Source organism: Bufo bufo, chromosome 5 (genome assembly GCF_905171765.1).
Source record: "Bufo bufo chromosome 5, aBufBuf1.1, whole genome shotgun sequence".
NCBI lineage: Eukaryota > Metazoa > Chordata > Amphibia > Anura > Bufonidae > Bufo > Bufo bufo.
The window spans coordinates 335,274,351-335,562,708 of NC_053393.1; positions in this window are offsets into that span (position 1 = coordinate 335,274,351).

Below are 288,358 nucleotides of genomic sequence, written 5' to 3' on the forward strand. Positions count from 1 at the left end.
TCTTGCTTACTAACCGTGAGAAACTGATCATGTGGGGTGTCCGTTCCTGCTCCCCCACTGCCACCAAAGTATCTCTGCTTTGGAAAGGGGTATTACTCATCTGGTCTAAACTATACCATTCTAAGACACTTACTTTTCCCAGCCCAGCGCTTCCATTGCATCTTTTTACAATCCTTTATCCACACCACAGTTCAAGACCCCACGGAAATTTGGTCTTTGCTTACGAGGCACACTTTGCAGGATGTGTTAGCGCCAGAGGGGGAGTTGGATTGGGGGAAGGTCCTCCAATTGCCTAGGGTCACTTCAGCCTCCTTTCTACACCTCCATTGTTTTAAAAGGGACATTAGATCCCTACAATTGCAAACCTCTCACTTTGACTCCCCTACATGGCTGGAGCGGAGGCTGGGGTCCGCCCGGCCCTCTAGCAGACCTCTCTCTACAATGTACAAGGAACTCATGTCCTCTACCCATTCTGAACTACATTTTTTGTGTTCTTGGGAGAGAGAATTATCCATAAGATTATCTGATCCGGAAAAAGCTTTCATATTGATCCATTCACACGCTTTAGCCGTTGTATCAAAATTCAAGAGAACTTGTATAAATTGCTCACCCGCTGGTATAAAATACCAGAGTTCCTTCACAATCTCTATCCGGAGGTCCCAGAGGTCTGTTGGAGGTGCGGGACGGGCGTCGGCTCTCTTTCCTACATCTGGTGGGGTTGCCAGAGAATACGTCCTTTCTGGAACCAAGTTGAAACTATGATAAACAAGATTTGTTCCTCCTCCATCGTATTGGATCTAAAATTAGTACTATTCTGGTGCCCTAACGTATCACTTACCCCAGCCAAATCAGATCTACCCACCATACTCATCACGGCTGCCCACCTACTGATTCCTCTATTATGGAAACAGACACTCCCTCCATTCCTGGTTGGATAGAGAAAGTAGATCAACTGTCTAGGTTTGAAGAGCTGGCCCACTGGGAAACATACTCCCGCACGAGATACCTTAAGATATGGCTTCCCTGGAAGAACCTTAGGAGACCTCACCAATAAAGCAGAGCTTACCCCCCATCCCCTCCCCTCCATATTCATCCACCCTTCCTTTTCCTTTATTTTATAGTGTTTGCTGCCAGATGTCTACTCGCCCATAGAAGATGTGACCATTTGATGCCTTACTGTATAACATGTTTTCTTTGTATTGATACAGAATGTCATCTGTTATGCTCATTCAAGTGTATCTTGTATCATCTTTCTTATGGCTATATGAAACATGACCAATAAAAGGAGATTTGGTTAAGTTTTGCTTTAGGCTACTTTCACACTAGCGTTCGGAGCGGATCCGTCTGATGTTTCATCAGACGGATCCGCTCCGATAATGCAGACGTTCGCATCCGTTCAGAACGGATCCGTCTGCATTAAAACTTAGAAAATTTTCTAAGTGTGAAAGTAGCCTGAGCGGATCCGTTCAGACTTTACATTGAAAGTCAATGGGGAACGGATCCGCTTGAAGATTGAGCCACATTGTGTCATCTTCAAGCGGATCCGTCCCCATTGACTTACATTGTAAGTGTGGACGGATCCGCTCGCCTCCGCACGGCCAGGCGGACACCCGAACGCTGTAAGCAGCGTTCAGCTGTCCGCCTGGCCGTGCGGAGGCGAGCGGAGCGGAGGCTGAACGCCGCCAGACTGATGCAGTCTGAGCGGATCCGCATCCATTCAGACTGCATCAGGGCTGGACGGAAGCGTTCTGCTCCGCTCGTGAGCCCCTTCAAACGGAGCTCACGAGCGGACAGCAGAACGCTAGTGTGAAAGTAGCCTTAGTTATAGGATGTAAAAGAAAGGGGATTCTAGATTTTGCCTGCTGGTGCTTAACCCCTTAAGGCAGTGTTTCTCAAATAGTGGGGCGCGCCCCCCAGGGGGGGCGCCAGGCTCCGTGAAGGGGGGCTCTTTCAGGGCCAGCCTTTGGGGTGTGCAAATTTCTTCTGTATAATTCCGGCAGGCAGGCCGGGCGGCCGGCGCGTCCCTCAGTAATGTCACATGTCTGCGCCGCCTGCTTTATGAATGAAGCAGGCGACGCAGACAAGTGACGTCACTGAGGGACGCGCCGGCCGCCCGGCCCGCCTGCCGGCATTATACAGAAGATATACGGTACTATTAGGAGTGAGGGGGGCATGTTTAATAACTTTAAACGGCGGCGGCGGGCACACAGAATCGGTGGATGGCACAGTTAAGGGGTGGGGGTCTGTGGATGGCACTGTTATGGGCTGGGGGGGGCACTGTGGATGGCACTGTTATGGGGTGGGGGGTCTGTGGATGGCACATATATAACAGTGCCAGCCACAGATCCCCCCCATAAGTGTCCGTCATCCACAGATCCCCCCATAAGTGTCCGTCATCCACAGATCCCCCATAAGTGTCCGTCATCCACAGATCTCCCCATAAGTGTCCGTCATCCACAGATCCCCCCATAAGTGTCCATCATCCACAGATCCCCCCATAAGTGTCCGTCATCCACAGATCCCCCCATAAGTGTCCGTCATCCACAGATCCCCCCATAAGTGTGTGTCTGATCCACATTTCTTTCTTTTTTTATTCTCTTATACGTTAATAAGGATAGTGTTATGCAGAGGTGTACTTATAACAATTTTATAGACAAATGATACTATTTACAGTCGCGCGGGGGGCGCAAAATGTTTTCTTCTTCCTAGGGGGGGCATGACAGAAAATAATTGAGAAGCACTGCCTTAAGGACACATGACGTACCGGTACGTCATGTGTTGTTCCGATCACTGCCGCCCGGCCGGCTGTGATCGGAACAAGGTGCCTGCTCAAATCATTGAGCAGGCACCTTGGCTAAATGCGCGGGGGGGTCCCGTGACCCCCCCATGTCCGCGATTGCAACAAACCGCAGGTCAATTCAGACCTGCGGTTTGTTGCGATTTCTGCAGTTTCTGATCCCCACGGTCCCTGACCGCGGCCATCAGAAACTTTAGTGTGGCAAAAATATATATTTATCACCCCCCCTGCACCTCTGAATGATTTTAGGAGGTGCAGGGGGAAGTTGCGGGCGGTGCGGGCGGTGCGGGAGGCGGGCGGTGCGGCAGGCAGGATCGTGATCCCCCGCCCGCCTCCCATTGAATAATCGTTGGTGTACAGTGGGTATACCAGGGTGCCAGCACATTGCTGACACCCTGGTATAAACGGCTGACATCGGTAATGCGATGTCAGCCATTTAACCCTTTCCATACAGCGGTCCGTACGGACCGCTGTATGGAAAAGGTTAACAGCTCAGGGAGCTCCCTCCCTCTCCGATCGGGGGGCTGCTGTGCCTTTGCAGCCCCCCGATGGGAGAGGGAGAGAGCTCCCAGACAGCCCCCCGCCAGCCCCGTCCTCACCCTTGCCCGTCTGCGAAGTTGTGGCAGACGGGGATGGTTCCCATGGCAACAGGACGCCTTCTCAGGCGTCCTGCTGTCCATGGTGCTGAACAGATCTGTGCTGAAGGCAGTGTAAGTAAAATACAGTGCAGTACCCTATATAGAGTACTGTACTGTATTATACAGACATCAGACCCACTGGATCTTCAAGAACCAAGTTGGTCTGAGTAAAAAAAAAGTGAAAAAAAGTGCAAAAAAAGTAAAAATCAAAAAACACATTTATCACTGATTAAAAATGAAAAAAAAAAATGAAATCATTGTGTAAAACTTACATAAATTAAAAAAAAGTATACATATTAGGTATCGCCGCGTCCGTATCGACCGACTCTATAAAAATATCACATGACCTAACCCCTCAGGTGACCACCGTAAAAAAATAAAAATAAAAACTGTGTAAAAAAAGCCATCATCTCATCCCGCAAAAAATGAGACCCTACTTAAGATAATCGCCCAAAAACTGAAAAAACTATGGCTCTTAGACTATGGAGACACTAAAACTTTTTTTTGTTTTAAAAATGAAATCATAAATTAAAAAATTGTATACATATTAGGTATCACCGTGTCCGTGACAACCTGCTCTATGAAATTACCACATGATCTAACCTGTCAGATGAATGTTGTAAATAACAAACAAAAAAACGGTGCCAAAAAAGCTATTTCTTGTTACCTTGCCGCACAAAAAGTGTAATATAGAGCAACCAAAAATCATATGTACCCTAAACTAGTACCAACAAAACTGACACCCTATCCCGTAGTTTCTAAAATGGGGTCACTTTTCTGGAGTTTCTACTCTAGGGGTGCATCAGGGGGGCTTCAAATGGGACATGGTTTAAAAAAAAACAGTCCAGCAAAACCTGCCTTCCAAATACCGTATGGCATTCCTTTCCTTCTGCGCTCTGCCGTGTGACCGTACAGCATTTTACGATCACATATGGGGTGTTTCTGTAAACTACAGAATCAGGGCCATAAATAATGAGTTTTGTTTGGCTGTTAACCCTTGCTTTGTAACTGTAAAAAAAATATTAAAATGGAAAATCTGCCAAAAAAGTGAAATTTTGAAATTATATCTCTATTTTCCATTAAATCTTGTGCAACACCTAAAGGGTTAACAACGTTTGTAAAATCAGTTTTGAATACCTTGAGGGGTGTAGTTTCTTAGATGGGGTCACTTTTATGGAGTTTCTACTCTAGGGGTGCATCAGGGGGGCTTCAAATGGGACATGGTGTCAAAAAAACAGTCCAGCGAAATCTGCCTTCCAAAAACCAAACGGCGCACCTTTCACTCTATGCCCCGCTGTGTGGCCGTACAGTAGTTTACGGCCACATATTGGGTGTTTCTGTAAACGGCAGAGTCAGGGCAATAAAGATACAGTCTTGTTTGGCTGTTAACCCTTGCTTTGTTAGTGGAAAAAAATGGGTTAAAATGGAAAATTAGGCAAAAAAATGAAATTCTCAAGTTTTATCCCCATTTGCCAATAACTCTTGTGCAACACCTAAAGGGTTAACGAAGTTTGTCAAATCAGTTTTGAATACCTTGAGGGGTGTAGTTTATAGAATGGGGTCATTTTTGGGTGGTTTCTATTATATAAGCCTTGCAAAGTGACTTCAGAGCTGTAGTGGTCCCTAGAAATTGGGTTTTTGTAAATTTCTGAAAAATTTCAAGATTTGCTTCTAAACTTCTAAGCCTTGTAACATCCCCAAAAAATAAAATATCATTCCCAAAATAATTCAAACATGAAGTAGACATATGGGGAATGGTAAGTCATCACAATTTTTGGGGGTATTACTATGTATTACAGAAGTAGAGAAACTGAAACTTTGAAATTTGCTAATTTTTCGCAATTTTTGGTAAATTAGGTATTTTTTTATGAAGTACAATATGTGACGAAAAAACAATCTCAGAATGGCCTGGATAAGTCAAAGCGTTTTAAAGATATCACCACTTAAAGTGACACTGGTCAGATTTGCAAAAAATGGCCTGGTCCTTAAGGTGAAATAATGCTGTGTCCTTAAAGAGAACCTGTCACCAGGATTTTGTGCATAGAGCTGGGGACATGGGCTGCTAGATGACCACTAGCTCATCTGCAATACCCAGTCCCCACAGCTCTCTGCGCTTTTATTCTGTTAAACAGTTTTGATCCATATGCAAATGACCTGATATGAGTCCTGTATCCGGAGATGAGTCAAGCGGAAAGGAGCCCAGCACCGCACCGCGTCCTCCGAATCTCCTCCTTGCTGGCTGACGTCACAGAGCTGGAGCGCCGAAATCTCGCGATGCGCGAGCTAGCGCATGCGTAGTTCATTCCCTGTGCAGATGCCAGTACAGGGAATGAACATGATGCCGACACTGCGCATGCGCTAGCTCGCAGATGAGCTAGTGGCCATCTAGCAGCCCATGTCCCCAGCTCTATGCACTAAATCCAGGTGACAGGTTCCCTTTAAGGGGTTAAAGGGAATCTGTCACCTATTTTGACCCTATTAAACCGTTAAAATAGCAATGTGCAATAAAGAACCTTCTTACCTACATGTGTCTTCTTTCTTTTATTCAACTTTTCATTCTTATAAAAAAGCGATTTTTCTGATAAGTAAATGAGGTTCCAAGGTGCCCAGAGGGGCGTTATTACTCTGCTCTGGTGCCCAGTAACGCCCCTCTTTAGTGCCCAGGTGACCTTTCTTCCAAGCCCAGCACGCCTCCTCATAAATAAATGTCCTCCCACATACTGGACGAACGGCGCCGCCCCCGACCCACCACGTCATTTAATTTATTCACTTCATCGGGCGTTCCTTCCTCCTCTCTTGGCCTACGGCGCCACCCCCTCCCATTACATCACATGTATTCATAGCACTGGCCCTCCCTTCCTCCTCTCCTGTCCTCAGAAATCCAGCGCAGGCGCAGTATCGGTGAGTGCCTGCGCCTGCACGATTCTCCTGTTCCAGAGGGCAACAGCCTCAATATTGTCACTGGGCATGCGCCGAGCCCAGTGACATAATCCGAGCGCTGTTGCCTCTGAGATATCTGGTCCTAGGTGTTTTGGTTTCGGAACCCTGTGATCTCGGTCAACAATTAGTTCTTGAGGAGAGAGCTTAGGGAGAAGGGACACAAAAAGCTTCTGAATATAAGAAGGCAGTTCTATGTTAGTAATATCTTCTGGGATGCCACAAAATTTAATGTTGTTCCTTCGCGAATGATCCTCCAGGTCTGCCATCTTTAACTTGATATTTTCCATTTCGTCTGCCATATCATTATGTGCATCAATTACTTCGTTTTGGGATGCTGCAAAGTCCGACATTTTAGACTCAATATGCGTCACCCTCTGATCAACATTTTGCAGTTTAGCAGACATGGGAGCAATTATGGCTGCTAGATCATGTTGCATTGATGATTTTAATGCTAGCAGCATTTGTTTTAGAGTGCCTTCTGACACTAATTTATCTGAGACTGGGTAATTGGTAAATGTCCTGAGTCCTTGGCCAGTGGCTGATTAACTGAGTCCAGAACCAGCTGACCCACATATATCCACTCTGGGCTTCCTATAGCACCTGCCTGGACCCTCCGAGCCCTATATCTGGAGGCAATTCTATTCCCTCAGTCTGAGGCCTACACGCCCTGCGTGGCCTCCTGGCCTTCCATTCTTCTGACCGCAGCCTATCAGCCTACCTTGGAGGTGTCGGTAAGAGGCCTTGATATGGCTTGGAAGTGCCTTGCCGGCCGCTCCAGTGTGGCGTGGTCATCATCTCTCCCGCACTGGGCCGCAGCCGTGGCCTGAAGTAGGAGCGTACCTGACCGGAAGCTGCTGGTCCACGGAATGCCCTGCAAGCATTGCTACACTTGCTCTTCAGACTACTGGCTGGATCCCACACTCAAAACTTCTCTCTTGGAGGTACCAGACCACATAACCCCCGCTGCACTTTGTCTGCCCCCCCCCTCCCCAGCTGTACTCTAATTTTTCCTGACTACTACCATGGTCTATTCTATACTATTTACCACCATAATTGAGTGATACATCACAATTAACCTCGGGACTTTGCAAGTTATTGTCCTATACCAGTCACTGCCATTTACATCACTTAATTTGCTCCCACTGCTGCAGATGTAACATCTGCTACTACAACTTTATTGAGACCCAACTAATCTGCTGATATATTTCTGTCACCATGGTGAAAATTTAACATGCTGCCTCTAAAGACACCAGCAACTCTCAAAAACCCAACGTTCCACGAGGAGAAATGGATAAATATGTGTGTGGCGAAAGCCACTTCAACACGGTGTTTTGGAGGGGGCTGTTTGCCCGCCTCCTGCCCCTGGATGTCATGGTCTTACCTGCTTGCTGCTCTCCTTCGTTTGACATGTGCTGGCGGCCATCTTGGTTTCTGGGTTTCTTGTAGCCTTCCACCCTGCGGCTCCTCCTTCCCCTGGGAGGAGCTGGATGTCTAGCTCATATATATAGGAGGTCTGTGGCTTCAGTTCCTTGCTTGGTCCTCTTGTGTTCACATGCTTCTAAGACTGCTGCTGCTTCTGGTTCCTGATCCTGGCTTCGTCTGACTACCCTGCTGGTTCCTGATCCTGGCTTCGTCTGACTACCCTGCTGGTTCCTGATCCTGGCTTCGTCTGACTACCCTGCTGGTTCCTGATCCTGGCTTCGTCTGACTACCCTTCTGGTTCCTGACCTCTGGCTTCGCAAAGACTCGGCTCGGTTTCACCATCCGTTTGGACTTTTGCTTTACAGCTTTATTTTCAATAAAGCCTTCTTATTTTCACTTATCTCTTGTTGTACGTCTGGTTCATGGTTCCGTGACATTAGGACCAAGCCATGAATTCTGACGGTACAGGGCCATCCTCGCTACCCACGCTGGTTGCCAGACTTGATCAGCAGGATCACCTGTTGGGTCGGTTCGCTGTGGCGTTGCAAACCCTGCTTGAACGCACGGCTCATTTCGCTCCCGTTGCCGATGGGTCGGTTGTCGCTCCTGGGCTCGCTCCTACTGCCGCTCTGGTTGTTGCGCCAGAGTCTACCCCGACACCTGTTGTTGCGCCTGCGGTGTTTCGGGGTATGACCGGTTCTGCCCCTCTTCCACAGCGCTTTGGGGGAGAGCCAACTCAGTGCCGAGGTTTCCTTAACCAGGTGGGCATTTATTTCGAGTTGCTGCCACATGCCTTTCCTACTGAGAGATCAAAGGTGGGCTTCTTGATCTCGCTGCTCTCGGACAAGGCCTTGGCCTGGGCCAGCCCTTTATGGGAGAACAACAATCCGGTGGTTGCCGAGTTTTCCGGTTTTGTTGCTTCTCTTCGGAAGGTATTCGATGTGCCGGCTCGTGCTGCCTCTGCTGCGAAGCTCCTTATGTCCATCAGACAGGGTTCACGATCCGTAGCTGAATACGCCATTGAGTTTCGTACCCTGGCAGCAGAGGTGGGCTGGAATAATGAGGCTCTGGTCGCTGCTTTCTCTCATGGTCTCTCGGATGCCTTGAAGGATGAGGTTGCAGCTAAGGACCTACCAGTTGAGCTCGAGTCTCTTATTTCTTTCCTGATTTTGATTGACACCAGACTCAGGGAGAGACCTTCCTTTAAGGAGAACCTGCGGGGATGACTTGTCTGGGGGTGAACCCATGCAGCTGGGGTTTGCTCGCCTGTCCGAGGGGGAGAGGGTACTCCGGAGACGCGAGGGCCGATGCATGTACTGTGGTCTCGGTGGGCATTTTCGGTTGGCATGTCCGAACCGTCCGGGAAACGCTCGTACCCTGAGATCCTGTCGGGGGCAGATCTTGGGTGGAGTCTCCTCGTCCCCAGTTTCCCGTGTTGACAAACCACTGATCACTGTTGTCCTCTCCTGGGTCGGGGGCTCGGTGACGACCCAGGCGTTGGTGGACTCTGGTGCTGGTGGTTTGTTCATTGATAGTGTGTTCGCTGCCGCCAATTCCATTCCTCTGCAGGCTCGAGGTTCCCCACTGGCTCTTGAGGCGATAGACGGCAGACCCCTTCTGCCGCCACACGTGACTCATGAGACCCTTCCAGTGGGGATAGCCATTGGTGCCGTTCACAGAGAGTCGGTCTGCCTCCAGGTTATTTCGTCTCCACACTACTCGGTGGTCTTGGGGTACCCCTGGCTCCAGAAGCATAATCCGACTTTCGATTGGAGATCGGTCGAGATCCTCTCGTGGTCACCGCAGTGTGGGGCTAGTTGCATCCATGGGTCTGTCAAGTTGCTGTGTACTTCCTCGGACTCTCTGTTGCCTCCTGAATACGAGGAGTACCGGGATGTATTCGATAAGGTGCGCGCGGTTGCCCTACCTCCGCACCGCCCATACGATTGTGCCATAGAGTTACAATCTGGTGCCGTTCCTCCTCGTGGCAAAGTCTATCCACTGTCGGTAGCGGAGAATGAGGCCATGGAGGAGTACGTGAGGGAGGCGCTTTCACGCGGACACATTCGCAAATCTTCGTCCCCGGCAGGGGCTGGATTTTTCTTTGTGAAAAAGAAGGGCGGTGAGTTGAGGCCTTGCATCGATTACAGGGGTCTCAATCGCATCACGATCAAGAACGCTTACCCGATACCCTTGATTTCCGAGCTGTTCGATCGCCTTAAAGGGGCCACGGTCTTTACCAAACTCGACCTGAGGGCGGCATATAACCTGGTAAGGATCAAGGCGGGCGATGAGTGGAAGACCGCGTTTAACACCAGGACCGGTCATAACGAATCCTTGGTTATGCCCTTTGGGTTGTGCAATGCGCCCGCAGTCTTTCAGGAATTCATCAACGATGTTTTCCGTGACCTGTTGCAGCAGTGTGTGGTAGTCTATTTGGATGACATCTTGGTATATTCTGAATCCATGGAGGCCCACATTCTGGATGTCAGACGAGTGTTGCAACGGTTACGAGAGAACAAGCTGTTCGGTAAGCTTGAGAAATGCGAATTTCACCGATCCCAGGTAACCTTCTTAGGTTACATCATTTCCGCTGAGGGGTTCTCCATGGATCCTGAGAAGGTTTCGGCTGTCTTACAGTGGCCCCAGCCCAGTGGTCTTCGTTCCCTGCAGCGCTTTTTGGGCTTCGCCAATTATTATCGGAAGTTCATCAGGGACTTTTCCATGCTGGCCAAGCCTCTCACGGATCTGACCAGGAAGGGCAGTAATTCCCAGGTCTGGCCGCTCGAGGCCATCCGAGCTTTTGAGGCCCTAAAGTCCGCCTTTGTGTCGGCTCCGATTCTGTCGCATCCCAACCCTGGGTTGCCCTTTGTCCTCGAGGTGGACGCGTCTGAGACGGGAGTAGGCGCCCTTCTGTCTCAGCGTAAAACACCAGAGGGTCCTCTGCTTCCTTGTGGGTTTTACTCCCGGAAACTGTCTTCCGCGGAGTGCAACTATCAGATTGGTGACAGGGAGTTATTGGCCATCGTGCAGGCCCTTAAAGAATGGAGGCACTTGCTCGAGGGTTCGGTGGTTCCGGTTCTCATCCTGACGGACCACAAGAATCTGACCTACCTTTCTGAGGCCAAGAGATTGACACCACGTCAGGCCAGATGGGCTCTGTTCTTGTCACGTTTTAATTACGTGGTCTCCTACCTACCCGGTTCCAAGAACATCAGGGCGGATGCCTTATCACGGCAGTACTCCGAGCTGTCCAGGGAGGAGTCGATTCCGACTTCGGTCATACCTCCGAATCAGATCCTGGCCGCCATTCGCACCAGCCTGACCTCTCCCCTGGGTGAGCAGATTTTGGCGGCTCAATCTGGTGCTCCCTCTGGGAGACCCAACGGCAGATGTTTTGTGCCTGAGGAGTTGCGCACTCGGTTGTTGCGAACCTACCATAACTCCAAGACCGCGGGGCATCCTGGAAAGAATCAGCTGTCCTGGGCTGTTTCACGTCTGTTCTGGTGGCCTTCCCTACGTTCCGACATCGCCGCATATGTGGCGGCATGCTCCGTTTGTGCCCAGAGTAAGTCCCCTCGGCACCTTCCGTTGGGCCTTCTGCAACCCATAGCCACCGGGGAGCGCCCATGGTCACACCTGGGGATGGATTTCATTGTGGACCTCCCTGCATCCCGAGGCCATACGGTCATTCTCATGATTGTGGATCGGTTTTCCAAAATGTGCCACTGTGTTCCTCTCAAGAAGTTACCCTCTGCACAAGAGTTGGCCACGATTTTTGCCAGGGAGGTCTTCCGGTTGCACGGTTTGCCTAAGGAGATTGTGTCGGATCGGGGGAGTCAGTTTGTGTCCAGGTTCTGGCGCGCCTTTTGCTCCCAGTTGGGGATTCATCTCTCCTTCTCCTCGGCCTACCACCCTCAGTCCAATGGGGCCGCAGAACGATCCAATCAGGCCTTGGAGCAATTCCTTCGTTGCTATGTCTCCGATCACCAAGACAATTGGGTTGACCTCCTGCCTTGGGCTGAGTTTGCCAGGAACACGGCGGTGAACTCTTCCTCTGGGACGTCTCCCTTCATGGCCAATTATGGGTTCCAACCTGCCGTGTTACCGGAGGTATTCTCTCCCCAGGATATTCCGGCTGTGGAGGATCACCTTTCCGTCCTACGTGCTTCTTGGGTACAGATCCAGAAGTCCCTTGAGGTCTCTGCGCAGCGCCAGAGACTCCAGGCTGATCGCAGACGAGCGCCTGCTCCTTCCTACCAGGTCGGAGACCGTGTATGGTTGTCCACCCGCAACCTCAACCTTCGAGTGCCCACTCCCAAGCTGGCGCCTCGCTTTGTTGGTCCCTTCCGAGTGCTTCGCAGGGTAAACCCGGTAGCCTATGCCCTTGCGCTTCCTCCTGGCATGCGGATCTCCAACGTGTTTCATGTCTCCCTGTTGAAGCCACTGGTGTGTAATCGTTTCACTTCCTCGGTTCCTCGGCCTCGTCCGGTCCAAGTGGGCAATCGTGAGGAATATGAGGTGAGCAATATCCTGGACTCACGCCTGGCACGCGGTCGGTTGCAGTTTTTGGTCCATTGGCGTGGTTATGGTCCAGAGGAGCGTTCCTGGGTTCCCTCCGCAGATGTCCATGCTCCTGCCTTGCTCCGAGCCTTCCACGCACGCTTCCCTCAGAAACCGTTTTGTGCTCCGCGGAGGAGGGGCCCTTGAGGGGGAGGTACTGTCATGGTCTTACCTGCTTGCTGCTCTCCTTCGTTTGACATGTGCTGGCGGCCATCTTGGTTTCTGGGTTTCTTGTAGCCTTCCACCCTGCGGCTCCTCCTTCCCCTGGGAGGAGCTGGATGCCTAGCTCATATATATAGGAGGTCTGTGGCTTCAGTTCCTTGCTTGGTCCTCTTGTGTTCACATGCTTCTAAGACTGCTGCTGCTTCTGGTTCCTGATCCTGGCTTCGTCTGACTACCCTGCTGGTTCCTGATCCTGGCTTCGTCTGACTACCCTGCTGGTTCCTGATCCTGGCTTCGTCTGACTACCCTGCTGGTTCCTGATCCTGGCTTCGTCTGACTACCCTTCTGGTTCCTGACCTCTGGCTTCGCAAAGACTCGGCTCGGTTTCACCATCCGTTTGGACTTTTGCTTTACAGCTTTATTTTCAATAAAGCCTTCTTATTTTCACTTATCTCTTGTTGTACGTCTGGTTCATGGTTCCGTGACACTGGATTACGGCCCTTTAAGAAACTTATTTGGGCTATTGGACTTCTTGGAGTCTTTCTCTTCCCCTTCCCTTGGATCCATTGTTCTCCAGCAGGGCGTTATCTCAGGGGCACGGCCAGACTAGTGGGAACTGGTTTGGGCAGGAAAAGCCATGCTTGCAAGTGATACAAAAGAGACTTTTACTAACTTTTAAACCCCTGAACCTATTCAAGTGAATTTTGAATAAGTTTGTCCCCAAGTTATACTGGTTAAATTGGTATAAGCTATATGTATGTACAATATAAACTCACAAAGTTGTAACAATTTATAAGAAGTGTAACTTTTCAGCTTAGGAGATAATTGAGTAGATACAGTAATTGACTCAATTATCTTCTAGACAGAGGGGAGGAATATGCTGGGTGTGTTTCTATTGTCCCATTGTGTCCGATTGGCTGTTGTACTTGCATTGTATGTGTTGTAATATGTTTATTGGTTAATGTATAGGTCCAGGGGTTATTCCTCTGGACTGACAAGGAAAAATAAAAGAGGCTGTATGCCCCAGGACAGTGTGTTCTGCTTAAACCTCAAGCGAAATGTCGTCTCGTTCTTGGGGGTGTTAGGAGTGTATGCTGTCACAGTGCGACTGCCAGGAGTGTAAACTGTTCATAGGGTTTTTCCTGTTCGGCTGTATACAGCCTTCATGTGTTTTCCCTTTGGGAGTATTGAGTATTCACGTGCTTGCCGTTCAGGAAATTGGTGCTTGCAGCAACTGCCTGTCAATCTGAAAGGAGGATATCGTCTGAACGGATTTGTGTGCTGAACGGTCCGTTACAATGTGAAAAGGAAAAACTCCAATTCTGCTACTCAAATAATGATCACGCCATCCAAAGACTGTTTACCTTGCACAAGCTAATTGCTGGTCAAAAATAGTTTTCTCATGGACGCCCATTCTGTTATAGATATCTTACAATGGAGCGGAGGGTAAGGAGGAGGAGTATAAGCAGGAAAATAAGTAGCTGATGACAATTACAAAGACACTGTACTGCTTAGGGATCCGGCCAGGCTGCCACCAAGAAGATTGAGAATAGAATGACAAACCTGTTCCAAATTCTGCCCAGTTCTATTTTGTAATTGGATCCGTGATGCTGCCTTAAAGTGCTGCAAAAGAGGCCTGGTATCTATGTTTGCATTTGAAAGTCCACAGCATATCTTAATCCTGCAGATGTTGCATACAGCAGTCATTTGCTTGCTAGCCTTGTGGAGAATAACTGTCTTACCGGAGATACTCATACAGACCTAACAGCAGCTGAGCTTGGACTAGGTTGCACATTTTGGGCCTGCCCCTACATTATCAGTGGAATCACCAGTTCCCGAATTGACCACAATAGAAAAAGATCTGGCCCTGGCAGTTTTTTTTTGGATGTATAAGCTGTATGTTGTGGCCACCACTCTCCTACTCTGATCTCACCTGCTCCTCAGCACCCTGATACAGCTCCCAGGTCCTCTCCAACACACAGTAATCATCATAGTCCTCACCCCACCTGCCACTTTTATCAGACTGTGATATGTCATTTTGGGCTTCTTTGCCCCCCTCCCAGTTCCTTCCTCTGTATGTACCCCAAATGCCTACTGCCACCACCGTCGCTACAAGTACTACTACTACCACCACCAAAACAGTTATGAATGGGGTCCCCTGGCTCAACCAAAGCCTCCTTTTCATGGCAGTCTAAACACTGACACTTCTCATACAAGTGATATATCAGAATACTAAAGAATCTTAAGTATCTTCCGCCACACATTGGGCTTTGTTGCCTTGTCTTAGGAAAAAAAACAGTTGCCCCAATAGGAGGGAGCAGTGAAGACAAGTAAAAAAAAAATAAAATGTAACTTAAATTTAAATTAATGTACCCATACAACAAAAAGGGACTCATGGGTGGTAATCTACATAACCATAGAAACACCACTGGGAGACTACAGTCAAGTGAAAAAGAAGGGGGAGGGGAAAATAAATTGCCTAGAATAAATAAGTGCAACAATAAAAGGCGTATATATTTGTATTTCGCCAGTAATACATGGTAAACTAGGCTGTAAAATATCTCACTGCACCGTAGAACGGCAATTAGACCAACGATTTTTTCTATTTTACACAAAAGGCTTTTCAACAGATTAGTGCAACAATGAAAGGCGAATATGTTTGTATTTCACCAGTAATAGATGGCAAACTGGGCTGTAAAATATCTCACTGCACCGCAGAACAGCAATTAGACCCTAATTTTTTTCAATTTTTACACAAAAGGCTTTTCAACAGATAAGCACAACTATAAACGGCTAATATATTTGTATTTTGCACTAATACATGGCAAAGTGGGCTGTAAAATATTTTATTGCACCGCTGGGCGGCAAAGATATATATATTTTTTCCACTAATACACGCAGAAAAGGGCTTTAAAACAGATAAGTGCACCGCTGAGCGGCAATTATATTTTACTTTTGTCACCAATACACAACAAAAGGGACTGTAATTTTCACACTTCACCACTAGAGTTGAGCGAACACCTGGATGTTCGGGTTCGAGAAGTTCGGCCAAACTTCCCGGAAATGTTCGGGTTCGAAATCCGAACTCGACCCGAACTTCGTCCTGAACCCGAACCCCATTGAAGCCAATGGGGACCCAAACTTTTCGGCACTAAAAAGGCTGTAAAACAACTCAGGAAAGGGCTAGAGGGCTGCAAAAGGCAGCAAAATGTAGGTAAATCCCCTGCAACCAAATGTGGATAGGGAAATGAATAAAAATTAAAATAAAATAAATAGAAAATTGACCAATATCAATTGGAGAGAGGTCCCATAGCAGAGAATCATGCTTCATGTCACCCACCACTGGAACAGGCCATTGTCAGATATTTTTAGGCCCCGGCACCCAGACAAAGGAGAGAGGTCCAATAGCAGAGATTCAGGCCTTATGTCATAGCAGAGAATCAGGCTTCATGTCACCCAACACTGGAACAGGCCACTGTCAAATATTTTTAGGCCCCGGCACCCAGACAGAGGAGAGAGGTCCCATAGCAGAGAATCAGGCTTCATGTCATAGCAGAGAATCATGCTTCATGTCACCCACCACTGAAACAGGCCATTGTCAGATATCTTTAGGCCCCGGCACCCAGACAGAGGAGAGAGGTCCCATAGCTGAGAATCAGGCTTTATGTCATAGCAGAGAATCATGCTTCATGTCACCCACCACTGGAACAGGCCATTGTCAGATATTTTTAGGCCCCGGCACCCAGACAGAGGAGAGAGGTCCCATAGCAGAGAATCAGGCTTCATGTCATAGCAGAGAATCATGCTTCATGTCACCCACCACTGGAACAGGCCACTGTCAGATATTTTTAGGCCCCGGCACCCAGACAGAATAGAGGTTCATTCAACTTTGGGTTGCCCCACAATATAATGGTAAAATGAAAATAAAAAGAGGATTGAATGAGGAAGTGACCTGGAGTACAATAATATATGGTTAAGGGGAGGTAGTTATAAATGTCCAATCTGCACAAGGGATGGACAGGTCCTGTGGGATCCATGGCTGGTTCATTTTTATGAACGTCAGCTTGTCCACATTGGCTGTAGACAGGCGGCTGGGTTTGTCTGTAATGACGCCCCCTGCCGTGCTGAATACACGTTCAGACAAAACGCTGGCCGCCGGGCAGGCCAGCACCTCCAAGGCATAAAAGGCTAGCTCCGGCCACGTGGACAATTTGGAGACCCAGAAGTAGAGTTGAGCGAACACCTGGATGTTCGGGTTCGAGAAGTTCGACCGAACTTCCCGGAAATGTTCGGGTTCGGGATCCGAACCCGACCCGAACTTCGTCCCGAACCCGAGCCCCATTGAAGTCAATGGGGACCCAAACTTTTCGGCACTAAAAAGGCTGTAAAACAGCCCAGGAAAGAGCTAGAGGGCTGCAAAAGGCAGCAACATGTAGGTAAATCCCCTGCAAACAAATGTGGATAGGGAAATGAATAAAAATAAAAATAAAAATTAATCAATATCAATTGGACAGAGGTCCCATAGCAGAGAATCTGGCTTCACGTCAGCAGAGAATCAGTCTCTTCATGCTATAGCAGAGAATCTGGCTTCACGTCACCCACCACTGGAACAGGCCACTGTCACATATTTAGGCCCAGGCACCCAGGCAGAGGAGAGAGGTCCCGTAACAGAGAATCTGGCTTCATGTCAGCACAGAATCAGTCTTCATGTCATAGCAGAGAATCAGGCTTCACGTCACCCACCACTGGAACAGGCCACTGTCACATATTTAGGCCCCGGCACCCAGACAGAGGAGAGAGGTCCCGTAACAGAGAATCTGGCTTCATGTCAGCACAGAATCAGTCTTCATGTCATAGCAGAGAATCAGGCTTCACGTCACCCACCATTGGAACAGGCCACTGTCACATATTTAGGCCCCGGCACCCAGACAGAGGAGAGAGGTCCCGTAACAGAGAATCTGGCTTCACGTCAGCAGAGAATCAGTCTCTTCATGCTATAGCAGAGAATCTGGCTTCATGTCAGCAGAGAATCAGTCTTCATGTCATAGCAGAGAATCAGGCTTCACGTCACCCACCACTGGAACAGGCCACTGTCACATATTTAGGCCCACGCACCCAGGCAGAGGAGAGAGGTCCCGTAACAGAGAATCTGGCTTCATGTCAGCACAGAATCAGTCTTCATGTCATAGCAGAGAATCAGGCTTCACGTCACCCACCACTGGAACAGGCCACTGTCACATATTTAGGCCCCGGCACCCAGACAGAGGAGAGAGGTCCCGTAACAGAGAATCTGGCTTCATGTCAGCACAGAATCAGTCTTCATGTCATAGCAGAGAATCAGGCTTCACGTCACCCACCACTGGAACAGGCCACTGTCACATATTTAGGCCCCGGCACCCAGACAGAGGAGAGAGGTCCCGTAACAGAGAATCTGGCTTCACATCAGCAGAGAATCAGTCTCTTCATGCTATAGCAGAGAATCTGGCTTCATGTCAGCAGAGAATCAGTCTTCATGTCATAGCAGAGAATCAGGCTTCACGTCACCCACCACTGGAACAGGCCACTGTCACATATTTAGGCCCAGGCACCCAGGCAGAGGAGAGAGGTCCCGTAACAGAGAATATGGCTTCATGTCAGCAGAGAATCAGTCTTCATGTCATAGCAGAGAATCAGGCTTCACGTCACCCACCACTGGAACAGGCCACTGTCACATATTTAGGCCCAGGCACCCAGGCAGAGGAGAGAGGTCCCGTAACAGAGAATATGGCTTCATGTCAGCACAGAATCAGTCTTCATGTCATAGCAGAGAATCAGGCTTCACGTCACCCACCACTGGAACAGGCCACTGTCACATATTTAGGCCCCGGCACCCAGACAGAGGAGAGAGGTCCCGTAACAGAGAATCTGGCTTCATGTCAGCACAGAATCAGCCTTCATGTCATAGCAGAGAATCAGGCTTCACGTCACCCACCACTGGAACAGGCCACTGTCACATATTTAGGCCCCGGCACCCAGACAGAGGAGAGAGGTCCCGTAACAGAGAATCTGGCTTCATGTCAGCACAGAATCAGTCTTCATGTCATAGCAGAGAATCAGGCTTCACGTCACCCACCACTGGAACAGGCCACTGTCACATATTTAGACCCCGGCACCCAGACAGAGGAGAGGTCCTGTAACAGAGAATCTGGCTTCATGTCAGCACAGAATCAGTCTTCATGTCATAGCAGAGAATCAGGCTTCACGTCACCCACCACTGGAACAGGCCACTGTCACATATTTAGGCCCAGGCACCCAGACAGAGGAGAGAGGTCCCGTAACAGAGAATCTGGCTTCATGTCAGCACAGAATCAGTCTTGATGTCATAGCAGAGAATCAGGCTTCAAGTCACCCACCACTGGAACAGGCCACTGTCACATATTTAGGCCCCGGCACCCAGACAGAGGAGAGAGTTCCCGTAACAGAGAATCTGGCTTCATGTCAGCACAGAATCAGTCTTCATGTCATAGCAGAGAATCAGGCTTCACGTCACCCACCACTGGAACAGGCCACTGTCACATATTTAGGCCCCGGCACCCAGACAGAGGAGAGAGGTCCCGTAACAGAGAATCTGGCTTCATGTCAGCACAGAATCAGTCTTCATGTCATAGCAGAGAATCAGGCTTCACGTCACCCACCACTGGAACAGGCCACTGTCACATATTTAGGCCCAGTCACCCAGACAGAGGAGAGGTTCATTCAACTTTGGGTTGCCCCGCAATATAATGGTAAAATGAAAATAAAAATAGGATTGAATGAGGAAGTTCCCTGGAGTACAATAATATATTGTTAAGGGGAGGTAGTTAATGTCTAATCTGCACAAGGGATGGACAGGTACTGTGGGATTCATGCCTGGTTCATTTTTATGAACGTCAGCTTGTCCACATTGGCTGTAGACAGGCGGCTGCGTTTGTCTGTAATGACGCCCCCTGCCGTGCTGAATACACGTTCAGACAAAACGCTGGCCACCGGGCAGGCCAGCACCTCCAAGGCATAAAATGCTAGCTCTGGCCACGTGGACAATTTGGAGACCCAGAAGTTGAATGGGGCCGAACCATCAGTCAGTACGTGGAGGGGTGTGCACAGGTACTGTTCCACCATGTTAGTGAAATGTTGCCTCCTGCTAACACGTTCCGTATCAGGTGGTGGTGCAGTTAGCTGTGGCGTGGTGACAAAACTTTTCCACATCTCTGCCATGCTAACCCTGCCCTCAGAGGAGCTGGCCGTGACACAGCTGCGTTGGCGACCTCTTGCTCCTCCTCTGCCTTCGCCTTGGGCTTCCACTGGTTCCCCTGTGACATTTGGGAATGCTCTCAGTAGCGCGTCTACCAACGTGCGCTTGTACTCGCGCATCTTCCTATCACTCTCCAGTGTAGGAAGTAAGGTGGGCACATTGTCTTTGTACCGGGGATCCAGCAGGGTGGCAACCCAGTAGTCCGCACACGTTAAAATGTGGGCAACTCTGCTGTCGTTGCGCAGGCACTGCAGCATGTAGTCGCTCATGTGTGCCAGGCTGCCCAGAGGTAAGGACAAGCTGTCCTCTGTGGGAGGCGTATCGTCATCGTCCTGTGTTTCCCCCCAGCCACGCACCAGTGATGGGCCCGAGCTGCTTTGGGTGCCACCCCGCTGTGAACATGCTTCATCCTAATCCTCCTCCACCTCCTCCTCATCCTCGTCCTCCTCGTCCTCCAGTAGTGGGCCCTGTCTGGCCACATTTGTACCTGGCCTCTGCTGTTGCAAAAAACCTACCTCTGAGTCACTTCGAAGAGACTGGCCTGAAAGTGCTAAAAATGACCCCTCTTCCTCCTCTTCCTCCTGGAGGCCCAGTCATTGGTGGTGAAGTGGGGCTGATCCGCAGTGCGACTGACCCGTGCGTGCTGCAGCTGAAACTTCAATATGGCCTGCTGCTGCTCGCACAGTCTGTCCAGCATGTGCAAGGTGGAGTTCCAACTGGTGGGCACGTCGCATATGAGGCGGTGAGCGGGCAGGCCGAAGTTACGCTGTAGCGCAGACAGGCGAGCAGCGGCAGGGTGTGAACGCCGGAAGCGCGAACAGACAGCCCGCACTTTATGCAGCAGCTCTGACATGTCGGGGTAGTTGTGAATGAACTTCTGCACCACCAAATTCAGAACATGCGTCAGGGAAGGGATGTGCGTCAAACCGGCTAGTCCCAGAGCTGCAACGAGATTTCGCCCATTATCGCACACCACCAGGCGTGGCTTGAGGCTCACCGGCAGCAACCACTCGTCGGTCTGTTGTTCTATTCCCCGCCACAACTCCTGTGCGGTGTGGGGCCTGTCCCCCAAACATATGAGTTTCAGAACGGCCTGCTGACGTTTACCCCGGGCTGTGCTGAAGTTGGTGGTAAAGGTGTGTGGCTGACTGGATGAGCAGGTGGAAGAAGAGGAGGAGGAAGCTGAGGAGGAGACAGGAGGAGGAGACAGGAGGCAAAGAATGTTGCCCTGCGATCCTTGGCGGCGGAAGGACGTGCGCCAAACAGCTCTCCGCCTGGGGCCCAGCCGCCACTACATTTACCCAGTGTGCAGTTAGGGAGATATGGCGTCCCTGGCAGTGCTTACTAGTCCACGTATCTGTGGTTAGGTGGACCTTGCCACAGATGGCGTTGCGCAGTGCACACTTGATTTTATCGGATACTTGGTTTTGCAGGGAAGGCACGGCTCTCTTGGAGAAGTAGTGCCGGCTGGGAACAACATACTGTGGGACAGCAAGCGACATGAGCTGTTTGAAGCTGTCTGTGTCCACCAGCCTAAATGACAGCATTTCATAGGCCAGTAGTTTAGAAATGCTGGCATTCAGGGCCAGGGATCGAGGGTGGCTAGGTGGGAATTTACGCTTTCTCTCAAATGTTTGTGAGATGCAGAGCTGAACGCTGCCGTGTGACATGGTTGAGATGCTTGGTGACGCAGGTGGTGGTGTTGGTGGTACATCACATGTTTGCTGGGCGGCAAGTGCCAACAACCCTCCAGAGGCGGAGGAAGAGGCCGAGGCGGCGGCAGCAGCAGAAGAGGCCGAGGCGGCAGCAGCAGAAGAGGTAGCAGGGGGAGCCTGAGTGACTTACTTGTTTTTAAGGTGTTTACTCCACTGCAGTTCATGCTTTGCATGCAGGTGCCTGGTCATGCAGGTTGTGCTAAGGTTCAGAACGTTAATGCCTCGCTTCAGGCTCTGATGGCACAGCGTGCAAACCACTCGGGTCTTGTCGTCAGCACATTGTTTGAAGAAGTGCCATGCCAGGGCGGTCAGTAGCAGGCGGAGTCTCTTGGCGGCGGGTGTTCTGATTTTGCAAACTGCTCCCTCTTTTGCTACGCTGTTGGCTCGGTCTCACCACTGCCTCTTCCTCTGAACTGTGAAAGTCAGTGGCACGACCTTCATTCCATGTGGGGTCTAGAACCTCATCGTCCCCTGCATCGTCTTCCACCCAGTCTTGATCCCTGACCTCCTGTTCAGTCTGCACACTGCAGAAAGACGCAGCAGTTGGCACCTGTGTTTCGTCATCATCAGAGACGTGCTGAGGTGGTATTCCCATGTCATCATCATCACGAAACATAAGTGGTTGTGCGTTAGTGCATTCTATCTCTTCCACCCCTGGGGAAGGGCTAGGTGGATGCCCTTGGGAAACCCTGCCAGCAGAGTCTTCAAACAGCATAAGAGACTGCTGCATAACTTGAGGCTCAGACAGTTTCCCTGATATGCATGGGGGTGATGTGACAGACTTATGGGCTTGGTTTTCATGCGCCATCTGTGCGCTTTCTGCAGAAGACTGGGTAGAAATAATGTGAACGTGCTGGATGCACTGTCGGCCACCCAATTGACTAATGCCTGTACCTACTCAGGCCTTACCATCCTTAGAACGGCATTGGGCCCCACCAAATATGGCTGTAAATTCTGGCGGCTACTGGGACCTGAGGTAGTTGGTACACTAGGACGTGTGGCTGTGGCAGAACGGCCACGTCCTCTCCCAGCACCAGAGGGTCCACTAACACCACCACGACCATGTCCACGTCCCTTACTAGATGTTTTCCTCATTGTTACCGTTCACCACAATAAGAAAAATATTATTCGGGCCAATGTATTGAATTCCAATTCGGGCCTTTTTTTACAGACACCTAACACTATCTGGCTATCTATTTAGGTACCGTATTACACTAATACAGGCACACCAGTAATGACAGATTTAGCTGAATATAATTGTGAGGTTTATTTTTTAGGCGCTGGGTGACAGGTATACGTTTAATCACAGAATTAAACTTGGATCTGCACTGTAGCGTGTGTGTTAAGTTTTTCAGAATGACCCTATCAGCACCTTGAATCTAATATACCCTATTAGGGATAGATTTAAAGTAGGCCTGATACAGCAGAAACCACTAATTTTGAGAATTGCAAGTTTGGGAATTGTTTTTCAACCCAGAACAAAAACTGTGCTTTGACGGTCACAAACAATAACTTGACCAGCTAAAACAGTACAGATTTGGTTGAATATAAATGTGATCAAGGTATGGTGGCTCACTCTGTATGCGGTTATGGAAATGGGTGCTGCTAAGTCTGAAATGACTCACCCAGTCATAAATAGAGTATAGTATAGAAATGTGTGGAAAGACTGAGCACTCACCAGCTGGACCAATTGAAGACCAAGAACAAGTACGTGTGTTATATAACAATATAATTTATTTATAAAATATTTGTAAATGGCCCTAAATCTATAATGCAATAAAATCTATAATACAATGGCAATATGAACCAAAATAATGCCTAAAAAACTATTAGAATATAATAAATACACCTATATTAATGCAGTGATATGACATAGACAATGCTAAAAGAGCTAAATAGGGCAAATATTGACAATATATAAAACCAGATATATAGGTGGTTAGAATATTCGGTGAATGTTCGATAAATATTCGATAAACCACTAATCGATCCAGTGAAGAAATACGCCAGGTGTAATGTCCGATAATTAAAGCGGACAAATGTCCCTGTGTTTGAAGAAATCAATTCGCTTATGCAGGATATGACCAAATGAGCATACAGTCAATGGATGAAATGCACCTGTTATTTGCCGTCTGATGTGAGTGTAACCGTGGCGTCCCACGAGGCTCACTATATCAGATTAGGCAGGACCTGGGTCTGGTCGCTTGCTTAAGGTGGTTTGGATGATCACGTAGCTCTCAGCATGAGAGATCTCCTGGTAGTATTCACCGAAGCTGCAAGCCGGGACCTGGTTAGTGATTAACAAGGCGTTTTCCTGCGCATTAGCAAGAAGTTGCTGTTCCGGCAAAGTTAAAGTCCAATTGTCGGGATGTTGGGGTCTCGTAAATGTTCATCAGCTGATGTCCGAGGTGTGCAGAAACCAAACGCGTTTCGGGGTCCTTTCCTGGCCCCTTCCTCAGTGGTGGTCTGTAAGAGGGGTTTAATCCTCCTTTTATACCCAACATCCCTTAAGGTAAGATGGAACAAAAGTGTGGTTTTGGATCTGGTCATACAGAAACTCTGGCATGGAGCAATCTGAATAGTTGTTCTTTTTGTAAAGAAAAGTATTTTCAAATGTTGTACTGGCAATCAATCTTAGCGATCCTATTGTCTGGCGTTTCTCAAGCTTATTATGCAATAATTTTCATATGCGTAATCGATGCGGTTTTATACTTTATAAAACGCAGATGCGGTTCTTTCAGTGCATGTGCGTTTTGTTGTCCTTTATATATATAGGTGCAAATTATATTGGTTTTCATTGGTTTTACAGCTTAAAGTACAATATATAATTTTACTAAAAATAACAATAAAAATGAAAATGAAAATATAAATATAAATATATAAAAACAATTATAATATACATTTTTATTATAAGGCATATAAAATGTTCAGTATTCAATAAGTTAAAATATGTATGTGATTACTTCTATAGGATGCTGATGCATTCCGTGTATAGAGGCACAGAATATATCAGTTTCCGTGCAATTATATATTTTAAAATATAATATCACAAAAAATATATAAAAAAGATATATAAATATATATAAAATATAACAATATTTAACAAAACTGGTACAGACTGTCTTAAAACTATATTGAAACTGTATTCATTATTTCTGACTTGATTGTAGAGTCATTGGAGAGGAGAGTATAGAAGTGGTGGCCGCCCACCCAAGATGGACCAGAGTGGGTATTAATTCCACCTCTGGGCCACATCGGGAGGGGGGCCCCCACGGGAATACGTTATAAGAAGCCGAAAAGTTCTGATTCGGCATTCAAACCCATGGGTATAATTGAATCAAAGTTAAATATAAATCGTGTCTCAACACGAGACATATGTTTGATATTGTCCTCTCCTCTCCAATGAGGTCTAACTTTTTCAATAGCAGCAAAGGAAAGACAGTCTGGATTTTGATCATGGTGCAATTTAAAATGTCTCGACACCGTATGTTTATCTGATCCGCCCCTAATTTTGTAAAAGTGTTCAGAAATTCTTTCTTTTAAGGTTCTTTTTGTGCGTCCTATATATTGTTTATTGCACGGGCATTGGAGAATATAAATTACATTTTTACTATTACATGTTAAAAAATCCTGTATTTCATGTTTAAAACCATTAGAGGTGGATGTGACATTTATTGTTTTCTTATTAAAACGTGTCTTTTTACAGTTTGGGCAGATATTACATCTGAAAAAAACTTTCAGATGGAGCCATCCCTGTAAAGATGGATCTAGAATAGGGATACTAGATTTTACCGTAGGGGCGATTTTTAAGCCCAAATTTGGGGCCTTCGTGTAAATTATAATCGGTTTGCTTGGTAATAGTGCTCCAATTGTTTTGTCTTTCTGAATAAAATGACAGGGTTTATTTAAAATTTTTTCGATTTTTTTATGTTGTGTATTAAAAGGAAGAACTATATTTGTGCGTTCCAATCCTGGCATTTTTTCTTGTTCTGTCAGGTTTTCCATGTCTTTAGGGGTTTTATCAAAAAAGGACTGTCTATCCAAACTTTTAATTTTGTTTAATGATTCTTCAATACATTTTATGGGGTACTTTTTATCTATAAACTGTGATTTTAGGATTTCTGCTTCTTGTTCAAAAGTTTCATTCTGAGTGCAGTTCCTCTTCAGACGTCTGAATTGGCTGCTTGGGATGTTAAGCAGCCACCTAGGTAAATGACAGCTGGAATACAGAATAAAACTATTCCTAGCTGTGGGTTTTTGGTATGTGGAACATAGTAATTTATCCTGTTCAACTTTAATATTAAGGTCCAAAAATTCTAGGTGTGTCTTGCTGATGTTGGAGGAGAAGCGGAGATTCCACTTATTTATATTAATTTGATCCAGAAAGGCAGTTAGTGTGGTCTCACTTCCCCTCCAAATAAAAATCACATCATCGATGTAGCGGTACCATAGCACCAGGTCCGACCCCAGCTTATGGTCTATATTTAATGTTTCCCACTCAGCCATAAATAAATTGGCGTAGCTGGGGGTGAACCTGGTGCCCATCGCTGTTCCGGTGATTTGTAGATAATAGTCTGTATCAAAGTAAAAATAATTGTGTTTTAAAATCAATTCTACTCCCTCCGCTATAAAATCGATATGTTCATTATGGAACAATTTGCTCCTTTTAAGTTGATTTTTCATCGCTGTTACTCTTTGTGCATGATCAATTGATGTATATAGTGTCTGTACATCTAGGGTCCCTAAGATCCATTGAGGATCGTATTTTAGTTTTTCAATAATATTTACAATTTGTGTTGTATCTTTGATGTAAGACCTAGTTTTTTTCACAACCGGTTGAAGTAGGTTGTCTATATACTGGGAAAGGTTTGCCGTTAAGGAACCAATTCCCGAGATGATAGGGCGGCCCGGTGGATTAATTGGGTCTTTATGCACTTTAGGTAAGCAATAAAAAACTGGGAGTTTGCATTGTGTATCTAAAATAAATTTAACTTCACGATCTGATAAAATCTTATTATCTGTGCCTTTATTACAATATTCTTTTAAAATGGTTTTAAAATCATCTATGGGATCTGCATATAATTTAATATAGGTATTTATGTCCAATAGTTGTCTCTTACATTCATTGGTATATGTTTCGGTATTCATAATTACAATAGCCCCGCCTTTGTCCGCAGGGCATATTGTAATATTTTCCATTGATTGCAGATTTTTTATAGCTTGGACTTCCAAATTAGAAAGGTTAGATCTCATATTTTTAAATTTTATTGACCTCAATTCCTGTTCTACATTTTTTCGAAATGTGTTCATTTCGATACTAATTTCTTGTCTAGGGTATTTTAGAGACTTTGGTCTTAAATCTGTATGTCTATATTTCAAATTTTCCTCTAGATTTGGAGCAATCGGATTTTTAAGGAAATATTTTTTAAGACATAATTTTCGGATATATTTTTCAATTCCTATATATATATATTGAATTTATTTGTTTTGGGAGTAGGGGCAAATTTAAGACCTTTATTCAAAAGTTTAATTTGAGATTCAGTTAGATTGACATTACTTAAATTAATTATGGCATCCTGCTCTAATTTTGTTTCCTGTTGTGATTGTGCTCCCTTTCGTTGACTTCTCCGTGTTTTCCTCTTCCTGTTTGGTGTGTGTGTTTTTTGTGAGTTTTCTGTTGTTGTCTCTCTGGTGACCAATTGTGTTCTTGGTATTCGTTGTGTCTCTGGGGTGATATTTCTCGACGGATTCTGTGATCCCAAATTGTGTTCTCCTGTCGATTCCTCAAGTTGTATGGGTGTAAACTGGGTGGAGGGGAATAATGTGACCTGTTCGGTGAGTGTCTGGTGTCTTTGTGATGGTGTCTCGTCCGTGCTCTGTGATGCGGTGGTGTACGGTCTAAAAAATGGTCATTCATTAAAGCCTCATATCTGTTAGAAGTGGGAATGTTAGGCTTCATTTTTGTGGTATCCTGTGTATGGTGATTTACATTGGTGTTAGTTAATTTTAAGTCTTTTGTATTGGAATGTGTGTCTGGAGATTACACATTTCCTACAAATTGAGTCTGTGAGTGATAAGTTTTTTTTCTGTCATAATTAATAAATTTATTAAATTTTTTATCTATAATGTCATGTTCTAATTTATCAATACTTTTGCAAAGTCTTTCTTGCCAGATATTATATTCCTCATTCTTTGGGAATTTGTCTATAATATCCTTTACTTTAGAGATGTTGGTCATAGTTTCCTCCAATATTTGGGTTCTCCTCCTAATAATAAGTTGGATCAGTGCTACCGATTGATCAAAGAAGAATTTGTCCCATTCTTTGGAGAAATCAATGTTAACAAGATCTTGTGCTGGAATTTTTGAAAATGTCAGACCCTAAAGTAAAGGATATTATAGAGAAATTCCCAAAGAATGAGGAATATAATATCTGGCAAGAAAGACTTTGCAAAAGTATTGATAAATTAGAACATGACATTATAGATAAAAAATTTAATAAATGTATTAATTATGACAGAAAAAAAACTTATCACTCACAGACTCAATTTGTAGGAAATGTGTAATCTCCAGACACACATTCCAATACAAAAGACTTAAAATTAACTAACACCAATGTAAATCACCATACACAGGATACCATAAAAATGAAGCCTAACATTCCCACTTCTAACAGATATGAGGCTTTAATGAATGACCATTTTTTAGACCGTACACCACCGCATCACAGAGCACGGATGAGACACCATCACAAAGACACCAGACACTCACCGAACAGGTCACATTATTCCCCTCCACCCAGTTTACACCCATACAACTTGAGGAATCGACAGGAGAACACAATTTGGGATCACAGAATCCGTCGAGAAATATCACCCCAGAGACACAACGAATACCAAGAACACAATTGGTCACCAGAGAGACAACAACAGAAAACTCACAAAAAACACACACACCAAACAGGAAGAGGAAAACACGGAGAAGTCAACGAAAGGGAGTACAATCACAACAGGAAACAAAATTAGAGCAGGATGCCATAATTAATTTAAGTAATGTCAATCTAACTGAATCTCAAATTAAACTTTTGAATAAAGGTCTTAAATTTGCCCCTACTCCCAAAACAAATAAATTCGATATATATATAGGAATTGAAAAATATATCCGAAAATTATGTCTTAAAAAATATTTCCTTAAAAATCCGATTGCTCCAAATCTAGAGGAAAATTTGAAATATAGACATACAGATTTAAGACCAAAGTCTCTAAAATACCCTAGACAAGAAATTAGTATCGAAATGAACACATTTCGAAAAAATGTAGAACAGGAATTGAGGTCAATAAAATTTAAAAATATGAGATCTAACCTTTCTAATTTGGAAGTCCAAGCTATAAAAAATCTGCAATCAATGGAAAATATTACAATATGCCCTGCGGACAAAGGCGGGGCTATTGTAATTATGAATACCGAAACATATACCAATGAATGTAAGAGACAACTATTGGACATAAATACCTATATTAAATTATATGCAGATCCCATAGATGATTTTAAAACCATTTTAAAAGAATATTGTAATAAAGGCACAGATAATAAGATTTTATCAGATCGTGAAGTTAAATTTATTTTAGATACACAATGCAAACTCCCAGTTTTTTATTGCTTACCTAAAGTGCATAAAGACCCAATTAATCCACCGGGCCGCCCTATCATCTCGGGAATTGGTTCCTTAACGGCAAACCTTTCCCAGTATATAGACAACCTACTTCAACCGGTTGTGAAAAAAACTAGGTCTTACATCAAAGATACAACACAAATTGTAAATATTATTGAAAAACTAAAATACGATCCTCAATGGATCTTAGGGACCCTAGATGTACAGACACTATATACATTAATTGATCATGCACAAGGAGTAACAGCGATGAAAAATCAACTTAAAATGAGCAAATTGTTCCATAATGAACAAATCGATTTTATAGCGGAGGGAGTAGAATTGATTTTAAAACACAATTATTTTTACTTTGATACAGACTATTATCTACAAATCACCGGAACAGCGATGGGCACCAGGTTCGCCCCCAGCTACGCCAATTTATTTATGGCTGAGTGGGAAACATTAAATATAGACCATAAGCTGGGGTCGGACCTGGTGCTATGGTACCGCTACATCGATGATGTGATTTTTATTTGGAGGGGAAGTGAGACCACACTAACTGCCTTTCTGGATACAATTAATATAAATGAGTGGAATCTCCGCTTCTCCTCCAACATCAGCAAGACACACCTAGAATTTTTGGACCTTAATATTAAAGTTGAACAGGATAAATTACTATGTTCCACATACCAAAAACCCACAGCTAGGAATAATTTTATTCTGTATTCCAGCTGTCATTTACCTAGGTGGCTGCTTAACATCCCAAGCAGCCAATTCAGACGTCTGAAGAGGAACTGCACTCAGAATGAAACTTTTGAACAAGAAGCAGAAATCCTAAAATCACAGTTTATAGATAAAAAGTACCCCATAAAATGTATTGAAGAATCATTAAAAAAATTTAAAGTTTGGATAGACAGTCCTTTTTTGATAAAACCCCTAAAGACATGGAAAACCTGACAGAACAAGAAAAAATGCCAGGATTGGAACGCACAAATATAGTTCTTCCTTTTAATACACAACATAAAAAAATCGAAAAATTTTTAAATAAACACTGGCATTTTATTCAGAAAGACAAAACAATTGGAGCACTATTACCAAGCAAACCGATTATAATTTACACGAAGGCCCCAAATTTGGGCTTAAAAATCGCCCCTACGGTAAAATCTAGTATCCCTATTCTAGATCCATCTTTACAGGGATGGCTCCATCTGAAAGGTTTATTCAGATGTAATATCTGCCCAAACTGTAAAAAGACACGTTTTAATAAGAAAACAATAAATGTCACATCCACCTCTAATGGTTTTAAACATGAAATACAGGATTTTTAAACATGTAATAGTAAAAATGTAATTTATATTCTCCAATGCCCGTGCAATAAACAATATATAGGACGCACAAAAAGAACCTTAAAAGAAAGAATTTCTGAACACTTTTACAAAATTAGGGGCGGATCAGATAAACATACGGTGTCGAGACATTTTAAATTGCACCATGATCAAAATCCAGACTGTCTTTCCTTTGCTGCTATTGAAAAAGTTAGACCTCATTGGAAAGGAGGGGACAATATCAAACATATGTCTCGTGTTGAGACACGATTTATATTTAACTTTGATTCAATTATACCCATGGGTTTGAATGCCGAATCAGAACTTTTCGGCTTCTTATAACGTATTCCCGTGGGGGTGGGGGCCCCCCTCCCGATGTGGCCCAGAGGTGGAATTAATACCCACTCTGGTCCACCTTGGGTGGGCGGCCACCACTTCTATACTCTCCTCTCCAATGACTCTACAATCAAGTCAGAAATAATGAATACAGTTTCAATATAGTTTTAAGACAGTCTGTACCAGTTTCGTTAAATATTGTTATATTTTATATATATTTATATATCTTTTTTATATATTTTTTGTGATATTATATTTTAAAATATATAATTGCACGGAAACTGATATATTCTGTGCCTCTATACACGGAATGCATCAGCATCCTATAGAAGTAATGACATACATATTTTAACTTATTGAATACTGAACATTTTATATGCCTTATAATAAAAATGTATATTATAATTGTTTTTATATATTTATATTTATATTTTCATTTTTATTGTTATTTTTAGTAAAATTATATATTGTTCTTTAAGCTGTAAAACCAATGAAAACCAATATAATTTGCACCTATATATATAAAGGACAACAAAACGCACATGCACTGAAAGAACCGCATCTGCGTTTTATAAAGTATAAAACCGCATCGATTACGCATATGAAAATTATTGCATAATAAGCTTGAGAAACGCCAGACAATAGGATCGCTAAGATTGATTGCCAGTACAACATTTGAAAATACTTTTCTTTGCAAAAAGAACAACTATTCAGATTGCTCCATGCCAGAGTTTCTGTATGACCAGATCCAAAACCACACTTTTGTTCCATCTTACCTTAAGGGATGTTGGGTATAAAAGGAGGATTAAACCCCTCTTACAGACCACCACTGAGGAAGGGGCCAGGAAAGGACCCCGAAACGCGTTTGGTTTCTGCACACCTCGGACATCAGCTGATGAACATTTACGAGACCCCAACATCCCGACAATTGGACTTTAACTTTGCCGGAACAGCAACTTCTTGCTAATGCGGAGGAAAACGCCTTGTTAATCACTAACCAGGTCCCGGCTTGCAGCTTCGGTGAATACTACCAGGAGATCTCTCATGCTGAGAGCTACGTGATCATCCAAACCACCTTAAGCAAGCGACCAGACCCAGGTACTGCCTAATCTGATATAGTGAGCCTCGTGGGACGCCACGGTTACACTCACATCAGACGGCAAATAACAGGTGCATTTCATCCATTGACTGTATGCTCATTTGGTCATATCCTGCATAAGCGAATTGATTTCTTCAAACACAGGGACATTTGTCCGCTTTAATTATCGGACATTACACCTGGCGTATTTCTTCACTGGATCGATTAGTGGTTTATCGAATATTTATCGAACATTCACCGAATATTCTAACCACCTATATATCTGGTTTTATATATTGTCAATATTTGCCCTATTTAGCTCTTTTAGCATTGTCTATGTCATATCACTGCATTAATATAGGTGTATTTATTATATTCTAATAGTTTTTTAGGCATTATTTTGGTTCATATTGCCATTGTATTATAGATTTTATTGCATTATAGATTTAGGGCGATTTACAAATATTTTATAAATAAATTATATTGTTATATAACACACGTACTTGTTCTTGGTCTTCAATTGGTCCAGCTGGTGAGTGCTCAGTCTTTCCACACATTTCTAGAATATAAATGTGAGGCCTATTTTTTAGGCGCTGGGTGACAGGTATGCGTTTAATCACAGAATTAGACTTGGATCTGCACTGTAGCGTGTGTGTTAAGTTTTTGAGAGTTATCCTATCAGCACCTTGAATCTAATATACCCTTTTAGGGATAGATTTAAAGTAGGCCTGATACACCAGAAACCACTAATTTTGAGAATTGCAAATTTGGGAATTGTTTTTCAACCCAGAACAAAAACTGTGCTTTCACGGTCACAAACAATACATTGACCAGCTAAAACAGTACAGATTTGGTTGAATATAAATGTGAGGCCTATTTTTTAGGCGCTGGGTGACAGGTATACGTTTAATCACAGAATTAGACTTGGATCTGCACTGTAGCGTGTGTGTTAAGTTTTTGAGAATGACCCTATCAGCACCTTGAATCTAATATACCCTTTTAGGGATAGATTTAAAGTAGGTATGATACAGCAGAAACCACTAATTTTGAGAATGGCAAATATGGGAATTGTTTTTCAACCCAGAACAAAAACTGTGCTTTCACGGTCACAAACAATAACTTGACCAGCTAAAACAGTACAGATTTGGTTGAATATAAATGTGAGGCCTATTTTTTAGGCGCTGGGTGACAGGCTCAACTTGCCCCTGATGTAGTATATGTCTAAAAAATAACCACATTATTGATGGTTAAATGCACTTGATGAAAGCTTGACCCTGATGTAGGATATAGCAAAAAATAACCACACTATTGATGGTTAAATGCACTTGGGTGACACAAGCTCAGCTTGCCCCTGATGTAGTATATGGCCAAAAAATAACCACACTATTGATGGTTAAATGCACTTGATGAAAGCTTGACCCTGATGTAGGATATAGCAAAAAATAACCACACTATTGATGGTTAAATGTACTTGGTGGTAGCTTGTGCTGGCGCACCACAAGCCACAAAATGGCCGCCGATCACCCCAGAAAAAAGTGATATAAAAACGCTCTGGGCAGCCTAAAAAAAGTGAGCAATTGAATATCAGCAGTTCAATGATCCACAGCTGTAGATCGATCACTGAATGAAGTCTTTTGGAGGAGTTAATCTGCCTAATCTCGCCCTCGCAGCTGCAACCTCTCCCTACGCTTGTAACAGCAGAGTGACGTGCAGCGCTACGTGACCCAAGCTTATATAGAGGCTGGGTCACATGCTGCACTGGCCAATCACAGCCATGCCAATAGTAGGCATGGCTGTGATGGCCTCTTGGGGCAAGTAGTATGATGCTTGTTGATTGGCTGCTTTGCAGCCTTTCAAAAAGCGCCAAGAAAGCGCCGAACACCGAACCCGAACCCAGACTTTTACGAAAATGTTCGGGTTCGGGTCCGTGACACGGACACCCCAAAATTCGGTACGAATACAGTTCGGGTTCGCTCATCCCTACCCAGAAGTTGAATGGGGCCGAACCATCAGTCAGTACGTGGAGGGGTGTGCACAGGTACTGTTCCACCATGTTATTGAAATGTTGCCTCCTGCTAACACGTTCCGTATCAGGTGGTGGTGCAGTTAGCTGTGGCGTGTTGACAAAACTTTTCCACATCTTTGCCATGCTAACCCTGCCCTCAGAGGAGCTGGCCGTGACACAGCTGCGTTGGCGACCTCTTGCTCCTCCTCTGCCTTCGCCTTGGGCTTCCACTTGTTCCCCTGTGACATTTGGGAATGCTCTCAGTAGCTCGTCTACCAACGTGCGCTTGTACTCGCGCATCTTCCTATCACGCTCCAGTGCAGGAAGTAAGGTGGGCACATTGTCTTTGTACCGGGGATCCAGCAGGGTGGCAACCCAGTAGTCCGCAAACGTTAAAATGTGGGCAACTTTGCAGTCGTTGCGCAGGCACTGCAGCATGTAGTCGCTCATGTGTGCCAGGCTGCCCAGAGGTAAGGAGAAGCTTTCCTCTGTGGGAGGCGTATCGTCATCGTCCTGCGTTTCCCCCCAGCCACGCACCAGTGATGGGCCCGAGCTGCGTTGGGTGCCACCCCGCTGTGAACATGCTTAATCCTCATCCTCCTCCACCTCCTCATCATCCTCGTCCTCCTCGTCCTCCAGTAGTGAACCCCGTCTGGCCACATTTGTACATGGCTTCTGCTGTTGCAAAAATCTCCCTCTGAGTCACTTCTAAGAGACTGGCCTGAAAGTGCTAAAAATGACTCCTCTTCCTCCTCCTCCTCCTCCTCCTGGGCCACCTCCTCTTCCATAATCGCCCTAAGTGTTTTCTCAAGGAGACATAGAAGTGGTATTGTAACGCTGATAACGGCGTCATCGCCACTGGCCATGTTGGTGGAGTACTCGAAACAGCGCAACAGGGCACACAGGTCTCGCATGGAGGCCCAGTCATATGAAGTGGTGCTGTTCCGCAGTGCGACTGACCCGTGCGTGCTGCAGCTGAAACTCCACTATGGCCTGGTGCTGCTAGCACAGTCTGTCCAGCATGTGCAAGGTAGAAATCCACCTGGTGGGCACGTCGCATATGAGGCGGTGAGCGGGAAGGCCGAAGTTCCGCTGTAGCGCAGACAGGCGAGCAGCGGCAGGATGTGAACGCCGGAAGCGCGCACATACGGACCGTCCTTTATGCAGCAGCTCTGACATGTCGGGGTAGTTGTGAATGAACTTCTGCACCACCAAATTCAGCACATGCGCCAGGCAAGGGATGTGCGTCAAACTGGCTAGTCCCAGAGCTGCAACGAGATTTCGCCCATTATCTCACACCACCAGGCTGGGCTTGAGGCTCACCGGCAGCAACCACTCGTCAGTCTGTTGTTCAATACCCCGCCACAACTCCTGTGCGGTGTGGGGCCTGTCCCCCAAACATATGAGATTCAGAATGGCCTGCTGACGTTTACCCCGGGCTGTGCTGAAGTTGGTGGTGAAGGTGTGTGGCTGACTCGGGTCTTGTCGTCAGCACATTGTTTGAAGAACTGCCACGCCAGGGAACTCCTTGAAGCTGCCTTTGGGGTGCTCAGTCCCAGATGGCGGTGGCCAGTAGCAGGCGGACTCTCTTGGCAGCGGGTTTTCTGCTTTTGCCCACTGCTCCCTCTTTTGCTATGCTGTTGGCTCGGTCTCACCACTGCCTCTTCCTCTGAACTCTGAAAGTCAGTGGCACGACCTTCATTCCATGTGGGGTCTAGGACCTCATCGTCCCCTGCATAGTCTTCCACCCAGTCTTCCTCCCTGACCTCCTGTTCTGTCTGCACACTGCAGAAAGACGCAGCAGTTGGCACCTGTGTTTCATAATCAGAGACGTGCTGAGGTGGTATTCCCATGTCCTCATCATCAGGAAACATAAGTGGTTGTGCGTCAGTGCATTCTATGTCTTCCACCGCTGGGGAAGGGCTAGGTGGATGCCCTTGGGAAACCCTGCCAGCAGAGTCCTCAAACAGCATAAGAGACTGCTGCATAAGTTGAGGCTCAGACAGGTTCCCTGATATGCATGGGGGTGATGTGACAGACTGATGGGCTTGGTTTTCAGGCGCCATCTGTGCGCTTTCTGCAGAAGACTGGGTGGGAGATAATGTGAACGTGCTGGATCCACTGTCCGCCACCTAATTGATTAATGCCTGTACCTGCTCAGGCCTTACCATCCTTAGAACGGCATTGGGCCCCACCAAATATTGCTGTAAATTCTGGCGTCTACTGGGACCTGAGGTAGTTGGTACACTAGGACGTGTGGCTGTGGCAGAATGGCCACGTCCTCCACCAGCACCAGAGGGTCCACTAGCACCACCACGACCGCGTCCGCGTCCCTTACTAGATGTTTTTCTCATTGTTACCGTTCACCACAATAAGAAAAAAATTATTTGGCCCAATATATTGAATTCAAATTCAGGCCTTTTTTTACAGGCACCTAACACTATCTGGCTATCTACTTAGGTACCGTATTACACTAATACAGGCACAGCAGTAACCACAGATTTAGCTGAATATAAATTGTAGGCCTAGTATTTATGCGGTGGATGACAGGTATACGTTTACGAACAGAATTAGACTTGGAGATGCACGGTAGCGTTTGAAGTTATTGAGAATGACCCTATCCGCAACTTAAATCTAATATACCCTTTTATGGATAGATTTAAACTTGGCCTGATACAGCAGAAACCACTGATTTGGGGAATTGCTAAGTTTGGAATTGTATTTCAACCCAGAACAAAAACTGTGCTTTGGCGGACACTAAATAACTTTACCAGCCACAGCAGTAACCACAGATTTAGCTGAATATAAATTGTAGGCCTAGTATTTAGGCGCTGGATGACAGGTATACGTTTATGGACAGAATTAGAATTGGAGATGCACGGTAGCGTTTGAAGTTATTGAGAATGACCCTATCCGCACTTTCAATCTAATATACCCTTTTATGCATAGATTTAAACTTGGCCTGATACAGCAGAAACAACTGATTTGGGGAATTGCTAAGTTGGGAATTGTATTTCAACCCAGAACAAAAACTGTGCTTTGGCGGACACTAAATAACTTTACCAGCCACAGCAGTAACCACAGATTTAGCTGAATATAAATTGTAGGCCTAGTATTTAGGCGGTGGATGACAGGTATACGTTTACGGACAGAACTAGACTTGGAGATGCACGGTAGCGTTTGAAGTTATTGAGAATGACCCTATCCGCACCTTCAATCTAATATACCCTTTTATGCATAGATTTAAACTTGGCCTGATACAGCAGAAACAACTGATTTGGGGAATTGCTAAGTTGGGAATTGTATTTCAACCCAGAACAAAAACTGTGATTTGGCGGACACTAAATAACTTTACCAGCCACAGCAGTAACCACAGATTTAGCTGAATATAAATTGTAGGCCTAGTATTTAGGCGGTGAATGACAGGTATACGTTTACGGACAGAACTAGACTTGGAGATGCACGGTAGCGTTTGAAGTTATTGAGAATGACCCTATCCACACCTTCAATCTAATATACCCTTTTATGGATAGATTTAAACATGGCCTGATATAGCAGAAACCACTCATTTAGGGAATTGCTAAGTTGGGAATTGTATTCAACCCAGAACAAAAACTGTGCTTTGGCGGACACTAAATAACTTTACCAGCCACAGCAGTAAACACAGAGTTAGCTGAATATAAATTGTAGGCCTAGTATTTAGGCCCTGGATGGATGACAGGTATCCCTTTACGGACAGAATTAGAATTGGAGATGCACGGTAGCGTTTGAAGTTATTGAGAATGACCCTATCCGCACCTTCAATCTAATATTCCCTTTTATGGATAGATTTAAACTTCGCCTGATACAGCAGAAAACAATTATTTAGGGAATTGCTAAGTTGGGAATTGTATTCAACCCAGAACAAAAACTGTGCTTTGGCGGACACTAAATAACTTTGCCAGGCACAGCAGTAACTACAGATTTAGCTGAATCTAAATTGTAGGCCTAGTATTTAGGCGCTGGATGACAGGTATACGTTTATGGACAGAATTAGAATTGGAGATGCACGGTAGCGTTTGAAGTTATTGAGACTGACCCTATCCGCAACTTCAATCTAATATACCCTTTTATGGATAGATTTAAACTTGGCCTGATACTGCAGAAACCACTGATTTAGGGAATTGCTAAGTTGGGAATTGTATTTCAACCCATAACAAAAACTGTGCTTTGGCGGACACTAAATAACTTTTCCAGGCACAGCAGTAACCACAGATTTAGCTGAATATAAATTGTAGGCCTAGTATTTAGGCAGTGGATGACAGGTATACGTTTACGGACAGAATTAGACTTGGAGATGCACGGTAGCATTTGAAGTTATTGAGAATGACCCTATCCGCACCTTCAATCTAATATACCCTTTTATGCATAGATTTAAACTTGGCCTGATACAGCAGAAACAACTGATTTGGGGAATTGCTAAGTTGGGAACTGTATTTCAACCCAGAACAAAAACTGTGTTTTGGCGGACACTAAATAACTTTACCAGCCACAGCAGTAACCACAGATTTAGCTGAATATAAATTGTAGGCCTAGTATTTAGGCGGTGGATGACAGGTATACGTTTACGGACAGAACTAGACTTGGGGATGCACGGTAGCGTTTGAAGTTATTGAGAATGACCCTATCCACACCTTCAATCTAATATACCCTTTTATGGATCGATTTAAACTTGGCCTGATATAGCAGAAACCACTCATTTAGGGAATTGCTAAGTTGGGAATTGTATTCAACCCAGAACAAAAACTGTGTTTTGGCGGACACTAAATAACTTTACCAGCCACAGCAGTAAACACAGATTTAGCTGGATATAAATTGTAGGCCTAGTATTTAGGCCCTGGATCGATGACAGGTATCCCTTTTCGGACAGAATTAGAATTGGAGATGCACGGTAGCGTTTGAAGTTATTGAGAATGACCCTATCCGCACCTTCAATCTAATATACCCTTTTATGGATAGATTTAAACTTCGCCTGATACAGCAGAAAACAATTATTTAGGGAATTGCTAAGTTAGGAATTGTATTCAACCCAGAACAAAAACTGTGCTTTGGCGGACACTAAATAACTTTGCCAGGCACAGCAGTAACCACAGATTTAGCTGAATCTAAATTGCAGGCCTAGTATTTAGGCGGTGGATGACAGGTATACGTAGGCATAGTAGGCATGGCTGTGATGTCCTCTTGGGGCAAGTAGTATGACGCTTGTTGATTGGCTGCTTTGCAGCCTTTCAAAAAGCGCCAAGAAAGCGCCGAACACCGAGCCCGGACTTTTACGAAAATGTTCGGGTTCGGATCCGTGTCACGAACACCCCAAAATTCGGTACGAACCAGAACTATACAGTTCGGGTTCGCTCATCCCTATTCACCACGCAATGACTAATAAGCCCTTTTTTCCCACTAATAAAAGCCAAAAAATGCTTTAGAACATATAACTGCACCGCACTAGGGCAAATAAAACGTAGAAATATTTCCTTGTAATGAACCCTGTTAATGCCTGTATGAAACAGCACTTGCACCCTAATAAGAATGGTTTGCTGGAATTACAGAGCTGTATAATGGCAATTTGTATTGCCAGTCAGTGCAGCAAAGTGTAATCTGATTGTTCCTATTACCCAGGCCGTCACCTCCCCGACTGAACCCTGTTGAACATAAATGCTGTGGAATGATTCCTCCCTATCCTTCCCCTACACCTTGAATTATATTTCCCAGCACTTGTAAAAAAAATTTTTTAACACAATGATGATTTTTCGATCACTGTCCCTAGCGCCTGCAGATACGTCTCTCCCTGCACTAAGTATGCTGGTGAATGGCATAATCTATGATGGCTGCCGTATTTACAGGGATGGCTGACTCCTGATTGGCTGCATGCATGTCAGTATGGGTGATCCCAGCTTCCTAGACTTCCTTTCTCCATGTCCTCACAGCTGCCATTTTAGGAAAAATGTGATTCGTTACTATGAAGCGCAAGGAAATTCACATTTGGTGTAAATTGAATTGTTAGGTTCAATTCGCTCATCTCTAATTATTACCACTTTACAAAGCGCTGGTGCGGCCTCATCTGAAATATGCAGTTTAGTTCTGGACACCAGTCCATAGAAAGGATGATCTGGAGCTGAAGAAAGTACAAAGGAGAGCAACTAAACCGATAAGGGGCATGGAGGGTCTTAGTTATGAGGAAAGATTAAAATAATTATATGTATTTAGTCTTGAGAAGAGATGTCTAAGTAGGGACATGATTAACCTATTCAAATATATAAATCGTCATTCAAAAAATATGGTGAAAAACTGTTCCATGTAAAATGCCCTCAAAAGACAAGGGGCACTGCCTCTGTCTGGAGAAGAAAAAGTTCAGTTTCCAGAGTCATCAAGGCTTCTTTACTGTAAGAACTGTGAATCTATGGAATAGTCTACCTGAGGACATGGTCAGAGCAAGACAGTTTTAAAAAAAAGTCTTAGATACATTTGGAAATTTTAATAACATTAATGCCTATGAAAATGTATAGAAATTGGAGTCCCCACCTATCCCTTGGTTGAACTTGATGGACATGTTTTTTTTTTTTTTTTAAACCGTATGAACTATGTAACTATGGGTATATCAACTGATTAAACAAAGTTGATCAAGGGGTAAACATACTGGGGTAATCTGTGGCTTTTACATTCTATAAATTTGAGTTGTGACTGATATTGCAGCTAAGCCCCATTGGTACAAATGTATTTGGACTGTAGTCTGTAGTGCTATTTCTGGGGGACAGAAGCTATGATTATCTAATTCTAGATAACCCCTTTAAGGCATGTAGACTTTTGGCACAGAATTTTGGCACAGACTATGACCAATAGTGAGGCTCAAAGATCACTGTGTTCCAGCTGGTGAGGCCCCAGGAGAAAAATTTTTAATAATCTGATTTAGCCTATGGGATGCCTTGCTCAGATAATGAAATGGTGTCCCAATTTACATAAAGAGTAAATTTTTTAAGCCACATAAGAGATTTTCCTATCTAATGGAAAGCAAGATGGAAAAAAAAGAATGAAATCAATCTGATATAATGAAAATTTAGCCCTAATAGTACCCTGTAGGTAGACATTTCATTGAGTCATACTATACTTTACAATAAAGCCCCAAAACATTAAAAAATTATTAAGAAATCATGGTGGTAGATACCTTCACTATTTTTTTTATTTATTATTTGCAATTCGCACACTATTGTTCAGTTTACAATGGCAAGTACTTTCACGGTTATATGCAACATGGGTTTAAAAGCAAAATGAAAACTTTATCAGGATTAAAAGAAAACGAGCTTCAATTATTTACACTTATGAGGAAGAATTATCATTTTAATTAATGTAAGTCTTGCTGCCATTGATACGTGCAATATACAGGGTGGGCCATTTATATAGATACACCTTAATAAAATGGGAATGGTTGGTGATATTAACTTCCTGTTTGTGGCACATTAGTATATGTGAGGGGGGAAACTTTTCAAGATGGGTGGTGACCATGGTGGCCAATTTTAAGTTGGCCATTTTGAATCCAACTTTAGTTTTTTCAATAGGAAGAGGGTCATGTGACTAGGGATGAGCGAACCCGAACTGTATAGTTCAGGTTCGTACCGAATTTTGGGGTGTCCGTGACACGGACCCGAACCCGAACATTTTCGTAAAAGTCTGGGTTCGGGTTCGGTGTTCGGCGCTTTCTTGGCGCTTTTTGAAAGGCTGCAAAGCAGCCAATCAACAAGCGTCATACTACTTGCCCCAAGAGGCCATCACAGCCTTGCCTACTATTGGCATGGCTGTGATTGGCCATTGCAGCATGTGACCCAGCCTCTATATAAGCTTGGGTCACGTAGCGCTGCACGTCACTCTGCTGATACAAGTGTAGGGAGAGGTTGCAGCTGCGACGTTAGGGCGAGATTAGGCAGTGATTAACTCCTCCAAAAGACTTCATTCAGTGATCGATCTACAGCTGTGGATCATTGAACTGCTGCTATTCAATTGCTCAGTGTTTTTAGGGTGCCCAGAGCGTTTTTCAGTCACTTTTTTCTGGGGTCATCGGCGGCCATTTTGTGGCTTGCTTGTGCGCCAGCACAAGCTGCCACCAAGTACATTTAACCATCAATAGTGTGGTTATTTTTTGCTATATCCTACATCAGGGTCAAGCTTTCATCAAGTGCATTTAACCATCAATAGTGTGGTTATTTTTTGGCCATATACTACATCAGGGGCAAGCTGAGCTTGTGTCACCCAAGTGCATTTAACCATCAATAGTGTGGTTATTTTTTGCTATATCCTACATCAGGGTCAAGCTTTCATCAAGTGCATTTAACCATCAATAGTGTGGTTATTTTGGCCATATACTACATCAGGGGCAAGTTGAGCCTCTCACAAAGTGCATTCAACCATCAATAGTGTGGTTATTTTTTGGCCATATACTACATCAGGGGCAAGTTAAGCCTGTCACCCAGCGCCTAAAAAATAGGCCTCACATTTATATTAATCCAAATCTGTCATTACTGCTTTAGCTGGTCAAGTTATTTTTAGTGACCGTCAAAGCACAGTTTTTGTTCTGGGTTGAAAAACAATTCCTAAATTTGCAATTCTCAAAATTAGTGGTTTCTGCAGTATCAGGCCTACTTTAAATCTATCCCTAAAAGGGTATATTAGATTCAAGGTGCTGATAGGGTAATTCTCAAGAACTTCACACACACGCTACAGTGCAGATCCAAGTCTAATTCTGTGATTAAACGTATACCTGTCACCCAGCGCCTAAAAAATAGGCCTCACATTTATATTCATCCAAATCTGTACTGTTTTAGCTGGTCAAGTTATTTTTAGTGACCGTCAAAGCACAGTTTTTGTTCTAGGTTGAAAAACAATTCCCAAATTTGCAATTATCAAAATTAGTGGTTTCTGCTGTATCAGGCCTACTTTAAATCTATCCCTAAAAGGGTATATTAGATTCAAGGTGCTGATAGGGTAATTCTCAAAAACTTAACACACACGCTACAGTGCAGATCCAAGTCTAATTCTGTAATTAAACGTATACCTGTCACCCAGCGCCTAAAAAATAGGCCTCACATTTATATTCATCCAAATCTGTACTGTTTTAGCTGGTCAAGTTATTTTTACTGTCCATCAAAGCACAGTTTTTGTTCTGGGTTGAAAAACAATTCCCAAATTTGCAATTCTCAAAATTAGTGGTTTCTGCTGTATCAGGCCTACTTTAAATCTATCCCTAAAAGGGTATATTAGATTCAAGGTGCTGATAGGGTAATTCTCAAGAACTTCACACACACGCTACAGTGCAGATCCAAGTCTAATTCTGTCCGTAAACGTATACCTGTCACCCAGTGCCTAAATAATAGGCCTCAAATTTATATTCAGCTAAATCTGTCATTACTGATGTGCCTGTATTAGTGTAATACGGTACCTAAATAGATAGCCAGATAGTGTTAGGTGTCTGTAAAAAAAGGCCTGAATTTTAATTCAATACATTGGCCCGAATAATATTTTTCTTATTGTGGTGAACGGTAACAATGAGGAAAACATCTAGTAAGGGACGCGGACGCGGACATGGTCGTGGTTGTGTTAGTGGACCCTCTGGTGCTGGGAGAGGACGTGGCCGTTCTGCCACAGCCACACGTCCTAGTGAACCAACTACCTCAGGTCCCAGTAGCCAGCAGAATTTACAGCGATATTTTGTGGGGCCCAATGCCGTTCTAAGGATGGTAAGGCCTGAGCAGGTACAGGCATTAGTCAATTGGGTGGCCGACAGTGGATCCAGCACGTTCACATTATCTCCCACCCAGTCTTCTGCAGAAAGCGCACAGATGGCGCATGAAAACCAAGCCCATCAGTCTGTCACATCACCCCCATGCATATCAGGGAAACTGTCTGAGCCTCAAGTTATGCAGCAGTCTCTTATGCTGTTTGAAGACTCTGCTGGCAGGGTTTCCCAAGGGCATCCACCTAGCCCTTCCCCAGGGGTGGAAGAGATAGAATGCACTAAGGCACAACCACTTATGTTTCCTGATGATGAGGACATGGGAAAACCACCTCAGCACGTCTCTGATGATGGCGAAACACAGGTGCCAACTGCTGCATCTTTCTGCAGTGTGCAGACTGAACAGGAGGTCAGGGGTCAAGACTGGGTGGAAGACGATGCAGGGGACGATGAGGTCCTAGACCCCACATGGAATGAAGGTCGTGCCACTGACTTTCAGAATTCGGAGGAAGAGGCAGTGGTGAGATCGAGCCAACAGCGGAGCAAAAGACAAAGAGGGAGCAGTGGGCAAAAGCAGAACACCCGCCGCCAAGAGACTCCGCCTGCTACTGACCGCCGCCATCTGGGACCGAGCACCCCAAAGGCAGCTTCAAGGAGTTCCCTGGCATGGCACTTCTTCAAACTTATGGTGACGACAAGACCCAAGTGGTTTGCACGCTGTGCCATCAGAGCCTGAAGCGAGGCATTAACGTTCTGAACCTTAGCACAACCTGCATGACCAGGCACCTGCATGCAAAGCATGAACTGCAGTGCAGTAAACACCTTAAAAACAAGGAAGTCACTCAGGCTCCCCCTGCTACCTCTTCTGCTGCTGACGCCTCGGCCTCTTCTGCTGCTGCCGCCGCCTCGGCCTCTTCCTCCGCCTCTGGAGGAACGTTGGCACCTGCCGCCCAGCAAACATGGGATGTACCACCAACACCACCACCTGCGTCACCAAGCATCTCAACCATGTCACACGGCAGCGTTCAGCTCTCCATCTCACAAACATTTGAGAGAAAGCGTAAATTCCCACCTAGCCACCCTCGATCCCTGGCCCTGAATGCCAGCATTTCTAAACTACTGGCCTATGAAATGCTGTCATTTAGGCTGGTGGACACAGACAGCTTCAAACAGCTCATGTCGCTTGCTGTCCCACAGTATGTTGTTCCAGGCCGGCACTACTTCTCCAAGAGAGCCGTGCCTTCCCTGCACAACCAAGTATCCGATAAAATCAAGTGTGCACTGCGCAACGCCATCTGTGGCAAGGTCCACCTAACCACAGATACGTGGACCAGTAAGCACGGCCTGGGACGCTATATCTCCCTAACTGCACACTGGGTAAATGTAGTGGCGGCTGGGCCCCAGGCGGAGAGCTGTTTGGCGCACGTCCTTCCGCCCCCAAGGATCGCAGGGCAACATTCTTTGCCTCCTGTCTCCTCCTCCTCCTACTCAGCTTCCTCCTCCTCTTCTACAACCTCCTCATCCAGTCAGCCACACACCTTCACCACCAACTTCAGCACAGCCCGGGGTAAAGGTCAGCAGGCCGTTCTGAAACTCATATGTTTGGGGGACAGGCCCCACACCGCACAGGAGTTGTGTCGGGGTATAGAACAACAGACCGACGAGTGGTTTCTGCCGGTGAGCCTCAAGCCCGGCCTGGTGGTGTGCGATAATGGGCGAAATCTTGTTGCAGCTCTGGGACTAGCCGGTTTGACGCACATCCCTTGCCTGGCGCATGTGCTGAATTTGGTGGTGCAGAAGTTCATTCACAACTACCCCGACATGTCAGAGCTGCTGCATAAAGTGCGGGCAGTCTGTTCGCGCTTCCGGCGTTCACACCCTGCCGCTGCTCGCCTGTCTGCGCTACAGCGTAACTTCGGCCTTCCCGCTCAACGCCTCTTATGCGACATGTCCACCAGGTGGAACTCCACTTTGCACATGCTGGACAGACTGTGCGAGCAGCAGCAGGCCATAGTGGAGTTTCAGCTGCAGCACGCACTGGTCAGTCGCACTGCGGAACAGCACCACTTCACCACCAATGACTGGGCCTCCATGCGAGACCTGTGTGCCCTGTTGCGCTGTTTTGAGTACTCCACCAACATGGCCAGTGGCGATGACGCCGTTATCAGCGTTACAATACCACTTCTATGTCTCCTTGAGAAAACACTTAGGGCGATGATGGAAGAGGAGGTGGCCCAGGAGGAAGAGGAGGAAGAGGGGTCATTTTTAGCACTTTCAGGCCAGTCTCTTCGAAGTGACTCAGAGGGAGGTTTTTTGCAACAGCAGAGGCCAGGTACAATTGAGGCCAGACAGAGCCCACTACTGGAGGGCGAGGAGGACGAGGATGAGGAGGAGGTGGAGGAGGATGAGGATGAAGCAGGTTCACAGCGGGCTGGCACCCAACGCAGCTCGGGCCCATCACTGGTGCGTGGCTGGGGGGAAACGCAGGACGATGACGATACGCCTCCCACAGAGGACAGCTTGTCCTTACCTCTGGGCAGCCTGGCACACATGAGCGACTACATGCTGCAGTGCCTGCGCAACGACAGCAGAGTTGCCCACATTTTAACGTGTGCGGACTACTGGATTGCCACCCTGCTGGATCCACGGTACAAAGACAATGTGCCCACCTTACTTCATGCACTGGAGCGTGATAGTAAGATGCGCGAGTACAAGTGCACGTTGGTAGACACGCTACTGAGAGCATTCCCAAATGTCACAGGGGAACAAGTGGAAGCCCAAGGCGAAGGCAGAGGAGGAGCAAGAGGTCGCCAATGCAGCTGTGTCACGGCCAGCTCCTCTGAGGGCAGGGTTAGCATGGCAGAGATGTGGAAAAGTTTTGTCACCACGCCACAGCTAACTGCACCACCACCTGATACGGAACGTTTTAGCAGGAGGCAATATTTCAATAACATGGTGGAACAGTACCTGTGCACACCCCTTTTTATTTTCATTTTACCATTATATTGCGGGGCAACCCAAAGTTGAATGAACCTCTCCTCTGTCTGGGTGCCGGGGCCTAAATATGTGACAATGGACTGTTCTAGTGGTGGGTGACGTGAAGCCTGATTCTCTGCTATGACATGAAGACTGATTCTCTGCTTACATGAAGCCAGATTCTCTGTTACGGGACCCCTCTCCTCTGCCTGGGTGCCTGGGCCTAAATATCTGACAGTGGCCTGTTCCAGTGGTGGGTGACGTGAAGCCTGATTCTCTGCTATGACATGAAGACTGATTCTCTGCTGACATGAAGCCTGAATCTCTGTTATGGGACCTCTCTCCTCTGTCTGGGTGCCTGGGCCTAAATATGTGACAGTGGCCTGTTCCAGTGATGGGTGACGTGAAGCCTGATTCTCTGCTATGACATGAAGACTGATTCTCTGCTGACATGAAGCCTGAATCTCTGTTATGGGACCTCTCTCCTCTGCCTGGGTGCCTGGTAGTGTTGATCACGAATATTCGAATTTCGAATTTTTATCGCGAATATAGGTACTTCGAAAATTCGCGGAAATTTTGAATATAGTTATATATATTCGAAATTTCGAATATTCAAATTTTTTCAGAATTTTTATTTTTCTTTTTTTTATCAGTACACATGATCCCTCACTGCTTCTACATGACTTTAGGAGTAGTAGTGTTTGCGAATTTTGCTCTATATTCGTTTTTTTTGAATATTCGCTATATTGCTATATATTCTTGTTTTAGAATATTACGAATATTCGAAAAAACTAAGTTATAGCAATATAGAGAATATTTTAAAAAAATTGAATAGAGCAATTTAGCTAATATAGTGATATAATCTTCTTTGTCTAATAGTTGTAAATTGAAAAATTTGCAATAAAAATTCTAATCCGAAAATTTGAATTCGAAAATTCGCATATTACACAATCATTACCTTTCCGATTTTTAGAGTAAAAAAAAAAAAATCGGAAATTTTCGAATTTGCAAATTTTTAACGAATATTCTACAAAATATTCGCGAATTATTGCGAATTCGAATATGACCCCTGCCGCTCATCACTAGTGCCTGGGCCTAAATATCTGACAATGGACTGTTCCAGTGTTGGGTGACGTAAAGCATAATTCTCTGCTATGACATGCAGACTGATTCTCTGCTGACATGAAGCCAGATTCTCTGTTACGGGACCTCTCTCCTCTGCCTGGGAGCCTGGGCCTAAATATGTGACAATGGACTGTTCCAGTGTTGGGTGACGTAAAGCATGATTCTCTGCTAGGACATGCAGACTGATTCTCTGCTGACATGAAGCCAGATTCTCTGTTACGGGACCTCTCTCCTCTGCCTGGGTGCCTGGGCCTCTGTATCGGGACCTCTCTCCTCTGCCTGGGTGCCTGGGCCTAAATATCTGACAATGGACTGTTCCAGTGTTGGGTGACGTAAAGCATGATTCTCTGCTAGGACATGCAGACTGATTCTCTGCTGACATGAAGCCAGATTCTCTGTTACGGGCCCAGGCAAAATATTCGCGAATTATTGCGAATTCGAATATGACCCCTGCCGCTCATCACTAGTGCCTGGGCCTAAATATCTGACAATGGACTGTTCCAGTGTTGGGTGACGTAAAGCATGATTCTCTGCTATGACATGCAGACTGATTCTCTGCTGACATGAAGCCTGAATCTCTGTTATGGGACCTCTCTCCTCTGTCTGGGTGCCGGGGGCTAAAAATATCTGACAGTGGCCTGTTCCAATGGTGGGTGACGTGAAGCCTGATTCTCTGCTATGACATGCAGACTGATTCTCTGCTGACATGAAGCCTGAATCTCTGTTATGGGTGTTATGGGACCTCTCTCCTCTGTCTGGGTGCCTGGGCCTAAAAATATCTGACAGTGGCCTGTTCCAGTGGTGGGTGACGTGAAGCCTGATTCTCTGCTATGACATGAAGACTGATTCTCTGCTGACATGAAGCCAGATTCTCTGTTACGGGACCTCTCTCCTCTGCCTGGGTGCCTGGGCCTAAATATCTGACAATGGACTGTTCCAGTGTTGGGTGACGTAAAGCATGATTCTCTGCTAGGACATGCAGACTGATTCTCTGCTGACATGAAGCCAGATTCTCTGTTACGGGACCTCTTTCCTCTGCCTGGGTGCCTGGGCCTAAATATTTGACAATGGACTGTTCCAGTGTTGGGTGACGTAAAGCCTTATTCTCTGCTATGACATGCAGACTGATTCTCTGCTGACATGAAGCCAGATTCTCTGTTACGGGACCTCTCTCCTCTGGCTGGGTGCCTTGGCCTAAATATCTGACAATGGACTGTTCCAGTGTTGGGTGACGTAAAGCATGATTCTCTGCTATGACATGCAGACTGATTCTCTGCTAACATGAAGCCAAATTCTCTGTTACGGGACCTCTCTCCTCTGCCTGGGTGCCGGGGCCTAAATATATGACAATGGACTGTTACAGTGGTGGGTGACGTGAAGCCAGATTCTCTGCTATGGCATGAAGAGACTGATTCTCTGCTGATGTGAAGCCAGATTCTCTGCTATGGGACCTCTCTCCAATTGATATTGGTTAATTTTTATTTATTTTATTTTTATTTTTATTCATTTCCCTATCCACATTTGTTTGCAGGGGATTTACCTACATGTTGCTGCCTTTTGCTGCCCTCTAGCTCTTTCCTGGGCTGTTTTACAGCCTTTTTAGTGTCGAAAAGTTCGGGTCCCCATTGACTTCAATAGGGTTCGGGACGAAGTTCGGGTCAGGTTCGGATCCCGAACCCGAACATTTCCGGGAAGTTCGGCCGAACTTCTCGAACCCGAACATCCAGGTGTTCGCTCAACTCTACATGTGACACATCAAACTTATTGTGAATTTCACAAGAAAAACAATGGTGTGCTTGGTTTTAACGTAACTTTATTCTTTAATGAGTTATTTACAAGTTTCTGACCACTTATAAAATGTGTTCAATGTGCTGCCCATTGTGTTGGATTGTCAATGCAACCCTCTTCTCCCACTCTTCACACACTGATAGCAACACTGCAGGAGAAATGCTAGCACAGGCTTCCAGTATCCTTAGTTTCAGGTGCTGCACATCTCGTATCTCCACAGCATAGACAATTGCCTTCAGATGACCCCAAAGATAAATGTCTAAGGGGGTCAGATCGGGAGACCTTGGGGGCCATTCAACTGGCCCACGACGACCAATCCACTTTCCAGGAAACTGTTTATCTAGCTGGCATGTTCCCTGAGTTTTTCCAGCACGATGGTGCACCACCACATTATGGGTGTCAGGTCCGAGCATTCCTAGGTGGCCCACCCTGTACATCAAATTTTACATTTCTCCCTCAAGCTTTTTATAAGTGGATGTACTGTATATTCAACCCTACATATTTATCCATATTACTTGTGACTATTACCCCTAAATATCTAAATTAGTCTACTACCTGGAGACCACTTTCTACCCCATGCCCCAAGGACAAATATTCAGACTTTTCCCAATTTATTTTAAGTCCTGAATATCTACAGTGATTATCAATCAAATGAATTGCCTAAGGGATTGAATTTAAGTGATCCCTCAACAACAAAACCAAGATTTCTGCATATAATAAGACCTTCTCCTTGGTCCTTCCATAAATAAAACCTTTTATCTCATGATTACTTCTAATCAACTCCCCCAACAATTCTAACACCAGAGCAAACACCAATGGAGAAAGGGTACGGCCTGTCTTGTCCCACGAGCAAGCTGAAACATCCTCAATGCCTTCCCCCCTCAACTTGCGCAAGCCTTTGCACCTCCATAAGGCAATTTAACCCACCTTATGATGTTCTTTCAAACCCCATTCTCTCCAGATGAAATCCCACTTGACCCAGTAACACTTATGAGGAAGAATCAGTGTATGTTATCTTATATGTTGGATTATTATTGATTTAATATTTTTTTGCAGACAATATTTACTTCTGTTTGTCACGTTGCACTGTAATGTGTGCTGTAATTGTCTCAGTTAAACTGGCTATCTGCCTGCTAATGTAGTGTTCAATGTCACAATTGACCCGACTGGCTGCTTTTGCCATATATTACCTGACTGGCTGACTAATAAAACTTTGCTCACTATCTAACTTGATAGACTGCAAGTCCAAGAGTTGAGCACTTCTAGTATGTAATGGCGAGGTGAAAGCAACACGGGCCCAGATGTGAGGATCTAACAATATATGAAGGAAAAAGTTGCAGCGCTCACAAGATTTGAAACAAAATAAAGCTGTGTTTATTCATCCATGTCTATGCAACGTTTCATCTCTATCAAGAGCCATTCTTAAGACATGGATCAATAAGTACAACTTGAGGGTTCATGCACATGTCCTCAAATAGTGGTCTAGAATGCACCGGCAACGGCCATATTCCCGCCGTTTGCAGATGTGGACCCATTCACTTGAATGGATCCACGATACGCAAGATTCAGTTCTACTTTTTTGCAGTGCGGAAGCACAGACAAAAATCCCATGGAAGCGCTTCATAATGCTTTCATGGGCTTCAGCTCTGTGCCTCTGCTCCACACTGCTCAAGTGAATGGGTACACATCTGTGATACGGAGAGCACACGACAGATACCTGTATATTGCAGACCTGCTGTTTGCTGGCCGCGATATGGGCAGTGGCCATTCCTGTGCATGCACCCTTGTTTGGATTCAACTCTCGGGAGTGCTGTGGCTTTTTCTTTTTATCTTGATAGACATGTTAGCTTGTTACAATACATTCCATTGACAGTCTCACAGCCTTAAAAATTTCACGGCACGTCTCATCATGGTATGCTGCCATGACTCATCTAGAGCTAGATACTGGATAATTCCACAATATGAAAATGGTTCACTTGGTTAAGAGCACATTTTGCAGTGGGCAGCCTGCCTACTTGTGTTTTATACATGGAAATGTAACTTTCCACCTCAGTGCCATCCCATCCGGGTGACAATTAGTGGACAATAGAGAGAAGGCCCGTCATCTGAGCTTATCAGTGACAATCTACCACACTTCAAGAAGGAGATATCATCAATCAAGAATGAATGAGAGCAAAGTCGCAGCCCCTGGCAGGGTTATGACATCACTCACTCCCATTGCCAAGACAGGAAAGCAATGTCCTATGCCTTGGGTATAATTACTGTATGACATCACTCCCACTGCTATGACAACTGAAGTACTAAAATATAATCTTTCGTAGAATATGTTTTTAATTAACTACATTTGCTTATACTGCTGGTCAAATGTCTTACCCTCCATTTTAATTATTTTCACTATATATATTTTTTGAACCTTCTGTTCTTTAATATATTTATTCATTAAAAAAAAAGAATATTTTGATAATATTGCAACGGTTTAATTGCCCAAAGGAAAACATGGTTAATTATGCCTGTTTATGCATTCTGTTGAAGCAGATGGATCATCCTTAAGCTATTAATTGTATTGCCAAAGTAAGAGAAGCACTCTTTGAAGCAGCACTTGGTAATTTGTAACAAACTTCATTGTGAGTATCAAAGCATTTGGGACATCCCTGGTTCTCCTATGACTGTACCAGTCAATATCCATCAACTTGAATCTAAGTGAATAGGCTTTTGATCTTTCACAATGCTGTTGTTAGCAATATATAAGAATAATTTGATAGTCTAACCAATGCTAAACCTTAAAAAAACCTTAATGAAAATGTATTTTTTACTGATTTGACATCAGATTCCTTTAAATCTTCAGAATAAATTTAAAGGGGTTGGCCCACACAAAATGTTCAGCAGTTTTCAAACCAGGACCTGGATCTAAATATTTTTGGAATTGCATGTAATTAGAAATGTAGTATAGCCGTTAACTACTTCCTGAACTGTAAATCATGTGTAGTAGAGCATAACACGGCACTCACCCGGGAGTAAAAATCTTCTTGCTTTATTGCTTTCTGCAGGTTACATAGATATGGACATGCACATCTAGGCTACGGCCATTTCGTGCATACCTGATGAAGTGCAGGTATACACAAAACGTCCGTCGCCTAGATGTCCATGTCTATGTAACCCGCAGAAAGCAATAAAGCAAGAAGATTTTTACTCCCGGGTGAGTGCCGTGTTATGCTCTACTATACATTATTTATGGACTCTTTAATGGCACAGAGCACCACTAAGGTGGACGTGGAATTAGGGATCCAAGCGCTGATAGCAGCATATGCAGAGCAGTCCCTTTAGTGCAAGTCTGCCTCCTGGTTGTTACCTCCTGAGCTGTGATAGGGAGACAGCTGCAGGAGAAAGGACATGCCCTCCAAGAAAAGACAAGCCCGTTGAGATTCCAGTTTGATATAAATCTAGCAGAGCAATTGAAGAAATGAATGGGGAGATTTATGGTTCCATGTAAGGTACAGGACTGATTCTATATTTGTAAGAAAGAGATTGTCATCTACTACCCTGCCTGTCCAAAAAAAATGTTGCCACCTGGATTTTACTAAGAAAATAGTTATGAGCCTCCTATTGGATAATTACTGCATGGGCGATTTATCTTTCAGCTGGCAGTAAGTTATTTAACCCCAACTGGTTCAATGAGTTGCTTCTCATTTTTTAACCTCCCTGACGGTATTCCCGAGTGTGACTTGGGGTTAGTTTTCCCTGCCAGGAGCGGTAACCCCGAGTCACCCTCGGGGTAACATTGCAGAGTCCCTTCACCTTCTGCCGGCGATCCGGCGATGTCCTCCGCTTGTGTTCTGCCAGATCTCTATACTTTGCGAAAAGTCTATACCGGAAGTGACGCGGCTGCACCGGAAGTGACACATCTGCACAGGAATCAGCTGGAGGAGGGTGTGCGCTGCGCAAGCGCACATCCACTGGCTTAGGAAAGAATCGTTGCAGCGCTGAGGTAGAAGTACTTCGTGCACCGCACGTGCGCACTTAGGGGTCTAGAGATTTTGCAGCGCACAATGTTGCATCAGATCTCCCTACCCCTGAGTGCACACGCGCGCACAAATCATCAGTTGCAGTTCATCCTGATTTGATCTGATGATTTGTGCGCGCGTGCACACTCACGGGTAGGGAGATCTGATGCAACATTTTGCGCTGCAAAATCTCTATACCCCTAAATGCGCACGCGCAGTGCACGAAGTACTTCTATCGCCACTTCCGGTATAGACTTTTCACAAGGTATAGAGATCTGGCAGAACACTGGCCGGCATTTGACTTCCTGGTTCCGTTCCCTGCGAATAGCAGCTGCGCATGGGAGCGGAACTGGGTGGGAAATTCAAATAAATATAAACATAAAAAGTCACAAACACTCATAAAAGAGGTTATACATTGTAATCTGAGAGGATTACACTGTATAACCTCAGATCTGACATTTGATGACTGTACAGTGCCCCTTGCCTGCCATTATACTGTCATTTGTTCCCATAAAATATTTATGCAAAAAATTGTACCACTTTTGGGACAAAATTCCTGACCTAATCATACCGCCAGGGAGGTTAAACAACCATGTCAAAAGACACATCTTGTGGTTGTGGAAAAGATGTTAGGCCTCTTTCACACGAGCATGACGGATTGGCTCCGGATGCTTTCAGGATGCATTCAGTGAAACTCACACCATTTTGCAAGCAAGTTCAGTCAGTTTTGTCTGCGATTGTGTTCAGTTGTTCAGTTTTTTCCGCGCGGGTGCAATGCATTTTGATGCGTTTTGATGCGTTTTTCACGCGCATGATAAAAAACTGGAGGTTTACAAACAACATCAGTGAAAAACGCACTGTATTCGCACCTGCTTACGGATACGATGCGTTTTTCACGCAGCCACATTCACTTCTATGGGGCCAGGGCGCAGAGGAATAGGAGCGCCACATGGTTTTTAGATGCTATGTCCCATTTGAAGCCCCCCTGATGCACCCCTACAGTAGAAACTCTCAAAAAGTTACCCTATTTTGGAAACTAGGGGATAAGGTGCCAATTTTATTGGTGCTATTTTTGGATACATATGATTTTTTGATCATTCATTATAACACTTTATGGGGCAAGGTGACCAAAAAATTGGTTGTTTTAGCACAGTTTTTATTTAGTTATTTTTACAGCGTTCACCTGAGGAGTTTGGTCAAGTAACATTTTTATAGAGCAGATCATTATAGACGTGGCGATACCTAATATGTATACTTTTTCTTATTTATTTAAGTTTTACACAATAATAGCATTTTTGAAACAAAAAAAATATGTTTTAATGTGTCCATGTTCTAAGAGCTATAGTTTTTTAAATTTTTTAAATAATTTTCTTATATGGGGCTAATTTTTTGCGGGAAGAGGTGACGGTTTTATTGGTACCATTTTGTGGGACATACGCCTTTTTGATCACTTGGTGTTGCACTTTTTGTGTGTAAGGTGACAAAAATGGCTTTTTTTACACACTTTATTTTAAATTTTTTAGGGTGTTTATCGGACTGGGTGGATCATGGGATATATTTATAGAGCCGACCGTCATGGATGCAGCAATGCCAAATATGTCTATTTTAGTATGATTTTTCTATTCTTAACTTTTATTTTTTATTCCTTACATTCCTTTTCTTTACATGTGAAGCCTTTTTTTAATTAATTTTTTATTTTAACACTTTATTTTTATTTTTTCAATTTTACACTTTCCATCCCCCTTAAGGTCATACAAGACCTCTGGGAGACATTTAACTTCACTTTTTTTTTTCCCACTATTAATTTCTCCTGTAACTGGGGCTGACATAGTAGCCCCAGTTACAGTGGAAATACACCCCCAGAGCGGTTGTACAGCACTATACTGTGCTGTACAGCCTCAGTGCAGGGCTGTTCGAGGTCTGTAGAAGACCTCACAGCTCCTGCACTCTCCCGGCCCCGGCGGTCACATGACCGCCGGGCTGGAACAGGAAGCGCATTGCGCTTCTTGCTCTGTATACAGCGCTCAGCGAGCGCTGTGTATACAGGGACCTAGAAGGCAGGGACACCTAGGAACTGTCCCTGCCTTCTTTAAGGGTTGCCCTGCTGTCACTGACAGCGGGCAACCCGATCAGCAGCTGCACGATTAACGTGCAGCTGCGATCTCTGAATGGATGTTTTAAAACGTCCATTCAGAGATAGAGAACCACCTCCCGGATGTTTATAGTCTATGGGCGGACGGGAGGTAGTTGATAGAGAAAGTAAGAGCATTTCCACACGCACAATGCGAAGGGAACTCAAGGGATTGGAACTGAACAGCTGTGTAGCCATAAGAAAACCACTAATCAGTGAGGCAAACCAGAAGGCTTCAGTTTGATAGGGATATAAAGATTGGACTCTGGAGCAATGGGAGAAGGTCATGTGGTCTGATGAGTCCTGATTTACCCTGTTCCAGAGTGATGGGCGCATCAGGGTAAGAAGAGAGGCAGATAAAGTAATGCACCCATCATGCCTAGTGCATACTGTGCAAGCCTGTGAGGGCAGTGCTATGATCTGGGGTTGCTGCAGTTGGTAAGGTCTAGGTTCAGTATGTGTCCAAGAATGAGGTCAGCTGACTACCTGAACATACTGAATGACCAGGTTATTCCATCAATGGATTTTTTCTTCCCTGATGGCACGGGCATATTCCAAGATGACAATGCCAGGATTCATCAGGCTCAAATTGTGAAAGAGTGATTCAGGGAGCATGAGACATCATTTTTACACATGGATTGGCCACCACAGAGTCCAGACCTTAAAACCATTAAGAATCTTTGGTATGTGCTGGAGAAGGCTTTGCGCAGCAGTCAGACTCTTCCATCATTAATGCAAGATCTGGGTGAAAAACGAATGCAACAAGCTTCGTGAGAGATCGGTCATGCCAAACTAATTTAATCAGTTTCTATGAGGAAGTAAGTTCTACACTTGACAGCAGCGAATCAATGGATGTCGTATATCTGGACTTCTCCAAAGCATTTGACACTGTACCACTTAAAAGGTTAGTATATAAAATGAGAATGCTTGGACTGGGAGAAAACGTCTGTATGTAGGTAAGTAACTGGCTCAATGATAGAAAACAGAGGGTGGTTATTAACGGTACACACTCAGATTGGGTCACTGTCACTAGTACCCCTCAGGGGTCAGTATTGGGCCCTATTCTCTTCAATATATTTATTAATGATCTTGTAGAAGGCTTGCATAGTAAAGTATCAATTTTCGCAGATGACACTAAACTGTGTAAATTAATTAACACTGAAGAGCACAGTATACTACTACAGAGGGATCTGGATAGATTGGAGAATTGGGCAGATAAGTGGCAGATGAGGTTTAACACTGACAATTGTAAAGCTATGCACATGGGAAGGAATAATACAAGTCACCCGTACATACTAAATGGTAAAACACTCGGTAACACTGACATGGAAAAGGATCTAGGAATTTAAATAAACAGCAAACTAAGCTGCCAAAACCAGTGTCAGGCAGCTGCTGCCAGGGCCAATAAGATAATGGGTTGCGTCAGAAGGGGCATAGATGCCCGTGATAAGAACATAGTCCTACCACTTTACAAATCGCTAGTCAGACCACACATGGAGTACTGTGTACAGTTCTGGGCTTCTGTAAACAAGGCAGACATAGCAGAGCTGGAGAGGGTTCAGAGGAGGGCAACTAAAGTAATAACTGGAATGGGGCAACTACAGTACCCTGAAAGATTATTAAAATTAGGGTTAATCACTTTAGAAAAAAGATGACTGAGGGGAGATCTAATTAATATGTATAAATATATCAGGGGTCAGTACAGAGATCTATCCCATCATCTATTTATCCCCAGGACTGTGACTGTGACGAGGGAACATCCTCTGCGTCTGGAGGTAAACAGGTTTGTACACAAACATAGAAAAGGATTCATTACGGTAAGAGCAGTGAGACTATGGAACTCTCTGCCTGAGGAGGTGGTGATGGTAAGTACAATAAAGGAATTCAAGAGGGGCCTGGATGTATTTTTTTTTTGCCTTCCTCTGGATCAACTTGCAGGATAACAGGCCAAACTGGATGGACAAATGTCTTTTTTTCGGCCTTATGTACTATGTTACTAAATTGAAATAAATATTATGACATTGCAGAAGCTTATCGAAACAATGCCACAGCGAATGCATGCGTAATCAATGCTAAAGGCGGTCGAACAAAATATTAGAGTGTGTGAGTGTGACTTTTTTTTATTTTTTGGGTGGCGACTTTTTGTTTGTATTGGCAGTGTAAAGTATATGCTCACTATATATCACACTAATCATGGGATAACCTCTTTAAGATGCAAATTATGCAGTAAATGTTTATTTAAACAATATATGCAGTCCTGTCTGGGTAGAAAAGATGTGAGAAAACATAATGGTCCACCACAGTGATGTTCCCTATAAATGAGTTTGAAAATTACTGGGGTTCTTCCAGTTGTAAGGTGGATAATCTTATCTTGAAAAGGGACGGATTAAACAGTTTAAAGCTTTTCCCTGGTTTGCCAGAAAATAATTTGGATTCATTTGAATCCATAAATTTGGAGAAATTTGGGCAAATTCCGAATCAGTAGAATCAATTTGCTTATCTCTAGGGTCAAAATATTCTGCAGTACTTTTACATTGTAATTGCTCACTGTGACTGTGGGACTTACAATCTAAGTTCCCTGCAAGGCATCCATACTAGCCCCTGTGTTGCCCATTTTGAGAAAGCATTATCCATTTGGAACAACATATGCCTTTTTTCAGATGCCCTATGTCACCCTGACAGTGAAAAAAGCTAAAGTTTAGTTACTTATTATACTTACTATACAAACATGACTTTTTTTTTAAACATGGCCTTGCTTCTTTTCCCTTCTGTCATGATCTATGCTAGAGTATTTTCAACAAGACTGTCAAATTCCTAGATGATTAAGTGGTGACAGGCACACTGAAACACTAATTCTACAAGTGGTCAGTTTTATTACTTTTGAATTTAACCGAACAGCTCTAGGTGACCCAATATCAAGATCAACTGGACCCTGCTCTGACTTGACTAGTAGACAACAATCTTCCACTTGTCAATAAGGTGGGATATTAACAACTTTGCAGTAATTGCATTTTTTTCTGATACCAGGGACTTTCTTTAACCCAATGGTGTCTTGAGTTAATTTTTGGCAGAAATCTAGCTGGTTTTATCTGTGTTAGGGTAATCTCCATTGGTGTCTAAAGTCATAGCTCAGATCGTCCATGTAATATGCAGGAATTGATAATGAGGTGAGTATAATATGACAACTCCTTGGTACTCGGCATTCTTTGATTTATTTCCTGGAGACACAGGATATCAGTATTTGATTACAAAGTTGTCAACCATAAAGTGGCCAACCTTCCAAGTTCTGTGGTTTACCTACTGTATTATTATTTTTTTTCAGCTTCTTCTTTTTCCCTTCTACTTCTCTAGCCTTCCTAACATTGTTTAACATGAGTCAGGCTAATGGTTCAATTTGCAGTGGGGCATATTATGGGGGTGACAAAATGGTTTTTGTACTTATATCCATTCATTCTTTTTTTTTATATTGACAATTTTTCTTGTTTTTCTTGTTGCATACAGTATATAAATATCAATGGCCAGATAAACTGCACAAATAATCACAAGCAATCAATAATATTGGGCCTGATATCTAGACATTTCAATATTCATTATAATAAAACAACAACAAAATAAATAAAATAAAATTAACAAAGAAGGGATCAGTATGGTCCGAAAAAGATAGGTAGAGCAACGCTCAAGATGCGTCTACATAAATGCATTTTGATTATGACAAGAACACATATATATTGAAGGATACATACATGTTAAAGGGTACTGACAAGCACCGGATCATGAATCAGAATCCTATAACTAGTACTCGGTTGGAGATTTTAAGTTAAGGGTTAACTCGGGAGCTAAGATAACCCTCTATGAAAATTTTCTATACTCCCTCCAAGGGGTCCAAATTTGGAGGAAAATATGTCTGGAACGTTGTTCCCAATGGGAAATTTCTTCTAGTCTATAGATTTGATCAAGCCAGTTAATCCATTGTTCTAGACTTGGGAGATCAGGTGACAACCAGTGTTTAGGAATTAGTAATCTGGCAGCTGCTATCATAAAGGAGAAAAGTAATGATTTGCGAGAGTTCGTTGCTCTAATACCCAAGCTGAGTAATGAAATCTCAGGAGTGCAAGGGAAGGAGGTCTGGCAAATCTGGTTGCTAAGTTTGATAATGTTAGACCACCAAGGCTTAATCAAATCACAAGACCACCATATATGGAAAAATGAGCCCTTTTCTTTACCACATCTCCAGCAAAAATTGGTGGAGTTGGGGTTATAAAGGCAAGTCTTATCTGGGGTTTTGTACCAGCGCATCAAGATTTTATAGCTGTTCTCTTGGATTAGAATACATCTAGAAATCTTGTGTGGGGTACTCAGTATGTTCGATAATTCAGAGGGTGTCAATTTACGCTGTAGGTCGTTCCCCCAGAGCCCAATAGCAGCAGGTTTAACTGAAGAGGGAGGAGATTTAAGCTGTTTGAATGTTGTTGATATGGATTTAGAGGGGTATAATGAAGCACCAATCATCTTATCAAACCAGAGAAGATCTTGGGCAGGAGGTTTTTTTTTTGGCAATAAGGAGCGATTCCTTTCTAATAAAGCTTAAGAGAAAGGGGTTTTTAATAGTAATCTTAAAAAGATCACATATATCTTGATCAGAAAGGATACCTCCATCTTGATTGAACAGTTTTGAAACCGCAAGCTCCAAATTCCCAAGAAAGGAGGGGCAGCTATCTCTCAGCTCCTTAGGGGCTAAAGCAATCACATCTTTTATAGAGGTGAGAGGAGAGGGGAGAGTCAAGGCCCCCATGCTGGCCGAGAACCACCCCCAGACCTTTAAGGTATTTTGAATCAAGGGGTTCGGTATAGAGCTGGGAACTGGAGGAGATTTATCAGTCAGAATCAGGGCCACAATGGGGGAAGGTAGGAAAGCATTTTCTAAGATTTATGAGGGGGATTTCTAATCCAGTCCACCACCCTTGAGAGCTGAATAGCCTTCATGTACATCTCCGGGTCGGGTAGTCCAATACCTCCTTTGGACCTTGGCTTGGTTAGAGTCTCAAAAGAGATACAGGATTTTTTCCCCTGCCAGATATATTTACGGATACACTTGTTGAGAGAAGAAAAGTAGGATTTGGGGATTTCAATGGGAAGTACTTGCATCAGATACGTAAGTCTAGGAATCACCAAGGACATAAGAATGTTTTTCCTCCCAAACCAGGACAAAAAGGGGAAATTTAGAGAATCCAATTGGGTGATCAAAGATGCTAAAAGGGGTTTATAATTAAGTCTAAATAAGTCTACGAGATATGGGGATAATTTCACACCTAGATACAGTATGTCAGTTGTTGGGTTTGCCAATTAAAGGGGGAATTACTTTGAAGGGATGAGAGAGTATGTGGGGAAAGGCCCATATGTATTATCTGGGATTTAGAGGCATTAACTTTAAAATTGGATAAGGAGCCAAAGTGATTGAGCTTAGACAAAATTGCAGGTATAACTATAAGTGGGTTGGTCGTAATTATCAATAGATCATCTGCGAATGCAGCCAATTTGAATTCCCAGCCACTAACCTGCAGGCCTTTAATATATGAATCCTGTCTAAGCAGGGCCGGATTAAGAGCATCATGGACCTGGTGCTGAGGATTTTGCTGGGCCTTTTTATGGAACTGCACTCAGTGTCTTAATTACATATATATTTTATCGATACCATTAAAGTATTTTGTTCCTGCAACTACCCCTTCATTTGGCGTCTATCTTGGCAACATGGAGGGGGACCACGGGAGGGGGACCCTGAGGGTGGGGGCACCCTCAGGGCACTATAGTGTCAGGAAAACCGCTTTGTTTTCCTGACACTATAGTGATCATTTAACATGACTATAAAGATTACTGTTTTCTAGCTGCTGTGGACTGTGGACAACAGCAGCTAGAAACAGTAATTTTCATAGAGCTGTGTTATGATTTATGGACACAGCACTCAGCATGCTTAGCCAGTCAGATAGAAGGCTGGCTAAGCATGCTGAGAGCTGTGTCTAAATAACATAACACATTAAAGGGATTCTGTCACCAGGTTTCACCCCTGTCAGCTAAAAATATGCTGATGTTCAGGGCGTCTTCACGATTCCTAATGTAGGCTTATAAATGTCATCTGTGGGCTTATTTAGCTAAAAAACAGCTTTTACTAACCTGTCAGTCAAACAAATAAGGTGCCCAAGGGGATGTTAATGAATGCAAGGAGCTGGCCGCACCCGCCACCGTTCGTGCCCAGCGCCGCCTTTCCGGACTTCTGCGCCGCCTCCTAATCCTCTGTGCCGCCTCTCGCTCTCCCTCCCTCCCCCCTCCTCCTGCTGTAAGATCTCGTGCATACAGGGGTTGAGCGAAGTGCCGGCGCATGTGCACTTCGCTGTAAGAAGCCAAATGGAGAAGTCTGCACGGGCGCATCAGGCAGAGCCCTGTGCGCAAGCGCGAGATCTTACAGCAGAAGGAGGGGGGAGGGAGGGAGAGCGAGAGGCGGCACAGAGGATTAGGAGGCGGTGCAGAAGTCCAGAAAGGCGGCGCTGGGCACGAACGGTGGTGGGTGCGGCGGGCATCTTGCACCCATTAACATCCCCTTGGGCACCTTATTTGTTTGACTGACAGGTTAGTAAAAGCTGTTTTTTAGCTAAATAAGCCCACAGATGACATTTATAAGCCCACATTAGGAATTGTGAAGACGCCCTGAACATCAGCATATTTTTAGCTGACAGGGGTAAAACCTGGTGACAGAATCCCTTTAAAGAAATTACTGTTTCTAGCTGCTGTGGACTGTGGACTAGCAGCTAGAAACAGTAATTTCTTTATGTGTTATGTTATTTAGACAGAGCTCTCAGCATGCTTAGCCAGTCAGTAATTTTCATAGTGCTGTTATGATTTATGGACACAGCTCTCAGCATGCTTAGCCAGCCTTCTATCTGGCTGTGCTTCTTGAGAGTCACAGTCCACAGGCTCAGAAACAGCCAGATAGAAGGCTGGCTAAGCATGCTGAGAGCTGTGTCCATAAATCATAACAGCACTATGATTGCCCTCCCTTCCAACTGGATGAGTTTATCTGATACCTGCCCTGCTCCAGAAGCTCCTGCTGTCTCACGGGCTGGTGTGGCTGAGCGCTGTGGGCCATGTGCTGGTCGAAACTGCTGAGTAGGTTGTACACAGCGCAGCGTGCAGGAGGGATAACCGCGGGCGCACTGAGGTCATATCCGGCGGGCCGACATTACAGGAACCGCACCAGCTGCTCTGACGTCCTGCCGCCGGATATCCTGTGACGTATATCCGGCGGCAGGACGTCAGAGCAGCTGGTGCTGTTCCTGTAATGCCGCGGCCCGCCGGATATGACCTCAGTAGTGATAGGAAGTTCGGATCTTTCAGATGAATCGGTTCATTTGAATCAGCTCATTCAAATGAACCGATTCATGAATCGGATCTTCGGTTCACTTGCTGAGTCACTGACTGCTGAGCTGACTTGCAAGTGAACCGAAGACTCTAGGTGCCGGTGCGCATGCGCAGATGCTATCCATTCGATTCACTTGCTGCTGCTGACTCAGTCGGCTCTTCAGCTCTCTAATGAGTGAGTCCGGATCAGGAAGAGTGATTGATTATAGTGATAGTGAAGGGAAGCTGAGGCTGACGCCGGACAGGAGGACTCAGGACAGGACTCAGGAGCTGTCACTGTGGTGTGCATTGTTGTCTGTTGTGCATTGTTGCCCACAGTGACAACAGTCTGACACTGACAGTAGTACAACCAACCAAGTGAAGTGAAATGTGAATGCACGCACAGGGAAAACTATGTGCTGAACTGATAACAGTATTACAGTAACACAGTCACTGGCTGATAATAAAATAGTCCCCACAGTCCCCACTTAATGGAATCCATAAAGGAGATGTGAACCCACCCTTAGTTATATAGCTACTGAATGAGATGCCTTTAACATATATATCTCCTGAGAAGCCAATTTGATCCTAAAGGGTTAATTCAACCTGTAATCTAAACTCTGTGTCATCTGTCACTTCTCTTATCTCTCTGCTCCTGTCAAAGGCTTACATAGAAATCACTGGGCCCCATAGCAAGAATCTAAATTGGGCCCCCATTCCCCTTTTATAGCCCCTCCCACTACCCATTCCAGGCCTCTCTCTTTGTTCCATGAACTATGTTCGCTGCTGTTTTATAATTTATGCCATCAGGGCCGGATTGGGATTACAAAACAGGCCTGGCACACAAAAGAGGCATAATAGATACAGTGTGTACAGATGTATAGTGTATACAGCAGTGTACTGATATGTGAGGAACGTGGTATAATATATGCAGTGTGTTCAGGTATATAGTATATACAGCAGTGTACTGATATATGAGGTATAAATTACAGCTCGTACCTCACATATCAATCCAATACTGTATATACAATATACCTGTACACACCATCTATTATACCTCGTACCTAACATATCAGTACACTGCTGTATATACAATATATCTATACACACTGCATATATTATACCTTGTACCTCACATATCAGTACACTGCAATATATATTATATATCTGTACATATTGCATCTATAATACTGTTTAATATATGCAGTGTGTGTATATATATATATATATATATATATATATATAGATGTGAGGCATACAAGGTATAATACTGTAGATGCAGTGTTTATAGAAATATGTGGTCAGTTATGCATTATAGTCACTGTGTGTGTGAAGTACATGAGGTTGTGGTCACTGTACCTGTCTGAAGTATTATACATGAGTGAGCATTGAATAAAAACAGGGCATGGAGGGGGGGTAAATGATGAAAAGTGGAGGACCTCCTCTTACCACTCCATTCCAGTCTGTATGGATCAATGCAGAGCTGATTGTGAACTTCTAATACTTGCTGTTAGGGGTTGTAGGACCTGTGATGATGTCATCACAGGTCCTGGCAGATATACCTTTCAAACCTAGGAACTACAGCATTTTTGGTGCTGTTCCTTTGCTAGATTCTGCAGGACCTGTGATGCTGAAGATGATGTCATCACAGGTCCTGGCAGATGCACTGTTCTAACCTGGGAACTACACTTTACACTGTGCAATTCCCTTACAGGACCTGTGAAGACTCCCTGTACTACTCAGACCTGCCAGTGCTTGCCTTGCCTCAGCTCTGATTGGTTGGTGGGCGGGGAGGGGCTGGCAGAAGCATCTTCCACTCTAGGATCATATTACGCTCCTCCCGAGTCCCTCCCTCAGGCTCCTGCTGCCAGCGTGAGGTGAGCATCTCTGCATTGTCTCTGTGCTATGTGACGCTGTGTACAACAGAGGACTTTTAACCCTCCCGACGGCCTTTTGGCTGGCGGATGGGCCTATTTTATGGTAGGGGCCTGGAGCTGCAGCTCCATCAGCCCCTACGTTAAACCGGCCCTGTGTCTAAGGGACTGTAGTAGGGTTTCCATCACTAGGACGAAAAGAAGGGGAGAAAGTGGGCAGCCCTGTCTTGTTCCATTTCTAATGGGGAAACCAGAAGATAATGTATCATTGACTGACACGGACGCCGAAGAGTGAGAATACATGGAAAAGATAGCATTGATAAATGGTACAGGTATTTGAAACTTAGATAAAGTCAAAGAAATGTAGGTCCAATCCACTCTGTCAAATGCTTTTTCGGCGTCCGTGCCAATCAATACTAGGGGGGTGGATCTATGGGAGGCATAATATAAAGCATTTAATACTTTAGTGGTATTATCTTTACCTTCTCGGCCTTTGACAAAACCAACTTGGTCTGGGTGAATTAATTGTGGTAGAAGGCTCTGTAATCTAGTGGCTAACATTTTTTAAAGTAATTTAAGATCCACATTTAATAGGGAAATGGGGCGATAGTTGGAACATGAGGTGGGGTCTTTGCCTTGTTTAGGGATAACTGTAATGATGGCTTTTGTCATATCTGCAGTAAGTGGATGTTTGTCTAAGGTGAGATTATAGATTGGGAGCAGAAAGGGGAGAAGAATTTCTTTGAATGTCGAATAGTAAGTTATGGGAAGTCCATCCGGACCCGGGCATTTTCCTTTGGGAGTCGATTTGATGGCAGCTAATAACTCAGGAATAGTAAATGGCTTGGATAGGGATTCTTTTTGAGACATAGAGAGTGATGGTAATCTAAGAGAGGATAAGAAGGAATTGATATTGGGTTTTTTATCTTGTGAAGGGTCTGGGAGTATAGAAGGGGGGAGATTATAAAGAGACTCGTAGAATTTCCTAAACTGTTCAGCTATATCCTTTGCTTTAAACAGAAGAGTATTTTGGGGAGATCTAATGCTCTGGATATAACGGGATGTTCGTCTCTGTTTAATTCTCTGCATTGCAAATTTAGATGCCTTATTTCCATGGGCAAAAACTTTCTGCTGAGCAGATAAATAATATTTGGCTGATTTCTCATTGAGAAGATTTTTTAATTCCGTCCTGAGGGAGGTAAGTTCCGAAAGGTGCTGAGCTAGTAGCGATTGTTTATGGGCCTTTTCCAAGACATGGATTTTAGATAATAAGGTGGCGAGTTTTTTCTCCGACTGTTTTTTAAGAAAAGAGCATAGACTGATTAATCTGCCTCTAATAAAGGCCTTGTGGGCATCCCAAAGTATTTGGGGGGAAATTTCTTGGGTGTTATTGATTGAAAAATACTCTTCAAGAAAGGAGGATATTTGAGTTTTGTATTTCTCAGTCCCTAACAAGGATTCATTGAGTCTCCAGTTTGAGTTTTTATTTGATCTATTGAGTGGGTGGATGTCACAAAATATAGGAGAATGATCTGATAGTGTTATATCTCCTATCCAGGAGGATGAACACATTTGCAGATGTTCTTTTGAAATAAGAATGTAATCAATCCTGCTGTAGGATTTGTTTGAGGGAGAGTAGAAGGAGTAGTCTAATCCCTGGGGGTTATGACAGCGCCATATGTCTAAGACACCAAGGTTTAGGAGTTTAGTATGTAGGAAGTTGAGAGCTTTTAAGGATATAGCTGATTTCTTGGAGGTGGTATCTATTAGCGGGTTGAAGGCTAAATTAAAATCTCTGGCCATAATTAGTATACCTTCTCTATGAATTTCTATTAATGATATTAACGTGGTGAGCCAGCTGATCTGTTCCGTATTGGGAGTATATACATTTACCAATGTATACATTGAACTACCCACTAGGCCCTTGAGTATGAGAAACCTGCCTTCTGGGTCTTGTATATGGGATTTGTAATGGAAGGGTAAGCCTTTATGGAAGCCAATACTGACTCCCCTCGAGGCGGCACCCCCAGCTCCACAGTGGTACCAAATAGTAAATTTGGAAAAGGAGAGGTTGGGATAATTGCCATATCTAAAGTGGGTTTCCTGTAGGAAAACTATAGAACATTTCTCCTTATTTAAAAGGGATAGAATCTGACATCTCTTGGATGGAGACCTCAACCCCTTCACATTATATGATACAACTCTTATGTCAGACATATTTGTAAAAATATGAGGTTGTGGGTAGGGCCAAAAATGTGTTAGACAATTGTATAATATCAACCACCCAGAGTAGAGGGAGGGTACCACCTCAAGGTAAGCGATGGCTCCAACAAGAATAGAATGCTTCACAGATCTGGGAATGCATATCAGTAATCGAACTACATATTCTAATGCGCTCTTGAGACCTATCAGAGGACAGAAAAAGGTTAATAACATAAACCTTTAAACAAAAACAAAAACAAAGACAGCACCAGAATGGTACTAAAAAGTAAGAGCAATCTAGCTCTAGAGGCATGGGGGGGGTATTGCAGTTCTCTTACTAGAGAGCAACTATGACGATCCCTCATTAATGAGAAAAATTCTTTGGATTTGAGCTCCAGCTAAAACATAAATTGAGATTGGGGGAGATAGTATAACACATCTGAAAAAATATAAGAAAAATGGGTATATAAGGTAGAACATATTTCAATGATATATTTATCTAACATTTGAGGAGTGCAAACTATAAGAGATCAGAGTACTCTTTTTCTGGTAATTAGGCTTCAGTTGAAGGAAGGCTTGGATCATCTTTATCTTCTCCTATTGGTTCAGATGTTAAAAACAGTTAAAGCGTCCACTTCCAATATGAGGGTTAGAAGGACTAGCTTGAGTTAAGTCAGTCGTCTGTGAGTGTCAGGTTTCTTCTTGTTCTTTGAGACCTTTGAGTGCGAGGGGTCTCCCACGGTTCATCTGGGGTCAAGGTGGGTATATCAGAGACATCTCGAACTATTTCCCAGTTTTCAATGGGAAGCGGCGAAATTTGCAGGATGTCGTACGCTTTATCCAAGTCAGCATATGATTGGATGGAGATTCTGCATCCATTATGGAAGAAGGACAGCCCAAACGGAAACAACCATCTGTATATGATCTTTTTGTTTCTCATCAGGTCGGTGAGCGGTTTCAGAGATTTACGTCTTTTTTGTGTGGATTGGGCTAGGTCCTGATATATAGAAATTGGGTTTTCGTCCCATGACAATTGGGGGGTGTTTCTTGCACTGTTTAAAATTGCCTCTTTGGCAGGAAAATGTAAAAATTTACAAATTATGTCCCTAGGAGGGTCTGTGGGCTGAGGCTTGGGGCGCAGTGCTCTGTGGGCTCGCTCAATAATCACTTCATGCGTGGAATCTGGGCCCAGGAGTTTCAGGCATATTTGCATCACTGTCTCAGGTATTTCTTCAGGGCCCACCTCTTCAGGGACCCCTCTGAAACGCAGGTTGTTTCTCCTGCCTCTATTTTCCTGATCCTCTAATTGCATATAGATGCAATTCAGATGCTTTTGGTGAACACTTAGGTTATCAGTAATCGCATTCTGGTGAGCGGTAAGGGCTGTATGCGCTTCCTCCAGCGCTTCTACTCTTCTCCCTATGTGCCTCACATCTTCCTTAATAGAGTTAAGGTCGGTTTTAAGTGGCTCTAGGGCCTCCGATAATGCATTTTTTAGAAAATATCTAGAGAGCATGAGTACATCGGCCCCAGGGGACTCATCTCTCACCTTCTCAGCAGCGCTTCCAGCTTGCTGCTTATTGTTCGGTGTGCGAGGTGGTTACGGCGCCATTTTGGAATCTCTGGCCGCATATGTCTGCGCAGCTTTTTTTATGAATTTCTCCATATCTCCGGCTTGAGACGTCGATCGGGCCGGCTCCTGAGCTCAGCGGACCTTGGGCCTCCGATTTTGACCATTTTGGGCTTGAATAGCTGAAGAACTGAGCTTATGAGGGAATCGTTCACTGCAGAGCTTCACTTCACACAGCCATCCGGCTCTGGCGTTAGCTCCGCCCCCTTCTATATCCATTCATTCTTTGTATGTTCCTCAACTGTCATTAGAGGATATTCATAAATTCCATTTAATTTTTATTATACAGTGAATTGATATTAAAGGGAATATGGCTCAACAAAGAAACCTGTGAAAGGGAAAATGCCTGCAGGACCTTGTCACAGCATTATGCTGTCACAAATAATTACATTTGAACTAAATGTAAAAATACAGTATTGTACTTATCAGATAAAATGCATATTTATTTCTTATTACTACTTTGAGGTTTTCTGAATCACAGTCATGCTGTTTTACATGACATTTTGAGACATTTGTAGAGTTATTGCTCATGTCTATAAGTGATTGATGTTAGAGATTTGCATTTTTTCATGTAGCATCTGGACTGTTATCAATACTTGCTGGTAGTCTGTAATTTGCTATTGTTAGTTTATCATGCGTAGAGCCTTCACCTTCTGGCATTGCAAGCAATGACTGAAATACAATTGAGATGAATCCTAAACTTCTTGTAATCAGGCATGCTATGCAACCTATTATATAAGGTCATACCATTTTATTGTGGAGGAAATGTAATTTTCTGATTGTATGTGTGCTTTCATAGGAAAGAATGTGTCTACATTTGTACATAAGTGTAACGCCATGTTGCCACTTGTTTCTATGAAAAATACATTTCTGGTAATCCCCACGTTTATATTTACAGCTAGCATTATAGGTAGAATAAGGAAGCACACTTTTAAAGTGAGTCTGTCTCCTAATTTTCACCAAAATAACTAAGAGCACTGCCCCACAGAAGATTGCATACATATCCCAAACAAGGTCAGGTTCATATTTCTAGCTGCTACCAATCCCAAAGATATGATCAACTAAAGCAGCCCTCCCCTCTACAGTCTGGTTTGTTTTGAGCACTTGGAGCAGCAGAGCTGGGCACTTAGGAGCTGTTTTCCAGCAGAATAAAAGTGCTTTTCCTGGGCATGGAATAAAGGCATAAAGAGCACCCAGGTATTTTTGGAATGTGTCAGTTATCTTCTGAGGGGCAGTGCTCTTAGTTATATTGGTGAAAAACAGGTGACAGACTCCCTTTAAAAATCAACTTTGCTTTTAAACAGCAGTAAAAAAATATTCAGAAAGTATATTTGTCATTTTTTTCCATCTGAATTCATGATTTCTCCCTGCTTAAGTTGCTTGTGGGCCAATGACTCATTGACCCACAAGCAAGAAGCAGGGAGGAATCATGTGTTCAGATGGAAAAAATGACGAATATTCGATATAACGAATATATAGCACTATATTTGAAATATTTGCAAATTCTCGAAGTGGCAATATTCAAGATAAAAATTCACTTTTCGAATATTTGTGCTCAACTCTAGTGAAAACGTGATCACACCTGGCCCTGACTTCTCCTAAAGTAAACCAAAGTGCAGAGGGTGTGGCACTTACAGAGAGCTGAGCCTCTAGGTTTAACCGCAGGGCTACTGTCTAGAACAACAGTGATTCTTTTGTCAGGTTTTGTAATAGTTCTAAGATATTCACAATGATTCAGTAAACATAGTACATAGTACAAAGCATAAAAAATAAAACACAATATATGTGTTATCACAGAACTACAGAAAAAAATGCATCAAACGGATATGCCACTGACTATACTGGCTAGTCATAAATGCAGATATTAAAAGCTGAGACTTTGCCAATATATTCCTGTCAGGAAAATATCGGAGCCCATCATGCACCATTGGCATTTAAACACTCCTTTGCACCTGGTAACCTCCATCACACGGTCTAATATGGTTGTGGCTTACAGTCTTGCTTTATTCACATTGCACTAGTTGTCCTGCTATGCGGTTGTGTGGAAGCTTGGCTGTGAGCTGGATTACATCACCTTCAGACCTTGTTCACACCATAGTTAGCGTAGTGGTAGGACCCTTTGCCATGCTGAGTGACCGTGACGTGGTGCATGAAGGGCTCCGATATTTTCCTGACAGGAATATATTGGCGAAAGTCTCAGCTTTTAATATCTGCATTTATGACTAGCCAGTATAGTCAGTGGCATATACGTTTTGTGCATTTTTTCTGTGATTTATATGATTATATTTCCATCCGCACAATGCTCAGTTTTGTGTAGGATGCCTTTGTGGTGCATGTGGACCGCGCCGACATCCTCCACCGTATGCATTTTTTGCTGGGGATAGTCGTTTGCTGCGGTCCACATGCGGTGGGGCTGCTCCCCCAATGAAAAACACGCTACAGTGTTAGGGGTTGAGCAGCTCCTCCAGAATTGCCACTATATTTCTGTGTTTTTGTCTTGTTTTATATGTAGTGTATGTGCCTTTACCTGGCATTCAAACACTCTTTTGCACCTGGTAACCTCCATCACATGGTCTGATATGGGTGTGGCTTACAGTCTGGCTTTGTTCACATTGCACTAGTTGTCCTGCTAGGCGTTTGTGTGGAAGCCTGGCTGTGAGCTGGATTACATCACCTTCAGACCTTGTTCACACCATAGTTAGCGTGGTGGTAGGACCCCTTGCCATGCTGAGTGACCGTGACGTGGTGCATGATGGGCTCCGATATTTTCCCGACAGGAATATATTGGCAAAAGTCTCAGCTTTTAATATCTGCATTTATGACTAGCCAGTATAGTCAGTGGCATATGTGTTTGGTGCATTTTTTTCTGTGATTTATATGATTATATTTTCATCCGCACAATGCTTCGGTTTGTGTAGGATGCCTTTGTGGTGCATGCGGACCGTGCCGACATCCTCCATTGTATGCATTTTTTTGCTGGGGATAGTCGTTTGCAGCGGTCCACATGCGGTGGGACTGCTCCCCCAATGAAAAACACGCTACAGTGTTTGGGGTTTGAGCAGTTCCCCCATATTTGCCACGATATTTCTGTGATTTTGTTTTATCACAGAACTAGCCATAAAATAAGTGAATTAGGAACGTTATGCCCGTTATGCCCAACCTTTCAGATATAGGGACCATGAATTATGAAATTGTATTATTTTAGCCTACCAAATAAGAGCATTTTTTCATTCTTTTGTGTGTTGCTGGATAAGGAAATTGAAAAAAAAAAATCTTAACTATTAGTATAATTAATTAAATTCTTCATTTGAGATATGTTGAAAATACAGTTATCTTCTAATAATCACAAGATTAAAAAATTACTAGAAACCTTCCATGATAATTACTCTAAGATTTCCTTTGTTATAATAAGAGATGAGGGAAAATTTCAAAAATTCGATTCGCCGGTTCTCCAAATTTTTGGGGAAAAATTTGGTTCGATCCAAATTCATTCATGGCGAATTACATTAAAAAACAGCTATTTCCTGGCTACAGAGAGCCTTTATAGTGATGTAGAACATTGTGCCTTGCAATAACACACATAGGGAGTCTGCTGTAGTAGTGAAACAATACTGTGAGTCAGTATGACATGCAGATGACAGGCGTCGATATTAGAATCACTGCACACTTCACTTATTTGGGCAGTCACGGGGTCAAAACTGACCAAATAACTCAAGTATGAACTCAGCCTTACAGGTCGATGTTAGCGCCAAGCAGATGTGCACTCCTTTTCTGTTTCAATAGTTTTTATTGGTTTAGTATCAATAAAAGATAATAGAGGACAATAAAATGCAGTTCCACCTGCTAAACATTGCAGGTGGGAGAAACTATATGTTTGTCTTTACAGCATGAGACAAACAGCCAACTGGATAATATTATTATAGTAAAGATGCATTATCAAGATTGTTAACAGTTTCCTCAAATATACCTTATTCTAGTCTATATGGTTTGTTATGAATGAGGGATGATAAAATTCCCAAAGAGGAAAATACAGTATGACAGCGAACTGAAAAAAAAAAAAAGAAAATATATATAAACATGAAAAAATAAAAGAACAGGGTTATAGTTCCACCTATATCGATAGAAGTTGGAGTTTTAGTTTGGTTGATTTTATGGATCTAGTAGAGTGGCATAGACTGGAGACCTCCATGGTGAGGTTTTATAGTTTTTGACCGATGTGTTATTACTGTTTGCTATCATTTCTTCGAATCTGCAGTTAATATTTACTTTCCTGATTATCCGTGAAATGGGAGGGGTGAGTGTGGATTTCCAGTGTTGTGCGATATTTTGGAGGGAAGCTGTAAGTATATGACAGAGTACAGTTTTTTGAGATGCGCACTCCTTTTACACCGTCGTCAGTTGATTCCACATAGATGTCAACAGAACCTGTTCTATTAAACGCTTATACAAGTAGAGCCAACCGACAGAGTGGAGTGGGTGTCAGCAGTAAGTTTGTGTTGATGTAACTGATTATTTTGCCCTTCCTCTGATCCGTCAGAACAATAACCCACAAAAAAATTGATCCTGTATGTAAAGCATCCACCTTCACTTGGTCAGCATTTGGTCAGTAATCCATCAGCATTGCTAATGCTTAAAATAACAGGAGTGGATCCAAAACAGAGATGACACTTATATTATATAATATTTGCATGTATTCTGTGTTTTGTACCCGCTCCTGCTTTTGGCTACCAAATCATAAGCTAATTCTGATGGCACCATACAGGCCTTACAGCTGCTACACAGACAGGATCCGGTGTGTGTCTTATTTTTCCTTTTTTTCTGACAGATCATGAAAAGGGTCAAATAAATGATGATGTCAACCAAGTCAAAAGGGCTAAATAGTGGCCCAGTCATGAAGTGGGGAGGGTGGGAACAGCATGAGAGGTCTACAGAGTGGCCCTATGACATAGTGGTGAGGTGGAAACAGCATGAGGAGACCACAGAGTGGGCCAATGACAGAGTCTGGAGGTGGCGGTGGCATCAATAGGCCACAGAGTGGCACAATGACAGAGTGTGGAGGTGCAGCCAGCATCAGAAGACCACAGAGTGGCAAGGTGACATAGTGTGGAGGTGATAGCAGCATCGGGAGGCCACAAAGTGGCAAGGTAACATAGTATAAAGGTGGCAGCAGCATCAAGAGGCCACAGAGTGGCAATGTGACATAGTGTGGTGGTGGCAGAAGCATCAGGGGGCCACAGAGTGGCAAGGTGACATAGTGTGGAGGTGGCAGCAGCATCATGACGCCACAGAGTGGCAAGGTGACATGGTGTGGAGGTGGCAGCAGCATGAGGAGATGACAGAGTGGCAAGGTGAGGTAGTTTGTAGGTGGCAGCAGCATCAGAAGGCCACAGAGTGGCAAGGTGACATAGTGTTGAGGTGGCAGCAGCATTAGGAGACCACAGAGTGGCAAGATGACATAGCTTGGAGGTGGCAGCAGCATCAGGAGGCCACAGAGTAGCAAGGTGACATAGTGTGGAAGTGGGTGGCAATAGCAGTACCCGCTAAAGATGGTGGGTGAAATAAGGAGCACTTGGCATCAGATGTGTGGCATCAGGCGGGTGGCAGCATCAGAATAGTAGCTGAGGCAGGTAGCCAGAAGAAACCAGTCTCTTTTATCAAAGTGTTGGTGTGGCACCATGGATGATCTAGTCTGATGCATCAGGAATTGGTGGGTGGAAATCCTGGCTGATCCACGCCTGATCTTGACAAAGGTCAGTCTCTCCACATTTTGGGTGGACAGGCAAGTTCTTCTTGGGGTAACTATGGCCCCCGCTGCACTAAACACCCGCTCTGATGCCACACTACTGGCCGGGCAGGACAGCTTTTCCAAGGAAAACTCGGCAGTTGCGGCCACAAATCCAGTTTGGCTTCCAAGTACTCCAGCGGATCTTCAATGACGCTGGCAGTGTGCACTCCAAGCATTCCACCACCTGCTGGTTCAGGTTCTGCTCCACGTCTAGTTGCTGGTGAGTAGTTTCTCCAATATGCGGGTGAAGAAAGCTGCTCATCAGTGACTCTACACTCAGGCTGCTGCTAATGGAGCTGGTACTTCTCCTGCCACCCCACCCCTTCCCAGCAGTCATGGCAGTGGAACGTGAGCGCAGAGGGCCCCCCTGTCAGCCCTGCGGGATGATGGACGATGGCGCGCGCGGCCAACTGACTATATAGGATGTCTCTATAGTAGTTCAGTTTGTCCTCCCTCTCAGCAGGTGTAAAAAAAGGCCCCCATTTTGGACCGGTAGCAAGGGTCCAACAAGGTGGAGAGCCAGAAGTCATCCCTCTGCCGAATGGTGACAATTCGGCTGTCACTACATAAGCAAGTGAGCATGTAGCGGGCCATTTGTGCAAGTGACTCGGAGGGACTCCCTGCCTCCATCTCCACTGCATACTGCCACAGTGTGTCTGGGTCCTCTGTCTCGTCTTCCTCATCGCCCTGTAGCTCCTCTGGCTGCTCCTCCTCTCCTGTCACCAATGTAGAAAAACCACCCATTTCACTACACATTGCTTGTGCTCTAAATTCCTCCTCCTCCTCTAGTTCAGCCCCCACATGTCTCATGTGGCCATGAGATCTAGGCGCCACGTCTCCAGTCCCCTGACCAGCCAGATTTACCAGCATTTGTTCCAGGACATGAAGCAGTGGAATTACATCATTCATCCCGTAGTCCTGGCGACTGACAAATAACGTGGCCTCCTCAAAGGGCCTGAGCAAACGGCAGGTGTCATGCATGAGCTGCCACTGGCTGAAATCGAAGTTACACAGGGAGTACTCTTGTCTTCTTGGATCATCAAGATTTTGTTTATGGCCTTTGTACATTAGGTCCAACATATGGAGGGTGGAATTCCAATAGGTGGAAATGTTGCATATAAACATATGTTAGGGGATGACGTTGCAGCTCAAGAAGGGTGTGCTTTGCTGTTTACGAATGGCTGAAGTGCATGCAAAGTTTCCTGGCCATTTTTAGGATGTCTTGCAGATGGGTGGAACCAGATTGAACACTTGTGCCATTCCGGGGCGCAAGGCTCAGCCCTCTTTGACGTAGCGCCGACACAATGTTCTTCCCGTTGTCACCATGGTTCCGATTTTAAGTTGTTGCAGAGAAAGCCAGGATTCAATTTCTTGCTGAAGGACATGGAGTAGTCCCTCCCCTGTACTACTCCATTTTCCCAGGCAAACGAGGTGCAGAACAGCGTGACACCACTTTGCCCTGCACATGTGGTATGCTGGAGGGACACTGTGAATTGTCCTTACAGTGGAGACATTGTCGCTGGACCAATAGCGCGGCAACGTGGAAGCAGAAGCGGCGTCACCTTGCCAAGTTGCTGGTGTGGCTATGCAGGAGCCACATTGACACAGTGGTCCATAAAGGACATGTATTGTCCCTTACCATAGTTACAGCTCCACAAGTCAGTGCTGCCGTGCACTTTGGCAGACACCAACAGTCTTAAAGACTGGCCCACCTTCTGTTCTACATGTGTGTGCAGGGCTGGTACTGCCTTTTTGGCAAAGAAATGATGGCTTAGGACTCTCCACCTCGGCACAAGCCATCAATTCTCTGAAAGGTGCAGAGTCCACCACTTGGAAAGGGAGGGACTGCAGCACCAGTAACTTGGACAGTAGCACATTCAACTTCTGTGTCGTTGGATAAGTGCTTGCATAATGTTGCCTCTTATCAATCGCTTTGGTGATTGATTGCTGACGGAATGAGTGATAAGGAGGAAGAGGAGCAGGAGCATCAGGACCAGCAGATGATGGGAAGGACAGACAGCTGCCTTCGGCTGAGGTGGTGGAGCCGTGACTGCCTGAAACTGGGTGCGTGCCACAGGGTGATGCAGTTGTTGCTGCGGCATGCTGGACCACCACATCAAAGCCACGGTTCTCCCAGGCCCCTTTATGGTGACGCTGCATGTGTTGATGCAGGGCCGTGGTGCCAACAATGGCACCTTGTCCACGCTTCACCTTCTGCCCACAGATTCTACATATGGCCACGTTCACCTCATCCCGGCGGGTAAAAAAAAAACTGCCACTGCCGAGTAGGTGATTTTTCCCCCAACACTACGCACTGACTGACTGCTACAGTGGCTGCCTCCTTGAACCCCTGCATCATGTCAATGAGGCTTCTAAAAAGTCACAATTTTTTGTTGTTTATGGTCAGAAGCCTAACATCCCACTTACAGTGTCCTCTACTTCTGGTATTCCTGCAGCGGATTCAACTAGGGATTTTTCCAAATTCTGGAAAGAGACTGAGACTGCTCTGAAAGAAGAGTCTGTACGGATGAAGGTGTCTGCTAATAAAAGGCACAGTAGTTCTCCTCGATTACGTCCTGGTGACAAAATATGGCTTTCCTCCTAGTAAATCAGACTTGAAATACCCTCCTATAAATTGAGTCCACAAATCCTCAGTCCATTTGAAGGTATCGGAAGGATTAATGATTAATAGTGATGTCGCGAACATAAAATTTTCAGTTCGCGAACAGCGAACGCGAACTTCCGCAAATGTTCGCGAACTGGCGAACCGGGCGAACCGCCATAGACTTCAATAGACAGGCGAATTTTAAAACCCACAGGGACTCTTTCTGGCCACAATAGTGATGAGAAAGTTGTTTCAAGGGGTCTAACACCTGGACTGTGGCATGCCGGAGGGGGATCTATGGCAAAACTCCCATGGAAAATTACGTAGTGGACGCAGAGTCGGGTTTTAATCCATAAAGGGCATAAATCAACTAACATTCCTAAATTGTTTGGAATAACGTGCTTTAAAACATCCAGTGTGTGTATACGATCAGGTATGATGTTGTATCGATCAGGTAGTGTAAGGGTTACGCCCGCATCACAGACATTGACAGACCAAACTCCCCTTTTAATGCACCGCAAACAGTTCATTTGCACAACCGCAAACTCCCCATTTGCACAAGGTTGGATACCAAGCTAGCCACGTCCCGGTGATGTCATTGAAGGTTTCTTCCTCCACCCAGCCACGTACAACACCAAGGGTCCCCGAAAGGTCAATTGAATTGATTTTTCGAACGGGGAGATGGTTAAAAAAACGCTGGCTCCCTCCCCTTTGTTTTTATCCACGGTGACTGCGTCTGCGCCGTGCAATTTACTGTCACACCCGATATGAGTGGTATTTTCTGTAGTACTATTCTCATCAGTTTAATCCCTCTAACGTCCCCGACTCCCCAATCTGGGGGCCATTTATTAAACAGATTTTTCGGACGGGGAGATGGTTAAAAAAACGCTGGCTCCCTCCACTCTGTTTTAATCCACGGTGACTGCGTCTGCGCCGTGCAATTTACTGTCACACCCGATATGAGTGGTATTTTCTGTAGTACTATTCTCATCAGTTTAATCCCTCTAACGTCCCCAATCTGGGTGCCATTTATTGAATAGATTTTTCGAACGGGGAGATGGTTAAAAAAAACCTGGCTCCCTCCACTCTGTTTTAAACCACGGTGACTGCGTCTGCGCCGTGCAATTTACTGTCACACCCGATATGAGTGGTATTTTCTGTAGTACTATTCTCATCAGTTTAATCCCTCTAACGTCCCCAATCTGGGTGCCATTTATTGAATAGATTTTTCGAACGGGGAGATGGTTAAAAAAACGCTGGCTCCCTCCACTCTGTTTTAAACCACGGTGACTGCATCTGCGCCGTGCAATTTACTGTCACACCCGATATGAGTGGTATTTTCTGTAGTACTATTCTCATCAGTTTAATCCCTCTAACATCCCCAATCTGGGGGCCATTTATTAAATAGATTTTTTGAACGGGGAGATGGTTAAAAAAACGCTGGCTCCCTCCACCGATATGAGTGGTATTTTCTGTAGTATTATTCTCATCAGTTTAATCCCTGTTACGTCCCATATCAGGAATTGCCTTTTATGAAAAAAAATTTAGGCCGGGTACCTTCGACTGCCTTCACAGTGACAGACCAAACTCTCATACACTAAACTGAATTGATTTCAGGAACCGGGAGATGGAAAAAGCAGCTTGGTCGGTCCTCTTACTCCCAAATTGGGGCACTGCGCGTGCACAGAGCAATGTGCTGTGACACCCTATATGAGTGGTGTCTTAACTAGTACTATTGCTATCAGTTTAATCCCTGTTACGGACCCTATCCGGTCGAATTGATTAACCATTGTCGAATCCCCCATTGACATCCCCCTTATAAGCTGTGTAAAGCATATTTTTTAGTTTGGTTTTGAACTGCTGCATCCTTTCCGACTTTTGGTAATTTGGTAACATTTCTGCCACTTTCTGCTTATACCGGGGGTCTAGTAGCGTGGCCACCCGATCGCTTTTGGTCTGACCATAATGAAGCAACGGCCTTATCATCTGGGGTGTGGCAACATTGCCAACACACTTTTATAGAGGTGATGATGATTGCTTCATTGTGATACGCAAGCCCCTTCACCACAACAAGGTAACGATCACGAAGGGGAATTGACACTTGTATGTGCCTTTTTTTTTTGGTTTGTTTTTGCAGCCACAGTGCTGCACCATAGGACAGAAAAATTAGGCATGTACACATGCCTGAAAAATAATGGCACTGTTGCAGACGCTATTGTAGCAGCGGCCGGAAAAATTTATGTTTTCCAGGCAGAAAAGTGACTAAAACATTACGGCTTGAACCCTAGTTGGTGGTGGAGAATTCACGAAAGTCATCCGGTATGCAGACATTAAATACAGCAGCGTGGGGACCATTTTGAGGCCAAGGCATGTAATCAGGCCTTTTGTTAGTCAAACGTATCCCCCACTGTCAGTCCCTTCGGGATCCATGCCTCATTCATCTTTATGAAGGTGAGGTAATCAACACTTTTTTGACCGAGGCGACTTCTCTTGTCAGTGACAATGCCTCCTGCTGCACTGAAGCTCCTTTCTGACAGGACACTTGAAGCAGGGCAGGCCAGAAGTTCTATCGCAAACTGGGATAGCTCAGGCCACAGGTCAAGCCTGCACACCCAGTAGTGAAGGGGTTCATTGCTCCTCAGAGTGTCGATATCTGCTGTTAAGGCGAGGTAGTCTGCTACCTGTCGGTCGAGTCGTTCTCTAAGGCTGGATCCCGAAGGGCTGTGGCGATGAGTAGGACTGAAAAAGCTCCGCATGTCCTCCATCAACAACACATCTGTAAATCGTCCAGTCCTTGCCGCCGTGGTAGGAGGAGGATTACACTCACCTCTTCCCCTGTTAGATTCCCGTTGTGCTGTGACATCTCCCTTATAAGCTGTGTAAAGCATATTTTTTAGTTTGGTTTTGAACTGCTGCATCCTTTCCGACTTTCGGTAATTTGGTAACATTTCTGCCACTTTCTGCTTATACCGGGGGTCTAGTAGCGTGGTCACCCAGTACAGATCGTTCTCCTTTATCCTTTTTATACGTGGGTCCCTCAACAGACATGACAGCATGAAAGACCCCATTTGAACAAGGTTGGATGCAGAGCTTCTCATTTCCCGTTCCTCGTCCTCACTGATGTCATTGACGGTCTGTTCTTCCCCCCAGCCACGTACAACACCATGGGTCCCAGATAGGTGACAACAACGAGCACCCTGGGGTGCCTGCTGTGGTTGGTCTTCCTCCTCCTCAAAGCCGCCACATTCCTCCTCTGACTCCTCTTCCTCATACTCCTCTTCCAGCGTTGCTGCAGGTCCGGCAAGCGATGATGACAAGGCTGTTTCTGGTGGTGATGGTGACCACAACTCTTCCTCTTCCTCTTCACGCTCATCTACAGCCTGATCCAGAACTCTTCGCAGGGCACGCTCCAGGAAGAAAACAAATGGGATGAGGTCGCTGATGGTGGCTTCGGTGCGACTGACTAGGTTTGTCACCTCCTCAAAAGGACGCATAAGCCTACAGGCATTGCGCATGAGTGTCCAGTAACGTGGCAAAAAGATTCCCAGCTCCGCAGAGGCTGTCCTAGCACCCCGGTCATACAAATACTCGTTGACGGCTTTTTCTTGTTGGAGCAGGCGGTCGAACATTAGGAGTGTTGAATTCCAACGTGTCGGGCTGTCGCATATCAAGCGCCTCACTGGCATGTTGTTTCGCCGCTGAATATCGGAAAAGTGCGCCATGGCCGTGTAGGAACGCCTGAAATGGCCACACACCTTCCTGGCCTGCTTGAGGACGTCCTGTAAGCCTGGGTACTTAGACACAAAACGTTGTACGATGAGATTCAACACATGTGCCATGCACGGCACATGTGACAACTTGCCCAAATTTAATGCCGCCAACAGATTGCTTCCATTGTCACACACCACTTTGCCGATCTCCAGTTGGTGCGGGGTCAGCCACTGATCCACCTGTGCGTTCAGGGCGGACAGGAGTGCTGGTCCTGTGTGGCTCTCTGCTTTCAGGCAAGTCAACCCCAAGATAGCGTTACACTGTCGTATCCGGGATGTGGAATAGCCCCTGGGGAGCTGGGGGGAATCAGTTGATGTGCAGCCAGACGCCGCAGCAGAAGAGGACTCAGCCGAGGAGGAAATTAAAGAGGATGGAGTAGGAGTAGAGGAGGTGGCAGTAGGTCTGCCTGCAAGTCGTGGTGGTGTCACCAACTCCGCTGCAGAGCCACGCATTCCATGCTTGTCAGCCGTCAGCAGGTTGACCCAATGCGCAGTATACGTGATATACCTGCCCTGACCGTGCTTTGCAGACCAGGTATCAGTGGTCAGATGGACCCTTGCCCCAACACTGTATGCCAGAGATGCCATGACTTCCTTTTCAATGACATGGTAGAGGTTTGGGATTGCCTTTTTTGAAAAAAAAATTCGTCCGGGTACCTTCCACTGTGGTGTCCCAATAGCGACAAATTTTTTGAAGGCCTCAGACTCTACCAGCTGGTATGGTAAAAGCTGGCGGGCTAAGAGTTCCGTCAAGCCAGCTGTCAGTCGCCGGGCAAGGGGGTGACTTTGTGACATTGGCTTCTTATGCTCAAACATGTCCTTGACAGACACCTGACTGTGGGCAGATGAGCAGGAACTGCTGAAGGTGAGAGATGGAGTGGCGGGTGGTTGAGAGGGGGCAGGGAGGACAGCAGTGGTTGACGTGGCTGAAGATGCAGGACCAGGAGGAGCATGGTGGCTTTGAGTTTGTGTGCTGCTTGTACTCATGTGTTGATCCCATAGGCGTTTGTGATGTGAGATCATGTGCCTTCGCAAAGCAGTTGTACCAAGGTGGGTGTTGGACTTCCCACGACTCAGTTTCTTTTGGCACAGGTTGCAAATGGCATTGCTTTTATCAGAGGCAGACACACAAAAAAAATGCCACACTGCTGAGCTTTGCAATGACGGCATTCTAGTGGTGGCAACAGCATGCGTTGACTGGCGTGCTGTCTGGCTGACCCCAGGTGCCGATACATGCTGTCTGACTGTGCCACTAACTCCTTGCGACGACCTCCCCCTGCTTCCAACTCGTCTCCTCATTCTCTCTGTCTCCCCTTCAGAACTTTCCCCCTCTTCTTCTCTTCGAGCAGGCACCCACGTGGCATCCGTGGACACATCGTCATCATCAACCGCTTCACTTGTATCTGACACCTCAGCAAAGGAAGCAGCAGCGGGTACAACATCATCATCATCACACTGTACGTCCATGTGTGTAATCCTGCCTGACTGAGACATATCCCCGTAATCTACATCATCTGGCAATAATGGTTGCGCATCACTAATTGCATCCAACTGATGTGTAAATAACTCCTCTGACGGATCAAGTGAAGCGGCTGTGGTGGCTGTGGTGGTAGTGGCGACGGGCGGGTGCGTGGTAACTTGAGAGCAGGTGACCGAAGCTGAGTTGGAGGAGGATGGTGCGTCAAGGTTCTTAGCGGAAGCTGTTGAAGATTGGGTGTCCTGTCTAAGCCAGTCAACTACGTCCTCTGAATTTTTCGGGTTCAGGGTACGTGGCCTCTGAAAACTGGGCATTATTCCAGGGACAGTGGAAATCACAGCACCACGACCACGACGGCCCCTGCGGGGTGGCCTGCCTCTGCCTGTCATTTTTTTTTTAGATAAGTGGTACTACGCGTGCTAGGTACTGTGCCACCCGGTATGAGTGGTTGGCACTGGCAGTGGGCACACTACAGTCTGTGGAAGTGGGCCTGACACACACTGGCAGCAGGCAAGCAACTGAATTTAGACTACTGTCTAAAAATTAAATGCCTTATTTATCGGCAAGCTACTGTGCCACCCGGTATCAGTGGTTGGCACTGGCAGTGGGCACACTACAGTCAGTGGAAGAGGGCCTGACACACACTGGCAGCAGGCAAGCAACTGAAATTACACTAAAGTGTAAAAATTAAATGCCTTATTTATCGGCAAGCTACTGTGCCACCCGGTATGAATGGTTGGCACTGGCAGTGGGCACACTACAGTCAGTGGAAGAGGGCCTGACACACACTGGCAGCAGGCAAGCAACTGAATTTAGACTACTGTCTAAAAATTAAATGCCTTATTTATCGGCAAGCTACTGTGCCACCCGGTATCAGTGGTTGGCACTGGCAGTGGGCACACTACAGTCAGTGGAAGCGGGCCTGACACACACTGGCAGCAGGCAAGCAACTGAAATTACACTAAAGTGTAAAAATTAAATGCCTTATTTATCGACAAGCTACTGTGCCACCCGGTATCAGTGGTTGGCACTGGCAGTGGGCACACTACAGTCAGTGGAAGCGGGCCTGACACACACTGGCAGCAGGCAAGCAACTGAATTTAGACTACTGTCTAAAAATTAAATGCCTTATTTATCGGCAAGCTACTGTGCCACCCGGTATCAGTGGTTGGCACTGGCAGCGGGCACACTACAGTCAGTAGAAGCGGGCCTGACACACACTGGCAGCAGGCAAGCAACTGAAATTACACTAAAGTGTAAAAATTAAATGCCTTATTTATCGGCAAGCTACTGTGCCACCCGGTATGAGTGGTTGGCACTGGCAGTGGGCACACTACAGTCAGTGGAAGAGGGCCTGACACACTGACTGGCAGCAGGCAAGCAACTGAATTTAGACTACTGTCTAAAAATTAAATGCCTTATTTATCGGCAAGCTACTGTGCCACCCGGTATCAGTGGTTGGCACTGGCAGTGGGCACACTACAGTCAGTGGAAGCGGGCCTGACACACACTGGCAGCAGGCAAGCAACTGAAATTACACTAAAGTGTAAAAATTAAATGCCTTATTTATCGGCAAGCTACTGTGCCACCCGGTATGAGTGGTTGGCACTGGCAGTGGGCACACTACAGTCAGTGGAAGAGGGCCTGACACACTGACTGGCAGCAGGCAAGCAACTGAATTTAGACTACTGTCTAAAAATTAAATGCCTTATTTATCGGCAAGCTACTGTGCCACCCGGTATCAGTGGTTGGCACTGGCAGTGGGCACACTACAGTCAGTGGAAGCGGGCCTGACACACACTGGCAGCAGGCAAGCAACTGAAATTACACTAAAGTGTAAAAATTAAATGCCTTATTTATCGGCAAGCTACTGTGCCACCCGGTATCAGTGGTTGGCACTGGCAGTGGGCACACTACAGTCAGTAGAAGCGGGCCTGACACACACTGGCAGCAGGCAAGCAACTGAAATTACACTAAAGTGTAAAAATTAAATGCCTTATTTATCGGCAAGCTACTGTGCCACCCGGTATGAGTGGTTGGCACTGGCAGTGGGCACACTACAGTCAGTGGAAGAGGGCCTGACACACACTGGCAGCAGGCAAGCAACTGAATTTAGACTACTGTCTAAAAATTAAATGCCTTATTTATCGGCAAGCTACTGTGCCACCCGGTATCAGTGGTTGGCACTGGCAGTGGGCACACTACAGTCAGTGGAAGCGGGCCTGACACACACTGGCAGCAGGCAAGCAACTGAATTTAGACTACTGTCTAAAAATTAAATGCCTTATTTATCGGCAAGCTACTGTGCCACCCGGTATGAGTGGTTGGCACTGGCAGTGGGCACACTACAGTCAGTTGAAGTCGGCCTGACACACACTAGCAGCAGGCAAGCAGCTGAAATTACATTAAAGTGTAAAAATTAAATGCCTTTTTTAAGCAAAGTCCTGTGCCAGCCGGTATGAGTGGTGGGCACTGGCAGTGGGCACACTACAGTCAGTGGAAGTCAGCCTGACACACACTGGCAGGCAACTAACCTTAGATTAAAGTGTAAAAATTAAGTGCCTATTTTTTAAGCAAAGTCCTGTGCCACTCGGTATGACAGGGGTGGGCACTGGCAGTGGGCACACTACAGTCAGTTGAAGTCGGCCTGACACACACTAGCAGCAGGCAAGCAGCTGAAATTACACTAAAGTGTAAAAATTAAATGCCTTTTTTATGCAAAGTCCTGTGCCAGCCGGTATGATTGGTGGGCACTGGCAGTGGGCACACTACAGTCAGTGGAAGAGGGCCTGACACACACTGGCAGCAGGCAAGCAACTGAAATTACACTAAAGTGTAAAAATTAAATGCCTTATTTATCGGCAAGCTACTGTGCCACCCGGTATCAGTGGTTGGCACTGGCAGTGGGCACACTACAGTCAGTGGAAGAGGGCCTGACACACACTGGCAGCAGGCAAGCAACTGAAATTACACTAAAGTGTAAAAATTAAATGCCTTATTTATCGGCAAGCTACTGTGCCACCCGGTATGAATGGTTGGCACTGGCAGTGGGCACACTACAGTCAGTGGAAGAGGGCCTGACACACACTGGCAGCAGGCAAGCAACTGAATTTAGACTACTGTCTAAAAATTAAATGCCTTATTTATCGGCAAGCTACTGTGCCACCCGGTATCAGTGGTTGGCACTGGCAGTGGGCACACTACAGTCAGTGGAAGCGGGCCTGACACACACTGGCAGCAGGCAAGCAACTGAAATTACACTAAAGTGTAAAAATTAAATGCCTTATTTATCGACAAGCTACTGTGCCACCCGGTATCAGTGGTTGGCACTGGCAGTGGGCACACTACAGTCAGTGGAAGCGGGCCTGACACACACTGGCAGCAGGCAAGCAACTGAATTTAGACTACTGTCTAAAAATTAAATGCCTTATTTATCGGCAAGCTACTGTGCCACCCGGTATCAGTGGTTGGCACTGGCAGCGGGCACACTACAGTCAGTAGAAGCGGGCCTGACACACACTGGCAGCAGGCAAGCAACTGAAATTACACTAAAGTGTAAAAATTAAATGCCTTATTTATCGGCAAGCTACTGTGCCACCCGGTATGAGTGGTTGGCACTGGCAGTGGGCACACTACAGTCAGTGGAAGAGGGCCTGACACACTGACTGGCAGCAGGCAAGCAACTGAATTTAGACTACTGTCTAAAAATTAAATGCCTTATTTATCGGCAAGCTACTGTGCCACCCGGTATCAGTGGTTGGCACTGGCAGTGGGCACACTACAGTCAGTGGAAGCGGGCCTGACACACACTGGCAGCAGGCAAGCAACTGAAATTACACTAAAGTGTAAAAATTAAATGCCTTATTTATCGGCAAGCTACTGTGCCACCCGGTATCAGTGGTTGGCACTGGCAGTGGGCACACTACAGTCAGTGGAAGAGGGCCTGACACACTGACTGGCAGCAGGCAAGCAACTGAATTTAGACTACTGTCTAAAAATTAAATGCCTTATTTATCGGCAAGCTACTGTGCCACCCGGTATCAGTGGTTGGCACTGGCAGTGGGCACACTACAGTCAGTGGAAGCGGGCCTGACACACACTGGCAGCAGGCAAGCAACTGAAATTACACTAAAGTGTAAAAATTAAATGCCTTATTTATCGGCAAGCTACTGTGCCACCCGGTATCAGTGGTTGGCACTGGCAGTGGGCACACTACAGTCAGTAGAAGCGGGCCTGACACACACTGGCAGCAGGCAAGCAACTGAAATTACACTAAAGTGTAAAAATTAAATGCCTTATTTATCGGCAAGCTACTGTGCCACCCGGTATGAGTGGTTGGCACTGGCAGTGGGCACACTACAGTCAGTGGAAGAGGGCCTGACACACACTGGCAGCAGGCAAGCAACTGAATTTAGACTACTGTCTAAAAATTAAATGCCTTATTTATCGGCAAGCTACTGTGCCACCCGGTATCAGTGGTTGGCACTGGCAGTGGGCACACTACAGTCAGTGGAAGCGGGCCTGACACACACTGGCAGCAGGCAAGCAACTGAATTTAGACTACTGTCTAAAAATTAAATGCCTTATTTATCGGCAAGCTACTGTGCCACCCGGTATCAGTGGTTGGCACTGGCAGTGGGCACACTACAGTCAGTTGAAGTCGGCCTGACACACACTAGCAGCAGGCAAGCAGCTGAAATTACATTAAAGTGTAAAAATTAAATGCCTTTTTTAAGCAAAGTCCTGTGCCAGCCGGTATGAGTGGTGGGCACTGGCAGTGGGCACACTACAGTCAGTGGAAGTCAGCCTGACACACACTGGCAGGCAACTAACCTTAGATTAAAGTGTAAAAATTAAGTGCCTATTTTTTAAGCAAAGTCCTGTGCCACTCGGTATGACAGGGGTGGGCACTGGCAGTGGGCACACTACAGTCAGTTGAAGTCGGCCTGACACACACTAGCAGCAGGCAAGCAGCTGAAATTACACTAAAGTGTAAAAATTAAATGCCTTTTTTATGCAAAGTCCTGTGCCAGCCGGTATGAGTGCTGGGCACTGGCAGTGGGCACACTACAGTCAGTGGAAGTCAGCCTGACACACACTGGCAGGCAACTAACCTTAGATTAAAGTGTAAAAATTAAGTGCCTATTTTTTAAGCAAAGTCCTGTGCCACTCGGTATGACAGGGGTGGGCACTGGCAGTGGGCACACTACAGTCAGTTGAAGTCGGCCTGACACACACTAGCAGCAGGCAAGCAGCTGAAATTACATTAAAGTGTAAAAATTAAATGCCTTTTTTAAGCAAAGTCCTGTGCCAGCCGGTATGAGTGGTGGGCACTGGCAGTGGGCACACTACAGTCAGTGGAAGTCAGCCTGACACACACTGGCAGGCAACTAACCTTAGATTAAAGTGTAAAAATTAAGTGCCTATTTTTTAAGCAAAGTCCTGTGCCACTCGGTATGACAGGGGTGGGCACTGGCAGTGGGCACACTACAGTCAGTTGAAGTCGGCCTGACACACACTAGCAGCAGGCAAGCAGCTGAAATTACATTAAAGTGTAAAAATTAAATGCCTTTTTTAAGCAAAGTCCTGTGCCAGCCGGTATGAGTGGTGGGCACTGGCAGTGGGCACACTACAGTCAGTGGAAGTCAGCCTGACACACACTGGCAGGCAACTAACCTTAGATTAAAGTGTAAAAATTAAGTGCCTATTTTTTAAGCAAAGTCCTGTGCCACTCGGTATGACAGGGGTGGGCACTGGCAGTGGGCACACTACAGTCAGTTGAAGTCGGCCTGACACACACTAGCAGCAGGCAAGCAGCTGAAATTACATTAAAGTGTAAAAATTAAATGCCTTTTTTAAGCAAAGTCCTGTGCCAGCCGGTATGAGTGGTGGGCACTGGCAGTGGGCACACTACAGTCAGTGGAAGTCAGCCTGACACACACTGGCAGGCAACTAACCTTAGATTAAAGTGTAAAAATTAAGTGCCTATTTTTTAAGCAAAGTCCTGTGCCACTCGGTATGACAGGGGTGGGCACTGGCAGTGGGCACACTACAGTCAGTTGAAGTCGGCCTGACACACACTAGCAGCAGGCAAGCAGCTGAAATTACATTAAAGTGTAAAAATTAAATGCCTTTTTTAAGCAAAGTCCTGTGCCAGCCGGTATGAGTGGTGGGCACTGGCAGTGGGCACACTACAGTCAGTGGAAGTCAGCCTGACACACACTGGCAGGCAACTAACCTTAGATTAAAGTGTAAAAATTAAGTGCCTATTTTTTAAGCAAAGTCCTGTGCCACTCGGTATGACAGGGGTGGGCACTGGCAGTGGGCACACTACAGTCAGTTGAAGTCGGCCTGACACACACTAGCAGCAGGCAAGCAGCTGAAATTACACTAAAGTGTAAAAATTAAATGCCTTTTTTATGCAAAGTCCTGTGCCAGCCGGTATGAGTGGTGGGCACTGGCAGTGGGCACACTACAGTCAGTGGAAGTCAGCCTGACACACACTGGCAGGCAACTAACCTTAGATTAAAGTGTAAAAATTAAGTGCCTATTTTTTAAGCAAAGTCCTGTGCCACTCGGTATGACAGGGGTGGGCACTGGCAGTGGGCACACTACAGTCAGTTGAAGTCGGCCTGACACACACTAGCAGCAGGCAAGCAGCTGAAATTACATTAAAGTGTAAAAATTAAATGCCTTTTTTAAGCAAAGTCCTGTGCCAGCCGGTATGAGTGGTGGGCACTGGCAGTGGGCACACTACAGTCAGTGGAAGTCAGCCTGACACACACTGGCAGGCAACTAACCTTAGATTAAAGTGTAAAAATTAAGTGCCTATTTTTTAAGCAAAGTCCTGTGCCACTCGGTATGACAGGGGTGGGCACTGGCAGTGGGCACACTACAGTCAGTTGAAGTCGGCCTGACACACACTAGCAGCAGGCAAGCAGCTGAAATTACACTAAAGTGTAAAAATTAAATGCCTTTTTTATGCAAAGTCCTGTGCCAGCCGGTATGAGTGGTGGGCACTGGCAGTGGGCACACTACAGTCAGTGGAAGTCAGCCTGACACACACTGGCAGGCAACTAACCTTAGATTAAAGTGTAAAAATTAAGTGCCTATTTTTTAAGCAAAGTCCTGTGCCACTCGGTATGACAGGGGTGGGCACTGGCAGTGGGCACACTACAGTCAGTTGAAGTCGGCCTGACACACACTAGCAGCAGGCAAGCAGCTGAAATTACATTAAAGTGTAAAAATTAAATGCCTTTTTTAAGCAAAGTCCTGTGCCAGCCGGTATGAGTGGTGGGCACTGGCAGTGGGCACACTACAGTCAGTGGAAGTCAGCCTGACACACACTGGCAGGCAACTAACCTTAGATTAAAGTGTAAAAATTAAGTGCCTATTTTTTAAGCAAAGTCCTGTGCCACTCGGTATGACAGGGGTGGGCACTGGCAGTGGGCACACTACAGTCAGTTGAAGTCGGCCTGACACACACTAGCAGCAGGCAAGCAGCTGAAATTACATTAAAGTGTAAAAATTAAATGCCTTTTTTAAGCAAAGTCCTGTGCCAGCCGGTATGAGTGGTGGGCACTGGCAGTGGGCACACTACAGTCAGTGGAAGTCAGCCTGACACACACTGGCAGGCAACTAACCTTAGATTAAAGTGTAAAAATTAAGTGCCTATTTTTTAAGCAAAGTCCTGTGCCACTCGGTATGACAGGGGTGGGCACTGGCAGTGGGCACACTACAGTCAGTTGAAGTCGGCCTGACACACACTAGCAGCAGGCAAGCAGCTGAAATTACATTAAAGTGTAAAAATTAAATGCCTTTTTTAAGCAAAGTCCTGTGCCAGCCGGTATGAGTGGTGGGCACTGACAGTGGGCACACTACAGTCAGTGGAAGTCAGCCTGACACACACTGGCAGGCAACTAACCTTAGATTAAAGTGTAAAAATTAAGTGCCTATTTTTTAAGCAAAGTCCTGTGCCACTCGGTATGACAGGGGTGGGCACTGGCAGTGGGCACACTACAGTCAGTTGAAGTCGGCCTGACACACACTAGCAGCAGGCAAGCAGCTGAAATTACATTAAAGTGTAAAAATTAAATGCCTTTTTTAAGCAAAGTCCTGTGCCAGCCGGTATGAGTGGTGGGCACTGGCAGTGGGCACACTACAGTCAGTGGAAGTCAGCCTGACACACACTGGCAGGCAACTAACCTTAGATTAAAGTGTAAAAATTAAGTGCCTATTTTTTAAGCAAAGTCCTGTGCCACTCGGGATGACAGGGGTGGGCACTGGCAGTGGGCACACTACAGTCAGTTGAAGTCGGCCTGACACACACTGGCAGGCAACTAACCTTAGATTAAAGTGTAAAAATGAAGTGCCTTTTTTTTAAGCAAAGTCCTGTGCCACACGGGATGACAGGGGTGGGCACTGGCAGGCAAGCAGCTGAAATTACACTAAAGTGTAAAAATTAAATGCCTTTTTTATGCAAAGTCCTGTGCCAGCCGGTATGAGTGGTGGGCACTGGCAGTGGGCACACTACAGTCAGTGGAAGTCAGCCTGACACACACTGGCAGGCAACTAACCTTAGATTAAAGTGTAAAAATTAAGTGCCTTTTTTTAAGCAAAGTCCTGTGCCACACGGAATGACAGGGGTGAGCACTGGCAGTGGGCACACTACAGTCTGTGGGCCTGCAGCTCCTCACACACAGGCAGGCCAGGCAACTGCAATATGTATATAAAGGAAAAAAAAAAAGCAGACTAATGTTGCAGCCCTAAAAAGGGCTTTTTGGGGTGCTGTCAGGACGCTGTCCTTACAGCAGAGATCAGATGAGTCTTTCAGGACTGGAGTGGACACTGAATTCACTAGCCTAGCTATCGATTTCCCAATTAAATCAGCAGCAGTTACAGTCTCCCTCCTCTCACTAAGACTGCAGCTTCAGAATGAATCTAAAATGGATGCTGTGCAGGAGGTGGGAGGGTCTGGGAGGGAGGGTATGCTGCTGATTGGCTGGAATGTGTCTGCTGACTGTGAGGTACAGGGTCAAAGTTTGCTCAATGATGATGTATAGGGGGCGGACCGAACATCGCATGTGTTCGCCCGGCAGAGGCGAACGCGAACAAGCTATGTTCGCCGGGAACTGTTCGCCGTCGGATAGTTCGGGCCATCTCTAATGATTAATCCTACAAGTTGAAGTTGCCTGCCTCTCTCCGGGTACCAAATTATTTCCATGTCTCACTGCTGAAGCCTGCCATTCTTAATTGTTTCTTCAAGAAACCTGTTCCTACTCATGCTCCTTCTGTGCGGAGAACATCTATGAGAGTAAAGGTATTCTGGGCATGAAGAAGAGTAGAGGCAGGACCTTGTTCCTGGTGGTCTGAAAGGGTTTGGCACTGAGGAGTGATCTTGGGAGATAAAATAGAACATCAGTGTCCCTCTTCTTCTGAAATTATATTTCGACTTGGGTCAGGCCTGAAGAGAGGGAGTGTAAGGGGAGGTTACTGCTAACTGTACTGCATCTTGTTAATTGGACCTTGCTTTACTGCCACCTGCCCAGGCTGACCTTGCATCTTGTCTTATGAATTTTGCTATCTTGCCACAGGCCCTGACCTCAGACCTTGTTTACGGACTTCACCATATTGCCGCCTGCCCTGACCTCGGACTCTGTATCACGACCTTGCCTTGCCTCCATCCGATCAGCCTCTGACCAACTAGAACACTGTGGGTGTCCCGTAACATTTGGAGGCCAGTCCAGTGGGTCCACACCCAGGTTATCTTTTACTTGTGTTTCAACCCCCCCCCCCCCCCCCTAGAGGTAGGGCCTGGTGTACCCCCTCTGAGGAGGTTGGTCACATGGGACGCACCAACTGTCTTGATTTAGGTGGGACTGTCCCTGATCTTCAGAGATATTTCCGGCAAATTTGTTCTATCCGTGCAGAAAATCCAGTGTTCCCGGGTGGGGGACTGGTCGTTCCCAGGTACAAGGTTTAGATACCCCGTTTTTACCAACTAAAATGTTGGGAAGTATGGAAAAGTTGCAGCAGATGCTATATTTAAGGAATTATCTGCTTAAAGTATTGCTTCTAGGAGAGAATATCTTTATACATAATGTATTCTATGGAGCCTGCATGCGGCTATTAAATGTCTTATCATATGGCAATTCTGAATTATTTTGATATGCCCTATAAGTTAATTTGACTATTTATATAGTTGCCTTCTCAAGTATATCATTCTTCATAATAATCACCAATTTAAAATATGTGTTAAACATATGGTTTGCAGGCAACATTTTACCAAACCGAGCTTCCGCCCCCAAAAAACACACACTTTCTAATTACAGCTTTTCACCTACCACACAGAGAAACTCTGAAACTCTATCTCTCTTAACTGTGCTCTCTAGAACTCTTGCTTAGTGTGCAACAAAATCACCACAATCCATGACTACCTATTTTTTTAAATCCCTTAACTTGCTGGCCCTCATAGAAACTTGGTTTTAACATTCTGACACTGCTTCCCCTGCCACACTATCCTAAGGTGGGCTACACTTTTCCCATACTCACTGGCATGGTAGAGGAGTAGGCACACTGCTTTCTCCACAGTGTACATTTAAAGTCATTCCCCCTGTACCTTCTCTCACATTCCCTTATCTTGAGGTTCACACTATAAGTGAAAGGGCTGCCAAAAATTAAAAGGAACCGGCACTCCAATACACCCTTTGTTACACATAAAGTAGGGCATCATACACAGCCTTTAAAAATGATGATTGATGGGACGGAGCTAGCGCCGAAACAGTATGGACGCCTGAGGCTGCAGCTCCGTGATCGTTATTACCACAGAAGCCTCTTTATCATACGCTGGTGCTCCGACCATGGTTAAAATCAGAGGTCCCAGACCCGGAGACCACACAGCCCAAGATAGAGATGCTCCCACCTCAGGGGAGATGGATAAATTCATTAAAAAAGCGGCGGCTTTGCATGTCTCCAGAGACACCAAGATGGCGCCGACCCCGTCCCGCGCCACGCGCTACAAACAAGCTGAGCTAATGGATGAAGCAACCGGAGGTGAGGAAGAAGCCGACAACTTACCTATCTCACGCTCCTTCCTGAAAGAGATCCTTTCCTCCTCACTGGCTTCAGCACTAGAGCCTCTAAGCTCCGATCTTGCTGCTATTAAGCAGGAGATCTCACAAGTTGGCAGCCGAGTGGAGACTCTGGAAAACACGCAGGAAACCATCATCCAGCACCAGACAGAAGTATCACAGCATTTCCAGGCTATACAACTAAAGATGAATTACCTCTGCAGCTCCCTGGAAGATCAGGAAAATAGAGGTAGGCACAACAACTTGCGTTTTAGGGGTGTCCCTGAGACCGTTGAAACAGGTGACATTCCAAGCACAGTGGTACAGATATGCTTGTCCCTGCTAGGGCCAGAAACAGCCCATGAAGTCATACTTGAAAGGGCACACCGAGCCCTAAGGCCCAAACCTGCCGCCTCAGCCCCTCCAAGGGACATAATATGTAAATTTCTCAGCTTCCCTGTTAAGGAAGCAGTCATATACAAGGCCCGTCAATCCGGCAAAATATCCTGGGACGGACACGATATTCAAATCTTTCAGGACTTAGCCCAGTCCACCCTTGAAAAAAGAAGAGCCCTGAGACCATTGACAAGCTGGCTCAGAGAACACAGGATCCCCTACAGATGGTCCTTTCCATTTGGCCTATTCTTCATGTTTGAGGGTCGCAGACTTTCTATATCTAATTTCACTGATCTGGACTCAATCTACGACCATCTCCAGATAGAGCCCCTCAAGATCGAAAATTGGGACCCCATCCAAGATTTGGGCAATCTACCCGAAATACCTCACCCTGGCATATGGGAACGTCAACTCACTCCTAAGCGTCAAAAGAGTCCTAGGAACCCCGGAAGGTCAGCACCCAGAAGACTTCCTATGGACAACTGAATATTCCTTTCCCGCCAGTCCTCCAGCATTTGGTGATAACTAACATGTTATTTCTTTTCTCCCCCTTTCCAACCCCAGGCATACCATGCCTACTTTCCAATTAGCTTTGCTAATACGGTTACTTGTTGTTTTTTCTGTTAATTCCTTTTTTTATTTCAGGATGTAATGTATACTATAGATTACTTGATTCCCCACGGATGGAGGGAACACTATGTGTCTTTTTCGTGCAGTGTAGAGAATTTTAAATGTATGCCCTCTGGAGTAAGGAGCGGCGGAGCAGTACCCTCTAATTTATAACCTTACATGGCGGATTTACAAATTACCTCATATAATGTAAAGGGCTTTAATGCCCCTTCTAAACGCTGCCAAATTTTCTCTGATCTAAAAAAAAGAGGCTGCTCCGTAGTTCTCCTCCAGGAGACACATGTTAGACTCAACCATTATCCTAACCTCTCCCATGCTTACTTCTCCACTTGGTATCATTGCGGTTCTGAATCATCGGCTTCTAAAGGAGTCAGTATAGGGTTCAGTAGGAATACACCTTTCACCTACTTGGATCATATCCAAGACCCTGAGGGTAGATTTATAATCCTTAAGGGTAATATAGCGAATTAGGTTTATACATTTATTAATGTTTATGCTCCAAACGTCAACCAGGCTACATGGCTCAGAAAAACTCTTCAGACATTTGACCACTTTAGAGAGGGAGTAACTATTTTGGGAGGCGACCTTAATCTCACGTTGGTCCCCCCGGTTGACTCCTCATCTCAAAGGTCTGCTATCTCTAATAAAGCTCTAAGCAATTTGAGAAAATTTCTCTACGACCGGCGCCTGGTTGACGTCTGGAGAACCCTGCACCCCAATGATAAGGACTATACCTTTTATTCCAAACCACATGGTTCATATCAGCGCTTGGATTATCTATTTGTTTCATCTGAACATATTCAATTATGCACCAAGGCCCAAATATGATCTATTAGCCTTTCCGATCATGCCCCTTTATGGATAAATATACTCACCCCTAATAGACCTTTAAAAATGTTCCACTGGAAACTAAATGAACAGCTGGTCCAAACCCCAGAAAATAAAGAAAAAATCCATAAATGGCTGAGAGAATTTTTCTCAACCAACAACACTCCTGATATCCACCCATATACCCTTTGGGACACCCACAAGGCCTTTATTAGGGGATATTTGATAAGCCTAGGCTCATACACAAAAAAACTAAGACTTGCCAGCATCAAATCCCTCCTGAAGGAAATCAGGGATATAGAGGCCCTCCACAAGAGATCCCTGCTGGACTCCCATCTATCTAAGTTAGTGATATTAAGAAACGAACTTAAAAACCATCTAAACACCCAAACTGCTAAATATTTCCTTCACTCACACTATAAATATTTCGCCCATGGAGATAAGGTGTCCAAATTTATGATCTCTAGAATCAAAAAAAGAAAGGGCCAAAACTTTATCTGTAAAATTCGCAATAATGATGGCACCCTACTAACTAACACTCAAGACATATCTCAGAGATTTAAATCTTTCTATAGCTCCCTATATAACCTACCTCCCCAGAAAAGTGACACCACGGACCATACACATCAAAACTTGATAGACCTCTTCCTCCGCTCTATTAACATACCCCAAATTAATAGTAGTCAGTCAAATGCCCTAAATTCCCCATTCACTAGTGATGAACTCCTCTTAGCAATTAGACAGCTCCCTAAAAGGAAAGCCCCTGGCCCAGATGGGTTCCCAGCTTTCTACTTCCGCTCTTTTCAAACCACCCTCCTCCCTCACCTGCTTAATGTATGTAACCAATCCCTACAAGGGGATCCTCTTTCTCAAGAGATGACAAAAGCCAACATCACTATTATACCGAAAGAAGGGAAAGACCCTACCGACTGTGGCAACTACCGCCCTATATCTCTCCTAAACATAGATTAAAACTACTGGCCAAACTACTGGCAAACCGACTTGCCCCTCTTTTACCCAAAATTGTCCATAGGGACCAGACAGGTTTTATTAAAGGTAGGGAGGGAAAGGATAACACAGCAAGAGTAATAAATGCCATACTTCACGCCTCAAAACACCACCTTCCCTTAGTCCTGATCAGCACTGACGCCGAAAAAGCATTTGACTGAATCCACTGGAACTTTATGTACAGCACTATGATACAGTTTGGTATTCCCTTAGATTTTATAAGTTCTATCAAAGCAATGTACACCAATGCCTCGGCGTCAGTGCTGATTAATGACACCACCTCACAACCCTTTCCCATAAGTAATGGGACTAGACAGGGATGCCCCCTATCCCCTTTAATCTTTGTCTTAACAATTGAACCCCTCCTTGCCCTCATAAGATCAGAGACAGACATTGCAGGTCTTAAACTAGGAGATCAAGAACATAAAATAGCAGCATTCGCTGACGACCTCTTAATAATGTCCTCCAATCCTGAAACATCCTTAAAGTATATTTACACTATCCTGGACAAATTTAGTTTCCTCTCCAACTTTAAAATAAATATGAAAAAGTCCCATATTCTCAGTATGGGACTCAGCCCCAAGCTTAGGTCTAAATTACTTCATTCTTTACCTTTTAATTGGGACTCACCCCACATAACATATTTAGGAGTAAAAATCCACCCGGACCCCTCATTACTATATAAACTGAATTTTCTCCCTCTACTCAACGCCATTAAAAACCAGCTAGAATCCTTAAACCCCCCCCTTACTCTCTTGGTTTGGTTGTAAAAATATGGTCATGTCATTAGTCTTACCCAGACTAAACTACCTTCTCCAAGTCCTTCCCATCCATATCTCTAACTCATTTTTTCATTCCTTGGAACAAGCCATTCGCTCTTTTATATGGAATGGTAAAAAAGCAAGAATCAACATCAATACCCTACAGAGACCTAGAACCCATGGGGGTATAAGCCTTCCAAATCCCCTATTATATAATAGGGCCATACTTCTTTCCAGAACCCTTGACTGGTTTAGATGCCCTGAACAAAAATCATGAGTTTCTATGGAAACCCCTAAATACCTCCCGACTTTAAGAGCCTTATTGGTGGACCCTCACCATAACATTTTCTCAACCCACAAATATAACATCATGGCGATGGCAACTCTTGAGGCCTGGAAATGGCTTCAAAGCTCGAAGTGGGGTTTTCCGTCTCCCTCCCCCCTGATCCAGGTCAGAGATGTTATCGGTTTGGTCCCTCTTGAACTCAGACAAAGTACGCTTCTCTGAGGTGTCTATTCTTTCCATTTTTTCAAAAAACGAAACAGGCAGAATAGTCCAGGACTCCCTCATATCTTCCCTCCCTGGGATTGGATCCCAGCCTCGCTTGTTATCTTTTCTACTTACCTACATAAACAAAAATATCCCATTAGATTCTTTACTCAGACCTCTCACCTGGCTCGAAAGCCTTATCCACAACCATTCTTCCCCACGGAAACCCATATCCTCGCTTTATAGATATCTCAGTACGCCCATCTCGCCTCCAAAACCTTCCTTCATAAGCCAGTGGGAAAAAGAGTTAAATACCCTGTTTTTATCTGAAGATCAAATACTTCTATTCAAAACGCCACATACATCCTCTAGATGCACCAGAATCCAGGAAAATGGGTATAAAATATTAACTAGATGGTACAAAACACCTGATATCACCTGCCGTTATGATAAAAATGGATCTGACGTCTGCTGGAGATGTGGGGAGGGACGTGGAACAATGCTCCATATTTGGTGGGCATGTCCTTCTATCCTTAGTTGGTGGAGTAGTATATTTAATAAATGCAACAAAATTTGCAATTCCAACAACACCCCCTCACCAACGTTAGCTCTATTGAGTTTGCCACAAGACCACAAAACAAAAATTCCCCCTCTTTTTAAGATCTTAATTATAACTGCCAGACTCCTAATCCCCATACATTGGTTGTCTTCTAATCTGCCTTCTCTCGACCACTGGTTCAACAAGATCGACACTATTTACAGATTTGAGGAAATTGCGGCTTGGGAAAATAGATCCCACCACAAATTTAGATCTATCTGGGAAAATTGGAGATCCTTTAGATGTCTCCCCTAATCTAACCTAGTCATTTATTTGGACTTAGTAAATAGTCTTTTCGGTACTCTTCTCCAACTCCTCCCCTCAGGCCCGAATAGTAGATACATAGAACAAAGCTTTGTTAACATACATCCTCAGTGTTGATAAACTGTTTTGTGTTTGATTTCTGTTACCAGAATACTCCTCTGTAAAGGGATGACCTCTCCCTAGCATCGTTGCACTGATATGACTGTAACAGATATTTATTTTTCAATAAAGCTTTTGAAAAATATATATATATATATATAATTGATGGCCTGCTGGTGACCCTCAAAAACATTTGGAGCAAGGGCCTACTGATCTGACCATCTAAAACATTATGGGTGAGGGCCTGCTGCCTCTTTGGTGACTCTAGATAACCTGGGGCCGATCGCACATCCCTGTGACGGCGACAAACCATTCGGATGTCTGGCCTATCAACTTTCGATGTTATTGTCAGCTGGTGAGCTGACCCTGTAAAAAAGTATATGCAAGGGCCTTTAGGTGAGCTGACCCTGTAAAAGATTGTAGATGAAGGCCTGCTGGTAAGCTGACCCTCTAAAACATTATATGCGAGAGCCTGCTGGTGAGCTTACCCTGTAAAAAATTATATGCAAGGGCCTGCTGGTGAGCTGACCCTGTAAAACATTAGATGCAAGGGCCTACTGGTGAGCTGACTCTCTAAAAAATTATATGTGAGGGCCTTCAGGTGAGCTGACCCTGTAAAAGATTTTAAGTGAAGGCCTGCTGGTGGGCTGACCCTGTAGAAAATTATAAGCGAGGGCCTGCTGATGAACTCACCCTCTAAAAAACTATATGTGAGGGCCTGCTTGCGAGCTGACTCTGTAAAACATTGTAGGTGAGGGCCTGCCGGTGAGCTGACCCTGTAAAACATTATATCCGAGGGCCTGCTGGTGAGCTGACTGTGTAAAACGTTATATGCGAGGACCTGCAGGTAAGCTGACCCTGTAAAAGATTGTAGGTGAAGGCTTGCTGGTGAGCTGACCCTGTAAAAAATTATATGCGAGCGCCTACTGGTGAGCTGACCCTGTAAAACATTATATGCGAGGGCCTGCTGGTGAGCTGACCCTGTAAAAAATTATATGCGAGGGCCTGCAGGTGAGCTGACCCTGTAAAACATTATATGCAAAGGGCATATATGCGAGGGCATTATATGCGACAAATAAGCATGTTGATATGATGGAAGAGGAGAAGGAGGATGAGTAAAGGAAGATTCAATCATATACCCTTGTTTGTCGTGGAAGGGGTGCATGGGAATACAGTGTATTCAGTACATTATAAACAACACATTTAAAGTGCCTTTATGTTTATCAGGTTTCCTCTGGTGGAGTCGAGAAGTCATGGTCAATCCAGGCCTTGTTCTTTTCAGCTGACAGGCAGATTTGCTTATCTGTTATAATCCCGCTCAGAGAAAACGCTGAGTCATAGAGCGCCAGTTCGTGCCACGTGTCGAGCTTGGACACCCAGTAGTTGTAAGGCACTGAGGGATCATTGAGGACGCTGACACGGTCTGCTACGTACTCCTTCACCATCTTCCAAAATATTTCCCTCCTTGTGACACTAGGCCGCACATCAGTGTGAGAGTGCTGGTGGGGTGTCATGAAACTGTCTCAGACTTTGGAGAGTGTTGCCCTGTCTCTATTGGAACTGCTGTGTTCTCCCCTTGTCTCCCCTCCTCGGTTGGCTAAGGAAGTATGGACTCTGCCGCAAGTGTTGTCAGATGGAAGTTTTTGGAGCAATTTTTCAACAAGGATCTTTTGGTATTGCACCATTTTGCTTGTCCTCTCCACCAGAGGAATGAGAGATGAGAAGTTCTCTTTGTAGCAGGGGTTGAGAAGGGTGAACAACCAGTAATGCTTATAATGCGTGGGTCGCTGGAAAGGCAGCCTAACATGTGTGCCAGAACGCCAACAGGCAAGACTTCAGGAGGATCAATCACAATCTGCTCATCATCTTCCTCCTCTTCTGCCCACCCACTCTGAACAGATGGAATTAAACTTCCATGGGCACTACCCTCTGTAGCGGAGGCAAACATCTCCTGCTCCTCCTCCTCTTCATCATCCAATTCGCGCTAAGAAGACGAACTGACGGTGGTCTGGCTATCACCCTGTGAAATGTCTTCTTCCCCCATTTCCACCTCTTCCACATGCAAAACATCATCCTTAATTGTGAGCAGCGAGCGTTTGAGTAGACACAGAAGTGGGATGGTTACACTGATAAAAGCGCTATCGCTGCTCACCATCTGTGTTGATTCCTCAAAGTTTCTTAAAACCTCACAGAGGTCAGACATCCATGCCCACTCCTTGCTTGTGAAAAGCATAAGCTCACTGGAAAGGCGACGACCATGTTGCACCTGGTATTCCACTACTGCCCTCTGCTGCTCACAAAGCCAGGCCAACATGTGGAACGTTCAGTTCTCAAGTGTGCTCACGTCAAACAACAGCCAGCGAGCTGGCAATTTCAAGCACTGCTGCAGCATTGACAGACCGGCTGAAGCTTTCGATGACTTGCGGAAATGGGCACACACACGGCGCACCTTCACCAGTAGCTCAGGCAAATTGTGGTAGGTTTTTAGAAACCACTGAACCACTAAGTTTAAGACATGGGCTAGGCATGGGATATGTGTGAGCTTGCCAAGCTCCAATGCTGCCACCAAGTTACGGCCATTATCAGACTCAACCATGCCTGGTTCTAGGTTGAGTGGCAAGAGCCACAGCTCAGTCTGGTCTCTTATCCCCTGCCACAGCTCTGCGGCAGTGTGCAGTTTGTCCCCTAAGCATATCAGCTTCAACACGGCCTGTTGCCACTTCCCCACTGCAGTACTACGCTTCTTCCAGCAACTGACTGATGGCTGATTGGTACTGCACACCAATAATTCAGAGGTGCAAGTGGAGGAGGAGGCGGAGGAGGAGAAGTGGTGGTTGGAGCCACTACGTACAGTACAGACCAAAAGTTTGGACACACCTTCTCATTCAAAGAGTTTTCTTTATTTTCATGACTATGAAAATTGTAGATTCACACTGAAGGCATCAAAACTATGAATTAACACATGTGGAATTATATACATAACAAACAAGTGTGAAAGAACTGAAAATATGTCATATTCTAGGTTCTTCAAAGTAGCCACCTTTTGCTTTGATTACTGCTTTGCACACTCTTGGCATTCTCTTGATGAGCTTCAAGAGGTAGTCCCCTGAAATGGTTTTCACTTCACAGGTGTGCCCTGTCAGGTTTAATAAGTGGGATTTATTGCCTTATAAATGGAGTTGGGACCATCAGTTGCGTGGAGGAGAAGTCAGGTGGATACACAGCTGATAGTCCTACTGAATAGACTGTTAGAATTTGTATTATGGCAAGAAAAAAGCAGCTAAGTAAAAAAAAAACGAGTGGCCATCATTACTTTAAGAAATGAAGGTCAGTCAGTCAGGAAAACTTTGAAAGTAAGTGCTATTTGACCATGAAGGAGAGTGATGGGGTGCTGCGCCAGATGACCTGGCCTCCACAGTCACTAGACCTGAACCCAATCGAGATGGTTTGGGGTGAGCTGGACATCAGAGTGAAGGCAAAAGGGCCAACAAGTGCTAAGCATCTCTGGGAACTCCTTCAAGACTGTTGGAAGACCATTTCAGGGGACTACCTCTTGAAGCTCATCAAGAGAATGCCACGAGTGTGCAAAGCAGTAATCAAAGCAAAAGGTGGCTACTTTGAAGAACCTAGAATATGACATATTTTCAGTTGTTTCACACTTGTTTGTTATGTATATAATTCCACATGTGTTAATTCATAGTTTTGATGCCTTCATAGTCATGAAAATAAAGAAAACTCTTTGAATGAGAAGGTGTGTCCAAACTTTTGGTCTGTACTGTAGGTGCTGGTGAAAACCCTGATCGACGTAGGGCCCGAAATCCTTGGCGTCGGTAGCACCTGTGTCATCCCAGGGTACGACTTGCTCCCGGCCTCCACAAAATTCACCCAGTGTGCCATCAGGGAAATGTAGCTTCCCTGGCCAAATGCACTTGTCCATGTGTCCGTGGTTAGGTGGACCTTCCCAGTAAAAAAGTGGTGGCTGGGGGCAGAGGATGCAGAAGGCCTCAGTGTCCACAAGCCCTAAATGGCAACATTTCCAGGGCCAGTAATTTTGAAAGCTTTGCATTTAGTGCTATGGCCTGTGGGTGGATGGCTGGATATTTGCTCTTGTGTTCAAATGCCTGAGGTAAGGACATTTGTACGCTGCACTGGGATATGGAAGTGTATGTGGTCGCTGATGGTGCTTGCGAAGGTCCAGGTGCAGGGTGGGAGACATCTGGGCCTGCGTCTTGGACAGGGGATTGGCCAGCATGTAACACAGGGGAAGAGGAGGCAGTGGTGTGACCCACAGACCCAGATTGTGGACCCAGGCGTTCAGCCCACCTATTACGGTACTTTGATGCCATGTGGCGGATCATGCTGGTGGTGGTGAGGTTGCTAGTGTTCACACCCCTGCTCATTTTTGTATGGAACAGGTTGCAAATTACAATTCTTTTGTCGTCCGCACTTTCCTCAAAAAAGCACCAGACTGCGGAACACCTACCCCTTGGCAATGGAGATTTCCGCAAGGGGGTGCTCCGGGGAATAGTTGCGAGCTTGTTTGGTGTGGCCCACCTTCTCCCTTTTGCCACCCCACTGCCTCTTTCAGCCTGTTGCGGTGCAGCAGATCCCTCCCCCTTTGTACTACTGTCCTCTCTCAGCTTTCTACCTTCCCAGGTTGGGTCAGTGATTTCATTGTCTACCACCTCCTCTTCCACTTCCTCACTCTCCTCATACTCCTGACTTGTTCGCCTAACCACTACCTCAGTGATTTACAACTGTGTCTCATCCTCTTCTTCAACCTCTTGAGACAATAATTGCCATTGAGTTATTGGCAACTGTGTCTCATCATCATCCACCTCATTAAACAGTAATTGTCATTTCCCATCGTCATCTTCTTGAGATTGTGGATGCTCAAGAGTTTGGGAATCAGGGCACAAGATATGTCCCTCTTCAAACGTGCTTGGCAAGAGGGCCAAATCAAGGAATGGCGCTGAAAGGGGCTCCTCAGAAGATCTGAGTGTGGAATTACTTGTTTGCCCAGACTCTCCATGGTGGGAGGAAGGAGGATCAGGGTGAGGATTGTGTTGAGCAGTTGGCTACTGAGACTGGACTTGGTGGAAGACAGGGTGGTGCTTAAGCGACTGGAAGCATTATCTGCTGCAATCCAACCGACCTCCTGGTCGCACTGGTCTGACTTCAAGAGTGGTGTACTGCGCCGCCCTGCAAACTGGGACATGAAGCTAGGTATCGTGGATTGTTTTTCTTGTGCTCTGGCAGCTGGCACAGTTTCACCACGCCCAGGGCCACGGCCTCTGCATGCACCATCAGCATCACGGCCACTGCCCCGTCCCTTACTGCTTGCCTTCTTCATATTAAATGTTATATATGATTGAAAGTTTGTCACACGTACAGTAGCGTAGGAGTTGAAAGTGTATGCGTAAAACAAATTTAAAAAGGTATTTTGGATGTGGAAACATCATACAGGAGATATCCTGCAGATAATGTCAATGCTGTCACCAGCAGCTAATGAAAAATTACAGGGAATGTCACAGGTGTTTGGGATGAGGAAACGTTATACAGGAGAGGTACTATCGGTAATGTCACTGTCCGCAGCGTCTACGCAAAAAAGTACACTCTATGTCACAGATAAATTTTTGAAGTGCACACGTAAAACTGCAGATGTGGCCCTGGTAAGGTCACTGTCAAAAGCGGACACCATCTACAGAAAAAGTACACTGTATGTCACAGATACATTTTTGAAGCGCACACGTTACACTGCAGATGTGGCCTAGGTAAAGTCAGTCAGAAGCGGACACCGTCTATTGACAAAGTACGTGTACACTGTATGTCACAGATTCATTTTTTTTTTTCAGTGCACACGTTACACTGCAGATGTGGCCCTGGTAATGTCATTGTCAGAAGCGGACACCGTCTATTGACAAAGTACGTGTACACTGTATGTCACAGATAATTTTTTTTTTTCAGTGCACACGTTACACTGCAGATGTGGCCCTGGTAATGTCACTGTCAGAAGCGGACACCATCTACAGAAAAAGTACACTGTATGTCACAGATACATTTTTGAAGCGCACACGTTACACTGCAGATGTGACCCTGGTATGGTCACTGTCAGGAGCGTTCATTGTCTTCAGAGAAAGTACACTGTATGTCACAGATAAATTTTTGAAGCGCACACTTTACACTGCAGATGTGGCCCTGGTAAGGTCACTGTCAGAAGCGGACACTGTCTATTGACAAAGTATACTGTATGTCACAGATACATTTTTGAAGCGCACACGTTACACTGCAGATGTGGCCCTGGTAAGGTCACTGTCAGAAGCGGACACCGTCTATTGACAAAGTATACTGTATGTCACAGATACATTTTTGAAGCGCACACGTTACACTGCAGATGTGACCCTGGTAAGGTCACTGTCAGAAGCGTTCATTGTCTACGGAAAAAGTACACTGTATGTCACAGATACATTTTTGAAGCGCACACGTTACACTGCAGATGTGGCCCTGGTTATGTCAGTGTCAGAAGCAGACACCGTCTATTGAAAAAATACACTGAATGTCACAGATATTTTTTGGATGCGCACCATTTGCACACGAGATGTGGTGCGGATAATATAACTGTCCCCAGCGGACACTGTCTATGGAAAAAGTAGACTAGATGTCACTGATATTTTAGGGATGCACACACTTTACACAGGAGATGTGGCGCAGATAACTTAACCCCTTCTACCCCGGGCCAGTTTTCACCTTCCTGCCCAGGCCATTTTTTGCAAATCTGACATGTCACTTTATGTGGTAATAACTTTAAAATGCTTTTACTTATACAGGCCATTCTGAGAATGTTTTCTCCTCACATATTGTACTTCATGACAGTGGTAAAAATGAGTCAAAAAAATTCATTTTTATTTGTAAAAAAATACCAAATTTACCCAAAATTTGGGAAAATTTCCAAATTTTCAAATCTCTATTTCTCTACTTTTATAATAGATAGTAATACCTCCAAAAATAGTAATTACATTACATTCCCCATATGTCTACTTTATGTTTGGAAGGTAAATGAAGGATAAGCAACACTACATATCCCAGCATGGGAACAAGAATGGTACCATTGATGAGGGTGGTGGTGCTCGCAGATAAAGATCCTGGCCATGGGTCCCGTCATGAGATAAACATATAGAAATCCGCAGCACTCCTCCAATAGTTAAAAAATATGGTCTTTTATTAAACCAGCAACATAACTACAGCGACGTTTCAACCACCTCTGGTCTTTGTCAAGCTTGATAAAGACCAGAGGTGGTCGAAACGTCACTGTATTTATGCTGCTGGTTTAATAAAAGACCAGATTTTTTCACTATTGGAGGAGTGCTGCGGATTTCTATATGTTTACTTTATGTTTGGATCATTTGAAAAAAAATTTTTATTTTTTTTGGGACGTTAGAAGGCTTAGAAGTTTAGAAACAAGTCTTAAAATTTTTAACAACATTTCCAAAACCCAATTTTTTCAGGACCAGTTCAGTTATGAAGTCATTTTCTGGGGCTTACATATTCGAAACCACCCAAAAATCACCCATTTTAGAAACTACACCCCTCAAGTTATTCAAAACTGATTTTACTAACTTTGTTAACCCTTTAGGTGCCCCATGAGAATTAAAGGAAAATGGGAATGAAATATCAAATTTTAAATATTTTTTTAGCAGATTTTAATTTTGTATCTATTTTTTCTTCAACACATCAAGGGTTACCAGCCAAACAAAACTCAAACTATATTACCCTGAATCTGGAGTTTACAGAAACACCCTATGTGTGCTCAAAAACTGATGTATGGGCGCACAGCAGGCTTCAGAGTGGAAGGAGCACCATATGACTTTTGGAGAGCGGATTTAGCTAGAATGGTAACTGGGAGCTATGTCGCATATGAAGACACCCTGAGGTGGCCCTACAGTGGAAACCCAAAAAAAATTACCCCATTCCGGAAACTACACCCCTCAAGGAATATTTCAAGGTATGTAGTGAGCACTTTGACCCATCGGGCGTTTCACAGAATTAGGAAACACTTGACTGTGAAAATGAAAAATTAAATTTTTTTCCAGAAAAAGTTGCTTTACACCCACATTTTTCATTTTCACAAGGGGTAACAGAACAAAATGCACCCCACATTTTGTTCCCCATTTCCTCCGAATATGCCAAAACCCCATATGTGCTCAAAAAATGTATAGGCGCACATCAGGCTTCAGAGTGGTAGGAGCACCATATGGCTTTAGGAGAGCGGATTTAGCTGGAAATATGATTGGGAGCTATGTCGCATGTGAAGACACCCTTAGGTGGCCCTACAGTGGAACCCCCAAAAAGTGACCCCATTCCGGAAACTACACCCCTCAAGGAATATTTCAAGGTGTGTAGTGAGCACTTTGACCCATCGGGCGTTTCACAGAATTAGGAAACGCTTGACTGTGAAAATAAAAAAATAATTTTTTTTCCAGAAAAAGTTGCTTTACACCCACATTTTTCACTTTCACAAGAGGTAACATGACAAAATGCACCCCAAATTTTGTTCCCCATTTTCCCCGAATACGCCAACACCCTATATGTGCTCAAAAAATTATGTATGGGCGCATAGCAGGCTTCAGAGTGGAAGGAGCACCATATGGCGTTAGGAGAGCAGATTTAGCTGGAAATATAATTGGGAGCTACAGTATGTTGCATATGAAGACACCCTGAGGTGGCCCTACAGTGGAAACCCCCAAAAAGTGACCCCATTCTGGAAACTACACCCCTCAAGGACTATTTCAAGATGTGTAGTGAGCACTTCGACCCATCGGTCGCTTCACAGAATTAGTAAACGATTGGCTGTGAAAATGAAAAATGTAAAAAATTTTCCATAAAAAAGTTGCTTTACACCCACAATTTTTCACTTTCACAAGGGGTAACAGGACAAAGGGCACCCCACAATGTGTTCCCAATTCCCCCCCCCCGAATATGCCCACACCCGATATGTGCTCAAAAAATGATGTATGAGCGCATGGAAGGGCTCTAGAGTCAAACAGCTAAATATGGATTTTGCTGACCTGAATTGGCAGACATGGATTTTAAGTACCATGTTGCATTAAATAAATTCCTGAGGTCCCGAGAAATGAAAAACCCCAAGAAGTGACCCCATTACGGAAGGAGCACCCCCGTACGAACATTTTAAGTGTTAGAAAGAGTACTTTTCGGCAAACAGGTGTCTCACAAAAGACAGAAATTCTTGAGAAAGCATTTCAAATCACACATTTGTGAAAAAAGATAAAAAATTACTTGCAGACCCCTATTTTTTACTTTCACAAGGGGTTAAAAAATAAAATGCACCCCAGGTTGTGTTGCCCATTTTCTCCCCATTCAGGAAACACCCCATATGTGATTGTAGCCTGCTGTATGGGCACACAGCAGGCAAACGGCAAAATATGAATTTTGCTGACAAGCCTGAATTGGCACACATAGATTTTAGGTGCCATGTTGCATTAAATAAATTTCCTGAGGTCCACAGAAATTAAAAATGTAAGTAAGTGACCCCATTTTGGAAAGAGCACCCCAGTACAAACATTTTAAGTTGTAGAAAGGGTACTTTTCGGCAAACAGGTGTCTCTCAAAAGACAAAAATTCTTGAGAAAGCATTTCAAATCACACATTTTTAAAAATGAAAAATTACTAGCAGACCCCAATTTTTTGCTTTCACAAGGGGTTAAAGAGAAGTATATGTTCCCCATTTTCTCCCCTATTTGCAAACACCCCATATGTGCTTGTAGCCTGCTGTATTGGCGAACAGCAGGTCTCTAGAGGCAAAGTGCAAAAAATGTTTTTTGCAGGCCTAAATAAACCGACATGGATTTTAGCTGCCATGTCACATTAAATAAAGTTCCTGAGGTCCCCAGAAATGAAAAACCCCAAGAAGTGACCCCATTTCTTAAAGAGCACCCCGTACAAACATTTTAAGTGGTATAAAGGGTACTTTTTGGCAAAAGGTGTTTCACAAAAGACAGAAATACACCCTCCCTACACTGTCTGTCTCTTCCTGTGCACAGCTCTCCCTTAGACTGAGCAATTTAGCGCAGGTTGTGCTACAAACATATATTGTTGTGTCACACACAATAGTCCTTAAAAGGACTTTTGGGTCTCTAAAAAGTTTTTCAAATAAAAAAAATCTTCCAATAACACTCCCTACGCTTTATTTCCCTTCCTATGCTCAGCTCTCCCTGACTAAGACTGAGCCAAACACATATTATCGGGTGCTATATAGCACCCAATGACGCTTCTGGCCAGCCAATCACTGTAATGCCAGTAACCAACATGGCTACGGCATTACAGTGAGGGCAGTACTTACCTGCACGTTTATTGGCTGTGTAGCAGTCAAGGAACGTGTGGGGAGGAGACTCAAGCATTGCGCTTGAGCGCATGCAGTACTCGGCCGAGTACTGCCATGTGCCAAGCATCGAGATGCTTGAGCCGAACTGGTGTTCAGCGACCATGCTCGATCAACACTAATCCTAATTACAAACTCTTATATTGTTTTATTTTAGCATCATCATTGACGATCCTATCTCCCCTTCAGCCTTTCACTTTCTTTCTATAGCCTCCTTTATTGGCCTCTCACAACTCATTTCCTCTGTCACGCACAAAGATTGCAATACACTTGATCTAGTCTACTTCCGCCTCTGCTCAATCTCTGACTTTGTTAACTCACCGTTCCGGCTTTTTGACCACAATTGTTATTAACTTTACTATAAAGATCTCTCACTCTTCTGATGACAATCCTACCTTTCCCACATACAGAAACCTCCACACCATTAACTCCCAGCAATTAATCAACACTCTACAGTTATGTCTCACCTCAATCTCTTCCCACTCTTGTCTAGCTACCAATTAGTGTTGAGCGAATTGAAGTTAACAAAGTGGAATTTTATCCGAATTTCAGGAAAAATTTGGTTTGCTGTGAAGCCAAATCTTCTGGCTCTTCGTGTCAACAAATCAATTTTCCCTAAAATGGCGGTGAAAAAAAACTCACCTCATCCATTTGAGCTCAAAGAATCTGTTGCACCCTTCTTGATTTAAGTAAACGCATGCGCTGACATGTTACATCACCACGTCCTCATGCTGTGCGGGCATGGTGATGTCATCAGTGATGGCGTCACCCCGCCCACCCAGTGTGATGACATGGTGACGTCATCAAGTCAATGCATGCCCCAATTGACGCAATTTCTTCAATCAAGATGTCTGCGACAGCCGCTTTGCGATCAAATGAGTTTACTCTGTATATTTTTTAACCCCAATTAACCCCCTGAGGCTGAATGTGACTCTCAGATGCAGCGATCAGCATTGAATGTGGCCTCTGAGGGGTTAAATGATGTTCCTGCTCCAAACATTGGAATGCGATTCTTTATGAAGTATTATATAGTGAATTGTATTTCTTGATGAAATTCGGAGAAGCAGACAAATCAAATTTTTGAAAACTTCACTCATCTCTTCTACCAATCATTACAACCATACCCTAAAAACCACCTGGGATGAAGTAGTTTCAATTACAATTTGACCTTCCCAATGTAGAATGCAGAAAACCTGGCACACACCTGAAACACTTTCTCTCCAACCGTGCTCTAGGTGTGCCGAAAACTTATGGAGAAAATCATGAATATCTTCAGATTTCCTTCATAATAAATGTTTGCTTAAAACCTACAACTTGGCCCTCCACATTGCCAAACATAACTACTTAACCTCTCTCATATCCTCACTCTCAAATAGCCCAAAGGTACTATTTGATACTTTTCACTCCCTTCTAAGCCTTAAAGTACACGTGTCTATCACTGACCTCTGTGCTGATGACCTGGCCACTAACTTCAGAGATAAGATTGGTAACCTTTGGCAGGAAATGTAAAAAACATAGAATGATGTAGGATGGCACTTCTAAACACCGGGGTTGCCTGAGTGTGGATCATGAGATGATGTGCTGTGGTTACGTGCTTAATAAGAACATTGGCAGTGCTCTGTCCCAACTACCGTACGTAGTAGCAGCAAAAATAATCCATAAAGAATGGGGCGCAGCACTCACCAACTCATTCCAAATCTTGCTTTATTACTTAAATAGAAGACATTCAGCAGATTCGGTGTGCAAGACGCCACACAAGTGCGGCAAGATCGACGGCCATTTCGAGTGAGTACGCTTCTTCAGGCCACTGAAGTCATGATGCTAGTGTGTCCCGCTCTCATTCCGGCACTGAGAGTTGTCATAGCACCATATAAATGACTCAGTGCCATGCTGCATATATTCAAAAATGCAATGAAAAAACTTAAACCATTTAAAAAATCTGATAACTATGTATTTACAGGAAAACACTCGTTATTTTTATCATTTAGACCTAATGGGCCCAAAGCATTGGCTCGCATGATCCAGCCGGCTTCTTTAGGTAAGAGTAGTCTGTGCCTATTGCCCCCTTGTGGTGGAACCGGGACTATTTCTATACCTGAAAATGTCAGCACTCTATGCTCACCTTCATTCACTTCTACATATGTGATTAATCCAGTGCAGCCCTTTCCAGAACTAATAAAGACAAAATGTTCCCTCACTCTTTCAAAATAGACTTAGTTTTGCTGATATGAAAACTGCCACAAGGGCACATTATCAAGTACACCAAATATTTACTCCTACAGGTTATCAGATAGTTAACCTGATATTGGATTCCTCCAAAATGTAACCATCTGTGATGCAAATCAGTTTTTAAAAAAGAACAACTACCTCACCTACGATTCCCTTTCGGCAAATAATCTTTCAGCCATGTATCTTTTATTCCTTCTATAAACCTGATCCTCGCCAGTCTTTGTTTCAAAGTATGACTACTAGTGTTGGTCAAGCAACGAAGTGCACAATGGAAGTCAATGGGAGAACACGAGCATTAAACGAGGCACCCCCTGCTCTGAAGAGGGGAGGGTGTTGGGACTCTAGTTCGGCTTAGGAGACCTTGCTCTTACTCCATATATAGCTATATATATATGGAGTCAGTGCTTGGGGACACCCCAGTGTATTTAAATCTAATTTAGCCTCTATTTCTGAAAAGTTTCTGGCAGGATTCAAACTCACAACCTTCTACATTACAGCCAAGAATGTTAACCACTACACTATAGAGCTGCATGGCCAGTTACTTAAAAAAATAATAATAATAATATGAGACTTCTGCTGTATAGGAATACTTACTACTAGTAAGTATTCCTATACAGCAGAATTCTCATATATATATATATATATATATATATATATATATATATATATATATAAATATATTATTATTATTTCTTTAAGTAACTGCCCATGCACCTCTATAGTGTAGTGGTTAACATTATTGGCTATAATGTAGAAGGTTGTGAGTTTGAATCCCACCAGAAACTTTTCAGAAATAGAGGCTAAATTAGATTAAAATACACTGACTCGAGCATGCTCGCCCAACACTAATGACTACGTCTAAATGATATCAAAGGTCTATTTGCTGTTAAATCCTTTAAGTCTTCATCCTTTGCACTAATCGGCAGTTTACTACGTGTAACTTCACATTTTAGCAGGTCTGACTACAGATTACTGATTTGTGCACTAAGTATTGTTGTGAACTTGACATTGCTTCCTTCTCATTGGCCCACAAGCAAGAATCAGAGAGGAATCATGTGTTTAGATGGAAAAAAAATGCAGAATATTCGATATAACGAATATATAGCACTATATTCTAAATATTTGTGAATTCTCGAATTGGCGATATTCGCAATAAAAATTTCCCTATTCCAATATTCGTGCTCAATACTAATTTCAAACATGAAGCGTCTCTGTTTACCTGCCCTCTTTTTAAGAGAATACTCTCTAGATTAAAGTCAATTTTGGGTCAGGTGTGACGCTTTTGCCATTGCCCGATCCAAGACATCTGGGGGATAGTCCCTTAGAAGAAGGTGTTCCCTAAGGTCATTGGTTTGGGCCATATAGTCCTCTTCTCAGCTATTAATTCTTTCTAGAACTATTATCAAATAAGAAAAGGCTCCACCAGCAAACTACTGGAGCTCAGCCTTTCAGTTACCAGCTGAAAAAAGAGATCAAATCAATAGAAATATAGGCTGGCTCACAGTATTTTTGCATTAAAATTTTTTATTAATACACTAAATTAAATGACTTGTACCATCATACAACATACATACATGCATACATGTGTAAATATAGATATATAAGTGCGGAGCTCACGCACAATCCTATATATCTGGAGTACTCCTAATAGGACCAAATGGCTAGAGTGAGGCTGCAAGAGATATTCAAATGAACCGCTTGTATGTCCAGGACATGGATGGCAATTTGCCAGGTGATTGAAACAAAAGTTCAAACAAAGATTACAAAATGTCCTTGCTGTATTCTCATCAAAAGAGGTTCTGCATTCACATAACCTGTAACAGATCTTAGCCGCAACTGTTAGGCAGTGCTCCACTTACTTTTTCGCTTGCGGAGCAAGATTTCAGACAAGCTCACTCAGCGTCTCACGTGTCCAGCCAGGTAATGAATCGCTGGGTTAGTGACGCAGGCGTCTGAAGCCGTCATACCAACGGAAGCTGGTTGAGCTGAGCTGAGCTGGTGATTGCCTTAGCCTGTCAGGCCGGCAGCAGTAGATGTAACAAGGTTTTACCTTGATTTGCGGCAATAGTGACACAGGTGTAGTCCACTTTTTGAGTAGTTAGTGAATGCAAACCTTTAAAGCGGTATGGGACGTCTTCGGATACTTTAAAAATCCTCAAAGAACTGGAAATTGAAGCAAAGTCCTCCTCTTGCAAAAAACCACACCGACAGCCTTGGTCTCTATACACACTAGACGCGTTTCGGAAACAAGTTCCTTCCTCAGTAGATAATCATAGAATGCTGAATGTAGATACAAGTCATGACTTTAAATACCCTTTTTTCAGGTTAATACAAAATGTGGGTCGGATTGTGGACTGGGCTAATTACACAGCCTCAATCCACACCTATACAATATAAGCAGTGATTGCTCACAGTTTCATTGCAACCTATAACTTCCTATCACACTATGTATATATATGCGCACAGTATATACTAAAAATATATAAACATAACCAAGAATAAATTATAACATATGCTGAATAGACTAAGTTGTAGTATTGAAAAGATTTAATAGCAGATGCGGATCGAACTGCAAACTCAATTCATATCACAGTCCCTATTTCCACCATATATAAATGATCTGTAATCAATACTTTACAGCATATGTTTATAAATATTCAAAGTATGAACAATAACATAAAAAATACTGTTTATAACAATAAAATAAATAAAATAAGTTTAAAAAATATTTTTTTTATTTATTTATCTATTTATCTATTTTTTTATTTTTATTTTTTCCAAAAAATCTTTTTCTTGAAATAGGTAACCCATGCTAAAGATGTCTGGATTGAGATATTTTTGTGGCTTTGGGAGAGAAGGGAAGGGATGCAGGAGGAGTCAGTGCGGTGATTAACAACCTGGCACCGACTCCTCATGTAAACCAACCCGTCTCCCCTAGAGAAACCCAAAAATCAAAATTTCCGAGTTGAGGCCCTGGGGCATCAGGGACCCAAACTCAAATATTTTCTTGGACTCTTGTCTAGACATTTTGGCGACAAAATCTCCTCCTCTCCAATCTTCTTTAACCGATTGGATAGCTGTGTATCTCATATTACTTGGATCACCTGCATGGTAAAGTTTAAAATGTTTGGATAAAGGATGCGTTTCAGATTGCTTTTTGATGTTATTTATATGTTCAGATATTCTAGTCTTAAATGTCCTTTTTGTACGGCCAATGTACTGTTTTGGGCATGGGCACTGAATAATATAAATTACTGCCTTACTATTGCATGACAATATTTCTTTGATTTCCCATTTAAAATTATTGGACGTTGACATTATCTGTTGTGTGTTTCTATTAAAATGTGTCTGTCTACAATTGAGACAGCAACCACATCTGTAGAAACCTTTTAAATTAGCCCATGGGGTTATCAATGATTTTGTCTGGTGTTTTCTTATAGTAGGAGCTACTTGAAGTCCCAAATTAGAGGCCCGAGTATACACTATTGGCGGATGTGCTGGAAGTATAGGGCCCAGAACCTTATCGTTTTTCAATAGGTGCCAATGGTTATGGACAATACTGCTCACCATCTTATGATCTTTATTATATGGTAGAATTATTTTAGCTGTAGTGTCTTGTTCTTGTAAAGTAGTCTGTACTTCTTTGGGCTTAAAAAATGAGGCTCTGTCTAATTGTCTTACCCTTTGGATTGAATTCTCCAATAGTTTATTGGGGTACTCTTTTGCTAAGAATTGAGCTTTCATATTTAGTGCCTCTGCCTCAAATTGTTCATCTGCCGTACAATTTCTTCGTAAGCGCCTAAATTGGCTAAAAGGGACATTTAAGAGCCACCTCGGAAGATGGCAACTTGTATTCAAAATGAAACTGTTTTTAGCTACATCTTTTTGATATGTGCTACAGGCAAAAGTTTCCTTTTTCTTTTCAATGTGTAGATCCAAAAAATCCACTGAACATGGGTCAATATTGGCTGTGAATTTCAAATTTAACTTGTTGGTGTTGATGTTGTCTATGAACTACAACAATGATATATGGGATCCCTTCCAAATTAACAGGATGTCATCTATATAGCGCCGCCATAGGACCAGGTCCGCTCCAAGCTTTGGGGTAATGGTGTCTTGTTCCCAAGCTGCCATAAATAAATTGGCATAGCTCGGAGCGAACCTGGTACCCATAGCGGTGCCCGTAGTCTTTAGGTAATAATTGGACCCAAATTGGAAATAATTATGATTAAGCACAAAATTAATGCCATCTAGTATAAATTGGAGTTGTTCAATTGCAAGGTTCCCCTTTTGAGACAGGATTTTGGACACTGCCTGTATACCCTGATTGTGATTGATGCTTGTATACAGAGAACTTACGTCCAATGTAGCAAGCATCCAGTCTAGGGGAGACGGGTTGGTTTACATGGGGAGTCGGTGCCAGGTTGTTAATCACCGCACTGACTCCTCCTGCATCCCTTCCCTTCTCTCCCAAAGCCACAAAAATATCTCAATCCAGACATCTTTAGCATGGGTTACCTATTTCAAGAAAAAGATTTTTTGGAAAAAATAAAAATAAAAAAATAGATAAATAAATAATAAATAAAAAAATTTAAACTTATTTTATTTATTTTATTGTTATAAACAGTATTTTTTATGTTATTGTTCATACTTTGAATATTTATAAACATATGCTGTAAAGTATTGATTACAGATCATTTATATATGGTGGAAATAGGGACTGTGATATGAATTGAGTTTGCAGTTCGATCCGCATCTGCTATTAAATCTTTTCAATACTACAACTTAGTCTATTCAGCATATGTTATAATTTATTCTTGGTTATGTTTATATATTTTTAGTATATACTGTGCGCATATATATACATAGTGTGATAGGAAGTTATAGGTTGCAATGAAACTGTGAGCAATCACTGCTTATATTGTATAGGTGTGGATTGAGGCTGTGTAATTAGCCCAGTCGACAATCCGACCCACATTTTGTATTAACCTGAAAAAAGGGTATTTAAAGTCATGACTTGTATCTACATTCAGCATTCTATGATTATCTACTGAGGAAGGAACTTGTTTCCGAAACGCGTCTAGTGTGTATAGAGACCAAGGCTGTCGGTGTGGTTTTTTGCAAGAGGAGGACTTTGCTTCAATTTCCAGTTCTTTGAGGATTTTTAAAGTATCCGAAGACGTCCCATACCGCTTTAAAGGTTTGCATTCACTAACTACTCAAAAAGTGGACTACACCTGTGTCACTATTGCCGCAAATCAAGGTAAAACCTTGTTACATCTACTGCTGCCGGCCTGACAGGCTAAGGCAATCACCAGCTCAGCTCAGCTCAACCAGCTTCCGTTGGTATGATGGCTTCAGACGCCTGCGTCACTAACCCAGCGATTCATTACCTGGCTGGACACGTGAGACGCTGAGTGAGCTTGTCTGAAATCTTGCTCTGCAAGTGAAAAAGTAAGTGGAGCACTGCCTAACAGTTGTGGCTAAGATCTGTTACAGGTTATGTGAATGCAGAACCTCTCTTGATGAGAATACAGCAAGGACATTTTGTAATCTTTGTTTGAACTTTTGTTTCAATCACCTGGCAAATTGCCATCCATGTCCTGGACATACAAGCGGTTCATTTGAATATCTCTTGCAGCCTCACTCTAGCCATTTGGTCCTATTAGGAGTACTCCAGATATATAGGATTGTGCGTGAGCTCCGCACTTATATACCTATATTTACACATGTATGCATGTATGTATGTTGTATGATGGTACAAGTCATTTAATTTAGTGTATTAATAAAAAAATTTAATGCAAAAATACTGTGAGCCAGCCTATATTTCTATTGATTAATTATTTCTAGCCTGACAAACTGTCCATAAATGATGAGTGCAATGACTTTTATAAACTAATAGATAGTCTTTCACTGAGTAAAAGTAGCAAATTATTGGAAGGGTTAAATCAACAGACTGACTTCCCTCAGAACAACATGTAAAGGGTTAATTAGTACAACACCAGTGACGCGCTATCTTCTCCTCTCATATAACGAGCAGCTGACTCTGCCAATGTGGGGAGATGAAGAGATGATGAGCGTTGCACTGATAGAAAGGGAGACCTAGTGTGTTTGGGTCTATGATGTGCGCACCAGTCTCCCTCCGATTAGATGAAGTTATATGTCACTCAAACTATGAGACGGAGCATTGAAGGTAGATGGCAATAGGGGAGGGAGTTCATCTATTTATCAGGGCTCAGGGCAGAGCGCGGACGCTAATACCCCGACTCCCCTGACGAAGCCGCACATGCGGTGAAACATGTCGGGAGGGGTAGTGTCTGTTAGTTTTTAGCCAGGGCTGAGCAGAGGGATGCTACTAATTATCAAGCAGGAAAAGTGTATAGGGTCAGTTACCAGCACATATAACATTCAAAAGTGTGTGGGTTTAGTTAACAGCGTGTAAGCACAGTTACAGCTGTTTGTGCTGGTGTTTGAGACAGTGGCTTAGATCCATTACTATATCAATAGGTATACCGTCAGTTTAAAGCAGTGAAGTTCCAGCAGTGGACACATTTACAACCACATTGTATCCAAATTAGCAATGTGGGTAGATAAGTAAACAGAATGACTGTGTCCTATTGCAGCAAGTAGGAGCATTGTTGTAAGCCCAATCTCATCTCCACAGGAAACTACCACACAGAAAATCCACTCCATAATATATTGAAACGTTAATAAAAGGCAGTGCACATTGTGCACATGGTCAAAAATAAAACATATATGGCAATGAGTGTCAATAAATGAAAAGTTGTGGAAATAAATAAAAACACCACACAATTCACCTTTTTTTTAAAGTGTTTATTAATAGCACAAAAAATCATATAAAACCCTGACCCCAGTACTTCCGCTACCAGTGCAATCAACAACTGTTCCCTGTTTCACCCTGACAGTTTTAAATTTACACGTGTGGTTCATTTTCGTTTTTGTAGTTTTTAATAAATAATAATAAAGTATGTAGTTTTATTACACACAAGTTGGGACCCCTAAAGGGGTTTGGTGGTCAATTGACTGTGATTGTTATTTTGGATTTATCCCGAGGGTCCCAACAAGGGCACAGAAGTTTAGCGATTTCGGTAAGGTCTGGGAATGGATGGGAAAATAATTCCTTTGACTCGTGTGGAAAGGCTATGGTGATGGATTTGGGGGTGCACACAGCTAAGAGTGAGGAGGGTTCAGATACAGAGGATGAGGAGGGTGCAGAAGCGGAAGGGTGAGTGAGCCACTCAACCAACTCTGGTGCGTCCTTTGAAGTAATCACACACGCCTTCTCTAATTACCCACTTAGGCTCCAGCCTGGTGCACCTTCCCAACCACTTATACCCCTGCAGAATGGCCTGCCTATTCCTCTGCCTGTCATTTTTAAAATGACCCTGTGCCTAAGTCCCTAGAGAAGAGTAGTAATGAGCGTCAGGGGCAATATTCGAATTTGCGATATTTCGTGAATATTTGGGCGAATATTCACCATATATTTGAGAATTCGCAAATTCATGATCTCCAGGCATTATTTTCTTGATTCGCATAAAATTCACCTAAAATATTCGCATGACCTGGTATTTAAAAAAAATTGAATATTCGCTATTACGAATATATTTAGCGATATTCTAAACATTCGTGAAATCTCGAAGTGCCGATATATTCGCGATTAAAATTCGCATTTCGAATATTCGTGATCAACACTAGAGAAGAGCAGTATTTGTGGAAGCAGGTATATTGCTGGCCTCAATCAATATTTTGTGGAAGCAGGTATAACTAACCCCTTAATCAGTTTTTTGAGGAAGCAGGCATAAGAGACCCCTCAATCAGTTTTTTTGGGGGCAACTGGTATATCACACCCGTTGCAATTAGTTGTTCCAATAGCTTTTGTACCTCTATATAGCTGTGGTATTGCAGCAGGACCGCACACAACTGCTATACACTATATTGAAGGTATTTCATAGGTATATAACACTCCTGCCTGAATCAGTTTTTTTGGAGGGCAACTGGTATATCACACCCGTTGCAATTAGTTGTTCCAATAGCGTTTGTCCCTCTACATAGCTGCGGTATCGCAGCAGAACCGCACACAACTGCTGCATAGTTCAAATGCACTATATAGAAAGTATAAAATAGGTATATCACACCCCTGCCTCAATCAGTTTTTTTTGGGGGGCAACTAGTATATCACACCCATTGCAATTAGTTGTTCTAATAGCGTTTGAACCTCTATATAGTTGCGGTATTGCAGCAGACTGCACACAACTGCTGCACAGTACAAATACACTATAATATACTTTCTATGTTAGAAATAATATTATAAGAATATCACACCCTCTATATCTCACACCTACCGATAGTACACCTATACCAGTCCTTAAAATAATTTTTGTGGCCCTATTAGCTAGCGTTTGGTGTCTCTAACAGCCTGTTCCTGCTCCACAAAGCAAATTCTCTCTACGCCAGTGCTTCTCAAATAGTGGGGCGCGCCCCCCAGGGGGGGCGCCAGGCTCCGTAAATGGGGGCTCGTTCAGGGCCGGCCTTTGGGGTGTGCAAATTTCTTCTGTATAATGCCGGCAGGCCGGCCGGGCGGCCGGCGCGTCCCTCAGTGATGTCACGTGCCTGCGCCGCCTGCTTTATGAATGAAGCAGGCGGCGCAGACAAGTGACGTCACTGAGGGACGCGCCGGCCGCCCGGCCCGCCTGCCGGCATTATACAGAAGAAATTCGGATATACGGTACTATTAGGAGTGAGGGGGGCATGTTTAATAACTTTAAACGGCGGCGGCGGGCACACGGAATCTGTGGATGGCACAGTTAAGGGGTGGGGGTCTGTGTATGGCACTGTTATGGGCTGGGGGGCACTGTGGATGGCACTGTTATGGGGTGGGGGGTCTGTGGATGGCACATATATAACAGTGCCAGCCACAGATCCCCCTGTAACAGTGCCAGCCACAGATCCCCCCCATAAGTGTCCGTCATCCACAGATCCCCCCATAAGTGTCCGTCATCCACAGATCCCCCCATAAGTGTCCGTCATCCACAGATCCCCCCATAAGTGTCCATCATCCACAGATCCCCCCATAAGTGTCCGTCATCCACAGATCCCCCCATAAGTGTCCGTCATCCACAGATCCCCCCATAAGTGTCCGTCATCCACAGATCCCCCCATAAGTGTCCATCATCCACAGATCCCCCTCATAAGTGTCCGTCATCCACAGATCCCCCCATAAGTGTCCGTCATCCACAGATCCCCCCATAAGTGTCCGTCATCCACAGATCCCCCCATAAGTGTCAGTCATCCACAGATCCCCCCATAAGTGTCCGTCATCCACAGATCCCCCCATAAGTGTCCGTCATCCACAGATCCCCCCATAAGTGTCCGTCATCCACAGATCCCCCCATAAGTGTCCGTCATCCACAGATCCCCCCCATAAGTGTCCGTCATCCACAGATCCCCCCATAAGTGTCCGTCATCCACAGATCCCCCCATAAGTGTCCGTCATACACAGATCCCCCCCATAAGTGTCCGTCATCCACAGATCCCCCCATAAGTGTCTGTCATCCACAGATCCCCCCATAAGTGTCCGTCATCCACAGATCCCCCCATAAGTGTGTGTCCGATCCACATTTCTTTCTTTTTTTATTCTCTTATACGTTAATAAGGATACAGTGTTATGCAGTGTTCGCTAATATTTTTATGGGGTCCTGGGAAAATGCCACTATTACACCCGTGCTGAATAAGACCATGGAAGCTGGAGAATTGATAACATGGAGGAGATTTATCGATGATTGTCTGGTCCTGTGCAAAATGTTTTCTTCTTCCTAGGGGGGGGCATGACAGAAAATAATTGAGAAGCACTGCTCTACACTGACAAAATGAAGAATGTAAAATGGCAGCCAGATCGGGTTCTGTTATAGGGTGGGGGTGTGTCCATGTGCTGAAACATCTCAATTGGCTGTCCTGCCCTACCTGAAGGATGTGTCATGGGTCAAAGTTCAGCGCAATGCAAAAGAATATGGCGTGCGTGAACATCACCATATGTTCGCATTTTTGGCATATCGCGAACGCTCAAAGTTCGCCGCAAACCGACTGCTTGGTGAACCGCAAGGCCATCACTACATATTATTGCACCGCTAAACGGCAAAAATATTTATATTTTTCCACTTATACACACCAAAAAAGGCTTTAGAACATATAACTGCACCGCTGAACGGCGAATATATTGGTCTTTTTCTACTTATAAATGCCACACAAGGCTTTAGAACATATAACTGCACCGCTGAACGACAAATGTATTTTTATTTTGCCACTATAACATGACAAAAATGCTTTATAACATAAAACCACACCGCTGAAAGGCAAATATATTCTACCTATTATACTAATACACGCCACAAAAGGCTTTAGAACATATAACTTCACTGCTGAGCGGCAATTATATTTTTATTTTGCCACTATTACATGACAAAAAGGCTTTAGAACATAAAACTGCACAGCTGAACGGCAAATATACGGTATTTTACTTTTGCCACTAATACACTCCACAAAGGCTTTTGAACATATAACTGCACCGCTGAACGACAAATATATTTTACTTTTGCCATTAATAAACGCCACAAAAGGCTTTAGTACATATAACTGCACCGCTGAGCAGCAAATATATTTTTCTTTTGCCACTAATACAGGTCACAAAAGGCTTTATAACATATAACTTCACCGCTGAATGTCAAATATATTTTTCTTTTGCCACTAATACATGAAAAAGTCCTGTAATTTTAGCACTTCACCACACAAAGGCTAATAAGCCCTATTTTTTCCCGCTAATACAAGCCAAAACATGCTTTAGAACATATAACTACACCGCACAAGGGCAAATAAGACATATCTAAATATTTCCTTGTAATAAACCCTGTTAATGGCTGTAACACCAATAACAAGAACGGTTTGCTGGAATTACGGAGCTGCATAATGGCAATTTTTGGTCCCCAGTCAGTGCAGAAAGGTGTAATAGGATTGTTCTTATTACGCTGCTATAACCTCCCCTACTGAACCCTGTTGTACATAAATGCTGTGGAATGATTCCTCCCTATCCTTTACCTACAACTTGAATAATCTTTCCCTGCACTTGTAAATCATATTTTTTGCACAATGAAGTTTTTTCTAGCACTGTCCCTAGCGTCTGCTGACATCTCTCCCTGCACTAAGTATACTGGAAAATGGCAGAATCCAAGATGGCTGAGGCTATTTATAGGGCTGTGACATCACAGGGCTGGCTGGCTGCTGATTGGGTGCATTCATGGCATTATGGGTGATCCCGCCTTCCCAGAGTTCCTTGCTCCTCACACGTGCAGCAGCCATTTTACTTCGTCAACTTTTGATTCACTCATTGATGACATCAGTAAAAAAAACTCTTGGAAAACCGCTTTAAAAGGTGAGTCCCCATACTTTTGTTCATATTGTGTGTTTTATTTATGTCCTGAAATGTAATATGCACAAAACAAATGATATACTTTATGCTGTACAGTCCCTCCAGTATCAAGTAAGTCATGATGAAAAGGTTAATGTTTTATTGTTTTAATAACCTCCACAGTGGGACTACACACTGTTAGTCCTGTTATAATATAGTAATATGTTTAATGACTGGAGCCTGCAGTATGGAGGATGTCACAATATCTTAACATTTTCTTTGAAATATATTTGGAATTCTGCTCAGCTTCTGTGTCCATTTAGAAAATGAGAGTGGACCTGACCACATACAAAGTAAAACAGACTGTACTTTGATTATGTCCATAACCAGAGTTATATTGAGCCATTATTTTCTTGTGAACTAGGATAACAAAATAATGGCTTTCTGCTGGCATCTTATGAAGAACCTGAAGAAATATATGTCCTTATCAGCTGTGCATACTACTACAGCCTCCTGGCATTAATATCTACTGAACCACAGCATCAATCATGTTGAGAGGGGTGCAATCCATTTCCCATACATCTCTCACACAGAAGCATTACATTTATTGCAAGAGGTCGCTAGTTCATAACCAATTCACTCACAAAGAAATGTAGGTTTCTATATCAGCCTCACATGCGGTGCTCAGCTCAGTCACAGGTGATTCAGTAACATGGCATACTACATGATTCTCTAGGTTTATATCTTTAGTTTACACGACTCACTAATTGGCATTCATCATCTTTTCTAGTTCACTAACATGTTGCTGATAGTTAAGTATGAATGCCAGTTTACCCAAGGCAAAACAAATATTAATCTTAAGAATTTTTTAACTAACCACATTCTGAGAGCCAAAACTATAATTTTTATATTTTTTATTCACATTGCTATATCAGATTTTTTTTTATTTCGAATGTTTTTAGTATTTCAAGATATACATTACATGGTTATATATATTTATTAGAGATGAGCAAATCAGTTCTGAAGTTCCCAAAAATTTGTGTGCAAGACAAACCCAAAGGTTTTCAAGTTCACTTTGGAAAAATCATGAAGGAGGAAGAAGAAGGATGCTCACATGACCCTGAGAGGAAATGGGGGTGGAGGGCTTGCCCTGACTGGTTCATAGGCCTACAGACAGCCTGGATGAGCCAATCCGTGGGACAGAAGGCAGGGAGAACCACTAGAATGTAATTTTGTGTTTGGCTGTGAATAAGGGTCCATAGGTGTAGAAAAATGTTCCTGTTTCATTTAGTTAAATTATAATTCTGCACACTATTCACTGCCCAATAATTAAGCACACATAGATATTCTTCTAAGAAAGCCAAAACCTCACTTTTACCTTTTCACTTTCTTAAATATTCAGGTCTGGATTGACCAACAGCCCTATAGTTGTTCAATAATAAAATGAATCCTCAAAAATACAACTTGCCTAATAATTGTGCACCCAATGTAGCCAAAACACCTAAGGGTATATATATATATATATATATATATATATATATATATATTATACAGTACAGACCAAAAGTTTGGACACACCTTCTCATTCAAAGAGTTTTCTTTATTTTCATGACTATGAAAATTGTAGATTCACACTGAAGGCATCAAAACTATGAATTAACACATGTGGAATTATATACATAACAAACAAGTGTGAAACAACTGAAAATATGTCATATTCTAGGATCTTCAAAGTAGCATTTTGCTTTGATTACTGCTTTGCACACTCTTGGCATTCTCTTGATGAGCTTCAAGAGGTAGTCCCCTGAAATGGTTTTCACTTCACAGGTGTGCCCTGTCAGGTTTAATAAGTGGGATTTCTTGCCTTATAAATGGGGTTGGGACCATCAGTGGCGTTGAGGAGAAGTCAGGTGGCTACACAGCTGATAGTCCTACTGAATAGACTGTTAGAATTTGTATTATGGCAAGAAAAAAGCAGCTAAGTAAAGAAAAACGAGTGGCCATCATTACTTTAAGAAATTAAGGTCAGTCAGTCAGCCGAAAAATTGGGAAAACTTTGAAAGTAAGGGCTATTTGACCATGAAGGAGAGTGATGGGGTGCTGCGCCAGATGACCTGGCCTCCACAGTCACCGGACCTGAACCCAATCGAGATGGTTTGGGGTGAGCTGGACCGCAGAGTGAAGGCAAAAGGGCCAACAAGTGCTAAGCATCTCTGGGAACTCCTTCAAGACTGTTGGAAGACCATTTTAGTGGACTACCTCTTGAAGCTCATCAAGAGAATGCCAAGAGTGTGCAAAGCAGTAATCAAAGCAAAAGGTGGCTACTTTGAAGAACCTATAATATGACATATTTTCAGTTGTTTCACACTTGTTTGTTATGTATATAATTCCACATGTGTTAATTCATAGTTTTGATGCCTTCATAGTCATGAAAATAAAGAAAACTCTTTGAATGAGAAGGTGTGTCCAAACTTTTGGTCTGTACTGTATATACAGTGGGATGCAAAAGTTTAGGCAACCTTGTTAATCGTCATGATTTTCCTGTATAAATCATTGGTTGTTACGATAAAAAATGTCAGTTAAATATATCATATTGGAGACACACACAGTGATATTTGAGAAGTGAAATGAAGTTTATTGGATTTGCAGAAAGTGTGCTATAATTTTTTAAACAAAATTAGGCAGGTGCATAAATTTGGGCACCACAAAAAAGAAATGAAATCAATATTTAGTAGAACCTCCTTTTGCAGAAATTACAGCCTCTAAACGCTTCCTGTAGGTTCCAAAGAGAGTCTGGATTCTGGTTGAAGGTATTTTGGACCATTCCTCTTTACAAAACATCTTTAGTTCATTCAGGTTTGATGGCTTCTGAGCATGGACAGCTCTCTTTAAGTCACATCACAGATTTTCAATTATATTCAGATCTGGGGACTGAGATGTCCATTCCAGAACGTTGTACTTGTTCCTCTGCATAAATGCCTTAGTGGATTTTGAGCAGTGTTTAGGGTCGTTGTCTTGTTGAAAAATCCAGCCTCGGCGCAGCTTCAGCTTTGTCACTGATTCCTGGACATTGGTCTCCAGAATCTGCTGATACTGAGTGGAATCCATGCGTCCCTCAACTTTGACAAGATTCCCAGTACCCGCACTGGCCATACAGCCCCACAGCATGATGGAACCACCACCATATTTTACTGTAGGTAGCAGGTGTTTTTCTTGAAATGCTGTGTTCTTTTTCCTCCATGCATAACGCCCCTTGTTATGGCCAAATAACTCAATTTTAGTTTCATCAGTCCACAGCACCTTATTCCAAAATGAAGCTGGCTTGTCCAAATGTGCTTTAGCTCACCTCAACCGGCACTTTTTGTGCTGTGGGCGGAGAAAAGGCTTCCTCTGCATTACTCTCGCATACAGCATCTCCTTGTGCAAAGTGCGCCGAATGGTTGAACGATGCACAGTGACTTCACCTGCAACAAGATGATGTTGTAGGTCTTTGGTGCTGGTCTGTGGGTTGACTCGGACTGTTCTCACCATTCGTCGCTTCTGTCTATCCGAGATTTTTCTTGGTCTGCCACTTTGAGCCTTAACTTGAACTGAGCCAGTGGTCTTCCATTTCCTCAATATGTTCCTAACTGTGGAAACAGACAGCTGAAATCTCTGAGACAGCTTTCTGTATCCTTCCCCTAAACCATGATGGTGAACAATCTTTGTCTTCAGGTCATTTGAGAGTTGTTTTGAGACCCCCATGTTGCTATTCTTCAAAGAAAATTTAAAGAGGAGGGAAACTTACAATTGAACCCCTTAAATACTCTTTCTCATAATTGGATTCACCTGTGTATGTAGGTTAGGGGTTTACTGAGCTTACCAAGCCAATTTGAGTTCCAATAATTAGTTCTAAAGGTTTTGGAATCAATAAAATGACAACAGTGCCCAAATTTATGCACCTGCCTAATTTTGTTTAAACAATTTTAGCACACTTTCTGTAAATCCAATAAACTTCATTTCACTTCTCAAATATCACTGTGTGTGTCTCCTATATGATATATTTAACTGAAATTTTTTATCATAACAACCAACGATTTATACAGGAAAATCATGACGATTAACAAGGTTGCCCAAACTTTCGCATCCCACTGTATCTCCTAGTTTGGGGGATTGATACATTTAATAAATGGTATACATTTTTCTAATTGGTATCCAACATTTCAGCCAAAATTATTTATTATAAACCAAGTGTGAGAACCAGTCTGTAATAATAAATTTTTTTTTTTTTTTTTTTTAAATAGTAAAACATAATACCAACCTATACAAATTGATAAAACTGTAATCATACTGACCCACAGAATAAAGTTGTTCTTTAGCTGACACGGCACATGGCACAGAATTTAAAAAGCAAAAATTAATGCTGAGAAATAATGAGAAATATAGGCAGATACTTATCCATCATGCAGCACCATCTGATTGACTCAAAATTTATTCTGCAGTAGCACAACTACCCCAGGCATACAGCAAATGTCATTACAGAACTACAGTATCTTCAGTTTTAGGCCTATTTGCTCAAAAAATATTTTTTTTTTCCGTTTAAGTTCTGTTTTTTGAGTTCCGTATACGGATTGTATATGTAACCATTCATTTTAATGGATCCAGAAAAAAAATGGTAGGTACTCTGTATGCCTTCCGTTTCTGTATTTCCGTTTTTCCATTCCGTTCAAAGATAGAACATGTCCTATTATTGTCCGCATAACGGACAAGGATAGTACTGTTGTATCAGGGGCCAGCTGTGCTGTTCCGCAAAAAACGGAATGCACATGGACGTCATCTGTATTTTTTGTAGATCCGTTTTTTGCGGACCGCAAAATACTGAAAAAGCCACACAGTCATGTGCAAGAGGCCTGAAGAAGACCAAAGAGACCTGCAAGTGATGATATGGGCACCACAGAGTCCAGATCGAGTCATCGTCAAGTCTGTCTGGAATTACATGAAGGGACTAGTGTTGAGCGAATCAAAGTTTCCAAAGTGGGCTTTGATCCGAATTTCTGAAAAAGATATGATAATCCACAAAGTAGAATTTTCTCATGCTTTGTGGTAATGGATACATTTTCCATGAACTCACCTCATCTGTTTGAGCACATCTTGATTGAAGATCCCACACAAGATCTTGTGCGCGGTGATGTATGACTTCACCACGCCGGCCAGTGTGATATCATCACGCAACTCGTGAGATTTATCACAGGATCTTCAGTCAAGAAGTGCGCAAACGGATGAGGTGAGTATCATCATTATTATTATTATTTTTAACCCCTGAAAGACCTCCATCTTTACATCAGATACTGCAGCCATTGATAAATGAGACATCTGAGAGGTTCAATGACAGGGTGTGGGGGTGTAGTTGTCGCAATCACCGTTCCACCATCATTGTACCAGCTACTTATGCTGAGTTCACGTCAGCGTTCAGCCTTTCCGTTCTCGGAAAGGACGGATTTGACACATGACTGAGCCGAACGGAGCATTACGGACCCCATAGACTATAACGGGGTCCGTTAGGTTTACGCTCAGAAGATGATTTTGGAGCAGAGACAAAAGTTCTGCATGTACTACTTTTGTCTCCACTACAAAATCATCTTCTGAGCATAAACCTAACGGACCCCGTTATAGTCTATGGGGTCCGTAGGCTTCGTTCGGCTCAGTTATGTGCTGAATCCGTCCTTTCCGTTCTCCTGCTCCTATAACGGAGCAGGAGAACGGAGAGGCTAAACGCTGATGTGAACTCAGCCTAAAAAAGAAATGTGCTTCATGACAAAGTAATTAATCACAAAGCAAATTTCTTCAAATCAGCTGAATCAAAGTTTTCATAACTTTGCTCATTTCTAGAAGGGACAGAAGGATATGAACAAGTCTACATCTACAGATCTGTGGTTAGTTCTCCAAGATGTTTAAAAAAACATCTCTGCCGAGTTCCTTCAAAAATTGTGTGCTAGTGTATCTAGAAGAATTATTGCTGTTTTAAAGGCCAAAGGGTGGTCACACCAAATATTGATTTAATTTAGATTTCTCTTTTGTTCATTCACCTTGCATTTTGATAATTGATAAAAATAAATTAACACTTCTATTTTTGAAAGCATCCTTACTTACAGCATTTTTTTCATATCTGCCTAAAACATTCACACAGTACTATATACATTCACCTAAAGAATTATTAGGAACACCATACTAATACGGTGTTGGACCCCCTTTTACCTTCAGAACTGCCCACAGGACTGCCGCATACTGGATGTTTTTCCCTTTTCACGCCATTCTTTGTAAACCCACAGGACTGCCGCATACTGGATGTTTTTCCCTTTTCACACCATTCTTTGTAAACCCTAGAAATGGTTGTGCATGAAAATCCCAGTAACTGAGCAGATTGTGAAATACTCAGACCGGCCCGTCTGGCACCAACAACTATGCCACGCTCCAAATTGCTTAAATCACCTTTCTTCCCCATTCTGACATTCAGTTTGGAGTTCAGGAGATTGTCTTGACCAGGACCACACCCCTAAATGCATTGAAGCAACTGCCATGTGATTGGTTGACTAGATAATTGCATTAATGAGAAATAGAACAGGTGTTCCTAATAATTCTTTAGGTGAGTGTGTGTGTGTGTGTGTGTGTATATACAGGGAGTGCAGAATTATTAGGCAAGTTGTATTTTTGAGGATTAATTTTATTATTGAACAACAACCATGTTCTCAATGAACCCAAAAAACTCATTAATATCAAAGCTGAATATTTTTGGAAGTAGTTTTTAGTTTGTTTTTAGTTTTAGCTATTTAAGGGGGATATCTGTGTGTGCAGGTGACTATTACTGTGCATAATTATTAGGCAACTTAACAAAAAACAAATATATACCCATTTCAATTATTTATTTTTACCAGTGAAACCAATATAACATCTCAACATTCACAAATATACATTTCTGACATTCAAAAACAAAACAAAAACAAATCAGTGACCAATATAGCCACCTTTCTTTGCAAGGACACTCAAAAGCCTGCCATCCATGGATTCTGTCAGTGTTTTGATCTGTTCACCATCAACATTGCGTGCAGCAGCAACCACAGCCTCCCAGACACTGTTCAGAGAGGTGTACTGTTTTCCCTCCTTGTAAATCTCACATTTGATGATGGACCACAGGTTCTCAATGGGGTTCAGATCAGGTGAACAAGGAGGCCATGTCATTAGATTTTCTTCTTTTATACCCTTTCTTGCCAGCCACGCTGTGGAGTACTTGGACGCGTGTGATGGAGCATTGTCCTGCATGAAAATCATGTTTTTCTTGAAGGATGCAGACTTCTTCCTGTACCACTGCTTGAAGAAGGTGTCTTCCAGAAACTGGCAGTAGGACTGGGAGTTGAGCTTGACTCCATCCTCAACCCGAAAAGGCCCCACAAGCTCATCTTTGATGATACCAGCCCAAACCAGTACTCCACCTCCACCTTGCTGGCGTCTGAGTCGGACTGGAGCTCTCTGCCCTTTACCAATCCAGCCACGGGCCCATCCATCTGGCCCATCAAGACTCACTCTCATTTCATCAGTCCATAAAACCTTAGAAAAATCAGTCTTGAGATATTTCTTGGCCTAGTCTTGACGTTTCAGCTTGTGTGTCTTGTTCAGTGGTGGTCGTCTTTCAGCCTTTCTTACCTTGGCCATGTCTCTGAGTATTGCACACCTTGTGCTTTTGGGCACTCCAGTGATGTTGCAGCTCTGAAATATGGCCAAACTGGTGGCAAGTGGCATCTTGGCAGCTGCACGCTTGACTTTTCTCAGTTCATGGGCAGTTATTTTGCGCCTTGGTTTTTCCACACGCTTCTTGCGACCCTGTTGACTATTTTGAATGAAACGCTTGATTGTTCGATGATCACGCTTCAGAAGCTTTGCAATTTTAAGAGTGCTGCATCCCTCTGCAAGATATCTCACTATTTTTGACTTTTCTGAGCCTGTCAAGTCCTTCTTTTGACCCATTTTGCCAAAGGAAAGGAAGTTGCCTAATAATTATGCACACCTGATATAGGGTGTTGATGTCATTAGACCACACCCCTTCTCATTACAGAGATGCACATCACCTAATATGCTTAATTGGTAGTAGGCGTTCGAGCCTATACAGCTTGGAGTAAGACAACATGCATAAAGAGGATGATGTGGTCAAAATACTCATATATATATATACTTGTTACTTTTAATACAATGAAAATACATTCAGCATTTTTTCCCTTTTGCGCCATTTGAACCTTTTATTCTTTCACTTCATTATATTGAAAATATCCATTCAAACCTGCCACTCAGCACCCATAATTTAAATCTACTCTTCACTTATCTTCCACATTCTGACATATGACATATTCTGTGATGCATTCAATTCATGGAAATAATTAGATCACCATGTTTGACTTTTTTATATATACAACCTTGCAAATTCTTGAAAACATATTAGGAAAAAAAAATATTTACAAAAACATAACAAAGGATATATATGGCACTTGTTTTGGCCTTAAATGTGTTTTCTATTCACAGTTATTGTCAGTGATAGATGAAATCTGACAATTACTATCTTTTCTTCTTCAAGGATACTATCACATGGTTCCTATTGTGTTTAAACATGAGTTTCCATAAGTGTATTCGCCCACATAAGTGTTTCCAGAGGTTACTCGTACTTGTTGTTACCAATTAAAATGTAGCAAATAATAATGACATAAATGAAGGACACAATCCATGAGTAAAAATAACAAATTTGAACACCATTTGATTGTGACTCCACCAATATTTGATAAGGTTTAACACAAACACAGAGCATAAAGAGACACATTTATAAACATTACCATAAAATGATTCAAAAATAAATGTAAAAAGAATGATTAGCCAGTTTAAGACCATACCATTTCCCCCCTAATCTTGATCAGACACATTGTTGTGCTAGCACATGTGTCTTATAGAGCCATTACTTTTTCCCATTTAGTTATGGAATTCATTTTACTCACCTTTGGTTGATGCATGGAGCTTTATTTTTTATGTATTTTTAGCATTATTTTGGCCCTTTTGCCTTTATTTTTTATACCCAGGAAGAGCAGGAATAATAGCCTGTTTTCTGCATTTTTTCCAGTTTTAATGGCAAAAAGAGCATAAAAAATCCTTCAGAAAAAGATGTCCCTCTTCCATAAATATTGTTTTATATAAGGGGATATGCTGTTTACAGTAATTGGGAGAAGGGCAAGAAGAAGTGTGGCGTGCAGTTTTTAAAAAAGATTTTTTATTTGTTTTTAATTTTCTCTCGTAATTATTATCTATTATTATTTTATTTTACTTTTTATGCCCCACATAAGGTCATACAAGGCATTTGGGGGTGGGGAGGGGGCATTTGAACACCACGTTTTCCTTTTTTATTGCTGATTTCTCCTGTGATGGGCTGACATATTAGCCCAAGTTACAAGGAAGACATAGAATTTAGAGACACTATAGAAGCCTCACTGCAAAGCTGATCTGGGTCTGCTAAGGTACATCGCTGCACAACCCCTTTAAGTGCAGATCACCTGGATGTTGATAATTAACAGGCGGTCTTGTCTGTATTTCTTATCAAAAAATTTGCACATGTAATACCATTTTGTGCAAATTTATAATATATAATTATAAGATAATACATATAAATTGTCCTGAAATTCATGGTCATAAAAAGTAAGAATCAGAATGTTAAATTCAATAGCCACCTTGGAAACATTTTGGGGTAATTTATTAAACTGGTGTAAATTAGAACTGGCTTAGTTGCCCATAACAACCAATCAGCTTCCACCTTTCATATTGAACCGCTCCTTTGTAAAATGAAAGGTGGAGTCTGATTAGTTGCAGAGGTACTAACATCATCTTCTGCTCAATCTGTTATTTTGAACTTGTCAGAAATATCTTTATCAGATATGGAACAGAGAATTCTAACTAAAGGACTGTCGTATGTACCCACCACGTGATTTAAATCATTTGAATGGGTGAAAGATCTTCACTTGTTCACCAGAAAACTAAGGTGGCACAAAATTTTCTGTTCCTCTGATAAAAAAAAGAAGCCTTGAACTGGGACTTGAACCCAGTGATATACAAGGATTGATGATTTGGTGGAACTACTAGATGAAAATGAACGTCCGAAAGGACAAGGCCCTTTTACCACTCTCAGAAATAAGAGCACTAAAATGCCCCCAAAAACAATGGGAGAAGCCAATATTGACCTTTTTCTGAGATCCGTAATTAAGCATCTTAAAAATATCGTACAGACACTGGAATATAAAAATTATACGTCTACAGAGATAGAGGTGTTACGACATCTAAGCATAAAGAAAAACCTGGTAATCACACCCTCGGATAAGGGGGGTAATGTGGTTGTTATGTCTGTTCAACAATATCAAAACATGTGTCTGTCACTTCTGTCTGAAAGAAAAAGTTATGAACTATTGAAGTCTAATCCCACTTTTCCGTATTTACAAAAGCTATCCCAGATGCTGGCCCTTGAGGGGAAATATGAGTGGTATGTTAAGTAGTACTATTCCTGTCAGTTTAATCCCTGTTACGTCCCCTATCAGGGGCCGGTGTATGGAATAGATTTTAGGAACCAGGAGATGGAAAAAGATGCTTGGTCGATCCTCTTACTTCCAATTTGGGGCACTGCGTGTTCACCGTGCAATTTACTGTGCTACCAGATATGAGTGGTATGATAAGTAGTACTATTCCTATCAGTTTAATCCTTGTTATGTCCCCTATCAGGGGACATGTATGGAATAGATTTTAGGAACCGGGAGATGGAAAAAGATGCTTGGTTGGTCCTCTTACTTCCAACTTGGGGCACTGTGCGTGCGCCGTGCAATTTACTGTGCTACCAGATATTAGTGGTATGTTAAGTAGTACTATTCGTATCAGTTTAATCCCTGTTATAGATTTTAGGAACCGGGAGATGGAAAAAGATGCTTGGGTGATCCTCTTACTTCCAATTTGGGGCACTGCGCGTGCACCGTGCAATGTACTGTGCAATCCCAATATGAGTGGTATGTTAAGTAGTACTATTCCTATCAGTTTAATCCCTTTTACGTCCCCTATCAGGGGACGTGTATGGAATAGAGTTTAGACAATAAATTTTATTCCTCTATGCGTCAATCTTGGTGTAGTGATGACTGCTCGTGCGCACGTTTGGGAGAATGCAGTCGATGGCGGTTTTTCAAAGCCTATGGTCGTGCTGAGGTAGTTCAGTGACAGTTAAGTGACCCAGAAAACAATGATTCTGCAGTGTGGGCCCATTGTTGGCCTAGTAGGCTTTAATGATCACCTTAGATGATCACAAAGAAAATTCATGTTTTTTCTATGCAAAATTATCCAGCCGATCGCTTTTGGTCTGTTCACAATGAAGCAACGACCTTATCATCTGGGGTGAGCGAACATTGCCATTGCCAACACACTTATAGAGGTGATCGCTTCATTGTGATATGCAAGCCCCTTAACCACAACAAGGTAACGATCACGAAGGGGAATTGACACATGTATGTGCCTTTTTTTTTTTTTTTGCAGCCACAGTGCAGCACCAGAGGCCAGAAAAATTAGGCATGTACACATGCCTGAAAAAGCAGGTATTGTTGCAGCCGCTGCTGTAGCAGCGGCCGAAAAAATTGATGTTTTCCAGGCAGAAAGTGCACTAAAACATTGCTGCTTGAACCCTAGTTGGTGGCGGAGAAGTCACACAAGTCATCCGGCATGCAGAGATTAAATACAGCAGCGTGTGGATCATTTTTAGCCCAAAGCATCTCATCAGGTCTTTAATAGTCAAATGCATCCCCAACTGTCAGTCCCTTCGGGATCCATGCCTCATTCATCTTAATAAAGGTGAGGTGATCTAGACTTATTTGACCTAGGCGACTTCTCTTCTCAGTGACAATACCTCATGCTGTGCTGAAGGTCCTTTCTGACAGGACACTTGAAGCGGGGCAGGCCAGAAGTTCTATCGCAAATTGGGATAGCTCAGGCCACAGGTCAAGCCTGCACACCCAGTAGTCAAGGGGTTCATCGCTCCTCAGAGTGTCGATATCAACAGTAAAGGCGAAGTAGTCTGTTACCTGTCAGTCGAGTCGTTCTCTGAGGGCTGTGGGATGCGTAGGACTTAAAAAGCTCCGCATTTTCCTCCATCAACAACATGTCTGTAAAGCGTCCTGTCCTTGCCGGCGTGGTCATGGTAGGAGGAGGATTACTTTCACCTCTTCCCCTGTTAGATTCCCGTTGTGCTGTGACATCACCCTTATACGCTGTGTAAAGCATACTTTTTAACTTGTTTTGGAACTGCTGCATCCTTTCCGACTTGCGGTGATTCGGTAACATTTCAGCCACTCTATGCTTATACCGGGGGTCTAGTAGCGTGGCCACCCAGTACAGGTCGTTCTCCTTCAGCCTTTTATACGAGGGTCCCTCAACAGGCATGACAGCATGAAAGATCCCATTTGCACAAGGTTGGATGCCGAGCTACTCATGTCCCATTCCTCGTCCTCACTGATGTCATTGAAGGTCTGTTCTTCCCCCCAGCCACGTACAACACCACGGGTACCAGATAGGTGACAACGAGCACCCTAGGATGCCTGCTGTGGTTTGTCTTCCTTCTCCTCAAAGTCACATTCCTCCTCTGACTCCTCTTCCTCAGACTCCTCTTCCAGCGTTGCCGCAGGTCCAGCAAGCGATGCTGATAAGGCTGTTTCTGGTGGTGATGGTGACCACAACTCTTCCTCTTCCTCTTCATGCTCATCTACGGCCTGATCCAGCACTCTTCGCAGGGCACGCTCCAGGAAGAAAACAAATGGGATGATGTCGCTGATGGTGCCTTCGGTGCGACTGACTAGGTTTGTCACCTTCTCAAAAGGACGCATGAGCCTACAGGCATTGCGCAAGAGCGTCCAGTAACCTGGCAAAAAAATACCCAGCTCTGCAGAGGCTGTCCTAGCACCCCGGTCATACAAATACTCGTTGACGGCTTTTTCTTGTTGGAGCAGGCGGTCGAACATTAGGAGTGTTGAATTCCAACGTGTCGGGCTGTTGCAAATCAAGCGCCTCACTGGCATGTTGTTTCGCCGCTGAATATCTGAAAAGTGCGCCATGGCCGTGTAGGAACACGTGAAATGGCCACACACCTTCCTGGCCTGCTTGAGGACGTCCTGTAAGCCTGGGTACTTTATTCACAAAGCGTTGTACGATCAGATTCAACACATGTGCCATGCACGGCACATATGTCAACTTGGCCCAAATTCAATGCCGCCAACAAATTGCTTCCGTTGTCACACACCACTTTGCCGATCTCCAGTTGGTGCGGAGTCAGCCACTGATCCACCTGTGCATTCAGGGCGGACAGGAGTGCTGGTCCGGTGTGACTCTCTGCTTTCAGGCAAGTCAACCCCAAGACGGCGTGACACTGTCGTATCCGGGATGTGGAATAGCCCCTGGGGAGCTGGGGGGGTGCAATTGATGTGGAGCAAGACGCAGCAGCAGAAGAGGACTTAGCCGAGGAGGTTATGGAAGAGGATGGAGTAGGAGGAGTAGAGGAGGTGGCAGCAGGCCTGCCTGCAAGTCGTGGCGGTGTCACCAACTCCTCTGCAGAGCCACGCATTCCATGCTTGGCAGCCATCAGCAGGTTTACCCAATGCGCAGTGTACGTGATATACCTGCCCTGAACGTGCTTTGCAGACCAGGTATCAGTGGTCAGATGGACTTCCTTTTCCACAATAGAGTACAGGTTGGGGATTGCCTTTTGTGAAAAGAAATTTCGGCCGGGTACCTTCCACTGCGGTGTCCCAATACAGTGGGGGAAATAATTATTTGACCCCTCACTGATTTTGTAAGTTTGTCCAATGACAAAGAAATGAAAAGTCTCAGAACAGTATCATTTCAATGGTAGGTTTATTGTAACAGTGGCAGATAGCACATCAAAAGGAAAATCGAAAAAATAACTTTAAATAAAAGATAGCAACTGATTTGCATTTCATTGAGTGAAATAAGTATTTGAACCCTCTAACAAAAAAAGACTTAATACTTGGTGGAAAAACCCTTGTTTGCAAGCACAGAGGTCAAACGTTTCTTGTAATTGATGACCAAGTTTGCGCACATTTTAGGAGGAATGTTGGTCCACTCCTCTTTGCAGATCATCTCTAAATCCCTAAGGTTTCGAGGCTGTCTCTGTGCAACTCTGAGCTTGAGCTCCCTCCATAGGTTTTCGATTGGATTAAGGTCCGGAGACTGACTAGGCCACTCCATGACCTTAATGTGCTTCTTCTTGAGCCACTCCTTTGTTGCCTTTGCTGTATGTTTTGGGTCATTGTCGTGCTGGAACACCCATCCACGACCCATTTTCAGTTTCCTGGCAGAGGGAAGGAGGTTGTCGCTCAGGATTTCACGATACATGGCTCCGTCCATTTTCCCGTTTATGCGAATAAGTTGTCCTGTGCCCTTAGCAGAAAAACACCCCCAAAGCAAAATGTTTCCACCCCCATGCTTGACGGTGGGGACGGTGTTTTGGGGGTCATAGGCAGCATTTTTCTTCCTCCAAACACAGCGAGTTGAGTTAATGCCAAAGAGCTCTATTTTGGTCTCATCAGACCATAGCACCTTCTCCCAGTCACTCTCTGAATCATTCAGGTGTTCATTGGCAAACTTCAGACGGGCCTGCACATGTGCCTTCCTGAGCAGGGGGACCTTGCGAGCCCTGCAGGATTTTAATCCATTGCGGTGTAATGTGTTTCCAATGGTTTTCTTGGTGACTGTGGTCCCTGCTAATTTGAGGTCATTAACTAACTCCTCCCGTGTAGTTCTAGGATGCTTTTTCACCTTTCTCAGAACCATTGACACCCCACGAGGTGAGATCTTGCGTGGAGCCCCAGAGCGAGGTCGATTGATGGTCATTTTGTGCTCCTTCCATTTTCGAACAATCGCACCAACAGTTGTCACCTTCTCTCCCAGCTTCTTGCTAATGGTTTTGTAGCCCATTCCAGCCTTGTGCAGGTCTACAATTTTGTCTCTGACATCCTTGGACAGCTCTTTGGTCTTTCCCATGTTGGAGTCTGCTTGATTGATTGATTCTGTGGACAGGTGTCTTTTATACAGGTGACTAGTTAAGACAGGTGTCCTTAATGAGGGTGACTAATTGAGTAGAAGTGTCTAACCACTCTGTGGGAGCCAGAACTCTTAATGGTTGGTAGGGGTTCAAATACTTATTTCACTCAATGAAATGCAAATCAGTTGCTATCTTTTATTTAAAGTTTTTTTTTCGATTTTCCTTTTGATGTGCTATCTGCCACTGTTACAATAAACCTACCATTGAAATGATACTGTTCTGAGACTTTTCATTTCTTTGTCATTGGACAAACTTACAAAATCAGTGAGGGGTCAAATAATTATTTCCCCCACTGTAGCTACAGATTTTTTTAAGGCTTCAGACTCCACCAGCTTGTATGGTGAAAGCTGGCAGGCTAGGAGTTCCGACAAGCCAGCTGTCAGACGCCGGGCAAGGGGGTGACTCTGTGACATTGGCTTCTTACTCTCAAACATTTCCTTGACTGACACCTGACTGTGGGCAGATGAGCAGGAACTGCTGAAGGTGAGAGGCGCAGTGGCAGATGGTTGAGAGGGGGCAAGGAGGACAGCAGTGGTTGACGTGGCTGAAGATGCTGGACCAGGAGGAGGATGGTGGCTTTGAGTTTGTGTGCTGCTTGTACTCATCATGTGTTGATCCCATAGGCGTTTGTGATTTGAGATCATGTGCCTTCGCAAAGCAGTTGTACCTAGGTGGGTGTTGGACATCCCACGACTCAGTTTCTTTTGGCACAGGTTCCAAATGGCATCGCTGTTATCAGAGGCAGACACACAAAAAAAATGCCACACTGCTGAGCTTTGCAATGACGGCATTCTGGTGGTGGCAACAGCATGCGTTGATTGGCGTGCTATCTGGCTGACCCCGGGTGCCGATACATGCTGTCTGACTAGCCTACAACGCCACTAGCTCCTTGCGACGACCTCCCCCTGCTTCCAACTCGTCTCCTCCTCCTCCTCTCTGTCTCCCCATCTGAACTTTCCCCCTGTTCTTCTTCTCTTCGAGCGGCCACCCACGTGACATCCACGGACACATCGTCATCATCAACCGCTTCACTTGTATCTGACAACTCAGCAAAGGAAGCAGCAGTGGGTACAACATCATCATCATCACACCGTAAGTCCATGTGTGTAATGCTGCCTGACTGAGACATATCCCTGTTATCTACATCCTCTGGCAATAATGGTTGCGCATCACTCATTTCTTCCAACTGATGTGTAAATAACTCCTCTGACAGATCAAGTGAAGCAGCTGTGGTGCTAGTGTTGGTGGTGGCGGCAGGCGGGCGAGTGGTAACTTGAGGTGCCCGAAGCTGAGCTGGAGGAGGATGGTGCGTCAAGGTTCTGAGCGGAAGCTGTAGAAGATTGGGTGTCCTGTGTAAGCCAGTCAACTATGTCCTCAGAACTTTTCGAGTTCAGGGTACGTGGCCTCTGGATACTGGGCATTATTCTAGGGCCAAAGGAAATCACAGCACCACGACCACGACGGCCCCTGTGGGGTGGCCTGCCTCTGCCTGTCATTTTTTTTCCCGATTAGTTGTACTATGCGTGCAAGCTACTGTGACACCAGATATGAGTGGTGGCACTAAGCACTGGCAGTAGTGGGCACAGTACACACTGTAGGCCTGACACACACACTTGCAGGCAACTGCAATTAGATTACAGTGACATTTTTTATTAATTTTTTTTAAATGCAAGCTACTGTGACACCAGATATGAGTGGTGCAACTGGGCACTGGCAGTAGTGGGCACAGTACATGCTGTAGGCCTGACACACACGCTGTTAGGCAACTGCAATTAGATTACAGTGAAAAAATTGCTTTTATTTTTTTAAATGCAAGCTACTGTGACACCAGATATGAGTGGTGGCACTGGGCACTGGCAGTAGTGGGCACAGTGTACGCTGTAGGCCTGACACACACGCTGGCAGGCAACTGCAATTAGATTACAGAGAAAAAAAGCAGATTGATGTACTAACCCTAAAAAGGGATTTTTGGGGTGCTGTAAGGGCGCTGTCCTTACAGCAGATCAGATGATTCTTTGAGAACTGGAGTGGACACTGAATACACTGGCCTAACTATCAATTTCCCTATTAAATCAACAGCAGCTGTACTGTCCCTCCTCTCACTAACACTGCAGTTTCCGAATGAATCTAAGATGGATGCTGTCCTTGTTTTTTATAGGAGGTGGGAGGGTCTGGGAGGGATGGTATGCTGCTAATTGGCTGGAATGTGTCTGCTGACTGTGAGATACAGGGTCAAAGTTTGCTCAATGATGACGTATAGGGGGCAGACCGAACATTGTATATGTTCGCCCGCCGCGGCGAACGCGAACAAGCAATGTTCGCCGGGAACTGTTCGCCGGCGAATAGTTCGGGACATCTCTATAGGCAACTTTCCTATTGGTTGCTAGGGATGTTGCTAAGCTCAGACAAAGACATTGCAGCCTTCTCATTGGCCCATAAGCAAGAAGGGAGGTTACTGATGAAAAAAATAAATAATAGAATATTCGCAAATATGAACATATAGCACAATATTCTATATCTTTGCGAATTCTTGAAGTGGCGATATTTGCGATTAAAATTTGCGATTTGAAAATTCGCGCCAAACACTACTATATACCTGTTTCCGACAAATATTAATTGAGGGGTGCCATATACCTTCTTCCACAAAATAGTGATTGAGGGCTACAATACACCTGCTTCCACAAAATACTGATTGAAGGGGGCCATATACCTGTTTCCGCCAAATACTGATTGAGGGGTTCTATATAAATTCTTCAACAAAATTATGATTGAGGGGTGCTATATACCTGTTTCAACCAAATACTGATTGAGGGGTGCTATATACCTTCTTCCACAAAATACTGATTGAGGGGTGCTATATACCTGTTTCAACCAAATACTGATTGAGGGGTGCTATATATCAGTTTCCGCCAAATACTGATTGAGGGGTGCTATCTACCTTCTTCCAGAAAATACTGATTTAGGGGTGTTATTGTTATATACCTTCTTCCACCAAATACTGATTGAGAGCTGTGATACACCTGCTTACACAAAATACTGATTGAGGGGTGCCATATACCTGTTTCCACCAAATACTGATTGAGGAATGCAAAATACCTGTTTCTGCCAAATACTGATTGAGAGGTGCCATATACCTTCTTCCACTAAATACTGATTGAGGGGTGTTATTGCTATATACCTTCTTCCACCAAATACTGATTGAGGGCTGCGATACACCTGCTTCCTCAAAATACTGATTGAGCGGTGCCATATACCTGTTTCTGCCAAATACTGATTGAGGGGTCTATATACCTTCTTCCACAAAATCCTGATTGAGGGGTGCTATATACCAGTTTCCGGCAAATAATGATTGTGGGGTGCTATATACCTTCTTCCACAAAATACAGATTGAGGGGTGCTATTGCTATGTACCTTCCACCAAATACTGATTGAAGGCTGCGATACACCTGCTTTCACAAAATACTGATTGAGGGGTGCCATATACCTGTTTCCACCAAATACTGATTAAGGGGTGCTATATACCTGCTTCCGCCAAATACTGATTGAGGGGGGCCATATACCTTCTTCCACAAAGTACTGCTTGAGGGGTGTTATTGCTATATACTTTTTTCAACCATATACTGATTGAGGGCTGTAATATACCTTCTTCCACAAATATTGCTCTTCTCTACGGACTTAGGCAGAGGGTCATTTAGAAAATGACAGGCAGAGGAAGAGGCAGACCGTTCTGCAGGGATAGTAGGGGTCGGGCAGGTGCACCAGGCGGGAGCCTAAGTGGAAAGTTGGAGAAGGCTTGTGTAATAACTTCAAAAGGCGCACGAGAGTTGTTTGAGTGGCTCACTCAGCCTTCTACTTCTGCACCCTCCTCATCCTCTGTATCTGCACCCTTCTCACTCTCTGCTGTGTGCACCCCCAAAGACACCACCACCATAGCCCCTCCACTCGAGTCAGAGTAATTGTTTTCCCATCCATTCCAAGCATCGGATGAGGAAGAAGAGGTAGCAACGGTGGTCCCCGCTTTTGCTGCCTACTCCAAGTTCTCTGATTTCAGTGGTGGTGAAGGTTACAATGATGACATGTCGATGGACGTCACGTGGGTGCCCACAAGAGAGGAAGAGGAGGGGAGTTTAGAGGGAGAGACAGGGCAGCAGATAGGGAGGAGAAGGAGAAGCAGGCAGAACTCGCAGTGCACTGGAGGCAAAAAAGCAGACTGCAAATGTATCTGGAGTTAGCCATCCACCATGCACGGTCACATCTTGAGCTCCCAGGACGCCGGCACATGACTCCGCAGTGTGGGCTTTTTTTAACGTGTCAGCTGCTTGCAATAGTGTTGCCATCTGCAGCCTGTGCTTTCAATGCATAAGTTGCGGTAAGCCCAACACTCAACTAGGGACGACCGCCTTAAGAAGGCACCTGGCCTACCATCACCGAGCCCAGTGGGAGCAACGCCGTCAGAACCCACAAAGTCACAATCCCAGAGCTCCACGTTCTGCCTCTTCTCCTTCTCCTCTCTCCTCCCATTTGTCCTCCACTCCACCTTCCGCCGTGCCATTGTCGCGTTCATCTGGCACAAGGCAGGCTTGCATGGCCCAAATGTTCGAGCGTAAAAAAATCATGACGCAGGATAATCCTCTTTCCTAACAGCTGACTGCTGGCTTGTCAGAACTGCTAGCCCGCCAACTACTGCCATATAAATTGTTGGACTCGGAGGCCTTTCAAAAATTTGTGGCCATTGGCACACCGAAATGGAAGTTCCATGGAAGGAAATATTTCGCCCAGAAGGGCATCCCTGAACTATATGGCCACTTTCAGCGGCAAGTAAATATATCTCTGGCACACAGTGTCGGTGCCAAATACATCTGACCACAGACACGTGGTCTAGAAAACACGGGCAGGGAAGGTATATTACTTTTACTGCCCACTGGGCCCTCAAGCATGTAACCCGTGGCACCCGTGTGGATCTGGTGTTACAGCGACAGATTGCATGCAGGCTTGCCACTTCTTCTCCTCCTCCTACTCCATCCTCCGTCTCCTCCTCAGCTGACTCCTCCATTTCCACTGCTACCGCCTCTTCTGCTGCACCCCCAAGCTCCCCAGAACCTATTCGACGTGCCAGGTGAGACGTTGCCATGCTGTGCTGTGGCTGTTGTGCCTGGAAGTCAAGTCCTGCACTTCTTTCAGCTCTGCTGTCACAGGCCGATTAGTGGCTAACCCTGCTCAATTTGACAGTTGTTAAGTTGGCAAAGTTGTGTGCGACAACGGTGTCAATCTGCTGAGCGCGCTGAAACCGTTCAAAATGACACACGTGAAGTCCATGGCACACGTCCTGAACTTAGTCATGCAGCGATCCGTTGCCAAATACCCCGGGTCCAGGATGTCTTGCGGCAGGCCAGGAAAATCTCTGGCCATTTTAGATCTTACACGGCCATGGCTCGCCTTGCTGATGTTCAGTGCCTGTCCGACGAGCTGGAACTTCACATTGTACAGTCGTGGCCAAAAGTTTTGAGAATTACATAAATATTGGAAATTGGAAAAGTTGCTGCTTAAGTTTTTATAATAGCAATTTGCATATACTCCAGAATGTTATCAAGAGTGATCAGATGAATTGCATAGTCCTTCTTTGCCATTAAAATTTACTTAATCCCCCAAAAAACTTTCCACTGCATTTTATTGCTGTCATTAAAGGACCTGCTGAGATCATTTCAGTAATCGTCTTGTTAACTCAGGTGAGAATGTTGACGAGCACAAGGCTGGAGATCGTTATGTCAGGCTGATTGGGTTAAAATGGCAGACTTGACATGTTAAAAGGAGGGTGATGCTTGAAATCATTGTTCTTCCATTGTTAACCATGGTGACCTGCAAAGAAACGGGTGCAGCCATCATTGCGTTGCATAAAAATGGCTTCACAGGCAAGGATATTGTGGCTACTAAGATTGCACCTCAATCAACAATTTATAGGATCATCAAGAACTTCAAGGAAAGAGGTTTAATTCTTGTTAAGAAGGCTTCAGGGCGTCCAAGAAAGTCCAGCAAGCGCCAGGATCGTCTCCTAAAGAGGATTCAGCTGCGGGATCGGAGTGCCACCAGTGCAGAGCTTGCTCAGGAATGGCAGCAGGCAGGTGTGAGTGCATCTGCACGCACAGTGAGGCGAAGACTTTTGGAAGATGGCCTGGTCTCAAGAAGGGCATCAAAGAAGCCACTTGTCTCCAAAAAAAACATCAGGGACAGATTGATCTTCTGCAGAAAGTATGGTGAATGGACTGCTGAGGACTGGGGCAAAGTCATATTCTCCGATGAAGCCTCTTTCCGATTGTTTGGGGCATCTGGAAAAAGGCTTGTCCGGAGAAGAAAAGCTGAGCGCTACCATCAGTCCTGTGTCATGCCAACAGTAAAGCATCCTGAGACCATTCATGTGTGGGGTTGCTTCTCATCCAAGGGAGTGGGCTCACTCACAATTTTGCCCCAAAACACAGCCATGAATAAAGAATGGTACCAAAACACCCTCCAACAGCAACTTCTTCCAACAATCCTACAACAGTTTGGTGAAGAACAATGCATTTTCCAGCACGATGGAGCACCGTGCCATAAGGCAAAAGTGATAACTAAGTGGCTCGGGGACCAAAACGTTGACATTTTGGGTCCATGGCCTGGAAACTCCCCAGATCTTAATCCCATTGAGAACTTGTGGTCAATCCTCAAGAGGCGGGTGGACAAACAAAAACCCACTAATTCTGACAAACTCCAAGAAGTGATTATGAAAGAATGGGTTGCTATCAGTCAGGAATTGGCCCAGAAGTTGATTGAGAGCATGCCCAGTCGAATTGCAGAGGTCCTGAAAAAGAAGGGCTAACTCTGCAAATACTGACTCTTTGCATAAATGTCATGTAATTGTCGATAAAAGCCTTTGAAACGTATGAAGTGCGTGTAATTATATTTCACTACATCACAGAAACAACTGAAACAAAGATCTAAAAGCAGTTTAGCAGCAAACTTTGTGAAAACGAATATTTGTGTCATTCTCAAAACTTTTGGCCACGACTGTATATGCTTGATAGGCTGCTCCAGCAGAAATGTGCTGTTAATGACTACCTGTACGAACTCTGCGGCAGGACAGGTTCTGGGAGCTTGGTTTTATTTCACCTCTCCAGTGTGGCTGCTCATGCGCGACGCATGCAGATTTCTGCGGACATTTGATGAGATCACCAAACTGGTCAGTCGCAGCCAGGGAACCATAACTGACCTCGTACTTTATGCCTTTTTTCTGGAGCATGCATTGCGTAGTTTTATTGATCAAGCCGTCGAGGAGCAGGAGCTGGAAGAAGAGGAAGTCACAATGTTGAATGAATTCCCAGGGGGGGCTACTCCATCTGAAACAGTCTGAAGTCAGCAGGAGTCTGAAGAGTAGTCAGAGGAGGATGGTGGCTTGGGTGAGGAGGAGCAAGAAAAGCAGGCTTTAAACTCTTCAGGGATCCCTGGTGTTGTCCCTGGATGGGAGGAGGAGACCGAGGATGACATTCTTCTGGGCGATGAGCAGGAGCCAGGGCGCTCCAACGTGTCCAATTTAGTGCAAATGGGGGCCTTCATGCTCCAGTGTTTGAAGAGGGAACCCCGTATAAAAAGCATAAAGGTCAAGGACCTGTATTGGGTGGCAACGTACTTAGACCCCTGATACAAACATAAAATTGCGGACATCTTACCATCATTACAGAGGGATGTCAGAATGCAGCATTTCCAGGCCTTGCTTCGAGAGATGCTGCATTCTTCTGTTGCGGGCACTGGCCGAGTAATTTCCACCCATAGAGAAACAGTTGCGGGTAGCAATCCTATTTTGCATGCAAGAAAAGGGCGGTTTGAAGATGTGTTGGTCACTTCGCATATGAGATCATTCTGATAATAATTGACTGAGCAGTATCCATTTTGTACCTCATGTGGGGACGTACATTATTTATCCACACTTGATTGGGAGGGGGGTATCTAGCTCACTGGCCCAACTTCATCATTGTTTTCTATTTGTTGAATCAGTGTTTCATCAAATTTCATGACTAACTGGTGTTGCAAAGAAATCCCTAGACACTAGGTCCGACTATTTATATGAAAAACTGTTTATTTAAATACTGCATGTGTGTCCCCTGATGAGCCCATGTAATGTATTGGGCGAAACGCGTTGGAATGAAGGGACCTATACTTTGAATGTTCTGATCATTGGAAGCAGAACGTGTCTTTTGGCAAATAACTATTGAATCCGACATTACAGTAATTGCACTGAGCATTTATTTATTGTGATGTATTCAGCATGTATCCATCTTGATGTACTCAGCATTTATTTATTTTTATGTACTCAGCATTTATTATTTTTGGTATTTATAGTAGGTCATTGAACAGACCCACTTTAGGGCACCTTATCCAGGTTTGCCCCTTAAAATCCGCTTTCAGGGTCATCCAAGGGCTTGTAGGTGGTTCGTGAACACGGGATCGCCCCTATCGGGGCGGCTATTCCGTTCTGTAGGCAGAGCTACACAGCATAGGGTGAGAATCAGCAAAAAAAGGCCCCTATCTCGGAATGGCTCAGAACTTCCAACTCTAAACCGTGGGTAGCAATGGAGCAGGAGCTCCTAGGCAAACCGCTACGTTCACTCCTTTTGGGAAATGCTAGCCTAATAAACATCCCCTCTTCACCATACCCAATCATTCAAGCCACTCTGAAAGGCGTGGAAATGGCTCCAATCCTCTCACTGCTCAATACCCTTCCCATCTCCCCTCCTCTCACTGAGAGACATACTGGGTACAGCTCTCTCCACGGTGACTGAATGCACCCCACGTTTCCTGAGGGAATCATTTACCCCTGTCTCTTCTCTCTATGATCCTGCGGGATCTCTGATTCCCATCTCGGAGCTCCAAAAAAGACTCTCCCCACATCACCATTGCATGTCTCCCTTATTCTACCTACACTCATATCTCACCCACCACATTTCTGGTAGTGACTTTCTTAGGCCACTAGTATGGATAGAATCTCTCATTATTAACCCTAATCCACCAAAAAAACTCATCTCTCAACTATTTTGTAGGCTGAACACACCCCCTTTACTTACCAAACCTGCCTTCATAAGGCATTGGAAACACGATCTAGGACAGGATCTTCATCTTTCCAAATTACCAGACATACTTCTATCACCACATATTGCGTCCCGATGTGTCCGCATACAAGAAAACGGATACAAGATCCTGACTAGATGGTATAAAACTCCAGACACAACCTGCCTTTTCTCTGCCACAGCCTCTGATAGATGTTGGAGATGCCCAAGTAATAGAGGAACCTTCCTCCATATCTGGTGGGAATGTCCTATTAAAAAAAACTGGTGGAAAGAAATATTCCGCCTAAGCAATCAGATATGCCGTACTACAGTGCCAATATCACCCCTCAAAGCCCTACTTAACATATATGATACAAATGACCCGCAATCTCCCCCCTTCCTGTTTAGACAACTACTTATCGCAGCGCGCCTATTGGTCCCGAAATACTGGCTATCCACTACTCTTCCCTCCATTGAACAATGGAAGCAGAAAATAGACCAATTGTATTGCTTTGAAGAACTATCTTCATGGGAAGCCCGAAACCACCAGAAATTTTTAAACCAATAGCGATTATGGTAGGAGTTCAGATTTACTACTTAACTGATATTTCCATTATAGTCCAGTCAGATGGGGGGATGCAATAAACAGGTCATTATTTAAACCTTCAGCCTGTATAACACCTCTTTTAAGTACGTAGGGATAGGCTAACGATGGTCGACAACAGTAGAATACAGTATTATATATACACAGATTACAAAAGTGCTGTATGAAATAACACCCCCATTGTCTTATGTACATCCAGACTGTATGACCTACTTATTATCTTCTGCATCATGTTAGACGCTCTGAATATTCAATATGTACCTTGTATTGTTACATTTTGGAAAATAAAAAATAAATAAATAAATAAATAAAAAAGGCCCCTATCTCTATCACCACAACCTTGCCTACAGTACTATCATCCTGTATTGTGGGATATTTATCACTATATCTATTTTTTCATATTTGTCTTGATATATTATTTCTTTTTTTTTATTTTGGTATTATTCTTTTGGGTAATTTTAGTGCTTATAATAAAGGCTATGTTTTCAATTAGGATGGTATTCTGTGATTAGTCTATTAACAACTAAGCCAGTTCTACTTTACACCTGTTTAAATTACTGCAAATGTTTCCTTTTGTAGCATATAATGGACATAATGTTTTATATATTTTATATCTGGCATATTTAGACTGTTAGGACATAACCAAATAATGAATATTATTTGAAGGGAGAAAATACGTAATTTTCTCCATTTGTAAATTGATTTTATCCACAAATCCTGATCCTGAATCAAATACTATCACTACAGAGAAGGGGAATAAAAAACAGAATAAAATAAGACATTTCCAGATTTGTCACATTTCCAGATATAGATAAACTAGTTTACTCCACAAAATTTCTTAAAGCCGATCACTGTGTAAAGCATTCCTCATGGGTGGCATTGCCAGTATTAGTTTTGTGTCCGCATCTGGCCATGTCAATAAAAGCTATAATTATATGTCCATTGGCTCCTGATGAGGCTGCTTAAGCTGTGGCTGTATTTCGAACGTGTGTCTGGCTTCCAATGAGGAAGCAATTTATGACAACTAGAAATCCTTTTGTCTTCATTGTCTGTCAAGACAGACTATTGCACTAATTGCAACACATCTTCTGTCTTCTCTTATTATCATCTGTTGTTATAAATTAATCTGACTATAGATGATAAATTAACAATTCAATGGTTACCTAGCCCCATCACAGAAGGGTTATAAGAATGACTGCATGTCTGTGAGTGTGAGGATATAGCATCATGGGCTGGTATACCATGAATGTCTTATCCAGCTAAAGAGGCAGTAAATTAACCTTTTTTTATCCTTGGCACACTGGCAGTGGGATAACAAAGGATTCCTTCTTATTGGTATTGAATTACATATCTTAGTTTACGGCTGACGTAGGAATAAGTAAAGGTAGGAATAAATTAATACAACTGATGCAGAGTAAGTCTCCCTGCACTCTCCCTGGATTCCCCCTGCACTCCACCTTCTCAATATTGTTATATTAATCGTATTTAGCAACACTGTCCCGAAGGCATGAGCGCTTGCCACGTCTCTCCCTATGCTTAGCTCACAGGACAATAGAGGAGACTGTATGGGGTGAGGGTTTTATAGGGCTGTGACATGACAGGGGATGGCTATCTGCAGATTGGCTGGCTGCACGGCATTATATTTTAAGAAATAGTGTGAGGAAATTTGGATTTGTTGCAAAGCGAAGTTGTCCTAAACTTTGCACCAAATTCCGCTTTGATTGCTTCACTCAACACTAATGATAACATACAGTAGCAGACTGGTGAACATGAGATCTACAGTGATTTGCTTTAACCTTTATTGTTAGGTTATAAAATGCATGAGAACCATGCAGGCTCGGACTGGCCCACAGGGGTACAGGGGAATCCCCCGGTGGGCCCCTGAGCAAGGTGGCCCCCTAGTCTCCCACCCCCTGCACAAGTGGTACATAACACAATAGACTTACTGCGCTTCATACATATATTCAATGTACAGCACCTCAACCAGCCTATTTTCATATAAAAAAACTTGTTAGATTATTTATTATATTTGAATGTATCTGTACAGTGGGCCCCGAAAATAAATTTTACTGGTGGGCCCTAGGCACCCCAGTCCGACACTGGAACCATGTAACCCCAAGGGGGAGTGACAATTACTTAAAACATGTGCATCTTGTCCACAATGGCAGGGTTCAACTGCATTTTATTGGCATCGACCTTGTCAAGCCACCAACCAGAGGGGATGATTGGGACAAGATCCTTCTCCAGCGGGAAGCGAGCTGGATTTTCTACCTAAAAACGTCCGCCCCTCTGGCTCTCAATGAGAGGCTTAACTACGGCTGCTTTGTTTAATACTTTGATCATAGCCACAGAGCTGGATACTCTTTATTGCTGTATTCCTTTACATTGGTCCATAGTCAATTAACATTTTTGTCTAGTCGGCATTTTTATGTTATGTTTTGTGTATAAAATGAATAGTTGGGACAGCTTGTACATCCTCACCTAACCATTGTCCTGCCGCCACTTCTCCTGCTTTGAAATGCTGGTTATTTACATTACTGGTTAAAGCTTAGCTACCAAGTTACTATGGACGTGCATCAGTCACGTCCCCCTTCTGTTTCCTGGATTACATGGGTATCCAGGCAACCACCTAACGCTACTTCCCCTTACCTTCTCATTGTCCGCCTGTCTCCATGTGACCGCGGCACCGGCGCCTGACGTCACACGCCGATGCCGCACGTGGGGAGGCGGTCCTGGCAGCGAAGCGTGTGTCTGCACCTTTTAAATTCCACTCTTGGTGCATTGGAATTGCTGGAAGGTACCCCCAACCATAGGTGATATTAGTAGCCAAGTAAATAGCATAGGATTATCAACTCCTTTTGCTGGTGCCTCCTCTCACCCAAGGGGCTGACCTTCTGATTTATAGAAATTATTCACTGCAGTCTAGAAATTTTAGGCTGCGGTGCTTCCTTTGTACATTATATCCCCTAAAGAGTCGACTGGACAGAAACGTGCCACGTCTGGATGTTATTAGGAGCTCAATCATGTGTTTATTAGCTTCCAGAACCAGGGACTAGGCTTGAGCAGCAACAGGTATCCGGACGGATTGCAGATCATACCTTTGACTTCTAATTTAATAATCTCTTCATGTACTCATTAATTAACCAATTAATTTATCCCTTACAGGTCCTTTTTTTTTTCTTTTTCTTCTTTAGTTTTCTTTTCACACACGCTGTGCACCTCTTTATCTACCATACTTTTCACTTCCACTGTGGTCTTTCCCACGTTATATTTTATTTAATAAGTCATCACCTCACCATTTCTTGTATTTTAGGTCTGATAAACAAACACGTCTTGGATCATAGATTTGGGTCCTCTTACGTTTATATTATTGTTTATGATTATTATTAATTCGTCCTGTAGGAATATATGTTGATGTTATGGATACAACATGCATGCATATAGGTATTTAATCACTGATGACTGCTTTATGTTTTGTATATAGGATCGGTATCATGCATCTGCTGTTCATTGCCTGACCCCTGATATATATGCTTATACTCATCTATTTGTATGTATGTCCATGCAGCTATACGGTTGCCTTATTATCAGCACCTTTGTATCTACACATGTACAATAAACTGTTTTCAGTGTAGGCATAATGACACTACATGACACTATATCAAATACACATTCATAACTTTGCCCTGTCATCCAACATGTTCTCCTGCATCCCTTCAGGCACTCAGTGTTTCCCAGGTCCTCCCACCAGTGTGGTGAACGCATCGTGCACTCCATGATCATCTGTGGAGCGCACTATGCGTTCCACCATGCTTTCCACTGCGGCATCTCACTTCCGGTCATGTGCTCCCACACATCCGGTCTACGATTCCTGCTTATACATGTTAACCAACTCGGTTGGTACATGTATTTCTCTACTGTGGAACACAATTTTCAGATTTACACATGTTCATCGTTCTGCACTTGACAGGAACGTATCATATGTCCCTTCCCACCTGAATTTTTGTTGTGCGGCTGTGATCTGACAGGTGGAACGCATATGCGTTCCACCTGCCGATCATGTGACCTCCACACTTCCGGTTTCCGGACATGGATTGCCTGATATGCCTCCACACTGCTTAGAACACTCTTCTGCACAGGTGAATGTAATTTTGTCTCATTTATCACCCTATATAAAGGGATACCCCAACACACAACTCTTTACCCCTGAGGAAGCCAGATTGTTCCGGCGATACGCGTTGGGCGTTCTCTCACTCTTCCAGGTCCACTGCTCCAGCAGGTTCATGTAGGTTTGGCTCTCTAATTTAGACCTCATCATGGTCTGTCTGCATTTCTAGTGGTCTCACCTCATTTCATATTTGCTATATGCTTTGTATTGGATTTTTATATGCTGGTTTATAGTGTATATGCCCATTTTGTGGCAACCCAGTGGACCTGTATGTGTCGGTTACATATATTATATTGCATACCGCACTTTGTTCTAATTGTATACAATTTTTAATGTCTATCTGTTGGTGTGTCCAATAAACTTTATATTAATTTTTATATTGACTTATTGTCGGATGTGCATATATGGGGTGGTTCTTGTGACTCTCTCTTGGGTCAGGTGACATTGTTTCATGTTTTTCTCACCACCCTCTGCACTCCGTATTATTTGGTGTGCCCCCTGATTTCTCAATCCAGGTATCCGGACGAGGTCGCCCCTATCTGGGCGGGTTGTTCTGTATAGATAGTTAGGACTGTAATAGACCCCTTCCCCTCAAGTAGGGCTTAATAGGACTCAATAGGGTACAGAGCTCCTCCACCTGCACCGACCCACTCCTATACCCCCGGCTTGTTCCACCGGACCGACACAACATCTCTATCCGGAATTTCCATCACTGATACCTCCAGAAGAATTTGGTCCCACTACTTGCATTGGGTCTGGTAAGACTGCTCGCACCTATCCTTAGGTGGAGCAGGATATATTTATTCTACTTTTCTACCAGTGTTGGGGTACCCTTAGTTTTTATCATTGATGCATCACATAGTGGTTTTGTTTTCATTTTAATATTTATAAGTAAAAGTTATGTTTTAAGTAATTGTCACTCCCCCCTTGGGGTTACATGGTTCTTTTGATTTTTGGAGTGCTTGCTGAGCCTGTACACTACATCACTCTCATTAATGAGTTATAAAATGCATGCCCAAAACTAAATGTGATAAGTACTTATATGCTGTGGCATGCACAGGTTTTCTCAGGATGTTCTTTCTCTAAAGAGCATCATTCACCTACAAACCGGATTCCAAAAAAGTTGGGACACTATACAAATCGTGAATAAAAACTGAATGCAATGATGTGGAGGTGCCAACTTCTAATATTTTATTCAGAATAGAACATAAATCACGGAACAAAAGTTTAAACTGAGAAAATGTACCATTTTAAGGGAAAAATATGTTGAATCAGAACTTCATGGTGTCAACAAATCCTACAAAAGTTGGGACAAGGCCATTTTCACCACTGTGTGGCATCTCCCCTTCTTCTTACAACACTCAACAGACGTCTGGGGACCAAGGAGACCAGTTTTTCAAGTTTAGACAAAGGAATGCTCTCCCATTCTTGTCTAATACAGGCCTCTAACTGTTCAATCGTCTTGGGCCTTCTTTGTTGCACCTTCCTCTTTATGATGCGCCAAATGTTCTCTATAGGTGAAAGATCTGGACTGCAGACTGGCCATTTCAGTACCCGAATCCTTCTCCTACGCAGCCATGATGTTGTGATTGATGCAGAATGTGGTCTGGCATTATCTTGTTGAAAAATGCAGGGTCTTCCCTGAAAGAGATGACGTCTGGATGGGAGCATATGTTGTTCTAGAACCTGAATATATTTTTCTGCATTGATGGTGCCTTTCCAGACATGCAAGCTGCCTATGCCACACGCACTCATGCAACCCCATACCATCAGAGATGCAGGCTTCTGAACTGAGCGTTGATAACAACTTGGGTTGTCTTTGTCCTCTTTGGTCCGGATGACATGGCGTCCCAGATTTCCAAAAAGAACTTCGAATCGTGACTCGTCTGACCACAGAACAGTCTTCCATTTTGCCACACTCCATTTTAAATGATCCCTGGCCCAGTGAAAACGCCTGAGCTTGTGGATCTTGCTTAGAAATGGCTTCTTCTTTGCACTGTAGAGTTTCAGCTGGCAACGGCGGATGGCACGGTGGATTGTGTTCACTGACAATGGTTTCTGGAAGTATTCCTGAGCCCATTCTGTGATTTCCTTTACAGTAGCATTCCTGTTTGTGGTGCAGTGTCGTTTAAGGGCCCGGAGATCACGGGCATCCAGTATGGTTTTACGGCCTTGACCCTTACGCACAGAGATTGTTCCAGATTCTCTGAATCTTCAGATGATGTTATGCACAGTTGTTGATGATGATAGATGCAAAGTCTTTGCAATTTTTCGCTGGGTAACACCTTTCTGATATTGCTCCACTATCTTTCTGCGCAACATTGTGGGAATTGGTGATCCTCTACCCATCTTGGCTTCTGAGAGACACTGCCACTCTGAGAAGCTCTTTTTATACCCAATCATGTTGCCAATTGACCTAATTAGTGTTAATTGGTCTTCCAGCTCTTCGTTATGCTCAAATTTACTTTTTCCAGCCTCTTATTGCTACTTGTCCCAACTTTTTGGGGATTTGTTGACTCCGTGAAAATTGGAATCAACGTATTTTTCCTTTAAAATGATACATTTACTCGGATTAAATGTTTGATCTGTAATCTACGTTATATTACAAATAAAATATTGACATTTGCCATCTCCACATCATTGCATTCAGTTTTTATTCACAATTTTGTTTAGTGTCCCAACATTTTTGGAATCCGGTTTGTACTTGTTCCTCTGATGAACCAATCAATATTAAGGAAATGTATAGAAAAGCAATTTTTCAGGGTACATTTTGGACAAGGTGGGTTGCTGTGCTGACTTGAGAAAAATTGATGGAAATAGCTCACTAACCACACACAATCTAAGTGCACAATCTAAGTAGATTCAGGACAACGGAGCGAGGCCCAGGCGTAGCGCAGTGATAGCTGACTGAGGGGGAAGTAGCAGACCAGGATAGGGTTAATTTATATGGGGGGGTGGAGTGTGGCCGGGGAGGAGTAAGGGGCGGTGCGGCAGTTTTGCGGGCCATTTATATGCTGGGTAGAGGTGGGGGGGCGGCACCGGAGGCCATTATTGTCTGGAGAGTTGGCTGGAGTGTTGCGGTGTGCAGGCGAGCGTTCGAGCATGGCATCGTTAGAGGAATTGCTGGTGGCGGTGCGGGCAGCGGCAATACAACATGGTTCTGATTGGCTGGTTAGTAGTCTGCAGGCGGCTGTGGGGGCACCTACCGTGCCTCCGACGGTTTTGGGGGGGAGATTGAGGGCTAGGAGGTCGGTACCGCCAGAGCGTTTGAGCCCGGAGGCGACCCCTCGGGTGCGGCGTCGGCTTAGGAGCCCCTCTAGGAACCCTCCGCTGGCGTCGGCTGGGGTGACAAGTGTTTCTGCCAGCCGTCGCAGCGGGAGGAATTCGGTGCAGCGTGGTGCGATCGCGGGCGAGTTGCGCAGCAGTGGTCGGTCGCGGTCTCCTGCTAGAGTACCAGTGAGCGGGGTCGACGGGGTGGTTAGTCGGGGCCCGGCGCGCGCGGCCGGGCGTAGTAACAGAGCCCAGGTGTCTGGCGGTGGTCGTATGAGGAGCGGTCGGGAGGACGCGGCTTCACTTACCCCAGGTGAGGGCCGGTCGGCGGGTACTTCCTTCCAGACGCGGCTGGAGACATCGTGGCTGGTGCTGGCGGCGGTGAAGAGGCCAGGAGTGGGGAGGTTGCGGCTGCGCGTTCTGTTCGTGCGGGCCCAGCGGCGGGTGACTCATCCAGGATGTTGCCGGCAGCGTCGCGGTCTCGGTCTGCAGGCCGGCGACAGGGATCTACTGCGCAGCGGCGGAGTGCTGTTTCTGGAATAGTGCCACCTGCTGGTACGTCTGATGTGCCGGGCAGTGATTTACAGAGGAATACGTTGGCTGGGGGCCTGGGCCTGGCTCCATCCCCAGTGCAGCTGCTGGACACTGTTCCTGAGAGGTGTACATTTGCGGCTCACGGTGTGACACCCGTGGAGCTGGAGTTTGGTGACATTGAAGCGGGTGGCGACCGTGGTTGGCGGCTGCCTGGAGGTGGGCCTGCTTGCAGGGATGTGATCGTGTCGCAGCCACGCCATTTGGATCTTGGCAGGGTTACCTGTGCTTAAAATAGGGTTGCTAGGCATGGTCCGTCTATCTGTTCATAGACGGAGCACGCAGCATGCAGGCTGCGTACAAGGTCACATTACTGACAGCCAGTGACTGTAAGTAAATGATTAAAGCCAGGTCCTCCCCAGCAGCTGATAACAGTACCTGGGCTGTGTGCACTTCTCCCTGTCCCTGCGCTTGGCAGACGCTCCCTCACTCAGCAGAGCTGGAGGATGCAGAGTTGAAGCTACGCACAACAGGGAAGGGAGATCTGCCATCTGCTCAGTGTATAAATGAAAGCAACATCTGGTAAGAGGACCCCTTTGTGCTGCAGGAGATTAACCCTTTAGAGGGGAGGGTTCTGGTTACTGACACTTTTGGGGGCTATTGTTACTGGCTAGTGAGGGCAGGCGGGATTAGCCTCAGGGTGAGGGCAGTGGCGGCCATCTTAACTGAATAGTGAAATTGCAGTTTTATGCAGACTGGTTGCTAAGGGCTGAATCTTATTAAATATGGGGTAAGTCAGTCTAATAGTAACTGATTCTGGAATATCATGTTATTAGTAACTACATATATGAAAATTTAAATTAGGGTCTAAATGGGACAGTTATCCTTTAAGGTCACACAACAGTGTGACAGGCGAATTTTATACAATTACTTCACGGTCACAAAAAATTTGAATTTGTCAACCAACAATGTAACTGGTTGTATTGGACTGTCATAAATGCAGCAAAGGCCACAAATGTACTATCTAGCACAAAAAGTTTTTAATTTTTTTCAAACGACAATGTAACAGCAGTATTTAATTGTTGTATTGGACTGTCATAAATGCAGCAAAGGCCGCAAATGTAGTATCTAGCACAAAAAGGGTGTTTTTTTTCCAAACCAAAATATAACAGCAATATTTAACGGTTGTATTGGACTGTCAGAAATGCAGCGCAGGCCGCCAAGGTACTTTCTGGCAAAACAAATATGATTTTTTCACCCACAGTGAAACAAATGGATTTAACTGATTATATTTCACTATCATATTTGCAGTGCAGGCCACAAAGGTACTTTATGAAAAAAAAAAAATGATTTTTTCACCCACAATTAAACAGATGGATTTAACAGATTTTCTCTCACTATCACAAATGCAGTGCAGGGCGCAAATGTACTTTTTAGCAAAAAAAAATTACTTTGTCCCCCCAGAATCTAACAGATTGATTTACTGAATTGATTATATTCACATATGCAGCACAGGGGTACTTTACAGAAAAAATATGTGAATATGTCACCCCCTGGTCCCTGAACTCACAGATGGATTACCTATATTATTTTCCCTTCCCCTGGCACATATGCAGTGCAGGTGCACTTAAAAAATGGGTATATGTTGCCCACTGAACTAAAAGAACAGGATTAAATTATTGTCCCTGGCACATATGCAGTGCTGGTGCAGTGAACTTACACAAAATGGCCGCCGACGTCCACCTAACTAACAGACGGATAAAACATATTTTTCTGTGTCACTGGGCTCAGGGCAGGGTGCAAAAATGTTGCATTGCAACCACAATTTTTTTTTTTGCTGTAGATCGCAGAGTTAACATCAAGTTCTGATATCAGATTCTTTCCTATTCTCTCCCTCACAGCAGCAGCATCCTATCCCTACACTAGTAAGAGCAGAGTGACGTGCGGCGCTGTGTGACTCCAGCTTATATAGAGGCTGGGTCACATGCTGCACTGGCCAATAACAGCCATGCCATTAGTAGGCATGGCTGTGATGGCTTCTAAGGGTACACAAGTTAAACACTTGTTGATTTGAAAGGCGGCCCTGCAGCCTTTCAAAAAGCGCCATTAAATCGCCGAACACCAAACTCAGACCCAAATTTTTACTGAAATGTTCGGGTCCAGGGTCAAAAAATCCTAAAGTTCAGTACGAACCGGAACTTTACAGTTCTGGTTCGCTCAACCCTATTAGTTACTGCATAGTATAAAATCTAAGTAAAAAATGTATCAACAATTAGGTGTGGGTCTGTCACTTGTTTGAGCTGGAGGGGCAGCAGAGCCCCAGAATGGTTATTATGGGTATAAAATGAAAATTATAGGGCGACATTCATCAAGGTTTTTGGTGTAAAAATGTCACATGATATTCTAATTGCAACTTTTTTTTGTAATATTTATGCAACATTTAGGAGACATGCCACTTTTGAAACTAGTCTATTTTTAAGACAGAAAAGTAAGATTAGACCTAGATTATGGTGCATTTTCTATCTGCAACAATTGAAATGTTCTAGAAGTTACATCTTATGTTAGGCAGCCCCCATGTGTATTTTTTTAGTCATATAACACAATGTATTTGCACCAAATACATGAAAATGGTGCACCCTTTCATAAATTTGGTGCAGCCACACAATGCAAAACTGACTTAGGCTACTTTTACATCTGCGTTTTTGCTGGATCCATCATGGATCAGCAAAAATGCTTTCGTCATAATACAACCTCTACATCCCTTATGAACAGATTCGGTTGTATTATCTCTAAAATAGTCATGATGGATCCGTATCAGAGAAAACTGATCCGTCACCATTGACTTACATTGTGAGTCCGCAACTCAGGACACACTCAAAAACGCTGCTTGCAGCGCTTTTGTTAGCGTCATAAGAACGCAATGAAACGGAACGGAATGTGGTGCCTTTCGTTCCCTTCAGTTCAGTTCTGTCCTCATTTACAATGAATGGGTCAAAACGGAAGCGTTTTCCTCCGCTATTGAGATTCTATGACGGATCTCAATAGCGGAAAAGGAAAGCACAGGTGTGAAAGTAGCCTTAAAAGTTACATGAAAATGGTCTCAAATGATAAATGTCCGCAATAGTTTCTATTATGCATGATAAAATGTTATGGCCAAATGAGATTGGAGTTGCATCCACTAGTCTAGTAATTTTAGGGAAATACAGTAGAAGGTGTGGGAAGCTGTTTACTTTTTTAGTTTATTTCTAATAAATTAATTTCCACTATAAGAGATGGAATAGCTTTTACCAGTTTTCTTTTTGCCTGAGAAAAGCCTGCATAAAAAAATAAATAAAAATCCTCTCATTACTGCATTGTGGAATTTCTACAAAGTAAATGTCATTAGGAGAGAATAATTTTTTCAGCAAGTAAGTTTTAAAGTCTGTCTTCATGATCTGAGTGGGAGAAAATGTACTTCACAGGTAAAATGGAGAGGAATGAAACTGTTCAGCAAAGGAAATAGCTACTAAGACATGATCAGACCATGATATAACACCTGTACACGTTACACAATTTAAGGATGCCCCAACGATCTGTAAGAAAGCAGACAGAGTATGATAAGTGTAGTGGTGAAAACAATGAAAAGTCACTTTCAGTGCCATGTTGACAGCAATATATGGCAAACAAATCCTCTTTCTTATACGCATGCAACATATAGATTTGTACACATTTATGGGTGGCTGTGTCTAATTCAAGATTAGAGAGAATATTAGAATACCCTAATAAGAAAAGCCTGTCGAATGGTCTAAGTTTAGGTAAAAGTGTATAAAAATGTGCATTCACGAAAACTGACAACAGTATACTTCACATTGTTGATGGAACACACAAGAATTGAAACTTCCCCATTAGGATCATCACATAAAGCCAATTGCTGTAAGGACAAAGAGCTCCCAACAGAAACCATGACAGCCTTCCTTTCAGCTTTCGAAAAGAAAAGGAACAAATGTGGAAACAGGCAATTGAAGAATTTGAGAACATGTAATTTATGAAAGTGAGTATCCTGGATGAGGAGATTGTCACATTTAAGCAATTTAACTTCTCGGCACAGAGAGCTCCATTTGTGAGGGCTATTTAGGATTATACCTTTTAATGCTAAAAAGCTTGCATAAACATAGAGATGCCAGAATGGCACAATCAACGATTGGCACCTGGTTTTAGCTCAAAACTATTGAACAAAAAGAGCCAAAACAATGATGTATAAAAGAGGCCCTACCCAGGAAGAGCAAGTAATAATCAGTAATCACCAGAGTGAGCGGGAAGAGTGAAATTGAAGTAAGGTCTCAAGAAATATGTTTTTGTGTCACAATTTTTTGAGAGCCATCATGTTTATATATTTCTGTAAACAAAACCGTGTGAGGGATAATTTTTAGGAAGTTTGCAATGATACTATTGATGCTATTTTAAGGTACATAACATTTTTGATTGCTTCTTATTATTGTTTTTGAGAGGCAAGGTGACCAAAAATTGGTCAGTTTGAATTTTTTTTTTTTTCACCATAAAGGATGAGTAATATAAAGTTCCGTTCATGCCACCGGCATCAGAAACTTTACAGTGAACTAAAGGCTCCAATCACTGTGTAATTTGCAGCATTGTCATACTGAAGCTTAGCTACAATCACTTAAAGGAGGCTGTGCTGGACTACTCCTGTACAGGCACTACCTAATGGATGGAGACTTTTGCTTCCAGCTCCATCCATTGCAAAGTTTACCCAGCAGCAGCTGCACAAATCAGGAGATTAGTGTTAGAGCTGTGTGTTGGTCCACACCAATCTAAAATAAATGGCCTATCCTGAGCATAAGTCATCAATATTTAAATCCCAGAAAGGTCCTTTAATAGAATTTGAAAATATGACTAAAAAGACATCAAGTTTTTAAATTCTACAAGACTTTAGTTCACATACAGCAAAGATACTTTCCTCGTTGTGAAATTTTGGTGCAAATTTCTTAAAACCATAGTAAAGCAAAAAATACTAGTTGTAAGAATTTAGCCTGCCATTTTGTACTGAAAATCGTTCCTGTGAGAGTAACGTAAAATGGTTCTCTGTGAAGCTGATCTGAATGTTTCCTATTCAACAAGATGTGTATCGAAGACTTCAGTTACCAACAACATCGAAAACCTATGTGTGAAAGCACTCTAAAAAGAACTGCTAGCAAATAGTGATATAGTCCTATGCATGAGGCTTTGACTTCCTTTCAATTTCACATGCACATTAGAGGGATTCTCCAGGATTATAAAAAAGATGGCTGTTTTATTCCAAAAACAGTTCCACACCTGTCTATGAGTTGTGTCTTGTCTTGAAGCTCAGTTCCTTTGAAGAGAATGGGGCTCAGCTATAATTCCACATACAACCTGTGGACAGGTGTTGTGCTATTGTTGGAAGAAAGTAACCATCTTTTTTCTAGTTCTACAGAACCCATTTAAATTATATTTAAATCTCTTATTGATTTATTTTAGTAAATCTCATAACACTTTTGAAGAAGACCACTTCAACATTCCAATCCTAAGTTACCTATATATTGTTATACTAAAGGAATATCAAAGATGATCTTCATGATTAAAAAACTCTTGATCTTTGGAAAAGAAAATATGGAAAACGATAGAAAAACGGAATCAAATATTTTTCCTAAGAGTATGTATTTCAAATCTGTGAAGCTAAGATAAGGCTTATGGTATTAAACATTAATCACCCTGATAATTACAAACACTCACTGGAATAATAAACTTCAAGGATGTATTTGTTTATTGGCTTTGTTTTGAATTTTATTTTACTTTATGTAGTGCATGTTTCCCTGCGGACATTAGCTTGCAAAATATAGAAATGTTATTGCAATACAGCATATCATGTTCACATCTTAAGATGATACTGTTTGTTTCTTCTAAAACAATATTATTTGCATTTAAAAATTTGAGTTTGAACCATTTACTTAAATATTTGTTAACTTTTATTGTTATTTGATCCCGTATACACTTTTCAACACCACAAAGCCGTAGGGTTATGCAAATCAAGGAAGTAGCAGGTGTCGCTAAGATATGCAGAACATAATTGCAAAAAACAAAATGGCTGCACACCGTTATTTATACAAACAATAGAGCTAAGAAATGGGGGTCATTCTAGATTAAAGTGGTACAATACCGACTATAAATGAGTAATGGAAGCTCTTAGTGCACATACATGTCGGGCCCATCTACCAGGCGTCAAGGTGGCTTCCGCAGATGGGTCCCTATCACTAAATATACTGCCTCACTTTGGACTTAGTTAAGCCTACAATATTCAGGGCAGTGTAGGAACCAGCTACAAACATACTCTGCTCAGAAGTCTCAGGTAGATGGGCGTGTTCAGTCTAAAAGAGGTGCTACCCTCAATATATTGCAAGAAAATTTAGACTAGAACCTTCAGAATCACAGGTGCATATCCATGAAGCGAACATAATTACAAAAAACAAAATGGCTGCACACCGTTATATATACAAACAATAGAGCTAAGAAATGGGGGTCATTCTAGATAAAAGTGGTACAATACAGACAATAAATGAGTAAAGGAAGCTCTTAGCGCACATACGTGTCGGGCCCATCTACCAGGTGTCAAGGTGGCTTCCGCAGATGGGTCCCTATCACTAAATATACTGTGATTCTGAAGGTTCTAGTCTAAATTTTCTTGCAATATATTGAGGGTAGCAACTCTTTTAGACTGAACACGCCAATCTACCTGGGACTTCTGAGCAGAGTACATTTGTAGCTGGTTCCTACACTGCCCTGAAAATTATAGGCTTAAGTAAGTCCAAAGTGAGGCAGTATATTTAGTGATAGGGACCCATCTGCGGAAGCCACCTTGACGCCTGGTAGATGGGCCCGACACGTATGTCCGCTAAGAGCTTCCATTACTCATTTATAGTCGGTATTGTACCACTTTTATCTAGAATGACCCCCATTTCTTAGCTCTATTGTTTGTATATACAGTCGTGGCCAAATGTTTTGAGAATTACATAAATATTGGAAATTGGAAAAGTTGCTGCTTAAGTTTTTATAATAGCAATTTGCATATACTCCAGAATGAAGAGTGATCAGATGAATTGCATAGTCCTTCTTTGCCATGAAAATTAACTTAATCCCAAAAAAAACCATTCCACTGCATTTCATTGCTGTCATTAAAGGACCTGCTGAGATCATTTCAGTAATCGTCTTGTTAACTCAGGTGAGAATGTTGACGAGCACAAGGCTGGAGATCATTATGTCAGGCTGATTGGGTTAAAATGGCAGACTTGACATGTTAAAAGGAGGGTGAAGCTTGAAATCATTGTTCTTTCATTGTTAACCATGGTGACCTGCAAAGAAACGCGTGCAGCCATCATTGCGTTGCATAAAAATGGCTTCACAGGCAAGGATATTGTGGCTACTAAGATTGCACCTCAATCAACAATTTATAGGATCATCAAGAACTTCAAGAAAAGAGGTTCAATTCTTGTTAAGAAGGCTTCAGGGCGTCCAAGAAAGTCAAGCAAGCGCCAGGATCGCCTCCTAAAGAGGATTCAGCTGCGGGATTGGAGTGCCACCAGCGCAGAGCTTGCTCAGGAATAGTAGCAGGCAGGTGTGAGCGCATCTGCACGCACAGTGAGGCGAAGACTTTTGGAAGATGGCCTGGTGTCAAGAAGGGCAGCAAAGAAGCCACTTGTCTCCAAAAAAAACATCAGGGACAGATTGATCTTCTGCAGAAAGTTTGGTGAATGGACTGCTGAGGACTGGGGCAAAGTCATATTCTCAGATGAAGCCTCTTTCCGATTGTTTGGGGCATCTGGAAAAAGGCTTGTCCGGAGAAGAAAAGCTGAGCGCTACCATCAGTCCTGTGTCATGCCAACAGTAAAGCATCCTGAGACCATTCATGTGTGAGGTTGCTTCTCATCCAAGGGAGTGGGCTCACTCACAATTTTGCCCAAAAACACAGCCATGAATAAAGAATGGTACCAAAACACCCTCCAACAGCAACTTCTTCCAACAATCCAACAACAGTTTGGTGAAGAACAATGCATTTTCCAGCACGATGGAGCACCGTGCCATAAGGCAAAAGTGATAACTAAGTGGCTCGGGGACCAAAACGTTGACATTTTGGGTCCATGGCCTGGAAACTCCCCAGATCTTAATCCCATTGAGAACTTGTGGTCAATTCTCAAGAGGCGGGTGGACAAACAAAAACCCACTAATTCTGACAAACTCTAAGAAGTGATTATGAAAGAATGGGTAGCTATCAGTCAGGAATTGGCCCAGAAGTTGATTGAGAGCATGCCCAGTCAAATTGCAGAGGTCCAGAAAAAGAAGGGCCAACACTGCAAATACTGACTCTTTGCATAAATGTCATGTAATTGTCGATAAAAGCCTTTGAAACGTATGAAGTGCGTGTAATTATATTGCACTACATCACAGACAACTGAAACAAAGATCTAAAAGCAGTTTAGCAGCAAACTTTGTGAAAACAAATATTTGTGTCATTCTCAAAACTTTTGGCCACGACTGTACACAGACCATCAGAGGGCATTTTCACAACACTATGAGCCAAACATCCAGGTACAAGTGTTCCATTGACCGCATGCCACCACTATCATGGCAAATATGGCAATGGAGTCTGGAATGGAGATCTATGCTCTTTTGTGATGATTCCCATTTTTGTCTTGGATGCAATAATAGCCAGAGATTAGTCTAGAGACCCTGTGGGCCACGTCATGAAAATGAATTCCCAAGGGAACATCATACCTGTCCCATTCCTTGGATTATGGTGCAGTGTTCCCTCTAAGCCTTGGCAGCTGCTGAGCGGGATCAGCTTAGAGATGGGCAATGCTTAGTCAAAGGTTGGCAATAGGAAAATTATACAAGAGATAATTGTCTACACATTGGCCAAACATCGAATCTAGCGTACTAGGTATCTCCTGTATATAATTATATATGTACAGCCGGTATAAATTATACATCTTCTTGTATATAGTGATATGGACCATACTGGTATAACCTGGATATCTGTCACGACCGCTATCCCAGCAGCAGTCGTGTCGCACCAGATGGAGGGGAAGGGGGACCCTTATCTACGGATGGGAAATAGAATGGCCACCCCTGACTAACCCTAAGCTGGCACCTGTCTGCCCTGATACCCTAGATAGGGTGTGAACCCATGCGGCGAGCAGGATGCCTAAACACTCAGTCGCCCTAACAAGACTGGACTGGGGAAAGGCCGATGGGAGCGCTAGTCACCATCACTCATGTCTAGGAAAACAACAGGGGAAGACAGCAACAAACAAACAACAGCAGAGATAGACTTATCCAGTCACGAGCAGAGAAGGTGATCCCAAACACGACAGTCCACGCCGGACAAGAGCTCCACAGCAACACCATCAAACGATCTTCTTCCAAGGTCAGAGTAGCACTGGAAGTAAGGACTATATCTGGCAATGACTGCAAGTGAAAGTGAAACTAATATAGTAGCTGGGAGTGGCAGACAGGACTCACCTGAGAAGGATGCCTACAAACTCCCAGTCAGGACAAAAAGGTTCACAAGGCAAAACCCAGATGACATACCCTGAACCACGGAGCAAACTCACAAGCTATCGCGAGTAGCAAGTCGCTGCGACCTTCTCCTCCCAGGCCTGTCTGGATCAGTCATAGTCGTGACAGTACCCCCCTTTCTACAAGGGGCCCCTGGACCCTCAAGACCAGGCCTCTCCGGATGGGAGCTATGAAAAGCCCGAATGAGTCTGTCCGCTTTTATCTCTGATGCTGGAACCCACATTCTCTCTTCGGAACCATAACCTTTCCAGTGCACCAGGTACTGAAGAGAGCGGCGAACATATCGTGAATCAACAATCTTTTCTACCTGAAACTCAAGACTGCCATCAACAACCACCGGTGGAGGCGGTAGTGGCAATGGTTCAGGAGGTTCTACATATCTCTTAAGCAGAGATCTGTGGAAGACATTATGGATCCTTAGAGTCTGAGGTAGCTCCAGACGAAAAGCCACCGGGTTAATGATCTTAATTACCCTATAAGGACCAATAAATCTCAGACCTAATTTCCATGAGGGAACCTTCAACTTGATATTTCTGGTAGACAACCACACCAAGTCATTCACCCCAAGGTCCGGACCTTCAGAGCGCCTCCTATCAGCCACACGTTTGTATCTACCACCCATTCTCTTCAAACTTTCTTGCACACTCTGCCACACTGAAGAAAGTGAAGACGCAAATCGTTCCTCCTTGGGAATCCCAGACGGCCCCCCTCACTAAACGTACAAAACTGAGGATGGAAACCATACGCACCAAAAAATGGTGACTTATCGGTGGATTCTTGACGACGATTATTAATGGCAAATTCGGCTAACGGTAAATAAGATGACCATTCCTCCTGATTTTCGGAAACAAAGCATCTCAAATATGTCTCTAGGTTTTGATTGGTACGTTCAGTCTGACCGTTGGACTGTGGATGGAAAGATGAAGAAAACGACAGATAAACCCCTAAACGAGAACAAAAAGCTTTCCAAAATTTAGAAACGAATTGGGTACCACGATCCGAAACAATATCGGAAGGGACCCCGTGAAGCTTCACGATGTGGTCAATAAAAACCTGAGCCAGTGTGTTAGCATTAGGCAATGCGGCAAGAGCACCATTTTACTGAATCTGTCAACAACTACAAGAATAACAGTTTTCCCCGCTGATACTGGTAGATCCATAATGAAATCCATTGATAGGTGCGTCCAAGGCTTGTTGGAGATGGCTAGAGGTAAAAGACGCCCTGCCGGACGAGTATGATCTACCTTAGAACGAGCACATGCAGACACAAAATTCAACACCTCCTGGCGCCACTTAGGCCACCAGAACCGACGAGACACTAATTCAGAGGTTGCCCTACTACCTGGGTGTCCTGCCAGTGTGGAGTTATGGTGTTCTTTTAGTATCTCCAGGCGAAAATTTTCTGGCACAAACAGTTTACCCGAGAGGCAGGAGGCCGGGGCATCCCCCTGAGCTTCCAACACCCTCCCCTCTAAACCTGAGTGTAATGCAGAGACCACCACCCCCTTTTGCAAAATGGGCTCTGGTACCTCAACATCACCCCCTCCAGGAAAACTTCGAGACAATGCATCCGCCTTAGTATTTTTTGCCCCCGGGCGATAGGTTATTACAAAATTAAACCTAGTAAAAAATAACGACCACTGAGCCTGTCTAGGGGTGAGACGTTTAGCAGACTCCGGATATAATAAGTTTTTGTGATCAGTAATCACCGTGACGGGATGAACCGCCCCCTCCAAAAAATGACGCCACTCCTCAAAAGCCAACTTAATAGCCAAAAGTTCCCTGTTGCCAATATCATAGTTCCTTTCTGCAGTAGACAATTTATTCGAAAATAAAGCACACGGACGCCATTCACCAGGGGACAGTCCCTTAGATAGTACCGCTCCCACCCCCACCTCTGATGCGTCAACCTCTACAATAAAAGGAAGCGAGACATCTGGCTGTACGAGAATAGGGGCCGAGGTGAATCTCTCCTTCAGAGATGCAAAGGCAGTTTTGGCTGCATGTGACCATTTGGAAAAATCGGATCCTTTTCGGGTCATGTCCGTCAGTGGTTTGACCACCAAGGAATAGTTCTTTATACATTTTCTATAAAAATTGGCAAACCCCAGGAAGCGTTGCAACACCTTCAGGTTCTCAGGCAGATCCCAGTCTATAATCGCCCGGACTTTCTCTGGATCCATGCGGAAACCTGAATCTGACAACACATACCCCAGAAAAGGCAGTTCTTTTACGGCGAACACAACAATTTGTTGGCCCTTAATATCTGCAGCACTTGTCTCACATGGATCTTATGTGTATCCAGATCCGGGGAATAGACCAGGATGTCATCAAGATATATCACAACAAATCTCCCGATAAGGTGACTAAAAATATTGTTGACAAAATGTTAGAATACCGCAGGCGCATTAGTAAGACCAAATGGCATGACCAGATTTTCATAATGCCCTTCCGGAGTATTAAAAGCCGTCTTCCACTCATCCCCCTCTTTGATGCGAACCAGGTTATAGGCTCCTCTGAGATCCATTTTGGAGAACCATTTAGCACCAGCAACCTGATTAAAGAGGTCGGGAATGAGAGGAAGAGGATAGGGATCTCGGATAGTTATCCGGTTTAATTCCCGGAAATCCAGGCAAGGACGTAGGCCCCCATCTTTCTTTTTAACGAAAAAGAACCCTGCAGCCACAGGTGAAGAAGAGGGTCTGATGTGTCCCTTAGCCAAACTCTCCGAAATATAATCTTTCATAGCCTTCCTCTCCGGGCCGGAAAGATTGTATAACCGGGTTTTAAGTAGTTTGGCCCCAGGTAGTAGATTAATCGGGCAATCATATGGACGATGAGGTGGTAACCCCTGACAACCCTTCTCAGAGAACACATCCATAAAATCTGACAGAAAGGCAGGTAAAGATGTTACAGAGAGTGTAGAGCACCTACTACTCAAGCAATTGTCCTTACAATGTTCACTCCACTCCACAATCTCCCCGGCCTGCCAATCCACCACTGGATTGTGAGTCACCAGCCAGGGAAGCCCCAATACCATAGGAGCCGGAAGACCGTCCAGGACATAACACGAGATATGCTCTTTATGGAGGTCCCCTACCTGCAGATGGATATTATGAATGATCTGAGTTAACTCTTTCTGAGTAAGAGGGGAGGAGTCGATGGCAAAAACAGGAATAGTTCTGCGTATCGGTTCTGGAGTAAAACCCAGAGCCTGAGCAAACCGTGAATCCACTAAGTTGACCCCCGCCCCACTGTCCAAAAAGACGGAACAGATCTCAGTCTTATTGCCCGCCTCAACGGTAGCGGACAACAAAAACTGAGACATGCGTATGGAGGAAACAAATACGCCCAGACTGTTATCCTCCGCACAATCTGGGGACTCTAGTTTTCCGGCGGCTCCTTTGTTTGTGGTCTCTTGGGTTCTGAGGGACAAACCTTTACAAAATGACCCCTCCCCCCACAACGAAAACAAACCTCTGACCTACAGCGGAACTTAGGAGGATTCACCCGTCTAGTGGCGCCCCCTATTTGCATTGGTTCGACTGGATCTTAACAAACCGATCCCTGCCCTATAGAGGCCTCCGTAAAATTTAATAGTCTCTCCCTGAGTCGTCTGTCGATTCTTATGGACAGAGACATAGCAGCCTCCAGAGACCCAGGGACCTCGTATACCGCCAGCGCGTCTTTTAATTTTTCAGACAACCCCTGGCAGAACTGACTCCTAAGGGCCGAGTCGTTCCATAACGTATCAGTAGCCCACCTACGGAATTCGGAACAATATAGTTCAGCAGACCGGTTCTCTTGCCGAAGTCTACGTAGCTTAGACTCAGCCAATGAGACCCTGTCCGGGTCATCATATACGAATTTTACTGAATCCGTTGTTCCTCACCGCCGGAGGATCTAGGGCGTAACCTGAAGAACAATTTGCAAGCTTCTCTGAAGGTTACAAATTGGTCTCTCCCTCCTGAGAACCTATCAGGTAAAGGAGGAACCCAAGGATTGCTGCTGCTGCAGCACTGTTGCTTTTAATCCTGCCACTTCAAGGGATAACCCCTGTAATTGTTTCGCCAAAACCGAAACCGGATCCATAGTGAAACAGACAAAAATACAAAGCAAAACAGCAAGCAACAAAGAAAGAAAAAAAAAAAAAAAAAGAAATGTCACTTTTTTTTTTTTTTTAAAGGCCAGATATACTGTCACGACCGCTATCCCAGCAGCAGTCTTTGTCGCACCAGACAGAGGGGAAGGGGGACCCTTATCTACGGATGGGAAATAGAATGGCCACCCCTGACTAACCCTAAGCTGGCACCTGTCTGCCCTGATACCCTAGAAGGGGTGTGAACCCGTGCAGCGAGCAGGATGCCTAAACCCTCAGTCGCCCTAACAAGACTGGACTGGGGAAAGGCCGATGGGAGCGCTAGTCACCATCACTCATGTCTAGGAAAACAACAGGGGAAGACAGCAACAAACAAACAACAGCAGAGATAGACTTATCCAGTCACGAGCAGAGAAGGCGATCCCAAACACGACAGTCCACGCCGGACAAGAGCTCCACAGCAACACCATCAAACGATCTCCTTCCAAGGTCAGAGTAGCACTGGAAGTAAGTACTATATCTGGCAATGACTGCAAGTGAAAGTGAAACTAATATAGTAGCTGGGAGTGGCAGACAGGACTCACCTGAGAAGGATGCCTACAAACTCCCAGTCAGGACAAAAAGGTTCACAAGGCAAAACCCAGATGACATACCCTGAACCACGGAGCAAACTCACAAGCTATCGCGAGTAGCAAGTCGCTGCGACCTTCTCCTCCCAGACCTGTCTGGATCAGTCATAGTCGTGACAATATCTCCTGTATATATTTATACTGTATATGTTGTAAGGGATCGTCTCTCTTTCAGGGGGTCACACTCACAGACATCTTCACAGACACCAGGATTTAAGGGCCAAAACTGTGTTTTATTGCGGCGCGTCCACCTAAAATAAACTCCTGCCCGTCTGGGCTCTACCTAAACACATAGGTTTCCCTGACTCACCTCTAAGTACCGCTTAGTGTCAGGGTCTCAGGCTCCAAGCCTTAGCAGGTTCCACTCATCAAGCATCAGTCCACACAGGGGAGAGATCAGGCTTTGCATACCCTTGTGGCCCCTCCGTCCTCCTGACTGAGACCACACACAGAGCCTCTGCTCCAGTATCACAGACACTTCTCCCTCCCCAGACTGACCTACTCTAAGGCGCTTTATGCCAGCCTGATTACAGCAAGCCTCACCTGCGATCACCTAAGGTAGAAAGGAAAACCCGTACTGGAAGGGTGTGGACTGGCAACTCCCTCTACCAAGCCTAGCCACCAGTCCAAGTAAAATCCAGCCCAGAAAATGTATACAAAAATGTCTCAGCAAACTATGCTTTGCTGAGACTACTGCCACTCTCTGGATTTTATATGTTTCACCCATCTGAGGTACTTGAAGTGGGACAACACACCTTCCAGCACTGTTCACATTACCACAATGTACAGCTGGTATAAGTTATACATCTTCTTGTATATAGTGATATGGAGCAGCTGGTATAACCTGGGCATCTCCTGTATATAATAATATATGCACAACCGGTATAAATTATACATCTTCTTGTATATAGTGATATGAACCATGGTGGTATAACCTGGTCAAGTAAGCATCTCCTGTATAATACAGGCGATAGCTAGGTTATACCAGCATGGTCCATATAACTACAAGATGTATAACTTGTACCAGCTATAAATATATAATTATTTACAGGAGATGAGATGTCCAGGTTATATCATCATAGCCCATATCACTTTATACCAGGCATGTCAAACTCCGGCCCTCCAGCTGTTGTAAAACTACAACTCCCACAATGCCCTGCTGTAGGCTGATACCTGTAGGCTGTCCGGGCATGCTGGGAGTTGTAGTTTTGCAACAGCTGGAGGGCCGGAGTTTGACATGCCTGCTATATACAATGAGGGGGGCCATCATTCTAGTGCTAGCAGGGAGGAACAATGTGGCCAGTGTAGTGCTGCAGAGTGAATTCTAACTCTTATTGCTGATGCTGAGCTGACAGCCTGGCTGACACGTCCTCTACTCATACATTTAGCTCATACAAGCCGAAGATAGAAGAAAAACACCATAAGTCATTAGAGACTCACTCTAGCCTCTAAGATGGCGGCACCGCCTCTTCCATGTTACCTCGCGCTGCGGCATTCTCTGCTCAGTCCTCCTCTTCTGTTTGGAAAAAAGGAGGACGAGACAGCAGCAGCAAAGCAGTATGGGGTAGACGGCTCCCCTCTGAGCCACACATAGAATGTCCTGAAGGACGTAGGAGAAATTCAAGTAAGTGTGGGCATTTTGCCAGCAGCCTGTGAGCGGACATTAAAAACTTGTGAGCGGGGGCACCATAATTGCTGCGCAGCTGTGCACCCGCACAGATTAGAGGGAACACTGTGATGGTGTGGAGTGGCATAACCTACAGCAGCTTTACCCCTCCAGTCTTCATTTCAGCTATACTCACAGCTTGGCATTACGTTGATTTGGTCACGACTGTTTCTCCAGTGTCACAAGAGCCATTTTTCAACAGGATGTCAAGCCGTGTGTTGCTCATGCTTCTGTGAGCAGCCTGCAAGGCCTAAACCTGCTACTATGGCCTTCAGTGTCTCTTGAATTGTCTCCCATGAAGCACATCTGGAACTTTATTGTTTGGTAGAGTTGAACGAACACCTAGATGTTCGCGTTCGGGGAGTTCGGCCGAACTTTAAAAAAAAGTTTGGGTTCAGGACCCGAACTTGATCCGAACTTGGACCCGAACCCGAACCCCATTGAAGTCTTCACTTTATTATTATTATTTTCCGTTATAACATGGTTATAACGGAAAATAATAGTATTAGCTTTTTCAGATCTGAGCTTTCACGATCGTGAAAACTCAGATCCGACATTATATTCTAACACAGAGGTGTTCCCATATTGATGGGGATGCTTCAAGTTAGAATATACTAAAAACTGTATACATAACTGCCCCCTGCTGCCTGGCAGCACCCGATCTCTTACAGGGGATTGTGATCCGCACAATTAACCCCTCAGGTGCACTAAGGGGTTAATTGGGCGGATCTCAGCCCCCTGTAGGAGATCGGGTGCTGCAAGGCAGCAGGGGCCAGACCCCCTTCCCTCCCCAGTATTAAAATCATTGGTGGCCAGTGTGGCCCACCAACCCCCACCCCCCCTATTAAAATCATTAGTGGTTAGTGCCCCCCCTATTAAAAATATTGGTGTCCAGTGCGGCCTCCCCTCTCCCCCCCACCCCTAATTAAAATCATTGGTGGCAGTGGCCAACAACCCCCCCCCCCATCATTGGTGGCATCGGAGCGGCAGTTGCAATCGGAGTCCCAGTTTAATCGCTGGGGCTCCGATCGGTTACCATGGCAGCCAGGACGCTATTGCAGTCCTGGCTGCCATGGTTACTTAGCACTTTTAGCAGCATTATAATTACGTGCGATGTATGTGGCCGGCCGGGCGCTCCTCCTACTGGTAAGTGAAAGGTCTGTGCTATAAGCAATGCGCCGCACAGACCTTTCACTTACCAGTAGGAGGAGCGCCGGCTGGCCACACACAGTGCATGTAAGTATAATGCTGCTAAAAGTGCTAAGTAACCATGGCAGCCAGGACTGCAGTAGCGTCCTGGCTGCCATGGTAACCGATCGGAGCCCCAGCGATTAAACTGGGACTCCGATCGGAACTGCCGCTCCGCTGCCACCAATGATGAGAGAGAGGTTGTTAACCTGTGGCCAATGATTTTAATTAGGGGTGGAGGGAGAGGGGAGGCCGCACTGGACACCAATAATTTTAATAGGGGGGGGGGCCGAACTAACCACTAATGATTTTAATGGGGGGGTGGGGGTTGGGGGGCCGCACTGGCCACCAATGATTTTAATACTGGGGAGGGAGGGAGGGGGGGCACACTGGCCACTAATGATTTTAATACTGAGGAGGGAGGGGGGTCTGGCCCCCTGCTGCCTGGCAGTACCTGATCTCTTACAGGGGGCTGTGAGCTGCACAATTAACCCCTCAGGTGCGGCACCTGAGGGGTTAATTGTGCGGTTCACAGCCCCCTGTAAGAGATTGGGTGCTGCCAGGCAGCAGGGGGCCGTTATGTCCACAGTTATCAGTATATTCTAACTTGAAGCGTCCCTATCACTATGGGAATGCCTCTGTGTTAGAATATACTGTCGGATCTGAGTTTTCACGATCTAACTCAAATCCGATGGTATATTCTAAAATAGAGGCGTTCCCATGGTGATGGGGACGCTTCAAGTTAAAATATACCATCGGATTGGAGAAAACTCAGATCCGATGGTATATTAATATTACCTGAACACCGAACCCAAACTTTTACTGAAATGTTCGGGTTCGGGTGCCGAACACCGTAAAGTTCGGTACAAACCTGAACTTTACAGTTCGGGTTCGCTCAACCCTATTGTTTGGCAACTGTAAAGGGAGCTGCCATTAGAAGATCTTCATGGTTTACATTCCCAAGTGCATTAGGCATGGCAAAACATTCCTCAGACATGCATGCATTTCTTACATGGTGCTCATACTCAATACTGAATAAATCAAGATGTTTTGAATATTTATTTTTTAACCATTTTCTAGCATTTGTATATCATTAACATCAAAATTTGAAGAAAATGTAATAGGAATAGCTCACTCCTATGAAAATAGGAACCAGGTGCTCTAGGCCAGAGAAACTGTATCACCCATACAGAGAGGTATTGAAAATAAATAGATAGATTGGACTGGCACTCTGTATGTGTGGTAAAATATGGACAAAATGGGCTAAAATACGATGTAAGTTGATCACACAATTTAATTCACAAACTCAAATTACAATAAAATACACTCAATTAAAAATAAATTCTATAATAAAAGACACTAAAAATATCAAATAGCAGCACTAGCATGTAATATTTCATTTGGTATTTCATGAAGCTATTTCAATCATATTGGGTTCTAGCGATCAAATATCCTTTAATATTGATGGTGTGGTGATGCTTCATAAGAACATTCCAATTGTATTAGGTTCTAATAGGTTCAAGAGTGTTTGTTCTGCATATAATTCCGTGAAAAAACGAAATATTTTCCTTTCTCACAACAGTATCTGTGTGGAGGGGGCTAAAAGCCGCTTGGTTCTATAATTGTTAGTCCTGTCCACAGTTTGAACACAGATCAATGTGCCTTTTGTCACAGCCTAATTCAATGGATAAATAAAGTGCTGTGTGCTCCGAGGTAAGAGAGATGGGTCTTACCTTAGCCCGAATGGTAGTTTAAACCCAGGGTGACTCTCGCTTACTTGACTCCTATGGTGAGCGTAGTCCCGCGTTTGGTGAAGCTGAACGCCGGAGTGGCGTCTGTGATTTAAGACAAAGTATCGCGGGAACTGTGCTCAACGGATCCTGTATGAAGAAGATTTTCACTGGAGCGCTCCAGATTTTAAAGAAAATTATTCACAGACTTTATATCATCTGTGTCATCTGTAAGAAGTCCTTGGTCGAAGTGGGAGTTTATCAGCTGGTCACGCCAGACGCGTTTCGGGGACCTCTTACCCCTTCCTCAGTGGCAGCTGATCTCCCAAAATTTGGGCTGGCTTTATATAGACCACACAGAGAGACCCAAAAGATGGTTTGGATTTCAAATCCCGATTCTTTGTTCTATTTTCCATAACTGCTTCTATATGCGGTTTTGATGCGTTATTTTGAATATTTTTTGCATTTTTGTTAAGTCAAATATGATATTTAGTTCGAACTTACTAATGAGACATAATAAGTACTGCAGCTATTTATAATGACCACAATAAACGTGTTGCCAGCAAAAAATACATATAGACAACCAAAAAATCTATTGGCAACAAAAATTATCAAGTGTTGTATTCAATAAATAGATAAAAACATTAGAGACAATAAGATATGTGTAAAATATATATATAAAAATATAAATAATTAAAACATGATGTTAATACATATAGTGATACTCATTATACAGATTAAATAAAATATTCAGCTGTTGTGAAGAATTCAGCTGTTATAAAGAATATTGCAAGATATTGCAAAATGTCTATTGATCCTGTGATATCTATAACTCCTCGATGTTTCCTCCTTGGTGTTGCAATTTCAGTGTTGAGGAGTGTATTCTGTGTAATTGCAAATGTAATTAATCATATTAAGATCTCCCCTGATGATGATAACCAACAATGTTCCTTCATACTTGCCACTCTCACTGTTTAGGAAACCCTGAAATGAAATCCATAATTTTATTCCATCTTAGGATGGCTTAGGATGCCTTTCTCCCATATTCCATGGAACATATATGCAATCTTTATGTACTATCTGTCAGCAGATTTGTGCCTATGAAACTGGCTGACCTGTTACATGTGTGCCTGGCAGCTGAAGGCATGTGTGTTGGTCCTATGTTCATATTTGCCCATATTGGTGGGAAAAAATATGTTTTAATATATGCAAATGAGCCTCTAGGAGCAATGAAGGCATTGCTGTTAGACATTGCACCTAGAGGCTCTGCTTTCTTGGCAACTGCTGCGCCCTCTGCACTTCGATTGATAGGGACAGGCAGTGTAATCATGATCACACCTGGCCCTGACTTCTCTTAAAGTCAACCAAAGCGCAGAGGGCGTGGCAGTTGCAGAGAAAGTTGATGTGACGAAAGCACCTTCGTCACTGGGAGTTGGAAAGGCCTGCTTGCCAGCCTCTTGCCCTGTGACTATGGCCCCTGGGACACTATTTGGGCATATTGGATTTCAAAGGCACTGTTTCTGCCCCTTGGACTTTTTACTGAAACTATTTGGAGCATGGGACCATGTGCACAGTGGGCAAAAATAAGACTTCCAGGAAATTCCTGAACCCCTGAACCAATCTGGGTGATTTTTGGATAGGTTGTTCACCCAGATCTAGGCTATCAGGGGATGTGACTTTTATTGGGATATGTGGTGTTTTGGGGTGTTTTCTGTGGTTGGGAAAAATGTGTGTTTTCTGCCTGTGAGTGATTAAGTCCATTGTGCTTGTTAAATATATCACAGGCAGAGTCCATTGTGTTTGTTAAATATATCACAGGCAATACCCATTGTGTTTGTTCATTGTGTCGCAGACAATGCCATTGTGTTGATTGTATCACAGGAAGAGCCCATGGTATTTTGTTAATTGCTTCGCAGACAATGCCTATCGTGATATTGATTGTGTCACACGTGATGCCATTGTGTTTGTTGAATGTATAGTTTTTGTGTTTAAACTGTAAAACTGTAAATGATTGGCTGCTATGTTTTTGTTCTCAGTTCCCAACATGGTCCACGTGAGTGGTAACCTTGTTGGAAAATGTGTATAAAGGGCAATGCTTGTGTGGTCATTAAAAAGTTCCTGTTTTACCTTCAACATAGAGCCTCGTCTCATGTGTGTGGGGATTGCTATATTCTGTATACTCCCCTGGCTATAATCCCTAGCTCTTGTAAGAGCTGTTCTTGTTCCTTCATCGCTCTCTGAAGGAAGAGAGGTTCACCCACTGGAGCCGGAGCCTTGTCGTAGGTCCAGGGTGGGTAGGAGACGGCGAGACCCCAACCAAGCTGCGGCAGTTCGTGGGGTCTGCAGTGCTTACGGTGTCAAGTGGAATGCTTGGAGCCCTCGGGAAGCACTAGGAGCATCCATCAACGGAGGTACCCAGTCTGGGTGCCAGGAGATCCATTACAGTTGAGCTTCTAGGTGTAAAAGCAAAGCCCCTAGTGCTCCTAGAGGCTAATTTGCATATAGTAAAACTTTTTTTTTCTCAGCAATGCAGGCATGCACAGTAACTTGTATCTCACTTATATCTGAGTACACCCCTCACATTTTTGTAAATATATTATTATATCTTGCCCCACATTCCAGATCAGTGCTCCAACATCACACTTTCACACTCTTGGTTCCACTTCCAATAATTGAAGTGTTGTTCGAGATGATTGTTATGAATTTAATAATTTATTAAACTGGTGTAAAGTAGAACTGGCGTAGTTGCCACAGCAACCAATCAAATTCCACCTTTCATTTTCCAAAGGAGCTGACAAAAATTAATGGTGGAATCTAATTGGTTCCTATTGGCAACTAAGCCAGTCCTACTTTACACCAGTTTGATAAATCCCCCCCAGTGGTTCCCCGAAATATTACATGCGAGTTGTTTTACATGTTCTCCTGCACAGGGATCCCTATAAAAATTTTCACTTACCAGGGTACCCCCTTTATGTCAAAGGTTATGAAAGAGTTATGCAAGTTGTTTAAAATCATTATAAATACATCTATGTGTCACCCCCAGACTGATTGGTTAATTCAGAGGTTTAACAAAACCATGAAGCATATGTTGAAAAAGGTAGTTGAAAAGGATGGCTGTGATTGGGACTGGGACCTTTTGAATTAATCTGTAGATATCATCCAAGAGATTTGCTAGACATTGCCAAGTAAACATCAGAAACAGAGTCTACTCAATATAAAAGTGTCATAAAGCATGTGACACATATGCAAGGCCAGATAGAATTTTAAACCAGGAGAAAGAGTCCTGATTTTGGCACTTACAGTGGACAGTAAGTTCTTGGCAAAGTGGCAGGGCCCCTACAAGATTATAGAACGGTTGGGTGAAGTAAACTACAAAGTGCACCAACCAGATAAGAGGAAGGCTTTCAAGATTTATTATGTTAACCCAATCAAGCCTTCGGATAGGTCATTATTATAAGATCAGCAGGGGTCTGATACCTGGCAGCAGCGCAGATCAGCTGTTTGAAGAGAAGGCACGCAAAGTGCCAACGTTGCCTCCTCCGCATTGTTTACCTGCTTGCTGTCACAACAGCAGCAGTAAGCAGGTCTAATTACATCTAAGCCATCCCAATAATTTGAATGGGACAGCTCATTTCTATACACTTGTGCTGCAAAGTATGGGTAATGATAGCTTCTATAGTGATGTGGGCCTCACAATAAACCCTGAGAAGTGTTCAGTAGTCCTAGAGGAAGCTAAATACTTTGGCTGCATCATTGGCAATGGGTTAATTGAGCCCCAAGTCAAGAAGACGGAGGCAATACAAAACTGGGCTAAATAAAAAAAACATCAGCATCACTGGGTACTACAGTGAGTTTGTACCAAATTTTGCCTCTATGGCAGCAATATTGACTGACAACTAAAAGCGGTATCTCAGTAATGGTTTACAGTGCTCTGTGTAAACAGCCAGTGCTCACCTACTCTGATTTCAGGAAGGAATTTCTGGTCCAGGTGGATGTGTCTGATGCAGGGTTGGGAGCAATGCTGTCACAGGTAGTAAATGGTGCAGAACACCTCGTGATGTACCTGAGCAGAAAGTTGACCCTGGCAGAGAAAAAGTATGCAATAAATGGTGCAGAACACCTCGTGATGTACCTGAGCAGAAAGTTGACCCTGGCAGAGAAAAAGTATGCAATTGGGAAATAGGAATGCTTAGCAATCAAATCGGCATTAGAGTTACTCAAATACTATCTACTGGGTATGAAGTTTACATTGGTGACAGACCATGCTCCGCTAGCATGGATGAAGCAAAACAAGGAGAAAGAGTTACCAAGTGGTTTCTGTCTTTACATAATTTTAATTTTAAGGTGGAACATAAGACTAGGAAAGCTGGAGGGGAATGCTGACACATTGTCTTGAGTGCACTGTATGATTGCCGAAAGTGCCCAGATCTCCAGTCTAGAGAAGGGGACGGTATGTAGCATGGTGGCTGGTAAAGAGCTGGAGAGAGTGTATATCACACCTAGAATGTTCAGATGGGTAAGTTAAAAGAATCCAGGAAAACTGGATTGTTTCAGCAAAGTGTAGTTTGCTGAGGCACATTAATGTGTTTTATGGGCCTGGATTTTTATGGAATAGCTTGTAGGTGTTGGTGGTAGGACATGTCATTCCCTACCCACTTCAGTTCAATACTTTCCTCTAGCCTAATGCAAACCTAGGTGTATTTGCTGGGCTAATTGCTGTGGGCATAAATACTGGTCAGACATGCTCGTTCAGGGTCAGAGCCTGGAAGCTACATGACCTGTTGGCTGTGTAAAACCTGATCTCCATGACTTTGGTGAAACTACCTATGTGAGGTGACAACTAGATTTAGTTAGTGCCCTGAAAGGGAAAGACTTTTGTTTTGCTGTTTATGTTTTTTGGTGCCATGGATTCACTCAAGTAACTGTATAACTCAAGTAACAAGTAACCTAGATAGAAAATAAAGCATTATTGGCACTTTTAAACAACTGAATTGTGAAATGTGTCATCACTGACCCTGCCAACATACTTACTTGCTGATCCATTTGCTCGCAACAGGCTGGCCGCCGCCATCTTGCTTTAAGATCTTGCATGAAATCCTATGCGCGGTGATGACATCACCACGGCCAGCCCGTCGCAAGCAAATGGCTCAAGTAAGTATTTTTATTTATTTTAAACACTGTTATTTATATCAGACTCAACGATCAGCTATGAATGCGGCATCTGAGGGGTACAATGAACGGGAGAGGCGAAATCGTTGCTCCCTGTCATTGCAACCACTTTTTACAAATTTTTTAAAAATTCCACAAAGTAGTCAAATTAAATTTTTCAATTATTGCTCATCTAGCTACTATCAACATGGACACATTGTTGGCTTTGAGACAATTTTGGTGCATTGGGAAAGGACACGTGGACACATTTTGGTGCAAGCTAAGTCAGCTAATAGGTGTTATAAACTAAACTAGAAAACCTAACAATGCATAAGATTTATCATCCTGAATCAGTCACCATAATAAACTTGTCGTATTTTCAGACAGCTTATCTATGCTTACTCTAATTTTTCACTTTGATGTTTCAAAATTTCTTAATATCAATTATTCACTGAAGTATTGTGCATAAATTGAACAATGCTTCTCATGCTACTCACTGTTCTGGTCTGTTCTGATCTGTCTGACAGCAAGCTATCCTATCAGACTACTAAGCTCCTAAACTTTATTAATATTAATAATTACCAACACACAGACGATCCTGAGGCAGACAGCAGTAAAGGAATTGGGTCACATGCCAGCAATATACCATAGATTGAACCACATAAGGAGTGCCTAGACTTGGAAAACAACAAGGAGAGCTTAAGACTAAACCTAGACATAAGAGGAATATGCCATTAGAGTAGAGCTTAGGCTACTTTCACACTAGCGGTACGGACCTTCGGCAGGCTGTTCCGTCGGGTGAACAGCCTGTCGGATCCTTCCTGCCGCTAGTGAACGTGTGACCCCTGACTGCCGCTCCGTCCCCATTGACTATTATGGGGGTGGGGTGGAGTTACGGCGGAGGCACGGCAGTGCACGGCGAGAGGCTGCCGGAATAAATGTCAGACATGTCATAGTTTTATTCCGGCAGCCTCTCGCCGTGCGCTGCCATGCCTCCGCTGTCACCCCTATTATAGTCAATGGGGACGGAGCGGCAGTCCGGGGGCACACGTTCACATGACACACAAAACCACAGCACGTATGCAAGATCTGTAGGATTAACATTAGTGTTGAGTAATTCTAACTGTCCAAAGTGGACCTCGAGCCTAATTTAAGGGAAAATTTGATTCACCATGAAGCCGATTTTCCTTGTGCTTCATGGTAACGAATCAATTTTCCCTGAAATGGGGTAAAAAAAATCATACTCACCTTACCTGTTTGAGCGCAAAGACCCCGTAGCTGCCATCTTGATTGAAGATTCAGCTGAAAATCTTGTGCGTGTGATGTATAACGTCAACAGGATGGTCGATGTGATGATGTCATCACTCTCAATACAAGATTTTGTTGTAAAATTATTTTTATTAAGGGTTTTACATGAAGTCTTAAATAACATACATTGAAATACAAGCGTATGCAAAAATTGGCGCCATTAAGACATAAGAATATATCAGATATACAATACAAGATTTTGCACTGGATCTTCAATGAAGCTGGCGGCGGGCTCTGCCCGATCAAATAGATGAGGTAAGTATGATTTGAATTTTTTTATTTTTTATTATAGAGATGAACAAACTATTGGAAATTTTGATTCGGCCACTTTTACAAAACAAATTTGCTTTGTGGTGAATTGTTTTGTCACTGTGATAATAACGCACCTTGCAGCCCCCCTGACGTCACTGTACGCCGGGATCATGCGGCACGGTTTTGTCACTGGTTTTCAAGACGTTACTTTACGCCCTCTCTGGGAGTACATAAGGTTGGCTTGGCACAGTTTACACACACCTCCTGTGGGCACAGGCACAGGGAGGCACAGTGAGTGAGAGAGGGTGGTCCACGCTACATTCAACATGGCAAAATCCTGACAAGCTGAGAAGATTTTTTCAATGCCCCAGTGAAAGAGAGACCTGCCAGCCAGGTAGACTGACACCAGTTCCTTGTTAGAAATAAGCCCCGTCCGTTAACGGGATTATATTGGGTCAGAAACCAACCTGGGTAGCTTATAACGTTATGCTGAAACATGGATGTGTGAATTCTTGATAGAGATACAGAACAGCGCAAGATTAATTTATATATTTAATTGCCTTAAGGGCATACTAGACACGACAATATATATATACACAGATAAATACAATGGTAAGATGATGGTACAAACAGAGTTAACAGATGAAAAGTCAGGGTAGATAAGTAATCTTTTGGTTATGATGATGAATGCTATAGCCACATGGGAGGCAGTAACATCAGCAGGTTTTCCATAGTCCCTCCAAACACATTACATAATGTGACCCTCTTCAGAGCAAGACAATGGCCTCTGCCGTGCATGGACATTTAACCCTTAGTTGGTCACACCCCTTCCTCCCTCTGGGAGGATCCCATTCCCTCCGTCCTTTATCTTTGGCAGCTACAAATCCATAAACCAATTATGGATCATAGCTCCTCACCGAAAGGTCCTAGGGAGATGGTTCTGGGACCAACGGATCTGCCTGGGTTCTGGGTACAATTCGGACCAAACATGGCACAGTTATTTGGTTTCTACTAAGATTTCTCATTATTGCGGCCAGCACGCAAATGGAAAACAAGTGAAGATCTGCCTCGGTCCCAGGTATGCGGAGACAAAAACGGTTTATTTCTGAGATGTGTGGTGAGATCATAATTTCTTCCATGATGTCTAGGTAGTTATTTTGTTCTGTTGACCAACCCAGCCCCCCATAGGCATTCATCCTGCCAGAGAAGCTGAGCTGCCATTGTGGCTAAGTGGGATGTGAAAGGTAAACACGTGGCCACACTTTGAAGCAGGACCACCTGTGGAGCCGTTTTTCCTCTGCCCAACTCCCCTTTTCGGAGCAGATAGCATAAATTAAATAATAACTCCACATATTCCTCACAGTCACAAAGCACATTTCTTTGTAAGTAATAGGTGCAATGTGGGGTGATTGTGCTGCTCCCCGTCATTGTACCCCTCAGATGCCACGTTCATACATGATACATCATTCATATTTGCTGCATCTGATATGAATAAGTGTAAAATTAAATAAGTGTAAGATAAAAAAAATCATACTTACCTGATCAATTTGCTCGCAACAGGCCAGCCATTGCCATCTTACTTGAAGGTCTGGCGTGAAATCTTGCGTGGCCCGAAATGACGGCCAGCAACCAGCAATTAGCTTGTGTGCAAGCTGAACCATCTGGCCAAGTTGCTTGCGGTGCAGTTGCTGCCATACCAATTAGGTATGATAGAGGTATGCTCTCTCTGCACTGTCTTGCCCAGTCTCCAATGTCATTTCAAAGAGGGTTTTTAGCAGGGAAGTTTGCATCGTGACACCAAAATGGACAATGTTTTCCTGCGGCTGAGGCAGATAAATATATCTGCTGTTGCTGACAGTGTCCCATCATGCCATTGCTGCTGTCTTCCTGCCTACCATCATGTCCCTTACTGTATTGCTGATGCTGCTGTTGTAGCTTGTAGCTTCTACTGCTCTCTCTGCTGTTATTCCCTCCACTGTCACTTAAATTACCCCTATTGCCACTGCCATTACCACTACTCAGCCATTACTACAACTATATTACAACACAGCCACACACATTTACTTACTGCCTTATGTTTTCCTTGCTATGCTAATATTGCTGACGCTACTATTGCTGCCATTGCAACTAGAGATAAGCGAAGTTATGAAAAATTTGACTCGCCGAATTACTTCGCCACAAAGCGCATTCTTTTGTACATAGCATGAGCAATGAAGGGGAATGGCAATGCACCGCCTCCCATCATTGAACCCCTCAGATGCCACATTTATTGCTGATTGCAGCATCTGAGGCTACAATTTAAGCCTTTCAGGGGTTAATCAGGGTAAAAATAAATATATACTCATCTTATCCATTTGCTCACGTACAGGTCGGTGCGGCCATCTTAAGTAAAAACACTGCGCAAAATCTTGCACAGTGAGGTGATGACGTTATCAGTCTAGCGGGGTGTGGTGATGTCATGACAGATGACATCACCACGCCCAGCCAGTGCGCAGGCATGGTGACATCATGCCTCACCCCGCACAAGATTTTTGCACGGTTTCTTTGAGTGCAAATGGATGAGGTAAGTATGTTGGGGCTTTTTTACCGCCATTCCAGAAAAAATTGATTTGTGACCAGGAAATGTGAGGAAATTTGGCTTCATGGCGAATCACATTTATCCTGAAATTTGATTCGAAATAAATTTGTTTGGCTTTGATTTGCTCAACACTAATTATAACTCTACACGTGCATGTGAGAGAGAGTTCCCAGAGGGATGACTCTTGAGTGGTAATATATTGGAATATTCCTGGTAAACTAAACTCCCTCCAACACCTTTGGCTGCCTATGGAACCCTATGTAAGCACTCAGGATGAGACTATCCCCCGGGGTAAAACGAACAGCAGCATCGCAAAGTGTCCCTCGGGGCCTTATCTGTTTATAAGGACCGCATAACTGCTGGCTGGGACAGATTGCGATATATAGAAATCTAAAGCTTTGCCCTGCATGTGGGGAGAAGAAATTCTCTGTAACTGCTCACCCGCCCTTTGTATCCTAGACTGACATTTCTTATTTGGGCGAGAGGGAAAAAAAAATAAAAAAGAGGAAAAGTGCGAACTTATAAGTGTGATCCCAACTTAGGCCGTAGAGTTAATACACATATATATTGTGGATTATTATTGCTATATAGAACAACTCTGTTGCTTAATTTATAACTGTTAATATTTATTTATTTATTAATTTTTTCTTGCTTGTTCTGTTTCCTCCCATCTTTGTCCTATATACCCAGGGCTTCCTCCTGACAATATAATGCCACCAAAGATACAAAATAGGAAATCTCTGGGTGCAAGTGGAAGTAGTCCAATCTCCAAAATGGATAAATTCCTAAAACACCCCAATATAAGACCAGGACAAACCAGAAGGGTAATAAGGAGAATAAAGTTGACCTGACAGACCCGCAAAATACAGACAAAGTTAGTGATAGAGAAGAGGGGAAGAGTAATAAGAACACCCCATGGAGGAGAGGATAGAAATTGTGGACAACAAGCTGACAGATATCCTGAATGCTGTACAGCAATCAAATCTAGCATTGGGCGACCTGTCGGCAAAAATCTGTATAGTACAAGTAGACTTCTCTCTTATTAAAGATGAGATGAATAAAGTACGTGAGAAAGTCAAGGATCTTCAGGTGAATACAAGAGACTTAAAAGAGGAGGTGGATGGGATTAAAAATAGAATGGAGGGAATGGAGTTAGAAAGGAAGTCACTACAGGTTAGAGTTACTGAAATGGAGGATAGGTCTCGTAGAGCGAATATACATGTGGTTGGGTTCCCTTAAGGGGGGTTTTATTCAACAATGGTTACTGGAAGCGTTTGGCGCGGATCGATTTTCTATGTGGTTTTCGGTGGAGAGAGCCCACCAGATACCAAATAAACAGTTACCGGTCGGGAGCCCGCCAAGAGCAATTCTAGTTAACATGATGAACCCCCGAGATAGGGACAGTATTATGAAGAATAAAATAAACCTCCCGCCCTTAGAATATATTGGAAGGAAAATAGAAATTTACATGGATTACTCAAGGGTAACCCAAGCTAAACGTAGAGAATTTAGAGACGTTAAGAAGAGAATGGCGGCAGCTAAGATCAAATACTCTTTGTTTTATCCCACTAAATTAAGAGTGATCTATCAGGAGCAAGCATATTTCTTTACCCAACCAGAGAAAGCTTGTGAGTGGCTGGATGGTAAAGGGAAAGGATCCTGAGTATATATAATTATGACATAAGTGGAACTATGTGTAAAGGGGGCCGAATAGGGAGGTTGGAGGGAGGAGGCATGTGTAAGAGGTTAGTGAACTGTTAGGTTCGTCTGACCAGGATGGGGAAGGGTGATGGGCGTGGGAAGGGAGGTCAATTCGGTGGTGGGAAGGGGTGTGTGGGCAGATGGGGTTTTGGCGATTACTGTGGGGTGTTCTCTCTCTCCCCCCTCCCCCTCCCCCCTCCGTGGCGGGTGGCGACAGATGCACTATTGAACTTACATGAATAGAATACTCACGTGGAATATACGGGGGATGGCCGAGAGAGCGAAATGGGTGGTCATATTCAATGTAGTGGAGAGACACCTTCTTGCGATTATATGTCTCCTTAAAACACATCTTACATATGAGAACATTAGTATTGCAAAAAGGAAATGGGTAAAATATGACTACCATGCCTGCTGCTCGGCCTACTCCTGGGGTGTTAGTGTTTATGTCCATGGGAACGTAGATTACATCCCAATTGCCCACAGAATTGACAGAGAGGGTAGATTTGTTTTTCTGCACTGCTGGTTAAACTGTACTATTTGTATAGTTGCATTTGTTTATGTTCCTCCTCATTTTTCTATGTCTGTTATGTCATACCTGGCGGACTTTATTGGCTCTAGAGCAAGGTGCCCGGTTTTGGTAACCGGGGACTTTAATGATGTAATAAACCTAAAGGAGGATAGATTCTCCAAGGATCATGTATACAAAGCAAATAAAGATAAACCTACATCTCTAAGAAGGGTTTGCCGGGTACTGGCACTGACAGACGTATGGCGTTATTTGTACGGAGAGAAAAGAGTCTTCTCTTGCTTTAGTCGAGCGAATACAGTTATGTCTAGAATAGATCTAGCCTTAGCGAATTCAGATTTTTTAGATATAATTTTAAAAAATGAAGTACGAAATACATATGATTTCTGACCACTCTCCAACAGTAGTAACGATTAAAATTGGGTATGATATGAAGAAAACGAGAAGTTTTAGATTAAACCCCCATTGGATTAAATTGGTTAAAGATCAGGAAAATATAACAAATGAGATCTGGGAATTCTGGCTATTGAATGCTCCGTCGGCACCCATGCAGTTTCTTTTAGATATGGTTATAAAAAAAAAATATATAACTCTACACACCTTACTCTTTCCACATCCCCACTGTATTGCTGCTACTCCCAATTTTTCCAGGGTTGTTTAATTTTAGAAGAAAGCAGTGTGTCTTCTGACAATTAACGTGTATGTATAAATAGGGATGTTTAGTCCCCACAAGCCACTTGTTTTGCCTATAACATTGTGTGCTTTTAGAAGCTTCATTAATCCGTAGCACTCGCCAGTAGTTGATGTAAAATGGTGATTTATTCACTCAGACAGCAAGATTATAGCGATGTTTTGACCATGTCAGTACAGTTATAACAATACAACACTTGTCTAATTTTTCTTGTGTTTTAATACTGAAAAAAAAAGAAATCCCTTGATAAAAAAATAAAATGGTCACCATATTCTGACTTCTATAACTTTTTTGTAGTTATGTGTACGGGATGGTGAGGGCTCATTTTTTGCGGGGTTATCTGTACTTTTCAGTGATACTAATTTGAAGTGTGTGTGACTTTTGATCACTTAAAAAAAAAAATTGGGGAGTTGAAGTAACAAAAAATGGCGAATTAGCAATTTTTTTCCCCCGTTGCACCATTTGCCGTATTCCATTAATATTGTTATATTTTAATGGTATGGGCATTTTTGCAAGTGGCAAAGCCCATGATGCGAGCGAGCAGGCACCATGTTTAAAGACTGGACTTACACCGTGTACATGTACATGTATAGCGGAGGTCCTGAAGGGGTTAAACACGCTTTTTGTTAACATCATCAACCATGCATTTACCCATACCTATATGTCAGTGTCACTGTGACCTTAATTGCTATTGCTGACATTAAACAGCTTAAAGTGGGGGGGGGGGTGAAAAATAGATATTTTTTGTAGAATGTATTTAGATATGATTTTTTTTTTTTTGGGAAAACTTGCCGAGTTGGACAAATTTTAAGAAGTTTGCTCATCTCTAGTTTACCAGTAAAACATCCAAGCCTTTTGTAACTTGTTTTCATATTTAAATTAATGTTATGCTGGATACAATTTTATATACAACACAATATAGCAGGAAATACATTTGCCTATGTTCGGTCTTAGTAATGTCTGCCAAGTATAGTTTTTTAATTACAAAATATTATTATATCAATAGTGTTATCCCATTACACTAATGAAAATATTGATTTTAAAAAGTGCATTTAAATTGTTTAATGCTATTTTCAGAACAGGTTAGTCTTTTTATCAATTTAATATTGTAGGTTGATGAAAATATGGGTAGCAATTAGGGATGAGCGAATCGACTTCGGATGAAACATCCAAGTCGATTCGCATAATAGTTTGTGGTACCTTGGAACTGAACCCGAGTTTGGGAAATTGTTTTTTTACAGTAGAAATTGATTTATGGAGTTATTATGCAAAGTCTTGTGAGACTTCGCAAAGTAATAACTTCGGCTCATAGGAGGCAATACATTCTAATAATGTACAGAGAACTCGCTCCGTACAGTATTCAAACGAAGTATTATGTGAATCGACTTCAGATGTTTCATCCAAAGTCGATTCATTCATCCCTAGTAGCAATGTATATTATCTAAATGCATACAATGAAGCAATGTCATACAAGGTCTTTGCTTTTTCTGGGATGAAGGTGAACATAAATTTAGGTAGTGTGCATAAAGAAAAAGTTGATTTTAGACATTGCACTGCCCTAATCCCTTTTACTTCTAAATCTCATTTATCAACACATTTTAATGCAAAATTGCAGTGAAGAGGTTAAGATACTGTACTCAATGTTCATCTTGTCACAAGCTCTCTGTCTCCAGCCTCGGTTTTGTTAATAGAGTAACATAACCTCTATAGCTCTAAAGAAAACCCAAACTAAATTAGAACTGTTCTTTTTTTGTGGTATTGTCTGACAAACTGACCCAAAGCACCAGTAGTAGATGCATGCTGAATGAAATTATGAAGATATGAAATAGAAATAAATCGGTTATTGAGGGGACCCTATTTTTTTTTTAAGTGTTCACAGACATTCAAATTAGTTTTCCAGTTTTTATTGCTTTCTTATATATTTACATGTTTATTCAGACTATAGTTTTCTTGTATAAAAAACGGAAAGACTGTCACTGATAAAAAGCTTCTGCACGTGGGCAGTTATCATAAGGTTCGACTATTTGAGGGACAGATTATAAAAATGGAAAAGAGGAAAACAAAAATAAATGTAAAAAATATACTGTATATAAAATGCCTCCCCCCTAAAAAAAAAAAATCCCTGCTAAACCCCAAACTTTTTGTACTAAAATTTAAATGTAATTTAAGAAAATAATAAATGATATATGCATAGAAAGTAATTTTTGGTGTAAAAATACCTATACCATTACAAAAATAAATAAATCTAAAGCATAATTTATTTATTTTTCCAGCAAGTCAGACATTTTATTCTGTTCATTCAAACTAAGACCCTAGAGAATTTGTGACTGGGCTCCAAATTAGTTAAAGATTTAGATGGACCCTTAAAGGGGTTGGCCACTTTCTGGTTACTGTTGACCAATGCATATGTAAGATGATTATATGGCACTGCCTAATAAAACATTTGTTGATATCCTGCGCCATTCTCCATGTTTCATAAGATATGGCCCCCTGGGAGGCCAATTCTTTTCTGCTATCTACATAGAGGTCTTGTCCATAAAATGGCTTCCAATGGAGGGTCAGTCTCCTCTATTTAAATACACTACACCTGTCACATGCACTTGCACTGTTGGCATTTGGTGCAGTGTGTTTGAATGGAGGAGGCTAAGTGATTTGCTTGGTCACATGACCCTCCATCAGCGTATATCTTATGGATGGGACCTTTATGCACATAGCACAAAACATTTGATTTACAAGGGGAAAATGCTTAATAAATATAGAAAACAGCACAGAATATGAACAAAGGCTATCTTAGTGTCATTGGTTAATAGTAGCCAGAAAGTGGCCAACCCCTTTTAGGTTCAATAGTTGCTTGTATTGCATGCTAATAGTCAATTGACATACTGCAAATGTAAGGGTTTTGAGATCTGAATCAACAATGAGCAAGGTATAAGACTGTGACTGTCCTGGACTCGTGAAATTTAAAGAATAACATTTAATAAAATAACAAATTATGATTATTATAAATTAATCATAGATATTTCACATTTTATTTAATTTTGTATCCTTTACTTCAAATTTAGGATTTGTTCAGTTGCTACAGGTTATAAAAACAATCACACACACACCCACACGTCTGCAATTATGTAAACCAATGTTAATATGTTCTTGATTTAATGTTCTGGCTATACAGTATCTGCTTCAGTCAATACTATTGTATTTCAAGTAGATGAGGTAATGTCTACTTCAATGTACAGGGATAAAATGGCAAATTTAAAACCTAAATTACTTCATTAGTAAGAATCTCAGATTAGAGTGATTAATAGTATTTTACATTACTGGTTGCCTAATCAATTTTAATATTGCTTTCAACATTTCAGCAAGTGTATGTAAATGTGATATCTCAAAAAGAAGCTGCCAAGTCAAATATGTCATAACCTTAAAATGATCTTGCTTTCTGTAGAAGTACGTGCAAAACAATGTCTCATTTAATTACTTTAATATATACACTTATGCTGAATAAGTATGGCACCTTAAATGATTACTGCTATAGAACAGTCTTAGGATTCTTGACATTGATGTCTAATGGAAGAAAAGGAAAGTGATGAGCATTCAGTAAAGAAAGAAATTCTTTCTTCAAAGTAATAATGAATATTTTTTTGTCCTTGGCCGTATTGGTGAACCAGAACATCAGATATTATTATTTCTAGAGGTAACTTTTTAGTATTTTCAAATTGAAAGGGCTTTAGAAATAAAAATTACAGTAAATTTATATTATTATTATTATTATTATTATTATTATTATTATTATTATTGTAGCTTGTGTAGTACAGGAAATAAGGTCTGTGTAATGGGCATGTTTCTCGCACCAAGTTTGGCTCAGCTTTCTAAAATTATTGCATAATAGTGATCTATGATGCTGTGAGTTCGAACTTGACTGCAGATCTACTTTCTCCTACACACAGCATCATTTGAATATGACATTTGAGATATTTTTAGGTCCAGGAAATGTGATTGCGCCATGGTCCATATTTCCCATACTGTACACACTCATGCAAAACTGGCCTTAAAGAGGTTTTCCATTATTTTGTTCCTTGTTAATTAGCCCCGTAGTGCGGTATCTAATGAAAGAATCATAGTCATCGGCTTCCCATAATTCCATCCTGATTTTCTGGGTCTGTTCTACAATGTTCTAGTATTCAGCTTGTTTACTTCTAGTCGGGGTACAGACAGAGTCATGTGTGCCACTGCAGCCAATGACTGCCCTAAACGGTGTCACGGTGCGGTTCACTGTAACAGTTGTGGCCGTGTAGGCTGGCTGCATGCCCTTTTGCGTACTGGTTACAGGCTGACTCCTGTGTATGCTGGTTTCTTGGGATTGCATGCTGGCTGCGGTGTTGTATGTGAATTGTGCAGGCTGGCTGCATGCGCTTTGTGTACTGGCTTGGGTGTAACCATGTATTCTGGTTCTGTGATGTGTGCTGGCTGCGGCCTTGTGTGTTAACATGGTCTGAGTATGGATGCATTTCTGTTTGCATCACTGTGAGGTTCTCTCACTCCTAGTCGTTGTGTAGGCTGGCTGCCTGTAATCTCATACTGGCTACAGTTGTTCTATGTATGCTGGTTGTCATTCGGGCATGCTGGCTGCAGCATTCTGTGTCTGGTATGAATTGTCACTTGTGATTGTGTACTCTGTGCTTCTGGTACTCCTGGTTCTGGTAGCGTTAACACTCCCTGGTCTGTTCCTGGCCGTGACTTATCAGGTGCCCTCGTTATTGCAGCTATATCTATGTTAGCTGTGGGTCTTGTGGTCAGTCTGTTTTGTGCCTTGCTGGGTGTAGCCCCTTGCTGCTGAACCAGAGGGTTTTGCCATCTGCCCTTCTGTATGGCTGGTAAAGCATTGATGTTATTGCCTTGCCTGATCTTTTGTACCTGTTGTGTGTCCCTGGTGTCATATCCTATCTGTTCTATGCATAGCTTGGCAGTGCTAAACTGCTTCTGTTCCTATATGTTCCATTTATAGCTTGGCAATGATAAACTGATTCTGATTCTGTATGTTCCATGTCTTGCCTGCAGTGCCTTACTGCTTCTGTTCCTGTCCTGTGTATGTCCAGCCTTCATGAGAGTGCTCCTGGGATCTCCGAAGGGAGGATATCTTGTCTGTGTGTAGCTCTGTTTGTGTCCGCCATGCTTCCATTCTGCATGGGTCCAAGCATCTGCTTGTGTGCTGGTTCCTGTTTGTTGTCCTATCCTTGTCCTGAGTTTGTTGGGTTCCAGTCCTTCTGTTATCGTCTGTTTCCTCTGGTGCTTGCACCAGCATAGTTCTTTGCAGGTGATGGCCAAGTGTACAGGGACCATCCTGGAGGTGCGACCTGTGAGTCCTTGGCCAAGTTCATCCCCACCACTAGGGGCTCTGTGAAGAACGGGACTCACTGGTTCTCTGTCCTCTGGGTTTACCTGTGCACTTGGTTCAGTGGTAGTGCTACCACTATTGCCTAACCTGCTTTTCCTGTTACTGTCATGTTATTTTATTACATGTGTAATAAATTATTCCTTTGGTCCTGGTTTGTTTTTGCCTGTGTCCTGTTTGCAAGACGTTCCGGGGGTCTAATGTATCCACAGTCAGGATATGTAGTAAGGGTGGGGCCGGCAATGACAGACTTCAGCAAAGATAGCAGGTTAAAAAGTCCAAACTGTTTATTTTCTGGTACAAACCTCAAGTTAGGCAAAATAGCCATAACTGGAAGGGTGTGGACTAGTAAGTCCCTCTACCAACCTACTCACAAGTTCAAAAAAATCAATCCCAGAACAGGCTCTAAACAAACCTGTCTCAGAAAACTACACATTGCTGAAACTACTGTAGCTTTCTGGATTTCATTTATCTCAACCAGCTAAGGATTCTTGGAGAAACATATACCCCTCCCTGCACTTTGCCATACACCTTACCACAGTGCCAGTCATTCACTACTGCAGCACACGTGACCATGTCCACACTCCAACCAGAACAAGCTAGCAGGGGAGCAGAAGATTACCAAATGAAGCCAGGGTGCTAAAATAAAGCAGCAATGAGCAGGTGATTATGATTCTATTAGCAGGCATCACACAATATAGAAACTAACTAAAAAGAGACACAATTGTGGAAAAAAAAAAACACTTAATGTTTTTTTTCGTTCATGGAGATGAGTACAATATATAATGTAACCAATATATTTTCTGGTTTAGGACATTAGAATAAAAACGTCAGGACTGGGCAATTTTCTGTTTATTCATTTTTTCATTTTTTACTCTCAGCCTTCCAGGGGACATAACTTTTTAATTTTTCCATTAACATAGCCATATGAGGGCTTATATTTTTGCAGAACAATCTAATGGTATCATTTAATATTACATACAATGTAGTGGGAAGCTAGAAAAAAATCCAAATGGGGTGGAAGTGGAAAAAAACAAACATAATTTCAACACAGTTTTTTTTTCAGTTTTTTTTACGGTATTACCTGTAAGGTAAAACTGACCTGTTCATTCTTGGGTAAATATGATGCAGGCTAGCATTAGAATATAGTAGTAATGGACCTTGAAGCCTTGTAGAGGCACAGCTCTATTATTACTAATCTAAGCAAGGGGGAGACACATTTAATCATGATAATCATACAGAATAATATCCAGATGTTGTGAAAAACAGTAATATCAACAATAACAACATATAATGGAATACATAAATGAATTTATTTTTATTCCACATACTGTATAATAGGGAAAAATAACTGAATTGAGAGACAAACGAATTGAGAGACAAACAAAACTAAGGGAAATTTTCTATAACTAAAGTCCATGACCAAATATAGCTGTACTTAACTAAAGAAAAAAAAAGATCAAATTATTGTAATTGATTTTTCTGTAACCAAAATAAGAAATCTCCTTGGAGCAGCATCTTATCTAGATTTTGTTAAAACCTTTGACACTACATAAGAAAGATTGATTATCAAGTTACAATGTGTACAATTGGATTTTAAGCAAGCTTTGCTTAGTTATAGGTTTAAAAAAGACCTACTATAAGTGCTTTCTAAACTTACAAAACAGAACTGATACCACACCGGCATGTTAATATAAATTTTGATATTTATGTATTTAGTATTATATAGTAAATTTGAATGATACTGCATGTTTTATAATGTGGTTCTTTGGTTGAGCATTTTGCTTTAATTTAGTGCATACTGATCTTTGCATATACAGTTGCAAGAAAAAGTATGTGAACCCTTTGGAATTATATGGATTTCTACACAAATTGGTCATAAAATGTGATCTGATCTTCATCTAAGTCACAACAATAGACAACCACAGTCTGCTTAAACTAATAACACACAAAGAATTAAATGTTACCATGTTTTTATTGAACATACCATGTAAACATTCACAGTGCAGGCGGAAAAAGTATGTGAACCCCTAGACTAATGACATCTCCAAAAGCTAATTGGAGTGAGGTGTCAGCCAACTGGAGTCCAATCAATGAGATGAGATTGGAGGTGTTGGTTACAGCTGCCCTGCCCTATAAAAAACACACACCAGTTCTGAGTTTGCTTTTCACAAGAAGCATTGCCTGATGTGAATGATGCCTCGCACAAAAGAGCTCTCAGAAGACCTACGATTCAGAATTGTTGACTTGCATAAAGCTGGAAAGGGTTATAAAAGTATCTCCAAATGCCTTGCTGTTCATCAGTCCACGGTAAGACAAATTGTCTATAAATGGAGAAAGTTCAGCACTACTGCTACTCTCCCTAGGAGTGGCCGTCCTGTAAAGATGACTGCAAGAGCACAGCGCAGAATGCTCAATGAGGTGAAGAAGAATCCTAGAGTGTCAGCTGAAGACTTACAAAAGTCTCTGGCATATGCTAACATCCCTGTTAGTAAATCTACGATACGTAAAACACTAAACAAGAATGGATTTCATGGGAGGATACCACAGAGGAAGCCACTGCTGTCCAAAAAAACATTGCTGCATGTTTACAGTTTGCACAAAATCACCTGGATATTCCACACCAGTACTGGCAAAATATTCTGTGGACAGATGAAACCAAAGTTGAGTTGTTTGGAAGAAACACACAACACTATGTGTGGAGAAAAAGAGGCATAGCACACAAACATCAAAACCTCATCCCAACTGTGAAGTATGGTGGTGGGGGCATCATGGTTTGGGGCTGCTTTGCTGCGTCAGGGCCTGGACGGATTGCTATCATCGAAGGAAAAAATAATTCCCAAGTTTATCAAGACATTTTGCAGGAGAACTTAAGGCCATCTGTTCACCAGCTGAAGCTCAACAGAAGATGGGTGTTGCAACAGGACAACGACCCAAAGCATAGAAGTAAATCAACAACAGAATGGCTTAAACAGAAGAAAATACGCCTTCTGGAGTGGCCCAGTCAGAGTCCTGACCTCAACCCGATTGAGATGCTGTGGCATGACCTCAAGAAAGCGATTCACAGCAGACATCCCAAGAATATTGCTGAACTGAAACAGTTCTGTAAAGAGGAATGGTCAAGAATAATCTCCTGACCTTTGTGCACGTCTGATCTGCAACTACAGGAAACGTTTGGTTGAAGTTATTGCTGCCAAAGGAGGTTCAACCAGTTGTTAAATCCAAGGGTTCACATACATTTTCCACTTGCACTGTGAATGTTTACATGGTGTGTTCAATAAAACATGGTAACATTTAATTATTTGTGTGTTATTAGTTTAAGCAGACTGTGATTGTCTATTGTTGCGACTTAGATGAAGATCAGATCACATTTTATGACCAATTTGTGCAGAAATCCATATAATTCCAAAGGGTTCACATACTTTTTCTTGCAACTGTACAACCTCCTTAACCGCTTGCCATCCGGGCCATTTGCCCCCTTCCTGACCAGGCCAAATTTTGCAAAACTGACATATCTCACTTTATGTGGTAATAACTTTGGAACGCCTTTATTTATCCAAGTCATTCAGAGATTGTTTTCTCGTGACACATTGTACTTCATGATAGTCATAAATTTGAGTCAAAATATTTCACCTTTATTTATGAAAAAATCCCAAATTTACCCAAAAATTTGAAAAATTCACAATTTTCTAAATTTCAATTTCTCTGCTTTTAAAACAGAAAGTGATACCTCATAAAATATTTATTATTTAACATTCCCCATATGTCTACTTTATGTTGGCATCATTTTGGAAATGTCATTTAATTTTTTTAGGATGTTAGAAGGCTTAGAAGTTTAGAAGCAATTCTTCAAATTTTTAAGAAAATTGCCAAAACCCACTTTTTAAGGACCAGTTCAGGTATAAAGTCACTTTGTGGGGCCTACATAGTGGATACCCCCATAAATGACCCCATTGTAGAAACTACACCCCTCAAGGTATTCAAAACCGATTTTACAAACTTTGTTAACCCTTTAGGCGTTCCACAAGAATTAAAGGAAAATGGAGATCAAATTTTTAAATTTCACTTTTTTAGCAGATTTTCCATTTTAATCAATTTTTTTCTTTAACACATCGATGGTTAACAGCCAAACAAAACTCAATATTTATTACCCAGATTCTGCGGTTTACAGAAACACCCCACATGTGGTCATAAACTGCTGTACGGGCACACGGCAGGGCGCAGAAGAAAAGGAACTCCACATGGTTTTTAGATGCCATGTCCCATTTGAAGCCCCCTGATGCACCCTTACAGTAGAAACTCCCAAGAAGTGACCCCATTTTGGAAACTAGGGGATAAGGTGCCAGTTTTATTAGTACTATTTTTGGGTACATATGATTTTTTGATCATTCATTATAACACTTTATGGGGCAAGGTGACCAAAAAATTGGTTGTTTTAGCACAGTTTCTATTTATTTATTTTTACAGCGTTCACCTGAGGGGTTCTGTCAAGTGACATTTTTATAGAGAAGATTGTTATGGACGTGGCGATACCCAATATGTATACTTTTTCTCATTTATTAAAGTTTTACACAATAATAGCATTTTTGAAACAAAAAAATTATGTTTTAATGTGTCCATGTTCTGAGAGCTATATTTTTTTTATTTTTTGAGAGATTTTCTTATGTAGGGGCTCATTTTTTGCGGGATGAGGTGACGGTTTCATTGGTACTATTTTGTGGGACATACGCATTTTTGATCACTTGGTGTTGCACCTTTTGTGATGCAAGGTGACAAAAATTGCTTGTTTTGACACAGTTTTTTTTTTTTACGGTGTTCACCCGAGGGGTTAGGTCAGTTGATATTTTTATAGAGTTGGTTTTTACGGACGCGGCAATACCTAATATGTATACTTTTTTTTATTTGTTTCACTTTAACACAATAATAGCATTTTTGAAACCAAAAAAATGATGTTTTAGTGTCTCCATGTTCTAAGAGCTATAGTTTTTTTATTTTTTAAGAAATTTTCTTATGTAGGGGCTCATTTTTTGCGGGATGAGGTGACGGTTTTATTGGTACTATTTTGTGGGACATACGCGTTTTTGATCACTTGGTGTTGCACCTTTTGTGATGCAAGGTGACAAAAATTGCTTGTTTTGACAGTTTTTTTTTTTTTTTTTACGGTGTTCACCCGAGGGGTTAGGTCATATGATACTTTTATAGAGCTGGTTTTTACGGACGCGGCGATACCTAATATGTCTATTTTATTTTATTTTTTCTATTTTTAATTTTTTTTTTTTATTCCTTACTTGGGAACTTTTTTTTTTTTTACATGTGAAACTTTATTTTATTTTATTTTTTCAACCCTTTATTATTTTTATTTTTTTTTACACTTTTCGTCCCCCATAAGGTCATACAAGACCTCTGGGGGACATTTGCTTCACTTTTTCTTTTTTTTTCACTGTTGATTTCTCCTGTAACTGGGGCTGACATAGTAGCCCCAGTTACAGGACAAATGCACTCCTTTAGAGGCTGTACAGCAGCAATCCTGCGCTGTACAGCCTCACAGCAGGGCTGATCGAGGTCTCTGAGAGACCTCACACAGCTCCTGCACACTCCGGTCACGGCGGTCACATGACCGCCGGGCCGGAACAGGAAGCGCACAGCGCTTCCTTCTCTGCAGACACAGCGCTCGGTGAGCGCTGTGTCTGCAGCGATCGTGAAGGCAGGGACACCTGGGCACTGTCCCTGCCTCCTCTCTGGGTTGCCCTGCTGTCACTGACAGCGGGCAACCCGATCAGCAGCTGCACAATTAGCGTGCAGCTGCTATTTCTGACAGGACGTTCTAAAACGTGCTGTCAGAAATAGACGTCCACCCATAGGACGTTTATATCCTATGGGCGGACGGGAAGTGGTTAATTGGCTAAAAATATAGATAAAGTTTTTATAAATGCTGCCAAAAACAGATTTTTATTAACCAGCTCCCGACCGCCTAGGGATGCATCCTGCAGGCGGCCGGGTTATTCCTCGTTGACGCATCGGCGCGTCATCTCGCGAGACGCGAGATTTCCTGTGAACGCGCGCACACAGGAGCACGCGTTCACAGGATCGGAAGGTAAACGAGCTGACCTACAGCCTGCCGGCGGCAATCATTCGTTGGCAGGCTGTAGATCCGATTTTTTTAACCCCAGAAAGGTATATCAGACGCTGTTTTGTTAACAGCGTCTGATATACCTGCTACCTGGTCCTCTGGTGGTCCCTTTTGCTTGGATCGACCACCAGAGGACACAGGCAGCTCTGAAAGTAGCACCAAGCACCACACTACACTACACCCCCCCTGTCACTTATTAACCCCTTATTAACCCCTGATCACCCCATATAGACTCCCTGATCCCCCCCTGTCATTGATCACCCCCCTGTAAGGCTCCATTCAGACGTCCGTATGTGTTTTGCGGATCCGCAGATCCACGGATTTGCGGATCCGCAAAACACGGACACCGGCAATGTGCTTTCCGCATTTTGCGGATCCGCACATTGCCAGAACTATATAGAAAATGCCTTTTCTTTTCCGCAATTGCGGACAAGAATAGGACATGTTCTATATTTTTGCGGAACGGAAGTGCGGACCCGGAAGTGCAGATCCGCAATTCCGGATCCGAGCGGGACAAAGTCTGTACCCATAGAAATGAATGGGTCCGCAATTCCGTTCCGCAAAATGCGGAACAGAATTGCGGACGTGTGAATGGGGCCTAAGGGTCACTTATCACCGCCAGTTAGTTAGCCACTTGTTATGTAGTTAGCGCCCACCGAACAGCAGTCACTGATTAGTCGCTGATTAGCGTCATCGCTGTCGCTAATCAGCACTAGTACTATATAGTATCTGTAAGTGATCAAGACTGATCGCAATCAGATCTATATCAGTACATTAGGGTCACCTTAGGCTCTACAAAAAACGCAGTGTTCGCCCGTTCAATCCGCCCCACCGCAGTGACAGAAATGATTTTTTTCTGATCACTGCAAAAACACCGTAAAATCGCTGCAGCGCTATAAAGATCACTTTTGAGCTTTTTGGATCTTTATTAGCGATCACAGCTTTTTTTTTTTTTGCACATTTTTTGGCAGAGATTTTTTCATCCACATTGATCGATGTGAATGAAGAAATCTGTGCCGTTCATTTTTTCTTTGAGCCCAGAGGCTGAACGAAAAAAAAAAATTACATTACCCGTATGCTCAATATAAGGCCTCATGCACACAACTGTGCTGTTTTTTGTGGTCCGCAAACCGCTGATGCGCAAAAAACGGAAGGCGCCCGTGTTGACTTCCGTAATTTGCCGAACGGAACGGGCGCCGGCAATATAAATGCCTATTCTTGTCCTCAAAGCGCAGACAAGAATAGGACATGTTATATTTTTTTTAGCGGGGCCGCGGAACGGAGCCACGGATGCGGACAGCACACGGAGTGCTGTCCGCATCTTTTGCGGCCCCATTGAAATGAATGGGTCTGCATCCGAGCCGCGGCTCCGATGCGGACCCAAACAACGGTCGTATGCATGAGGCATAAGGAGAATAGCAGAAACTCCTAATGCTGGCCATACATGTAATGATTGCGGAGCCCCTCAAATGCCAGGGCAGTATAAACACCCCACAAATGACCCCGTTTTGGAAATAAGACACCCCAAGGTATTCGCTGAGGGGCATATTGAGTCCATGAAAGATTGAACTTTTTGTCACAAGTTAGCGGAAAGGGAGACTTTGTAAGAAAAAACAAAAAAAAATCAATTTCCGCTAACTTGTGCCAAAAAATATCTTCTATGAACTCGCCATGCCCCTCACGGAATATCTTGGGGTGTCTTCTTTCCAAAATGGGGTCACATGTGGGGTATTTATACTGCCCTGGCATTTTAGGGGCCCTAAAGCGTGAGAAGAAGTCTGGAATCCAAATGCCTAAAAATGCCCTCCTAAAAGGTACTCGTTGGACTTTCGGCCCCTTTGCGCATCTTGGCTGCAAAAAAGTGTCACACATGTGGTATCGCCGTACTCAGGAGAAGTAGGGCAATGTGTTTTGGGGTGTCTTTTTACATATACCCATGCTGGGTGAGAGAAATTTCTCTGTAAATTGACAACTTTGTATACAAAAATGGGAAAAGTTGTCATTTACAGAGATATTTCTCTCACCCAGCATGGGTATATGTAAAAATACACCCCAAAACACATTGCCCTACTTCTTCTGAGTACGGTGATACCACATGTGTGACACTTTTTTGCAGCCTAGGTGCGCAAAGGGGCCCAAATTTCAATGAGTACTTTTAGGATTTCACAGGGAATTTTTTACGCATTTGAATTCCAAACTACTTCTCACACTTTAGGGCCCCTAAAATACCAGGGCAGTATAAATACTCCACAAGTGACCCCATTTTGGAAATAAGACACCACAAGGTTTTGCGTGAGGGGCATGGCGAGTTCATGTAAAATTTTATTTTTTGTCACAAGTTAGTGGAATATGAGACTTTGTAAGAGAAAAAAATAAAATAAAAAATTTCCGCTAACTTTTGCCAAAAAAAAAATAATTCTAGGAACTCGCCATGCCCCTCACGGAATACCTTGGGGTATCTTCTTTCCAAAATTGGGTCACTTGTGGGGTATTTACACTGCCCTGGCATTTTAGGGGCCCTAAAGCGTGAGAAGAAGTCTGGAATCCAAATGCCTAAAAATGCCCTCCTAAAAGGTACTCGTTGGACTTTCGGCCCCTTTGCGCATCGTGGCTGCAAAAAAGTGTCACACATGTGGTATCGCCGTAGACATAGTAGGGCAATGTGATTTGGGGTGTCTTTTTACATATACCTATGCTGGGTGAGAGAAATATCTCTGTAAAATGACAACTTTATATAAAAAAATGGGAAAAGTTGTCTTTTACAGAGATATTTATCTCACCCAGCATGGGTATATGTAAAAATACACCCCAAAACACATTGCCCTACTTCTCCTGAGTACAGCGATACCACATGTGTGACACTTTTTTGCAGCTTAGGTGCGTAAAGGGGCCCAAATTCCAATGAGTACCCTTACGATTTCACAGGGCATTTTTTACGCATTTGGATTCCAAACTACTTCTCACGCTTTAGGTCCCCTAAAATGCCAGGGCAGTATAAATACCCCACAAGTGACCCCATTTTGAAAAGAAGACACCCCAAGGTATTTCGTGAGGGGCATGGCGAGTTCATGTAAAATTTTATTTTTTGTCACAAGTTAGTGGAATATGAGACTTTGTAATAAAAAAAATAAAAAAAATCATTTTCCGCTAACTTGTGACAGAAAATAAAAACTTCCATGAACTCACTATGCCCATCAGCGAATACCTTAGGGTGTCTACTTTCCGAAATGGGGTCATTTGTGGGGTGTTTCTACTGTCTGGGCATTGCAGAACCTCAGGAAACATGACAGGTGCTCAGTAAGTCAAAGTGCGTAAATTAATTTTTTTGCACCATAGTTTGTAAACGCTATAACTTTTACCCAAATCAATAAAAATACACTTATTGCATATTTTTTTTATCAAAGACATGTAGAACAATAAATTTAGAGAAAAATTTATATAGAAATGTAGTTTTATTTGAAAAATTTTACAACAAAAAGTGAAAAATGTCATTTTTTTGCAAAAATATCAAAAAAAGTTAAAATATCAGCAGCAATGAAATACCACCAAATGAAAGCTCTATTAGTGAGAAGAAAAGGAGGTAAAATTCATTTGGGTGGTAAGTTGTATGACCGAGCAATAAACCGTGAAAGTAGTGTAGTGCAGAATTGTAAAAAGTGGTCTGGTCATTAAAGGGGTTTAAGCTAGGGGAGCTGAGGTGGCTAAGAAAACCAATTTTCAAATGCCCTGCTAGAAAATGGTTAATAATAATAGGTAGCCACTCCATCAGGACCTTCATCTAATAGCCAAAACCGAAGAGCAGATATGATGAATGCAGTGTATGGGCATCTATTTGATCTAAATAGGAAATGCCTAATTTCTTCTGTGCTGGTGCTGCAAGGCAATTATGCATTTGGTACTGGGTAGACATGAGCCAATCAATTCATTAGAATTTATATTCTACTCAAGTTTTTAAAAAGAGAGAGAGAGAAAAGACAGAAAGAGGGGAGAGAGAAAAGACAGAAAGATGAGAGAGAGAAAAGAGAGAAAGATGAGAGAGAGAAAAGCGAGAAAGATGAGAGAGAGAAAAGAGAGAAAGATGAGAGAGAGAAAAAAGAGAAAGATGAGAGAGAAAAGAGAGAAAGACGAGAGAGAGAAAAGAGAGAAAGATGAGAGAGAGAAAAGAGAGAAATAGGAGAGAGAGAGAGAACATAGAGAAAGAGAAGAGAGAGAAAAGAGAGAAAAGAGAGAAAATGGAGAGAGAGAGAGAGAAAAGAGAAAATGGAGAGAGGAAAGAAAGAAAGAAATTAAGGAACTTCATAGTTAATTGCTTGGAGCTAGATCTGGACACCTTTCTTTACAATGTAATTGTCTATATTGAAAAAAAAGCTAAAATATTACATTTGAATCACGTTTTTTAGTCCTATTATATTCACGATTACCCTAACATGTAACAACTTACTCAGGATCACACCATTGACAGGTAAGGATAAAAAAGTACAGATTTAAAATTAGTTTATGAAAATAAAAGGAATTTAATTTATTATAGAAGGCTTTCAATTTCATTTAAATTAGCTCCATGTCCACCATTTGTGGACTTCCTTTAAATACCCCATTCAAAGACTCATAACCTTTTTGCTTTTTTGCATTGATTGAGCTACAGCATGTAAGGGTTTGTTTTTGCAAGATAAGTTATAGGTTTTTTTTGTATCACTTTAGGGTAAATATGGCTTTTTAATAACAAGGCAGGATGAATGAAAACAGTGATCATGACATTATTTTTATTACGGTCTTGGTTATACTTTTTTTCTCTTACATTCACTGTGTGGGTTATTGAACAACATGCTAACCTTATAGTTCGATTTGGTTGAAGGTTGCATCTATTGTCTATATAATAATGGAGGAAAGGGCAGGGGTGTTGCAATACTACTGTTTATCATGGCAGGGTCTAACAAGAGTAGTATACACACACATGATAAAAAAGCCTCTCCTCAGTAAAAGACGCATGGAAGTTTTAAAAAAATCATATAAAGGACCTTTGGACTATGAGAAACAATATTTTCATGACTGATGAATCCAAGATTGAAAATGAAATCGAAAAGCGTTATGTTTGCTGGAAACAAGGAACGGTCCATTATCATCTCTTTAGTGATGATAGCAGCTGGTGGTAGCAGCATCATGCTGTGGTCATGTTTTTCAGCAGCTGGGAATTTTGGGTTCCTGTGCACAAGAAAGACAGAACAGAACTAGAGAGGGACGCAGAGAAACATTATCAAAATGAGGGTTATTTTGGAAAGGATGACTGAAAAAAGATCTAATAAGGACTCATGCACAAGGACTCATTAATATATTAAGGGTCAAAGGATGGACATATGTCATTTTACAGCCTTATAATCTACAGTATGTTACTACAGTATGTTAGTTAGACCTTTATTTCTGATTCATTTTTCTACATTAGTTATCTTTAAAATGGAGCCTGAATAATTCATATACTTATACATACAGGAACATAAAAGGAAATATCGAAATTGCATAGTGGCTTGCATAGATTTTAACATTATCAAAGTGCATATAGCACAACAACATGTTGTATGATTAATATGTTGATTCATTTTTATTGTACACTGAAAGCACTGCTGCCCAGGCTTTAGACGTCATGAGTCACAGCAAAAGCCATCCAAAGATTTCTGCAAAATATATAGCGCAACATCTTAAGGTTTTAATTTACTAAGGCACCATAGCTATATTTTACATTGTGCATTGCAGCATTTCTATGCAATAGAAGATACAAAACTGCCACAAGAAACACTTTTTTTTTGCAAACCAATATATCTATTTACTCAGGGGAGTTCGTTGTACTTTAGCCATGAACTGCTACTGTGATAAATGGTTTGCTCTTTTAGGCATTTTTCAATCAGACATTACATTGCTGCACTATTGCAAGTGTTCCGCTGAGCTACAATCTTGTAAGATGAAAGTCTATGACTATGCATACTAATGTCTGATTACATTTGATGTTGCTCCCTCTTACTAAAGCACAGAACAATCCAGACCCTCTGGGAAATAGAAACCATAACATAGCAAATTTATTGAAGGACAACTATTTTGTTTTGAATTATATCTATATAAATGCATGTTGTTTCCTATTTGTATAGGATAAACATAGAAATGGAATTCACAGATGTTTTTTTTTAACTTTTAGCATTTTTTATTTCTCTTTTCGTAGTCTAATGAAAGGAAAATGCAAGAAATGAAGGAAAATATCTAAATGAATTGGTAAACACACAAAATGAATAAATGCCAAGCGGATGATTCAGGCATTCAAGAGATAGGCAATTTGCAGTTCAAACATATAGCAGTAAGAACATTATTCCATATTCTAGTCTAGGATGCTAAAAGGCAGATAGTGAGCATAATTCATACTTCAAACTGTACCAGAGTATCAGTTAGATTTTGTAGAGCACTGGTATTCTATTTCCAAATATTTTACTTGTTAACATCCAGAAGTTCAGAATTTTGCCTTGGATATATATATATACTTAGTAACATTGTGTGATATGAAAATAATTGGATTCATTTATCAAACTGGTGTAAAGCAGCAGAACTGGCTTAGTTGCCCTTAGCAACCAATCAGATTCCACTTTCATATTTGACAACTCCTTTGGAAAATGAAAGATGGAATTTGATTGGTTGCTATGGGCAACTAAGCCAGTTCTACTTTACACTAGTTTGATAAATGACCCCAAATATCTGTATTAATCCTCTTACTTAAGGATGCACATTTTGTATTACATTTAAAGCTCACACACAGGAAATCCACATATCACATGGCATACTTGAAAGGCCATATTACAGGCCAACTGTAGGGAACCTTTTGGTGCCTCTATGAGAGATCAGATTCTATTATCCCTAAGGAAAAATGCTTTTTGGGTAGAAATCCATGAAAAATAACATTTGATGTGGTATAATACTTTTTTTCTTCTGCCTAATTCCTCATTTTTATATGACTAAGGGGGGAATTTATCATGAGGGCAATATTTGAAGTCAGTTTTGCTTGAGTCTGTGTTGAAGTATTTTATGCCACATTTTATGCATGTGATGTATAATATAGTTCAGCCACTTTACAAATCACTAGTCAGACCACACATGGAGTACTGTGTACAGTTCTGGGCTCCTGTGAACAAGGCAGACATAGCAGAGCTGGAGAGGGTTCAGAGAAGGGCAACTTAAGTAATAACTGGAATGGGGCAACTACAGTACCCTGAAAGATTATCAAAATTAGGGTTATTCACTTTAGAAAAAAAGACGATTAAGGGGAGATCTACTAACCATGTATAAATATATCAGGGGTCAGTACAGAGATCTCTCCCATTATCTATTTATCCCAGGACTGTGACGAGGAGACATCCTCTGCGTTTGGAGGAAAGAAGGTTTGTACACAAACATAGGAGAGGATTCTTTACGGTAAGAACAGTGAGATTATGGAACTCTCTTCCTGAGGAGGTGGTGATAATGAGTTCACTAAAAGGGTATAGTTACTAAAGATGGATCGTTGATCCAGGGAGTTATTCTGATTTCCTGATAGGAGTCGGGAAGGATTTTTTTCCCCTAAAATGAGTAAAATTATCTTTTACCTCAAAGTTTTTTTTTGTTTTTTTTTGCCTTCCTCTGGATCCACTTGCATGATAACAGGCTGAACTGGATGGACAGATGTCTTTTTTCAGCCTTATAAACTATGTTACTATTTATCAAATGTCACAGGTTGTTTGATAAATTTGGCTTGTTCCTAAACCTAACACTTCTGTCTAGAGAAGCTCATCTGGTTTTTCTACTCCACCTTCCTCCTGGAGTGAGATTGCGATTTATTTGTGACTTTTTAAAAGTTGCAATAATAAATCTGGAGTGAAACTCATTAACATAGCTAACCACACCCACATTTCCACCCATATTACAAAACTGGAGTAGTGTAAAAATGCCAAAAATGTAAAAAGTCGCAAATTTTTGTGCAATTGCTTATACAGTGGTCCCTCAAGTTACAATATTAATTGGTTCCAGGACAACCATTGTATGTGGAAACCATTGTAAGTTGAGTAATCGGTTCCAAAGCCCCAAAATGTCTTTCAAGATAAGAGAAAATGAAGATTTAAGAAAAAAAGAATATAAGACTGATACAAGTCCTTACATATAACTGTCAGGAATAGCTGCTAACTAGCAACTAATCTAGCTACTTTACCACAGAAGGGGCCTTGATTGGTTGGATCTGAGTCTGAATCATTGTATGTTGAGTCTATTTTCAACTTACGATGGGTCTGAAATTACCATTGTATGTTGAAAATATTGTATCCTGAGGCCATTGTATATTGAGGAATCACTGTATGTTGCGCAAATTAGTGCAAAAAAGTTGCAAAAGCCCTATTTTGTGACTTTTTGAGGCCAGAATTCTGAAGTGAAGGTATGATAAATTAGGGTCTTAGTGCCTAAGTATAATATTGCCAGAAAAAAAGGTCCCTCAAGCATTATGGTAAAAAAGTTGAACAAAAAAGAGCGGACACTTGTGTAGTAAACATATGTGTAAATGTGTTGAGAAATGTGGATAAAGGTGTACTCTAAAGATATAGTGTAGCCAGAACTACTGTATAGTGTCTCATATAAATTCATCCAAAACTATGCATTTTTAACCTTCTCAAAGCTCTTCATCAGATATGCTCACAAAAGGCAAACAGGAATTTGAAATAGTAAATAACATGTGATGGAAGGGGTTGTACACTCCTTAACTGATGCAAAAGTAGTAAACCATGCATCATAAGTACAATCAATAAAAGAGATTGACATAATATAACAAACAAATATATACCAAGTCAATTAAAACCCATCAAAAAAAATAAAATATAGCACGTCTATGACCTTTAAAGGTTGACCGGCCAAAGATACTGATGAAGGTCATCAATATCAGATGAGTTCAGGTCTGACACATGGCACTCCCACCAAAACAGCTTTTTTGGGCAGACAGAGTATCAGAAGCTAAGCAGTAAATCGAGTGAAAACAGAAAACTCCATACACTTGGTTGTTTCCAATGCCAGCATAGCTGCCATTCACTTGAATAGGTGATAAGTAGTGTTGATCGAGCACCGTAGTGCTCAGGTGCTCGGGGGCTCAGGCCGAACATATCGGGATGTTCGGGTGCTTGATGGAGCACCCGAGTATAATGGAAGTCAATGGGAGAACCCGAGCATTAAACCAGGTACCCTCTGCTCTGAAGAGGGGAGGGTGCATGGTTCATAGGAAAATATCACAAATTGATGAAAATGCCACCAAAATGGTTCTGGAACAGCATGGGGAGGATGTCTGGATGCATCTTGTACTCACAAGTAGCTGCTTGGAACGGTGCACTCTCAATCTCCTCCTCTTCCTCCTCTTCTGCCACCCACGCTGAACAGATGGAATTAAACTTCAATGGGTACTACCCTCTGTAGTGGAGGCAACCATCTTCTGCTCCTCCTCCTCTTCATCGTCCAATTCGTGCTATTAAGATGAACTGAGGGTGGTCTGGCTATCTTCTTGTGTAATGTCTTCCCCCATTTCCACCTCTTCCACATGCAAAGCGTTGTCCTTAATTGTGAGCAGCGAGCGTTTGAGTAGAAACAGAAGTGGGATGGTTACGATGATAATAGCGCTATCGCCGCTCACCATCTGTGTTCATTCCTCAAAGTTTCTTAAAACCTTACAGAGGTCAGACATCCATGCCCACTCCTCGCTTGTGAAGAGCAGAAGCTGACTGGAAAGGCGACGACCATGTTGCAGCTGGTATTCCACTTCTGCCCTCTGCTGCTCACAAAGCCTGGCCAACATGTGGAACATGGAGTTCCAGCGCGTGCTCACGTCGCACAGCAGCTGGTGAGCTGGCAATTTCAAGAGCTGCTGCAGCATTGACAGACCGGCTGAAGCTGTCGGTGACTTGCGGAAATGTGCACACATGCAGCGCACCTTCGCCAGTAGCTTAGGCAAATTGGGTAGGTTTTGAGAAACCGCTGAACCACAAGGTTGAACACATGGGCTAGGCATGGGATGTGTGTGAGGTTGCCGAGCTCCAAAGCTGCCACCAAGTTACGGCCATTATCAGACACAACCATGCCTGGTTCTAGTTTGAGTGGCAAGAGCCACAGCTCAGTCTGGTCTCTTATCCCCTGCCACAGCTCTGCAGTAGTGTTCTGTTTGTCCCCTAAGCATATGAGCTTAAGCATGGCCTGTTGCCGCTTCCCCACTGCAGTGCTACACTGCTTCCAGCTACCAATTGATGACTGACTGGTGCTGCACACGGATAATTTGGAAGTGGAAGTGTAGGAGGAGGAGGAGTGGGGGTTAGAGCCACTATCGTAGGTGCTGGAAAAAACCCTGATCGATGTAGGGCCCGCAATCCTTGGCGTCGGGAGCACCTGTGCCATCCCAGGGTACAACTCGCTCCCTGCCTCCACAAAGTTCACCCAGTGTGCCGTCAGGAAAATGAAGGGTCCCTGGCCGAATGCACTTGTCCTTGTGTCCGTGATTAAGTGGACCTTCCCAATAACTGAGTTGGTCAGGGCACGTGTGATGTTATGGGACACATGTTGGTGTAAGGTGGGCACGGCACACTGCGAAAAAATAGTGACGGCTGGGGACTGCGTAGCGAGGGACGGCCGCTGACATCAGGCGGCGGAAGGCCTCAGTGTCCACAAGCCTAAATGGCAACATTTCCAAGGCCATTAATTAGGAAAGTTGTGCATTTAGTGCTATGGCCTGTGGGTGGGTGGCTGGGTATTTGTGCTTGCGTTCAAATGCCTGGGGTAAGGACATTTGTACGCTGCGCTGAGACACCGAAGTGGATGTGGTCGCTGATGGTGCTTACGAAGGTCCAGGTGCAGGGTGGAATGTAGTGATGGACAAACATTGGCCGGGACTGTTCGCGAGCGTGAACGCGATAAAATGGCCGCGAATCGCAAGATAATGACGGGCCCCATTCAATTTAATGGCAAGCGAACCTGGAAAACCTTCAGGTCATATCTGCAGCCACCAAATACTTACTAGAAGCGCACAAATAGTCCCACAATATGGACATTGACATACTAGAGGGGGATCAATGACAAAAATTCCCACAAAAAATATGTATTTTAATCAGTGGCCATTTGTATGCATACACTGCGTGCAGAATTATTAGGCAAATGAGTATTTTGACCACATCATCCTCTTTATGCATGTTGTCTTACTCCAAGCTGTATAGGCTCGAAAGCCTACTACCAATTAAGCATATTAGGTGATGTGCATCTCTGTAATGAGAAGGGGTGTGGTCTAATGACATCAACACCCTATATTAGATGTGCATAATTATTAGGCAACTTCCTTTCCTTTGGCAAAATGGGTCAAAAGAAGGACTTGACAGGCTCAGAAAAGTCAAAAATAGTGAGATATCTTGCAGAGGGATGCAGCACTCTTAAAATTGCAAAGCTTCTGAAGCGTGATCATCGAACAATCAAGCGTTTCATTCAAAATAGTCAACAGGGTCGCAAGAAGCGTGTGGAAAAACCAAGGCGCAAAATAACTGCCCATGAACTGAGAAAAGTCAAGCGTGCAGCTGCCAAGATGCCACTTGCCACCAGTTTGGCCATATTTCAGAGCTGCAACATCACTGGAGTGCCCAAAAGCACAAGGTGTGCAATACTCAGAGACATGGCCAAGGTAAGAAAGGCTGAAAGACGACCACCACTGAACAAGACACACAAGCTGAAACGTCAAGACTGGGCCAAGAAATATCTCAAGACTGATTTTTCTAAGGTTTTATGGACTGATGAAATGAGAGTGAGTCTTGATGGGCCAGATGGATGGGCCCGTGGCTGGATTGGTAAAGGGCAGAGAGCTCCAGTCCGACTCAGACGCCAGCAAGGTGGAGGTGGAGTACTGGTTTGGGCTGGTATCATCAAAGATGAGCTTGTGGGGCCTTTTTGGGTTGAGGATGGAGTCAAGCTCAACTCCCAGTCCTACTGCCAGTTTCTGGAAGACACCTTCTTCAAGCAGTGGTACAGGAAGAAGTCTGCATCCTTCAAGAAAAACATGATTTTCATGAAGGACAATGCTCCATCACACGCGTCCAAGTACTCCACAGCGTGGCTGGCAAGAAAGGGTATAAAAGAAGAAAATCTAATGACATGGCCTCCTTGTTCACCTGATCTGAACCCCATTGAGAACCTGTGGTCCATCATCAAATGTGAGATTTGCAAGGAGGGAAAACAGTACACCTCTCTGAACAGTGTCTGGGAGGCTGTGGTTGCTGCTGCACGCAATGTTGATGGTGAACAGATCAAAACACTGACAGAATCCATGGATGGCAGGCTTTTGAGTGTCCTTGCAAAGAAAGGTGGCTATATTGGTCACTGATTTGTTTTTGTTTTGTTTTTGAATGTCAGAAATGTATATTTGTGAATGTTGAGATGTTATATTGGTTTCACTGGTAGAAATAAATAATTGAAATGGGTATATATTTGTTTTTTGTTAAGTTGCCTAATAATTATGCACAGTAATAGTCACCTGCACACACAGATATCCCCCTAAAATAGCTAAAACTAAAAACAAACTAAAAACTACTTCCAAAAATATTCAGCTTTGATATTAATGAGTTTTTTGGGTTCATTGAGAACATGGTTGTTGTTCAATAATAAAATTAATCCTCAAAAATACAACTTGCCTAATAATTCTGCACTCCCTGTATTAAAGGTAAATTATCAAAAATGTGCCCTGCTGGAGCCTAGAAAATTTTTATTTTGGGCCACAGGAGTACGGGCCCTAAAAATTAGGCATTCACCTGACATAAAAGAAATTGTGATTATGTGGCTCGAGGTACATTATGCAGTCACTGAATAATAATTTTACTGTAGCCCACTGGAGTACAGGCCACAAACATTAGGCATTCACTGTACAGAAAAGATCAATTGATTATGTGGCTGGAGGTATATTAGATGGTCATTGGATATTAATTTTACTGCAGGCAAGTGGAGTACAGGCCCCAAACATTAGGCATTAATCGGACAGAAAAGTTCAAGTGATTATGTAGCTGGAGATATATTAGACGGTCATTGGATATCAATTTTACTGCAGGCCAGTACAAATACATGTCAAATACATATGTTTAAAAGAACAAAAATATAAATTTGGATAAAAAAAATCCCCTCTCTTGAATAAACCCCAAATAATAATAGGTGAAATTCGATAACCCGTGTTCCTCACAGGTGTTGAATTCCTCCAAGGCCCCAACAATTAGGCATTCACCGTACAGAAAAGATCAACTGATTATTTGGCTGGAGGTATATTAGACGTTCATTGGATATCAATTTTACTGCAGGCCAGTGAGGTACAGGCCCCAAACATTAGGCATTCACCGGACAGAAAAGTACAAGTGATTATGTGTCTGGAGGTAATTTAGACTGTCAATGGATATTAATTTGACTGCAGGCCAGTGGACTATAGGCCCCAAACTTTAGGCATTCGCCGGCTTTGCGCTCCTTTCCTTCGGTGCCACCGGCGCTTTGCGATAACTTCTGAGCAAGGACGTGCATGGTGTGGTTGGCGTCCTCCGCTCCCGTAGTTTCGACGATAACTCTGAGCGCCGAACTGAACACTCGGCACTCAGCAGTTTGCAGGGGGATGAGTCATGTGACGCTGGCAACGTCACATGACTCCTTCTCGCCCCTATTTAACAGGCAGCCTGCTGGCCACAGGTTGCCTGTGATTAAGGTCATATACCTCGTGTATCCTTCATGTGACATTTGACTTGGTATTAATATTTCGACTTGTTATTTTACTTTGTCTCTCTCTTGCTCCTTTTGTACTGTTGCTTCTCCTCGTATTTGACTTCTGCTTGACTTAGACTTGTCCTCACCTGCTCCCTGTGTCCTACTACTTCTCCTGGTATTGACTCTTGTTTGTATATTGACGCTGCCTCTGCTTGTCTCCTAGTACCGCCTATACCTTCTGGTTTTGACCTTTGCTAGTTCTACCGCTCTGTGTTGTTCTGTGTTGTTTGTTTTCCCGCACTTACTTAGGTTAGGGATCGCCGCCCAGTTGCGCTCCGTTGCCTAGGACAGTAAGTGCAAGTAGGCAGGGAGAGTGGCGTGGGTGGAGTCAGTTTGCACCTTCCCTATTCCCCTTCTCGTGAAAAAGTGATTATGTGGCTGGAGGTACATTAGGCGGTCACCGTATAACAATTTTACTGTTGGCCAGTTAGATTACATGCCCCAAAAATGATACATTCATCGTACAGAAAAGATCAAGTGATTATGTGGCTGGAGATCTATTAGACGGTCTTTGGATATCAATTTTACTGCAGGCCAGTGGAGTACAGGCCCCAAACATTAGGTATTCAACGGACAGAAAACATCAAGTGATTATGTGGCTGAAGTTATATTAGGCGGTCATTGGATAACAATTTTACTGCAGGCCAGTTTAGTACAGGCCCCAAACATTTGGCATTCACCAGACAGAAAAGATCAAGTGATTATGTGGCTGGAGGTATATTATACGGTCAGTGGATAACAATTTTACTGTAGGCCAGTACAAATGCATGTCAAATACATAGAACTAAAAATATTAAATTGGATTAAAAACATGGCTAACAAAATCTCCGCTCTTGAATGAACCCCAAATGATAATAGGTGAAATTCGATAACACGTGGTCGTCACAGGTGTTGAATTCCTCCGAGGCCCCAACAATTAGGCATTCACCGTACAGTAAAGATCAAATGATTATGTGGCTGGAAGTATATTAGATGGTCATTGGATACCAATTTTACTACAGTGGAGTACAGGCCCCAAACATTAGGCATTCACCGGACAGAAAAGGCCTTTTATGCTGCTGTATTTACATAAGACAGGGACCATTCTTTGTTCTGGGTAGTGGTGTATATGTGTGGGATGGCATGAGGAAATTAAATTTAACGTGGATGTCACAGGTGTTGAATTCCTCTGAGATCCATGCCTCATTCATTTTTAGAAATGTGAGGTAGTCCACACTGTCGTGAGCTAGGCGAGTGCACTTATTGGTCACAATCCCCCTGATGCGCTGAACGTCATTTCGGACAGGACACTCGACGAGGGGAAAGACAAGAGTTACATGGCAAATTGTGCAAACTCTGGCCACAGGTAAAGCCTGCACACCCAGTAGTCCAGGGGTTCCTCGCTTCTAAGAGCGTCCATATCGGCCGTTAACCCGATGTAGTCGGACACCTGTCGGTTTAGGAATTCCCTGAGGCTAGATCCGGGGGGCTACTGTTGATGGGTTGGCTGCAAGAAGGATCTCATATGCAAAGTGACCAATACATCTTCAAACTGCCCTCTTCTTGCATGTGCGGTAGGATTGGTAACTGCAACTGTTTCTCTATGGGTGGAAATTCCTCTGCCAGCGCCCGCAACAGCAGAATGCAGCATCTCTCGAAGCATAGTAACATAGTATATAAGGCCGAAAAGAGACATTTGTCCATCCAGTTCGGCCTGTTATCCTGAAAGTTCTTTGCCCACCCTGTCCTTCAATACCACATCATCATCTAGCCCAGGGATATATGGTTTTTGCTTTCCCTCCGGAATTCATGGATGTGCACTGGAACCCCTCGGATTGTGGTAGGACATATGATTTGGTGCCGCCAAGCACTTGTTATTGACAACCACATCTATGCTTTTTGCTTAAAGGGGTTCTGCACTTTGTTTTAACTGATGATCTATCCTCTGGATAGATCATCAGCATCTGATCGACAGGGGTCCGACACCCGGGACCCCCGCCGATCAGCTGTTTGAGAAGGCAGCGGCGCTTCAGCAGCGCCGTGGCCTTCTCGCTGTTTACCGCTGGCCCAGTGACGTCACGACTAGTATCAACTAGCGTGGGCGGGGCTAAGCTCTGTTCACTTGAATGGAGCCTAGCCCCGCCCACACTAGTTGATACTAGTCGTGACGTCACTGGGCCAGCGGTAAACAGTGAGAAGGCCGCGCCGCTGCTGGAGCGCCGCTGCCTTCTCAAACAGCTGATCGGCGTCAGTCCTGGGTGTCGGACCCCCGCTGATCAGATGCTGATGATCTATTCAGAGGATAGATCATCAGTTAAAACAAAGTGCAGAACCCCTTTAACTTTAATAATTTAATTAATTTTTATTTTGAGGGATATCTTTTCCATTCACACGTCCGCAAAATGGGTCCGCATCCGTTCCATTCATGTTCAATGGGGCCGGAATGTGCTGTCTGCATCCGCATTTGCGGATCCACATCCGCATTTGCGGATCCGCACTTCCACATCTGTACTTCTGTTTCCGCAAAAAAATAGAACATGTTCTATTCTTGTCCGCAATTGCAGACAAGATTAGGCATTTTCTATTATAGTGCCGGCGATGTGCGGTCCACAAATTGCGGAATGAATTGCCGGTGTCCGTGTTTTGCGGATCCGCAAAACACTTACGGACGCGTGAATGGATCCTCATAGTAAAATTATTAAAGGTTACGTTTTATCTTTATGTATATTCTAATGGATTGCCTTCCTTGTACAATGTTATATACTTTGTATGTTAGAAAGTAGATTATAGTGCATTTGTATTGTGCGGCAGTTGTGTGCGGTTCTGCTGCGATACTGCAGGTATATAGAGGGACAAGCGTTATTGGAACAAATAATTTCTACTGGTGTTATATACTAGTCACCCCCCAAAAAAAACTGATTGAAGCGGGGTGTTATATACCAATATACTTTCTTTATAGTGCATTTGTGGACTGTATAGTGCATTTGCGCATGCGCGTACGCGAAAATTATATTGCCGATATTTTGCAATGAAAAAAAATAATAGATGGAGATCGCAAATTTGAATAATACATCTGGTATGTCACTGTCCATGTTGTGGGACTATTTGTGCACTTCTAGTAATTATTTCTCGGCTGTAAATATGAGCTGAAGGTTTTTCAGGTTCGCCTGCCATTAAAATGAATGGGACCCGCCGTGAACTTGCGGTTCGCAAAACATTTAATCGCGTTCGCGAAACGTCCCGGCAGATGTTCGTCCATCACTACTGGTAACATGTCTGCCATTTTGTGATTGCATCGGGGGTCTAAGTATGTTGCCACCCAGTACTGGTCCTTGACCTTTTTTTTTTTTATACGGGGGTCCCTCTTCAAACACTGGAGCATGAAGGCCCCCATTTGCACTAAATTGGAAGTGGTGGAGCGGCCTGGCTCCTGCTTATCACCCAGGAGAATGTCGTCCTCGGTCTCCTCCCCCCATCCACTAACAACACCAGGGATCCCAGAAACATTTAAAGCCTGCTCTTCTTGCTACTCCTCCCAGGCACCATCCTCCTCTGACTCCTCTTGAGACTCCTGCTGACTTGTCTCAGATGGAGTAGCTCCCCTGGGAATTCATTCAGCATTGCTACTTCCTAATCTTCCTGCTCCTGCTCCTCGACGGCTTGATCAATGACAAGACGCAATGCATGCTCCAGAAAAAAGTCGTAAGGTACAATGTCACAGATGTTGCCCAAGCTACAACTGACCAGTTTGGTGATCTCATCAAATGGCCATAGAAGTCTGCATGCGTCACACATGACCAGCCACTGGCACGGAGAAAAGAAAACAAGTTCCCTTAGAACCTGTCCTGCTGCAGAGTTCATACAGGTATTTGTTAACGGCACGTTGCCTCGAGCAGCCTATCAAGCATATATGTACAAGGTAAAGTTCCAGCACGTTGGACTGTCAGCAAGGCGATCCATGACCGTGTAAGATCTTCTAAAATGGCCAGAGATTTTCCTGGCCTGCCGCAAGATGTTCTGGACCCTGTAGTATTTAGCAACAAATCGCTGCACGACTAAGTTCAGGACGTGTGCCATGCATGGCTCGTGTGTCATTTTGCCCTGTTTCAGGGCTCTCATCAGATTGGCACCGTTGTCGCACACCACTTTACCAACTGTCAAATTGAACGGGGTTAGCCACTGATCGGCCTGTGACCGCAGAGCTGAAAGCAGTCTTCCAGGCACAAAAGCCGCAGCACAGCGTGGCAACATCTCACCTAGCATGTCAAATAGGTTCTGGGGAGCTTAGGGGGTGCAGCGGAAGAGGCGGTAGCAGTGGAAAAGGAGGAGTCAGTCGAGGAGGAGATGGAAGATGGAGTAGGGAGTGTAGCTTTGTGGGTTCTGACGGTGTTGCTCCCACTGGGCTCGGTGATGGGAGGCCAGGTGCCTTCTTAAGGGGGTCGTCCCTAGATGATTGTTGCGCTTACTGCGACTTATGTGTTGACAGAACAGGCTGCAGATGGCAACACTACTTTCAGCAGCTGACACGTTAAGAAAAGCATACACTGCGGAGCCATGTGCCGGTGTCCTGGAAGCGTCAGATGTGACCGTGCAGGGTGGATTGCTCACTCCAGATACATTTGCAGTCTGCTTTTTGCCTCCTGTGCACTGCGAGTCCGGCCTGCTTCTCCCCCTTCTACCCCCAATCTGCTGCTCTGTCTATGTTATAAGGTATATTATAGGTATATCATACACCTCAATCCGTGGGGGGTGGGGGCAACAGGTATATCACACCAGTTGCAATTAGTTATTCCAATAGTGTTTGTCCCTCTATCTAGCTGCAGTATCGCAGCAGAACCGCACACAACTGCTGCACAATACAAATGCACCATAATATATAATATTCTTTCTATGTTAGAAAGTATATTAAAAGTATATCACACACATCAGTATGTCACACCTATTGATAGCACACCTATACCAGTCCTTAGAAGGACCTTTGTGGCCATATTAGCTAGCATTTAGTGTCCCTAAGGCTGAGTTCACACGGGCGAGATTCCCGCGCGGGTGCAATGCGGGAGGTGAATGCATTGCACCCGCACTGAATTTGGACCCATTCATTTCTATGGGGCTGTGCACATGAGCTGTGATTTTCACGCATCACTTATGCGTTGCGTGAAAATCGCAGCATGCTCTATATTGTGCGTTTATCACGCAACGCAGGCCCCATAGAAGTGAATGGGGCTGAGTGAAAATCGCAAGCATCCGCAATCAAGTGCGGATGCGGTGCGATTTTCACGCATGGTTGCTAAGAAGGCAGTCTATTCACTGTATTATTTTCCCTTATAACATGGTTATAAGGGAAAATAATAGCATTATTTAATACAGAATGCTTAGTAGGTGGTCAATTGAGGGTTAAAAAATAAAAATAATTAACTCACCTTCTCCTCTTGATCGCGTAGCTGCCAGTCTCTTCTTACTTCTTTAATCATGAGCTGCCGGCTAAAGGACCTGTGGTGACGTCATATCACATGGTCCTATCACATGATCCATCACCGTGGTGCCAATCTGCTGAGTGTACTGAAACAGGGCAAAATGACACACGAGCCGTGCATAGCAAACGTCCTGAACTTAGTCGTGCAGTGATTCGTTGCCCAATACCCTGAGTTCCAGGACGTCTTGCGGCAGCCCAGGAAAATCTCTGGCCATTTTAGAAGATCTTACACGGCCATGGCTCGCCTTGCTGATGTTCAGCGGCGACACCACCTGCCGGTCAGGCGTCTGATTTGTGACAGCCCGACACGCTGGAACTTCACCTTGTATAATATGCTTGATAGGCTGCTCCAACAGCAACGTGCCGTTAATGACTACCTGTACGAACTCTGCAGCAGGACAGGTTCTGGGGAGCTTGTTTTCTTCTCACCGCGCGAGTGGCTGCTAATGCACGACGCATGCAGACTTCTGTGGCCTTTTGATGAGATCACCAAACTGGTCAGTCGCAGCCAGGGCACCATCAGTGAATTCGTACCTTACACCTTCTTTCTGGAGCATGCATTGTGTTGTGTCCTTGATCAAGCCGTCAAGGAGCAGGCGTTGGAAGATGAGGAAGTCGCAATGCTAAATGAATTCCCAGGGGGGGCTACTTCATCTGAGACAAGTCAGCAGGAGTCTGAAGAGGAGTCAGGGGAGGATGGTGGCTGGGGGAGGAGGAGGAGCAGGTTTGAGTGGGACTTTAAACTTTTCTGGGATCCCTAGTGTTGTCCGTGGATGGGGGAGGAGACAGAGAACAACATTCTCTTGGATGATGAGCAGTAGCAATGTCTCTCCACTGTTTCCATTTGGGTGGCAACTTACTTAGATCCCCCGTACAAACACAAAATGGCGGAAATGTTACCAGCATCACAGAGGGCTGTCAGAATGCAGCATTTCCAGGCCTTGCTGTGAGAAATGCTGCATTCTGCTGTTGCTGGCGTTGGCAGAGGAATTTCCACCCACAGCGAAACCGGTGTGGGTACCAATCCTACTGTTCCTTCAAGAAGATGGCGGTTTGAAGATGTGTTGGTCACTTCGGATATGAGATTTTTCTTGCTGCCAATCCATCGACAGCCTTTCTCCAGGTCCAGCATCAGGGAACGCCTAGACCAACAGGTGTCCGACTACATCGGGTTAACGGCCGATGTGGATGCTCTGAGAAGCGAGGAATCCCTAGACTACTGTGTGTGCAGGCTTGACTTGTGGCCAGAGCTGGCATAATTTGCCATGGAACTCTTGGCTTGCCCCTCGTTGAGTGTCCTGTCCGAAAGGACGTTTAGTGTAGCAGGGGTGATTGTGACTGATAAGAGCACTCGCCTAGCTCACGAGTGCTCTAAAAATAAATGAGGCACGTGTAATTGAATTTCCTCATGCCAGCCCACACATATCTGCCACCACCCAGAACAAAGAATGGTCCTTGTCTTATTTATATACAGCGGCATAAAAGGCCTTTTCTGTCAGGTGAATGCTTAATTTTTGGGGCCTCTACTCCACTGGCCTACAGTAAAATAGTTATCCAGTGACCGTCTAATATACCTCTAGCCACATAATCACTTGTCCTTTTCTGTCAGGTGAATGCCTAATTTTTGAGGCCAGTACTGGTCTACAGTAAAATTGTTATCCAGTGAACGCCTAATGTACCTCTAGCCACATTATCACTTGTTCTTTTCTGTCAGGTAAATGCCTAATTTTGGGGCCTGTACTCCTCTGGCCTACAGTAAAATTGTTATTCAGTGACCGCCTAATGTACGTCTAGCCACATAATTACTTGTTCTTTTCTGTCAGGTGAATGCCGAATTTTAGGGGCCTGTACTGGCCTACAGTAAAATTGTTATCCAGTGACTGCCTAAAGTACCTCCAGCCACATACCTACTTGTTCTTTTCTGTCAGATGAATGCCTAATTTATGGGGCCTGTACTGGCCTACAGTAAAATTGTTATCCAGTGACCCGTCTAATATATCTCCAGACACATAATATCTTGTTCTTTTCCGTCAGGTGAATGCCTAATTTTTGGGCCCTGTACTCAACTGGCCTACAGAAAAATTGCTATTCAGTGACCGCCTAATGTACCTCCATCCACATAATTACTTGTTCTTTTCTGTCAGGTGAATGCCTAATTTTTGGGGCCTGTACTGGCCTACAGTAAAATTGTTATCCAGTGACTGCCTAATGTACTACTTCCTTTCTGTCAGGTGAATGCCTAATTTTTGGGGCCTGTACTGGCCTACAGTAAAATTGTTTTTCAGTGACCGCCTAATGTACCTCCAGTCACATAACCGCTTGTTCTTTTCTGTCAGATGAATGCCTAATTTTGGGGGTCTCTACTCCACAGGCCTACAGTAAAATTGTTTTTCAGTGACCACCTAATGTACCTCCAGCCACATAATCACTTATGCTTTTCTGTCAGGTGAATGCCTAATTTTAGGGGCCTGTACTGGCCTACAGTAAAATTGTTATCCAGTGACTGCCTAAAGTTCCTCCAGCCACATACCTACTTGTTCTTTTCTGTCAGATGAATGCCTAATTTATGGGGCCTGTACTGGCCTACAGTAAAATTGTTATCCAGTGACCCGTCTAATATATCTCCAGACACATAATATCTTGTTCTTTTCCGTCAGGTGAATGCCTAATTTTTGGGCCCTGTACTCCACTGGCCTACAGAAAAATTGTTATTCAGTGACCGCCTAATGTACCTCCATCCACATAATTACTTGTTCTTTTCTGTCAGGTGAATGCCTAATTTTTGGGGCCTGTACTGGCCTACAGTAAAATTGTTATCCAGTGACTGCCTAATGTACTACTTCCTTTCTGTCAGGTGAATGCCTAATTTTTGGGGCCTGTACTGGCCTACAGTAAAATTGTTTTTCAGTGACCGCCTAATGTACCTCCAGTCACATAACCGCTTGTTCTTTTCTGTCAGATGAATGCCTAATTTTGGGGGTCTCTACTCCACAGGCCTACAGTAAAATTGTTTTTCAGTGACCACCTAATGTACCTCCAGCCACATAATCACTTATGCTTTTCTGTCAGGTGAATGCCTAATTTTTGGGGCCTGTACTGGCCTACAGTAAAATTGTTATCCAGTGACCGTCTAATATACCTCCAGCCACATAATCACTTGTTCTTTTCTGTCAGGTGAATGCCCAATTTTTGGGGCCTGTACTGGCCTACAGTAAAATTGTTATCCAGTGAATGCCTAATGTACCTCCAGCCACATTATCACTTGTTCTTTTCTGTCAGGTGAATGCCTAATTTTGGGGCCTGTACTCCTCTGGCCTACAGTAAAATTGTTATCCAGTGACCGCCTAATGTACTTCCAGCCACATAATCACTTGTTCTTTTCTGTCAGGTGAATGTCTAATTTTTGGGGCCTGTACTGGCCTACAGTAAAATTGTTATTCAGTGACCGCCTAATGTACCTCCAGTCACATAACCACTTGCTCTTTTTTGTCAGGTGAATGCCTAATTTTGGGGGCCTCTACTCCACATGCCTATAGTAAAATTGTTATTCAGTGACCACCTAATGTACCTCCAGCCACATAATCACTTATTCTTTTTTGTCAGGTGAATGCCTAATTTTTGGGGCCTGTACTGGCCTACAGTAAAATTGTTATCCAGTGACCATCTAATGTACCTCCAGCAACATCATCACTTCTTCTTTTCTGTCAGGTGAATGCCTAATTTTTGGAGTCTGTATTCCCGTGGCCTAAAATAATTTTTTTCTAGGCTCCAGCAGGGCAGGCACATTTTTGAGAGTTTTCTTTTAAGACGCATAAAAATGGCCCCTTATTAAAATACATATTTTTTGTGGGAATTTTTGCCATTGATCCCCCTCTGGTATGGAACTGTCCATGTTGTGGGACTATTTGTGCACTTCTAGTAAGTATTTTGTGGCTGAAAATATGACCTAAAGGTTTTTCATGTTCGCCTGCCATTAAAGTGAATGGGGTCTGCCGCAAACACTCGGTTCGCGAAAATTTGATCGCGAACGCGTGTTTGCGTTTGCGAAACGTCCTGGCCGATGTTCGTCCATCACTAATGTTAGTGTGGCGGTATGCAGGATATGTGGGCAGAAGGTGAAGCAGGGTCATGGTGCTAAGGTTGGCACTACAGCCCTGCGTCAACAGATACAACCTGATGCAGCAACTGCTGCATCTCTCAGCTGTCTACGCACCTTCTCCAGCAATCAGGGCTCCTCAACCTCAGCAGAAGGAAGCTTTCATTCATTTCCTTCATCTATTGCTCCTAATTCTTCTCCTCTTCTTCACATGTTTCTCCAGCAATCAATCATTGAAGCAATGGCAAAGACAACAATATGCATGCACTCCAACGGCACAGAAGCTGAACGTGCACCTTGCCAAGTTGCTAGTACTACAGTGCCTCCATTCCATATTGTGGACTCTAAACATTTCAGAGAACTGATGGCTTGTGCCCACCCAAGGTGGAGAATCCCAAGCCGTCATTACTTCTCTAAAAAAAGCTGAACCAGACCTGCACATGTATGTTGAGCAAACGGTGGGCCAGTCCTTGAGCCTGTCAGCATCTGGTACAGTTCATGCCAGTGCTTACATGTGGAGCTGCAACTATGGTCAAGGACAATATACATCCTTTACAGCCCACTGGGTTAATGTCTTTCCGGCCCAGGCACACCAGCAACTTGGCCAGGTGATGGCAATGCCGACTCCGTATGGTAATCATGGGATTTCTACGTCAATGTCCTGTTCTGCCCCTTATCCTCCATGTTGTCCTTAGCCTACACTGTAGGCACAGTTCAAGTCAGCAAAGCAAAGCATAGCATTGTCACGTGGTTCTGCACCTGGTCAGTCTGAGCGAATGGATTCATACCAGGGAGGAACTGCTTCACGTGATTAACCAAGAAATTGAATCCTTCCTGTCTCCTTGCCAATTGGAGATAAAAACAATGGTCACCGATAAAAGGAAGAACATTCTGTCTGCTCTGTATCAGGAAGGGCTGACCCATGTGCCCTGCATGGCGCTTATCTTCAAACTGGTTGCCACCTGGTTCCTTAAGTATTCCACCCAACTGCAAGACATCTTGAAAATGTTAAGAAACTACAGAGATAGCCAAGCTAAAATTGACTCTGATAACACATGGCACAGTGTTATCTTGGTTATCTTGTGACAAAAGCCATTGAAATCCATTGAAAAGTTTGTTATCTTTTATATGTTTTACTTAATGTGTTAACCATCAAGTTTAACTCGGCTTCATCTGTTTGCATGCACTTCTTACCATGCAAAACTCTCCCTCTTTGAGCTGCAAAGGCAGAATAGTGTTCCCCTACATTACCTCATATGCTACGTTTCCACATGTTGGAACTCCATGCTCCACATGTTGGACCGACTGTATGAGCAGGGGAAACCCAAGACCGATTTATTGATGATGCAGACGGACAGGACTACTTCCTGTTATAGTGTTGACATTAGAAAGTGGCAGCTCATTTGTGAAACCTGCAGTTTTCTCTGCCCCTTTGAGAATGCCACTTGATTTGTCAGTTGCCAGGACTAAGGAATGAATAATGTCAATCCACTCCTTCATGTCCTGGAGGGGATGCTGAAATATCTGACTGGTGAAGAGACAGAAGATGTGAAACCTACAGCCATGTGGAGACTGAACTGGCACAGGAGGAGGAGGAGGACATAAATCCGGGAATTATATATAAAACAAGGTGGTTTATCTGCCCAAGCGACAGGCGAGGAATTTTAGGAGCTAGAGGGTTATGACAAAGACGATGCAGATGACCTTGAGAGACCATGGCAGTATGCAGTGGAGATGAAGGCAGAGTGCTTGCTGAGTTGCTTGCGTAATGACACCCACGTTATCACTATTCAGCAGAGGGATGACTGCTCCCTACAATGTTAGCCCCTTGCTACTGGTCCAAATTAAGTGTTTTTGTACACCTTCTGAGAGAGATGAAAAACTCAACTACTATCGAGGCATCCTTTGTAGTCGGTTGGTCGCTGCTTACGCGCCCCCTCACCGATCCTTATGAAGGTCTAAATGGGGGGACACTCTGAGCTCACACTCCACTACCATGACTGCTGGAGGGGGAAGGGCAGGAGCAGCACCAGCTTAATCGGCAGCAACTTAAATCTGGAGTCTCTAATGAGCACTTTTATTCACCCGACTACTGAAGAAACCACCCAGCACCAGCAGGACATCCAGCAGAACCTTAAGCAGCAGATGGTGGCACTTGGACTGCACCCTGTCACCCCAGATACAAGATCCCCTTTACTAATGGGCAGCCAAACTTAAATTGTGGTAGCAACTGGCCAAGTTTGCCCTGGGCAAACTTTCTGCCCAGCCAGTAGTGTGAATCAGAGCGGCTGTTTCGTGCGGACAGTAGAATAGTTACCGCAAAGAGAACTTGCCTTTCAAAATAAAATGCGGGGCCACTATTGTGACTCTTCATCCCGTTGCCACCCTCACCACTCTGTTATAAGGCCACCGATTATGGCTCTTTATGACTTCGGTTCATCTGTCAGAAGAACAGAAAATAACAAAAAAAATGGGTCTTGTTTGAGTGTCCTGAAGGCCTCTATCACACAGTCAGTATTTTGTATCTGGATTTGACCATGATTTGGAAGCCAAAAGCAGTAGTGGGTCCAAAACACAGAACACCCACTCCTTACCAATACTGAACAAATACTCATATTCAAAATACATTAGGGAAGAGGGGGGAATAAACATTTTTGTGAAAGTTTGAATGGCAAACCTTTTGAATGGCAAACATTTTTAAGAGCATATAAGCAGCTAATAGGTTTAGAGAGAGACCATCACTCTGCCTGTCATTTGGGACACTGTCCCAGATACTGATAGGGTCTTATAAATGCAACAAAAGTCATTTTTTTCTGTTGTAACTCCAAAAGAACAATTACAGCACTCAGGAAATATTCAGGTTAAAATAATTCCTAACCTGAAGCTTGGATTTTGCAATATATTTAGGAGACTGCTCCTGCAGGCTACAATAAGCTATATGAATCAAACACTGTGAGCCAGAATGGATAAGCATTGCTTTAAAACAAGAACAGAGCTTTTTAGGCACTTACATTTACAACTTGTTATCAGTCACCAGATTGAACAAATCACAGAATCCTAGCATAAACTGCTGGGCTTTTTAAATAGGTGAATCATACTAGATTTTTAAATGCCAATGTCTTTCCCTGATGAACTGAATTAAATAATAGATTCAGTATATCCAGTTTTCTGAATTTATGGATTTATTTATTGATTTAAGTACTTTTAGTCCATCTTCCTGTAACATTCATTGCTTCTGATATTGACATAATAGATTTTTATTATCATTTGGGTTATTTTTTAAAGTTGCAGCTATTGACTTTCCCTAGCCTGATAATTAGTGTTGATTGCGAATATTCTAATCGCAAATTTTTATAGCGAATATTGCCACTTCAAAAATTCGCAAATATCTAGAATATAGTGCTATATATTTGTAATTGCGAATATTCTAGATTTTTTTTCATCAGTACCCATGATCCCTCACTGCTTCTTGCTTGTGGGCCAATGAGAATGCTGCAATATCTTTGACTATAGGAGTAGTGTTGATTGCAAATTTTCGTTATTGCAAATTTTTTGATTGCCAATTTTCACAATCAAGAAAATTGTGACTGGAAATCACGAATTCTCGAATTTGCGAGTTTATGGCGAATCTTTGCCCAAAAATTCACAAAATATCGTGAATTTGAATATTGCCCATGCCGCTCATCACTACTGATTATATGAAATACCTATAATGCAATGCAATAAGCCCCATGCAGAGTTCTTTTCACAGTACACAGACAAAAACAACAGTTGATATAGCAACACCGGACACTCTTCTTTGTTACTCATGCTGGATCGCCGTCCTCATCATTTGTTTTGTATTTGGCTTTTGTAGCCAATTCATTTCTTTTGTTCTGTTTTATTGTTTATTTTAAACATTCAAAAAACAACCACAATTCCAACTTTAAACTTTACCATATCTTAGACTAACCTCTTTCTGTCTGTTGAATCTAGAGTAATATTCCACCAGGACCATATACCTAGCCATTCCACGAATCTATTTTCTAATCTAAGTTCCATTCATTTCTAAGGCTATGCCAGATGACCCTTAGTAAATGTTTTACACATTTCTCTTCAATGTCTCCTCAGCAATATAGGCCACCTTTTCATCCCCACCTATAAGGTTGTTTCCTTTGAGACTTTCATCACTACCATGCTGTCCTTTTAAAATCTGTTTATATTAAAGGCAGATGAGTAGATGATTGGGGTAAAATAAGCATTTTAAGAAATGTTGGCCTGTCTGTATGTGAGTTCTATAGGATAGTCAAGAAGAGATTATATTATTTATATGGGAAAGTAGCAGAGAATAGTTATTAGCATACAAAAGGTCTGAAGAAGCTGTCCATTTTAAGGCTACTTTCACACTCACGTTTTGGGCGGCTACATCATGGATCTGCAAAAACGGATCCATTACAATAATACAACCGCCAGGGGAGGGCTGGCAACCTTAGTCCTGGGGGGCAAATCCAGTCAAGTGGCCCATTTTTAGCCCCACCCATTATTAAAAGCCCCTCCTACATATAATAGGCCACTCCCAACAAACCCTGTACAGCTGAAATTCTATTGTTGAGGCCTGTCTCTACACATCATACAGAGAGGGGAGGACCTGTCCTGGCTGCACTGCCTGCTTCACATTATACAATAAACAGCAGCAGGCTACAGCCAGGAAGCTCCTCTGCTCTCCTCCCTCACCAGATCTCCTCTCCTACATAGCGCCACATACCTCTTACATCCAGTGATGTCACCTTTGTTGTAGACATTCTCTTCAGCCATCTCCCGTCTCTGCAGAGATTGACAAACAGACATTAGTTTCCCACATTTCTATCATCTTCACATCTTATGAACACTCCATTCTGCCACCCCCAATACTTTACTGCAGAAACAGTCCCCCTGGAAATACTACTACCACACAGACAGTGCCCCCTTCAACAATTATTGGCACACAGTGCTCTAAAAAATAACTGCGCCCAGACACTAATAGTATAAAGATAATGTCCCCCAAAAATAATTGTGCTAAGCTGATACTGTGCCAGGGTGCCCCCCAAAGTAACAGTGCTCCCCAAAATCCCACCAATTGAAATAATTCTCTGCTAGATCACACTTAGCAGTAATAACGCCCCTATAATGCCCATACTAGTAATCATGTTCCTCATAGCCCCCCGTAGTAGTAAAGCTCTGCATAATACCTCCTAGTAGTAATAATTCTCCCTATAATATGACAGTACATGAAATACCCCCGCTTAGTGCCCGCAGTTGAGCTAATGTCCCCATAATGTATGCCAGTATAAAATACCCCTATATAGTGCCCCAGTAAATGCCATCATAGTGCTCCTCTCCCCCTTCCTCATAGTGTCCCCCATAATATGTCAGTAAAAAAATGCCCCTTCTTAGTGCCCCCAGCAGATGATCCTATAGTGCTCCTCTCCCCCATAATGTGCCAGTAAAAAATGCCCCTTCTTAGTGCCACCAGATGCCCCAAAAGTGCTCCAGTCCCCCATAGTGCCCCCAAATAATGTCACATAGTGCCGCTCTCCCTTATAGTGCCTCCCATAATGTGCCAGTAAAAAATGCCCCCTTAGTGCCACCAGATGCCATAGTGTACCCCATAATGTGCCAATAAAAAAAGGACCCTTTAGAAACCCCACTTCCCCATAGTGCCCCCAAATAATGCCCCTATAGTGCCAACAGATGCCCCATAGTGCTGCTCTCCCCTATAGTTTCCCCCATAATATGCCAATAAAAAAGCCCCTTTAGAGCCGCCAGATGCCCCATAGTGCTCCTCTCCCCCATGGTGATCCCACATAATGTGCCAGTAATAAATGCCCCCAGAGTGCCACAGCCAAAAAAATGGGGCTGTAAGAAATGCGAGATGCCCCCATATTGCCAGCTCCCCCCAAAAAAAAAAAAAAAAAACACTAATACTTACCTCTATCAGCAGTGATGTAATGCAGGCCTCTTCTGGCCTGTGTCCCTGCTGTGTGCTGCCCGGCTCAGGCGGCGCGATGATAATGACGTCATCGCGCCGCCTGAGCCGGCCTCTGATAGGCTGCAGGCATTAGTGCCTGCGGCCTATCAGAAGAACAGGGAAGGGAGACACCTCTCCCTCCCCTGCCCTGCCGCAGCACAGCCATCTGTATCGCTGTCCTGAGGACGGTGATACAGATGAATATGGAGATGAGCGCTTCCACAATGAAAGCGCTCATCTCCTACTGCCCCCCCCCCCCCCTCCGCCGGCAACTAGAACCAGGGCCGCACCGCCTGTGGTACGGCCCTGAGAAATAAAAAAAAAAAAAAAAAAATATTTGTTAAAGACGGCCCAGCGGCCATTTTTAACAAGCTTTAGGGCGGCCTGGGGGGCAGTTGCCTCCCTACCCCCCTTCCCAGCCCTCCCCTGACAACCACATGCCTCCGTCATGAACGGATCCATTTGTATTATCTGTAACATAGCCAAGACGGATTCGTCATGAACTCCATTAAAAGTCAATGGGAGACGGATCCGTTTTCTATTGTGCCAGATTGTGTCATAGAAAACCGTTTGGCTCAGTTTTGTCAAGCGGTCAGCAAAATACTACAGGCAGAGTTTTGCTGTCCTCCTCCAGAGCGGAATGGTGACTGATCGGAGGCAAACTGATGCATTCTGAGAGGATCCTTTTCCATTCAAAATGCATCAGGGCAAAACTGATACGTTTTGAACCGCTTGTGAGAGCCCATGACGGATCTCACAAATGGAAAGCCAAAACGCGAGTGTGAAAGTAGCCATCCTGCTATACAGTATTTAATATAGTCAAAACTAAAGGGGGAAGGATAGTTCATCATCCAAATGAAATAAATATATAGAAAGAAACTTACTAATCAAAATGTGCCAGAAGTCTGGTTCAAAAACTGGTACACAATCAGGCTCAACCTTTCATTTTTCATAGCTACTTTGAAAAATTTAAGTTGGAATCTGATTGGTTGCCATGGGCAACTAATCCAGTTTTTCTTTACACCAGTTTTTATAAATTTTCCTGTACAATATCTGTTTTAGACAATTCAGGCACTTTTTGCAACTCATTCTATGAGGGGGTGTGATTTCATGAAAGGGGTTTGTGGTAGAGGCTAAAGGCAACTGACGAGGAGGAGCGCCCAAACCCCTGCCCTATGCTGGCTGAGTTGTGCCGGGAGCCAGGAGCGTGGGTAAGCCAGGAAGTGGCTGAAGGTAACTGAGGAGAGAGGGAGAAAAAGAAAAAGGGGTGGGAGGGTGGGTGTGATCTAGAAGCGCCCAGAGGAGGCAGGAGGGGTCAGACACCTCTCCCACAAATTCAGGCTGACATTTCAGCCTTCCAACTTGTGGTAGAGGCTAAAGGCAACTGACAAGGAGCAGCGCCCAAACCCCTGCTCTATGCTGGCTGAGTTGTGTCGGGAGCCAGGAGCGTGGGTAAGCCTAGAAGTGGGCAAAAAGAAGCGAGGAGACTGGAAAAGCGGAAAACCATATAATACGCCCTCAGAGCACGCGATTACAAAAGCCTGTGATATCTCGACATTCGGTTTAGGAATGTTCCTAACAAAAACAAGAGGACCGCCTCCGCCCCATTTCTTTGATCACGTGGGCCGGGACCCTGTTTTTGGAAGCAGCCGAAGCTGCCCCGATACGGAATGAATGACCGGTGATGGTGAGTGGGTTATACCCGAGACCTGACGCCAAGGTCCTAATGTGGGATATAAATTGGACAGAAAACCTTTGTTGAAAGACAACAGCGGGAAATCAGGGGGAGCGTCTTGCAGCAGAGCCAACAACTGTTGAAGGACCCTGACCGGACACCAATCATTAGAGTTCCTGAAAAAACTTGACCTCGGATTGAGGCCCGTGCTGGCTAGTTGGTGGAAGGTAGATGGAGGACAAAAATGGTCCTGGACCCAGGTCAGTTGCTGTCTCAGCAGCCCCTGATGCCTGGAGGTGGCGCGGGTGAATTCGCCTGGCCTGAGGAAACCATAGAATCCAAGGTACCTTGCTGCCTTGATGACTAAGCTGCGAGAGGGCCCAAAAGGATAACCAGGGAGTCAATGGTGGACTGTAGCTGGAACAGTGACTGCAGGATGGACGTAAACCCCGACTGAACACACAACGGGCTCGGGCTGGGCATCAGCAATTAATACAATTCTGCCCTGGGGGCAGAGGCCGGGTGTAGAATCCCTCTCCTGTTGAGTTCTGCCACCAGCTACAGGATCGTCCAACTTATCAAGGACATAGGGCCGGACCAGCCTGACACTGAAGATTCTGGGACTGACATGGTGTCATCCATGTCTGAGGCCCGCGACATGCTTGACCTGAAGTTGCTAGAGAAGGCCTGTAAAAGATGTTTAAAGAACCTGACCTGAGTAAAGTGTCAGATGAAGCTGGCGGCTAGAATCTGGAAGAAAAGGGGAGAACATGCAGACTGACCAGACCCCGGACCAAGGCCTGAATGGTACAAAGTAGACTAAGCGAGCCCGCGCGCGCCAGGGAATAAGTGAGCGTAGAGAGCTAGGCGTGAGGGAGGCAGAGGATGGGAGGACTGGACATGAGATGGAAACAGAACTACCAACAGACGACAAGAGTGACCGAACCAGGACAGAACGGAAGCTTGTGAAGCGACCCCTGCACCCTGGGAGACCAAAGCCGAGACTGGGGACCCTGAAGAGTGATCGGAACGATGTCCCGTGGATAGAGTTGAGCGAACACCTGGATGTTCGGGTTCGAGAAGTTCGGCCGAACTTCCCGGAAATGTTCGGGTTCGGGATCCGAACCCGAACCCCATTGAAGTCAATGGGGACCCAAACTTTTGGGCACTAAAAAGGCTGTAAAACAGCCCAGGAAAGAGCTAGAGGGCTGCAAAAGGCAGCAACATGTAGGTAAATCCCCTGCAAACAAATGTGGATAGGGAAATGAATTAAAATAAAAATTAAAAAAATAAAAATTAACCAATATCAATTGGACAGAGGTCCCATAGCAGAGAATCTGGCTTCACATCAGCAGAGAATCAGTCTCTTCATGCCATAGCAAAGAATCTGGCTTCATGTCAGCAAAGAATCAGTCTCTTCATGCCATAGCAGAGAATCTGGCTTCATGTCACCCACCACTGGAACAGGCCACTGTCACATATTTAGGCCCCGGCACCCAGACAGAGGAGAGAGGTCCCGTAACAGAGAATCTGTCCTTATGTCAGCACAGAATCTGTCTTCATGTCATAGCAGAGAATCAGGCTTCACGTCACCCACCACTGGAACAGGCCACTGTCACATATTTAGGCCCAGGCACCCAGGCAGAGGAGAGAGGTCCCGTAACAGAGAATCTGGCCTTATGTCAGCACAGAATCTGTCTTCATGTCATAGCAGAGAATCAGGCTTCACGTCACCCACCACTGGAACAGGCCACTGTCACATATTTAGGCCCAGGCACCCAGGCAGAGGAGAGAGGTCCCGTAACAGAGAATCTGGCCTAATGTCAGCACAGAATCTGTCTTCATGTCATAGCAGTGAATCAGGCTTCACGTCACCCACCACTGGAACAGGCCACTGTCACATATTTAGGCCGAGGCACCCAGGCAGAGGAGAGAGGTCCCGTAACAGAGAATCTGGCCTTATGTCAGCACAGAATCTGTCTTCATGTCATAGCAGAGAATCAGGCTTCACGTCACCCACCACTGGAACACGCCACTGTCACATATTTAGGCCCAGGCACCCAGGCAGAGGAGAGAGGTCCCGTAACAGAGAATCTGGCCTTATGTCAGCACAGAATCTGTCTTCATGTCATAGCAGAGAATCAGGCTTCACGTCACCCACCACTGGAACAGGCCACTGTCACATATTTAGGCCCAGGCACCCAGGCAGAGGAGAGAGGTCCCGTAACAGAGAATCTGGCCTTATGTCAGCACAGAATCTATCTTCATGTCATAGCAGAGAATCAGGCTTCACGTCACCCACCACTGGAACAGGCCACTGTCACATATTTAGGCCCAGGCACCCAGGCAGAGGAGAGAGGTCCCGTAACAGAGAATCTGGCCTTATGTCAGCACAGAATCTGTCTTCATGTCATAGCAGAGAATCAGGCTTAACGTCACCCACCACTGGAACAGGCCACTGTCACATATTTAGGCCGAGGCACCCAGGCAGAGGAGAGAGGTCCCGTAACAGAGAATCTGGCCTTATGTCAGCACAGAATCTGTCTTAATGTCATAGCAGAGAATCAGGCTTCACGTCACCCACCACTGGAACAGGCCACTGTCACATATTTAGGCCCAGGCACCCAGGCAGAGGAGAGAGGTCCCGTAACAGAGAATCTGGCCTTATGTCAGCACAGAATCTGTCTTCATGTCAAAGCAGAGAATCAGGCTTCACGTTACCCACCACTGGAACAGGCCACTGTCACATATTTAGGCCCAGGTACCCAGGCAGAAGAGAGAGGTCCCGTAACAGAGAATCTGGCCTTATGTCAGCGCAGAATCTGTCTTCATGTCATAGCAGAGAATCAGGCTTCACGTCACCCACCACTGGAACAGGCTACTGTCACATATTTAGGCCCAGGCACCTAGGCAGAGGAGAGAGGTCCCGTAACAGAGAATCTGGCCTGATGTCAGCACAGAATCTGTCTTCATGTCATAGCAGAGAATCAGGCTTCACGTCACCCACCACTGGAACAGGCCACTGTCACATATTTAGGCCCAGGCACCCAGGCAGAGGAGAGAGGTCCCGTAACAGAGAATCTGGCCTTATGTCAGCACAGAATCTATCTTCATGTCATAGCAGAGAATCAGGCTTCACGTCACCCACCACTGGAACAGGCCACTGTCACATATTTAGGCCCAGGCACCCAGGCAGAGGAGAGAGGTCCCGTAACAGAGAATCTGGCCTTATGTCAGCACAGAATCTGTCTTCATGTCATAGCAGAGAATCAGGCTTCACGTCACCCACCACTGGAACAGGCCACTGTCACATATTTAGGCCCAGGCACCCAGGCAGAGGAGAGAGGTCCCGTAACAGAGAATCTGGCCTTATGTCAGCACAGAATCTGTCTTCATGTCATAGCAGAGAATCAGGCTTCACGTTACCCACCACTGGAACAGGCCACTGTCACATATTTAGGCCCAGGTACCCAGGCAGAGGAGAGAGGTCCCGTAACAGAGAATCTGGCCTTATGTCAGCGCAGAATCTGTCTTCATGTCATAGCAGAGAATCAGGCTTCACGTCACCCACCACTGGAACAGGCTACTGTCACATATTTAGGCCCAGGCACCTAGGCAGAGGAGAGAGGTCCCGTAACAGAGAATCTGGCCTGATGTCAGCACAGAATCTGTCTTCATGTCATAGCAGAGAATCAGGCTTCACGTCACCCACCACTGGAACAGGCCACTGTCACATATTTAGGCCCAGGCACCCAGGCAGAGGAGAGAGGTCCCGTAACAGAGAATCTGGCCTTATGTCAGCACAGAATCTGTCTTCATGTCATAGTAGAGAATCAGGCTTCACGTCACCCACCACTGGAACAGGCCACTGTCACATATTTAGGCCCAGGCACCCAGGCAGAGGAGAGAGGTCCCGTAACAGAGAATCTGGCCTTATGTCAGCACAGAATCTGTCTTCATGTCATAGCAGAGAATCAGGCTTCATGTCACCCACCACTGGAACCGGCCACTGTCACATATTTAGGCCCAGGCACCCAGGCAGAGGAGAGAGGTCCCGTAACAGAGAATCTGGCCTTATGTCAGCACAGAATCTGTCTTCATGTCATAGCAGAGAATCAGGCTTCATGTCACCCACCACTGGAACAGGCCACTGTCACACATTTAGGCCCAGGCACCCAGACAGAGGAGAGGTTCATTCAACTTTGGGTTGCCCCGCAATATAATGGTAAAATGAAAATAATAATAGGATTGAATGAGGAAGTGCCCTGGAGTAGAATAATATATTGTTAAGGGGAGGTAGTTAATATCTAATCTGCACAAGGGATGGACAGGTCCTGTGGGATCCATGCCTGGTTCATTTTTATAAATGTCAGCTTGTCCACATTGGCTGTAGACAGGCGGCTGCGTTTGTCTGTAATGACGCCCCCTGCCGTGCTGAATACACGTTAAGACAAAACGCTGGCCGCCGGGCAGGCCAGCACCTCCAAGGCATAAAAGGCTAGCTCTGGCCACGTGGACAATTTGGAGACCCAGATGTTGGATGGGGCCGAACCATCAGTCAGTACGTGGAGGGGTGTGCACAGGTACTGTTCCACCATGTTAGTGAAATGTTGCCTCCTGCTAACACGTTCTGTATCAGGTTGTGGTGCAGTTAGCTGTGGCGTGGTGACAAAACTTTTCCACATCTCTGCCATGCTAACCCTGCCCTCAGAGGAGCTGGCCGTGACACAGCTGCGTTGGCGACCTCTTGCTCCTCCTCTGCCTTCGCCTTGGGCTTCCACTGGTTCCCCTGTGACATTTGGGAATGCTCTCAGTAGCGCGTCTACCAACGTGCGCTTGTACTCGCGCATCTTCCTATCACGCTCCAGTGTAGGAAGTAAGGTGGGCACATTGTCTTTGTACCGGGGATCCAGCAGGGTGGCAACCCAGTAGTCCGCACACGTTAAAATGTGGGCAATTCTGCTGTCGTTGCGCAGGCACTGCAGCATGTAGTCGCTCATGTGTGCCAGGCTGCCCAGAGGTAAGGACAAGCTGTCCTCTGTGGGAGGCGTATCGTCATCGTCCTGTGTTTCCCCCCAGCCACGCACCAGTGATGGGCCCGAGCTGCTTTGGGTGCCACCCCGCTGTGAACATGCTTCATCCTCATCCTCCTCCACCTCCTCCTCATCCTCGTCCTCCTCGTCCTCCAGTAGTGGGCCCTGTCTGGCCACATTTGTACCTGGCCTCTGGTGTTGCAAAAAACCTCCCTCTGAGTCACTTCGAAGAGACTGGCCTGAAAGTGCTAAAAATGACCACTCTTCCTCCTCTTCCTCCTGGGCCACCTCCTCTTCCATCATCGCCCTAAGTGTTTTCCCAAGGAGACATAGAAGTGGTATTGTAACGCTGATAACGGCGTCATCGTCACTGGCAATGTTGGTGGAGTACTCGAAACAACGCAACAGGGCACACAGGTCTCGCATGGAGGCCCAGTCATTGGTGGTGAAGTGGGTCTGATCCGCAGTGCGACTGACCCGTGCGTGCTGCAGCTGAAACTCCACTATGGCCTGCTGCTGCTCGCACAGTCTGTCCAGCATATGCAAAGTGGAGTTCCACCTGGTGGGTACGTCGCATATGAGGCGGTGAGCGGGAAGGCCGAAGTTACGCTGTAGCGCAGACAGGCGAGCAGCGGCAGGGTGTGAACGCCGGAAGCGCGAACAGACGGCCCGCACTTTATGCAGCAGCTCTGACATGTCGGGGTAGTTGCGAATGAACTTCTGCACCACCAAATTCAGCACATGCGCCAGGCAAGGGATGTGCGTCAAACCGGCTAGTCCCAGAGCTGCAACGAGATTTCGCCCATTATCGCACACCACCAGGCCGGGCTTGAGGCTCACCGGCAGCAACCACTCGTCGGTGTGTTGATCTATACCACTCCACAACTCCTGTGCGGTGTGGGGCCTGTCCCCCAAACATATGAGTTTCAGAATGGCCTGCTGACATTTACCCCGTGCTGTGCTGAAGTTGGTGGTGAAGGTGTGTGGCTGACTGGATGAGCAGGTGGAAGAAGAGGAGGAGGAAGCTGAGTAGGAGGAGGAGGAGACAGGAGGCAAAGAATGTTGCCCTGCGATCCTTGGTGGCGGAAGGACATGCGCCAAACAGCTCTCCGCCTGGGGCCCAGCCGCCACTACATTTACCCAGTGTGCAGTTAGGGAGATATAGCGTCCCTGGCCGTGCTTACTGGTCCACGTATCTGTGGTTAGGTGGACCTTGCCACAGATGGCGTTGCGCAGTGCACACTTGATTTTATCGGACACTTGTTTGTGCAGGGAAGGCACGGCTCTCTTGGAGAAGTAGTGGCGGCTGGGAACAACATACTGTGGGACAGCAAGTGACATGAGCTGTTTGAAGCTGTGTGTGTCCACCAGCCTAAATGACAGCATTTCATAGGCCAGTAGTTTAGAAATGCTGGCATTCAGGGCCAGGGATCGAGGGTGGCTAGGTGGGAATTTACGCTTTCTCTCAAATGTTTGTGAGATGGAGAGCTGAACGCTGCCGTATGACATGGTTGAGATGCTTGGTGACGCAGGTGGTGGTGTTGGTGGTACATCCCATGTTTGATGGGCGGCAGGTGCCAACGTTCCTCCAGAGGCAGAGGAAGAGGCCGAGGCGGCGGCAGCAGCAGAAGAGGCCATGGCGGCAGCAGCAGAAGAGGCAGCAGGGGGAGCATGATTGACTTCCTTGTTTTTAAGGTGTTTACTCCACTGCAGTTCATGCTTTGCATGTAGGTGCCTGGTCATGCAGGTTGTGCTAAGGTTCAGAACGTTAATGCCTCGCTTCAGGCTCTGATGGCACAGCGTGCAAACCACTCGGGTCTTATCGTCAGCACATTGTTTGAAAAAGTGCCATGCCAGGGAACTCCTTGAAGCTGCCTTTGGGGTGCTCGGTCCCAGATGGCGGCGGTCAGTAGCAGGCGGAGTCTCTTGGCGGCGGGTGTTCTGATTTTGCCCACTGCTCCCTCTTTTGCTACGCTGTTGGCTCGGTCTCACCATTGCCTCTTCCTCCGAACTGTGAAAGTCAGTGGCACGACCTTCATTCCATGTGGGGTCTAGGACCTCATCGTCCCCTGCATCGTCTTCCACCCAGTCTTGATCCCTGACCTCCTGTTCAGTCTGCACACTGCAGAAAGACGCAGCAGTTGGCACCTGTGTTTCGTCATCATCAGAGACGTGCTGAGGTGGTATTCCCATGTCCTCATCATCAGGAAAAATAAGTGGTTGTGCGTTAGTGCATTCTATCTCTTCCACCCCTGGGGAAGGGCTAGGTGGATGCCCTTGGGAAACCCTGGCAGCAGAGTCTTCAAACAGCATAAGAGACTGCTGCATAACTTGAGGCTCAGACAGTTTCCCTGATATGCATGGGGGTGATGTCACAGACTGATGGGCTTGGTTTTCATTCGCCATCTGTGCGCTTTCTGCAGAAGACTGGGTGGGAGATAATGTGAACGTGCTGGATCCACTGTCGGCCACCCAATTGACTAATGCCTGTACCTGCTCAGGCCTTACCATCCTTAGAACGGCATTGGGCCCCACAAAATATCGCTGTAAATTCTGCTGGCTACTGGGACGTGAGGTAGTTGGTTCACTAGGACGTGTGGCTGTGGCAGAACGGCCACGTCCTCTCCCAGCACCAGAGGGTCCACTAACACCACCACGACCATGTCCACATCCGAGTCCCTTATTAGATGTTTTCCTCATTGTTCCCGTTCACCACAATTTTGAGAATGGCAAATTTGGGAATAGTTTTTCAACCCAGAACAAAAAGTGTGCTTTTACGGTCACTACAAATAACTTGACCAGCTAAAACAGTACAGATTTGGTTGAATAGTAATGTGAGGCCTGTTTTTTTTTTGCGCTGTGTGACAGGTATAGGTTTAATCACAGAATCAGACTTCTATCTGCACGGTAGCGTGTGTCTTAGGTTTTTCTGAATGACACTATCAGTACCTTCAATGTAAGATATCCTTTTTGGGATAGATTTCAAGTAGGCCTCAAATACCAGAAACTAGTTATTTTGAGAATGGCAAATTTGGGAATAGTTTTTCAACCCAGAAAAAAAAAATGTGCTTTTACGGTCACTAGAAATAACTTGACCAGCTAAAACAGTACAGATTTGGTTGAATAGAAATGTGAGGCCTGTTTTTTTTTGCGCTGTGTGACAGGTATAGGTTTAATCACAGAATCAGACTTCTATCAGCACGGTAGCGTGTGTCTTAGGTTTTTTTGAATGGCACTATCAGCACCTTCAATGTAAGATATCCTTTTTGGGATAGATTTCAAGTAGGCCTCAAATACCAGAAACTAGTTATTTTGAGAATGGCAAATTTGGGAATAGTTTTTCAACCCAGAAAAAAAAGTGTGCTTTTACGGTCACTAGAAATAACTTGACCAGCTAAAACAGTACAGATTTGGTTGAATAGAAATGTGAGAACTGTTTTTTTTTGCGCTGTGTGACAGGTATAGGTTTAATCCAGAATCAGACTTCTATCAGCACGGTAGCGTGTGTCTTAGGTTTTTCTGAATGGCACTATCAGCACCTTCAATGTAAGATATCCTTTTTGGGATAGATTTCAAGTAGGCCTAAAATACCAGAAACTAGTTATTTTGAGAATGGCAAATTTGGGAATAGTTTTTTAACCCAGAAAAAAAAGTGCTTTTACGGTCACTAGAAATAACTTGATCAGCTAAAACAGTACAGATTTGGTTGAATAGAAATGTGAGGCCTTTTTTTTTTTTGCGCTGTGTGACAGGTATAGGTTTAATCACAGAATCAGACTTCTATCTGCACGGTAGCGTGTGTCTTAGGTTTTTCTGAATGACACTATCAGTACCTTTAATGTAAGATATCCTTTTTGGGATAGATTTCAAGTAGGCCTCAAATACCAGAAACTAGTTATTTTTAGAATGGCAAATTTGGGAATAGTTTTTCAACCCAGAAAAAAAAAAGTGCTTTTACTGTCACTAGAAATAACTTGACCAGCTAAAACAGTACAGATTTGGTTGAATAGAAATGTAAGGCCTTTTTTTTTTTGCGCTGTGTGACAGGTATAGGTTTAATCACAGAATCAGACTTCTATCTGCACGGTAGCGTGTGTCTTAGGTTTTTCTGAATGACACCATCAGTACCTTCAATGTAAGATATCCTTTTTGGGATAGTTTTTAAGTAGGCCTCAAATACCAGAAACTAGTTATTTTGAGAATGGCAAATTTGGGAATAGTTTTTCAACCCAGAACAAAATGTGTGCTTTTACGGTCACTACAAATAACTTGACCAGCTAAAACAGTACAGATTTGGTTGAATAGAAATGTGAGGCCTGTTTTTTTTTTGCGCTGTGTGACAGGTATAGGTTTAATCACAGAATCAGACTTCTATCTGCACGGTAGCGTGTGTCTTAGGTTTTTCTGAATGACACTATCAGTACCTTCAATGTAAGATATCCTTTTTGGGATAGATTTCAAGTAGGCCTCAAATACCAGAAACTAGTTATTTTGAGAATGGCAAATTTGGGAATAGTTTTTCAACCCAGAAAAAAAAAAAGTGCTTTTACGGTCACTACAAATAACTTGACCAGCTAAAACAGTACAGATTTGGTTGAATAGAAATGTGAGGCCTTTTTTTTTTTGCGCTGTGTGACAGGTATAAGTTTAATCACAGAATCAGACTGAGAATGGCAAATTTGGGAATAGTTTTTCAACCCAGAACAAAAAGTGTGCTTTTACGGTCACTACAAATAACTTGACCAGCTAAAACAGTACAGATTTGGTTGAATAGAAATGTCAGGTCTATTTTTTAGGCGCTGGGTGACAGGCTCAACTTGCCCCTGATGTAGTATATGGCCAAAAAATAACCACACTGTTGATGGTTAAATGCACTTGGGTGACACAGGCTCAGCCTGCACCAGATGTAGTATATGGCCAAAAAATAATCAGACTGTTGATGGTTAAATGCACTTCGGTGACACAGGCTCAGCCTGCAGCTGATGTAGTATATGGCCAAAAAATAAACAGACTGTTGATGGTTAAATGCACTTCGGTGACACAGGCTCAGCCTGCAGCTGATGTAGGATATAGCACAAAATAACCACACTATTGATGGTTAAATACACTTGGTGATAGCTTGTGCTGGCGCACCACAAGTCACAAAATGGCCGCCGATCACCCCAGAAAAAAAGTGATCTAAAAACGCTCTGGGCAGCCTCAAAAAAGTGAGCAAGTCAATATTAGCACTTCAATGATCCACAGCTGCAGATCGATCACAGAATGAAGTCTTCTGGAGGAGTTAATCTGCCTAATCTCGCCCTAACGTCGCAGCTGCAACCTCTCCCTATGCTTCAATCAGCAGAGTGACGTGCAGCACAACGTGACCCAAGCTTATATAGAGGCTGGGTCACATGCTGCACTGGCCAATCACAGCCATGCCAATAGTAGGCAAGGCTGTGATGGCCTCTTGGGGCAAGTAGTATGAAGCTTGTTGATTGGCTGCTTTGCAGCCTTTCAAAAAGCGCCAAGAAAGCGCCGAACACCGAACCCGAACACAGACTTTTACGAAAATGTTCGGGTTCGGGTCCGTGTCACGGACACCCCAAAATTCGGTACGAACCCGAACTATACAGTTCGGGTTCGCTCATCCCTAACATTGACCTCCACATTCCCCACCCCATTAACAGTGCCCGCCCATTTAACATTGACCTCCACAGTTCCTGCCCCTTTAACAGTGACCTTCATAGTAGCTGCCCCTTTAACAGTGACCTTCACAGTGCCTGTCCCTTTAACAGTGACATCCACAGTGCACACCCCTTTACCAGTGACCTCCACAGTGGATTGCCCTTTAACATTGACCTCCACAATGGCAGCCCCTTTAAAATTGACCTCCACAGTGCCCGCCCCTTTAACAGTGACCTCCTCAGTGCCTTCCTGTTTAACAGTTACCTCCAAAGTGCCCGCTTTTTTAACAATGACCTCCACAGTGTCTGCCCCTTTAACAATGACCTCCACAGTGCCCACCCCTTTAACAATGACCTCCACAGTGGCCGCCCCTTTAACATTGACCTCCACATTGCCTGCCCCTTTAACAGTGACCACATCATTAACAGTGACCTGCACAGTGCCTGCCCCTTTAACCTGTTAGGGACATATGACATACCGGTACGTCATGATGTCCTGGTACTTAAGGACACATGACGTACCGGTACGTCATGTGTATTTCCGAACACCGCCACTAATATACATCAAACTGGGCTGTAAAATATCTCACTGATCCGCTGGGCGGCAAAGATATTTTTTTTTTTCCACTAATGCACAAAAAAAGGGCTTTAGAACAGATAACTGCACCGCTGAGTGGCAAATATATTTTACTTTTGCCACTAATACACAACAAAAAGGGCTTTAATTTTTGCACTTTACCACACAACGGCTAATAAGCCCTTTTTTCCCACTAATACAAACCAAAAAATACTTTACAACATATAACTGCACCACACTAGGGCAAATAAAATGTAGAAATATTCCCTTGTAATAACCCCTGTTAACACGTTAAGGACCTTGCCATTTTTCACCTTAAGGACCAGGCCATTTTTTGCAAATCTGACAAGTGTCACTTTATTTGCTAATAACTTTGAAATGCTTTTACGTATCCAGGCCATTCTAAGATTATTTTCGCGTCACATATTCTACTTCATGATAGTGGTAAAATTGATTAATAAAAATTCATTTTTATTTATAAAAAAAATACCAAATTTACCAAAAATTAGGAAAAAGTTGCAAATTTCCAAATTTCAATTTATCTTCTTTTATAATAGATCCCAATAACTCCAAAAATAGTTATTACTTTACATTCCCCACATGTCAACTTCATTTTTTATCATTTTGTGAATGTCATTTTAATTTTTGGCTTAGAAGTTTAGAAGTAAATCTTAAAACTTTTTAGAAAATTTCCAAAACCCACTTTTTAAGGACCAGTTCAGGTCTGAAGTCACTTTGTGAGGCTTACATAATAGAAACCACCCAAAAATGACCCCATTTTAGAAACTACACCCCTCAAGGTATTCAAAACTGATTTTAAAAACTTTGTTAACCCTTTAGATGTTTCACAAGAATTAATAAAAAATGGAGATAAAATTTCAGAATTTCACATTTTTGGCAGATTTTCCATTTTAATTCATTTTATTCTGTTAACAAAGCATTTGTTAACAGCCAAACAAAACTCAATATTTATTGCCCTGATTCTGTGGTTTACAGAAACACCCCATATGTGGTCGTAAACTGCTGTACGGGCACACAACAGGGCGCAGAAGGAAAAGAACGCCATATGGTTTTTGGAAGGCAGATTTCACTGGAAAAAGTTTAAGCTGCTGTGTCACATTTGAAGACCCCCTGATGGACCCCTATAGTAGAAAATCCCCAAAAGTTACCTCATTTTAGAAACTACACATCTCAAGTAGAGATGTCCCGAACTATTTGCCGGTGAACAGTTCCCGGCGAACATCGCTTGTTCGCATTCGCCGCGGCGGGCGAACATATGCGATATTCGGTCCACCCCCTATACGTCATCATTAAGCAAACTTTGACCCTGTACCTCACAGTCAGCAGTCTGAAGAAGAGGCATCAGAGGAGGAAGGTGGCTTTGAGGAGGTGGAAGACCAACCACAGCAGGCATCCCAGGGGGCTTGTTGTCACCTTTCGGGGACCCTTGGTGTTGTACATGGCTGGGTGGAGGAAGAGACCCAATGACGTCAGTGAGGACAAGGAACGGGACATGGCTAGTTTGGTATCCACCCTTGTGCAAATGGGGAGTTTGCGGTTGTGCAAATGGACTGTTTGCGGTTGTTTGAGGTGCGTTAAACGGGGAGTTTGGTCTGTCAGAGTTTGGTCTGTCACTGTGAAGCGGGCATAACCCTTACACTACCTGATCGATACAACATCATATCTGATCGTATACACACACTGGATGTTTTAAAGCACGTTATTCCAAACAATTTAGGAATGTTAGGTGATTTATGCCCTTTATGGATTAAAACCCGACTCTGCGTCAACTACATAATTTTCCATGGGAGTTTTGCCATGGATCCCCCTCCGGCATGCCACAGTCCAGGTGTTAGTCCCCTTGAAACAACTTTTCCATCACTATAGTGGCCAGAAAGAGTCCCTGTGGGTTTTAAAATTCGCCTGCCTATTGAAGTCTATGGCGGTTTGCCCGGTTCGCCCGTTCGCGAACATTTGCGGAAATCCGCGTTCGCCGTTCGCGAACGGAAAATTTTATGTTTGCGACATCTTTAATCTCAAGGTATTCAAAGCTGATTTTACAAACTTTGTTAACCCTTTTGGTGATCCACAAGAATTAATGGAAAATGGAGATGAAATTTCCGAATTTCACTTTTTTGGCAGATTTTCCATTTTAATCCATTTTTTCCAGTAACAAAGCAAGGGTTAAAATCCAAACACAACTGACACACCCCTAGTGTAGAAACTCCAAAAAATGACCCCATTTTGGAAACTACGGGATAAGGTGGCAGTTTTGTCGGTACTATTTTACTAAATTTTTCTAAATCCATATGTACCCCATGGGAAGGACTAAAAGGTTTTTATAGGTGTGGCCTGTGTGTCAACTGTAAATCGACTAAGTTTAATAAAAAAAAAAACTGTTAGTGACATTGAAAGCCAACACCTTTAAATGGGAAATAAAATAAACCATTACATGTAACACACAAGGGGTTATTTATTTACTAGAATGCCTCTGTTTCAAATAATATATAGGACGCACGAGTAGGTCTCTAAAAACCAGAATATCGGAGCATATAAACAATATTAGGAAAGGGTATGATAAGCATTCAGTATCGAATCACTTTAAAATATTTTAAAGTTGTCCAGAACCGAATCAAAAATTATTTATGAATTCAGGTCAATGTCTCTTTGGGGATTGAATTCTGAAATGGAAATTTTTGGCTTTTTGTAGGGGATCGGTGGTAGAAACTCACACCATTTCTGTTTTGTTTGTTTGAAAGCACGGACATGCTCTGCGTCCTCCCACCGGTCTTTGAGCTGCATACCATCATCCTATAGTATATAGCCCTTGATATTGTTTGGTCTATAATGTCTGTTTTATTTTTCTTTATTTTTCTTTCTTTATTCCCCAGTTGTATCCTGGTATTGAATACTAATAATCATTGGTTATGTTAGTACACCAGTTAGAAGAAAAGAGTATTTGTATATGACATAGCATTTTATCCTTATAAAGCAATCAAAAAGGAAAGAAATAAAAATTTGGTGTCTGAATAGTAGCGATTATGTGTATAGTCTACTTCCTGGTTTTTAGCTAGGCTATGGAGGAGAATGTCTGGTCCATGTTTTAAGAGGATCACAGCAATATAAAGACTGATCATGTCCCTCATTTGTCGAACATATACCACTGAGGAAGAAAATTTTTACATTTCGAAAAGTGTTTGGTGAGCATGATCCCAATAGCGATATCTATATTGTACGGTGAACAGGATTTGCCTGGAATATTGGAGCTTTATATCTCTACATTTTGGAACACATTGTGTGATCCTCAACTATGACATCGCATGCGCAGGAAACCACAAGTGCCGGAACTGGTGCGAGGTCCGAATCACAAGCACAGACACCATCAGCTTAAAAGATACCAGAGTCCAACACGTATGTATGGTTCGTGAAATTGCATCTATCTGTAAAACGGACCAAGACGTTGTACTGGTAAGTAGCATCTAATTGTGACTTGTGCATTGGTATTAGGCGTGAATTCAAAGAGCTATATGCCCAACCGCAAGCTGACAAAATAGCGTTTTTTTGGACAAACTTTTATAAGCTTCATCCAGGAGACTTATATATTAAATCCTCGCTATGGGATATTTTAAACATTCTTACCACCTATGCGAGAGCTCCGCAGGAGTAAGAAAGCAGGGACTGTGACTATATAATTTAATGTTGATGGAATTTTACATTTATGTGGGTATTTGTGTATTATAATTAAAAGTGATCATTTGCACTTTTAATATAGCAGCAGGCCATTTATTTATTTCATGGTTGTTCATGGATTAAAAGTGCATAGACAAAAAAATATTGGGTTCATTTATTAACATTATCCTAAGTTAAAACTAGACAATATAGGCAGACATGCCGAATTTATCACAATGACTCATACTGTATGATAAACATGTTAGACACTATGCTACACATGTTAGACATTTCATTTCTTGATTGGGGTTTGGCTGGTTAGGTGTGTGGTGTGGCAACAGGACTGGCCTTAGGTGTTCAGGCGCCCTGTGTGAGCTAATCTTGTGGTGCGCCCCCCCCCCCCCCCGGTTCACCTAAACATACACAAAGAGTAAAACATTCTTTGTAACAAATAGTTTTTCACACAATCTCGGGCCGGCCTGCTGTAAGAGACCAACTGCGAGCTGTGTTCAGTGGCGGATCCAGAGCCTGGTCTCGGGAGGGGCACTTCCAGATTATTTTCTGTCTGCTGCCACAAAACAATGGTGCTTATAGAACAGACTACACAGTGTAGAGGTATACTGTATATTGTGTGGCACAGTGTATGTTATATGTGTATAACAAACATATTTCATATGAAAACTTACAATTACTTGGCTTGGCCCTTGGGGATCTCGGACACCACTTCAACACTTTGGCGGGGGGCTCGGCGAAGCTAATATTGTGTTTTATCCTAATGAGAAAGATTTCATAATAATGATTTGGAGGGGCAGAGGAATAGCAGAGCAGGGAGAGGCTGGTGCTGCTACTAGGGGGTCATACTATGGGGGAGTAATAAAGCCCACCATAATGCCCCCCAGTAGAAATAATTCTCCTTATAATTTGACAGTGCAAAAAATACCCCCTTGTAATGCCCCCAGTTGAGCTAATGTCCCCATAGTGCCCCCATAATGTGCCAGTATAAAATACCCCTATACAGTGCCCCATAGTGCTCCTCTTCCCCCTTCCTTCTAGTGCCCCCCATAATGTACCAGTATAAAATGCCCCAGTAGATGCCCTCAGTGTCCCACTTAATTTGCAAGTATAAAATACCCCTTCTTGGTGCCCCCCGTAGATGACCCCATAGTACTCCTCTCTCCCCTTCCCCATAGTGCCCACCATAATGTGTCCCAGTATAAAATTCTACTGTACAGAGCCGCCATATAAAATACCCCTTCTTTGTGGCCTCAGCCCCTATTGTGCCCCCAATAATGTGCCAGTAAGAAGTGCCCCCAATAATGGGCCAGTAATAAGTGCCCCCAATAATGTGCCAGTATCAAGAGCAACCCCCTCAATCATGTGCCAGTAATAACGGCCCCCCATCATGTGCCAGTAATAAGAGCCCCCCCATCATGTGCCAGTAATAAGAGCCCCCCCATCATGTGCCAGTCATAAGAGCCCACCCATCATGTGCCAGTAATAAGAGCCCCCCGATCATGTGCCAGTAATAACAGCCCCCCCATCATGTGCCAGTAATAAGAGCCCCCCATCATGTGCCAGTAATAACAGCCCCCCAATGTGCCAGTAATAACAGCCCCCCCAATGTGCCAGTAATAACAGCCTCCCAATGTGCCAGTAATAACAGCCCCCCAATGTGCCAGTAAAAGTATTGCATATATAAAAAAAAATAAACACTTATACTTACCTCAGTGTCAGCGACGCGATGCAGGTCTCTTCCGGCCTGTGTCCTGCACTGTACGCAGGGCCGTTTGAAGGAATTTGGGGGCCCCAAGCAAAATAGACATGGAGGCCCCCCCTCCACGCCCTCCCCACCTTACGCACACAAAGCCTACAGGAACCACACTATAGCCATACAGTTTAAGTAAAATTACACCATTTATACAAGACAAGTAGAGCTATTTTATCTAGTGTATGTAATTTATCACTTACCACTATCTTGTTTTTTCTTATCCTCCTCTTCCTTTCTCTTCTTTCTTTTCTGGCTTCCTGAATCATAATTCCGCTTCATGATGACTGCCGACTCCGAGGAGGTTTTCTTTTTTGCCGGCAGCCGAGATCACGTGGTTGGCTGGCTGCTGAGAGAGGGGCCCCCTTGAGGAGGGATAAAAGTGTCACTTTACTGATGCATTATGTGTGTGTGCGCGGTGGCGTAGTGTGAAAGAGCTCCCTGTCCTGCCCCCTTTCCTATAGAGCTCTCTCTTTCGTCCCTTAGAGCTCTGCACCGGCCCCCTCTCTGTGTTCTCCTCACCACCCTTCCCTGCGTTCTCCTCATCTCCTCCCCCCTCCCTTTGTCCTTCTTACTCCCCCCTCCTCCTCCCTGTGTCCTTCTTACTCCCCCTCCTCCTCCCTGTGTCCTTCTTATTCCCCTCCCCCATGTCCTTCTTACTCCCCCCTTCCCCTGTCCTTCTTACTCCCCCCTCCCTTTGTCCTTCTTACTCCCCCTCCTCCTCCCTGTGTCCTTCTTATTCCCCTCCCCATGTCCTTCTTACTCCCCCCCTCCCTTCTTTTTCCACTACCCCATGTCCTTCTTAGTCCCCCCTCCCCCTGTCCTTCTTACTCCCCCTCCTTCTTACTCCCCCCATGTCCTTCTTACTCCCCCGTCCCCCTCCCTGTGTCCTTCTTATTCCCCACCCCCATGTCCTTCTTACTCCCCCCTCCCTTCTCCTTCCCTGGACCCTGTAGCGTGGCAGAGCTCCTCGCTCTCTACCTCCAGTCCTAGCTGTCACTCAGTGCGGCCGGGAACCGCGTGGTACAGGTCAGGAGATTCAGTTTCCTGTTCCCGGCCGCAGCCGGACTAAAAGGAAGTGAGCACTCAGTGTACACTTCCTGTCAGTCCGGCCGGGAACGGAAACTGAATCCCTTGTTCCTGTAACGCGCGGTACCCGGCCGGACTGAGTGACAGCCAGGAGGTAGAGGAGAAGAGCTCGGCCACGCTACAGAGCAGCAGTCAGCAGAGGAGGAACTCGGGAGGTAACCAGGAGTGCTGCAGCCACCTGAGGCTCTCTATAGAGCACTCAGGCGGCTGCAGCCTTAAAGGAAGCAAAACAAGCACCGGCTCTGCTTGGGGCCCCTGTCTTAGGGCCCCTGTCTTGTTTTGCCTGTCTGTTAGTGACGGGCCTGACTGTACAGCTCAGGTGGGCCTGCACCGGCCTCTGATAGGCTGCCGGCCTAGTGCCTGCAGCCTATCAGAGGAAGGGAAAGGGACACACCTCTCCCTCCCCTGTCTCAGCACAGCCATCTGTATCGCTGTCCTGAGGACGTCGATACAGATGACTATGGAGATGAGCGCTTCCACAATGGAAGCGTTCATCTCCCTGTGCCCCGCCGCCGCCTCCTACCGCGCCGCCAGCTCGGGGGTATAATTTCCCCATTGCCCCCACTGGATCTGCCAGCGGCTGTGTAGGCCGCAGGGTGCCCCTGTTGCCATGGTGCCCTGTGCGGCCACACAGCTCGCACACCCCAAAGGCCGGCCCTGACGAATCCATTGTATATCATTGCTGTTCTTGCCTGCAATCTCCTGCAGGTTATTTGACAGTAAATACAGAATATTAATCAGCTCTGGCATACCCACTTTTCCAGCCCCAGCACTCTTCTGCCCTCCAGGTGGGAACCCTTCTTCTGCCATCTGCTTGTCCTTCTTTTTCACATCATCAAATATCGACGAAAATATGTCATCAGGAACATCCAGATCTTCCTCTCTCCGCATCTTGCTGACTTTTCTAGAGTGTTGCCCTGCCCTGTAGCAGGGGGTCAAGAAGGGTGAACAACCAGTAATCGGTGTTGGCCAAAATGCGTATAGCACGAGGGTCACGGGAAAGGCAGCATAACAAAGTCAGCCATTTGTGCCAGAGTCCCAACAGACAAGACTTTGCAGTCCTCATCCTCTGCCTCATCTTCGGCGCATCCACGCTGAAAAGATGGAATAAAATTTCCATTGGTACTACCCTCTGTAGCAGAGGCAACTGTCTCCTGCTCCTCATCATCATCCAATTCGCGCTGAGAAGACAAACTGGGGGTGGTCTGGCTATCACCCTGCGTACTGTCTTCCTGTATTTCCACCTCTTCCACATGCAAAGCGTCCCCCTTCATTGTGAACAGCGAGCGCTTCAGTAGACACAGAAATGGGATGGTTATGCTGATAATAGCGGCATCGCCGCTCACCATCTGTGTTGACTACTCAAAGTTGGTAAAACCTCACAGAGGTCAGACATCCATGCCCACTCCTCGGTTGTGAGGAGCGGAAGCTGAGTGGAAAGGCAACAACCATGTTGCAGCTGTATTCCACTACTGCCCTCTGCTGCTCACAAAGCCTGGCAAACATGTGGAACGTGGAGTTCCAGCGCATTCTCACGTCGCACATCAGTCAGTGAGCTGGCAATTTCAAGCGCTGCTGCAGCGCTGCCAGACCGACGGCAGCTGTAGATGACTTTGGGAAATGGGCACACACGCGACGCACCCTTACCAGTAGCTCAGGTAAATTGGGGTAGGTTTTAAGAAACCCCTGAACCACTAAGTTGAACACGTGGGCTAGGCATGGTATGTGTGTGAGCTTGCCGAGCTCCAAAAGTACCACCAAGTTACGGCCATTTTAGACACAACCATGCCTGGTTGTAGGTTGAGTGGCGAGAGCCACAGCTCAGTCTGGTCCCTTATACCCTGCCACAGCTCTGCGGCGGTGTGCTGTTTGTCACCTAAGCAAATAAGTTTCAGCACAGCCTGTTGCTGCTTCCCCACTGCAGTGCTACACTGCTTCCAGCTACTGACTGATTGTTGACTGGTGCTGCAAGATGAGAATTCAGAGGTGAAAGTGGAGGAGGAGGTGGAGAAGCAGAAAGGGGGTTTGCAGCACTAATGTAGGCGTCGGTAGCACCTGTGCCATCCCATGGTACGAATCGCTGCCGGCCTCCACAACGTTCACCTAGTGTGCCGTCATGGAAATGTAGCGTCCCTGGTGACAAGCACTTGTCCATGTGTCAGAAATTAAGTGAACCTTCCCAATAAATGCATTGGTCAGGGAACGGATAATGTTACGGGACACATGCTGGTGTAAGGTGGGGGTGGCACACCTGAAAAATAGTGGCGGCTGGGCACTGAGTAACGTGTGACGGCTGCCATCATCAGGCAGCGGAAAGCCTCAGTGTCCACAAGCCTAAATGGCAACATTTCCAGGGCCTGTGGGTGGGTGGCTGGGTATTTGCGCTTTCGTTTAAAGGCCTGGGGAATGGACATCTGCACGCTGTGCTGGAACACAGAAGTGAATTTGCTAGCTGATGGTGCTTGCAAAAGTCAAGGTGCAGGACGGGAGGCATCCTGCAGGACGGGAGGCATCCGGGCCTGCGTCTTGGACAGGGCATTGGCCAGCACATAACACAGGGGAAGAGGATGCAGTCGTGTGACCCGCAGACACTGATTGTGGACCTAGGCGTTCGGCCCACCTATTAGAGTGCTTTGATGCCATGTGGCGGATCATGCTGGTGGTGGTGACTTTGCTAGTGTTCAAGCCCCTTCTCATTTTGGTATGGCACAGGTTGTAAATGACAATTTTTTTATCGTCTGCACTTCCTCAAAAAAGCAACCAGACTGCGGAACACCTATCCCTGGGCAAGGGAGATTTCCGCAAGGGGGTGCTCCGGGGAACAATTGCAGGGCTGTTAGGTGTGGCCCGCCTTCTCCCTTTTTCCACTCAACTGCCTCTTCCAGCCTGTTGAGGTGCTGCAGATCCCTCCCCCTCTGTACTGCTGTCCTCACTCGGCTTGCCACCTTCCCAGGTTGAGTTAGATACTTCATCGTCCACCACCTCCTCTTCCACTTCCTCCCTCTGGTCATCCTCCTGACTTGTTGACCTAACAACAACCTCACTTATTGACAACTGTGTCTCATCCTCATCATCAATCTCTTGAGACACTAGTTGCCGTTGACTTATTGGCAACTGTATCTCATCATCATCATCATCCACCTCGTGAAAGACTAATTACCGTTCCCCACCGCCATCATCTTCTCACTGTGGATGCTCAAGAGTTTGGAAATCAGGGCGCAAGATCTCATCATGTCCCTCTTCAAGCGGGCTTGGTGACAGGCCCAAATTAAGGAATGGCGCTGAAAAGAGCTCCTCGGAATATCCGAATGTGGGTTCACTTGTTTGCAAAGACTTTCCATGGTTGGAGGAATGAGGATCAGGGTGAGGATTCTGTTGACCAGACTCTTGGCTACTGAGACTGGACTTTGTGGAAGATAGGGTGGTGCTTAACCGACTGGAAGCATTATCTGCTGTAATCCAACGGACCACCTGGATTTGGCGGTTGTCGACTATCTTATGGAGGCGGCTTGCGAAAATCTTGACATGCAAAACGCTTTCACCAAATACGTGCACCAGAGAAATTTGAGCATCATGTATCTTGTTCAAAAAGTTTTTGTCAGGGTAACAAAAGCCGGACCATACATTTAAACACTAAATACATGGTCCTTTTTAAGAACCCATGTGATAAATTACAGGTTATTACGTTGGCCCGGGAAAAAATGTACCCCGGTAAAACACGTTTCTTTTAGAAGCTTTTGAAGATGCTACACAAGCGCCTTACAGCTATTTACTCGTAGATTTAAGATCCGACACGCCCGAAGAACTACAGCTAAGAATCGGTTTGTTCCAGCCAGACCTTCCGGCGGTTTATGTGTGCAAAAAGAAACTCTAAAATGTGATATTTCTCATCTCGACAGTCATTCTTAGCAGTGTCTCCGCGCCTGTAAAGATGTTGAACAGGATCCGACGTAATTGGGATCTTTTAAAAGCGTTGGTCAAAACAAAACCGGCAGTCCAAAAATCAATATTACGCAGCGCCAGTAATGGTTTAATATCCACTATTGGCGAGATCGCTCTCAATATCCTTAAAGGAAAGATACCTCTAAAAAAATATACCGAAAAGATGGCGCAAGGCTATAAAGAAATTTAGCGATAAAAGCTGTCCCATTAAAGACAAGAAACGCATTGTGAACCAGCGCGGCAGTTTTATAGGATCACTGTTCAGCTTTGAGATACCTTTAATCACTAGCTTGATAGCTAATAGATTTGGCGGCTCATAATGGAGTATGCAGAGAAAATGTTCCTGGTTTCCAAACATGAGTTGGACCATTTAAAAAAAACTGTTGTAGAAACACCAGACATACGCCAAACCGTTACGTGCCGTTTGGATGCCAAAATTAGCGAAATGCTACACAGAAATGACCTTTCAGATGATGAAAAAATTAAGAGATACACTAACGGGTTACAGAGATACTCGACACTCAACAAACAGTCAGATAAAGAAATGTCAACCCTAACTTTGATTACGCAGCGGCAACCAGATCAACAACAGTCGACAAATGACTCTTCTAGCAGAGATAATATGAATGTGATACTAGACAATGCTAATATAAGGTATAGGAAAAATGCAGAATTTTTTGGAACAAACTGCGATGATCGGGTAGTAAGCCGTACTGCAACGCTAAGGATGAATTCATTTACAAAGATCAAGTTATACCAGGATCCAACATCATAGACCTGATTCGCGTTGCGACGCAGAGTCACAGTTTGCTTAAGGCTAAAACGCCTCGCGGGTGGGACTTCTTCATGGAATCCATCGCCGAACTGAACGTGCAATCAACCATGATCGGTAATACAAGAACGAGAGAACTTTACAATAATTTAAAAAGGGGGTCGTCCGACGAACCTTTTGAAACGGTTCGTACCCATTTTAGGCAGCAGCTGATTGTAACAACAACCGCTGCGTTAACAAGAGGCTCTTAATTACCTAAAAAGAGGACGCCACCTTTGTAGCAGACGTCTTGATTAACGTTGTAACTTTTACTTTGAATGTATTTGTACGTAGCACCTGATAATGTTTTTATTTGTTTTACTTTGTTACAGATGGCTTGGTTATCGTTGTAAATTTTACTTTGATGGTATATAAAAATGTATTTGCGTGTAATATCTCAATGTTTTTACTTAAAATGACTTTTTAAATAAAAATGTAGTCTGTTTTTTTCTTTTTACAATAAATACAATATCTTGATTAGTTAAAACTGCAAAATCCGCTAGGGCGCGTCATCGGCAGCAAGTGCTTAAAAACGTTGCTAAAATGACCGCAAATGCCAAAATATTGAGAAAACAGCACTACACCACAAAAGCTGTTGGTTCTTATGGAGGCATTGAGCTCTTATTCAGAGAATGTCGATATAGCCGATCTTGTGTCGATAATAGATTTTTCTAAAGAAAATAATGGTGTAAAATACTTGCTAACGGTCATTGATATTGATCGTCTTTCGAAATACGCTTGGGTGTCTGGACTTTCTAATAAATCTGATGCGACGGTGGCAGACGCTTTTGAACAGATATTTACGTTAAGCAAGAGGTACCCCAGGAAACTTCAGACGGATCGGGGTCGAGAGTTTATAAACAAACCTATGAGAAAACTTTGTGAAGCCGTTAAAATGCATCATTTTTTAACATAGAATACGGTCAAAGCGTCATTGGTGGAGCATTTTAATAGAACGCTGAAAGCAAGAATGTGGCGTTATCTTAGAGAACAAAACACATTTATTTCAGTTGATTACAAAAAAAAAAAAGAAAGAAATCTGGGGCAATGGTCTTTGTGTTCTGCATTGCCTGGGAGTGAATGATGCATGCATACTGGGAAACTGGGAGGAGCATTGGGGCACAAACTAAGTTTTGCTATGTAGCCCTAATAAATCTGTGTACGCCCTTGCTTTTGGGTTTGGCATAATCAGAATCAGATAGGAAAATTGCTGGTTGGGGCTGGTGAAGACCCTAAAGTCAATGGAAGATGAAAGGTCCTTAATCGTTCTACAGAACTAAGAGAAGAACTCAAGTCTAGGACTTCCAAGAAAGTATTGGCAGAAATATTTGGCCACCTACACAAGTTTGGAAAAACACAGTGTAATACAGTACCAGCAAGGGGATATGACATTTACCCTTTGCTTTTTTGTTCCATGTAGAAATTGGTCTGCCATGTGGATTTTGAAATCTGCAGCATGTCAATTCTTGTGCGGTTCTTTTGTGTGGACTTCAAGCTCTCCAATGCAAGGATGTGATCTGCGGAAAAGACTGAAATCAAATCAACACCAAAATCCACAAGTAACACATCTGTTTGTTGGTGGGAATTTGGTGATGAAATGCACAGAAATCTGCACAGTAATTTCTAGAACACATCCCGCAGTCATGTGCAGGTACCCTTACTGGTGGCACAATCATCACTAGAAAAACAGTGTTTAAGTGAAAAAGAAATTGACACATAAATGAAGGGATTGCATTAATGGAGAACTGGGTTAACTTATTTTTCATCTATGGACTATTCAAGGATAGGTCTGTGATAGCTGATAATGTCAATTGTGAGCACTTAACCCCCCAATATGCTGTGGTCAAATGAGGAATTGCATTTTTTCCAATGCCAGCACACTTGGAATTTTTTCCAGCTTCCCACTACATCATATGCAATATTAAATGGTGCCATTAGAAAGTACAACTTGTCCCGCAAAACATAAGCCCTCATATGGTTATGTCAATGGAAAAAAAGAATTACCGTTCTGGGGGCGCTGGGAGTATAAAACAAAAACATGGAAAATGGCCTGGTCCTGAAGGGATGAAAGGTAAACAACATTTTTAATATATGCAAATGGACCTCAGGGAGCAACATGGGCATTGCTGTTAGTCCTAGAAGCTCAGCTCTCTCTGCAACTACTGCACCCTCTCCACTTTAATTGACAGGGCCAGATAAGATGAGGTTTTCAATGCCTGGCCTGTCGAAGTATAGAGGGTGCGGAAGTTGGAGAGAGAACAGAACCTGTCTAACCCCACAGATGCCGTGGTGTCAATTGACAATGGCATCTGAGAGGTTAAATGACAAAGATCAGAGTCATCTCCATTGATGTTCACTTACCCTTTGGTAACAGTTGTGTTCATTTAAATGAAAGTACACAAACACTAGCAACAAGCTTTATAAAAGTAGCTAATTTCCTTGTGCTCAGGACTCAAAAACATACACAATTCATGCTCTATAGCAGACTAACATTAAAGCGGTTTTTGTAGAGTAGAATATTGATGGTCTATCCTCAGGATAGATCATCAATATCTGATCGTAGGTTTATGACTCCCGACACCCCTGCTGATGAGCAGGTGAAGAGGATGCAGCACTCTGGTGAGTACTGCAGACTCCTCACAGCTTACCAAGCACAGTACATTGTCAAGCAGCCGTGGTTGGTATTGCAGCTGCTCAGGCTCATTAACTTGAATGGGACAAAGCTGCACAGACACCATGCGATTGATTAACGTGATGTCACTAGCCTAGGAGTAGGCCATAGCAAATCTTGTCGGGGTTGTTGGATGTTTAAGATCTACTGAGATACCAATAAATTGAATATGCATTAACATCAATAATTTTTGAGTGTTGTTATTACTTTACAAATTGTAGATGCATTCCTACTACAGAGCCCCAAGCATTACCACTGAGTAAACCACATTTTGGGTAGAGATGGTGCAGTTAATTGACTGAGTTAAGGTGGATTTACGTAAGTAGATAATCGGGCAGATTATCGGGAACAAATGTTCCTCCAAATGCTTGTTCCTCTTAATCTGCCAATGCAAAAGTGCAACAGTTCACCCAATGAACGAGCAAAACTCATGCAGGCCCCTAAATTATTGTTTCTGGGCAGCAGATGTCTCAACAGCGATCTGCTGTCCAGAAACAATGCAGCTGTATAAGGACTAGCAATTGTAATAGCAATTAGTGTTGATCGAGCACCAAAGTGCTCGGGTGCTCTGGTGCTCAAGTAGAACACTTTGGGATGCTCATGTGCTCTACAGAACACCCAAGCACAATGGAAGTCAATGGGAGAACCCGAGCAATAAACCAGGCACCCCCTTCTCTGAAGAGGGGTGGGTGACTGGTTCACAGGAAAAGGTCAGAAATTTATGGAAACACCACTGAAATGGTTCAGGAACAGCATGGGGAGGATGTCTGGATGCACCTTGGAGTCCCAGGTCGCTGCTGGGAACAATGTTGTCCGAGTAGTACACCACTTTTACAGACTGACAATAATACGCACAAAAACAAAGATAAAATCGATTTTAGAGGAAAAATTGTTAGGAAACATTCTTTCCTGTATATTTACTTGTATATAAAGTGCAAGTGCTGCCAAAAATTACAAGGAAGAGGCCCTCCGATACAACCTGTATATCACATAAAGGAGGGCCTCATTCACATTGTGGTACAATTGTTCAGGTAGTGGGACTCCTACACTCATAAAGCCTATGCACTAAGTGAAAGGGCTGACAAAAATTTCAAGGAACTGGCACTACAATACACTCTTTATTACACATAAAAGAGGGCATCATACACAGCCTTGAATAATGATGATTCATGGCCTGCTGTTGACCCTCAAAAACATTAGGAGCAAGGGCCTGCTGGTGACCATCTAAAACATTAGGGGCGAGGGCTTGCTGCTGATATGACGACCTAAAACATTAGGGGTAAGGGTCTGCTGCTGAGCTGACCCTCTAAAACATTAGGGGTGAGTGCCTGCTGATCTGACAATCTAAAACATTAGGGGTGAGGGCCTACTGCTGATCTGACCATCTAAAACATTAGGGGCAGGCTCGGACTGGCCCACCAGGGAGCCGGGGAAATCCTCGGTGGGCCCCTGCCTAGTTGAAGCCCTGCACCTCTCTCAAGAAGCCCCGCCCCTCACGGACATCTCTCTCACCAGGAGCAGCTCCAGAAACTGGACCAACCACTACTTTGTGGTTAGAGGACCTGTGGTGATGTCACAGTCATGTGATCAGCCATGTGTGTAGGAGGAGTTAGGGGAACACAGGCTGTGCTGTGGAGAATGCAGAGGTACTTCATGTATGGAAGGTGTGTATAAAGCAGAGCTATGTCAGTGTAACCAGTCTATTGTACAGTTTTCTGTGTGTAATGTGCACACAGTAGATCTGTGTAATGGACATGTAGCAGAACTGTGTGTGCAATATGTATATAGTAAACTGTCTGTGAAATGGGCATTGTGGTAGAGCTATGTATGTTATGTATATAGTAGTGTCAGGTGGGTCCTGTGAATGGCAGCGTCAGGTGGACTCTGTGTATGGCAGGTCAGGTGTGCCCTGTGTATGGCAGCGTCAGGTGTGCCCTGTGTGTGGCAGCGTCAGGTGGGCCCTGTGCATGGCAGCATCAGTAAAGAGCTGTGTATGGCAGCGTCTTTTGGGCCCTGTGTTTAGCAGCATCAGGTGGGCGCAGTGTATTGCAGCATCAGGCCGGCACAGTTTATGGCAGTGTCAGGCGGGCGCTGTGTATGGCAGCGTCAGGCAGGCGCAGTGTATGGCAGCGTCAGGCGTCATGGCAGCAGTGGTCTTATGTTTACTGTATGATGTTGGATAAATGTAAAATTGTCTACATTTATTTCTGCATGGGAGACTAAGAATGGTTTCCCTGCAGAAATATCAGCCTCATAACGTTATGTGGGCCTATGCATTATATATATGAATTACTGCAAAATTTGTACTCCTCCCCGGCTAAAAATACTATTTAAAAATATAGTGCGACCTCTGGTCTACATATTAATCAGCAGTGGCAGGCAACCCCAGCTTTCTGCTGGCAAGCGCCGCCGCCTGCTGCTTCAATAGGAAGAGCAGTGCTACACAGACATACAGAAGGTGCACAATACCGTTCTGTTTTGCACACTGTATTGTGTGCTAAACTGCAAATATTATTGTGCATGAGCCCCAAAAATTAACAATATTTCCTTTTGGTAGCTGTAGGGTGGTCCCCTTGAATAATTTCCACTGGTGGGCCCTAGGCACCTCAGTCCGACACTAATTAGGGGTGAGGGTATGTGGCTGAGCTGACCATCTAAAACATTAGGGGCGAGTGTCTGCTGTTGACAGTCTAAAACATTAGGGGTGAGGGTCTGCTGCTAAGCTGACCATTTAAAACATTATGGACGAGGGTCTGCTGTTGACAGTCTAAAACATTAGGGGTGAGGGTCTGCTGCTAAGCTAACCCTCTAAAACATTAGGAGCAAGGGCAGCCTAATTAGCATGCTGATATGATGGAGGATAAGGAGGACGAGAAAAGTAAGATTGAACCATATACCCTTTTTTGTGATGGAAGGGGTGCATGGAAATACAGTGTATTCAATACACCATAAAAGCCACATTTAAAGTGCCTTTATGTTCAGCTGCTTTTCTTTGGTGGAGTAGAGAAGTCAGGGGCAATCCAGGCCTTGTTCATTTTGATAAGAGTCAACCGGTCAGCATTTTCAGTTGACAGGTGGATGCGCTTATCAGTTATTATGCCCCCAGCAGCATGTGTCCAGCTTGGACACCCAATAGTTGTAAGGCACAGAGGGATCACTGAGGACACAGACACGGTCTGCTACGTACTCCTTCACAATCTTCCAAAATGTTTCCCTCCTTGTGACAGTAGGCAGCGCATCAGAGTGAGGGTGCTGGTGGGGTGTCATAAAACTGTCCCAGGCCTTGGAGAGCGTTGCCCTGCCTCTTTCTGAACTGCTATGTATTCCCCTAATCTCCCCTCCTCGGTTGCCCAAGGAAGTACGTACTCTGCGGCCAGCGTAGTCAGCTGGATTTTTTTTGGAGCAATTTTTCCACAAGGACCTTCTGGTATTACACCAGTTTGCTAGGGCTTTCCACAACAGGAATGAGATGAGAAGTTCTCTTTGCAGCAGGGGTCGAAAAGGGTAAACAACCAGTAATTGATGTTGGCCAAAATGCGATAACGCGAGGGTCACAGGAAAGGCATCATAACACAAAGTCAGCCATGTGTGCCAGAGTCCCAACAGCCAAGACTTTGCTGTCGTCATCAGAAGGATGACACTCCATCTTCTCATCCTCTTCCTTCTCTTCTACCCATCTATGCTGAACAGATGGAATATAATTCCATGTATAAATAACTTCCATGTATACTACCCTCTGTAGCGGAGGCAACCGTCTCCTGCTCCTCCTCCACCTCATCATCATCCAATTCATGCTGAGAAAACGAACTGAGGGTGGTCTGGCTATCACCCTGTGTACTGTCTTCCTCCAATTCCACCTCTCCACATACAAAGCGTCCGCATCATTGTGAGCAGCGAGCGTTTCAGTAGACACAGAAGTGGGATGGTTACACTGATAATAGCGGCAGCGCCACTCACCATCTGTGTTGATTCCTTAAAGTTGTGAAAAACCTCACAGAGGTCAGACATCCATGCCCACTCATCGCTTGTGAAGAGCGGAAGCTGACTGAAAGGTGATGACTATGTTGCAGCTGGTATTCCACTACTGCCCCTCTGCTGCTCACAAAGCCTGGCCAACATGTGGAACATGGAATTCCAGCATGTGCTCACGTCGCACAACAGTCGGTGAGCTGGCAATTGCAAGCGCTGCTGCAGCATTGCCAAACCGGCGGCTTACAGAATGGGCACACACGGCGCACCCTCACCAGTAGCTCAGGGAAATTGAGGTAGGTTTTGAGAAACCGCTGAACCACTAAGTTGAACATGTGGTCTAGGCATGGTATGTGTGTGAGCTTGTAGAGCTCCAAAGCCGCCGCAAAGTTACGGCCATTATCAGACACAACCATGCCTGGTTGTAGGTTGAGTGGCGAGAGCCACAGCTCAGTCTGGTCCCTTACACCCTGCCACAGCTCTGCGGCGGTGTGCTGTTACTCACCTAAGCAAATTAGTTTCAGCGTGGTCTGTTGCCGCTTCCCCACTGCAGTGCTACACTGCTTCCAGCTACTGACTGGTGGCTGACTGGTGCTGCAAGATGAGAATTGAGAGGTGGAAGTGGAGGAGGTGGAGGAGGAGAAGAGGGGGTTGCAGCCACTAATGTAAGTGGTAGCGGAAATCCTGATGGAAGTAGGGCCCGCAATCCTTGGCATCGGTAGCACCTGTGCTATCCCAGGGTACGACTTGCTCCCAGCCTCCACAACAATCATTCAGTGTGCCGTCAGGGAAATGTAGCGTCCCTGGCCAAAAGAACTTATCTATGTGTCAGACGTTAAGTGCACCTTCCCAATAACTGTGTTGGTCAGGGCACAGGTGATGTTACGGGACACATGCTGGTGTAAGGCGGGGACGGCATACCAGGCAAAATAGTGGCGGCTGGGGACTATGATGCACTAAATTAATGATTTAAATTAATCATGTGGTGATCCTATAAAAACTGCATTGACGTTTTTTTATTATGTATTGTACTGTGATCTCTTTAGCGTCTAAAAGGGTCTGGCTCTTATTTTCTCACACTCTATGATCATTAGTTTCTATGTGAATTATACCAGATGCATAATTCTGTGATTGATCGAGTATAGCCTATGGCAAAACTTTGATTTGACAGCAATATCTGCTTGAAAATAGGCCTACCAGGTCACTACTCTGATTATATAATGCTATTTGCACTGGTAAAGGACTTGTTTATTTAACCTTTGCCTGCTATATCCTATTGTGTCTGTTAAGGTTCCATCTGTTCTGTTTGCGTTCCACGGGGTGCCCTTGCGCGAGCTGGCGGCCGGTCGATGACGTCCAACGCTGAGTTGCGTATCCGGTCTTTGGAACGCATCACGGTGCCCGACTCTGGACTGGGCGCCATCTTGCGCATGCGCACTTCGAGTTTCCAACACACCGCTTGCTTCCGGCACACGCAGTTGCGCGCGACCATGCACCGTGGGGAGATTTAGGTACCTGACACTCCGTCATACCAACCCTCCCTCTCCCTTTGCTCTCCGCTTTCCCGATTAGCCATGCCACAGGTTCAGTAATTATGCTTTATCATGTTGAGTATAAATGTTGAGACAATCATGTGAACGCATATGGATCTCTGAGGGAAGCTAACATTTGTACTAGCAATACGCGTCAGGTTCTTCTTCTCTCCTCACGGATGGACTTCCAATCACCACATGCGCTACCACTGTGTTCCCACGATAAGTATTTCTGTTCAGGCTTCTTAGATACTTCATTGATGTCCTATTGTGGTACCATTACTCCATGGTGGTTTCACATATGCATTGTAGGCACTTATTCCCACATCTGTGAGGAGGCCTTAGTTCATACTGTTTTTTATATCTATTTGTCTAATAAAATTTAGTTCTATATTTTTGAGGTGCGGCTGAGTTTGGTATTTCTTTCTTAAATTGTTGCTCAGGTTTGCTTTTTTGATACCAGGGCCTGCACTCCATAATTGTATTGTCAGGTGTGGCCCCCTTCTGTTTCAGTATAGGCGGCTGGGGACTGAGTAACAAGGGACGGCCACCGCCATCCAGGCTGCGAAAGCCTCAGTGTCCACAAGCCTAAATGGCAACATTTCCAGGGCCATCAATTTGGAAATGTGCACATTTAATGCTATGGCCTGTGGGTGGATGGCTGGGTATTTGCACTTTTCATTCAAAGGCCTAGTCTATAAACATCTGTACGCTGTGCTGGGACACAGAAGTGGATGTGGTAGATGATGCTGGTTGTGAAGGTCCAGGTGCAAGGCGGGAGTCATCCGTGCCTGCGTCTTGGAAAGGGAATTAACCAGCACGTAACACTGGGGAAGAGGAGGCAGTGGTTTGACCCGCAGACACTGATTCTGGACCCATGCTTTCGGCCCACCAATTAGGGGTCCTTTGTTGCCATGTGGTGGATCATACTGGTGGTGGTGAGGTTGATAGTGTTCATTGCCCCTGCTCATTTTGGTACGCGGCACAGGTTGCAAATGACAATTCTTTTATCGTCCGCACTTTCCTCAAAAAAGCGCCAGACTGCGGAACACCTACCCCTTGGCAAGGGAGATTGCTGCAAGAGAGTGCTCCGGGGAACAGTTGTGGGCCTGTTTGGTATGGCCCGCCTTCTCCCTTTTGCCACCCAATGGCCTTTTCCAGCCTGTGCGGTGCTGTGGATCCCTCCCCCTCTGTACTGCTGTCCTCGCTTGGCTTGCCACCTTCACAAGTTGGGTCAGTGATTTCATCGTCCACCACTTCCCTCTTTCACTTCCTCACTCTGGTCATCCTCCTGACTTGTTGACCTAACAAGATCCTTACTTATTGACAACTGTGTCCTCATCCTCATCATTAACCTCTTGAGACACTAATTGCAGTTGAGTTATTGGCAACTGTGTCTCATCATCATCATCAACCTCGTGAAACACTAATTGCAGTTCCCCACCATCATCTTTTTCTGACTGTGGATGCACAAGAGTTTTGGAATTAGTGCACAAGATCTCCTCATGTCCCTCTTCAAGCGGGCTTAGCGAGAGGGCCAAAATCATGGAATGGTGCTGAAAAGAGCTCCTCTGAATATCGAGTGTGGGATCACTTGTTTGCCAAGACTCTCCATGGTGGGAGGGAAGGAGGATCAGGGTGAGGATTCTGTTGACCATACTCTTGGCTACTACTGAGATTGGACTTTGTGGAAGACAGCATGGTGCTTAACCGACTGGAAGCATATCTGCTGCAATCCAACTGACCACCTGGTCGCACTGGTGTGACATTCAAGAGTGGTTTCCTGCGCCGACCTGCAAACTTGAACATGAAGCTAGGTGTCGTGGATAAATGTGTTTCTTGTGCTATGGCAGCAGGCACAGTTTCACTGCGCCCAGGGCCATGCTGTCTGCGTGCACCATCAGCAGCACGGCCACTTCTCCGTCCTTACTGCTCGCCTTGAGCATATTAAATGGTATATATGCTTGCAAGTATGTCACATGTACAGAAGCGCAGGTTTTTGTAAGTGTATGTGAAAATAAATTACACTGAATGTCACAGATATTTTGATGCGCAAACGTTATACAAGAGATGTAGCACAGTAAATGTCGCTGTCACCAGCAGCTAAGAAACAATTGCACTGACTGTCAAGATATTTTGGATGCGCAAATGATATACAAGAGATGTAGAGCAAGTAATTCGCTGACAATATGGCGATGTCCGCCGGCGCCATATTCCTTTTACATCGTGAAGAACTTTGACCCATGACACATCCTTGAGGTGGTACAGGACAGCCAATTTGAGACATTTTTAGCACATGGACATACCCCCTACCTTATAAATAAAACCTGATCTGGCCGCCATTTTACATTCAGTCTTTTACCAGTGTAGGGAGAGTTGCTGTGTGGAGCAGGGACAGACTTTTAGGGACACTAAACGCTAGCTAGTAGGGCCACAAAAGTCATTTTAAGACTGACCATAGGTGTGCTATCGATAGGTGTGACATACTGAGGGGTGTGATATACTTATAATATACTTAATAGCATAGAAAGTAAATTATAGTGCATTTGTATTGTGCAGGCAGTTGTGTGTGGTTCTGCTATCGATACTGCAGCTACACAGAGTGCCAAACGCTATTGAACAAACAATTTCTACTGTGTAAATACAGTTGCCCCCCCAAAAAACTGATTGAAGCAGGGGTGTTATATACCAATTATATACTTTATAAATAGTATATATAGGTAGTGCAGCATTGTTTGCGGTTTTGCTGCGTTACCTCATCTACAGATAGTGACAAAACGCCATTGAAACAAATAATATCTACAGGTGTGATATACCAGTTCCCCCCCAAAAGAAACTGACTTGAGCAGAGGATGTATTATACCAATAATATACTTTCCATATAGTGCATTTGGGTAGTGCAGCATTTGTTTGCGGTTTTGCTGCGTTACCTCAGCTACAGATAGTTTCAAACGCCATTGGAACAAATAATTTCTACTGGTGTGATATACCAGTTGCCCCCCAAAAAAACGGATTGAAGCAGGGGTGTTATATACAAATTATATACTTTCTTTATAGTGCATTTGGGTAGTGTAGCATTTGTTTGCGGTTTTACTGCGTTACCTCAGCTCCAGATAGTTACAACATTGGAACAAATAATTTCTACTGGTGTGATATACCAGTTGCCCCCCCAAAAAAGTGAAAAAAAAGTGGGCTACAGTAAAATTATTATTCAGTGACTGCATAATGTACGTCAAGCCATATAATCACAATTTCTTTTATGTCAGGTGAATGCCTAATTTTTAAGGCCCGTACTCCTGTGGCCTAAAATAAAAAAATTCTAGGCTCCAACAGGGCACATTTCAGAGAATTTCCCTTTAAGACGCATGCAAATGTCCCCTGATTAAGATACATATTTTTTGTTGGAATTTTTGTCATTGATCCCCCTCTAGTATGTCACTGTCCATGTTGTGGGACTATTTGTGCACTTCTACTAAGTATTTATTGGCTGCAAATATGAGCTGAAGGTTTTTCAGATTTGCCTGCCATTAAAGTGAATATGGCCCACCGTGAACTTGTGGTTCGCGAACATTTGATCGCGTTTGCGCGATCGCGTTTGCGAACCGTCCCAGCCGATGTTCGTCCATCACTACACTGAATGTCACAGATATTTAGGATGTGCAAACGTTATACAGGAGATGTAGCGCATGTAATGTCGCTGTCACCAGCGGCAAAAAAATTACACTGAATGTCACAGATATTTAGGATGCGCAAATGTTATACAGGAGATGTAGTGCAGGTAATGTCGCTGTCACCAGTGGTCAAACAATTGCGCTGAATGTCACAGATATTTAGGATGCGCAAATGTAACACATCAGATGTAGCAGAAGTTGTGTCGCTGTCAGCAGCGGCCAAACAATTGCATGCAATTTAGCGCAGGTTGCGCTGATAATATATATTGCAGCCAGATAAAACAATAGTCCTTAAAAGGACTTTTGGGTTTCTAACACCTTTAACACTAAACCCTGCCTTAAAAATTAACAAACAATTCCTGGCCCTACACTATCTGTCCCTCCTGCTGCAGCTCACCCTGACTGAGACTTACAAACCACTATGTAGCACCCGATGACGCGTTCCAGCCAGCCAATCACTGTAATGCCAGTAACCAACATGGCTACGGCATTACAGCGAGTGCCAATACTTCCCCGCACATACAGTATATTGGCTATGTAGCAACCAACAAACATGTGGAGAGGAGACTTGAGCATCGCACTCAAGCACACGTGGTGTTTGGCCGAACACCGCGATGTGCCGAGCATCGCAATGCTCGAGTCAAAATGGTGTTCGGCCGAGCATGCTCACCCAACACTAATAGCAATCCCTCATTTTTATACCGTGGAGGTGATTGCTGCATGAAAATGCAGCGCTTCTCCTCCACTGAGTGAGCAGCAGATTGTCCGGAAGGAAGAATTTCTTCCTTCCGGACAATCTGCTGCTCCTTTGGGCGTGCAAATGCACCATATTTAATAAGGGTAAATACATTACAAGTATAACACTAACAAATAGGATTCCACTGCCTTATAATATAATATAATTCCCTTTGAATCCAGAGGGGAAAAAAAAGCAGGCTGCAAACTGCATTTATACAAGCAGGCAAATAACGCGAGTTTGTGAGCATTTGCGTGTTTGAGTTCAAGTCTGTGTTTGTATTAAGTGTGTGACTTTAGATAACGTGACTTGAGATTCAGGGACTTTAAGAGGGGAACACAGAAAGTTGGATTCTTATCACTGCACTATATTGTATTTTTCTCTTTTCTTGCGTAATCCCCATTTAGTATGTGTTTAATTATTAACAGCGCAGTCCAGTCCACATCTTGTCTAATGCATGCAGTCTTGAACAGCAATTTGAGGGTGTATATCTTTGTTAAAAATGTGAGCAAATTGCCCGTTTGGAATCGCACATCGAGTATCTAACCGGGCAAATTTTAACACTGAGAAGCGTTGACAATAAGGAAAAGAGTTTGCTGCTCACTGAGCAAGCACTCTATGGGGTAGATGTAGGGGAGGGTGGTAGCGAGGAGGCTCAGGAAAGCGAGGTAGATAGCTGGATAACAGTTAGAAAGCAGGGTAGAGGGAAGAGTGCCAGGGAGGCTAGCCCTGATCTGACACACCCCAACAAGTTTGCACGGTTGGCAGATGAGGGGAATGTCGGTTCAGGGAGAGCACTGCTGCAGCCAGACACTTCCTTTCCCAGTCAGAGGAATGTCAGCTCCGGAAAGCAGGGGACCAGGAGAGTAGGGCAGGCCAGACAGGTGCTGGTAGTGGGAAACTCCATTATTATGGGTACAGATAGGGCAATCTGTCACAAAGATCGGGATCATCAAACAGTGCGTTGTCTTCTTGGCAAGTTCCACACATCGGGGATCGGGTTGACAGATTACTGGGAGGGGCTGGAGAAGATGGATGGAGGGACTAGAACAGTTCAGAATGAAAAGTGTGGGGTAAAAAATATACATAAACCTCTTAAATGTATGTATACTGTAATAGAAAAATATATAGTAGAAATCCGCTCGCATCAGACTTTGTGTAAGGAAAGCTAAATCTCTCAACCGCAGTCAGACTCAGACAAAGGTGTTATCATCTTGAGACAAAGGTGTTTTCATCTTGAGTTCTTGCTGAGCACTGCCTCGCTCCTGCCCAGTCTGTTCACTTTTATTTCTTACTCACAAAAGGTCTAACAATAGAAAAGGGGCTGGCCCATCACCCGACCACTTACTTCATGTCACAATGATGCAGGAAGTGATGACATATGAAGACAAGACAACACCATTTAGAATAACATAGCCAGCTAACACCCATTACCACTGGAGCGAACTTTATCCAGCCTTGCTCAGTGATCAATGCCAAATAAAGTTGCTATGATCCTCATGCATGTTTATTTACAGGACAACATCAGTATTTCCAGCGTCTGATCAGGCGCACTAGAGATGACAAACGCACGTTCCTTTCATATATTGTTCTCTTAACAAATGCATCCACGCCAAGCCAATAAATCTGCGTCTTGCGCGGAGGCCCTAGCCGGCGTCCATACATCAGCCAAGAAAACACTGCTCTGATGAACACATCAGTCTCCCCCGGCCCACAGCCCAGTGCATAGCACATTGGACAATTCGCCGACGGAGACCTCTGCACCCGGCAGCTGTGTCTCCACATACACAGGAAGATATCCACTCCAATGGTTTACCCTGAAACTGGGAGACATGATGACAATACAAAATATAAATAAAAACACATCCTAATAAAATTTCCACAACAATACTAATGCCAGAAGCCTGACTAATAAAACAGGGGAGCTGGAATTAAGCCTCTTTCACACTTGCGTTGTCCGGATCCGTCGTGCACTCCATTTGCCGGAGGTGCCCGCCGGATCCGTAACACCGCAAGTGAACTGAAAGCATTTGAAGACGGATCCGTCTTCAAAATGCGTTCAGTGTTACTATGGCACCCAGGACGCTATTAAAGTCCTGGCTGCCATAGTAGTAGTGGGGAGCGGGGGAGCAGTATACTTACAGTCCGTGCGGCTCCCGGGGCGCTCCAGAATGACGTCAGAGCGCCCCATGCGCATGGATGACGTGATCCATGCGACACATCATCCATGAGCGTGGGGCGCCCTGACGTCACTCTGAAGCACCCCGGGAGCCGCACGGACGGTAAGTATACTGCTCCCCCTCTCCCTACTACACTTTACCATGGCAACCAGGACTTTAGCGTCCTGGCAGCCATGGTAACCATTCAGAAAAAGCTAAACTTCGGATCCGGTAATGCGCCAAAACAACGTTTAGCTTAAGGCCGGATCCGGATTAATGCCTTTCAATGGGCATTAATTCCGGATCCGGCCTTGCGGCAAGTGTTCAGGATTTTTGACCGGAGCAAAAAGCGCAGTATGCTGCGGTATTTTCTCCGGCCAAAAAACGTTCCGTTCCAGAACTGAAGACATCCTGATGCATCCTGAACGGATTTATCTCCATTCAGAATGCATGGTGATAATCCTGATCAGGATTCTTCCGGCATAGAGCCCCGACGACGGAACTCTATGCCGAAACACAAGAACGCAAGTGTGAAAGAGCCCTAAGTGATGTGTGACGAGGACTATGACATAGTGGGAATAACTGAGACATGGCTAGACGATAGCTATGACTGGGCAGTTAATGTACAGGGTTACAGTCTGTTTAGAAAGGATCTCTAGAACCGGAGAGTAGTGATGGATGAACATCTGCCGGGATGGTTCGCGAACGCGATCAAATGTTCGCAAACCGCAAGTTTGCGGCGGGTCCCATTCATTTTAATGGCAGGCGAACCTGAAAAACCTTCAGCTCATATTTGCAGTTAAGAAATAATTACTAGAAGTGCACAAATAGTCCTGCAACATGGACAGAGACATACCAGATGTATTATTCGAATTTGCGATCTCCATTCATTATTTTTTTTAAATGTGAAATATTGGCAATATAATTTTCGCGTACGCGCATTCACAAATGCACTATACTGTATCCAAATTCACTATAAAGAAAGTATATTGGCATATAACACCCCGCTTCAATCTGTTTTTTTGGGGGATGACTGGTATATCACACCAGTAGAAATTATTTGTTCCAATAATGCTTGTCCCCTCTATATACCTGCAGTATCGCAGTAGAATCGCACACAACTGTGGCACAGTACAAATGCACTATAATATACTTTCTAACATAGAAAGTATATTATAACATTGTACAAGGAAGGCAATCCATTGGAATATACATAAAGATAAAACTTTAATAATGTTACTATGAGGGTCCATTCACACATCCGTAGGTGTTTTGTGGATCCGCAAAACATGGACACCGGCAATGTGCATTCTGCAATTTGCGGACCGCACATCGCCGGCACTATAAAAGAAAATGCCAAGGACACGTTCTATTTATATGCAGAAACGGAAGCACGGATGCGGAAGTGCGGATCCGCAAATGCGGATGTGGATCCGCAAACGCGGATGCGGACAGCACATTCCGGCACAATTGAAAATGAATGGGTAATTGCGTAACGGTTGCAGACCCATTTTGGGGACGTGTGAATGGAAAAGATATACTTCAAAATGAAAATCAATTAAATTATTAAAATTAAGCAAAAAGCATAGATGTGGTAGGCAATAACAAGTGTTCGGCGGCACAAAATCAGGTGCTCGGCGGCACCAAATGAGAAACCATATGTCCTACCACAATCCGGGGGGTTCCAGTGCACATCCATGGATCCCGGAGGGAAAGCAAAAAACATCTATCCCTGGGCTAGATGATTATGTGGTATTGAAGGACAGGGTGGGCAAAGAACTGTCCCTGATATTGCCCTACAGGTGGGTGCTATTCTGGCCCTGATAGCCTAACCACAGACCACCAACCCTGATAAGAGTGGCCCCGTCCGGAACCTTACACTATATAAAAATGGCCCTTGTAAGCCCCTAGGCCCTAGGCCCCTGACTTCCAGGTGATCACTATATAGATCTATGTGTTTTTGACTCATTATAAAAGTATATTATAAGTATATTGCACCCCTCTGTGTATCACACCTATCAATAGCACACCTATACCAGTCCTTAAAAAGACTTTTGTGGCCCTATTAGCTAGCGTTTGGTGTCCCTAACAGCCTGTCCCTGCTCCACACAGCAACCTCTCCCTACACTGGCAAAGCACTGAATGTAAAATGGTGGCCAGATCAGGTTCATTTATAAGGTAGGGGGTATGTCCATGTGCTGAAACGTCTCAATTGGCTGTCCTGTACCACCTGATGGATGTGTCATGGGTCAAAGTTCTTCACAATGTAAAATAAATGGCGGGCACGAATATCTCCATATGTTCGCATGTTCGGAGGAATCACGAACACACAAAGTTCGCCGTGAACCGCAAGGCCATCTTTACTGGAAAGGGGGAGGGGTCTGCCTTTATGTAAAGTCCTGTCTAAAGCCCACAGTCTGAGAAGATATAAATTATGGACATGAATATGTGGAGTCACTGCGGGTAGAAATACATGGAGGCAAAAACATTAATAAATTACTAATAGGAGTTTATTATAAACCACCTAATATACCAGAGTCCACAGAAAATCTAATACTAAACGAGATAGATGAGGCGGCAAATCATAATGAGGTGGTTATTATGGGGCACTTCAACTACCCCTGGGAAACTGAAACTTGTATATCTCATAAGGGAAACAGGTTCTTGACAATAATAAATAACAATTACCTTTCCCAACTGGTTCAGGACCCGACTAGAGGGACGGCCATACTGGACTTAATATTAAGCAATAGACCTGACAGAAAACCAGATGTGCAGGTGGGGGATACCTGGTAAATAGTGACCATAAAGTAATAACCTTCCAATTATCATTCAAAAGAGTTTTTCTTCAGGGAGGAACAAAAATACCAAACTTAAATAAAAGCTAAATTTAGCCAACTAAGAGAGCCACAGGCCTAAACTGGGACAAAGTCCTCAAAAATAAAAATACAGCCACAAAATGGTATATTTTTAAAAGCAAAAACACAGAAATATAGAGCAATACTAGAGAGCTGCTCAACCCCCTAACACTGTAGCGTGTTTTTCATTGGTGAGCAGCCCCACCTGCATGGGACCGCAGCAAACGACTATCCCCAGCAAAAAATGCATACGTGGAGGATGTCGGGGCGCGGTCCCACATGCACCACAAGGCATCCTACACAAACGGAGCATTGTGCGGATGAAAGTACAATCATAAAATCACAGAAAAAATGCACCAAACGGATATGCCACTGACTATACTGGCTAGTCAAAATGCAGATATTAAAAGCTGAGACTTTTCGCCAATATATTCTTGTCAGGAAAATATCGGAGCCCCTTCATGCACCACTCATGAAGGGCTCCAATATTTTCCTGACAGGAATATATTAGCGAAAGTCTCAGCTTTTAATATCTGCATTTATGACTATCCAGTAGAGTCAGACATTGGCATATCCGTTTGGTGCATTTTTTCTGTGATTTATATGATTGTACTTACATCCGCACAATGCACCGTTTTGTGTAGGTTGCCCTTGTTGTGTTGCATGTGGACCGCGCCGACATCCTCCCCGTATGCATATGTATTGTAAGGTGCCTTTACCTGCATTCAAACACTCTTTTGCACCTGGTGACCTCCATCACAGGTCTGATATGGTGTGGCTTGCCAGTCAGGCTTTGTTCACATTGCACTAGTTGTCCTGCTAGCATTAGTGTGGAAGCCTGGCTGTGAGCTGGATTACATCACCTTCAGGACCTTGTTTCACACCATAGTTATCGATAGTGGTAGGGACCCTTTTGCCATGCTGAATGACCGTGAACGTGGGTGCATGAAGGGCTCCGATATTTTACTGACAGGTAAAATATTGGCGAAAGTCTCAGCTTTTAATATCTGCATTTATGACTATCCAGTATAGTCAGTGGCATTTCCATTTGGTGGCATTTTTTTCTGTGATTTATATGATTGTACTTACATCCGCACAATGCTCCGTTTTGTGTAGGATGCCCTTGTGGTGCATGTGGACCGCGCCAACATCCTCCACCGTATGCATTTTTTGCTGGGGATAGTCGTTTGCTGCGGTCCACATGCGGTGGGGTGCTGCTCCCCCAATGAAAAACACGCTACAGTGTTAGGGGTTGAGCAGCTCCACCAGATTGCCACTATATTTCTGTGTTTTTGAGTCTTGTTTTATATGTAGTGTATGTGCCTTTAACCTGGCATTCAAACACTCTTATGCACCTGGTGACCTCCATCACAGGGGTCTGATATGGGTGTGGCTTGCTGTCTGGCTTTGTTCACATTGCACTAGTTGTCCTGCTAGGGCGTTGTGTGGAAGCCTGCTGTGAGCTGGATTACATTACCTTCAGACCTTGTTCACACCATATTTAGCGTAGTGGTATGACCCTTTGCCATGTAGAGTGACCGTGACGTGGTGCATGAAGGGCTCCGATATTTTTCCTGACAGGAATATATTGGCGAAAGTCTCAGCTTTTAATATCTGCATTTATGACTAGCCATATAGTCAGTGGCATATCCTTTGGTGGCAGTTTTTCTGTGATTTATATTTTTAAAAGCATCCTCAAATCTAATTGTGAGAGGTACATACCTTATGGGAATAAAAGTTTAAGGAACAAGAAGAAACCAATGTGATAAATAGAACTGTAAAGAGAAGCAATAAATGACAAAAGAAAGCATTTAAATCACTAAAACAGCAGGGTAGCGAGGAAGCACTGAAAAACTATAAAGGAAAAAGATAGAATATGTAAAAAAACTAATAGCAGCCAAACTAGAGAGACCGAGGGATTAATTGCCAAAGAGAGCAAAACTAACCCTAAAATGTTCTTCAATTATATAAATGGTAAAAAGTATAAATCTGAAGGTGTCGGCCATTCACAGAGTAATGAGGGGGGAGTTTGCAGAGAGCGACGAGGGAGAAAAGCAAAGCTATTCAATATTTTTTCTTCTCCACTGTATTCACTAGAGGAAAATAAACTGTCAGATGAAATGCAAGAATGTAAAAGTAAATTCCCCATTAAAAGTGCCCTGTCTGATCCAGGAAGAAGTACAGTGGCGTCTTAAAATGATAAAATAGACAAATTGCCTTGACCAGATGCATACACCCCCGTATCCTAAGAGAATTAAGTAATGTCATAGCCAGACCCTTATTTCTGATATTTAAGGACTCTATAGTGACAGGGAGTGTTCCACAGGATTGGTGCATGGCAAATGTGGTGCCAATATCAAAAAGTGTCCAAAAACAGAGCCCCGTAAACTATTGGCTGGTAATTTAAACATCTGTCCGTGGGTAAACTGAAGGTTTTCTAAGAGATGCTATCTTGGAGTATGTAAATGAAAATAAGCAAATAACACAATATCAGCATGGGCTTCATGAGGGATCGGTCCATGTCAACTAATTTAATCATTTTTCTATGAGAAGTTCCAGACTTGAAAGCGGCAAACAATGGATGTCGTATATCTGGACTCCACCAAAGCATTTGTCACTGTACCACATAAAAGGCTAGTATATACTGTATAATGGGAATGCTTGGACCTGTGGGTAAAATGTCTGTATGTGGGGTAAGGTAACTGGCTTAATGATAGAAAACAGAGGGTAGTTATAATTGGTACAACACACAGATTGGGTCACTGTCACTAGTGGGGTACCTCAGGGGGTCATAGTTGGGGCACAATTCTCTTCATATATTTATAATGATCTTGTAGAAGGCTTGCATAGTAAAATATCAATGTTTGCAGATGACACTAAACTGTGTAAAGTAATTAACACCGAAGAGGACAGTATACTGCTACAGAGGGGATCTGTATATATTGGAGGCTTGGTAAGAGAAGTGGCAGATGAGGTTTAAACACTGACAAATGTATCTTTAATGCACTAGGGAAGGAATAATGCAAATCACCTACATAACTAAATGGTTAAAACACTTGGTAACACTGTCATGGAAAAGGACCTAGGAATTTTAATAAACACAAACTAAGCAGTAAAAACCATGTCAGGCAGCTGCTGCCAAGGCCAAAAAGATAATGGGGTTGCATCAAAAGGGGCATAGATGCCCGTGATAAGAACATAGTCCTACCACTTTACAAATGACTGATCAGACCACACATGGAGTCCTGTGTACAGTTTCTGGCTCCTGTGAACAAGGAAGACATAGCAGAGCTATAGAGGGTTTCAGAGGAGGGCAAATAAAGTAATAACTGGAATGGGGCAACTACAGTACCCTGAAAGATTAATCAACATTAGGGTTATTCACTTTAATAAAAAAGATACTGAGGGGAGATCTAATAACTAAGTATAAATATATCAGGGGTCAGTACAGAGATCTATCCCATCATCTATTTAACCCCAGGACTGTAACTGTGACGAGGGGACATCCTCTCTGTCTGGAGGAAAGAAGGGTTGTTACACAAACATAGAAGAGGATTCTTATGGTAAGAGGCAGTGAGACTATGGAACTCTCTGCCTGAGGAGGTGTGATGGTGACTACAATAAAGAATTCAAGAGGGGGGCCTGGATGTATTTCTGGAGCTTAATAATATTACAGGCTATAGCTACTAGAGAGGGGTCGTTGATCCAGGGGAGTTATTCTAATTGCCTGATTGGAGTCGAAAGGAATTTTTCCCCTTAAGTTGGGGAAAATTGGCTTCTACCCTCACATTTTTATTTTTTTTTTTTTTTTTTTTTTTTTTCCCTTCCTCTGGATCAACTTGCAGGATAACAGGCCGAACTGGAATGGACAAATGTCTTTTTTTTCGGCCTTATATACTATGTTACTATGTTACTAAATATGATATAACATACAAAACAAACCAACAAATCAAAAAATAAATATAATTCCTTAATAATAAAACATGGTACTGTACTTCAAAAGGATTGTCACTGTTTTATTCTCTATTAAATACTTACAGTATTCAGAATTGTATACAGTAGGTCTGCTGCTACATACAGTAATACTGGTGGATACCATTTTCTGTTAAATTAGCCTATGGGGAAATCAGTGTCTATAAATCTTTCATGTCACTGGTAAAAAGTTATGAATAAAACCCCAGCCATAGGAAAGACCTGGTTCTCCTTGATTTGTTTGGCTGTAAGATGGTCTAGGCGCTGATCTCCCTAGAGAACTAACATAGAAAATGTTAAAACGATAACCATTAACCTATCTAGTTATTTTATTGGAATTACATGTCTTGGGTTCAATTTATACAGTATCATAGTAATTTCAATCCTATTGGGAACCATTTCTGCTGCTTATTTATAAAATAATAATAATAATAATAATAATAATAATAATACAATATAATACATCCATGTTGGTTGCTGTTTAAAAGAACACAGTTTAAAGACTTTCTAGGTTTTCTTATCACATGCAGTGTAAAATCATTTCCAATTCCGGGCAGCAGATATGTAATAGGTTGCATTAGAACATCATTATAACTGACTGAAAATAATCAACCTTTGAAACTAATAAATGTTATTTCATTTTTTTCTATAATTGCTTCCTATACATTGGCACAAAGTGCTTCTTGGCAATAAAAAAAGAGAACCTTGAGGATAAAAATGTGGCCAAGCTGTAATTGTATCTATTTGGACAGCTACCAAAGCGATGACAAAAATGACAGATATTTTGTTTACTATTAAATAAGGATCTCTTCTCTCTTCAGACAGGTGACAATCACAATGACTAGATAGAATCCAACACTCATCAGCAGGATATTTTCCAGTTTGAAAATAATTCAAATATGTCAAGTTAGAAACCAGAAATATGTTATATCCATTACATTAGGACACAGTGAGGCATGACATTTTATATTGATTCATGTCATTTCGCATTGCATACCTTTGCATCAAGCTGTGTCAGAAGAAAAAAAAAGCATCTTCTCTAGGATAAAACATCTGAATGAGCAAATGTCACAGCTTAAAATAAACAGATAATTACATACATTGATTTCGAAAAGTGTGTGCCATGAATATAAATGTTTCCTTGATGTGCATTGTTAAATATATTTTAACATTTTCAATATTCAAGTTGCCTTCAATAAACACATTGAACCACTGTAGGCTGGTAGTTACTCATAAATATATTACTAGAAATAATCTTAAAAGTGCTAAATAAATAATACCCAGTATATATTACTATATATAATATCTAAAAGCCTAAAAAATCTGATAATATTATGGTGGACTTCAAGTGTATTTTACAATATTTGACCTCTGATAACTAATTCCAATCTATAGACTACACAGAAATGCTAAAGTTAGAACAGAATAGAACAAATTTTTACGGCAAAGTGAAAAAGGTAATTAAATTAAATAAGTTTCTTAACTATAGATCATCCTTCTAGTTTATGTTGTTTCTCTGGGCCTCCTCAATCCCTTTTAGGCTTATAAAGTGATGGGATCAATGTCTCACCTGACCTATTGCCTACTTTATAGTCTACAGAGGTAAAGATATTACAGAGCTGAAATTATAGTGGAGCCACCTTGTTTCTTAAATTTTAAGATAATCCGTAGGTTTACCAGAAATGTATGTAAAACTGAATCTAAGGCTGCGCTCACATGAGGTGTTTGTCCTACATTTAACATTAACCCATGATATATATATATGTTAAGCAAATGACTCTAATGGATGCCATACCTTGGCATCTATGACCATGGTGTTCTATTGATAACACAAAAAGATATCTGTTAACATACTGTAACGCTTTATTTTGCTGGACTCTGCAACTTAGAAAAGCATATACTACATTTCTGCATCCATTTGTTTTCAGCACTTACTGTATGTTAAATGTGGATCAAATCCTGATATGAACGCAGCCTAACACAGTATGATATTGGGGGTAATAAACCAATCTCTCAAAGATCTGTAGTGTTGACCCCCAATTCTTGCTACCATTGGCTGCTTTTTCCTTGTGTTTCTGCATTCTACATTCAGCTAGTATCATAATTTTACGTTGCTTGTGTGTCAAATTGTAGCCTCTGCATTTGGTACCTACAAAATAGCTCCCCTAACATGTCTGTTTTACTTTCCCCATGAAATAAATATTCTAGAGGACCTGTTCTTGTGTACCATTGCTCTGATCTTCTTCCTCCTACTCTTATTCCCCTCATCATTGGGACCTGTTCCCCCTACCATTGTAACACTGTCAGCACAGATTGGTCAAAGAGTGTAAGAACATGTCTTGTTGACACAAGCAGATAGGAGTACCTAACATATTATTTTATTATTTTAAGTTAAAAAATTAGATAATGGTGTGAAAGTTTACCATTATATGAACCATCTATGCTAAGTTAGGGTACTTTCACATTTGCGGTTTTCTTTTCAGTCGCTGAGTTCCGTCCTAGGGGCTCAATTCCGGAAAATAACTGATCAGTTTTATCCCCATGCATTCTGAATGGATAGTACGGCCTTCAGGATGCATCAGGATTGCTCCGCTTCAGTCTTTTTGACGTTTCCCGGCGAAATACAAAACCGTAGCATGCTCAATTTTCTTCTCTGGCTCAAAAGCCATAGCATTTCGCCGTAACGCCGGATCCGTCCTTAATTTCCATTGATTGTATTAAGGACGGATCCGGCCTTAAAATGTTCCGGCGAACTACGCAACGACTGATCCGGATATCGTCTCTGTGCCTGCGCCGGATAGAAGAGGAGCAAGTTTCGCGCCATCCTGTCTGGATCCTGCCTGCGAGGGAGTCGGGAGCAAGCCAGAGAAGGTGAGTACATTATTTTTTTTTTTTTTTTTTTTACAGAAAAATGACATATAAACAGCTCCTAAGTACTTATACATAGGAGCTATAAGTACATAGTAGCTGTCAGTACATAGTGCATGTTAGGAGTAGTAGTCCTGTGTACTGCTACTCCTAGCATCCACTATGTACTTATATTAACTGCAACCCCTATGTAATATAGCACAGGGATTGCAGGTAATATAAGTACATAGTGCATGTTAGGAGTAGTAGTCCTGTCTACTGCTACTCCTAGCACCCACTATGTACTTATATTAACTGTAACCCCCATGTACTGTAGCATAGGGATTGCAGGTAATATAAGTACATAATGCATGTTAGAAGTAGTCTTTTTTCGTTCAACAATATGACCACCTGTCCAAATTTTTTTTTTTTTAGACCAACAAAAAAATTGCTGCTAGCCAGCCAGCTAGAAATCCAGCCAGCCAGCTTTCTATTAAAATTACAATGACAAGTTAAGTATTATTTTCGTCGGTCTGTTCTTTTATTTAAAGTCCAAATATACAATTACATATTTTTTTTATAGGCATATTTTCGTCACCCAGTGAGGCCGGGAGCTCTCCTCCTCGATCACGGCGCCGCCAGGATGTGGTATGTAAAGTTCCTTAGCATTCAAAGTGTAAATTGTGTTATTATTCTAATAATTATATATTTTTTTAATCAGTCAGCATCTATGGAGGAGAGTTATCCCGGTCAACCCAGAGGAACAGGGGAGGAGGAAGTGGGGGTGGAGGAGAAACGGTTGGTTAATATTTTTGTTATACTTTTCAAAGTTAATTTGAAAAAAAAAAAGTTTTGTTTGTCTTTACTGAAACTTTTTTCTTTGTCTGTCCATATACGTTCCTGCAAATAATAAGTAAATATTAATCCCCTGCATAACTTTCATATTATTTCATAATTTCAGCATTATTATGAATGTAACATGGAAAATGCTAACCTTTATAACATGCACATCATTATTGCTCTGGTTTATTTAGGCTATCTCTTAGGAATTGCACTCAATTAATTTCTAAAGAATTATGCAAAGTTTGTGTGAAGCTTAGAGGAGAAGTATAGCAATGTTACCTCACTGCATGTCAGCTGTTCAGAGGTGTAGAATTAGAGTGAATTTCTTGAAATCGTTTTGGGTGCAATTTGCCAAATTTTTCAAAACATTCAATTCAGGGACGAATTGATTCTACCCAAATCAAAAGTACTATTAAAGGGCTGATAGAAAGAGACCCCAAAAGTAATACTCCACTGGAAAGGAGACATGTAAGTCAGTTCAACGTCCAAAAGGACAAGATCACTGAATGTCCCCACATTATGCTTAGTGATGAGCGAAGTGAGCTTTAGATCCTAGATTCCAAAGTCGCTTTGGTTAAAACTTTTTTTGAATATTGTACAGAAATTAGTCTCTATACGGTATTCAAATGTATGGGCTTCCGGTGAGTTGAAATGAGTTATCACCAAAGTCTCATGAGACTTCAGTGAATAACTTAGATTTTTTAAATTGAAATCCATTTTAAAACATGAATCCGAAGTCAGCTCCGGTACCGACTGGTACCGTCAGTACCTGAAGCTGACTTCAGATGCAAGTTTTAAAACGATTTTCAAGTTGAAAAGTCAATTCCCGAAGTCATTCACCAAAGTCCAGCGAGACTTCGGTGATAACGAATTCCCCTACCGGAGCCCATACAAAGTTTTGAGCAAATCGACTTTGGATCTTGGATCTGAAGCTCTCGATTCACTCATCCCTAACTAACTCTGAATTAGTGATGAGCGGCAGGGGTTATATTCAAATTCGCAATATTTTGCGAATATTTTGTAGAATATTCGCGAATTTGAATATTCGTATATTCTAAATTTTTTTACTCAAAAAATCGGCAAGGTAATGCTCACCTATATCGAATAATTACGCAATCAATACAGGCGTGGGTCAAAACGAATATATAGCACTATAGAAGATATTGCTATTATTGACGAATATTCAGAAAACTAATATATAGCACTATATTCAAAATATTAGCGAATTCTCGAAGTTGCGATATTTGCAATAAATATTCGTAATTTGAATATTCGCGCTCAACACTACTCTAAATGAGGCATGCAAGTCAGTTCGCCTTCCAAAAGGACTAAAAAGCTGTGTCTCAAGAAAAAAATTCCCTGTTTAGCTGAGTTTCCTTTGTTGGTGTCTTGGGGGTGCTGTTTCTTATTAGGCAGACCACCTAGTGTGCATGAGGAGTATGCACATTAGGCAGACCACCTAGTTGCATGAGGAGTATCCTCACTGCCCAGCAGTGAGTCCAGCTATACTGCTCTGTGTTTTGGGGAAAATTTACATATCTTACTATACTGACATCAGATAAGCTGCTTTATTTTCTTTTGGGAATTTGAATATCTTTCCCAGAAACCCTAAGGTATGTAAATTAGCTTTCCTGTATGAAAATACACTGATTCAAAAGTGGTGAACACCAAGGGGAAATCGTATCATAAAAAGCCTTGATTTAAAACCGTTTTAGACTACACCAGGGGGGAAAACTTATTATTAAAAAAGCACTGATTGAACAGTTTGAGGCTACCACCAGAGGAAAATCTGACTGTTCATTCATGGCTTTCAGTGGGTTTCTTGCTCTCTCTCTCTCCTCTCCCTTTGTCTGATTCTGAATGACTCACAAGAAATTTGGAACAAATTCTGAATCGGTAATACCCAAGGTTAAAGGTGTTGTCCGGGTTCAGAGGTGAACCCGGACATATCCCCACTTTCCACCCAGGCATGCTCCGATGCTCTCCTTTGCCCGGCGCTAAATCGCGCAGGGCAAAGGCATTTTCTGAGTTCCGGTGACGTACCGAGCTATCCTTAGGGCTGTCAGGCGGAGGCTTCTGCCCAGCAGTGAGCCCGGTGATGTCACCGCACTGATGGGCGGGCTTTAGCACTTCCCTAGCCTGTAAAATGGCTAGGGCAGCGCTAAAGCCCGCCCATCAGAGACGGTGACGTCACCGAGCACACTGCTGGGCGGAAGCCTCCGCCTGGCAGTGTGTTATTGTAGATAAAAGAGACCTTGCCCTGTCCGATCCAGCGCAGGGCAAAGGAGATGCATGCAGGACTTTCGTCTCCGCTCAAAAATAATGTTCTGAGCGGACACCGAACGGACCCCATTATAGTCTATGGGGTCTTTAGGCTCCGTTACGCTCAGTTAGGTCTCAGTTATCTGCAGAATCCGTCCTTTCCGTTCTCCTGCTCCTCAATGGAGACGGAGAACGGAAAGGAGAAACGGTGATGTGAACGGGGCCTTAGCAGAACATATATGATTCTTTTTCTTACTATGTCTACACATTTCAATTAGAGATGGAAAAAAATCAACACTTTCAGAGGTGTAGCTAGTTTTTAATTGGGGAGAAAGAGCATGAATTTACTTTTCTAGCAGCTAAGAGCATCAAAGTGGCTATCTCATGATTGAGGTAAAAAAATGAAGATCAGAACTGGCCCTTTAAGTGACATAGATTCATTGCTTGCTAGATGTATTTAAGATGGCAGTTCAAGTGTGTGTCCTTCATGCTGCAGCAGTGCGGTACATAGAAAAGTAAAGGCACCATAGCAGGATCAAACCAGGCCCCCCACACAGGACAGAAGGGTTTCCGCCTAAACCCCTTTCAATGACCCTTGGGCCATTTTTTTCCACTGCCTCATTTGCTAAAAGTTGTTTCTTTAGAGGGTAGAGTCCTGACCAAGTTTTCACCCCCAGTAGAAAAAGAGATGATCCCAACTGGGCCCCCTCTTGCCCTGGGCCCCATAGCAGTCGCATGGTCTTCTGATATGGTAATTATGCCCCTTTGCTTCAGTTTATTCCCTGTTGCTCTCACAGCTTCTGACAACAGATGCATCGGAGGACATCTGGTGGCAGTTAAAGCAATGAACTGAGCATATGCCCTTACCTAGGTGAAGTTACTGAGTGGGGAAAGAAAAAGAACAAAAAGCAGGTGGCACTATCCAGATATATTTTATTCAATATTTATGTGGCTGCACTATATTTTTAATTACATGCAAATAACATTACAAAAGTATTCATATCCAAGAAAAATGTAGTATATTATTTGTGGTGCAACCCTTTTAAGGCTAATAAAGTAATACAAGAGGCATAGCTGGCAGTTACAATCTACCGATGCAGTAGTAGCTTTCAATAGTTACATGAGATTAATATAATTGCTATCATTATTTATGGCAGAGGGGTATTTGGACCGCCAAAGGCACTAGTGTCCATGTGTGATGATGAAAAGGCCAGTGAGGTCAATGATAATTACTTTTTTGTAAATGGGGATAACTAATGAATAAATGAGAGCATTTGGTTTGAAATGTCTTCCCATTCTCGATCTTGCTACATTATTATTTAGTAATTATGGTTGTTAGGACGTAGAACACTGCAGATAGATTACAAAACATTAGGATAACATCCACGCTAACACATAAAATTCAATTGTCATAATCTCATAATATACATCATTGATGTTCTCAAATAACAGCATCTTAGAAATGATTGGGGATATATATTATTCTTGCCTCCAAAAAGCAAGTAATCTAATATATATGCAAATGTGTATATTTCTGCTGTACTTTAGAGCCCAATCCAAGATGCCATGATTTAATATAGGTCATTTCCGAACCTTCCAATGTCTGCTTAGTTCTGTAGATTTTTAATAATACATGGCACATTAAGTTCTAAGATTTAACAGTTTGCAGCTTGTAGATAATGAAGACTTTACTAGGACTTAAAATAAATAGTGCATATGTAATGCACAGCGCGCAGACCGCACAAAGACGACGTATTAGTGAGCGACACAATCAGCGCAACCGTACTCAGTATCTCTTGTGTATAACCACATTTGTATTCATTATTATTCGCTGTACTTTGGAATAAGCCAGCAAATGGAGCAACCTTTCACCTCTTGTTACATTTTGAAAGAGCATCAAGGACATTTGCAGCTACATTTACATTCTAATTTTTATTTAAAATGTGGATATAAAACTTTCACGGAATTTGTAAGGCCATTGTATTATTAGTGAAGCCAGAGGCCAAGAAGGAATGGATCGTATAATGCTGAAAGAATGGAGACAGGAGTGATAAAATAAAACACACCAGCTTGTAATCCTTGGGCCAATAAAAAGCCATAATGTCAAGTTAGCATATCAGAAGAAACATTATATCATATCACTATGCATACATTTGATGAAAATCATAACACATACATACAAGTCTTCTTGCTTTAGTTTCCCTTGATAGTCTATGAACATATTTTTTTTTTTTTTTTTGCTTTCTGAAATTGCACGTACTTTAGACATTTGAGTGCTCATCTTGAAGAAGCTAACTGGAATTACTTTAACATATCAGGTTACATTAATGTGACATTACTTGTGAAGTAGTACATTTTGTAATCTCTTTGGTGGAAATATTATGCAAATTATTTGTAAATGTGGCAGCCTGAGGAGAAGGGCTGAATTAGCATCTCCTATTGTGAGAGTGTAGTCAGTAATTCTCAGTTCATAAGATATGGAATTGGGTGCTCGTAGTTTTAATAGCTCTGGCACAGGAACATTATAAAGGTAAACATTGCCATCTGCTGAACAGTTCTGGTCACGCAGCTTATGGGAATACAGAGGCTAACATTATTGGTCTGCAATTTTACAAATATCATGCAAAGCATCTTCAATCATTGGCAATGAATTCTTAACAGGAAGAGTCTTGCAAGCATTAGCTGTAATTATGTTCGTACAAAAAAGAGTAGAAATTATTGTTTTGCTATTATTATTATTATTATTATTATTATTATTATTATTATTATTATATCTGCAGGCTTTATGATTTCAATCTAGGTTTTTAAAATTTGTCCACACTGATATGTGGACTACAGTTTGGATCAATGGGATAAGTTAGGCTACTTTGACATATGCATTTTTGCTGTACGGTTTTTGAAGTCCGGCAGGGGTTCTCAAAACCATCAGAGCAAAACGCATCCATTTGAATAATTCAACTGCATCAGTCCAGAATGGATAAGGTTATATTATATTAAAGATTTAAAAAAAAAACGAATCCGGCACTAAAACCATTTTAAGTCAATGGGAGCCGGTTCTGTTTTTTTTCGTGTCTGAAAAAATCTGATCCTGCACTATTGACTTACATGGTTTTTGGTGCCGGATGCAGCTTGTTCAGTTTCCCACTCCAGGCGCAAAACTGTTTTGTGTCCGGTCACAAAATGCAACAAACTGGAAAGGGATGCATTCTGATTCAAAATTTTCCTCCGGTTTTGAGATCCTCCACCAGATCACAAAAGCGGAAATGAAGACGGATGTGTTAAAGCAGCATTACTCACCTTTAGAAATGAGCACATTTTAAAAAAATTTGGTTCGCCTGTTCGGCAATTTTTTTGGAAAAAATTTGGTTTGATTTGAATTTATTTGTGGCAAATTTCGCTAAAAAAAACGCTATTTCCCGGCTGCAGAGAGCCTTTATAGTGGTGTAGAACACTGTGCCTTGCAGTAACACACATAGGGAGTCTGCTGTGGTAGTGAAATAATACTGTCAGTATGACATGCAGATGACAGAGGTCGCTCTTAGAATCACTGCACACTTCACTTATTTGGGCAGTCACGGGGCCAAAATTAACCAAATAACTATGAACTCAGCCTTACAGGTCGATGTTAGCGCCAAGAAGAAGCGCACTCCTTTTACACCGTCGTCAGCTGATTCCACATCAGGGGCAGACTGACCATCAGGCACTTCGGGCATGGACCGACGGTCCGCGGCCACTAGGGGGCCCGGCAGGAGAAATCCTCGGTGGGCCCCTGGGATTACAGACAGTGTCACAGACACTTAACTTTAGCAAGTGGCGAGGATGACTTGATCACCTCGCCACTTCACTTGATATGGCTGCTGCAGCGCTGCCCAGTGCCTCCGTTCCCCCGCTGGTTGTGCTGTCTGGGTCGTGGGCCCGCCTCCTCATAAGTGCCGTGCCTGCCCTGCTCTCTGGCTGGATCCCTACACAAGCACAGGATGTTAGGAGGGTCCCTCTGAGTCTGCTGGTGCTCCTGCTGGTGTGTATAAAGTTTGGTCTGATCTCAGGAAGGTCCTTCTGCTGCCGCTATTGAGTATATGAAGACAGGGCTGATGTCAGGACATTCCTGAGCTGCTACCAGAGTGTATGAGAATAGGGTCTCACTGCAGGAGCTTGCCTAAATCCTCCCGTCTAGTGGGATACACACAGGTAGCTGCTGGCTAGTGGGGCTATGTCTATGAGTTTGAGGAGACAGTCAGTAATGATCTTCTCATCCTATAATCATCAGATAAGGAGATCCCTAGTATGGACAGAATGCTCCCAGTGCCTGCTATAGACAGATCAATGCACCACCCTTCCATCACATCTCCTGAGAAGTATGCCAGTGTCCACAGATGTCCTCCTGCATGTATCCTGACTTCTTCCCTCTCACAAAATGATGTCCTTAATGTCTGTGCAGAGTTCTCAGCCCCCTCATCCATATGGGATCCCTGCTGTAGCATGCCTCTCATTCCCAATCCCTATTTCGGTCCTCATTACCCCCCAGGCTAGTAGGGTTTGTGGATGTGATTAGGCCACTTACCTCTATCTGCAGCTCACTGTTTACCCTCCATTTCCATTGATTGCAGATAAAGAGGAAAGTGCTGAGTACAGGCTGCCCTTATGCAAGCCAGGCAGCAGCATTCTGGATGATGATGAATTACTGCTCTGTTCTCTGCATTGACATAAAGGAATTGTTGCTGGGCTGCCAGCACTGGAAGGGTTAATCACTGAGGGACACACTGTCATCAGGCCATAGGGCTGTCTCCTGTATGATACAGTACATAGGGTTGGATTTTGCAGGGAACCCGCTTACTATCTTGTATACCCTGCACAAATTGCAAACACAGCTCTGCAACATCTGAGTGTGATTAACAAATACTGCAGTGATGCGCCAAAAAATGCATCTTTTCAGCCTCTTTGATGAGATGGGAGAGTAGAGACCCTGCTCCCCCCTCCTCCTGTCGCCCCACTAGTAACCCTGCTCCCCCTGCTTCCCCTCCTCCGTTCACCCCACTAGTGATCCTGCTCCCCCCTGCTTCCCCTCCTCTTGTCACCCCACTAGCGACCCTGCTCCCCCCTCCTCCTGTCACCCCACTAGAGAACCTGCTCCCCCCTGCTTTCCCTCCTCCTGTCACCCCACTAGTGACCCTGCTCCCCCCTCTTCCTGTCATCTCACTAGTGACCCTGCTCCCCCCTCTTCCTGTCATCTCACTAGTGACCCTGCTCCCCCCCTCTTCCTGTCATCTCACTAGTGACCCTGCTCCCCCCTCCTCCTGTCATCTCACTAGTGACCCTGCTCCCCTCTCCTCCTGTCACCCCACTGGTGACCCTGCTCCCCTCTGCTTCCCCTCCTCCTGTCATCTCACTAGTATCCCTGTGTGTTCCTGTACAAAAGGAGCCTGGCTGGAGTGTGGTGAAGCCTAGCGGTGTGTTTTTCCCTGTGTGTGTGCATGTCTGTCCCTGTGTGCGCATCTGTCCCTGTGAGTGTGCGTCTCTCCCTGTGTGTGTATCTGTCCCAGTGTGTATTTGACCGTCCCAGTGTGTGTTTCCTTGTGTGTGTGTGTCTACCTGTTTGTGTGTCACCATCACCATGCCCACAGTGTTCCTATGTCTTGACGCAGCTGCATCAGGATGTTCTGTGTGGGGCAAAAAGAAGAAGATGGAAGAGGAGGCAGCGCCACCAGCATGGAGTCCATGGGAGAGACACAGGGAGGCACACTAAGGACGTAGGTAACACTACCACATGATCTACACTAGTGTTATCTGTGGTTTTACATAGGACTGCAAGTAACACTACCACATTGTCAGCACTAGTGTTATCTGTGGTTTTACATAGGACTACAGGTAACACTACCACATTATCAGGACTAGTGTTATCTGTGGTTTTACACAGGACTGCATGCAACACTACCACATTATCAGCACTAGTGTTATCTGTGGTTTTACATAGGACTACAGGTAACACTACCACATTATTAGGACTAGTGTTATCTGTGGTTTTACACAGGACTACAGCTAACACTACCACATTATTAGGACTAGTGTTATCTGTGGTTTTACACAGGACTGCATGTAACACTACCACATTTTCAGCACTAGTGTTATCTGTGGTTTTACACAGGACTGCATGTAAAACTACCACAATTTCAGCACTAGTGTTATCTGTGGTTTTACACAGGACTGCAGGTAACACTACCACATTATCAGCACTAGTGATATCTGTGGTTTTACATGGGACTGCAGGTAACACTACCACATTATCAGGACTAGTGTTATCTGTGGTTTTACATAGGACTGCAGGTAACACTACCACAGTGTTCCTATGTCTTGACGCAGCTGCATCAGGACATTTTGTGCAGGGCAAGAAGAAGATGATGGAAGAGGAGGCACACTAAGGACGTAGGTAACACTACCACATGATCTACACTAGTGTTATCTGTGGTTTTACATAGGACTGCAGGTAACACTACCACATTATCAGCACTAGTGTTATCTGTGGTTTTACATAGGACTACAGGTAACACTACCACATTATTAGGACTAGTGTTATCTGTGGTTTTACACAGGACTGCATGTAACACTACCAGATTTTCAGCACTAGTGTTTTCTGTGGTTTTACACAGGATGGCAGGTAACACTACCACATGATCTACACTAGTGTTATCTGTAGTTTTACATAGGACTGCAGGTAACACTACCACATTATCAGGACTAGTGTTATCTGTGGCTTTACATAGGACTGCAGGTAACACTACTACATTATCAGCACTAGTGTTATCTGTGGTTTTACCTAGGACTGCAGGTAACACTACAACATTTTCTGTACTCAGATAGCCATTACTGTGTTATTTCTGTTGTTACATAGGACTGCAGGGGACATCTACTATATTATCTGTACTCAGAGAGTTATCAGTGTTTAAGGGGGCCCACCAAGACAATATCACCCAAGGGCCCACATGAGCTTGGAGATGGTGTGGCGCAATATGTGGGTGGGGCTGTGAATGGGTGTGGTTGTGGGTGGGTGGGGACACAGGGGCCCCATAATCTCCTATTGCCCGGGGGCCCCATGAGTTGTCAGTCCGCCCCTGTTCCACATAGATGCCTACAGAACCTGTTCTATGAAACGCTTATGCAAGTAGAGTAAGATTATGTCAACGTCACTGATTATTTTGCCCTTCCTCTGATCCTTCAGATCAATAACCCCCAGAAAACGGATCTTGTCCGTTGAGCATCCGCCTTCACTTGGTCAGTATTTGGTCAGTAATCCTTCAGTATTGCTAATGTCCAAAAAACAGGAGTGTATCCAAAACGGAGATGACATGTGAATGGAATATTTGCATGTCTTCTGTGTTTTGTACCCACTCTTACTTTTGGCTACCAAATCAGAAGCCAATTCTGATGGGACCATACAGGCCTCACAGCTGCTACACAGACAGGATTCGTTTTGCGTCTCATTTTTCCTTCCTTCTGACAGATCAGAAGGGTCAAATAAATGATGATGTCAGCCAGGCCGAAAGACAAAATAGTGGTCAAGTCATGAAGTGGAGGGTGGGAACAGCATGAAAAGTCCACAGAGTGGCCCATTGACATAGTGGTGAGGTCGAAGCACCATGAGGAGACCACAGAGTGGCCTAATGACAGAGTCTGGAGGCAGAGGCAGCATCAGGAAGAAGCCACAGAGTGGCACAATGACAGTGTGGAGATGACGGCAGCATCAGGAGGCTACAGAGTGGCAAGGTGACATAGTGTGGAGGTTGCAGCAGCATCAGGAGGCCACAGAGTGGCAAGGTGACATAGTGTGGAGGTGGCAGCAGCATCAGGAGGCCACAGAGTGGAAAGGTGACATAGTGCGAAGGTGGGTGGCAATACCAGTACCAGCTGAAGATGGTGGGTGAAATAAAGAGCACTTGGCATTAGATGTGTGGCATCAGGAGGGTGGCAGCATCAGAATAGTAGCTGAGGCAGGTAGCCAGAAGAAACCGGTCTATTTTGTCAAAGTGTTGGAGTGGCACCATGGATGATCTAGTCTGATGCATCAGGCTTGGTGGTTGAAAATCCTGGCTGATCCACGCCTGATTCATCTTGACAAATGTCAGTCTCTCCACATTTTAGGTGGACAGGCGAGTTCTTCTTGGGGTAACTATGGCCCCCGCCGCACTAAACACCCGCTCTGAAGCAGGCAGGACAGCTTTTCCAGGGCAAACTGCCAGTTGCGGCCACAAATCCAGTTTGACTGCCCAGTAGTCCAGTGGATCTTCAATGTGGGTTGACAGGGTGCTGCCCAAGTATGCCACAACCTGCTGGTTCAGGTCCTGCTCCAGGTCTAGCTGCTGCTGGTGAGTTTTTTTTTTTTACTTATGCGGGTGAAGAAAGCTGCTCATCAGCGACTCCAGACTCAGGCTGCTGCTGATGGAGCTGGTACTGCCTCTGCCACCCCACCCCTCCCTAGCAGCCAAGGCAGTAGAAACTGAGCGCAGAGGGCCCACTCGGTCAGACCTGTGAGAGGATGGACGATGGCACAGATAGGCAGCGCCAACTGACTACATAGGATGTCTTTATAGTAGTGCAATTTGTCCTCCCTCCCAGCGGGTGCAAAAAAGGCCCTCATTTTGGACTGGTAGCGAGGGTCAGTAGTCATCCCTCTGCCGAATGGTGACAATTTGACTGTCACTACCCAAGCAAGTAAGCATAGAGCGGGCCATTTGCGCAAGTGACTCGGAGGGACTCCCTGTCTCTATCTCCACTGCATACTGCCACACAAAGGCGTACATTGAAATTATGGGGCCCCATAGCAAAACTTAGCATTGGGCCCCTCCCTGCACAAATATAAAGTACAATTTATGTGGGGGGAAAAAAATAAATATATATATATATTTACAGTGGGATGTGAAAGTTTGGGCAACCTTGTTAATCGTCATGATTTTCCTGTATAAATCGTTGGTTGTTGCGATAAAAAAATGTCAGTTAAATATATCATATAGGAGACACACACAGTGATATTTGAGAAGTGAAATGAAGTTTATTGGATTTACAGAAAGTGTGCTATAATTGTTTAAACAAAATTAGGCAGGTGCATAAATTTGGGCACTGTTGTCATTTTATTGATTCCAAAACCTTTAGAACTAATTATTGGAACTCAAATTGGCTTGGTAAGCTCAGTGACCCCTGGCCTACATACACAGTTGAATCCAATTATGAGAAAGAGTATTTAAGGGGGTCAATTGTAAGTTGCCCTCCTCTTTTAATTTTC